The 267,686-nt window shown below is 40.9% G+C and overlaps 7 protein-coding genes across 11 annotated transcripts in view; 5 read left to right on the forward strand and 2 right to left on the reverse strand.

Moving 5' to 3' along the window:
- cita (citron rho-interacting serine/threonine kinase a) overlaps positions 1-16,430 on the forward strand; it is a 65,331-nt gene extending 48,901 nt beyond the window's left edge. The window contains 13 exon segments of the mRNA XM_083771610.1: positions 338-418; positions 1,330-1,465; positions 2,788-2,927; positions 3,837-3,929; positions 4,234-4,342; positions 8,156-8,284; positions 8,712-8,792; positions 10,123-10,201; positions 10,347-10,516; positions 10,519-10,528; positions 11,700-12,093; positions 12,632-12,755; positions 12,915-16,430. Of these exon segments, the coding sequence (XP_083627736.1) occupies positions 338-418; positions 1,330-1,465; positions 2,788-2,927; positions 3,837-3,929; positions 4,234-4,342; positions 8,156-8,284; positions 8,712-8,792; positions 10,123-10,201; positions 10,347-10,516; positions 10,519-10,528; positions 11,700-12,093; positions 12,632-12,754 (1,545 nt within the window). The 3' untranslated portion in view covers position 12,755; positions 12,915-16,430.
- A 4,384-nt stretch (positions 16,431-20,814) lies between these two features.
- On the forward strand, positions 20,815-24,004 carry myl2a (myosin, light chain 2a, regulatory, cardiac, slow; the record flags this gene model as incomplete). 2 transcript variants are annotated; one of them, XM_083771552.1, is made up of 7 exons in its annotated part: positions 20,815-20,874; positions 21,834-21,926; positions 22,419-22,494; positions 22,763-22,867; positions 22,992-23,070; positions 23,219-23,267; positions 23,630-24,004. In XM_083771552.1, 7 exons carry the CDS (start codon positions 20,872-20,874, stop codon positions 23,732-23,734), a joined length of 510 nt encoding a protein of 169 aa, XP_083627678.1. In that variant the 3' UTR covers positions 23,735-24,004. The 2 variants fall into 2 exon arrangements, with proteins under 2 accessions (XP_083627678.1, XP_083627677.1); XM_083771551.1 differs by lacking the exon at positions 20,815-20,874 and having other exon boundaries at positions 21,828-21,926.
- Positions 24,005-36,398: 12,394 nt separating this feature from the next.
- LOC310862977 (uncharacterized protein) lies at positions 36,399-50,645 on the reverse strand. Its single transcript, XM_083771099.1, has 3 exons — positions 50,473-50,645; positions 45,549-48,572; positions 36,399-39,679 (listed from the first exon to the last, which is right to left on the reverse strand). The coding sequence occupies exons 1-3, from the start codon at positions 50,579-50,581 to the stop codon at positions 36,498-36,500; spliced, it is 6,315 nt and encodes a 2,104-aa protein (XP_083627225.1). The 5' UTR covers positions 50,582-50,645; the 3' UTR covers positions 36,399-36,497.
- A 5,338-nt stretch (positions 50,646-55,983) lies between these two features.
- On the forward strand, positions 55,984-109,670 carry LOC310863300 (paxillin-like). Of its 2 annotated transcripts, XM_083771539.1 has the most exons (14): positions 55,984-56,151; positions 89,863-90,053; positions 90,504-90,589; positions 91,341-91,468; positions 92,405-92,603; positions 93,057-93,204; positions 93,664-95,259; positions 96,439-96,720; positions 97,069-97,413; positions 99,026-99,184; positions 102,013-102,186; positions 104,725-104,806; positions 105,807-105,955; positions 106,540-109,670. In XM_083771539.1, exons 1-14 carry the CDS (start codon positions 56,139-56,141, stop codon positions 106,804-106,806), a joined length of 3,819 nt encoding a protein of 1,272 aa, XP_083627665.1. In that variant the 5' UTR covers positions 55,984-56,138; the 3' UTR covers positions 106,807-109,670. The 2 variants fall into 2 exon arrangements, with proteins under 2 accessions (XP_083627665.1, XP_083627666.1); XM_083771540.1 differs by lacking the exons at positions 93,664-95,259; positions 96,439-96,720; positions 97,069-97,413 and having other exon boundaries at positions 55,986-56,151.
- A 3,563-nt stretch (positions 109,671-113,233) lies between these two features.
- rplp0 (ribosomal protein, large, P0) lies at positions 113,234-117,379 on the forward strand. Its single transcript, XM_083772156.1, has 8 exons — positions 113,234-113,264; positions 114,315-114,423; positions 114,526-114,701; positions 115,036-115,123; positions 115,622-115,768; positions 116,130-116,315; positions 116,726-116,866; positions 117,163-117,379. The coding sequence occupies exons 2-8, from the start codon at positions 114,370-114,372 to the stop codon at positions 117,322-117,324; spliced, it is 954 nt and encodes a 317-aa protein (XP_083628282.1). The 5' UTR covers positions 113,234-113,264; positions 114,315-114,369; the 3' UTR covers positions 117,325-117,379.
- Positions 117,380-122,759: 5,380 nt separating this feature from the next.
- On the forward strand, positions 122,760-132,261 carry LOC310863574 (golgin subfamily A member 7-like). 2 transcript variants are annotated; one of them, XM_083772019.1, is made up of 6 exons: positions 122,760-122,807; positions 124,853-124,975; positions 125,090-125,242; positions 125,464-125,565; positions 127,167-127,227; positions 130,066-132,261. In XM_083772019.1, the coding sequence occupies exons 1-5, from the start codon at positions 122,799-122,801 to the stop codon at positions 127,212-127,214; spliced, it is 435 nt and encodes a 144-aa protein (XP_083628145.1). In that variant the 5' UTR covers positions 122,760-122,798; the 3' UTR covers positions 127,215-127,227; positions 130,066-132,261. The 2 variants fall into 2 exon arrangements, with proteins under 2 accessions (XP_083628145.1, XP_083628146.1); XM_083772020.1 differs by lacking the exon at positions 130,066-132,261 and adding an exon at positions 129,347-129,495.
- A 2,997-nt stretch (positions 132,262-135,258) lies between these two features.
- Positions 135,259-176,980, reverse strand: LOC310863182 (protein FAM107B). Of its 2 annotated transcripts, XM_083771352.1 has the most exons (5): positions 176,545-176,980; positions 162,667-162,754; positions 147,676-147,892; positions 138,411-138,570; positions 135,259-138,019 (listed from the first exon to the last, which is right to left on the reverse strand). In XM_083771352.1, the coding sequence occupies exons 1-5, from the start codon at positions 176,566-176,568 to the stop codon at positions 137,903-137,905; spliced, it is 606 nt and encodes a 201-aa protein (XP_083627478.1). In that variant the 5' UTR covers positions 176,569-176,980; the 3' UTR covers positions 135,259-137,902. The 2 variants fall into 2 exon arrangements, with proteins under 2 accessions (XP_083627478.1, XP_083627479.1); XM_083771353.1 differs by lacking the exons at positions 162,667-162,754; positions 176,545-176,980 and adding an exon at positions 156,515-156,719.
- Between the last annotated feature and the right edge of the window lie 90,706 nt (positions 176,981-267,686).

Raw genomic sequence — 267,686 nt, forward strand, 5'->3', positions numbered from 1 at the left:
ATATTTGTCGAAAATATCAGCTCTAGAAGCTCGCATTGCATCGCGTTACTTAAGACGCATTGTGAGCTTGTATGTCGTCTATTTTCAGCAAGACATTTGGTGTGAGGGGGCAGACGTACGGTACCAATTACATACCCGTGTGACTAAAGTGTCAACAAAGTCATTGTAACTACGGGAAGTCGAGAACAGAGACACTAGATAACGATACCATTTCTAAGTTTGTACAAACGTTGTGGTCATATTCCATAATGACGTCTCTGTGCTAAAATGATCGCTGACTAACCTGTCCCATGTGATGCTCCTTTTTGTTCTCTTTGCCTGCTTCATATCCCGTTAGAAGCTGCTGGGCAATTCTCTGCTGAAGCTGGAGGGCGATGATCGTTTGGACATCAACTGCACTCTGCCTCTCACAGACCAGGTATCAGTGCTTTGAGAATGGAACACCGTGAATAAATAATCCATGTTCATTGTAGATATCATATTTTAATGTTGGATTTTTTTACTTTTTGTAAAGTAGGTACTATGGCTGCTGTTCTTTCCCAGGAAGTCTTGTCGTGTATTGGCAGCCAGTGGTTCAGTATGTTGTTCAAGCCGAAGAGTTTCTTGATTTAATTAGAAAGAGATAGATTATAGAGATGGGCAATTATCAAAAATATATCAAAACTGACATGTATAGCCTCTATCGATTTATTTTTTTACATAACTAAACACAAATAATTGTGTTGTTGAAAATATTTTTACATCAATGTCCGTGTTCATAGGTTAATGTGACTATGAGGACCAGTATGACTATGAGTACCAGTAGGGGCGCTGTTGTGCCAGAAACGGAGAGAGAGATAGTGCTGCACTGTTGCCTGCTAATGAGAGAGAGAGAGAGGAGAGGGGAGTTGCACCACTTTTTATCGCCCGTTAATCGTGATCGAGGCAAGCATTTGAAACGACTGTGATATTTATTTGAACTTGAAGTCAAATCGCCTAGCCCTAACGGGTACGTTTGGGAAGAGGAGGGGTGAATCGCAACGCAGGCCCTTGCTCAGCTGGGAATCAAACTTAGAGGAAGTGGCCAGGTTATCCCTGTACAGTATGTGGTCCGCTGTCACTTGACTGAACTTTCTCGAGCAAACGTGTGATGCCAGGCTCTCTCCAATTTTACCCATTCTGACCTGAGATCAGATTTAAAAAATGTCGTTCTTCGATTTTTCAGAAATAGCAGACCTACAAGCTCTTAGCGCGCCACTCGGTGGCGCGCTATGAGCTTGTAGATGGGTTAAAGGACAACTCTGACACATTGTCCACCCTTGTAATCCGTCACTCTCTCATCTCTCCTAGATTGTACTGGTTGGTTCTGAAGAAGGTCTGTATGCTCTCAACGTCATAAAGAATTCTCTCACCCACATCCCGGGCCTGACCTCCGTTTTCCAGATCCAGATCCTTAAAGATCTTGAGAAGCTGCTGATGATCACTGGTCAGTATTACACACCAAAACATGAGCGCTTTGCTGGAGAATCCCTAGTTTTCTTTGAAGTCAATGGAAACATGTACTTAGAACTCTGTAATTAAAGATTGTGGAGGTAAGACCCAGGGATGAGGAAAATCATGAATTTCTTTAACTGATTAAAAATGAACACCGGAAGAAAAAAAACATCCACTGTTGCTGATATAAAATTTCAAAAGGACCAACATCGGGTTTGATCTCTAGAAAGCATCTGTGAAAAATGCGGAAGGAATTTGGCAACCAAATGCTTTTCTGTTGATGATTCTCCCAGCAAGTACTCTATCCGCCCCTTTTGTGAACAGAGTTTTCTAATATTAGAATTTAGATGAATTACTGTGTGGTCTCCTTGGCTGGCTCTTGTCTCTCTGTTAACTCTAATAAGAGCTTCAAATGATATGAATTAATGTTAGAATTAAATTCACAATGTTTTCTACTTAATCTACTAAAAGTCATACTGTATATTAATATATATATATATATATATATTTTTTTTTAATTTATATTTTTTGACCCACGATTTTGTAACCCATTTTTCACCCCTGTGTCAATCATCCTGTGATATGATCCTGGGCTCTACACACCCTCCGCCAACCTAGGGAGAGCAACGGACTTAACTCATGCTTCCTTCATGCTTGAGTGTCCAAGTTGCTCCTTTACACCTGACAGGGAGGAGTTTCCCTGGTTGGACGTAGCGCGTGGAAGGAACACGTTATTCCAACCAGTTCCTTTCCCCTCCATCAGGCGTCCCGGCTGGCCAGGGGGAGGCAGTTTAGAGACCAGGATTACTGCCTGTTTTTGTGAGGGTACCTACCCTAGGGGACATGGGGAGAACATGCAAACTCCACACAGAAAGGCTTTATATTAATATTTTCAAACAAACAAATGTTACCTTGCAATCTTGTCCACAATAACCATTCCACATACGTCTTTTTTGACAAGTCCTCTAAACACTATTAAATAGTCTTTGAAGTTGCGAGTGTTGGGGCCGACACGCCAAAATGACGCTTGCACCGGAAATGTACCGGAAATGTGTTTGTTTGTGTATTTTAACGTTAATAAATACAGCTTCTGATGACGTGTCGTTGCGATATCCTCGAGCAGCATCCCTGCAGCATTCATTTGTCATTGTTCCTTCGGTACAGACATTATGCTGTCAATAGCTACCAGTAGCTGTCACCAAAAGAGACAAAAAACGAGTATGCAATTGAAGGTTACACAGTATGACTTTAATCAGCTCCTGATTACACATTGATGGAGCCCTGTGTGTTGACTGATGGTGATTTGTCCTGTAGGAGAGGAGAGGACTCTCTGCCTGGTGGACATAAAAAGGGTGAAACAGTCTTTGTCTCAGTCTCACCTCCCAGCTCAGCCTGACCTCAACCCCTTCGTCTTTGAGACTGTAAAGGGATGCCACCTCTTTTCTTCTGGCAAGGTAGAATACGGCTCTTACTTACATTACGCTAAGCGCTCTAAACGGCAGCAGATACAGTACATCTGCTAAACGTAACCCATTTTGGCCTGACCATGAAAAAAAGAAAAAAAACTCTAAATCCTCCAGTGTTAGCAGACTTACAAGCTCGTAGCGCGCCACTCTGTGGCGCGCTATGAGCTTGTAGATCTGCTATTTTCCAATAGCTAAATTATAACATAATGTTTAAAACGCCAAAAGGGGTTCCCGCCCAAAATGTTAAAGGTCCACGTCACCACTTTTCAACTTATATTCATATAATTGGTCCTCACTAATGTTCATGATAAAATATCACCATTTCCCCCCCCTACTCAGTCTCATTATGAGGGCTGTGGGAAGTTCAGAATCCCGATTTTACTTATTGTGAGAATGATGGCTTCCATTATCGCATTGCAACTTTTCAGGAATAGAAAGCCTGCCGTTTCTTTTAGCTTGGATTCCCCAAGCTAAGTGATGATGTCACTGGTGGACGGGTTTCTGAACTGCTCACAGCACTCCCATGAGACACAGACTGAGTAGAAAGAATTTGTGGCATTTTATCATTAACATTAGCGAGGACCAATTATATGAAGGTAGGTTGAAAAGTGGTGAAGAACACACCATGTGAGTATATTACAAATCATTGTTATCGGGTGGAAACTTTGTACTGTATGTCCATTATCTATTTGTAATTAAATAGTGAAAATAGATCTGCTATTTTCACTACTTTTGTGTCACACTTGTATGACCAAATAGGGCATTAATCGACAGAAATATAGAGGGTATATACAGTATGTATATGTACAGTATATATACATATGTATACAAGGTTTCTGCACGAGGCCGGCAACAAAATGTGTATTGTTACCTGACAACATTGTTCTCCCTATGTAGATTGACAACGGATTATGTATATGTGCCGCAATGCCAAACAAGATCACCATTCTCCGCCACAATGAAAGCCTCAACAAGTTCTGCATCAGACAAGTGAGTTATGTTGACCCTATACAGTATATTAATAATGCCAACAGTGAAACTACCTCTCCATGGTCACTGCCTAATGGGGGGGAGGATACCTGGGTGACGAGGGATTGTCTGTTTTGCAACCCCCCCCCCCCCCCCCCCCCCCAGTGAAGATTTGCAAATGATGCAAAGAATTGAGTGAAATAAAGAGAAATGTGATGGGGACGACGACAACGTGGGGGCAGCTGTGTTTTTGGGACGTTTCTCCCATAAATATGCTTCACGTGGTCTGCATCGCAGAGCCTAAAACTGGTGTGTGTTTTCGCAGGAGATTGAGACGTCCGAACCATGCAGCTGCATCCACTTTACAGGCTACAGCATCATCATCGGCACCAATAAGTTCTATGAGATTGAGATGAAGCAGTATGCACTTGAGGGTAGGTCATCTATTAAGATTCACTATGCTACAATATTGCTGCAGTATACTGTAAGGCTGCAACGATTAATCGTAATCAAATCGATTATTCAATTGGTTGCCAACTAATTTATTAATCGTGATCGTATTAGCAACTATTTTTTATTTTTGCAATTAATCGTGCACTTAACCATAGTTAGAGTAGTGAGCCGTCTCTCCTCCCTTACAATTTGCTGATAGTTTCACATGCACAGTAGCGACTGTACCTAAAGGTTAGTTGCATTGCAGCCCTAATATACTGTATACTGCATATTATAGCATGCACTGATCCCATGGACCAATGCTATTGGCCCATGTCAGTATTGACGGGATGAAATGTGAACTAATTGATCTGTTCGCAAGACAGGACTGCTGCTGTGTACTTTACATCGACCGATATTGTCTTGCCACGAGTGTTGGCAAGTACAGACTGCTTTGGGCTGGGCCACTACTTTCACATCTACACTAATACTACTACCTTTGCACTACTTTCGGTCCAGGTAGATTATTGCACTGCTCTTTCACATAGACTATTGGAGATGGGATGTGAGAGAGGAAGTCAGTTTGGCATAAGTTAGATGGACCTTTATTTAACCAGGCAATGTATATCAATATTTCAAAACTACTATTAGGAGAAAATAAAGACCTTGAGATTTGTACTGCTAGACATTCACGCAATGGCAATGGGTCCAAATAAGTCATTATTATAAAATTGGCAACATGTGCAGCTGATGTATGACCTACTTTACTAATTTACTATGGAAATTAGCTGCCCTCAACAATAGTACGTTCAATTGGAGGTTATAATCTTTTATAGAATGTTGCATAAGACAAAATATTAACAATTATATACCAAAACTCGTCTTATAATAAAACATCCGATGGTTTTAAATGTATTAATTCATATGTAATAATGGCGACTTTATATAGCACATAGTAGGAACCCTGGTCTGAATTTTCTATCGAGAAACGTATAGAGTCAGCACTCCAGTTTACATGGAAAAGAACCACTTTATTTGCAAGACAGCATGACGGCGTTTCGAATCCTCAAGGGATCTTCTTCAGGTACATTTCAGCATGGCTCCAATGCTCCATGGGGAGCTCCAGCACAGTGTCTCCTCTTTGAGCTACTGTATATCCATAGAGCAGCATGTTAATATTAAAAAGTGGGGGGGATGGGTGCTTCTCTGTGGAGCTGCATTCTGGTGGACATTACATTTGTCCTGGTAACCTGCTATCTATTCTATATTGGAGAAGTTGTACCCAACACATGGCAAGAAACCCAAAGCCACAACAGCTATGTCGCTATTGCAACACCCACAACACCATCTTACACACTACACCCACACACACTCACACGGCAGTGACGTCACACACTTACCTTCGCAGTGTTTCAACGCTATCTCCTCCTATCGCGCCGAACGCCAAAACTCGACACCACCCGCCAAACACTGGCACTGGCACTGCCACCAAAAATGCCTCCCTTCCACACTCACGCCGCCAATGCATTTGTTTACTACAAACATTATCGCCCGAAGCACCCACACCCCCGGAACACTGTTGCCCTTTCACCACGCTAAATTCGCCAGGTCTATGCAAGTGAGCACAAATTACATGTGAGAAAATGCATTCACAAGCCCACAAATGCCATTCAAATGCCATTCAACACACACTACGACTCGCTTACAATTCGCCAACCTGGTAACTACTACCCCGTCTTTTAAGCCACTCCCCTGTGCTGCTCTGATAGTCTCCCTGACAGTCCTGTCCGCAGGAGAAAAACACAAGGAAGGAGAGGAATCTTCGCCTCACGATTTTGCTTATTCCTTCTAAATCACTGTATATAAAATATCGCTTACTCAGCGAATCTCTTAGTTACGTCAACATTGTTCTTCCACAGAACTTGGTTTGTTCCAAACTATTACAATTACACCGTTCGAATTCGCCATTTCGCCTGCCGACTACTTTTCATTGCGCACACGCACACACACACACACACACACACACACACACACACAGGAATAGCCGTGCAGGCTATACACGGCGCCAGCGAGACAGGACGTTATAATCTTCAGTTTCATTAAATAACTGTCTTTCTCCGCACACGCACGTGCGCACACAACATTATTCAACTGAAATGCGTAATGCCAATATTGGCCTAATATAGGTAATATGCTACCAATATGTGGGTAGCCTACAGCCAGGGATTTACCCACGGAATGAATATATATATAAACATCTATACCAGGGCTGCCCACACTTTTTTTTACTTCAGAGCTACTTTCAAAACGACCAGCAATCCCATTGGTTTTTATTTTTGGTATTTGACTTTGCTACTGATGATTGTACGCAACAACAAGTATTGCATTGTGTGTTTGAGCTGACAGGCCCTTTTTGATGTCAATCAATCAAGTCATCTCAGGTCATCTCAAGCGGCAGATGCAAAAATCGTTTTTTATATTAAAATTATATATATTTTTAGGGTCATGTCATGTGGTCTACCTGCAAAGCCTTTGTGATCTATACTGGTAGATCCTGATCTACCTTTTGGGCACCGCTTAACGTCAGATCAGCGGTTTTGTCGGTCAGCGCCAAAATTTTGCAGCGCTGGTGTCGGGGTTCGTTCACGTTGTCAATAAAAATAACTTGGATTACAGGCGGAGATGAAGTTCAATCAGTGGGTTGCACCAGTATTGGCTACACGCTAAGCTAATCGCTAAGCTAATGAATGATCCCCGTGCCTATACACTAACACTAGTAGACAGTTTTTTTATTTTCCACCCCGCCACTCACGGGTGGCGCATTGGGATTGTGATGAGACACGAGACAGCAGTGTGCATTCTGTTGTGACTGTATATTATTAAACTGCATGGGTCTGGACTCCGGAGCTTAAACAACATGTAGGCTACAGGCTCCCAGCCAGGCTGCCGTAAGTGCCGTGCCGCGGTGCCCGATGCTGGCTGCTGACAGTGCTGAGTGCGGCCGGGGACTGTGGGAGGCTGGGAGCATACCATTATAACGGGGGATTTCCACCCGGCCGCTGTTACTACTTTGCTGATTCACATGTTGCTCACACTTTACATGTTAATTGGGCTAAATCGTCCCGAGAAATCGCCTAATAAAAATATTCGGCGATTGGATTCGTATATTCGCGATTGACGATGTATTCGTATCGTCACCCAACCCTAGTATATATATATATGTACTGTATACTCTGTATGTGGATGTATTCTTTCTTTTGTGTTTTTGTGTACGGCTAGATCCGGTCCTATAGCGACACAGTGGGGTGGAAGTAGACATTAGGGGAACGAAGGACTTAAGAAGGACTGAACAGTTGTGCGCTGTGCATGTTAAAACCCATTTTGGGCAGGGGAACCCCTTTTGGTATTAGCATTATGTCATGCTTTAGCTATTGAAAAATAGCAGATCTACAAGCTCATAGCGTGCCACCGAGTGGCGCGCTACGAGCTTGTAGGTCTGCTCTGAATATTCGAAGAACGACTGACATTGAAACATAGCTTTTTCCCGAAAACTGTCATTTTCAAACAGACATTTTTAGAATCTGATCTCAGGTCAAAATGGGTTAAGCTTTGCCGATAAAGTGGTTATTTTTCCTGTGCTCTGAAACTGGAGTTTCCTTGTAACGTAGAAGCTCTACTGTACGTTTCTCAATGTTACTCCTTTTGGCTGAGCGCCCATCGTCGATGTGTATGTTTGCTATAGGTATTTTGTACTGAATATTCTAACAGCCAACTAACTGCTAGAGGTTCTGTCCATTCCCCCCCTCCCCCCTCAGAGTTCCTGGATAAGAACGACGTGACGCTAGCTTCGGCTGTGTTCGCCGCCTCCTCGCACAGCTTCCCCATCTCCATCATCCAGGTCACCATGGCACCACAGAAGGAAGAGTACCTGCTCTGTTTCCATGGTTAGCCATTGTGTGTCTGTGTGTGTGTGTGTGTGTGTGTATACAATGTGTATATGTTGAGTACACAGGAAAGCATGTCAAGTTGCAGTAGATGTGAAGAATCTGTCCTCTATGTTTAATTCAGGCGGCTGTTGTATTTGTTCAGTATACTCAATCATACGATGCTTTTACGTGCCAAAAATAGCAGATCTACAAGCTCACAAGTCACAACGCGTTGCAGAAGCGACGTGTTGTGAGATGGTAGATTTGCTATTTTTTGGCACAGAGCAGGAATGGGATCCCAGGAATGGAATTTGTATGTCCAAATCCAATTCATTTCTTATTGGGTATTAATTTCTAATGCGGACATTATTTTTCCTGTATGAAACGGATATTTTTCCACTGAATGTCAATTGGCGCCGTAACCTAATTGATGTCATCTGTGCAGAGTTTGGTGTGTTTGTGGACGTGTACGGCCGCAGGAGCAGAAGTGAGGACATCAAGTGGAGCCGACTGCCTCTGTCATTTGGTCAGTGCATATTATATAACGACACCTTCCTCCGTGTCGGCCTCAGAGAGCTGTTGTTGTGATCGCCATTTAGAGCAGTGGCTCTCGGCCTGTGGGCCGCAAGGATATTGGAAAGTGGGACCCCCCAAATAATTGCCGAAACGCAAAGATTTGAATCATAATAAAACATTAACATTAATTAAAACCTTGAGAAATGTGTTTTCGTTGTGATCCTGTTAACCCATTTTGGGCAGGAACCCCTTTTGGTGTTTTAAACATTATGTTATAATTTAGCTATTGGAAAATAGCAGATCTACAAGCTCATAGCGCGCCACCGAGTGGCGCGCTATGAGCTTTTAGGTCTGATATTTTTGGAAAAATCGTGAAAATGTGTCGCAAATCCTGACAGAAAACGGTCAGGATTTACAGAAAACTGTAAATTTCGACGTCAGGCCTTTAATTAAAAAAAACAGCAATACTGTCTGTTCCATTGAACAACTGCCAGAACACAATCCACTGATTGATCTTTAAAAAATAAACATGCTCTGAAAATGCACTCGGCCCACCCACGTCAGATGACTTGGCACATGGTTAGATAGGTGAGCCACGGACACTTTTGAGATTTTCAAGTGGACCTATAGTGGCCTGGCCTGACCCGGAAAAGGCTGAGAACCACTGGATTTATATAGTATACTGCATAGAGCGTCGCAGTCCCGCCCCCTCGAGAGACCCGGAAAGAAATCCTCGTTCATTTTCCTCATAGACTTTTCAGAAAGTATTTATTTAAAGACGTTTACGCCGCGGACAAAGCCAACTCTCGTCATGACAAATCATGACAATAAACACAATGTTTTGGGCCAAACAAAAGTAGAAAAAAACGTCAGGTTACAACACTTTCTTTTGTTGTTTTTCTTCTTTGTAATTATTTGTTTGGTCCAAAATATTGTGTTTGTGTGTTCATGATTTGTCACGACTCGAGTTGGCTTCGTACGACGCTTAAAAGGTCTTCAAATAAATACTTTTTTAAATGTCTATGGGAAAAATGCATTGGGATTCATTTCCTGGGCCTGGCGTCGTCATGAAAGGGGCGGGACTGCGACGCTCTATACACATCATGGATAGTTCTGAAATAGTTTGGAGCATGCAGATAGTCCTTAATTTTGCGAATCATGGCCCCGGCGTTTAAACGGACGGGGCTGTTATTTGGACGAGGCGTTTATTACGCAAAATGGTGTCAGACCCTGGGCTGTTAATAATAATTCAGGTTAGAAATAGGCAACGTTGCTCTTTAATGCATCATAAGGTATGTGCCACTGTGTTTAATAGAGCTCTGTGTTGCACTTCTTCTCAGCCTACAGGGAACCATACCTGTTTGTGACTTACTTCAACTCCCTGGATGTGATCGAGGTCCATGGACACGCAGCTCTCGGGTAAGACATGTACATTGCCGCTTTGGCCAACAGGTTATAGCTCTACGAGAATCACCAAATATGGCTCTGCCTGTTAGTTCAGACGGTGGAGTTTGGCATCTAATCTACAGCTGCTGCTGCTGTTGTTGTTTTTTCCCCTCTGGAGTCCCCACTCGTATGCCCACCTGGACATCCCAAACCCTCGCTACCTGGGGCCGGCCATTTCCTCAGGTGCAATTTATCTGGCCTCTTCTTACCAGAACAAGCTCCGAGTCATCTGCTGCAAGGGCAACCTGGCCCAGAGCCAAGATGTCGGTGGAGACCTACAGCGGAACGGTCCGGACGCAGGTAAGTTTAATACACACTAAGGGCCGATTCATACTCCTATTTTAGAGCCGAATAAAAGTCGGTTCGGCGCTGTAGAGCCTACAATTTGACGTCATTTGAGGTTGGGGGGGGGGGGGGGTATACCGTCCTAAAGTCGGCTCTTCGGTGCTACTGAAAATTTCTGACGAGCCGAAATCATTTCGGCACTACAGCGCCGAAACAGCGGTAAAATAGGAGTATGAATCGGCCCTAAGACTGTTATTTAACCACATGGACCATAGCATCCCTATTCTGGGGCAAACATTCATAGAAAATAGTAGATTGTGAGCTTGGGGAGAGACTCCAGTTAATTAAGTATATGGGTTAATAATAAGTGGTTAAATACTGTAGTTGTGACTATACCCCCTTACATTTCCTGTTATCATTTCACACTATTATTCTGGTGATGTTTTATTAACCATCCCCAACACGTCCCTACATTTCAAGCTACTGATCGTATGTATTTAAGATCACTATAACGGATACTGTTTGGTAATGTGATGCATACCACTCCTCCCTTGAGTTCTGCACTGCACCATTCTGTTTTACTTGTACGGTGAGGTGTGGTTTAAGTGGGCTTGCAGTAGTGTAGTGCTTTTTGGCACATAGTACGGCATATTCCAATTTACTGGTGTTGTCAAAGGGCATAGGTGGCAATGTTTGGCCTCCATAATTATATTCTAGACCAGGGCAGTAATGCTGACATTTTCTTATTTGCAGGAGGAAGAGTGCATTTTTTATTTGTAACACACAAAAAAGAAAATAGAACGGAACAAAGAAAATGTATATACTGAGATATATTATTCAAATTACGTTGTGCCTGTCGGACGGAATTAATTGAATAAATAATAAAGTGTTCCTCCTTTTGTTTTTGTGACTCTTCTGTTACATGCAAACAATGATCAGTAACAACCAAGCTACATTTGTGCATTATTTGCCTTGCTCAGATTGGTTTTGAAAGACACTTCTCCGGTGGGCATTTATTGTTGGGTTAAAGAACCTTTAGCCTGACCCTGACCCTATCCTCACCGCAACAGTAAACGAATGCTGAGCTGTACTACAGCATTACCAAAAAACCATGATCCATGAGACAAATCCCCTTTTCCTTTTCACAAACGGACTTTGCCACACTTTCGTCCCCCCCCCCCCACAGCCCTAACAAACGTGGGCCTCCCTCCTACAACGAGCACATCTCCAAGAGGCTGGCGGCCAGTCCCGTGGTGCACGGAGACCCCGGCACGCCTCACCGCTACAGAGAGGCCCGCACCGAGTTCCGCCGAGACAAGTCCCCCAACAACCGCCCCATGGAGAGAGAGAAGTCCCCCGGCAGGATGCTGGAGGGCCACATCATGGGGTCGCCCGGCCGGGCCTTAGCGGACCCTCGCATGGACCGCTCCCCAGGCAGGGCCATGGGGGCGGACCCTCGCATGGACCGCTCGCCCGGCCGACTGATGGACGTGCGCCGGGAGAGGTCCCCCGGGCGCTTCGAGGAGCGCCAGAGACTGCACACTGGCTCTGGACGCACACCCATCAACCCTGTTAGCAAGGTGTGTTGAACGTGTTACTATATACCTGGCACTAGTCTCGCGTTGTCGCCAGACAACAATTCCACAATCTCCGAATGCGTATAATACTGTAGAGTCTGGAACTACAGTTCCCCCCCCCCCCCCCCCCCCCGAAATCCGTTTGTCATTCCCGTTCACAAAAATATATTTTACCTGAGATCAGATTCTAAAATTGTCTTCTACAACCTGACAGTTTTCTGAAAGTCGTCAGTTGTTCTTCGATTTTTCAAAATAGCAGACCTACAACCTACGAGCTTGTAGATCTGCTATTTTTCAATAGCTATAGCATAACATAATGCTAACACCAAAAGGGGTTCCCGCCCAAAATGGGAATATCTTAGAACTTATTTTTTTTATATTTCCATTTCTGCTAAGCTGCAAGCTATATATGCTTAAATGACTTGACGATTTGCATTTGGATAAATGTGCGCGACTGTAAAAAGCTAACGTAAGTGGGGAGGAGGCTTCACTTCGTCTTCCTCTTTATATTTTACTCATGACCAGAGCTTCCGTTCTCCAGAGTCCAGACTTTATGACGGAACTGGAAGCATTTGAAAATTACGAGAGGCAACAGTCTGGCGACGCGAGACTATACCTGCACCATCCATCCATCCATCCATCTTCAACCGCTTATCCGAACTAAGGTCATACATTTTCTTTGTTGATGATGCACCGATATTAACTACTATTATTGTGTGTTTTGTCCCTTTTTTTATTTTCACGTTGCATACTAAATGTTCATCACTAATCCTTCAATTCTCAATGCACAACATGTGATGACATCATTGTGAATCTTCCAATAGGTATGGGACCAGTCGTCTGTTTGAATCACAGCAAAACATCAATCAGAATGGAGTACCATATACTCTGCACAACCATGAACAGAGCTCGTTATCTCTTGGGGGATGGGAGAGTGGGCGCAGGGTACGTACTGAGAACGCCGCCAACTAACAAGGAAACACTGCCACGCATCTGTTCTATTCTGACCTAACGATGGAGAAACCCAGCAGAGAAATCAGGTGTAGCTGTCAGCAGAGAGGAGGGAAACACCATACAATGTAGATGTTTTAGACTCTAGAGGTTTATTTGTATTCTTCCTGAATTATTTGACCTAGGTCAACAGAATGCCACATGAGCAACGTTTTAAGCAGGGTGAACTCGTATCTATTTGAATACGTGCTTCGTCCCGGGTATCTCATGCTCCACGAGGCATCTCCAAAAGTTGCAGATCAGAATTTCTCAATTCAAGACCTGACTCTGCGGGTTTTGTAAGCCTTAGTGAAATCAGAGATAACAGATAAGCACACCTGTAGCAGTTTTATCTTGCCAGTCGACGGCAAAGAGCCACATTTAGCATATTAATGGAAATGTTATTTAAAAAATGGGAAAGATGCACTCTGTAGTATCATACTATTACTAAATGTCTTCGACCCTTTGTTGGCTCTGTCCACAGTACGGTAGAGATCAAGACATGGTCGTCTATTTAATGGCAATTCAGGTTTTTGCTCCAGCCTAGCATTGGCATAGTCAACATTCAATCATCATCAGCTTGTCACAATCATTCTATATACTAATCTGAGTCTTGTATCCAGACTGTGGTTAGGGCTATGATCAAGACTTGGTTGGAGCAAAACACACCTGCTCTGCCCAGTAGAGCCCCACTCACTCACCACAAGTTGTCTGCCCTTGAAAAGGTTTGACGACATAACTGCACTACCCACAATCCCCCAGCAGCAATGGAACCGGTTCCTTTCTAACTCTCCAGAATGCTATCTGATTGTAAATAGGCAGACTTAATTTTATATATACCAAGAAGGAATTTCAAGGCTCGATAAGCCGTGTCTATTTTTGTTAAAGAGAAAGTGATTGTTATGTGTCCTCTTGAATGTCTTATTCAGTATTCTTTCAAATATAAGGTAACTGCCAAAATAAAGTAAGCTCTGCAGTAAATAAAGAGAGGCCAAGGCTTTGGAACGCAGTAAAGCTCCATTGTGCAATAGACTCCTACCAATAATCAGTGGGAATTATATTAACAAGCCTTTGTGTTTAAAAACAAGCCTACTACCCCCCCCCCCCCCCCCTTACTTTTACACAGACACAGATTGTTAACAGCCATTCAACTATGGTAAAGTTAAGACAGATTATATGTTATGTTGCATTTAAAGAGATTGGGAGCTGCCACGGTATTTCAACAAACAAGCGGGAGCGTTGGGATGGGAGACTGGAGTCATCGACCATGCAAGGTCCTTACTCTTCACAAGGTACATACTCTCCACAAGGTGCACATGATGCGCTAACAAAAGTGCACGGCATGCACAGGCTCTATGCATTAGTAACTGTGCGTAGATTGACTTCCGTGGGCACCGTCTGAGGCTCTAAATCACTGATTGACATTGACAAGCCAATGTGATGCTGTAGTAAATTAAAAAAAGACTGGCCACCGTAGAGGAAGGGGTTAATTCATTATCCTCAGTCTTTCTGCATGCAGTGATGATGAGGTATCATGCCTGTGTAGACACAGATGAATCCCTGCCCCACTCTCTGGCTGTCACCATTTGTTTACACGGGACATTATTTGTTCTTCATTGGTAGTTGCTTGTCGAGTGGTATTTTCCATGTAGCATTTAATTTGTGGAAACGCGCCTCTAAAATAAGACTTTGTGCAGGTGCATAGTTTGAATACAATAGTCCCAAAAAGTCCAAATAGCCAAATGTAGCGCCCCTGAAGTGCATGAAATAGTAGTAGCAGCAGGTGTGGGACAATATTGGACTGCACATTTGCTATACAAGAATACATAGAACGCCCCTTTATGTAGCCCTTTGCACACATTGCTTGGGTTGAGTACAGTATGTAATGATGAGCTTATTCTACCTGGCATGATTTTGACAACAGGAGGCACACGTGACAACATGGATGGCCGGCATGTATACACAAATTGGTCAGTGGTGTTGAGTCTCAGTGAAACCTATGACTATTACAGTTTTGCACAATGCAGCTTTAAAGGTGTAGTGTGTATTTTAGTAACAACATGGGCTTTCTTTACTTTGGCAGCAGCCTCTATATCCAAATGTCCTTGAACAAGTGAGTGATTTCATCCAGGTATCAACTTGCGTATGCATTTCCGTCTCTCAAAATAAAAACTTATGCTGCTGGCTATTGGGGGGGGGGGGGGGGGGTCATGATTGAAGCTTACATAGTACATAGTACTTGAGCATTTCTTTTTGTACATTGTCCCTTGTATTGTACTGTATATAACCCAAACTGTTGTTCGGGTTGACGATGAGAATATTCTTTGTATTTCTGATACGTAAATGGCATGGATATGTATTATGATCTGAAATGAAACAGAGTGTTGTCTTATGCTTCTGACTCATTTGGGTTATAGTTTAATTCCCAACATTTAAACAGTGAAGCACGTGAATGATAAAAAAAAAAAAACAACAAACAAACAAAAAAAACACCCTAAGACATCTTTCTTGTTATGGTATCCCTGTTCTTTTAAAAAACTATCCATTTGTACAGTAGCTTGTATGTAACTAACTCTAATCTTTCTTTTATAATTGCACACTTGGCAAGTTAAAGAGCTGCTGCAGTCGGTTTCACAAAAGCACTATCTGCCTCAATGGATCTTTGACTCATTGAATGTCCATTGGTCAGTGTTGTATATTGTACTCATGCTTCCCGCTTGACAAAAGTGATTCTATTTCTGTATATCAAATTGTAATAGTATATGATATGTATATTTTTGTGATTATAGCTGAAAAAGACCATAGATCCATGAAATTCTATCGTTTTAACTTGCCCAGTGTGCCTCCCAAGTTCCAACCTCCCTATCCCTATAGCACGTCTTTTGGCCCAATAAGCCAAAATCAGCATACGTTTCCCGTTTCCTCCCAAATGTAACGTGTTCTTGAATGTAAAGCCAAGATGACAGGAACTGACCCAAAGGTCATTAATGATCAACAAGGCACCCAGCATTACAGATTGCACAAGTTTTATACTGATTTCCAGATGATGTAGGGGGAAAAAAAGACTGTATTTGAAAGGGATACCTTTTTGTTTTATTTAGCTGTTATTTTATTTTGTCTTTTTGTTTTTAAATTTTCCTTTCACATGCTCCTGAAACATAGCACTCAGTATGATGTTGATGTTTGCTAACAAACCTTTTATTAGCTTTCCTTGTAGTTTTTGTCAAAATATTAAATATAACCAATGTAATTACATTCTAATTCTCCTTGGTATGCAGTGCTTTTTTTCTGGTCAATCTAGGTTCAAGAGTAATTATGCCAAGGTTGATTGAATAAAATGTATTCTGGTGAAGAAACCGTCACGCGTTATATCCTGTTTTGAAGGACAGAGGGATGTTCTTTCTCTACACTATGCTGCAGAAAGGTCTGCCCGTATGATGACTGATTCATGTTCATTGAAATGGTGTCGTTTTGTCTATTTATAGGTGTCTGATCCCAACTGTGAACCAATGAACGACCACCTCCAGTGGAGCTATGAGCTGCCAGTCTGTGGCGCTACAATCATGACATTTTACTTGCCGATTAATCTTTTTTCCAAAAATTGCGATTGCCAATTGACGTCATTAACGAATTAAGCTTTTTTGTGTGCAGTATAAGCAATTCCACAGGGCAGATATGACACATAACTTAGAAGTAAATGACAATAATGAAATTAGATAATGTACAATGGGCAAAACGGACTACATTTAATAATTGTATTCTTCAAAAGCTTCAAAGATTGTGTAAACGGCTCATCTACAAGCTCACAACGTGAGCTAGATCAGCTATTTGAATACGTATCAACATTTTTCAACAGATTCATTTATGCAGATGCCCGATGAATGGAAACGATTCTGATGATTATGCAAAATATTAAAGTGCGAGGGCGATTATGTAATAGTAGTGACGGGCCTACATGCCGCCGAAACTGATAATCTAATGCTTCATTGTGCTCCATCGTACGAATACAGCAAGTCCACTAATGCGTCACGGAGGAAACATAATTGTGAACTTTTAGATCCGTTCCTTGTTTGGGGTGGTGCGACACTGCCGTATGACGAAGCATATATTGGGCATCAATCAGGCTTAAAATGAAGAGGCAGCTGTCACTACTTTTCGGTCACGGCCAGAGGAAGAGGGAGGGCAGAATCCATTTCTTGCGACCGACCGTCGGTCGTTACGCACCGTCGGCCGGTCAGTTTTTAAGTCGGCCGGTCAGTATTTAGGTCGGCCGGTCAGTATTTAGGTCGGCCGGTCAGTATTTACGTCGGCCGGTCAGTATTTACGTCGGCCGGTCAGTATTTACGTCGGCCGGTCTGTGTTCACGTCGGCCGGTCCGTATGTGCGTCGGCCAGTCCGTGATTAGGTCTTTTTTCATATTTTTTTTTTTTGCTCTCGTTGCAAAAGATAAGTCCAGTGGAACACTTCTTTGTAATGTATGGCTTCTGTAGTGTCGCGGTCTATGCTGTCGCCTCTCAAAAATTTTTGGCTGGGGAAGTTAGTTCGAATCACGCTCGCGGCAGACAAAAATTATTATATTTTAGACAGACAGACTGCCTGCCTATCAAATAATTAATAATGTATTAATTATTTTAAATAGCCGTGTTTTAAAATCTCCTCTCCTCACCTGGGCCGCTCAGGTATAAGCGCTCCTCCTGGCTTTGATAGCGCAGGACGTTAGACATACTATACTATATATTTAAAAAAATAGCCGTATGGAATTAATACATTATTTGATAGGCAGGCAGTCTGTCTTTCTGTCTGTCTAAAATATAAAAATTGTCAGCCGCGAGCATGATTCGAACTAACTTCCCCAGCCAAATTGATTTGAGAGGCGACAGCATAGACCGCAACACTACGGAAGCCATACATTACAAAGAAGTGTTCCACTGGACTTATCTTTTGCAACGAGAGCAGAAAAAAAATATATGAAGAAAGACCTAATCACGTGACTTGACACATTTACCCCCGCACGCACGCACGCACCTCCCCTCCCGTATGTCTAACGTCCTGCGCTATCAAAGCCAGGAGGAGCGCTTATACCTGAGCGGCCCAGGTGAGGAGAGGAGATTTAAAAAAACGGCTATTTAAAAGAATTAATACATTATTAATTATTTGATAGGCAGGCAGGCAGGTTGTCTGTCTGTCTGTCTGTCTGTCTGTCTAAAATATAATAATTTTTGTCTGCCGCGAGCGTGATTCGAACTAACTTCCCCAGCCAAAAAAAATTGAGAGGCGACAGCATAGACCGCGACACTACGGAAGCCATACATTACAAAGAAGTGTTCCACTGGACTTATCTTTTGCAACGAGAGCAGAAAAATATATATATGAAGAAAGACCTAATCACGTGACTTGACACATTTACCCCCGCACGCACGCATGCACCTCCCCTCCCGTATGTCTAACGTCCTGCGCTATCAAAGCCAGGAGGAGCGCTTATACCTGAGCGGCCCAGGTGAGGAGAGGAGATTTTAAAAAACGGCTATTTAAAAGAATTAATACATTATTAATTATTTGATAGGCAGGCAGGTTGTCTGTCTGTCTGTCTGTCTAAAATATAATAATTTTTGTCTGCCGCGAGCGTGATTCGAACTAACTTCCCCAGCCAAAAAAAATTGAGAGGCGACAGCATAGACCATGACACTACGGAAGCCATACATTACAAAGAAGTGTTCCACTGGACTTATCTTTTGCAACGAGAGCAGAAAAAAAATATATGAAGAAAGACCTAATCACGGACCGGCCGACGCACATACGGACCGGCCGACGTGAACACAGACCGGCCGACGTAAATACTGACCGGCCGACGTAAATACTGACCGGCCGACGTAAATACTGACCGGCCGACGTAAATACTGACCGGCCGACCTAAATACTGACCGGCCGACTTAAAAACTGACCGGCCGACGCACATACGGACCGGCCGACGTGAACACAGACCGACCGACGTAAAGACGGACCGGCCGACCCATCGCACCGGCCGGCCGACCTATAAAAAGACCGGCCGACGGTGCTTAGCGACGGACGTGACGGTCGCAAGAAATGGATTCAGCCCTTACTGGAGGGGAATGGGCCTACGCGCTGAATTCCATCTTCAGTGGTACTGTCTGCGTGTAGTGTTGCGCCACACTGGGTATAGAGACGATAACGAGGCCAACACTGATTTTGTGCACACAAAGTCATGAAGTGACGCCTGTGAGATCTGCTCGTGGTCCATTAACTCTGTGTGACACTCACGGGGAAGATGATGACATGCTGGAGTCAGTGAGGAGAGGCTTTCAGCGCCCACTCTTTTTTTAGACTGCACATTTAAGGCCCCTCCTGTTCAACAGTTTCACAGCCTTGTCTACCACTTTTCTCTATACCCAGGGAGAAACTGCCACATGGGAGGACTTGTGAATGGTGTAGTTCAAATTGACACATTATAAGGTGATGTTCACAGGGGAGGTGTTGTCACTCCTGCTGTATTGCTACCAACATCATAGGCTCAACTTCTTAAAGATAGAGTGCCGTGAATTTTTTACCTTTTCTTTTCTGTCTATGGAGTTAACATTACTCGAGTCTAATAGAACCCCAGGTGTGGTTAGAATATACATTATGTCTTTCTTGTGTATTTACTATTTTTGTTTTCTTCCTGAGAGTTGAAAGAGAGTCAAAAGGCCCGAAAATACACAATTCTTATGACATAACCGTAACCGTATATAGGCCGACAATATTCTGATGGTAATCATTGCTATAGAGTGTCACTAACGGGGGTCTCCCTGTCTCTCTAGGTCTTTAAAGGACCACTTCACCGCTTTTCAACCTATCTTCATATAATTAGTCCTCGCTAATGTTCATGATAAAATGCCACATTTGTTTCCTACTCTTTCTGTGTCTCATAGGGGGTCTGTGGGCAGTTCAGAAACCCGTCCACCAGTGACCTCATCGATGGGGAATCCATGCTAATAAAAACAGCAGGCTTTCTATTCCTGAAAACTTACCATCCTATAATGGAAGTCATTGTTCTTGCGATAATAAAAATCTAGATATATTTTTATTAATTTGTTCATGCCCACTTGCCCAAAAAGTACATTTTCCATTATAAAAGAAATAGGAAAAATTAGCTCTTGTAGAAAAAACATTGTTAAATCCAATTGATAACTGTTGAGTGGCGACAGTCACTTGCCTGTCGGGCAACCTGGAAGCAAACTCCACTTGCCCGAGCGTTTTATTTACTTGCCACGGGTCGGGAAGTCAGGCAACCATTAGTGTCAACCCCTGCTGGGTCTGAAAATACACGGACCGTACTGTATCACGGTATAGAGCTTTTTAACACTCATTTTAACCAAAGAAATTCACTTGCTTTCGATCACAAAGTATACAACTAGATGGGGAGGCTTTGGTCTCCAGTCCAGTAGATTTAATATGTTTTCACTCCCAGTCCTTGATACCTCTAAAAGTCCAAGACAAACAGGAGGGAGGAGACGTAAAGGTCTTTTAACCAGCCTTTTGAGCCAACGTCAACCTGGGGACCGTGGCCCCCATGAGGGAGGCTCGTATTTACAGTGCATGTGTCCGTGGTTTATGTGTACACTACACATAATGTATGAAGTGTGTGTCTAATTTACCTGCCACTTCCTAAAGAGGACATGGTTTATAAATACCATCCAGTAGAGCTGAGGATGGGGGGCTACAAAAGGCCACCACGATGCCTCCCCATTGTTCATTGGAGTCATTGTCCTCCTGATTCCCCTGCCTGTCTCAGCCATGGTAAGTCACCGTTACTGTTACAGACGTGGTTAACCTCTCTTGGAGATGCTTTTGGAACACAGATGAATGGCTGCATCAAATACTGTCGACGTTATCTGCAAATTGATGTAATTTATATTAATCAATTTTTAAGATCAACTAAGTAAATGGAAACAATTGGAAACTAAATGTTTCAAGATGCTAATCACAAAAAGGTGTAGTTTTACATGTAAGCTGTTCTTCAATTCTAAGACCTCAGTTACCAATTACTTTTTATTATTATTTTGAATTGATTCTAAATGTGTGTGCAGTCTTGAATACATTATATAGGCTATATAATTTTTAATGGTATTAAATCGCTCCAAATATCTTGTTTTCTGCAAGCAAGTATTAGGCATAACAGTTGTGTCAGTAGACAGTGGTGGAAAGTAACTAAGTACATGTACTCAAGTATTGTACTTAAGTAGCATTTTGATGTAGTTTTACTTTAATGGAGTATTTCCAATTTTCAATACTTTTCTAATATTGTAATATTGTACTTTTACTACACTGCAATTATTTTCAAACTTTAATAGTTACTTTGTAAAACATAGATTATCCACTTCAGCCATGGATATTTGAAAATCGCCAATGTACAAGTTCACAAAGCAATGCGTTGTGAGCTTATAGATCTGCTATTTTCAAAATATTTGTATGCATTTGGAAACATGTGAAATAGGATATTGTGCATAACGAGTACGTTTACTTTTTGTACACTTGTATAGTATATTTTGACGCCAATACTTTTACTTGTATTGGTAGAGTACTGGCCCGATTTGCTATTTAGCTCACATATTAATGGTAATGATGGCTATAGTGAGGTGCAGGTCTTGGTGAAATCAATCTGTTTAATTAACTAGTATCTGCATTGCAGTGTAGCTTATTCATGTGAACATAATCAAACGTATTTCTGTCAACGTGGTCATTTGTCTTGCATGAAGGCCCCTAAGAAAGCCAAGAAGAGGACGGCGGAGGGAGCCAACTCCAACGTGTTCTCTATGTTTGAGCAGGCCCAGATCCAAGAGTTCAAGGAGGTGAGAGAAAGAGCATCCAGCTCACAGCTTGATGTTCTTTGGCATTTTACCATTATACCACAAAAAAAAATCACAATTCTTCTTGTTCAGTAACAATATATGTGTGAGGGTATACACAGCTCAATCATTGCCCCTTTGGTAGAAGGTAGGTAGATAAAAGTCATATAACAGTGGAACAATTCTGTCATCTTCATTGTCCAAATATGCCCACCTGTCTGTTGTGTGGTCCCTGACATGAGGCCTGTGGTATGACGGTATGAGGGTGGCTGGTGCCCAGACACTCCAGGCTGTGTCATCAGTGATTAGACTGCAGATAAACTGCTGGACATACCCTGAATTCCAGTCTAAACCATAGGGACTGTCGGGTTATAAATACTAAAATGCACCCCATCTATAAAGATGGAACTCAGAAGAAGTACCGGGGAATGTGAACGGATATATATTTTCATTCTGACAAGTGGGTTGAATGTTTTTATTGTGTGTTGACGTCAGGCCTTCACTATCATGGACCAGAACAGAGATGGATTCATTGACAAGAATGACCTGAGGGACACCTTTGCTGCTCTGGGTGGGTTATGATCATATTCCATGAATTTAATCTAGTACCAAATTGTGAATTGATATATGTTGTAATGACCACTAGTCCTCAAATATCAATATCTAATGAGACATATAATATGACATATAAAAGATATACGGTAAATCTGAAACATAAAAATCGATGGAGCAGAACTGACGCTTGCTGAAAATACAAGATCTACAAACTTATTGAGTTTGTGGATTTGACTATTCTGCCTGTTCTTTACACAACATTAATCAGGCTTTACCGAATGCAGGGCGGCTGAATGTGAAGCAGGAAGAGATTGACGAAATGCTGAAAGAGGCTCCTGGACCGATCAACTTCACCGTCTTCCTCACTATGTTTGGAGAGAAGCTGAAAGGTATGAGGTCAGAAAGAGAGAGAGAGAGATAATTAGAATAGTTCTATTTGAAACTTCCGCCAATACATTTACAGCGTTTCCACAAATTGTAACTATAATATATGTGAATTGTGAACACATCTAGGTGCTGACCCAGAGGAGACCATCCTAAACGCTTTCAAGGTCTTTGACCCTGAAGGGAAAGGAGTGCTTAGGAAGGACTAGTGAGTTGCCTAACTGTTACACATTTCTACCACACATGCTTGACTCATTCAAAGAAGTGTCTGCAGTGCAAAATATGACCAGCCTGCTGCCTGCAAGTGGTGCTAATGTATCATAAACTGTACTTATTCTCACTCATTTTCTGTCCAGCATAACACAGATGCTGACGACACAAGCAGACCGGTTCACTCCTGAAGAAGTAAGTTAATTTATCACTTCAAATGATGCAATAATTCACAGTACTCAGGCAGACATATTTCTATAGAGGGTATGCGCATGCATAAAGTCAGTGGCAAAGTGTGTGGTAAAGTGAGTTCAACGCCGTTTAACGTTGTTTAATGCAATCAGATAAGACTTTTCTGTTGGGATGTATGAGCTGTCAAGGCCAGAAAGTTTTCTTTTTCCCCCACTCAGTAGGCGTTCCCGCATGATGATGTCACACACATCCCGCTATAAAGAATAGCCTGCAAAGATGATTCATGCAGCTACACTGGATGTAGTTTTTGTGAGGCTTTCTTCACGTGATTCAGTGTGATTTTAATATCTGCGTTTATTGATTAGATGGAGCAGATGTTCGCTGCCTTCCCCCCTGACGTAGCAGGGAACCTGGACTACAAGAACCTGGTTCACATCATTACCCATGGAGAAGAGAAGGACCAGGAGTAGGACGTGCGTATCCAGACCACCGGTGGCTCAACACCTGCCTCTGACCTTCGAAGCCAATATGGACTATAACTTACTCATCTTGTATTGTACATTGTTTCTATATAAAACTCCCTTACTGCCTAATGCTGCTTCTCTGTTAGCCGTCAGCCCACGAGCCAAGAGGACAAAGCCTTGTGCCATCATTTTTCTTTTTTTACAAATTCACCCAAGACTAAACGGATTACTTTGTTTTGTGATACCTCTTGTTCAATAAATCCAAAAGCATTTTTTTTCCATAGAGAACATCTATGCTTCTGCATGTTCGCATAATATACATTTTTTTTAAAGATTGAAGGGAGTAGAAATGTCCCCATTGATGTTTGGAACATTTCATTGGATGTGCCACTAGTAAGTGAGCTCACCACAGTGTTCCTGAAGAATGTGATCCTCTCGCTGCTGATTCTAGAACAATAGGATTAGTGGTAGAACACATGGGTATGCCCACCGTATACTTGAAATTCCATGTACAGTAGTCAATGTCTGCACTTAAGAGAATAGGGAATACATTAGTATCCCCAGAGGATACATTCAGAACACGGATGCCTTTTATGAGCATGCATTGTGTTTGGGTGCAGCATCTGCATGTATCACATGTTTGGCTACCTAAAGAAAGGGGGTTAGTAAGCCAAAGCCCTGTTATTATTTTAGTGCAGTGATGATTTGAAGGGGGTAAGGTTACAACACCATGGGTCCCGGCCCACAGCCACACAATGGGATGCTTCAAAGTGATCCTCGCCCATGCTGACCAACCAGACTCGGAGACCTTGGCAGGAGGGCCACAAATCCCTGGTTGTCCCGGCAAGAGGTTGCAGGGGGTCTGATATCATGTATGTCTGCCCCAGAGCAAAGCATTGTTTCTGGGGAGGGAGCAGCCCAGGATAAGTGCCTGGATCAACGTAGACATTATGAGCCCTCATCCCTCCTGTTTTAACAGTCTCTGGGAATAGATTATTATGGCCATTGACGGAGTGGAACACAAGGGAGAAATAGAACATTAACACCATGACCTTAACTGTACCTACAGTCACAGATCAATGGTCATTCTCTTGGTATTCCTGTAGTTGCTGTGCTCTCTTGGGAGCAGTACTTAATGGACGCGCAGTAGTCATAAAGTTAATGCTTCCCCCCCCCCCCCCCCCCCCCCCCTTTTCATTTGAAAAATCCAGTAGCACAAGTTTGATTCGAAAAAAACCATACATTTCATATTATGGCATTTAGGGTATCCACACAAAAATCTAAACATTCCACACGCTGTACATTCACATGGAGACTCTGACCCCCATTGATAAGGATATCCTGTAATATCCACTTTCCCTGTAGTACTGTATTTGTACATAGTATCTGCAGACTTACATTTTCTGTTTTCGGCATCACTGATGCTAGACATGGGATTAATGAGAAAATACATGAAACAATCAGGAAAAGTATCAGTACATAGTAATGACAGTAAATAGTAAAGATTTGATTAAAAGAAAAGCAAAATAAATAAGATTAACACAAAAAAGTGAAACGTCAACTACTGTACCAGCAAGGAAAACGTGGTTCAAGCTGGATTAAAAGCCAAAGTATAAAAACGAGTCTTAAGGCGGCATTTAAAAGATTCAACACCTATAACCTATAATTTAGGGGCTAAAACAGAAAAGTCGTATGTTACACACGTACCGTATAGCAGGATGGCGTCTACAGTGTCCGATCGGCGAGACTTGGAGATGAAGTACCACCCAGCTTGTTCTGGTCCAATGTCAATGATCACAGATCTTTTACCTTTTACAGGTCAACGCTTAAAGATGAGAGGTTAGGTATTCAGGTATTCAGAGTACATTCGTGGGTCCGGCTGATGTCTAGTACTGCCACTGTAGTGCCAGTTCCATCAGCCATCCTCATTGTTGCTTGGGGTGCATCAGTAGGTTATAGATGCACTTCTCTAGCCTATAGAGAAGTGCATCTATAACCTAGGATGCCTGAAGTTGACAGAGAAGATTAGCAGTTTTGTCAAATTAATTGTAGCAGAGGACTTAATTGCTGCCTGCTCAAATGTATTGCTCATTTCAGCTATATAAGTAACATAGATCTGTAATGGCTCCAAGTCAGTCTATACACATGCATATAACAACTAGAAAATTTGCAATTTAAAAAAAGTGTGGTTGCCGCAGTGGCTTACATATGCCCCTCCCACTAATATTGCCAGCCAACTACAATTTCAAGTCACACCTTAGATCATGCGTAAGTAATTCAGAGGGGATTTAACCCCCAAAATCCATGTTTTTGCGACAAACGGATACATTTCTCGCATTTGCGGCACCCCCTATGTATGAAAATGGAATTGCTTTTAGAACTTGGTTGATTAAACCACCCCAGACATGTGATTAAAATTTGGGATGGATTGGACATTCCGTTTGTGATTTATGGCATTTTTTGTGATATAGGCCCCTCCTACAATATAAATTGGAGGTCCCAGAGATATAAATGCCATTCAATGGGGGGTCCTGTGGGGGGAAAAAAATGCATGTGAGCAATAGTTCCAGGAATAGTTCCAATTCCAGGAAGTGAACTGCCAGGAAGCTAGTATAAAGGAACAGGAAGTGAGGCGCCGAGCCTGGGTTCCATTTTGGGCAGTGAGTGTTTGTTGTGGTTGTTGTTAGTAGTTCTGATCTGAACTGAATTAACTTAGTGTTTGATGTGGTTGTTGTTAGTTGTTCTGATCTGAACTTAGTTAGTTGTTTGTGTAAAAATCAGAACTGAATTAACTGGAACCAATACGCAGTTTGACCGAAGGAAGAACTTTGTTTTAGGGGAAGAGAGAGAAAGTTTGGTCGGACATTTTCTGAGGCTTACAGCTCTAAGCAAACAATCCAGTGTTTGTGGACAAAGGAACCCGCTCAGGAGTCAGGACTGCTGACATGAAGGTTGGGTGAGGAGGTAGTCCCTCTCGGAACCCTCCATAAAGCTTTTCTGAAATTTTGATGAGTTTTATGTAGGGTCCCTGTTCATAACTATATTTTCGTATGGGAATTTTGGAACGCGGACATAAATATGCTCGCTAAGATCGTATCTGCGGCGTTTGACGGCCTTTTTTTGTTTGAGTTATTCTGAATTTGTGAACTATAAGTACCTATACATCCCGCTGCGAATATCTCCTGTGGCGCGGAAGCCGTTAAGTATTTTTAATCTATGTTTGACCGATTTGGTCGCTTTGATTCTTCTTGTTTGTTTACCGTTTATTGTACCGCCTCCCTGTGTGCGGTTGGCTTGTGCGGCTACGTCCCTGCCTCTGATCTGCTCTGTCATAGCTATAGCGCCACTAGCTAGCCAGATAGGCGGTACAATGAGGTGTCAATAAACAAGGAAGGAAGAGAAGAATCAAAGCGACCAAATCGGTCAAACAAATAAATTAAAAATACTTAACGGCTTCCGCGCCACAGGAGATATTCGCAGCGGCATGTATAGGTATATAGGTGTATATACTTCACAGATTCAGAAGCCCTCACACGAAAAAAAGTCGTCAAAGAGCGCAGACAGGCCGTAAACACGTTGTTTATGTTTTATGTATGTCCGCGTACCAGGTGGCATGGTACTGCTGGAACAGGACCCCATGGTCTGTGTCGTCAAAAAGTCAGAAACTTCAGTACCATTGGGTTCTGCTTGGAGGGCTAGGTGAGGAGGATGCATTGTGTTCTTTTAATCAACTGTATTCTAATGCTGACCAATGGAAATGATCCATCTCTTTGCTATTGTGCCTTTATATTGTAATACCCTGTTTTTGTGTTTTGTATTTGTTTGTTTTGTGTTTAGTTTTGTATTGCATTGATTGTATAGTTAGGACCCTCTCGAAAATGAGATACTATATCTCAATGGGGTGTTCCTAAATAAAGATTTTCAAACATTGCCTTTTTTTTTGTAACTTTGAGGAATACTTTATTGGACAAAAAGAGAAGATCTACCACAGTGGTTCAAACTTTTTCATGTCAAGGACCCCCAAAAAGACACTCATTAGCCCACGGACCCCCTATTTGAAAATATATGCCCCCATAAGAGAAGATCTTTAAAGCACTAGCATTGTCGTTTCAAAGGCCTCCAGTTTGACCTGACCTAGGCTACGGTCCCCCATTTAATGGCCTTTCTATCTCTGGGACCCCCAATTATTATTGTAAAATCAAAGTTAATTTAACTCTGAGAGTGTACAAATGGAACCAAATGGACCCTAATGTTCCATTTGTACATTCTCTGAGTTACAGACCCATAAGTAGCCGTAATTTGCAACTCTAGATTTTTTTAAATAATGGGATGAATTGAATCTAGAGTTGCAATACCCTCCATTGACTCCCCATTCATCCAATTTGCGTTTGCGATCTGCTTGTATTAAACAACGTTAAACTCACCAACATTGCAGCTCTAGGCCAAGCTTGAATTATCCTCTTTCAATCTGCCGAGCTTTTGTTTCATAAAAGTCCATTCTGTGCAGGTGATTCTTTTTCTAAGTGTTGGAGTTTGGAAGCACTCGTTTTTAATGAACGGATCGCACTGCTGCCTCCTCCATTGTGTGCAAAAATCGAAACGGGTGGTATACGCAGGGCCGTTCGGTGGCTTCCAAACTCCAACTGTTTAGCGTCTAGCGCGGCGGCACGCCGTGCTTGGCGGCCAGTGCTTCGTTCTTCTGCAGCAGGTGCTCCTGGAAGCGGAGCGTGGTCCTCTGCCTCATCCTCAAGTGCTTCTGGAGGCAGCGCTCCGCGCAGAGCAGCTCGGCCGGTGCCGGCTCCCGGCCGCTCATGTCCGTCACGCACGCCACGAAGCAGTCCTCCGCCAGCCTGTTGTACGTCCCCAGGAGGTCCCTGAGCTGGTGGAGCTGCTCCGACTCGGCAGCGTCGGCCATGTTGTTTTCACCTCCTATAGGTTCACGTGTTGGTTTGTGTTTAGGTTTTTTGGTTTGTCGCGTTTGTGTGTTTTCGTTTGGACTAACTCCCCCGGTGTGACTGAGGTCTTGTTGTCTTCTTTGTCCTGTCCGCCATGTGTTCTTTTAAAATCTCCTCCTTTTCTCTTCCTTTCGGAGCTCGCCCCGGGTCAGTGTAACGACGATTGTGGGCTTCAGAGGACGCCAGTGACCACAGCGAGGACACACGGTGTAATTCTCGAAGGCATGGATGGAGATCTGCAATCTCTAAACAATGTCAGAACGTATGAGAATTGAGAATCCTTTGCCTTTTATTTTATTTTTTAATATATCTTTAGATAAGAGTGAGTCACGATGAGTCAGCCGATCCATGCCCAAATATGGAGTTCCGTGTTGGGCCATGTCCAAATCTGGAATTAGCCCTTCGCTAAACTCCCAATGGGATAGTTCCAGTGTTTGGAACTATAGCCCATAGGCACCCCGCTTTGTCTCAATGGGATAGTTCCAATGTTAGGAACTAAAGCCCATAGGCACCCCGCTGTGTCTTTTTTCCAATATTAGGAACTATAGCTCATAGGCACCTGCTTGGCTGCTTTGTCTCAATGGGATAGTTCCAGTCTTTGGAACTATAGCCCATAGGCACTCTGCTTTGTCTCAATAGGATAGTTCCAACATACAAAATACGGAAATATTGCGTAACTCTGTCTATATCTATGGCTCTGGCTCACATGAATCAGCAGAAAGGCTACATTCTTCTTCCAGGACTCTCCGATGGACCATAATGCAGACCGCGGCCATCTTACCGTAGGTGCAACAGCCCATTCATCCAAACAGAAAAGTCCTATCTGATTGTATTAAAAGGGAATTATATTTTCATTTTATTTTCAACATTTAAAAAAAAAAGTCCCCCCCATTCTGTGTTTCCTAGAACTGGAGGTCTGTAAAAAAACCCATTAACATGGTGAATCACATCTTGATGATGTCATCAAGATGTGTGATTCACCATATTAAGGATTTAACATGGTAGACTAATTAATGCATGGAAAAAACTAATGCATTGAAAAAATGCTGAAGTAGACGGTTCTTCCCAGTGCTTCAAAACGCCACTGAGCAACTTCCACTGAAACGAATAGGGGGGGGGGCTATCGCTCCAGTTCAGTCTCTATCCTTTTTAAGGCCTATTCATAGTCTAAATTTTCGGTGGTGAGGTGACCACCGCTCCGGTGGTGAGCTGACCACCAGAGCTGAAATAACTTTGAGCGGTGGTGAGTATAAGAACAGAGAGAAGGGCTGAGGAGCGGTGGCGGTGGTTTGCTCTTCACCGCGGCTCAGTGACGTCATGTTGTAGTTCGGTGGTCACCCCACCACCGACAATCCAGACCATGTATGAGCCTTAATACTCTATGCCTTCTACCCATTGGCTACACTGGCATGACCGAGCCCTGCGGGCCTGTTGCAAAGCCCTGGCCCTGTCCGGTGACCACCGTGTGGGGCACCGTGGCGCGTTGGGGGCCCCCGGGGGGAGGAGCCTGAGAAAAGGCGCCGCTGTGATGGAACGGCGTGCTGCCGGTGACGGTACGTGTCGGTCCTGCAGGGGGCGCACCGTCGTCGTTGGGCCTCTGTTCGCGGTGGACGGCGTGCGGCGGCGGTCCCGCCACGTTTTGGGCGACCTCGCGGGGGGGGGAAGTTCTGCCGCCGCTGCCGCCGCCGCGGTGGACCAGCGGCTGCGTCGTACCTCCCGGCGGAAGGTGGGCCGGCACCGGCGTGTAGCTGCGGCCATGTTGTGGTGGTGGTGGTGGTCCTGGGACATGCACATCAGGGGGGAAGGGTGCGGGACAACGTCCATGTTGTGGTGGTGGTCCTGGGACATGCACATCAGGGGGGAAGGGTGCAGGACAACGTCCATGTTGTGGTGGTGGTCCTGGGACATGCACATCAGGGGGGAAGGGTGCAGGACAACGTCCATGTTGTGGTGGTGGTGGTGGTGGTCCTGGGACATGCACGTCAGGGGGGAAGGGTGCAGGACAACGTCCATGTTGTGGTGGTGGTCCTGGGACATGCACGTCAGGGGGGAAGGGTGCAGGACAACGTCCATGTTGTGGTGGTGGTCCTGGGACATGCACGTCAGGGGGGAAGGGTGCGGGACAACGTCCCATGTGGCCTCCTTGCACCGCGGACGGAGGAGGAGGAGGAGGAGGAGGAGACATCGGGGCGAAATCGTGGGATTGAGGTTGACGAGGTGGAGGGAAGCGTGCGTCGTGAGGAGCAAAAGGTGTGTGCGGTCGCGCGGGGCCTCCCACGTCGCAGCGCGGAGGACGCATCGGGAGGGAATGAGGACTAGGATGAGGAGGTGCTCTTCGGGGGTCCGGGCCAGGAGGTCTGGGGCGATACGCGTTGTGATCGTTGGACGGGCGAGGTGCGAACTCTCCCCCCACGGTCGAGCCGGGGTGCGCTGCTGTCCCATGAGCATGGCCCTGGGACCCACCGACGGTGGGCAGGTGATGGTGATAGTAGGGGGGGCGGAGGTGGAGGGCTCCCTGATTGGGAGGAGCGATGAGGGGGGGTCCCTCGTCGAAGTGTACCAATCTGTGGGGCCCGGGGGGAGGAGGCTGGACCCCGCGGCCGAGACTAGGAGGGTCGTGGTGGGCTTCGGGGCCGTACACGTTGGCAGGCGGAGGGGTACGGGTCGCCACATCGATCCCGGGCGCACGTCGGTTGTCGGGGTAATAATGATGGCCTTGAGGATCCGACGGAGGTTGCGGAGCGTACGCGCCGATCCTCCTCCTCTCGGGGTGTTCTGACGAGGCACCGCCGCCCCAGCCCGCAGGGGGGGGCCCGCCGTACCAGTCGCCCTGGGGCGGTGGGGGTCCGGAGACGTTCCGGAGGAGGTGCGGAGGAGGAGGGGGAGGGGCAGCGTGCTGCTCGTTCAGCTGCGAGGAGAGCACCGCCAGCAGCTCGCGCATCTTGGACGTCTTGAGCCTCTCCTGGTTCAGAGAGTTCTGCCAGTTGGAGTCCTTCTTGAAGGTCTCGAACGCCGCCTCCTGCTCCCGCATTTCCTCCCGGTGGAGCTCCTCGGCCCGCTTGGCCCGCTGCTCCATGTCGCCGACACGCTGCCGCAGCACTCGGACCTCGTCCTCGGCCTCGGCCGCCTTGCCCCGCGCCTCGGACAGCAGGGCCTCCTGCTGCTCCAGCTCCTGCCTGTGAAGGACCTCCAACTCCCGCCTGGTCAGCCTCTGCTGCTGCGGCAGACGTCGGCACGTCTCGCCGGTCGCGTCGAGGCAGTCTTCCTTCTCTTCTCCTCCTCCGAGGAACCCTGTCCGCCCCGCCGCGGCCTCCAGAACCTTCCCGTCCTCCAGAACCTTCCCGTCCTCCTCCTCCTCCAGCTCCAGGCGCCAGCCGCCGCCATCGTCCTTCTTCTTCCTCGCCTCCTCGGACAGTTTCTGATTTTCCTCCGTCAGCTCCTCGACGCACCTCCGGAGTTCCGATACAGTGGAGGCGGCCTCGTCCTTTTCCCTGGCGAGGGAGTCGATTCGGTTGTGGAGCCGCGCCGCTTTATCCGCTGCGTCTTTCCGTTTCCTCTTGTCGGTGGCCGCCGCCGTCCTCCAGAAGAAGAAGAGCAGGAAGCTGATGGCTCCCGCCAGCGCTGTGGTGGTGACGACCGCCGGCGGCCACGGCCATTCCCCCACCGTCGCCGCCGCCAGCGGCTTCAGTTCTTCTGCCAGACGGGAGATCACGTGTTCCGCGTGCACTCGAAAGAGCTTGTAGAACTCAATCGCGGGTCGGGGGAACATGTCGCTGTCCATTTCAAAGTAAACACACAGCTATATGGTGCTGTCGGCGTCAGGGTGACGTGAAGGATTTTAAGACGGATTGGGAAGGAAGCGCGTTAAGGTGTCGTGTGAAACACAGTCGGATGGCTAACTTAGCACGGGGCCGTTCACGATGCACGACACGGAGCTTGTTGACATTAGCACGTGAAACGGCTCATTATATTCTTTTTAAAAAACACACAGAAATAACTACGCTGACATTAATATACTTTGTTATTTCCCTGGCTCCAACAGATCCGACAGTCTAGGAATAACTTGAGTGATAAAGTGAGACGGACATCAACGTCTTATATATGAGCTGACCGGGGCACAGGGGTGACATCACTGGACAACACAAACCGCTGGACGTTGGAAGTTTTAAATATTATATGTTATACTTTAGCTATTGAAAAATAGCAGATCTAGCGCGACACCGAGTGCCGTGCAATGAGCTTGTAGATCTGCCATTTTTTTTAAATCTTGAAGCATTTAGGGCAAATGGCGCTAATCTTTGAATATAAATTCTCTCAGAGCGAACATTGCAGGGGTCCCTGGAACAACATGTTTTCAGATGGGGGGTCGGCGTAACCTGACGCTGCCAGATGAGGGCGGTATTGGGTAACCATGTTCCCCAACACAGCAATCATCTGGGATCTCTCAGGCAGTTGAGCTGACAAAAATCCGTTCCGTACCGGACCAATCAGCGTGAGCTAAGGGCGGGATATATGCGAAACCGGACGTGAAGCTATATAGACACGTCAATATGATTGGTTGTGTTTGCACGCCCACACGGTGATAGACAGACGGTCCCATCCAATCATCTACCAAGTATCTTGAAAAAAAGGAACAGCCCCGTCATCGAATTTGCTTCCGCGATCCCAGATCCCAATAAGCTGTGAAACAAATTTGTGTAGCAAGCTTCTTGGATCTGGCAGCGTCAGGTTAGGGTCGGCGGCCAATTACTTATAATTCTGGGGGTCCTTGACATGAAATAGTTTGAGAACCACTGACATAGAAACACGTTTTATTCAGAAAAGAAAGCTTTAGAAGCCATTTGTTTAGAATCGTCCTCAGGTCTAAATGGGTTAAATCGCGGCCCAAACCACTTCCTGAGCGAACTACAAATTGACGGGGTGGCGTTGTTCCTAAGGGGCGTCGACCTATATGGTCCTAAAAACACTCTGTGATCTAATGGTTTGATTCATTGATTGAAGTATTTATTAACAGTTTGCAGAATTACAGTAGGCCAACATTTTCAAGCACAACGCAATAACAAACTGTTAACTGTGGATGACACTGTATAGACATTGTTTACAAGAGGGTCCACCATGTTCAATTCATCAGAACAATTAGAGACGTACAGATATACACTTCTATAGAACGGGAAATCATCATAAAAGGAGGGGAAAAGGGAAAAAAACTGTGTTATTGTAGCCTCGGTCCCAGGCTTACTTATCTGTGAAAAGAAAAGCCTGGTCACAACGTAAGGCAGAGAAGCTATCGGCGGACGTATCCTCCGGAATATCCGTCAGATGTATTTCCCCCGGATATGATATTTTCCCGACCAATCACGACACTTGTTTCATTCGTGGAGAATGTAAACTGATTTGCAAAGCATCAAAGTCATTTCCTTGGGAAATACTTCCGCTAAAATCCCGCAACTTCCGCTGATAGTCTTTTCAGCGTAGGTCTTGCCCAGGGTGGTGTTATAGAGGGTATGCAGTGCACGTGACATAATCATACCCATAACATAAGTTATGCGGGAACGCCCACTGAGTGGCAAAAAACTACTTCCTGGCCTTGGCAGCCCATTCATCCAAACAGAAAAGTCCTGTCTGATTGCATTAAACGATGTTGAACTCACCAACATTGCAGCTGTACGAAAAGCTTGAATAATCCTCTTTCTATCTGCAAAGTTTTTGTTTCATAAAAATCCACCATAGAAACGTTATGAGCTACTTTCTGTCAAGAAATGACCTGCATTTGATTTGATAGAGTTTGGAAGTGCTTGTTTTCAATAACACATTTTGCTGCCTCCTGCATTATGTGACATTTAGAAACAGGTGGTACGCAGGACGGTTGAGTGTTTTCCAATGAGTGCTTCCAAACTCCAACACTCCATGCTGTTCAATGTTTTTCCACTCAGTCTAGATGAGGGGGGCGTGTCCTGGTGGGAAAACCATGTGCATATACTTGAGCAATATTCCACGAGAGGGTGTGGTTTAACGTGATTATTGCCACGACAGTGATGCGGTAAGGAACGAGACGAAGTTGAGTTCCGCAAGCATCACTGAAGTGGCAATAATCACGTTAAATCACACCCTTGAGTGTAATATTGCAATTCTACAACAGTTACCCTTAAAACTAAGATATATATATTTTTTAATGACAGATATAGTCACTACGACCACAAATGTCCCAAGAAACTAGCTAGCCTAGCCACCGAGTTTGCTAGCGCTCTGGGAAAACAGAGCAGCTGAATTTTCTTTTTTGATTAGGTGGTGAATGGTGCTGGTTTGATCCACGGCTAGAAGCTGTTTCAACCAATCAAATTGCTTCCTCGAAACGACCTGTTGTATAATCTCTATTAGACACCCCGTCCTCACACTCTTTACATTCTCTCATTCACACAAACATTCACACTTGCACACACAGACGGCAGAGGAAACCAATAATGCACCAAAAAATGCGCCAGTCTGTATCACTGAAAAATAAACCGGATACCCCTCCCCACACACATGCAGGCACACGTACACGCGCACACACACACACACACACACACTCACGCGCACACACCAACACTCCTGGATCATGCAGGGGTCTCCTGCATCCTCCTGCAACCACATATGCAGGACTCGTGCATTGTCATTCCTCCTGGATTTGGCGTTTTCCAGTGCTTATAGTAAAGCAAGCCTGATAAAATACCAAACTCCCAAAACTCACTAGAACACAGGACGGGGCAGGCCCGTCTAGAGTTTGAATAGAGTTTGAGAACTCTAAGAGCACCCCTCACTTCACACGGGTGTCATTCTTTTATTTGTTTATCCAGTGTGGATACATTTGAAAACTTGTGAAATGGGATATTCTGCGTAATGAGTTATTTTACTTTGGGTACTTTAAGAGCAAACTTCAATGGGTTAATTTTTAAGTTATGTCACGGTTCAGAAGATACACCAGCGTCTACACTTTCTTCGAAAACGTAGGCTTTTCGGAGTCAGTGTAAATATTATGTTGACCTTTTACAGGGCTACTATAGAATCAATCTTCCAGCTGGTTTGACAATCTGACTGTGAAATATAAATCTCAAATAAATAGGCTAGCAAATATGGCTGAGAAGATCATGGGCATGTCCACCCCCCACCCCCCCGGCCATTTTTGAACAAGCAGTGAAAAGACACACAAGCTCGGAATATCGGACCCCCACATCCGGTAGGAGATATAGAACTCCACGTTGTGTATAATAGATTTAATTTTAAACACTCATTTGTTCCCGTCAATCAAAATGCTCAATCAGATTGCCGAATGCCAGCAACCGTAACTGACTATATGCAGCTGTGACTCTGCCTCCAAGACAAATTTATCCTTAGGGAGACAAATAAAGACAACCTTGAACCAGAACAAACTAAACTACCGGTACTGAAGAACCAACTAAACACATTGATGTCAGTCAAACAAGTCTATGAAGATATCTTAAATCTAGATACATTTTATGGATTACTTTATACTTCTATTTTTTGAGGGGAGCTAGCCACTCCTATACCCAGCTATGTGTGTCTGTGTACCACAGAATGTGATGATTTGATTGACTGAGCACGCAATGTGATGATGTATGATAACAGCACCCCTCACTTCACACGAGTGTGATTTTGTTTGTGAAATTTCATGTTGAAATATTAAAGTAGAGTACCTCAAATTACCATTACTATTTTAATACATTTTGATGAGAAATATACTTTTTTTTTTAAAGGAATATATTACATCAGGTAAAATATAGTGATGGTTTGACAAAAGTTGGATTGACCTAGGGTTAATTGTCCTTGGTGTCCTCAGAGATCCCGGCGGTGAGCAGAGCAGCACGGTACTGCGACAGCACGATCTTCACGCTCTTCACGAAGCCCTTGGACAGCGGGAAGAGGGGGAAACCGATGTCCGGGTAGTCGCTGCGCTCGGGAACGCTGCCGCATGCGCTCTTTCTCCGCGTCTCGTGGAGCTCCAGCCAGTGTTCCAGACGGCGTGCAAGCCTCCAGCCGCTCGCAGAGAAGTGCTGCTGGATCTCCTGGCCGAAGACCTCGCCGGGCGCCTGCAGAAGTCGGGTCATGGACTGGACCATCTTGATCAGGGCCATCTCGTCGTAGCAGCGGCTGTTCTCGGAGCATTCCCGCAGGCCTCGGTGGCTCTCGTAGCCCGCCTCATTGTAGTAGGGCTCGTTGACGAGGACCAGCCCTTGTATGGAGATAAGGACCTGCATGAGGTTCGACTCGTTGGTCCATCGTTCAGTGCCTTGGCCAGACCAGGTCCCCAGCAGACTGACGCAGACCTTGCCGTCGGCGTAGAGGTTGGGGTTGAGGCGTCCGCTGCACTGGGACAGGTAGTGGAAGAGCGGCGGAGCCACAGGGTAGGTGCTGGGCAGCTGGATGTCAAACAGGAACAGGCCGTCCTCGTAGGGTGTGCGGGTCGGACCTTTGATCAGGGCGGAGAATATATCCATGCGATCTTCGAAGGTTTTGACCACGATGCCCTCGGGCAGAGAGGTGGAGAACAGAGACATCTCTTTCCTCACCGTGTTGAAGAACTTCCTCGGCTCTGCTGGCTGGTTCTCTGTCCTCTTGAAAGTGTGCTCGTCGGGTGCATGCTCCAGCACGGAGACCGGCATTTCTCCGGCCTTTTGCACTTTCTTCCCCGGGTTCTCCTCGTCATCCGGGAAGTGCTTCCACTCTGATGCGGGTGTCGCTGAGGCGGTGGACGCGGGCTCGGCGGAGGACACAGGCAACAGTTCTTCCACCAACATGTTCTCCAGATTATCTGAGATCTCTGGCGCCACGCTGCACTCCTTTGCATCCTCAGAATCGATCTCGTCCTCCGCCGAGTCATTTGGCGCCATGCTGCCCTCCTTTGCATCCTCGGAATCGGTCTCGTCCTGCGCCGAGTCATCGTCCATCTCCTCCATCTCATCGATCTCCTCCTCCATGTTGTATATGTGCCATGGAAGGACGATGGTCCTGGAGGCGTCGGACCATACCACCTCCACCTTGCCGTTCTTGTCCACCCTGGACACCTCGCCCACTACTGGCGTCTGGTTCTTGTCCACGCTGGACACCTCGCCCACTACTGGCGTCTGGTTCTTGTCCACTCTGGACACCTCGCCCACTACCGGCGTCTGGTCTTCACAGCCATTGGTCTTTCCGTTCTGAAAATACTGCACTTTGACGACAATGGCATCCGTATTAAAGACGTAGACTGGGTGGGCCGCAATGTCATAGACACTCACGTCCTCCTCTTCCTCGCCGATCGCCTCCACATCGTCGCCGGAGGAGTTCGGTTTGACCCACTGGACGGTGCACGTCCTGCCCTCGTGATCCACGGACTGGATCACGCCATACACTGCTGGGTCCTGGGAGGCGTGAGGTCGCTGGTCGACGACGAGGTCCTGGGGAAACAAGTCGCCGACGCCGTGCTCGACGGGGATCAGGTCGTTGGAGCGGATCTCCTTCTCCGCCCGGCCGTCCTTCCACGTCACGTCCGCCGAAGTCTTCGTGGACACTACCTCCACCGGCACCCAATCCCCGGCCCGGAGCTGCCTTTTCTGCCGTCTGCCCACCGGGTGCTTGGGCAAGACGGGAGCGTCTTTGGGTCGTTCGCAGGCGATGCTTGTGGAATCTCCCTCGGTGGGGGGGAGCCTGCAGAGCAGCCTGTCTCCCATACACCTCTTGCTGTGGTCGTGCCAGCCCAGCCGCCTCACCTTGCTGAAGTGTTCCTGTGTCAGGGTGGAGGGAGGGGGGTCCACTCCGTCTGACCTTGTGGGGGAGAGGCTGCTGATGTCAAACCATGTCACATACAGCTCGGCCACCTCGACCTCCTCGACCACCGCCCTTAACTTGCCTGCCTTCTTTCCGAGGTTGGGTTTGACCCCGGACAGCCATCGTGCTTTGGAGAAGAGTTTTGCGCGACCTCTCAGGACCTGTCCGGGGTGGTAGTATTCCTCGACAGAGAACTGACCGTGGTCGCTGACGTGCGGGTAGACGTCTTGTAGCTCATTGCCCTCCTCCACGCTCATGGAGCATCGGACTCCGTCGGAGAGCTTGAGGATGATGCGATTGTCCAGGTCGTGTACTCTCCCCAGCCAGACGTCATCGTAGGCTATTAAGTCACCCTGCGTGAAAGGCCAGATGTTACGGAGGACCTTGCTGTTGACCGAGTACAGCACGCGGTTGGTCCCCAGGAGTTTCACGGCACACTCTGTGTTGATGTTGGTCACAATACCTCTCTGGTTGTCCTCGGAATCCATTCGTCGCACGATGTCGCAAACGCCAATCGATCGATCTTCGAGAGTCAGCTTTGTCTCCTCGACGTCTTGATCTCCTCCGTCAGGGTACCAGGTGACACGCACAAAACCCCTCTCGACACGCTGACCACGCCGGTTGTCCACCCCGCCATCGTTCGGGTGCGGAGAGTTTCCTTCTCCGTCGCCTCCTGTTGTCTCCTGTGTCTCCTCACTGTTGTCTTCTCCACTGTTGTCTTCTCCACTGTTGTCTTCTCCGCTGTCGTCTTCTCCACTGTCGTCTTCTCCACTGTCGTCTCCACTGTCGTCAGCGGAGAAGACGACAGCGGAGAGGACGACAGCGGAGAAGACGACAGCGGCGAAGACTCTGACCTCGACGACAGCGGAGAAGACGACAGCAGAGAAGATGACAGCAGAGAAGACGACAGCGATGCTGTCGTCTTCTCCGCTGTCGTCGAGGTCAGAGTCCGAGTCTGAAGAGAAATCGTCATCGCCATGGATCCTGTCCACGAGGCCGAAGTGAAGGGCCCCGCGGCGGCGCCCCGACACCAGGTCGTCGGTGAAGAGCAGCCGCTGATAAGTGCCGACTGTGGGAGGGAGCGCCGCGGGCTGAGGTTCAGATGGCGAGCCGTCTGCGAGGGAAAGGGCCGAGCTCAGTAATGCCGCCATCACATCCGTTTCCACAGATTCCGCCATATCGCTGCTGCCGCCTGGAAGACAGAGTTATTAACGAGCATTAGGCGTCAACCGAAAGTACTTATTGGCCAATCTGGAGCCACGCGGAACTCCATATTTGGGCAAGTCTGACGTCATCAACACGACATCAGTACTTGTAGACCAGTCTGATGTCATCAACTCCATATTTGGAGTTACACTAGCCCCACCAATGCATGACTTTTGAAAGTTATTCATACTAGAGCGGTGCCCGTGCCCTGTCACACACACGCACACACAGTTCATGTTCCGCCTTTGCAGTCTCTCTGTCCTACTGTAGCCTAAACCAGTAAGACGAAAACGTGCGTGCCCGCATCCGCCTCGGTGACGGCAGACTTCTGGGCGAACGCTGGCGCTTTGGCATGGGGGGGGGGGGGGGGGGGGTCAGATCAACATATGGAATGAATTCTGTACCGGTTATATATAAAGCGTGTCTTGAGTGTACAGGGTTTGATGAGGTTTAGCTGGGGTGGCTCCATATATGCAGGTCTAGGTGATGATCCAGTCTTCTCCATGTATGGTTATCCAGGGTTAGATGAGGTCAGTGTCGTGATCTTCATATGTGACCAGATTTGACTGAGGGACGGACTGCCATTGGATTTTTTTAAATCTTCGTTTTTTTCATGTGATCACATGAAAGAATGGTTTGGTTGTTCAGTTTGACCCACCGGTTTTGGAGATATGATAACAGGCTTGAAAGGTTCACTTCTGTGGTATCTAACATTACACCTAGCTACATGTTTAAGCATTTATTTCATATTTACATGTCGATTTCAGCTCTGACATTTATTTGAGACATGCTCTAGTGTGTGAAGAGTCTGTCTGTGCTATTAACTCATTTTGGATAAAAAGATAATACGGTATTCATTTCGTTTTAGCTGGGAGGCTGCCTCTCAGTCAAATCTGGTCACTATATGGAGATGGCCATATATGGTGGTGTGATATTTCAAAGGCATTTAAAATATATATTTGTATGAACAGAAATGACAGATGAGAGTTTCTTGTCACAACTCCTGTCACACATTCAAAGATCATGTAAGACCCAGGGGGAGCCAGGGATTGAGGCAAATCAAAAAACTAAAAGTCTGCCATTGTGGCTTAATTGGGCTCCTCCAGTCAACCAGGAACCTTCCGATATATAAGCGGCCACTCTACCTCCCGAGCCACTCACTGCCAGGACCACATTAGAACTTGCCAGTGCATTTAGGCCAGCTCCAAAGGGAGGGCATTCCGATTAGTCCACTCCACCTAATGATGAACTGTGTGACATTGTCATTATTGATTTGAGTTTCACTCAGTGATGGATGCTGGGTCACAGACAGTCCATCTTGGCAAAAAGGTCAACAATGTGCAGTAGTACGTCTTCTGCTGGCCAGAACCATAGTGTGCTGTTTCTCCAGGGAGTTGGCTATAGGCTGTGACACGCTTCCAGCAGAACCTAAAATGTAGTACAACACTGAAACGCCTCATTGTCGGCAGACTGCTGGGTGAGCGCTGGCACTTTGGAATGGAGGGTCACAACATGGAATGAATTCATTACTGGCCATATAAGGAGCATGTCTTGAGTACCAGGTTTGATGAGGTCAGGTCAACATATGGAATGTCAGAACAGGTCAACTACATAAAGTATGGAGATCTAAGGGTGGTAGCTGGGACATTCTCTTGAGTGTACAGGGTTTGATGAGGGCCCAGGTAGGTCCGGGCCTTATTGTTTGGGCCTGTTGAGAACTCTAGTTTTCGCCGGCTGCCGGGCGCAGTTGCACTATTTTATATTATGATCAGTACTTTATTTGGAACAGTTGCACTATTTAACTTTGGGGCAGTTAAAGAGTTTGACATTTGAATGGACAGGTATCATTTAAAAGGGAGACATCGTAGTGGAAGGATGGATGGGGAAGGATCAACATACGGAATGTCAGAACAGGTTCTGACATATATCCATACAGTATATGGAGATCTAAGGTTTTGAGGTCAGATGTAGAGTTGCTGGCCAATCAGGGACGTGTACACATAGACATCAAAGGGGGCTTCAGCCCCTGCCCTTTTAGCCGTCTGTAAAACAACTTAGTTAGGTAAAGTTAGCTTAAGTTGTGGCAAATCTGCAAAATAAATGCTTACCACTAGCTTTCGTGTCTACTATCACAGAAACATTTGTTCCAACCCAACTCCCTTGGGAAACGTTGACAGCTGCTGAAAGTTGGGGTACTATACAGCAGGGGTCCTCAACTAGAAATGATGAAGGTCCACAAATATTTTTTTGAATAAGACCGAGGTCCGGTCCCATGCGCGGCGTCCATCGGAGAGCGGGGCTCTATGCCCGTTTAGTATGGTCAAGCCAAGCTTATACAAATCAGATCCCCTTCCACCCAACCAATAATGGGGTGCAGAGTGCAGGCCCGGAGTGGAACTCCAAATCAGGCCGGGAGTTATACGCCCTGGCAGGCCACACTGTGCGCGCGCATAGCGCGCGCCAGAATTTTGGGGGCCCTTGGGGGACATTTTGGGGGCCTTTGCAGCAATTTCACATGAGAAATGTACCATCTGATGTTATATTTTTTATTTATTTTTGGGTGGTCCGCAAAGAGGTGGTCCGCGGTCCGGTCGCGGACCGCGGTCCGCCAGTTGAGTACCCCTGCTATACAGTATAACCAATATAAGGCAAAATAAATCCAAATTTCATTATACTTTAAGTAGCATGTGACATGTCAAACTAGGGGGTTTTCAAGATTCTGAATCCATTGCAAGCATTAGTTTTGCACAAAAAACCACTCCTTTGCCTAAAAATGCCCATATCCGTCATCACAAATGTGATGAGGTCAGCACATTTGGGTGGCTATGGCCGAATTTAGCCCAAGGAGTATTTTCGTGCAAGACTCATGCTTGGAATGGATTCAGCATCATGAAAACCCCCTAGTTTGACATGTCACATGCTACTTAACCCATTTTGCGCGTATGAATCTCGTATGAATCTGATCTCAGGTCAGAATGGGTTAAAGTATAATGAAATTTGGAATTCTTATATTGGTTGATAATGGTACCCCAACTTTCAGCAACTGTCACAAAGTTTCCCAAGGGAGTTGGTTTGGAACATTTTTTTCTGTGATAGTAGACACCTTTATGAACACATCTGTGCAGAAAGCTAGTGGTAAGCTTTTTTTTTGTAGAACTTAAGCTAACTTAACCTAACTAACTGCCTTCTCCAGACCACGAATGCAGCATTTACTGTGGTAAAAGAAATGCAAATGCCACTCCTTTCCATGCCATGCTGGAAGGCAACATTAAGGAGCATTGCGTTTATTTCCGAAGTCTCCTGAACTTCAACACAGCATTTTGGGTTGAACAAATTTGTTTATAAATCCAGGTCGTACACCGCATCTCCACTAGCTAAAGATTGCAGGGTTGCGCCCGAAAATAGCTGATCTACAAGCTCATGAGTCACAACGCATCGCAGCGTGACGCGTCGTGGGCTTGTAGATCTGCTATTTTTGTCCAAAAGTGCCCTCTTACGGGATTTCAGCCCCTGCCCCTCTAACACTCTCTGCATGTCCCTGTGGCCAATATTGATGACATCAGGGATCTCCATATACAGGCTTAACTGCGACAGTAGGTCGCATTTGCTATGACATCAGGGTCTCCACATCTCCATCCCTGATGATGTCACATGATGTCACGAGACCTGGGCGCCATATATGGTGCCTGACCAACAAACTGACGGTAAATGCACGATTCCATAGTTAACTGCAACCTTCGGTCGCAAAAAACTGACCAGGCACTGCACACCTATTATTTTCTAATAATGTGTCAAATCTATCAATCTGCTCACCAGGAGCAGGCCAGGTATGGGTTAAGCGTCTTGCTCAAGCACACTTCGACACAATCCCAGAGGAGCTGGGGATCAAACCAGCAGGAACCAGATACCCAAGCGGCCTCTCTTCCTCCCGAACTGCCCCAATACATCAGACACCATTTAGTCTTTACTCCTATTTAGTCTCCTGAAAAGCCAATGTCTTTTAGTCTTTGTCTTAGTGAACAAAACTAATACTGCTTCATACAAGTGTTAATTCTTGAGCCCCTCCTATGTCTATATAGTGTATACACTTATAGTTTCATTAGATATATATTCCACTGTTGGGTATAAGCTTACATCCGTATGATTCATGATGATTATTATTCTGCCCCAAATTTTCCAGAACGGCCTGTTATACTTTTGAAAAACACATTTTTTATATTACTCCTCCAGATTCTGTCCAAAAATCCCACAAATCGTTACACACTATCTCTATAGTCATGTGTTCAAGCCGGATCTGTCCGATATTTCATGTTCCAAATTGGCTCACATTGGCTTTTAAAGTTTGCAGGATTGGCCCGTTTTGAACAAAAAGCCTCAAATCATGAACGCAGCGTACAATTTACGTGAAATCTTTCACAGACTTTCCTACTACGCTGAGGAATATATTCCACCCTTCTCACATTGACTTGTTATAGCGCCACCAACAGGTGGATTTTTGCAAAACACATTTTTGGAACAAAATGCTTCAAATCATCCAAGGCATAAGAAGAAATGGCACCCTTTTCACATTGGCCTATTATAGCGCCACCAGGAGGCCACAACCTGACCTGCCCTGGTGAAAACCTGTGCCCCGAGGGGCACTTTATCTAGTTATTTTTTGTATTTGATGTATTACCATGTTTTTTGTTCTTGCTTACTGTAAATCACTCTGGATTAAGAGCGTCTGCTAAATGCCTAAATTGTATGTCCAGCTTTTAGTGTGTGTGCAAACACAAACTTTGTCCTAACACAAACATCAAATGCTAGACAATGGACAATTTTGAGTGTTTGAATGAGATTATGTATGATCTACGATGATAAGAGCACACCTCACTTCACACTTTATACATTTGAAAACTTGTGAAATGGGATATTCTGCGTAATGAGTTATTTTACTTTGGGTACTTTAAGAGCAAACTTCAATGGGTTAATTTTTAAGTTATGTCACGGTTCAGAAGATACACCAGCGTCTACACTTTCTTCGAAAACTTAGGCTTTTCGGAGTCAGTGTAAATATGTTGACCTTTTACAGGGCTACTATAGAATCAATCTTCCAGCTGGTTTGGCAATCTGACTGTGAAATATAAATCTCAAATAAATAGGCTAGCAAATATGGCTGGGAAGATCATGGGCATGTCCACCCCCCACCCCCCCGGCCATTTTTGAACAAGCAGTGAAAAGACACACAAGCTCGGAATATCGGACCCCCACATCCGGTAGGAGATATAGAACTCCACGTTGTGTATAATAGATTTAATTTTAAACACTCATTTGTTCCCGTCAATCAAAATGCTCAATCAGATTGCCGAATGCCAGCAACCGTAACTGACTATATGCAGCTGTGACTCTGCCTCCAAGACAAATTTATCCTTAGGGAGACAAATAAAGACAACCTTGAACCAGAACAAACTAAACTACCGGTACTGAAGAACCAACTAAACACATTGATGTCAGTCAAACAAGTCTATGAAGATATCTTAAATCTAGATACATTTTATGGATTACTTTATACTTCTATTTTTTGAGGGGAGCTAGCCACTCCTATACCCAGCTATGTGTGTCTGTGTACTACAGAATGTGATGATTTGATTGACTGAGCACGCAATGTGACGATGTATGATAACAGCACCCCTCACTTCACACGAGTGTGATTTTGTTTGTGAAATTTCATGTTGAAATATTAAAGTAGAGTACCTCAAATTACCATTACTATTTTAATACATTTTGATGAGAAATATACTTTTTTTTTAAAAGGAATATATTACATCAGGTAAAATATAGTGATGGTTTGACAAAAGTTGGATTGACCTAGGGTTAATTGTCCTTGGTGTCCTCAGAGATCCCGGCGGTGAGCAGAGCAGCACGGTACTGCGACAGCACGATCTTCACGCTCTTCACGAAGCCCTTGGACAGCGGGAAGAGGGGGAAACCGATGTCCGGGTAGTCGCTGCGCTCGGGAACGCCGCCGCATGCGCTCTTTCTCCGCGTCTCGTGGAGCTCCAGCCAGTGTTCCAGACGGCGTGCAAGCCTCCAGCCGCTCGCAGAGAAGTGCTGCTGGATCTCCTGGCCGAAGACCTCGCCGGGCGCCTGCAGAAGTCGGGTCATGGACTGGACCATCTTGATCAGGGCCATCTCGTCGTAGCAGCGGCTGTTCTCGGAGCATTCCCGCAGGCCTCGGTGGCTCTCGTAGCCCGCCTCATTGTAGTAGGGCTCGTTGACGAGGACCAGCCCTTGTATGGAGATAAGGACCTGCATGAGGTTCGACTCGTTGGTCCATCGTTCAGTGCCTTGGCCAGACCAGGTCCCCAGCAGACTGACGCAGACCTTGCCGTCGGCGTAGAGGTTGGGGTTGAGGCGTCCGCTGCACTGGGACAGGTAGTGGAAGAGCGGCGGAGCCACAGGGTAGGTGCTGGGCAGCTGGATGTCAAACAGGAACAGGCCGTCCTCGTAGGGTGTGCGGGTCGGACCTTTGATCAGGGCGGAGAATATATCCATGCGATCTTCGAAGGTTTTGACCACGATGCCCTCGGGCAGAGAGGTGGAGAACAGAGACATCTCTTTCCTCACCGTGTTGAAGAACTTCCTCGGCTCTGCTGGCTGGTTCTCTGTCCTCTTGAAAGTGTGCTCGTCGGGTGCATGCTCCAGCACGGAGACCGGCATTTCTCCGGCCTTTTGCACTTTCTTCCCCGGGTTCTCCTCGTCATCCGGGAAGTGCTTCCACTCTGATGCGGGCGTCGCTGAGGCGGTGGACGCGGGCTCGGCGGAGGACACAGGCAACAGTTCTTCCACCAACATGTTCTCCAGATTCTCTGAGATCTCTGGCGCCACGCTGCACTCCTTTGCATCCTCGGAATCGATCTCGTCCTCCGCCGAGTCATTTGGCGCCATGCTGCCCTCCTTTGCATCCTCGGAATCGGTCTCGTCCTGCGCCGAGTCATCGTCCATCTCCTCCATCTCATCGATCTCCTCCTCCATGTTGTATATGTGCCATGGAAGGACGATGGTCCTGGAGGCGTCGGACCATACCACCTCCACCTTGCCGTTCTTGTCCACCCTGGACACCTCGCCCACTACTGGCGTCTGGTTCTTGTCCACGCTGGACACCTCGCCCACTACTGGCGTCTGGTTCTTGTCCACGCTGGACACCTCGCCCACTACTGGCGTCTGGTTCTTGTCCACGCTGGACACCTCGCCCACTACCGGCGTCTGGTCTTCACAGCCATTGGTCTTTCCGTTCTGAAAATACTGCACTTTGACGACAATGGCATCCGTATTAAAGACGTAGACTGGGTGGGCCGCAATGTCATAGACACTCACGTCCTCCTCTTCCTCTCCGATCGCCTCCACATCGTCGCCGGAGGAGTTCGGTTTGACCCACTGGACGGTGCACGTCCTGCCCTCGTGATCCACGGACTGGATCACGCCGTACACCGCTAGGTCCTGGGAGGCGTGAGGTCGCTGGTCGACGACGAGGTCCCGGGGAAACAAGTCGCCGACGCCGTGCTCGACGGGGATCAGGTCGTTGGAGCGGATCTCCTTCTCCGCCCGGCCGTCCTTCCACGTCACGTCCGCCGAAGTCTTCGTGGACACCACCTCCACCGGCACCCAATCCCCGGCCCGGAGCTGCCTTTTTTGGCGTCTGCCCACCGGGTGCTTGGGCAAGACGGGAGCGTCTTTGGGTCGTTCGCAGGCGATGCTTGTGGAATCTCCCTCGGCGGGGGGAAGCCTGCAGAGCAGCCTATCTCCCATACACCTCTTGCTGTGGTCGTGCCAGCCCAGCCGCCTCACCTTGCTGAAGTGTTCCTGTGTCAGGGTGGAGGGAGGGGGGTCCACGCCGTCTGACCTTTGGGGGGAGAGGCTGCTGATGTCAAACCATGTCACGTACAGCTCGGCCACCTCGACCTCCTCGACCACCGCCCTTAACTTGCCTGCCTTCTTTCCGAGGTTGGGTTTGACCCCGGACAGCCATCGTGCTTTGGAGAAGAGTTTTGCGCGTCCTCTCAGGACCTGTCCGGGGTGGTAGTATTCCTCGACAGAGAACTGACCGTGGTCGCTGACGTGCGGGTAGACGTCTTGCAGCTCATCGCCCTCCTCCACGCTCATGGAGCATCGGACTCCGTGGGAGAGCTTGAGGACGATGCGATTGTCCAGGTCGTGTACTCTCCCCAGCCAGACGTCATCGTAGGCTATTAAGTCACCCTGCGTGAAAGGCCAGATGTTACGGAGGACCTTGCTGTTGACCGAGTACAGCACGCGGTTGGTCCCCAGGAGTTTCACGGCACACTCTGTATTGATGTTGGTCACAATACCTCTCTGGTTGTCCTCGGAATCCATTCGTCGCACGATGTCGCAAACGCCAATCGATCGATCTTCGAGAGTCAGCTTTGTCTCCTCGACGTCTTGATCTCCTCCGTCAGGGTACCAGGTGACACGTACAAAACCCCTCTCGACAGGCTGACCACGCCGGTTGTCCACCCCGCCATCGTTCGGGTGCAGAGAGTTTCCTTCTCCATCGCCTCCTTCTCCACTGTTGTCTTCTCCGCTGTCGTCTTCTCCGCTGTCGTCTTCGCTGTCGTCTTCTCCGCTGTCGTCAGAGTCCGAGTCTGAAGAGAAATCGTCATCGCCATGGATCCTGTCCACGAGACCGAAGTGAAGGGCCCCGCGGCGGCGCCCCGACACCAGGTCGTCGGTGAAGAGCAGCCGCTGATAAGTGCCGACTGTGGGAGGGAGCGCCGCGGGCTGAGGTTCAGATGGCGGGCCGTCTGCGAGGGAAAGGGCCGAGCTCAGTAATGCCGCCATCACATCCATTTCCACAGATTCCGCCATATCGCTGCTGCCGCCTGGAAGACAGTTTTAACAAGCATTAGGCGTCAACTGAAAGTACTTATTGGCCAATCTGGAGCCACGCGGAACTCCATATTTGGGCAAGTCTGATGTCATCAACACGACATCAGTACTTGTAGACCAGTCTGATGTCATCAACTCCATATTTGGAGTTACACTAGCCCCACCAATGCATGGCTTTTGAAAGTTATTCATACTAGAGCGGTGCCCATGGGGCCTCTACAGCAGTGCCCGGAGGCCTGCACGACTTTGCCTAAAAAAAATTTTTTTTTTCTCTGAAACCTCAATTGTCTCAAATACCGGTATGTTTTTATTTATTTTAAATGCTAATTAGACAAATGCCTTAAAACATTATAGTTGCCCTATATGAAGAAAAAATAAAAACACCATCAATATTTTATTTCTTTCATAAATACAGAATATTTCACTCAATAGGGACTGCTCCCATCGCAGGTTGATGATAATTATGTCCATGTGTGGTCCAGCCCTATGGAATGCATATGCTAATAAAGACAACTTAATAACCTAAGAATAATGAGCATCAAAGCAATATTTAAATATACTTTTTATTAGCATGTGCATTCCATACATCCCCTGGGGCTGGAGCACACATGGACATGTGACATCATCAACTTGCGACAGAAGCAGTTCCTAATTCCTCTTGAGTGAAAGATTCTCTATTTATGAAAGAAATTAAATATTGAAGGTGTTTTATTTTTAGTTATAGAGGGCAAGTATAGTGTTTTAAGGCATATTTATCTGACCAGGGATCCTTTTAAACAAAAAGATAAATCTCATTTGGGATTAAACAAGTGAAAAGTTTACAATATGACCATTAACATTATCCAAATGCATATCCATATATATATATATATATATATATATATATATATATATACACACACACACACACACACACACACACACACACTTTTCCATTTTGATTCTGTCTCGTCATATGGGCCATGTGTAAAAATAATGCCACATCTCTCTTTTCAACTATTGTGACAGCTGATGCTTTTACTGTGAAGGCAAGTTTCTGAACGTCTCATCCTCCATATTTCCGCGTGCTGAAAATAGCCGATCTACAAGCTCACAACGTGTTGCAGAGGCGACACGTTGTGAGCGTGCAGATCAGCTATTTTTTTAGCATGCGACACGTCGTACGGCGAAGCATAAGTCAGGCTTCACTTTGTTTTTAGCCGGCGACGTACACAGAACAAAAGACAGTCAGACACACATGGCTCGGTTCCTCGATGTAAAATAAGCAGTGCACACTACCCGACTTTACGATAATATGAGACAGTAGGTCAAGACACGGTATTGATTGCCCTGGTCCAGTGCGTCAGCGAATCTCTCACTGACACCCATGCACTGCTCTAGCAATTTTCCCACTCGTGCGAGGCTTTAGAATTCCCCGAAAATAAACAAAACAACGTAACTACTCACCGAAACAAAGCCTGGTCGACATTTGTAAAAGTCTATTCTCAAAGCTGGGACGGGTCTCAGGTCGCCAGCTTCTCTCTAAAATGCACTTTTAATAAAAGCAATGTACCGGACAGAGTAACTTCTTCTACGGCATTTCCGGGTTGTGAGTGACTCAACCCGGTCCACTTGGATGCATTTTATTTCATGACTAAAATAGTGCATTTTAGAGAGAAGCTGGGGAACTGACACTTCCCAGCCTTTGAGAATAGACTTTTACCAAGGTCCAGCAGGCTTTATTTCGGTGAGTATTGATAAGCGTCATGTTGTGCGTCAAGCCACTCATGCCGACGTCTCCAACAGGCCACAGGGACCGAACCCATGTCGGAAATAAAGCCTCCCTGTACCCGTAAACTAAAGTCGGTGCCTCACTGCCTAGGCAGGGCTGTGATAGACGGCAACACTACCAACCTGCTCTAGCACTAGCACCCGGAAAACAAACGGCGGCGAATGGGAAGAGTGCACAGCGCGTGTGCATCCTTTTTACAACTTTTACACCGGGGACAAGTTTTCTCCACATCTGAAACGTAGAAGCCGAACCATTTCCAGACGACAGACTTGTCTTGCCTTTTTTAGCAACTAAATCCTTGTACCTATCGCTCCCTGTCTGTGGCAGACATATGATGCAATGTTTAACGCTCCTTTCTTCAGGTTTTCTCTCTGCGCGGCAGACAGAGGCAGGACTCGAGGAGGAAGTAACTACGGTAGCCCGCGTGCGAGTGCAGGAGTGCGAGAGAGATTTACCGTAAACACCCTAGTTAAAGTGAAAAACGATTTTCGTTTTCCTTTTTTTTTACATCGTCCAAATTCAAAAATCGCGATTTCGATTCAAATTCGATTAATCATGCAGCCCAACTGGCCTACCTGGAACGATACAAGTTGGAAATGTATGCCGGTATGCCCCACCCTGCAGATATTATGTCTGTGTCCCCCCCTTTCAGAACGAGTGGCCCAGGAAATGAATCCCAATGCATTTTGCCCATATGCTTTTCTTAAAATATTTATTTAAAGACGTTTCGCAAAGAAAGAAAGAAGAAAATAAAGGCAGGAGAAAACACTATTTGTTTTGTTTTTCTTCTTATAAATTATTTGATCGGCCCAAAACATTGTGTTCATTGTCATGATTTGTCACGATCCGAGTTGGCTTTTCCGCGGCGTAACCGTCTTTAAATAAATACTTTAAGAAAAGCCTATGGGCAAAATGCATTGGGATTCATTTCCTGGGCCACTCGTCGTTCTGAAAGGGGGTGGGACTGCGACGCTCTATAGAGAGTTCTTTGTCAGGCATCCCCAAATATGGATATGCAGACAACAGAATGATGTCAGAACTCAGAACAGGCCACTGAGGCCAGCTCCATATATGTGGATACTGGTCAAGGGCCCTGTCCAGAGCCCGGGCAGAGCCCCAGAGGACTTTTTGGGGTGGTTCTGGACAACCATGGGTCAGACTCAGACCGAATCGACACCAGGCACTGCACTCCTTGTGGTGGTGTGGAACGTGTGTGTCAAATTTGAAGTCGGTGGGGCGAACGGTTCTCGAGTTACGTGAATTACAGACGTACACACAGAGAGAGTTAGTGCATTTAGAGAAGATGAGAGCACTGGCCTACTTGAAACGATGCAAGTTGGAAATGCATGCCCCACCCAAATATTATGTCTGTGTCCCTTTTATGCCCATATATGGAGTTCTTTGTCAGGCATGCCCAAATATGTCCCTTTTATGCCCATATAGTTCTTTATCAGGCATGCCCATATGGAGTCTATGCAGACATCAGAATGATGTCAGAACAGGCCAGCTCCATATATGGACACTGAGGGGCCCTGTCCAGAGCCCGGGCAGAGGCCTTTTGTTGCGGTTCTGGACAACCATGTGTCCGACCGACTCGACACCGGGCACTGCACTCCCTGTGGGGGTGTGGACTGTGGAACGCGTGTGTCAAATTTGAAGTCGTGGGGGGAACGGTTCTCGAGTTACGTGGATTACAGACGTACTCACAGAGACTTGGTGCATTTTATATTTATAAGATGGCAGCCAACTCTCGGCAGACTTTAATGTTTGTTTAGGACAGAAGTTAAACAAACATTGACGACATGAGACATCACATGGCCAATATAAATACAGTGGGCGCCCCTTACTGCACAAGTGTGATTAGAAAACAAACAGAAAACGTTTTAATGTAATTTTTTTGGACATGTAACCATTGTTGTTTACACCTTTCCTTTCAATGGATGCTCTGGCCACTCCTAAAGTCCACATCTTTCCTGTAACCTGAACCTTATAGTAAAAACTTCCCGAGAAGAACCTTTGTTTTCCTAAGACATCGAAACATAGAGAATATCTTTGTGTTGTGATACATTTCTACAACTCACTTGTTTTCCATCCTCAGACAGTATAAGGTATATAGGGATTTGCTGTATCAGGGTCCAGAGTTATACATCCACCTCGTATTGCTTGATCCCCCTCAACTCAGCATCACACAGCTTCTACGTCATCTCTTGACTGAGTGTCTTCTCAAACTGAGCCACAGCTGTCCTCCTCACTGTCCCCACATGTGAAGACTGATAGACATTGACATTGACCTACATTGACACTTTATTATAGTTTAATTTATCCGTATCGTATTGCAATATTGTTTGGGGAGCTACATTATCATACACATCTTTTTTTTTTTTTTTTAGATATTTTTTTGCGGCTTACGCCTTTATTGATTTTCTAAGGGACAGACAGTAGGCTGACAGGAAACGGGAGAGAGATGGGGGGATGACATGCGGTAAAGGCCGTGTCGGGTCCGGGAGTCGAACCTGCGGCACACCGCGACTGGATCACCAGTCCGGTGCCCAGACCGTTACGCTACGGCCTGGGCTATCATACACATCTTCACAAACTTCATATGTTGCAAAAGAGATTCTGCAGTATTTCTACATACAGTGTCTGCTCATTCTGCTCCTCCTTTCAAACAACTAAATATTTAACAATTTATTTAATCTAAATAAATACCAACTTTATTTTCCAAAGTCCTTGATGGATCTCCACTCTCCACCCTGTGTTGATGGATTTGAAGTTCTGGAGCAGGTGGAGGTGGTCTTCACTAGTGTGTGAGAGCTGTTTCAGCTCAGAGCTTCTCTTCTCTAATTAAGTGACTGACTTCCTGTTGCAGCTCTTTAATGAAACAGTCGGCCTGTTTCTCTATTTTGTTCTGCTTCTCTTCAACCACATCAATGAGCTCATGAGCCTTAATGCTTCTGTCAATACAGCTGATCAGAGCAGTGAAGACCTGCGCACTGTCCTGCTATGACTGTACTGTATCTACATTTTCCTGCTGATCTTTGTTTGTTTATCTGCACAATGCACATTTAAAAACAACACATTTGGAACAACAACAACATTGTAGGGTTGTGTAGGTGAGATGAATGTATCTTCATTTTCCTGCTGATCTTTGTTTGTTTATTTGCACAATGCACATTTAAAAACAACACATTTGGAACAACAACATTGTAGGGTTGTGTAGGTGAGATTTAGAAAACCCTGTGGGGTTTATAATGTTAATCTCACCTCATTTAACAACAAAAATACAAATAAATCATAACAATCAAACAAATTATCTGGAAACATAGATTATACAACAATGGATACACAGTAGAAATGAAAAAAATAAATAAAATACAAGTTTAACAGAAAATAAATCACACTGGACTCGTGTGAAGGGATAAGAGCATCATCATACATACAAATCATCACATTTTGTGGTACAAACACACAAAGCTCCCTCAAAATGTATATGTGTGGGTATTGGAAGACACTGAATTGTTCAATTTGATTCATCAAATCACAGTATAGCTGTTCCATATAGCTGGGCCTCACTGTACCTGATGGAAAACTGACACAGACCAGTACGGAACCTTTGGAGATGTAAATGATTAGCCTGTCTTGTATTGAAATGTTGCATATCACTGTTGAACTGAAAGAAGGCTTATGGGGCAAAGCAAATGAAACTGGTTGAAACAATACTTTGAAAATAAAGTTGGTATTTATTTAAATTCAAATTTGGTAAAATATTTTGTTGTTTGAAAAGAGCAGACACTGTATGCAGAAATCTTTTTTGCAACATATGAAGTTTGTGAAGATGTGTATGATAAGAAGTAGCTCCCCTTAATGATATTGCAATACGATACGGATAAATTAAACTATAATAAAGAGTTAGAAGACACTTGTAATGAATCAAACTACGGAATTTGCCAATAATGACAATATATTTTGATATAATTACAGACATGGCTAATGTGTTTTTTTCCAGCTTTTAGCTGTACTTTCCTTGAACTGTACCCATTCTACAAACTGTTAATAACATTATCAACAATCAAACTTACCCCAATACACAACCGCCCTCTACTGGTCATTTTGATTAAAGCAGATGAGGTATTTTCCTCCATTGTGGACGTGTTGTGGACCCCCAAATGATAGGTCTATATGTATTGGACCCCAGTAACACCAGCTGATTGCCATGGCATCAGCTAAATGGGGATTATTTTCAAAAAAACATCTAATAAGATTTTGTGCAGAAGATTATCTTTATTTAAATTTAAAAATCACTCTTGTGTGAAGTGAGGGGCACTCTTATCATCATACATCATCAGCCGGTGTCTTCACTTTTGGACCACACTTTGTCACTAACCTTGTCACAAAATCACAAAATGACACTGAGTAGGCAGCCAGCCTATTTTGTCAAACTGTGTGTGTTGTTGCATATAATGGACCAAGTGTCCCCATCCCCAACTCACAATGGTGCATCTGGTTCTTTGTTCTCTGTAGTTTAGAACAGAGGTTTTCAACTGCATGGTGGTCCGTGGAGGTGTTGCATGTGGTCCCTGACCATGCATTTAGTAATGTAGGCCTAGGAACTTGTGTGAATTTGTTTTTATCGACCACTAGTTGGGAAATGACCTGGTGTTGTATGATGACACAATGTTGTCAGTTACTAAGAAATCTGATGTCAAGAACTAGCTAGGGAGTTAGAATTTCATGGGAAAGTGTACCAGATTGACTGTTATGAGGAAATGTGCCCATATAATCATGCAATCGCATGTGAGTATGAGTTTAATATGGGAGGTAAAGAGAACAGAATAAGGCCAAGGGTAGCTCTTGTCCATAGCCCAAAGTTAGCATTAGGGCTATGGACCAGAGCTAGGCCAAGGGCAACCATGGGAAAGACATATGCATAGATCAGTGGATCTTAATATTTTTTCTTCTTCTTTTTTTTATAGCTCCGGACCACTAGCTTTAGTTTAAATAATAAACAGTGGGATTGCTGTGATGTAATGCGGATTATGGATGTATCATGTAGGCTACCTATGATTGTTTATAGGATGTTGTGTACTGTTGTTTTGTCTGTTTTTGTCTGCCTTTTATTTTTCAACTTTTACTGATCCTGTATTTAAGGTTTGTTTGTCTTGTTTTCTGTTGTCTTTTTTCTTTGGGGTGAAATTCAATGTGTTTACTCTTGTATGTCATACTTGTGGGGTTTATAATAAGAGAAGCTGTTAATGCCACCATTTATTATTTTTCAACTCCTGTATTTAAATAATGCTTCTGTGAAAAAACAAATAAACAAAGTTATAAAATAATAATAATAATAATAATAATAATAATAATAAACAGTGGCCCAACACAACAGTGGTCCCCAGGTTGAATCCTAGTTAGGGTGGTGGTCCCTGGTTCATAATCAGTTGAAAACCCCTGGTTTAGATAAGCAGAGCTCTAACTAGTTTTTGAACCCTTTTCTGTCCAGAAATGTTGCTGCATGTGCATTATGGCCGCTAGATGTCGCCTCATCCTCAATCATAGACAGACTGATGATGTGTAAACTTGTTGGAGGCTCCAGATGGGGGCGAGCTGTGTGTCTGATGACGGATCCGTTTCATCGAGTAGGGAACTTGAAAACTTAACAGCATTCAGTGAAGAGATCTGGGATTTGGGATCTTCTTATTAGAGCCAAAGAACCGGCCAGCCAGCCAGCCTACTGTTCCCAGTAGTAACAGAACAGACCCGGGTTCCCTCTCCTGAAACGATTTCCGGTGCCATGGATGATTTAGGTAAGTTCCCATATCATAAGATCCTAACGTGATCCGAATGATCCACAAAATGTCTCGCATTTTGGACAAACATGGGCATGCTGCTACTAACTCTGGTTTTTAAACCGCCCTAAAACTGCCCGAGCTTTTCAGCGTGTTCTTAGCAGTTTGCTTTGACAACATAACGTACATAAATCAAGGTTATGGTCGACCACAACATAGAGAATGGTTGTTGGACAACAGGCCCTGCATGCGGACTCGGACTAACTGAGCGACGCATCGGAGAGGAACCTCATTAGATAATTAGCTTGGTGTTTTCAACATCAAACATCTGTGAGGAGTGAAGTGAGACTGCAATGCTTTGAGCTTGCGGACGGTTGCTTGTTTTCTGTTCGCTCGTATCCGAGAGTAACGCGGGTTCCTGCTGCAGCTGTACAAACCGATACTTGTGGTTCTGTTTTTGTGTGAAGTTATGCTCGTTCGTTCCCCTAGAGACCATTCTTGTCGAATAGCCCAGATCTAGCGATGAAACTTCAGCCATTATGGCCCGGCTGCTGATATTCCTAGTACTACTGACACACGCTTCAGATTCCTGCTGCTCCTGCCTGCAGGAATAAGAACAAGAGAGCACAATGGCTATTATGGCTCACTTCACGTGTAATAAGAGTAGTCTGAAATGAATAGCCTCAGGCTAGAAGTTGTGGTGACAGAGAAAAAGTGCCTGCTCCGCATAATTATTGATTGTACATGTGAATATATATATATATATTGTGAATAATGGAGCTCATGGGTATTGCTGAAGCCATATTGCTTCAATGTCCTTAATTTATTACTTACAATGTATTAGTTTTTTTTGGTCAATGAATGCATGGACTAATGTTAATGTTGGCTAATTGCACACCCCATAGATTGTGTTATTTACTTTTCTGAATAATAAAGACAAGCTGCTATGAAGTGCCTATAACTGCCTCTAACTTCACAGTTCTAGAAGGAAAAACATGCATACTTCTGTTTGGGTGAGGACTCCCTGGCAACTGCAAGGTTAAGTATAGTCAGACATCCGTGAAACGCATATCTGGAGAGTCATGTTCATATGATGCTAAACATGATAGATGTGCAGCAAAAGTCAGCCAAAGGGGTTGCCACCAACTGCATTGAGACTTTCTGTCTGAAATTACCATGTTTATCTTTTGTTGGCATTCCACTCAGCAGGGACAGATTTTCAGGTGTCTCATGTCATGTGATAACAGTTAAGACGATGTTTTAAACCAAAGCTGATACTGATGCTTTCATGTACAGTAGCTGATAATAAGAAGAACATGCTGCTGCTAGCACAGTATAGTGCCGATAGACTTCAGATAGCTGCTTCTTTACAGGGCGCATCACAACAGTGCACTTGCCAAGTACCACTGCTTACCAATCTGTTAATAAAAAAAAAAGATACTATACAATTGAATGCAGTTTAATGAAAATCTGGCCAAACTCTGGTTAAATCCTTTTATTCAGTGGAAGTATTCCCACTGACAGGGATGGAGGCTATGAGTTGAGATGGGACCTAAATTATCAACAACCCAGTTGAGTATGTGTGTCTGCGGAGTGAAGATTTGGAATGGCAAAATACCATATATCATAGTATAATTAATATAGTACATTACATTATGAGGGTAATACGGTAGTGATAATAGCGATGTTGGCCGAGATGATATCGCAGTGCTAATTGTCGTAGTGATGTTGATGATGACGTTATTATATTATGATCTAATGATGGTGATTATGGTATAGTAAATGTTTAATGGTTATGTGGTGTATAATAACTTATATGGAGGATCCTGGTGGATATTTATAATGTCCTGGGTCTTGAGAAAGTTGATTATATTGCAGAATTCTCAATCATTGAAACAATTATTAGTAATTCAAAATAATTACTAGAGGGGTGCCTGTGGGGCCTCTACAGCCTACTTGGAACGATGCAAGTTGGAAATTAATGTCCCACCCAGATATTATGTCTGTGTCCCTTTTTATGCAAACGAAACGGTAGGAGCACACACCAATAGTAAGGAGGTGCTAAACACGGAAAAAGAAAGGAGAGGTCGCACAGCTCGTAGTCACGATGCAAAAAATACTTTTTATTGGGTTACCAACGTTTCAGCAAACGCATTGCCTTCTCCTCTCCTTTCTATGTTCAAGTGTGTCCCTTTTATGCCCATATATGGAGTTCTTTGTCAGGCATGCCCAAATATGGAGTCTATGCAGATGTCAGAAATGATGTCATAACAGGACAGCTCCATATATGGACACAGCCCGGGCAGAAGCCTTTTTGGGGCGGTTCTGGACAACCGTGGGTCCGATCGATTCGACACCGGGCACTGCACCCCCTGTGGTGGGGTGGAACGTGTTGTCGAATTTGAAGTTGGTGGGGCGAACGATTCTCGAGTTACGTGGATTACAGACGTACAGACATGCGTACACACACAGAGATAGTTTAGATAGATGGATGTTTTTGTTGTACGTAGGACAGGCACTTTTAGCTTCAGCCTATTCCTTTAAATCACCTTTTAACCATGTAATTGTTTCCTCATGTTGATGTATAATTGTAATTACTTGCGCAAGCAGAGCGCGCAAGTAATAATTTCGACCAGTCTCTTTCACCGTGACAGCCAACCCGCCATTTGATGTTTATGCAAAAAAACATCAAATCTGTGCCCGTTTTGCTGGGACCAGATTACACAAATGACCATATTTCTTACGTCATCATTGAGAGCTAGTCATACGTATACTATATACATAATCAGTAAAAATAGCAAATTGTGCCTGATCTGCTGGGACCAGAGTACGTGGTGTGTATATGTATGACTAGCTCTCAATGATGACGTAAGAAATATGGTCATTTGTGTAATCTGTTCCCAGCAAACCAGGCACAGATTTGCTGTTTTTTTTGCATACGCATAAAATGGCGGGTTGGCTGTCACGGTTTTTGGTGCAAAGTAACCACAGTATACCGCTAATCAACTTACAACTACATACTCTATATAGTATATGTATATGTATACGTATGTCTTACGTCATCATTGAGAGCTAGTCATACGTATACTATATACATAATCAGTAAAAATAAAATAGCAAATTGTGCCTGATCTGCTGGGACCAGAGTACGTGGTGTGTATATGTATGACTAGCTCTCAATGATGACGTAAGAAATATGGTCATTTGTGTTATCTGGTCCCAGCAAACCAGGCACAGATTTGCTGTTTTTCTTGCATACGCATAAAATGGCGGGTTGGCTGTCACGGTTTTTGGAGCAAAGTAACCACAGTATACCGCTAATCAACTTATAACTACATACTCTATATAGTATATTTATATGTATACGTATGTCTTACGTCATCATTTAGAGCTAGTCATACGTAAACTATATACATAATCAGCAAATTGTGCCTGATCTGCTGGGACCAGAGTACGTGGTGTGTATATGTATGACTAGCTCTCAATGATGACGTAAGAAATATGGTAATTTGTGTAATCTGGTCCCAGCAAACCAGGCACAGATTTGCTGTTTTTCTTGCATACGCATAAAATGGCGGGTTGGCTGTCACGTTTTTTGGCGCAAAGTAACCACAGTATACCGCTAATCAACTTACAACTACATACTCTATATAGTATATGTATACGTATGTCTTACGTCATCATTTAGAGCTAGTCATACGTATACTATATACATAACCAGTAAAAATAAAATAGCAAATTGTGCCTGATCTGCTGGGACCAGAGTACGTGGTGTGTATTTGTATGACTAGCTCTCAATGATGACGTAAGAAATATGGTCATTTGTGTAATCTGGTCCCAGCAAACCAGGCACAGATTTGCTGTTTTTCTTGCATACGCATAAAATGGCGGGTTGGCTGTCACGGTTTTTGGCGCAAATTAGTAACCACAGTATACCGCTAATCAACTTACAACTACATACTCTAGTCTATATAGTATACTATACTAGGTGTTTACATGCATAAAGTAGATAGGTAATTAGGTAGCAAATAGTTACACCTAATAATTAGACATTTCAAACGTTCCTTCACAGAGATATTGAGATTCCACCGTTTACAGAATAATTATACTGTATAACATCTTTTAATTCAGTTTATATACCTTTTTTTTTCATCACATATCAATGATTTATTTTTCTTAAAAAAACGACATCGATAAAACTGTATTTCTTATATAGATAGAAACTTGAACCATACTTAATAATACTAGGTGTTTATATGCATAAAGTAGGTAGGTAGCAAATAGTTACACCTAATGATTATACATTTCAAACGTTCCTTCACAGAGATACTGAGATTTAACAGTTTACAGCGGTCAAAAGTACTTGCGCGCTCTGCTTGCGCTCTAGTTGGCTATTTATGGCCTACTAGTGTGCAACAAGCAAGTATGCACTCGACAGAGTGCAGTTCTAGTTTGATACTGTAGTGTGAAGATGATCAAATAAACTAAACTAAGTATTTAAGTATTTGAGACAATTCATCATTCTAATCTACCCAGTCATTATTTATGGATACCATCTCAGTTTACATGAGTGAAGGGCTTCCCTTAAGGTAGGACTTCGCTTAAAAAAGGGAGTTGCACAAGCCAGTGCAATTTCCATACCAAAGGGTAGTAAATTCTGCCCTGAGTTTGAAATTAACTTGTCAGGATAGGGCATATACAAGCATGAAATGTAGACCATGGATGTCGAGTCCAACATTATCTAGCTGCCTTATTTATGCTCAATTATGTGCAGAATTGGGTTTCTTTAGGATTTGGGAAGAAAAAGGTTTGCATCGATTGATTATACGTATGATATTGCTGACCTGCTTTTTTAAAGATGAGACAGATGCAGTCAGCTGTGTACCAATCTGAGAACCCACCGTCAAAAAATAAAGGAAAAACAGCACCCTCTTTAACTTTGAATTTGACGGAGTCAACAGTCTGTCGAGAGTCGAGAGACTAGCTGTGTATATACTTTTATCATTTCATACTGTCATTTCGTGGCCAGCACCAGTAAGGAACTGGAAGTGCACAACCAACCCACCTGTTTTGAACCAGATGCAGTCAATGACATGGTGTGTAGATGAAAGAGTTGAATTGAGGCATCTACCCAAGGCCAAGGGAGAAGAATGTAGCCTAATATGTATTTTTAGCTGCTAGAAAGTCCTCCTTAAGTGCTGAGACAGCAACACCTTGACCCCCATCTGCTGACCTCTTGGTGTCTCTCTCTCTCTCTCTCTCTCTCTCTCTCTCTCTCTCTCTCTCTCTCTCTCTACCTTACTTCCCCAAACCCCCTGCCCTCTCCCATACTTATCTATTTCTAAATCTATTTATTTATCACACTTTCTGTCTGTCAAAAGACATGTCTTGCTGTATTGGATTGTCAGTGGTGTGTTCACTTATATCAGGTCACTTTCTCCCTTCCATAACTGCACACATTATTATTATAATAATAATAATTATAATAATTGAGAACCATGTGTTTTGCTATTATTGTTGTATGTATCAGCAAATTAATGTGAAAAAAGAGACTAAATTGATTAAAAGTCTGATTAACCACTTAAGCCTTAAAATAGTAAGCAGATCTACAAGATGTGCAACACATTGTGAGCTTATACTGTCTGTAGTTCTACTATTCTTGGCATTTTCAAAAAGATCTATTGTGTTTATATTCAATTCAATTGATTTGTTCAATTAACCGCTGCAGGGGGCGGCAGTGGCTCAGGGGTAGAGTGGCCGGTAGAGCAGCCGGAACCGTGTGGTTCCCAGTTCGATCCCGGGCTCCCCAGAGTTACTGTCGAAGTGTCCTTGAGCAAGACTCTGAACCCTAATTGCTCCCGATGTGTAGGTTGGTGCCTTGCATGGTTTCCTCCGCCATCGGTGTATGAAAGTGTGTGTGAATGGGTGAATGTATTACAATCTATGTAAAGAGCTTTGGATAAAAGCGCTATATAAATGCACCAGTTACCATTTGCCCTTAGTTCGATCATCGCATGGATACTACACCCAGCAGTTTCCTAGGTGCAGGCAAGAGAAGGGATGGGATCATTACAAGCATTGGTCCTCAGCCAAACTGTATTGTCTGTACCCACTGCATTGCCCCACCCTCTCTCTTCAGCCTTCATACAGTACCATTCCTGTGGTGCACCACATAGGAAGCTGGAGGCTGTGATCTATTGACAGACTGAACGCTGGCTGAGTTAGTGGGAGAGCTGATTGGCCATGGGCGAGATTTGGATTCAAGCCACATTGTACTGCTTAGTGGCCTGCAGTTGTAAAACATTTGACTCTTGGGCCATAGAGAGTGACCGTGTCAGAAAAGTATAGGCTATGTTGGAATTGTGATCTAAGGTTGGCTCTCGTCTCTACATGCAAGATGCAGATTTCTATGAGTTGCTGGTTTGCCGCTCCTTGCTTCTCTGAAGGCTTCATTGACTAGAAGATGTGGTGGTGATGTTTTTTGTAAACTTGGCATTGACCTTCTCAGAGTTATCAGCACCCATCTGCCCCTCCCTGCTTCATTGCACTAGGCTTGCACCAACAAGACCTGCATTATCAAACACACTCCTAAGTTATCCTTTCACTGACGTCCCTCCCAAGTCTGTTTCTTGATCCACATCTCACTTTAACTTTTCTCCCTGAATAATTATTTCTACTCTGTCTCGGTGTCTCTGTCTCTGTCTCTGTCTCTGTCTCTGTCTCTGTCTCTCTCTCTCTCTCTTTCTCGTGTGTTCCATCCCGTCAGTTTAAGTAAGATCATTAAGTCTAAAGTGATTCCTTGGACTCGCATGGCAGCAATAAGCCCCAGTGTTTGAAGTGTCATTCAGTCAGTGGGGAGTAGTAGACGATGTTCTCCAAATGAGAGCTGGGGTGTAGATTTTCTTGACATTGGTATTTGCTAGTACTCAGTTCTCTCTTAATTTAAAATATGTGGACATTTATACACACACGTGTACATTGAGTCAGTTGGTCTAGAACAATAGACAAACATTGAGGGGGTTGACGTCGCTGTCTCACGGTAGTTTCCCCATTCTTAACGAGAGCCAGCAGCACACATGGTCATGGAATAGACAGGACAATAACCTGGGGAATATGAGTCATACACTCTCTCTCTCTCTCTCTCTCTCTCTCTCTCTCTCTCTCTCTCCCATCTCTGTCTGTCTGTCTGTCTGTCTGTCTCTTTCTCCAAGCCTCTCTGTGCCTGCCTTCATGTGTCGTGTTGTTGGACTCCCTGGGGAGTTTGTTTGCGTGTACACTTGTTTTCACCAATAGATTACTCTAACTCTATTGCCTTTGGCAATTATTATTCATAAGTGACAATAAAGTTGTGGAATAATTAATGACACTCTGCATTTGAATCAAACACACAGTTGTATTTACAATGTGGAAAAGCTGAGGCTAGATTAGAATAATGAAATACTGAATGTTAATTTTACATGAAAAGTGGAAACAAAATGTTCTTGTCATTATCCACTGTGAAACTGAAGTTCCTGTTATTAAAAATATATCAAGATTCAATATATACTGAACTTCCTGAATCCTCACAAGGATGAGAATATGTATGTCAAATCATTTCAAACCATGCACTAATTCTGAATTATAGAATCTATTCTGCAAGCTCTAGGCCCTGCCTAAAGGAGAGAAAGAAATCCTGACCTCAAGTCTAGGTCTTGTCCATCTGTGAATTTAAATGCTACTAGGCTTTGAAGCATATGGTGTACACTAGTACACTACACACACACACACACACACACACACACACACACACACACATACTGTACATGCGCCAACTCGCAGACTCCTGCTGTGGACGGTTAGCTTGGAAGGGGAAGCTGACTAAACAAGTCGCAGCATTGCACAAAGCTGAATACCATGTACTCTCTCCCAGTTTCCAACATCACATAGCCTTGTATTGAACAACCTTCTTAATGTTTAAGGTTGTTTGTGGCTTCATTAATGACTGATTACATTATTGATTTGATGAGTTAGAGACCAGCACCACCACCTACCTAGGTCTGCTATCGAGCATTATCACATTTAAGGGGGGGGGGGGGTTAAGAGTATGATGTACTGTATGTGCAACATGGCAACCATGTAAAAATTGACATTGTGCAGGTTTTCATTTGGACATAAATCCCCATTGTAATGATGTGAGGAGACTCCCTGCTTGACACTCAGCATCAATGGGTTGGATTGGGGGGGGGTCAAATCTACAAATCAAATGATTCCCAAGTGCGGCACGGCTGCAGCTCACCGCTCCTTGGCTGCGGCTCACCGCTCCAAGGGATGGGTCAAATGCGGAGAACAAATTTCACAGCGGTAATGTGTGTCGGGCATAGTGATGCACTTTCCCTTTACCAAATTAAACCCTATATCATTGACTGGGGTCCACCAGGGGTGTATCCTTGGCACCCTATACATCAACTCTATTTGATGAAAAAATTCTACAAGCTCACAATTCTTGTGAAGCTTGTAGATCTGCTATTTTTGCCTATAGAAAGGGTATGCGCATGCATGAAGTGAATGGCAAATCGAGTGGCAAAGTGAGTTTAACAATTAGATATGACTTTTCTGTTTGGATGCATGGGCTGTCAAGGCCAGAAAGTCGTTTTAGTCACTCATTAGACGTTCCTGCATAACTTCCTGGTTTGACGATGATGTCACACGCATACCCTCTATATATATATATATATATATATTTTTTTTTTATGATATATTTGATTGGTTTTTTGAAGGGACAGACAGTAGGCTGACAGGAAACGGGAGAGAGATGGGGGAAGACATGCAGTAAAGGCCGTGTCGGGCTCGGGAGTCGAACCCGCCGCACACTGCGACTGGATTACCTGTCGGGTGCCCAGACTGTTACGCCACTGCCTGGGCACGCATACCCTCTATTGAGATGCCCACAATAGGGACGCTGGTCGTGTTCAGGTGGTTAAGGATCGAGAATTTGAGACTATGTAGTAGACTTGGTAATTAAATTAAATGGCTTTGGATACGGTCACGCCTTAGTTTAAAGATGTACGTGCTAGTTTTCATTTGTACTTTTAGTTCCCAGCCAAGTTAAATGAAGCCATCATATCATATGCTGGAGAGGCAAGTTCAAGACGAGGAAATATTGCCACATTTGCCAGTGACCTCGTCCTGTGTTTCACTAGCAGTGATGAAGATGCTGAATGCTTCAGGCCATGCTTAGTCATGAGATGCTGCCTTGTCGACATGCCTCATGTCAGTCATGTTGGTTTTCTGAACAGAAGTGAAAGCAAGGACTTGATTTGTAATATTTTCCACCACTGTGTCGAGGCAATTTCAAGGTTTTTTCTGGAGCAATTTTCTTTAGCAACTCTCTTCTGTTGGTCTGCAGACTCTGCCTGTACTGTATTGTCGGACCCAAATCCTGACATGTGGTCGCAGGCTTAATCCTTACCGCTGCTTGTGACATATTCTGAAAATTGCATAATATTTGTTGTATTGCCTAGAGCAAAGAACATCATCCTGTTTGTGTTGATGAATTCAGTTCCCTGTTGAATTCTCCCTGGTCGGTGAGTGTTGAAGTATCCCCTGAGCAAGACACTTAACCCCTAACTGCTCCCCAGCTGCTGTGTTACTGTTAATCGTGCCCACTGCTCATAACACATGAGTAGTCACTGTAGTTGGGATGAGAAAATGCAGAGGGCAGAAATGCACATACATCATTGAAATAATGTACTGTAACTGTACCATTAAATCATCTTTTAGCTTGTGTTTCTTTCTGTCTCTTCAATGCAATTTTGACTGGTACCTCAAGTATTTGAACTAAGACTTATATTCGCATGTTTATTCAACACGATGGTAGTTGAACAAATTTTTATATTTCTTTTAAATACTCCAATCATTACACAGCCTGACAGCCATGTCATGTCATGTGTGTGCACACAAAGTTGAAAAGGAGAGTATCTGCTTTCAATATGCTCTCAGGTGCATCTGCCGGCTTCCGCTGGCTGCTTGTGGGTGTTCTGGCTAGTATTGTGTGGCAGTGACTGTCTGGGGTTGTTGTCCCCTTCGGCTGAATGGCCATAGCCATCCTAAATGTGTCACCACTTCCAAGAAAAATGCTTCATAAGAACAATCCTGTTGGCGTACGTTAAGCCTAGTTCAGACTAAACATTCCAGACAAGTTGCAACTTGCAACTACGTGCAACAGACTCTCCAAAACTGTGGTATGCAACGTTATAAAACTGGACAGTCGAGTCCACATGGATGCCGAGCCGTTTCCTTAGCAATGGTATTGTCACAGTCCCTCCGGGATAATGCATCTCATTTCTTAGCAGACCTTGTATCGAACTGTACTTTCCTGTGCTTTTTTCAATCAATCAAACAGCAGATCCTTCAAAACTGGACATCAAGTTGGAGATTGTTTGCCGTTTTCATAACGCATACAAATATTAAATTAGTAGTACACTCTATATTAAATAGATATACACTCTCCCAGTTCCTTCCTTTTTTCTAGTTTCATACGCGCTCTCGCATGTGGTAAATTAAAACAACTGACCTGACAGCACTAGACGTTTGTGTGTATTTGGGTAGGAGAGTGAGAGAACGAATAGAGAGAGGGGTGACAACAGGTGACATTACAATGGCAGATTGGTGTGTGAGCAATGTGTTTGTGTGATCAGAGATGAGTTGCAACTGGTTGCTTGAGACTGCCGGACAAGTGGAATCTCTTGCATCACAACCAGGTGGCATAAGCCGACCTGTGAGTGTAAATGGTAAATGGTGCATTTATATAGCGCCTTTATCCAAGGCGCTTCACATAGATTGTGCATTACATTCACCCATTCACACACCGATTGCGGCAGAAGCCATGCAAGGTACCAACCAGCACATGGGGAGCAATTTGGGGTTCAGTGTCTCGCCCAAGGACACTTTGACATGTAGACAGGAGGAGCCGGGATTCGAACCGCTGACCCAGGGGATCATTGGACGACCTGCTCTACCTCCTGAGCCACAGTCGCCCCAGTGTGACGGGGTAAATCAGATAGCAGCGATTATTCTCTGCTATAGCGGGTTCATTATTTTCCTAGTATCCTATAGTTTCAAGATATCGGATTGTTACTTCAATAGGATCTTTAGATTGATTGAGATTCTTGGTTTGCCTTGTTTCTTGAGGCACAAAACTAAAACGACTTGCAACTTGTAACAAATCTGCTTCACAAGAACAATGCTGGTGTAACTAAGATATTAGCTGGGAAATATGTTTTTGCATGATGCCTAGCACATCATTATCAACTACAATGCAACTTCCGTGAGCTGTCTTTTTGTGGTCTTACACACTACACAAAAGATGCCAGTGCAGTTTCCTGTTGTGTCGATATGATTAGCGCTCTAGACGCAACATCGTATTTTATTTACCCGCCGCAGAGATCGCAATCTCACTGCCAAGACCTTTGATTTAAAGGCTAATAACTTTAGAAATTAGTATTTGAATATTTTCATGGAAAATGTGTAGAACATTCAAAGTGTAAAAAAAAGGCAGCCCTAATTGAGATTTCAGAATGATAACATGGAGGTGTTTTTTAGTTTGATTGGTCTGTTGTGGCCTTGGCTTTAGCCTTTTAATAGTAGTCCAGTCACTAACAGACGGTTGGTATTTGGTGTTGGCCGATTAGGAAAATAAAGCAAGGACTCGGACAATGCAGCCCTTTGATGTGTCCGAGGAAGGGTGAAAGAGTGGAGCGTGTGTGCATGTGAGAGATGAGAGAGAGTGAGCACAAGACTGTGTGTGCGGGGGTGTGTGTGTGTGCGTGTGTGTGTGTGTGTGCGCGTGTGTGTGCGTGTGTGCTTCTAAATTACACAGTGCTTGGGTTTCAGTTGGATTTAAATCAGCGTGTTGCGTGGCTCGATCGTTAAAGAGGATCACGCAGAAAGCCTGATCTTCAGTTTAACCTCCAGTCCGCTTTAATGACAACTCCATGACGCTGCGTGGGAATGAGCCTGCTACAGGTTTATAAGGGCAGTGTGTAGTCGCGGTGACACACACACACACACACACACGCATGCTCTGAAAACAGCGCTGACTGTTTATCCCTGGAATGATTTGGCTGGACGGAATGCGTTCCAGACCCCTATCACTCCCTCCTGCTCCCTCCATCCCTCCCTCCGCCTTCTCTGGTGGTTGTCCTGCCAGAGTGGGACAAAGGGTGGCCTGTCTCTGGTCCTATGACCCATACCAACCCCTGAGAGATGCAGAAGAAGAGCACTGATCCAGTGGTCAGGGTGCGGTCGGGCAATTAACCCATTCTGACCTGAGATCAGATTAAAAAAAATTCTTGTTTCTATGTCAGTCGTTCTTTGATTTTTCAAAAATAGCAGACCTACAAGCTCGTGGCGCGCCACTCGGTGGCGCGCTATGAGCTTGTAGATCTGCTGTTTTTCAATAGCTAACACCAAAAGGGGTTCCCGCCCAAAATGGGTTAAGCGAAACATGTAACCGGCATTTACTGTAGGTTAATCAAATAATAAAACACGTTTTTTTTGTCTTCCCCCCCCCCCCCCACCCTTATGTATCAATTAATCAACATTTTTAGTATAATCGATTAAATTGATTTGATCTGATTAAGCCCTAAATTATACTATTTGTGCATTGTGAGCTTGTAGATCTGCTGTTCTCATACATTTATTTTGGAGGTTTATGTTGCTGTGAAACTATGAGCATCTCTTGTCATTTCTCATTTCACTTTAGGCTGGCAACATCGTTGCATGCTAGTAGAGCCCCGAATAACCACAGGAAAAACCAAGAAAGCAAACTACATGCGAGTGTGTTCATTTCCTTTCTATGCTCTGTGGTGTGCGTGCTAGAGATGAAGGTGGTGGTCACTTGATCCTTGAATGGTGGTTTGTCAACCTTCATTGGCTTATGGCTGTTATTTATCTATTTTATTTATACAAAAATGTAATCCCCAATATGTTGTTAGGCGTTAACGCTCCAGCTCGAGCGACCAGCTCAGTGGCCTAGTGGTTAGAGTGTCCGCCCTGAGACTGGGGGTTCGATCCCCGGCCGGGTCATACCAAAGACTCTAAAAATGGGACCCAATGCCTCCCTGCTTGGGTAAGACCCTGCAACATACTAGCGTCATGTCCAGGGGGTGTACTTGTACATCAAGCTGCCTCACACTACAGAAACAGGAGATAGGCTCCTGCCCCTATGGGCCTCATGGCTCGGCAAGGCTACTTACTTACCTTAACGCTCCACACACATTTCTATGTTGTACCACCTGCCACCGAGGAGGCCCCACGGCAGGACGTAGTGTCTGTCTCTGTCCTCCTCCTCCTCCTGTTCAGCGTCCCGTGCTGGACAGCCTCTGCCCACCAGCCCACAGGATTTGAAATCGAAGAACGACTAGTGCAGACTCAGAGTAGAGGCCATTCTCTGGCGATGGACTGGCATAGATTGATTCTGGACGCTGCTGTGGTCAGTCTGGCTGACGGCCTAGGAGGAAAACAGCTGAGGTGCCCTTTCTTGGACACTAGATATATTAAGTGCAACCAGTTTCCTGGTGAGGGGAAGAAGCACAACTTGCTGTCCACTTTACTCCTATTCCATTTCCCAGAAGATATCATCTTCATATACTCATCAGAATCTAAAGACTTATGGCCCGGGCCGGCCTAGCGGTCCAGGCACCTAGGCTGGCTGACAGCGTGTCATGGGTTCGAGTCCCGATCCCGACGATCTTTGCTATGTCACCCCCTCTCTCTCTCCCTATGTCCTGTCATACTGCTTAGGCATAAAAAAGAATATCCCCAAAGAATATCAAAAGAAATCTAAAGATTTATATTAGTTCTTAATTAGAGGCATCTTCAGGACGCAAGAGTTCAGAACGTACTGTACGCCCTATCCGTGTGGATCAGATTTGGATTTTGGGTAGTTAAAAAAACAAAAAACAAACAAAACTGCATTTTGATGTCTGATCTCAATCAATTGTCACAGCAAACCTGTCAATAAGACATTTGATTATTCAAATAAAATCGTATATAGTTTTGAACTCTGAGGATTTTCTCCTTTCTGTCACTCACTGATTGTTCCTTACTCTGTTTTTACAGTCAGTTAGTCTAGATTAGAATCTCTGACTGGCTAATAGGTTTACAATTATTTTTGAAATCAACTTCTTTTTTGTTTGCAAATTTGAAATGTAGCCTGAAATCATGGCTCTGAGACAACTATCCGAAAGTCCGAAAGTTATTATTTAGTTATAGAGTTTATTAACAGAGAGACAGGACATGTGGAGAGACGGTAGCTGAATGACACAGCAAATACCTTTTTGCAGTATTTCCACTGGCATTGTTGTGAAGAACCAGAATACAGTGCATGTTCCAAGTAAAACAGAATTATACCAGAAATGAAATGATGCCCCGTCGTCGGTCTGTCTGTCTGGGTGGAGCTGAGCAAGAGATCAAGTGTTGACCACAGGACTGTTCCGCAGTCAACAGAAACTTAACTGTGTGACAATGACGACGCCTTTATCGGGAGGTAAGTGCACCGCACTTTAAAGTGTTTATTCTGTAATGAGTCGGGGATAATCATTTGATATTTAAAGACTAGAGATTGTTGTACTAAAAGACAGACTAGCTAACCGTATATGCGCCGGTTTGACTGGTGGTTGCAGTCATATCCTCCACGAGGGGAGAATCACACGGATGTCGCTTTGATCATTAAAGTATGTCTGTCCAGCATATAATATGAGTGTATGATTTAATTGACACTATATGCACATGATCATACCTGCCCACTTTAAACCTGGCATCGCTATTTTAGGCATCCCTATACAGTAGGTGAAAATAGCAGTTTGGCAAGCATCGTGGCACATGGTGAGCTTGTAGATCAACTATTTTCTCTTGTCGTACTGCAAGGTATATACTTTAGGACTTGTGTTAACTTTAAGTGGAGTACAGTAGGTCCCATTGAAGCTGCATGACATGATTAATTAACAACACCTTGAACCCCAGCATCCCTATTCCGAAGGGAACATTCGCCCCCAAAATAGCAGATCTACAAGCTCACACAACTGTGGATCTGCTATTTTGGGACAAAGAGATTTGGTGTAGAGAAGGATTGTAGACGTGTAAAAGCGGTCCAAGAACAGTTGCAACTCTGGTCCATTTCACTAAGACTAGATGGTTCGAGTGTAATGGGCTACATTCTCTCAGTAGCAGTGGCGTTGGTTCTCTATACAGAAATGTCTGGAGGCGAGTGGTCTAGAAGTTACTGTAGTGAGTCTGGTCCTGCATGTGACCCACAAAACCCCATGCAGGTTCAATCCCCTTAACACAGATTGTGCCTTTAACCCCTTTTGACCTGAGATCAGATTCTAAAAATGTCTTCTACATCCTGACATTTTTCTGAAAAAGCCATGTTTCTATGTCAGTCGTTCTTCTATTTTTCAAAAATAGCAGACCTACAAGCTCGTAGAGCGCCACTCGGTGGCGCGCTATGAGCTTGTAGATCTGCTATTTTTCAATAGCTAAAGCATAACATAATGCTAACACCAAAAGGGGTTCCCGTCCAAAATGGATTAATAGTTGTGTGCCCTGTTTAGGTGTCCTTGAGCAAGACACAAGAACCACAGCGCATTTCTTCATATGAAAGCATGCACGCAGGCAACTACACACACACACACACACACACACACACACACACACACACACACACACAGATAGTTGTCTTGAGTTCTGCATTTCACAAGGCTTCCTTTTCCCGAGCAGCAAGCTAATGTGTAAAATGTAACTAAATTCTCCCAATGTAATTACCAGGGTTTACTGATCCAGTTTTCATGTCTCTCAGCCTGAATAATTATCCTGTGCTGCCAAAGGGAGAAAAAAAGAAGAAGCGAGGCTTTATTATAGGGCTGAGCGTTTAGTGTCCGGTCGGAAGAGCACTCGCCTGCAAGTACTGGTAGATGATGGTAGGTGTTGAGCTCCACCTAGCCCATTCTGACCTGAGATCAGATTCTAAAAAATGTCTTCTACATCCTGACACTTTTCTGAGAAAGCCATGTTTCTATGCCATTTAAAAAAAATAGCAGAGCTACAAGCTCATAGCGCGCCACTCAGTGGCGCGCTATGAGCTTGTAGGTCTGCTATTTTCCAATAGCTAGAGCATAACGTAATGCTAACACCAAAAGGGGTTCCCGCCCCAAAATGGGCTAGCACATTGAAAATAGCACTAGTGTAATTTGTAGATTCAATGAATGTACATGTGTTATAGTTTCTTTCAGTCATAATCCGGTTACATATCCCATTATCAGGCTTGCCTGATTAAATTGATTGAAAAGATGAAAGGAAAGAAGGAAAAACCGCAATAATATAGAATTTTCTTTGACGTTGTGGCAGAAGAGTATACCGTATGCCACGATGTTATTCAGTATGCCGTTAACGAGGCAGTTGATTGATAATTATTTGCCAGACCTGTGGTAGTAACATTTACATTTAGGCGATAGAATGTTGTAGCGGTCGAAGCGTTATTCATCCAAGCTTAGGGTGGTAAATTCAGCCTAGGAAACTGCAGAAGAGAACGCTGTGTGACGTGACATAGTACAGGACAGAGGACATGTGTGTAATGATGCGAGGATATAGAAATAATGAAATATGACATGAAATTCCTCCATGGCGGTGGTGGATGGCTGATCGGTGGCTGGGTGGTCTGACCAGCGCTGCTATCCATCATCTACTGTGGGTCTCTGCTCTTACAGGTCACGGTCGCAGAGGTATTTATAGGAGAGACCTACATGTTTCGCTCCATGGCATGTAGCCTACTTACACCTGTGTGCGTGCGTTCGTGCGTGCGCGTGTGTGCGCGAGCGTGCGTGCGTGCTCTGTGTTTGTGCTTGCCGGTGGTTGTGGTGGTGGTGGTAGTAATTTGGGTTGAGGGCCGGGGCATGGTAACGTGTTTTTGGGTGTATGTATGTATGTCATCTCTGAAACCGCTGGACCCACTGAAGTGCTGAAAAGGACAATAAGCACAGACCTGTGTGTGTGTGTGTGGTACATGCAGAAGGGCATGCTGGTCATTGTGGTGGTCTGTCAGCTCATGTCAAATTGAAGGTTGCTACGAATCAGAATAATCATAAGTCATTTCAGCTTCACCTACTTCCTTCCAGTTTATGTCTCACAAAATGCTGACAGTCTGTTTTTTAGCGGCGCTCCTATGCACGGCTTCGTATGTCTGTCTGTATGAGCACAGAATGTGCTCGACAGCTGATTAACCCTATCAGCTGACCCCCCCCCCCCCCCCCCCCCCCCGTTTATGACAGTAATTGCAAACCTTGTCTGGCTCACGCAAATTACTACTGCCATTAGAATTACTTTTAGCTTCTGCTGGAAGAGGTTTATCTGATCGGCCACGAGACTCACTAGCAGTGTTGCCACCGCCCGCTTTAAACTCTCCACGGTGTGTGAAGACAAAATCATCAGCGAGCGCCGTCGCGTCTGTTGCGTTGATATACGTCGTTGGGATGCCGCCGATTAATCGATTATCCGATTTATCGTCGTAGGCTCCGAAATCGATTTTTATATTTCATAATCGAAAATAGATCAGGGGTTTTCAGCAGGGGTTCCGGGACCCATAAGGGGTCCTCGGAGTTACTCAAGTCCAGGGGTTCCACCAAACCTTTGCAATGGTATATTAGTTTTTGACATTAACCACTTGAAGCCAGTAAGCCACTTGAATCTCTATTCTGAGGAACATTAGCCGAAAATTGGCCATCGACAACACACGCTTGTAATTCAGGTATTTTTGGTGTAGGGGGGGGGGGGGGGGGGGGGAGGAGCAAACCAAGTAAGATGTATTGAAGTGGTTCAATGTCTGAAATGAACAAAACCAAAGAAATATATATATATAATAATACTAATTTACACATCACTGAGATGAAGCTATCTACGTATGAAAGCTACGAAAAGGTCTAATCTGCAACATAATTGTATGCTTCATCTTTCTCAGCTAGGGGGTCCAGTCCTCCTTGGGCTGAAAGAAAAACGTTGAAGACCCCTGTTCTAGAATCTCTAGAGCATAAAGCAAATGTGTCTGCCCTCCATTATGTTCTGTCTTGCCTCTCGTTCCTCCTTCGCTGTCTTATCCCTCCATCTCCTTCAGTCTGTACATAAATCTGTTTTCTAACCTCACCTCTTTCCACACACACGCATACCCTCATACATGGAAGTATTTAATGTTGTTGTGGCACGTCTGGAATTCATGGCGGCCAGGCTTGTGCACCTTGCTGCCCATCAGATAAGGAAAGGGGAGAAGGGAAGGAGAGATGAAATGGAGGAAGGAAAATAGAAGAAGGCCGAAGCCGCCATGGGTAACGCTGATGCACAGAAAGAAAGAAGACTGTTGGCTTTGTTGATGCTTGTCATGTGGCGCTGCTGATAATGGGTTACAGTGAGTGAGCCCGCTTCTGTAAATGCTATGACATTTATGTAGCTCACAGATAATGCCCATCTCTATAGGATGCAAAATGTTTCTCTGCCCCCCCTCCTATCTCTCTCTCTGCAAGCACACACACACACACACACACACACACACACACACACACACACACACACACACACACACCCCGGCAGTACATGCACAACAACTCGACACTGCCCTCTCCAGGTTTGACATGGTTCTGTCAAAAGAAGCAAGCATCGATTAGACTAATGTGCTCCCACTATAGAGCTCATATACTTAAGTGAACTGCCACCAGTATAGGCCTCGCCTATCTTTGGTTACTCTGCAGCTAAAATGCAGTGTCTGTAGACGTCATTTAATCATTCCTTGCTGTTTAGCAGTGTGCAGTGATGGACGTTCTGAAGTATGCCGGGAGTCAGGAAGCATGTCGTGCACTGTGAAAAAGGATGCAGAGTTGTTATGGCAGGATATCCTGTCGGGGGATAATGGAGGCTTTCCCGCTGCTGTTTTAAGGATTAGGCCAAACCTCAGTACGTTTTCTTGCCGGTAAATAATAAATACATTTATCCAAGGCGCTTTACAGAGATTGTGCATTACATACATCACCCATTCACACACCGATGCCAGAGGAAACCGTGCAAGGCACCAACCTGCACATCGTGAGCAATCAGGCCGGGCTTCAGAGTCTTGCTCAAGGACACTTCGACACAATAACTCTGGGGGAGCCCGGGTTCGAACTGGGAACCTGGCGGTCAATCCCATCCGGTCACTCTACCCCCTGATCCACTGCTGCCCCGCTGGTATACACATTCAGGATCGCTTGGTCTAATTTCATCTCATTCATTCTTTTTGGTTATTGATTTGTAATCTGAATGTAGCATTTGACTAGCATTTAAGGCTGCTCCCCCGATGGAGAGAGTTAATTTGCAAGGACGCCTGAACTGATAGCAGCACGACCCAAGTGTACAATTCTTCAAATGTACCCAACAGTAACACCATGGTCCAAATGTCTCAATGGAAGAGTAGAGAGATCACCTCCAACCACTGCAGATGTACAGTATGCTTGCTAGTTACATTGTCTTAACATACTGTACCACACAGATTGGGCAAAATTACATTTTATTAATTCATTCAAAAGTCCCGTGTAGTAGCTTTAGGTGCTCTGTACGTCGCAGCTCACACATTTTACTCATTTACGCATTTGCACGCTGGTTTCCTTTTCCAACCCCCGACTTAATTTCCCTGCAATATCCTCCTCTCTTCAGTCTATTTTCTTCCATCTTTTTCACCATCCGTTTGGCTTCTCTCTCTCTCTCTCTCTCTCTCTCTCTCTCTCCCCCCCTATAATGAGCCCCATGTGGAGAAGTGTTCATGTAATTAAAACACGGCATTCATTTGGGAAGGGAGGAAGGGAGTATCCTCAATCTGCGTCAACCCAGATTTTAGTCAGGGATAAAACTGTGCCACACATGTGCTCGCTATCTGTTCACACAGTCTATTGCATCAGGGTATCCCCCCCCCCCATAGTCCATAATTTGGATGGTTTGGTGTTCGTTGTGTGAGATATTGTGAGACAAAGTCACATTTATTTTTAACCCATTTTGGGCGAGAACCCCTTTTGGTGTTTTAAACATTATGTTATAATTTAGCTATTGAAAAATAGCAGATCTACAAGCTCATAGGGCTTGTAGGTGTGCTACTTTTTAAAAAATCGTGAATATATTTATTTCAGAAAACTGGAGGATTTAGAAGATTTTTTTTTATTTTTTAGGTCAGGCCTAAATGGGTTAATTTACTGAAACATAAGCACATTTTCTAAGTATGCGATTTAAAGCGGTGCTTTAGATTTTTTGCGTTGGCTATTCAAAGTAGCAGATATACAAGCTCACAGCTTGTACAACTGCTATTTTTGACCACGTTTGAGAAATCTTTATCAGTGTGACAACTACTGATTTGGAAGGCATTTGGAGAATCGGCCTCAGGTTTTAATGGGTGTAAAAAGAAAAACAGTGTAAAACATTTGTGGCTCTTTTTGATCCTTCATTAACGATCCTTCATTAACGGGTACAAGTACAGAGGGACAGCAAACGTCTGCAAAACGTTGGCTGGCCAAGAATCAACCCGGGGACTAACTAAAGTCATGACAAAATTACAATTTTAGATTGTAGATCTTTAATCAAAGAATCCAGAAGCACTTTAAAACGAATATAGAATATAGGTCATTTTGTGAATTAAATTGATTCGTTCAATTATCCGTTTAAAAATCTTGTTTTCATATAGGTTTGTGTTTGAGCATGGAAGAGGGTATGTTAGAGTTAAGGGTTTAGGGATTCTTATTTTAGATGAGTGAGTGGGTCTAAACCTCTTACAGTCCCCCCCTCTCCCAATCTCTCCTCTTACCCCAGCCAGCCAGGGGGTCTCTGGGGGCTTTAGGTAATACGTAGCCCTCACTCCAACACTTCAAAATGAACATTTGCCAAATGGAAATCATGCAAAGAGGTCCACACCAACGCTTGGATTGCCCGAAAGGCTCCCTTTGATGGGATACTATCGAATGAAACGAGCTGTGCTCCATATTCCCTCATCAAACATTATCTTCAAAGGTCTCTCTTTTCAGCGGAAAAAGGATGGTTGTTTTTAACTGGAGTTAAGAATTGATAACGTGCATATCTCGAACTTGCAGGCAGCCACTAGTCGGACGAGGTTTTGTCCTCATTAACGGCAGTAATTCAATTATACAGTTCCATGTTTAGCCACTGGGGATCTAAGTCAGCGGTTCTCAAAGTTCCTAGGGGTCCCGACTCCCCAGCAAAAGTAGTTAATACAGCATCACAATCATTTTAACCACTTTATCCATTTACTCTATATATTGGCCATTCAAAATGTCACTTCATGATGCCTCGCTGCAAGCTTATAAATCTGTTATTTTTAAAAAAAAAAAAGAAAAAAAGGAAAATCTCATGTTTGGAACATTTGGAATAATTTTTAATTTTTTAAGCTTCTCTTCTGGGGGACCCTGGCACAAAGCATGTTCAGAAACATCAGATGGGGGGGGGGTCCTTGACATGGGAAGGTTTGAGAACCACTGACCTAGGTTTGCCGTGGCTGAAATAATACTACTACTAATAATAATAATAGCTCAGATTTATATAGCGCTTTTCTAAGTACCCAAAGCGTTTTACATAAAACACTAGGAACAACTTTAATTCAAGAAAACAAAGCAAAGCAAGCAATGGATGGGGGGGGGGGACATCTTAACCAGACCTCAGCTGGGGAAGGCTATCTTGAAGAGGTGGGTTTTGAAGAAGAGGAGGGGGGAGCAACTCTGAGATGATTGGGGAGTTCATTCCAGAGGTTGGGGGCAGAAACATGGAAGGCCCTTTTTAAGGATACAGAGGTTGGGGGCAGAAACATGGAAGGCCCCAGTTAAGGATACTGTTGCAATAATCAATCCAGGACGTAATGAATGCGTGGATGAGTGTTTCGGGGGGCTGGGAAAGTCAGAGAGGGCCGGAGGCGGGGCAATTAATGTTCCTGAGGCGAAAGAAGGCCGTTTTTTGGTGATCTGGTTTATGTGGGGGGGGGGGGATGAGAGGGTGGAGTCGAATGTGTCACCAAGGTTTGCGAATGTGGGGGGAGGTTGTTACAGTGGAGGTGGTGGAGGTGTCCATGGAGGAGGAGTGACTCGTGGGAGGTGCGCGCACTAAAATACTGTTGCATGTTCCTTTTGCTCAGTGGGTATGGAGTATGGACACGCCTCCTCCGAGCAGACTTCATTATACTTTGCAATGTGGATGTGTTTAACCCATTCTGACCTGAGATCAGATTCTAAAAATGTCATCTACATCCTGACAGTTTTCCATTCTGACCTGAGATCAGATTCTAAAAATGTCTTCTACATGCTGACAGTTTTCCATTCTGACCTGAGATCAGATTCTAAAAATGTCTTCTAACGTCAGTCGTTCTTCGATTTTTCAAAAATAGCAGACCTACAAGCTTCTAGCACGCCACTCGGTGGCGCGCTATGAGCTTGTAGATCTGCTATTTTTTATAAAGCATAGCATAATGCTAACACCAAAAGGGGTTCCCGCCTAAAATGGTTTAAAGTGTGAGGATGGGCCAGAGCATGCCTGCCTGGCTCATAAAGCGCTCCATGAATAAAGGCATCTTTAACCTCTACAGACCTTTTTCATGGCAGACGCAGCTGAAGCCAAGAACATTAGTACGGGTGGGGGGTAAGGGGGGGGGTTCTGTTTCATTTTTAGCTGTTTCTGTTTGCCGCCTTGAACGTTAGCGTACAGGAAATGACAATGCTGGGTTTCAGCTAGATGAAACCGGCCCCAGGATGAATGATATTTCTGCCAGCTTGCATTTAACCAGTATAGGACACGATGTCAAAACGTCAAAATGTCTGCTTGTACTTTTGGTGTGTGCATACATTAAGCCCATATTCTCTTCAGGTTGCAACGGCGAAAGAGTCTTTCGGTCTAGCTCGGTCGTGACCTTGACGAAGACCAGATGCTTGCGATAAGGCCTCGTAGCCAGCATCAAGTCATTTCATGTCTCCCGCAACCAAAGAATTGCAAAACATGTGCACATATTTGATGTGCCCTAGAGGCACCTTAGAAAGGTTGTGCATTGACTTGTGTTTTGGAGCGCTGAATTGTTGTGCGCTTAAACATGAATCTCATTGAACTGTAAGGGCTGAGTTGATTAATCCCCTGTTGCATAAGCCATCCGGACGAACATCTGTTGCGTGAACCTGCGTCACTGACACTGCTGCAGTAATAATCTGACCTTACACAATTTAATGTGTAATGTAAACTCAAAATAGATTGATCAAATGTAATCAAATCTGCAGTTCACGACAGCTTGTCGATCTGCTATTTTCTGTGGAAACATTTGGTGTAGAGGGGGGGAAAAGGAGGGAACCAAGTATAGACTTCTGAGGTATCCCTATTTAGTTATAGTAGGAGGGAGAGAGAGAGAGAGAGAGAGAGAGAGAGAGAGGCAAGTGGATGAAGGACGGGCTACCTGGGAATCATTCTGGTGATGAAAATGATGTATGGGCAGTGCTGGTAAAAGTATTAGTCCTACAATATACTCTCTTACAAGTAGAAGTCCCGTATTCAAAATGTACTTGAGTAAAAGTACAAAAGTGTTGGCATCAAAATATACTTAAAGTACCAAAAGTAAAAAGTACTCATTATGCAGAGAATTACCTCAAAATTGTGCTTAAGTACAGTACTTGAGTAAATGTACTTAGTTACTTTCCACCACTACCTATGGGTTTTAAGCGCAGTAAAGCCTATCTCGTCAGTGTCTTAACCCATTTTGGGCGGGGACCCATTTTTGTGTTAGCATTATGTTATGCTTTAGCTATTGAAAAATAGCAGATCTTCAAGCTCATAGCGCGCCACCGAGTGGCGCGCTACGAGCTTGTAGGTCTGCTATTTTTTTTAAATCGAAGAGCGACTGACATAGAAGACATTTTTAGAATCTGATCTCAGGTCTGAATGAAAACTGTCAGGAATCGGATGTAGAAGACATTTTTTTTAATCTGATCTCAGGTCAGAATGAAAACTGTCAGGAATCAGGATGTAGAAGACATTTTTTTTATCTGATCTCAGGTCAGAATGTCTTAATGACTAATTTTCTACTGGCACGAGTACGACAGAAAGGAAACCTTGAAGCCTTGGTCTGTGAGGTGGCCGCTCTTTGATGTGTGCTTTCTTCAGTAGCAGCTTTCAGAACGCACCATACTTGGTATGAATAATGATGCTGGGATCTTTGATTTCTCCCTCACATCTTTTTTTCTTTTCCTTTTTCTTGTCTCTAGAGAGGTAAAGAGACACACATGTCTGTATTGCTATACTTGTGTGGACATCGACATTTTATAAAAGCAAATTTTTCCCCCACTTTTTTGTTTTTTCTGTAACCCTAGTAAAGCCTGAGTTTAATTGCCTGCCATTGTTGCGCGCCTACAGTAAATGGCCAATCTGACGATTCGCACTGTGACGTATTTGTGAGCTTGTATAAGCTGAGATATTGTGCTTGTGCGACACCATCGCACAACAGAGTATCAATCAAGCCTAGATGATGGATCTAACATTTTTATAACCATACAACAACAATCTTTCTGGTGAGGACCAGGATAATGTTCCTCACACTGTATAGACGCACACACACACACACACACACGCACACACAGCTATCTGGCTGCTTTAGTGTAAACAGGAGGCTGTGCTGTGTCCATAATGAAGGTCTGTGGAATGTGCCTGGCCTGCCCTGGTGTGTCCATGTGGAGAAAGACACCTCCCTCTGCTGTGAAACCCTGTCGGCTGGCTGGCATGCTAGCCATGCTAACCATGTCAACCATGCTAACGCCAAAGCAGTCCAAGTGGGATCTGGTGTTCTGCCCTCTCCGCTGTGTCTCCTTTCTGTCTGCGGGCCCGGGGCCAAAGCACCATCATAATGTAATAGGCCTACCTTTTTATTAATAATAATAAAACTTTATTTGTATAGCACCTTTCATGACGTGAAATGCAGCTCAAAGTGCTTTACAGAACAATGGAGAATAAAAGAAAAGCAAGGCAACGACATTAAAAAACAAGCAGTAATGCAGTACAGTGAGGACATGAAAAATAAAAAATAAAAGATCAATTAAAGGCAATGTTGTAGAAGTGGGTCTTGAGCTGAGCTTTAAAAATGTCTACAGAGGCTGCCTGACAATGGTACAGTGGGAGCTTGTTCCATGCCGACGGCCCGTAGAAGCAAAAAGCTGCTTCCCCGTATTTTTTAGTTGCCATTTTTTTGGGCAAAGCGAGCAGGCCGGCGGTGGAAGACCTTAGGGGGGCGGTTTGGGACATATTTAGGCAAGCAGTCATGTAGGTATAGGAAGGTGCGAGACCATTGAGAGCTTTATAGATAAGTAAAATAATTTTAAAAACAACCGGAAGCCAGTGCAGTGATGCCAAAACTGGAGTAATATGTTCTCTCATCTTAGTTCTAGTTAAAACTCTGGCTGCTGCATTTTGGACAAGTTGTAATCTGTCAGTTGTTTTCTTAGGCAGTCCTGAAAAAAGTGCATTGCAGTAATCAAGCCGAGAAAAAACAAAGGCGTGGATTAGCGTTTTTGCATCGTCCAAGGACAAATGGGCTCTGATTCGTGCAATATTTCTAAGGTGAAAAAAGGCAATCTTGGTGACATGATTAATGTGTGAATTAAAGTTCAATTCAGAATCAATAATAACCCCCAGGTTCTTTACTGTACTGTTAGTTTCTACAGTTAGGTTGCCAAGTCTGCTTATTATTGATTCTTTCTGCTCACTAGAACCGATTATGAGAACTTCTGTCTTATCCTCATTTAGCTTGAGAAAGTTCTCACTCATCCAACATTTGATGCTAGACAGGCAGGTCAACAGCGGGTCTAAAGCACAGGGATCATCATATTTGCATCACACCTTTCAAAACACCAGTAAGTTGCAAGTTAGTGAGGGGGGAAAAAAGTAGACACGAGGTAAAATGAACGTAATGCAAGTACAGATAAACATAGTTTTTTAGATTAAAGGACCACTTCACCACTTTTCAACCTATCTTCATTATAATAGGTCCTCACTAATAATCATGAAAAAATGGCGCAATGTTTTTCTACTTCTGGTCTGTGTCTCATAGGAGGGCTGTGGGCAGTTCAGAAACTGTCTTCCAGTGACATCATCGATGGGGAATCCAAGCTAATAGAAACTGCAGGCTTTCTAGTCCTGAAAAGTTGCAATGCGAAAATGGAAGCCATCGTTCTCACGATAATGAAAATCTAAACATTTTTGTAAAATAAATCTTGTTTAAAAAATAATGTCACTGGAAGACGGTTTCTAAACTGCCCACAGCCCTCCTATGAGACACAGACTGAGTAGAAAGAAATTGTGCCATTTTAACATGATTATTAGTGAGGACCTATTATATGAAGATAGGTTGAAAAGTGGTGAAGTGGTCCTTTAAGCCGGTATGTTAGAATGTTTTCATAGAATCCTCAGTCCGGTTATTGCAGAGAGCCATGATGTCACTGCTGCAAAAGACTACCGTAATCCAGTCATATCTCTACTGGGTCCACACTATACTACTGTTGATACGATTCATACAAATGTATGTATTGTGTACATTAGTGATGCAACAGTTAATGTAATTAGTAGAATGCTAATAACAATATATATGTATATATTTGGCTATAATTATTACTATGTTGCCAGTCTCCTAATTCCTGAATGGATGAAATTGCATATCTGTGAGGTCACATCGAAATAACACTACCATCATGCATCATTATGTGACCAGGGCCATAGAGCACCGAAGTCTGATTTCGGTAGAGGGCGCAAAACCACGGGTTCATGTACTTTTTATTTGCATTGTAATCCCCATAGGGGGATTTTTCATCGCCTCATATAAGTACTGTGTTTGAAAAATAAACATGTCACCCCGGCCGATTCACTCATATGGATATGAAGAATCAACTGACTGAGAGAAACGCTAATGTTACTGCTGAATTAGTTACATTTTCGCTAGAAACAGACTGTCATATAGAGTGACTGACTCTCGCAAACGATACAGAGACACATCCCTGACAATAGCGCAGAGACGGCTTGTTTATTTTTGGACCACAACGCTTATATGAATTTTAAGATGACTCCATGTTCTCCATAGAGAAATTACTTCCGTGAACCACTGGGGAATCGAGGGGATGAGTGAGTGACGCCAGGACTTCGGCGCTCCTATTTAAAAAGGCAAACACCGGCGTACATTATATAGAACTTAAATTAAATAAAAGTCCATCACAGGCGTGCCAAAAGATGAGTCATGAAAGCCAAAGCATGGCTTCAACAGACGTCTGATTACACCCTGAGACTTTTGACATGCCACTCCCTTTTGTGGGTATAACGATGACACACTCGATAAGAGTCCTCGTCTACCTGTTTGCTTTCCTCACCTCTTTCACAACGGACACAACCACTTTGTGTCGTGACTCCGGCTGTGTTGCCGTGCGTGCCCAGTCGCATGCGAAACCTATACCCAGGAGTTGGACAGCTGCCCCGCAGTTCGCTCGTCATTTGCGTGAGTACTGACTCTTTTCCCCCTGCTCTCTGGCAGCTTAGGACAGGGTGTCGAAGGTGAACCTCCTACCCTAAACCTACTGCCATTAAAATTAACCCCTCTTCACTTATTTATTTTTTTACCCCTGCCCTCACCCCCCCCCCCCCCCCCCCCTCGCTATGCTGCCCTCTGTTCAGCTCTGTCCCCCTGGTCCCCTCATTCCCCTCTGCTGATGGTAGAGTTAAGAAAGGCAGTTCCTGCCTGGCAGACGGTCTGTTCCCGCTCCTTCTGCTTTCATTCCCCCCCTCTGTTCCGCCCTTCCCTGGGCTTGTTGTGTATTATCCTCTGGTTCTGACAGGTAGGCTACGTCTCTCTCACAGGTGTGTTGCTTCTACTACGGACGTGTGTCTTTCTGGGTGCTACTGTAGTGTTTGTGTCAGTACGGCAGGGTCTGTTTTTGTTGCACTAAAGAAAGTAATTGTTTTGTTGTTATTTTCACTTGCTTTGCTTGTGAGATAAAGCCAACACCACCTACTGTATGTAAATAGTTAGATGAACCGTGTTGTTGAGATTTTACATTATAATTTCCAAAAGTTAAAGTTTTTTTATTTGCACCAACTTCAGGGTTACGAGGTATGTAGAACAGTGTCTAAGTAAGTAGCTTCTCCTTACTGTTCATGCTGGTGCTTTAACTTTGTACCTTTTGTACCATGTGTATTGTTTATACTTATTTAGCATTCTGTTAAATCTTCTGTTAGCGAACACATTATCTTGCACTAACAGTTTCTTCAAGTGTGAGACATTATTGTAGTCATATAGCGAGTAAGTTACTTAATTTAGAGTCTTGTCGTTATGCTTGTGAAATTCTGTGAGAGAAACTAAACACTGCTTTGGTGAGTGATGCTAAAATAGGCCCAGTGTTCAGTAATACCGTGCGTGCGTGCGCGCGCGCGCGTGCGTGCGTGCGTGCGTGCGTGCGTGCGTGCGTGCGTGCGTGCGTGCGTGCGTGCGTGCGTGCGTGCGTGCGTGCGTGCGTGTGTGTGTGTGTGTGTGTGTGTGTGTGTATTTTCTAAGCTCGATCTTCGGAACGCTTACCATCTGGTACGCATCAAGGCTGGCGATGAGTGGAAGACGGGGTTTAACACCCATTTAGGCCACTTCGAATACTTGGTCATGCCGTTCGGCCTGACCAACGCCCCGGCGATCTTTCAAGCCCTCCTTAACGATGTTCTCCGGGACATGTTGGGCAGGTTTGTGTTCGTGTACCTGGACGACATTCTGATCTATTCGGACTCCTTGGCTGAACACACCCTCCACGTCCAGAGGGTCCTCAGACGCCTACTTGACAACAGGTTGTTCGTTAAGCCCGAGAAGTGCGACTTCCACAAAGATACTGTCACTTTTCTCGGCTACGTCATAGCCAAGGGCGAACTTCGAATGGACCCTGCCAAGGTGACCGCCGTGGCGGAATGGCCGGTTCCTTCGTCTCGGAAGGACCTTCAGTGCTTCCTGGGTTTTGCTAACTTTTACCGGCGATTCATCAGAGATTACGGTGGTGTTGCCCTTCCCCTTACAACTCTGACTTCTACGAAAATACCGTTCGTTTGGTCGCCTGCGGCCGCGGCGGCGTTCGATGAACTCAGACGTCGCTTCTCCTCTGCTCCCATCCTCCGGCACCCAGACCCTGCCCTGCAATTTATCGTAGAGGTGGACGCCTCCGATTCTGGAGCTGGCGCGATCCTCTCTCAACGTTTCCCTTCCGACAACAAGCTGCATCCTTGTGCATTCTTCTCGCACCGCTTGTCCCCTGCTGAAAAGAACTACGACGTTGGTGACCGCGAGCTCTTGGCTATTCGTCTGGCCTTGCTTCAATGGCGCCACCATCTTGAGGGCGCCTCCCACCCTTTTATCGTCTGGACTGACCACCGAAACCTCGCCTATCTGCGCTCAGCCAAACGCTTGAACTCTCGCCAGGCCAGATGGTCTTTGTTCTTCGACCGGTTCGACTTCTCCATCTCCTACCGGCCGGGTTCGAAGAACGGCAAACCTGATGCGCTCTCCCGGCAATTCTCGTCCGACGATTCCAACCCGCAGGAAGCCTGCATCCTCCCTCCATCTATGTTCGCCTTGTCGGCGGCCTTGGATAAACCTCTGGACATTGAATCGAGGATCCGCTTGGCCCAACAATCTCAACCTGACCCTCGTGATGGCCCGACGGATCAGTTATTTGTGCCTGACGCTATGCGCACGGACGTTCTCGAATGGGCGCACTCCTCCCTTCTGTTTGGTCACCCGGGGATCAACCGCACCCTTGCTTCGCTCCGCTCACGTTTTTGGTGGCCTACCATCCGTGAGGACACACGGGCCTTCGTCTCTTCGTGCTCGATCTGCGCACGTAACAAGACGTCCAGCAGGGCCCCTGCAGGCCTCCTCCTCCCCCTCCCTATACCAGGTCGCCCATGGTCTCATATCGCGGTCGACTTCGTCACTGGACTTCCTACTTCTGCTGGCTACACCACCATCCTAACTGTCATTGACCGCTTTTCCAAATCTTGCCATCTGATTCCCCTACCCAAGCTCCCTTCCGCCATGCTGACGCGTTGATGACCCATGTCTTCAGACTCCATGGCCTCCCCTCGGACATTGTTTCCGACAGAGGTCCTCAGTTTATCTCCCAAGTTTGGAAGGCCTTCTTCAAAGCGTTGAACTGCACCGTGAGCCTCTCTTCTGGTTTCCACCCCCAGTCTAACGGTCAATGCGAACGCATGAATAAGGACCTATCTGAGACTCTCCGTTGCTTCACGTCGTCCCACCCCGCTGCCTGGCCTTCCTTCCTGCCTTGGGTAGAGTATTCGCATAACACGTTGGTGTGCTCCGCGACAGGTCTCTCCCCGTTTATGTGCTCCTTGGGCTACCAACCGCCCCTGCTCTCCTTCGAGGAGAAGTTGATCGCTGTTCCTTCGGTCCAAACCCACATCGAGCGTTGTCAGAGAATCTGGCGCAGGACTCAGAAATCCCTCCTGCGCGCATCTAAGAACTCGCAGGCTCAAGCCAACCGCCGCCGGTCGGTGGCGCCCACCTACTCCCCTGGCCAACTTGTCCTCTTGAGCACCAAGAACCTGAACCTCAAGCTGGCTTGCCGCAAGCTGACTCCTCGCTTCATCGGCCCCTTCCCCATTGACTCCATCATCAATCGTTCCTCGGTGCGCCTGCTACTACCGGAATCCATGCGTTGCCACCCGGTGTTCCACGTTTCCCACATTAAACCTTGGGTCCCACCGGTGTCCGTCACCCCCTCTCAGCCAACCCCCACTGCCATGGAATTCCAACCGTCTCATGATCGGACGCCCACCACCTCCTCCACTCCCGCTTCACCTCAACCGGTTTCCGCGGCTTTGGACGCCCAACCGCGCCCCGATCTGTCGCCTACTATCGCCTCCTCTGGACCCCAACCGCCCATCGCCACCCCTACTGCATCTCCCACCCCTAGTCCACACGGCCGGCTCCGTAAGTTGCTGGCGGTGCGCCGCAAACGCAGATCACTGGAATATCTTGTGGACCTCGTGGACCCCCCGCTTCTGCCGGATGGCGCCCCTCCAGTCGAGCTCTGGTTACCCCGTCGCGAGATCCCACACTTTCTACTCAACGAGTTTGACAACGCCAGGCGCACAAGCACGATGGTTACGCGCGGACGCGGTCCTCGAGGGGGGGGTACTGTCACGGTTGACGTCACGCCTACCTAGTCGTGACGTCACCCCACCCCTTTATAAGGCACTTCGCCAGCATCCAGTTCTCTGTCCGATTATAATTTCATCGATAGTCTCTGAGAATCTAAAACTAAGCTTTGCAACTCGATAACCTAAGTTGCCCGTTTAGCAAAAGACATCGCCAAGACCGAATCTTCCCTTACACCGGCTGGTCAGCACTTTCTGCACTTGTGACGAAGAACCTCTACCAACCCTTACAGTGTGTGTGTGTGTGTGTGTGTGTGTGTGTGTGTGTGTGTGTGTGTGTGTGTGTGTGTGTGTGTGTGTGTGTGTGTGTGTGTGTGTGTGTGTGTGTGTGTGTGTGTGTGTGTGCGCGCGTGCGTGCGTGAATCTCTGGCACTGTCCTAAGTGTCACCTCCTTCCCTCTGGTTAGAATTATTGCATTAGAAGATGTTTTCTTACCCTGTGTTTCATTCAGAATAATACATTGAAGCCGTTTGCACGTATATAGCCTGCAGACGGTAAACATCTCTGTGTGAATTTAGCTCTGAAACTGTAAGCATGGACTGTGTGGACCCATGGGTAAAAATAAATCACACGCATGTGAACTGAGTGGTGCAACTCCCCCCCCACCTCATTTACCAACACAGACACACATAGGTGAACACAGACATTGCTGTTCCTTGGAGTGGTTGCACCACTCAAAAAAAAGAAGTATACTCGCTAGAGTATAATTAACATAGGACTTTACTGTGTAGTAGTTGGTGGGTGTGACAGTCGGTCTTGTCTTTGAGAGGCATCAACAAAGACTCCTGGCAAACGGAGGTCAATGAGTAACCAAAGGACCGGCGCTGACATGAGTTACAACAACTGTGCTGCTCCTCCCATGCCGTTAGTGTTGCTCTGTGCTGCGGGTCGCAGGAGAAATGCATTTTAACACTGTCATTATTTGTTGTCCTCCGGGTCCTGTGGTTGTAGCAAGTATAACATATTATAGTTCTTACTTGTTTCTTTACCTGTGGTTGTAGCAAGTATAACATATTATAGTTCTAACTTGTTTCTTTACCCCCTGGCTGGGTGCTGTTTTGTGGACCTTGATTTTAATGTGTTGGGTGTGTGTGTGAAGCACTAAGAGAAACTGTAATAATTTGGTCTTGGTCGCGTATATAACATCAATGTAAGACTATGAGAAGGTTTGCAGCTCTGCTATTTACGGCAATAATGGCTTGTGTTTCCAACCTGGTCAGTAGGGCTGGCTGGTCAGTATGAACCTATATATAAACCTTGTATAAACTCGTACCACTTTAAGGCCCTTAATTAAAACAAGGCTCCAGACTTACCAAAACAAACTGGTCAGGCTACTACTTGGCCTCACTCCCCGAACCCACCTCACCCCTGCCCACTTTGACAGGCTGGAATGGCTAATAGGGTTGACGACAGAGTGCTTCATCTTGCAATGGGTCTGGTCCACAAGATTCGATACACCACCAAGATACCCTGGATGTACCTGTCCAAATACTTCCTTAATGTCAACAAAGTCCACACCCACAACACCAGAGGGAGCTCAACAAACCATGTGCAACCCATATTTTGCACAAACAAGGACTAAATTCATTTCGCTCCTATGCCACCAAAACGTGGAACGCCCTACCAATGGTCATTAAGACATGCGAATCCATTGACTCCTTCAAAACCGCTCTCAAAGGGCACCTACGGACGGCTGCAATTCGAAACTACTGGCCCCCGTAAAATCTGAATCCCACCCACACTTTTCCCCCTCACTGTATATTTTCCCTGTAAAGTTTTCTTTTCCCTTTTTACCTCCTTTTATGATGATGATTTCCTGTTTGTTTTGCTATATAGAAGTGTATATTTGTATGTCTCTAAATGTTATGATGAATTGAACAAGGTGGATCCTCTTGTAAACAAGTGTAGTGCTTTATTTGGTCGTCCACTCACAGTTAACAGTTTTTTGTATTGAGTTGTGCTTGAAATGTACTGTAACTCTGCAAACTGTTAATAAATACTTCAATCAATCAATCATATCATGATATAAGTTCATCATTAAAGTAAGTAAGTAGCCTTGCCGATGCCGAGCCATGAGGCCCATAGGGGCAGGAGCCTATCTCCTGTTTCTGTAGCGTGAGGCAGCTTGTACAAGTACACCCCCTGGACATGACGCTAGTATGTCACAGGGACTTACCCCCAATCCAACCCTTGATGCTAAGTGTCAAGCAGGGAGGCATTGGGTCCCATTTTTAGAGTCTTTGGTATGACCCGGCCGGGGATTGAACCTCCGACCTCCCAGTCTCAGGGCGGACACTCTAACCACAAGGCCACTGAGCTGTTTATCATTAAAGTATTTGGTCACAAATGCCATGATTTTGTCCATATCACCCCTGCCATACTGGGCAATGAGACCGAGCGTCGTTATAAAGATGATTAAGCAAAACTACATGACGGAACTGTATGTTTTTGTGATCCTGTCTCTAGATGCTTTATTGGCGGACCTGGAGTCCACAACATCCCACATCTCCAAGCAGCGGCCGCTGTTCCTGTCGGATGAAACGGCCTACTCTTTCCCCACCGGAGGTCATGCCCAGCAGGAGGACATAGAGTGCTCTCCGCCCCCGGTACCACCACCGCCTTCTGACCAAGCCTTGAACGGACTCGAGGAAACGCAGGTGAAAAAAAACAAACCATACTAGTGGGCACTGTGCAATAGCAGAGCGCAAACCCATCTCGATCCCTTTAACAATCTGAAGCAAGAGAAATATTAGAAAACATAAAGTATAATGAAGCTATATTTTTTACTCTTATATTATTTACTCTTTTACACAATGACATATTGTATATAGTCTGTCGGCTTTAAACCTCATTTATCCAAAACGTACTTTTCAGGATTCATTCAAAAGTAGCAAAAGTAGCAGATCTACAAGCTCAAAATGTGTTGCATCGCAGCGTGTGCAAGCTTGTGGATCTACTTACTTTTGCTATTTTCGTGTGATGTTGTATAGTTTGTGTTTTTTTTCTTAAATGAATGCCATAGTTGATCAGTTAGAATATGGAAATAAGAGGTTTCTGCCCGACAGCATCAATATTATACAATCTAATATAATATTTTGTCCCATCAGTCTCTCAGCTGTGCTCAGATAAGCCCCTGGTCTCGAGACAGTAACAGTCCAACCCAACCCCTCACTGAGGAAGACCACGTTTACAGGTACGACATTTCCAACATGGATTTAGCAGCAACCCAAATTCTCTAAAAGGTTTCTGTTATTTGGGTCAAAATGTAATTGATATTGACATCATCATGCTTTTGTCATTTTGCCATTTGTTCTCATCCGTTAGCTCTGCTCTTTAACACTGCTTTCTGTGCATCGGTTGTGAGTTACAGCAGAAGAAATGCCTTTTTCATGGCAATTCCAATTTGGGATGAAGAATGATGAAGAGTTTTGAATTATGTTAAAATTAAGTCTTAATGAGTCTTAATTAAATTGTGTAGAATGAAACATGGAGAGTATGTTAATAAAAATATAATAGTAGACAGTAGTACAACATCTGCAGTGGTGGCAGGTCGTCTACCCACACTTCCATTTAGAAATGTAGACCCTGGTGTATGTAAAGCCCAAACCGCACCAAAGGGTCGGGACTCGGGACGCGACAGAACGTTTGTTAAGGTAAACCAGTCATTGAGTTGCAAGGAGTTGCATTGGTGTGGTTGACCTTTTAAAAAACGTTTTGTCCCGACCCGACCATTTGGTGTGGTTTCGGCTTAAAGAAACCTACTAATTGATGAAGTGGTATTTTCCTGAAGCGCGACTCTCCAAGCGCAAGCAGGGATAACTTTATTGACAGAGCGGTGGAAGTTTGGTCCCCTACCACGGGGAAGACATTTGAGTAAAACCTGGAAACTGGTTTGAATTAACATGAATAATGAGGATCACTTCTCTGTGCTGTTTTTCCGATAGTTTCCCCAACAAGCAGAAGAGCAGTGAGGCTATGAGCTCACCTCTGGGCAGCAACTTGTCTGAGCTGGACCTTCTGCTGTTGGAGCTCAATGCGGTCCAGCACAGCACCCCTAGCTTTCCCATAGAAGGTACATTACGGCATCTTCTGATTACAAATGTACATGATGTTTGAGATGAATGCAATTAACCCGAGACCCAAATGGACCAGCAAACTGATGTAGAAATCCATCCAGAAAATTCCAAAACACTGCTCATATAATGATTTAAATTCAATATCACAGAAGAAGAGAAGATACACTTTTAAATCACTTCCAGTTCAAACCATGACAACCACGGTGTGCCCGTATAGTTCAACTGGAGTGCCACCAGGCCAGAGCCATAGAGTAAGACAGTTATGCAAACTCCGTTCACTTCATGGGGCCAGTCCAATGGCGGCTCTTCTACATAGACTTCTATGGGTTTGTCCCTATTTGAAGGCTTCAAATAGGGACAACCGGAAGTTTTACGGAATGCATTGCAGTCTATGCGCTCGCGCGAGTACAGAAGCACGTGACCGGGCTGTTTTCTGCCCCCTCAATATTGCAATTCTATTAGATGGCTCTGACCCATGCGTTTTTCATTCAAGAGCCGGTTTAGCGTTTTAAAAGTTTCTTTTCTCTTCTTCTGTGATATTTCAGTGACTTCATTCAGCAAGTATTCCTTTAACAAGAGCTTGTGACTAAATAATAACTATTGGATCCAGTTTATTTTCCTCCTCCATTTTGTCTCTGTCGGGTGGAAACCTCATAAGTCCAAAAACTGTTACTTTTCAGAATTCAAATAAAAAAATGGAAAAAGTAGCAAACGCCTCACTCTGTGGTGCATTTCAAGCTTGTGGATCTGCTACTATTCATGCTTTTGTGTGACGCTGTAATATGATCAAGTAGAGTCTTCAATTTACAGCGACGATCTGCAGATCATCTCCTCCTTCTGTAGTTCTGCTGTTAGACACAGGATAACCGTTTGCGGTCATGCAAACTATACTATAACGCACTGATCCACGTCGTGATCATCTGTGTCAATAGAGGAGGCTGCTCCGCCGCTGCCTCCAAGCACAACCAGCCACTACGTGAACGAGAATGGAGTCTCTCCGCCAGGCGTGGCCCCTCCTCCGCCTGTCATGGAGAAGCCCAAGCGCAACGCTGCGGGCCGAGGAATGGAGGATGTCCGACCCAGTGTCAAGAGCCTCCTGGACGAGCTGGAGAGTTCTGTGCCCTCACCCAGGTATAGAAGCCAGCATGCATTCAGTGCTGTTTCTTTTTTTCTTTTAAAAGAAGATATATAAGATAATCACATTTTTCGGAAAACTCAGGTCTAATGAGTAATACATTGCTCTATATTTTCATGTTTGTTCAATCCCTCCAGCTCTTTAGTAATCATAAAATTACTTTTCACATCTGGATACCAATTTTATCCAATCAGGAGAGAGAACTGATACAGGCTAAACAAGTGGAACTGGTAGTGACGATAGAAAATGAGCAGTCAAATTTAGAACTAAAACTAAAATGTAAAGTTGAAGCTGATAAATTGCTGCCCCGTCTGTCAAACAATAGGAGTGATAACCATCAGAAAATAGAGCTTTTACTTTTCAACAAAAACTTTTTGTCCTAACCAAAGAATATCTCTTTGAGTTTCAAATGGACAAAGGAACACTGACCAAGTTTTGTTTGTCTGTAGCCCCTCACCTTTAGTGCTGTCAGACGAACTAACGGATGCACAGGAGGAAACGCCAGCACAACAGCAAGCCAGAATGTCTGCCTCCTCTGCTACACGAGAGCTGGACGAGCTAATGGCCTCCCTGTCTGATTTTAAAGTCCAGAGCAATGTGAGTATGCCTCGCGAGAAGAAGGTACAGCATTTGGAGCGAAGGCATATACATAGTCATACATACAGGAGCAGGTTTCTGAAATTGAAATTGCAATGTCAAGTTCTAGTGGATATTGTTGATTACTTCGCACGTATGAGTGAATGGCCACAGCTTGTCTCTCTATGAATAAGAATTGACCTTTTTTCAAATCATACCGTTTTGTCTTGTCTTTGTGTACTAATGGAGGGTATGCGGGAGATTGGGAATAATACGTTATTGAGGCAGGTTCCTACTGTAGGTCTTTATTTAATATTACTTTTGAAATATGCCGTATGGCAAACTCTCGATGTGCATACTGTATATGGGACAGATTTCCTTTCCGCTCTCTTCCGACTCAAATCTATTTGTCCTTTTCCTCTTTTCTACCATTGTGTATGTCTCCATGTGTATTCTGTGGTCATTTCACCCGTTGTCCAGTCTGGCTCTCAGTGGTCGGTGAATATGGAAACGGCTGACTCCTTACTGGTGACTGAAGCTGAGACAGAGGTGACAGCTGTACCTATTAATCCTCACATAGACCCAGTGGACGCTCCCCTGCCCTGCTGTGGCAACAGCCCCTCCTGTAGCCCTCTCCCGCTAGAACTTTCACTGCATATAGATGAAGACCGCTCTGCCCGAGCTTCTTTAGCCGATACCGCCACCGTGGCGATGGCGGCGTCCGAGGCCCCTGAGGATTCTGAGATCCAACACGATGACAGTGGTGACGATGTCCTTACTGTGACCTGTGGTGCGGAGGGCCTCGGTGTCTCCGGCCCTCTAAAGCCCCCCGACCATCAAACTAGAACCAAGAGCCCTACTCATGTAGCAACCGCTCCAGCTATTAAAAGCTCAAGTCCACTTACTGTTTCTAACAGCTCAAGTTGTAAAAGCCCTAGCCCAGTTCATGTTGCCAGGGACCTCAGTCCAGTTACTGTCCCTAAGAGTAATAGTCCTGTTACCGTTTGTAAGAGTCCAAGCCCTGTTCATGTGACAAGTCCTAGTCCAGTGGACATGAAGTGTCCCAGCCCTGCTCCACCTTCAAAGAGTCCATTAACAGCCCCCAAGGCTGCTAGCCCAGTCCCTGGGAGTGCAAGTCCGGTGACCGTCCCTAGGCTTTCTAGTCCAGTTCCAATGAGTGCTAGTCCAGTTCCTAGGAGTGCTAGTCCGGTGCCCGTTCCTAGGCTTTCTAGTCCTGTTCCTAGGAGCGCTAGTCCAGTTCCTAGTAGCGCTAGTCCAGTTCCTAGGAGCGCTAGTCCAGTTCCTAGGAGCGCTAGTCCAGTTCCTAGTAGTGCTAGTCCAGTTCCTAGTAGTGCAACAAGTCCAGTTCCTAGGAGTGCTAGTCCGGTGACGGTTCCTAGGCTTTCTAGTCCAGTTCCAAAGAGTGCCAGTCCACTGACACTTCCTAGGATATCTAGTCCTGTAACAATCCCCAAAAGTGCTAGCCCGGTGACCGTTCCAAAGATTTCTAGTCCACTAACTGTCTCAAAGTGTGCCAGCCCAGTGACAGTTACAAGGACTGAAAGTCCAACGGTTATCAGAAGAACATATACCGTTCCGGCCAATGTCAATGCCGCCACATCATCACCAATTTCACAGGCCACTCTACCACCAAGTAGCCAGTCCCCTCTTCCCAGAGAAAATCAGGCAGACGAGATTCTGGGTTTAAGCTGGCCATGCCGATCGCCTTTCCTGGACGATGCCTTGGACAAGCTCTTAGCCTTCGACCGCGAGTACTCCAAGGAGAGCCAGCCTCCGTCTGCGATGTCCATGGACGGAGGATCCTCCGTACTGGGAGACGAGGACAGAACCTGGGAGGAGGAGGACGGGCTTTATCCTAGCCTCGGCCGAGACGGGACACTCACACCAGGGCTTTATCCTAGCCTCAGCCGAGACGGGACACTGACGCCCATGACCGAGTGCAGCTGGATGGACGACTGTCCGACTCCCTCCACCTGCCCCGGGACGCCGGACGTGATCATGGATCTACCGACGCAGCAGCCGTCCGCTGTGGAGCGACTGTCCGCATCTGGCCAAGTAGGAGGCGCATCTAGGGTCTCCCAAAATAAGCTATTGGCACAGGATTGGGAGCATACCAGGCCCCATTTGGTCTTTCCATTATTAGACCTGTTGCAAAACATAATCCGATGTTGACACCAACAGTGTTGTACACACTGATGTGTGTGTGTGTGTGACACACATTCATGAGTTATTTATTCCTATTTTCCTAATATTGCATTTTAAACTAAAACGGTGTGCATTTTCAACATCTGCCAATGTCCACTTAAGATTATTCATTTTGGCCTTGACCAAACATCGGGACCCAAACGTTAATAATCTCTTTAGGGCAGCCTTATGATGGTTTTCAGAAAATGTGTCGATCCATTCTCAAGTTATTTTGCTAAAAGACCCAATGGGGCCGAAACAATAACCCAAACCAATAACAGCCATGATTGATCAACATTATGTCCGGGATGAAATGCTTATTTTGGGAGTTCAGATGCTACAAATACACAAGGAGCTGTAATAACGTTCAAATGGACAAAGCATCTTCTATGCTTGAGGTGTGGTGCATGAAGTGTGCCGTTTCCCCATTGCTTAGTGACTATAAAAAGGATTGAGGCAGAATGATATGCTACTAGAGAAGCTATAGGCTATCATGGCTGGTTTTAAAAGCTTTGCTGAAAGATGTCTGCATGTCTCTACTTGCATAAGGTATCTATGTTATTCATCAGGGCTTGGCTTTTCATTTTTATGCAACAGAAGGATGATGTATGCTCATTGCTCACCACAGAGACATGCTAGAGCCTAATAATAATAATAATTATTATTATAATTATAATAATAATAATGTGATTCTCCACTCTCTGCTGCCGTTAGCATGAGCAGCTAAGAGATATGAAGTTATGAACGCCTCAGTTTTTGTTGTGAATGCCTGGATTTCAATTATCCAGCATGCCTTGCTATGGATACTACTGAATGGGTTTGGAATGGGAGTGTGGAAACCGTACTAGGCTTCTGTGACAACAACATTGGATATGGGGCTTTTCCCAAAACCTAGTGCATTTTGACAAACCGAACTTGCAGTGACAAGGATCCTGTGATGGGCTTTGTCCTCATGGCCGTGCTAGTGTGCTTTTGCAACGCAACATCCACATCAGTGTGAATGACGCATCCACCGGCACCCACGACACTCCTTGTCGCCCGCTTCTCCAGCTTAAGTCAGTTATCCGCCGCACCAAGGAGACCTCTAACGTGCACCCAATGTTCCGGGACGGGCTGCTGCGACGCAAAATGGGGCCCATCATCGTCAACAAGAGCAACTCGCAGGACCGCCTCATCGAGGAGCTGCAGGGGAAACTGGGCATCCCCGGGCGCCCCGGCGTGGCGGAGCGCCGGCGCAAGCAGCAGCCAGACGATTGGCTGACGGAGGGGGTAATCGTTATGTCCAACCCGCAGCGAACGCGGGAGGAAGGGGTCCCGCCATCCGTGGATAAGGTAGAGATTTTAGAGACACGGCGGGCAGGAGCAATCGGTCACTCTGGGGACATCATTATCTGCATTTCATAGTTTCATTCAAGTTTGGGTTTGTTGTTGTGACCCCGATGCTAAATACATTGGTCAGATGATTTAATAGCAGTCTTTTATTAAGTTGGTGGATGTTGTTTAGTTTTAAGTTTATTATGTCACTGGCAGTTAGTTTGTTACCTGTTCGCCACTACATGGTGCCAGTTCTCCTATTCAACATACCATTCATTCCTAGTCGTGCTAATGCTGACTCCTGTGCTTGTTTCTCTTCTCTGGCGTCTCGTCTTTCTGCTGTCTGTGTCCCTGTGTTTCTCCCAGATCATCATCCCCCCCGAATCACCTGTTCCGCAGAGAAAAGTCCTCCCCCCGCCACAGCCTCCCAAAAAACCTCCCCCAGCTAAGGAGACACCCCCTCCTCTTCCCCCTCCACCTCCAACCCCACCTCCTCCTAGGGAACCCACCCCGCCTCCCCCGAGGGAGCCGACTCCTCCTCCTCCTCCCCGCGAGCCTACTCCACCCCCTAAGGAACCCACTCCTCCCCCTGTTCAGCCCACCCCATCGCCCAGCCCCCCTCCCAAGCCTGTCACGCCGCCCCCCCCGCCCAAGGTTTTTGTGTCGGTGGGCTGTCAGACTGAGTACGACCCCATCTTTCCACCGATACAGGCATGGACCGGCTCTCTCTCTCTCTTTCATCTGTGTCTACCACATACTGTCTTTGCCTTTTGCTTTTCATTTCACCCCCGAACTCTGATGCTACCCCACTGTCGTCTTTCTGTTTTAGAGTATAATAACGTTTAACACAACACAGTCCTGTGGTGGTGACTGAGTGTGTTTAGTGCTCATTTTGCTCTGCTCGAAGTTATTCAAGTTTCGAGTTGCATTTTGAGTGTGCTAGAGCCTGTGTGACGACCGGTTCTATTTGCAGCTGCTGATCTCCAGTCATGCTACACGGTAGCGGTCGAGTCTCACATAGGCTTTGTGTGAAGCTCATTCTGTCCGGGTTACGAGCATGGTTGACATTTCTCTGGCTGGAGACTGAGCTGCTCTCCATTTTCTGAGCCCGAGGTCTGGCGCCGCCACAGGCCGCTCTTTTCGGATCGGGGCAGCCGTAGAGAGTTGAAAGGCTCGGATGAGAGGACAGGGGGTCAGGGAGTGACTCCTGTGTTTTCCAACCATACTAACTAACTAGCCTGCCATGTGCAGGAATGGGAGGCTTGTAGCACAACCGAAACCTAATCTGGCACATGACAGAGCAGTTAACCATCACTGGTTTTACATCTCCACGAGGTCTTCCGTCAACAGGACACATTTTGTGTCAAATGTCAAATCTATTTCTAACTAAATGAATAAAATAGGTTAACTAACTAAAGACGGTGGATACCTACTCCAGGGGTAGGCAGCCGTAGGCACGGGTGCCAACATTGGCACAGCAGAGGGTGATCACTGGCATACTGGCACAAGTGTGAGAGAGATGATTTTTCGTTTAAATTTAAATGTATATAAAAAAGGTTTACAGTTAAATTAAGTCCACTCACATCTGTATGCAAATTACATCCTGCACATGATTCTACATTCATTTAAACTCACATTCATTGAACTCTGACTGGGGAGACAGTGGTAAAAATCATAATTGAGTTTTAAAATCATACATGCTGATGTGAAAGAAAATGTTTCTAAAGAAGAAGAGAAGAAATAAAGGTTGCTGTGTGTGTGTGTGTGTGTGTGTGTGTGTGTGTGTGTGTGTGTGTGTGTGTGTGTGTGTGTGTGTGTGTGTGTGTGTGTGTGTGTGTGTGTGTGTGTGTGTGTGTGAGAACAATCAAAATCGGATGGAAATATATAATTTGAATGTGGTGTCATAATTAAACGTCGATATGGCATTTCACTTTGTCAAGTGGTGGGAGAAGTTGCCTCTGTGTGTGTCTGTGTACTGTACATGCACCTAAGTGTGTGAGAATATATGGACATAGAGATGCTATTTTTTCCCTGGAATGTGACTGGGTCATCTAGCTCCAATAACCATACCTTCTGAGAAGTCCAGCACCACTTTACCTAATGTTTACAGTTACACACACACACATGCACGCACACACAAATGCACAGATTGTGATGTTAGAAAGCAACCAATCATCAAACTCAAAGACATGGAGACCAAAATAGGTCTTTCGGGTGTTGTCACGTAAACGGGGTCAGAACGGTTCATGTATGTTTGATGGGCTTGCTTTTCTCCACCTGCCCATGATGATCAGCGCCGCTAACAAAACCACCTCTTTATCAGATCCAGTCCCAGGGGAAGACGTCGCCGACTGGCCCCCCAAAACCAGCCAACAAACTAGACAACATGCTGGGAAGCCTGCAGTCTGACCTCAACAAACTGGGAGTCCAGACCGTGGCCAAGGGAGTGTGTGGGGCCTGCAAGAAGCCCATCGTGGGCCAGGTGAGTCCAGACCGTGGCCAAGGGAGTGTGTGGGGCCTGCAATCCATCCATGTATATACGTATGACTTTGACCCATTGAGACCAGATTCTACAAATGTCTTTTGGACAAGATTTGTGCTGCATTTTCACGATTTTTCAAAAATAGCAGACCTGGCACGCTTACGAGCTTGTAGATCTCCTATTTTTCAATAGCTAAAGTATAACATAATGCTTAGTTAAAACACCAAAAGGGGTTCCCGTCCAGAATGGGTTAAATCATCATTTCTGATTGCGACCACAACTGTTCGCAAACTATTTCATATCAACAACTCAAAATATTTTATGTAATTGGCCGACGGACCCTCATCTGAAAATATGGTGTTACAGGGACTACCCAGAAGCAAAGATATGAGTTAAAAACGTTTGCTGTGAAAGAATATATATTCAAAGATTTTCACTATGTGTTCACTTTTATTTTTATTTTATGGCAGATCTACAAGCTCGTAGCGTGGCACTCGGTACAAAAGTACCGAGTGCCACCGAGCTAAAGTTAAAATAATGGTTACAGATGCATTCTAGGTCTTAATGGGTTAAGCTTAATTCAACACCATGGATTTAAAAAGTACTCTAGATAGTTGTCCTAGTTTATGCTAGTTCAAAAGGATATGGTGAATGAATATGCACTTTAGTCTTATTAGTCTGCATGTATTTGCTGATAGCTTCAGGCCCCCTAGTCTATGAATAATTTTGCTTTAATGTGATTGCCTACCATACGGTGCAAGCTTATATAATATGCATAGTAGCCAGGGCTTCCTGCATTGGATTAATTTGTGCGTGTGGTAACTGACAAATGTTTGAATGAGAAATCTTAAAGATGACACAGGTGAGCCGTGTCAGTCAAATAGCTGCCTGTCTAAAGACACTTGAGTAGAAGATGTCAAACATATTGTGATAATGAGTACGTAAGTAGCCTTGCCGAGCCATGGGGCCCATAGGGCAGGAGCCTATCTCCTGTTTCTGTAGCGTGAGGAGGCGGGGAGGCACTGGGTCCCATTTTTACAGTCTTTGGTATGACCCGGCCGGCATTCGCCCAGTCTCAGGGCGAACGCTCTAACCACAAGGCCACTGAACTGAGCTGTGATAATGACCATCGGTACTAATGTTTTATAGCCCTTGTCACTGTAAGCTGCTTGTTCATAGCTTTCTAGTATGGTAAATCAGAATCAACTCGCATGATAACATGATAAGTGGAATAGAGTGGATGAAATGATGTATGTGAGCAAACTCAGCATTGCAATTAGGAAGAGAAATTAAAGTATATAGAATAAATATAAAATCAATATATAAAGGTGCCTGATAAATATATATTTATATAGCCTCTTTCTTGTCTTTCCTACCAGTCAAAGCCACATTCACCCATTTGCACACGCAACCGCACACATACATGCCAATGCAATACACATTCACACACTGACGGTGTGTGAACCAATGTAATTGGGAGAAATTACAGTTTGAGTGTAAAACTGAAGTACTCTTCAGCACATATTTTTTATTTCATCCAGATTGGAACCAGATTGAATTCATCAAGACTGAACAGCAAAAAAAATGAACAAATCTGATTTGAATCACATTCCTTGTGTCTTGTTCAGACCACATAAAACCAGGCTGACTTCAATCTGGATAACAAAACAGATTTAGGGTTTCTCTAACTCATGAAACCTGAGGATAGATTTCTAGTGAGTTTCCGTAACTACAAAACATAGCAGGCCAGTAAGCAACACAGGCACAGCTAATACAATTAATTGGGGATGTGTTCCCAGTTTTACGTGTGCCAATGTGCAAGCATTGACAATATTGTTGACTACTGACAATGCCTGCTCATTTAACATCATGGAAGAGGCCATTGAAAAGGTGGCAGCACTGTTGTTTCCCTCTCCTGTGATGTCTGTGCGGGTTATTAAAAAGAAATAAAAAAGTTGGTCACAAAAAAAAAAAAAAGGTGGCATCACATCTCAGTATGAGGTGTCCTTTGCCTCTACAGTGTCGTAAAGGATGTTTCAAACTGACTTGTCTTCTGTTTTCTTTTTTTGCACATTTAAACCCCTTCACCTTCACATGTGAACGTGTTAAGTGACAAAAATAGCAGATGTACAAGCTCACAACGTGTTGCATCTCTGGCCTTGCAGCTCACAACGCGAGCTTGACGATATGCTATTTTTTTAAGCAAACTTTTTCCCTATGGAGGGTATGCGAGTGACATCATCATCATACCCGGAAGTAATGAGGGAACGCTTACTGAGTGGGGAAAAAAACTACTTTCTGGCCTTGACAGCCCATACTGTACATCCAAACGGAAAAGTCCTATCTGATTCACTTTACCACTGACTTTGCCACTCTATTTGCCACTCACTTTATGCATGTGCATACCCTCTATAATGACTTGGCCAAAATAGGGATGGCAGGTTGCAAGTGGTTAAAGGAGAGTTTTGCACAAGCTGTTTTCTTACCATATATGAAGACACGTATCCATTCGTCATTAAAAAGAAAATAAAACAAAAACATGCCGAACGCTCCATACCAAATTAGCGGATTTACCGTCCAGGTGGATCAACCGCTAGAACTCTTATTCAATCGCGCGATTTGTTTTAGTTTACATCTGTTCTAGATGATATGACAGGTTAGTCCATGCAGTGTTGTTGCTGCACTCTTCCTGTTCTACATGTGCTGACGTCAGACCTCTCGCTTTTCTTAAAGGACCAGCTATATGTTTGTTTATTATTCCATTTTATTTATTTGGTGAAAACGGTTAGGAAGAAATTCCCCTTTAACCTATATGTCCCTGTCGCCAGGTGGTAACCGCCATGGGACGGACGTGGCACCCTGAGCACTTTGTGTGCACCCACTGCCAGGAGGAGATAGGCTCCAAGAACTTCTTTGAGCGAGATGGACAACCATACTGTGAGAAGGACTATCACAACCTCTTCTCTCCACGATGCCATTACTGCAATGGACCTATACTGGATGTTAGTAGCACACACACACACACACACACACACACACAGTCAGAGATGTGTAATGCATGCACGATGGAGGAAATGGATAATGTGGTTTATTTATTCATAAGCCTAATGGAATAATGGCTACCTGGAAAAATCTGTACAGTCAACTAAGACAGTATCTGCAGTACGAGTCATATATTCTATTTTACAGAGATAGATGGATACGCACGCGCACACACACACACACACACACACACACACACACACACACACACACACACACACACACACACACACACACACAGAGCTGCGAGCATTGGAGGGTAAGTAGCTTATTTTGTCCACATGGACCCTTAGGCTTAATTTATACTTGGTTGCACGACCATGACTCGTCAACAAAGATTGTATTTTCTTTCGTTTAAACAGGCGACACGCAGTGCGATGAGGTATAAATTGATCTCAACTTATACGAGTATCAGTGAACGTTCTATTATCTCTGTCTGTCTGACTCACACACACACACACACACACACACACACACAGTCACACTGGGGAAGTGAAGCAGACTGTGGACTTTAGGCTGCCTGGGGAAAGGCCAACATGAGTCACTGTCGAGAGACGCATTCTCACTCGACCCTGTCCTAGTGACAGACACGCACACACACATACACACACCGCTCTCTTGCGCTCTCTCACTCAATCTCTCTCTCTCTCTCTCTCTCTCTCTCTCATTCAGTCTATTGCCATTTATTTTCTCTGATTTACCTACAACAACTTTATGAACTGGAAACTATCCTATGCTGCAATATTGTAACCTCAAGATCAAATTTAAATAAGGTTCTATTGCAGTAACAATGACAGAAGATTGTTGGAGACTAAAACCCATGTGTCACAGACACATTTTTATGGGCCGGGAGTTTTTCCCCCCTCCACATTACCTATAAAAAAACAACAACAAATCTACATGCTCACAATGCGGCGTTGTGAGCTTGTATATTGCCTATTTTCACAATTTAGCAAATAGGCAAAATTGATTAATTCATAATGTCTTGCCGTCCCTTCCCTATGGAACTCAACTCCCAGCTCACATCAAAGACCCCACCCTTTGAAACGTTTACAACCACACTCAAAACCCACCTTTTCAGACTTGCATTACCTACCTAATTCTAATCCCCTTTTTCTAGCTTTCATTTCTATATTTGTTTTAGATTAGAACAATTAACTTTTCCTTTTTTCCCCCTATTTTGTAAAGTGATTGAGTACTTAGAAAAGCGCTATATAAATTGAATGTATTATGTATTATTTATTGTAAGTTTGGGGAGACACCACAATTCATTTTTGGTCTTGAGCTGAAAAACCAGGTAACTTCTGCTCTTTAGTCTACATAGCATGTACAGTACATGCATGTGTGTTTACAGTTGAAGCTAGCTGCTAGGAAATACTATCAGGACTGGAAAACATGAGCTAACACTCCTTGCATTCCAGCCCCTCCCACTCTGGCTGTCCTTGAACTCTCTCTTTAGAACTCTGCTGCCCTCTGCTGGCTCATATTTGTGGACAACAGTTTTAGTCCAAGTTGAATCACCCTGTTGACTTGCCCTATCCTGGGACTGGCTGTGGCCCTGTGTGGGGTATACATTTCTTCCATTAGATCAGGGGTTTTCAACTGATTATGAACCAGCGTCCAGCGACCACCACCCTAACTAAGAATCAACCTGGGGACCACTGTTGTTAGGTGGAGGGATATGTGTGGGGAAGCTTGAAATTAAATATTGATGCTTACTTTAATTTGTTAATTTAAGGTGAATTAAATCAAGCCCTTAACAGTAATTATTTAACTGACATATCGTTGCTGTCCATTTTTGAGGTTTTTCTCTTTTTTTTGTTGCAGAAATCGGTGTTATTGAACATTATTGTGTTGTTTCGAAAATATTGAACCAATGAAAAATAGTAAAGCGCTTCGGACAAAACCTCTTAACTCCATTGGACCCTCAAACTGTCTGCTAAAGCAACTAATTCCACCACCTCTCCCCCTCTCATGGACGTAATTGACAATATATAAAATCACAACACCAACAAATATAAGGTTTTCTTCGTTTCCTGATAAATGTATATTTTTCATTTCCTGAAAAATGTACATTTTGGAGTCATCTTCCCGACAGCAGAGATATTATGCTAGTGGTCCGGAGCTCACAAAAGATTGAGAACCACTGATCTATTCCTTTCCCATTTTATGTGTCATCATACATCACCAGGTCATTTCCCAACTAGTGGTCGATAAAAACAAATCTTCAATTTCCTACATTACTAGTAAACGCATGGTCGGGGACCACATGCAATACTTTCACAGACCACCAATGGTCCACGGACCACCAGTTGAAAACCTCTGCATTAGATTTATCAGCGGACTGATATGGATGGATGGATGGCTGGATGATAGATCATGATCGATCAATCTATATTGATGCTGAGGGACATTCACAACAGCAGAAGACAGCCAGTGTGTTGTCAACTGTGAATGAGTAACTAATCCTAGACCCCTGTCAATGTTTTGTGTATCAGAAAGTGGTGACCGCATTGGATAGGACCTGGCATCCAGAGCACTTCTTCTGCGCCCAGTGTGGAGCATTCTTTGGACCAGAGGGTACGTAATACTATATTCATGCCAAACCATGCACACGTCATTCATATCTGTGTATCGGTAAACTTTACAATAGCTTTGTACACATCATTGATGTGTACAAAACAAGCACCCTAACCCTAACACCCTATGTGTGGGATTTCCACTGCCTCCCCTGGTCAAAAACTGCTATAGGATTCTGATAGAAAAATCCTATCAAAAAATCCTATTAGAATTTGGAACGAATCCTATTGGATTTTTTCTTATAGGATTATCGTCTTAGAAGAAAATCCAATGGGATTTGTTCCAAATTCCAATTCAAATCCTTTTTATAGGATTACTTTTGTGCTGAAGACATGGGAGTATATGCTGTATATTAGTACCAGATAACAGTCTTACTAGTGAGTTGCTGGGTTGATTTATGTATTTCTTTAAGTGCAGCAATTGACATTTTGTTAATATCTCTCTCTCTCTCTCTCTCTCTCTCTCTCTCTCTCTCTCTATATATATATATATATATATATATATATATATATATATATATAGTTAAAATAACTGTTAAATAGTACTATATGCCCATAGTACTGGAAGGCTGATAATTATTTTGACAATTCATCTAAAAATAGCCACAATACTAGCAACAAATACTAGCAATGATTGCCATCAGAATAATAGACTAGCTTTAACTTTTTTCGCAAATCTTTTGGTTTCACAGACAATATATAATTGAATTGAGCAATTGATTTGTTTAAACCCATTTTGGGCGGGAACCCCTTTTGGTGTTAGCATTATGTTATGCTTTAGCTATTGAAAAATAGCAGATCTACAAGCTCATAGCGCGCCACCGAGTGGCTCGCCACGAGCTTGTAGGTCTGCTATTTTTGAAAAATCGAAGAACGACTGACAGAAGCATAGCTTTTTCAAAGAACTGTCAGGATGTAGAAGACATTTTTTTTAATCTGATCTCAGGTCAGAATGGGTTAAAACCATGTAAAGAGTCATGTGCATGTCTTTCCCTTCGTAGGTTTCCATGAGAAGGATGGAAAGGCGTACTGCAGAAAGGACTACTTTGACATGTTTGCCCCCAAGTGTGGTGGCTGTGCTCGTGCCATCCTGGAGAACTACATCTCTGCTCTCAATTCTCTATGGCATCCTGAGTGCTTTGTTTGCAGGGTGAGCAGAGTAATAGTAATAATAATAATAATACACTTTATTTACATACATACATGCAGCTCAAAGTGCTTTACAGGGCAGAACGGAAATCATAAAATGGCAATTAAACACAAGCAAACAGTTAAAATCAATAGCAAAGAACATAAAAAGGTGGCTTCGTGTGTCTATTCTAGTGGGTCGTGAGGGTTTTGCAAGAGGGCCCCCAAATCACTGGCGAAATAAAAATAATAATTTATATTTAATGATAAGTATGATAGTATAAGAAGATTAATGTTCAAAACAATGTATTTTTGTTATGTTTTTAAACCTTGAAGAATGTGTAATCATTGTGATAGCCTAGTAAGCCGAAACACGCTCGATTGAATGATCGTTGGAATACATATGCTCTGAGTATGTAACTCTGACCGGCTGTCGCTAAGTGGTCAGATGGGTGGGCCGTGACCGCTTTTGAGACTAAAGTGGACCTGAAAGGTTTGGGAACCACTCATCCAAAAGTCAATCTAGCGCATGACCATAATTATAATGTTATACAGCATTAGGTTTCTCGTCGGAGCTGAATATGGTCCATGTTGTGTATTTTCCAGGAGTGCTTCATCCCGTTTGTCAACGGCAGCTTCTTCGAGCACGAGGGCCAGCCGTACTGCGAGGCCCACTACCACGAGCGCCGCGGCTCACTGTGCTCCGGCTGTCAGAAGCCCATCACGGGCCGCTGCATCACCGCCATGGCCAAGAAGTTCCACCCGGAGCACTTTGTCTGTGCTTTCTGCCTCAAACAGCTCAACAAGGGCACCTTCAAGGAGCAGAACGACAAGCCCTACTGCCAAGGCTGCTTCATCAAACTCTTCAGCTAGAGCGTGTGTTTGTGCGTGTCTGCGTGAACATGTGTTATGGTATGGATGTCAGAGCCTCCATACGTTCATCTATATTTGTATGTACACTGTGTATACATGTACGTATAGCATGTAGGGGTGTGTGTGATTGGGGTTTGCGTTTTGGACAGAAGACCACACGGAGTGGTCAGATCAGACCTGGTGAAACTAAGTCCCAGACACTGACTCTTTGCTACTGAAGGGACTTGGCTGCCTGTCCAATATTTCAGGGCAGAGACTTAGCTGCCTGTCCAATATTTCAGGGCAGAGACTTAGCTGCCTGTCCAATATTTCAGGGCAGAGATTTTTACAGAGCCCAAAGAGATTTTTGATATGCTAAACAATTTCTTTATGTGAAGCAAAGAATAAGGTGTTTCAGTCTTGCTCAGACTCAAGAGCCATGGTTTGTAAATTATGTTCTTCCCCCCTTAACCCAGGGCCAGACCCTGCATCATGTGACCAGCCTAGGTCAAGGGTGATTATAACGGTTTGAGACAGCTGCGTGTCACAGTCAGTTGCATGGACCACAAAGCGTTTACATAGAATTCTGAAACATCCAGGCAGTGTTGTAGTGTTTGGCCTGCGAGTCTTGGAATAATCTACTATACAGATGTATTTTTCTAGTTTAAAAACGTATTGAGGTGCCATTGCTAATATTATGCATTTAAAGACCCATTTGGGTGCACACACAAATGCAGGGGATTAAATCTGGTTTATTTTGTTCCTCTTTCTTCTCCATTTTCCCTTGGTTATTTACAGTAAAACGACCAGCTCAAGCCCATGAAGATCACTCACCCAGACTTCCAAAAGTGCATTTTACAACTTTGTGTGCTCAAAATATAAGGTCCTGTTTTTCTAAGATTTTCCTATGGAAATGTTGCCGTTTGCATCAGTGGTACAGCAAAGGGGTGCTTTGGTGAACAATGTTTCAACTAAACCATTTCTGATTCTCTTGCAATAATCCTCAAACTGTTCACCAGTCAAAGTCAATTTATACTGCTAATGTCTCATAAGGGAGTTCTACTACAAACCATGCAACTTAACTCACATGCTCAACACTTTTCATCCCTGCAATATGGAGGTTTTCTTCTTTACGGCTGCCTTGTTTTATATTGTTTGCTTACATAATAAAATTCAATATTATGTAAAAAATAAAAAAGACAGAAAAAATGTTTATGTATGATAAATAGTAAGTCAATACTAAATACACTATGTAGATAAATATAATGGTTTAACATTTGGTGTATTTTTATTTTATTTTTTCAACCAAAATGTTCTCCTGGTAAAGATTTGAGATAGCCTACTACTGCAAACTGCATCTGGCCACATGTATACCGGTCTTTTAAATCTTATAATATTTTAAGTCTTATAGAATTAACAAGACATTTGTTAAAACTTTGGTCATTTATGCTATTTGACTGTGAAATATATTGGGCTAATTTCACAGCCTCATTGCCTCTATTGAGTTGCGGTTTAAAACATGCTGTATGATCAAATGCATTATTCGATTTGCAGTGTGCTTGATTTTTGGAAGCGGGTTACATGTATTTTATCAGGAGCAGTCCCTTCCCTACCTGGCTGGGACTTTGTCACACTTGCTGCCAGTTGCTATTACAATCAGAATATGAATTTATATTACTGTTATATGATAGACTGTGACAGAACTGTGTTTTGTCACCGTTTTTAGATCAATGTATTGACTATTGAGATCATTATGCTCACACTGATATGCAAAGAGCTGGCTCTATGGGCATATAAACAAACTGTCCTTATACCATACATACACATGCACCAGCTTGGAATGCAAGTGTCAGAAAACAAACATTTAGTTATCGATATTTTGTTATCATAATCAATGAACCCTGATCCTACTGTGAAATGTTTTCTGCATCCCAGATCAGTGTCCAGTATCACTGACAGCTGGATGTTTGTATTGGCTGGTCAGGAATCTGACATCTGGACGTTTGTTGGCTGATCAGGAATCAGATTGCAAGTAATACAGTAAGAGGCCAGGACTGAGCTTTTATCATAAGATGTCATTGCTCATTTCACCATACACTATTTTGCTAGCCTTTGTAACGTTACATCTGAAACATGCCGTGATATTTTGTCCATAGTTTGATCATTTTATCCTTTCAGTGACAACTTTTAATCAAGTATTTTCTTGTGGGGTTGAGCTAATCCACAGTGTACCTTTTTTATTTCAGTTCCTTTGTCTTTACTTAAAGATGTGTGCCAAATTTCTGTCAATGCAATGTTGTCTTATACACTGTGGAATCTTCTGTCATTTGTGTGGTTAAGCCTTTAAAGTTTGACTGCCAGGGAAGATATAACCTGCTGTGATGCATCTTGTGCTGATTTCCAAATTGTCTCCTAAGCCCCAGAGAATATTACATTTTTAAAGCTTAACTAAATATTACATTCTGATTCTAGCCAAACGATTCTCTTTGCACCAGACTATTCACAGGTACATCTACATTGTACCTGTACAACATACTTGATCAAGGTCTACATAATGTGGTTTGGGGGTGTTAGGAACACTTGGAATTCAACCGTTGCACCTCTATTTCAACTGTGTTTAACCCTGCAACTAAATGGGGACTGTAATTTCATTTGTGCTTATTTTATTTATGTATTTTTCCTTACAAATATAGCTTTTTCTGTTCATGGAAAATCAACACCTGACTTTCAATGAAATTAAATGAATCTCCCTCTGTACATGGAGGCATATTCTTGTGATCATTCACCCTTTACATTTTCTCTCAAGTGCCATGATTTTTTAGCCTGTGTGAATCCTGTTTACTGATTGACTGCTGAAAATAAAATTATTTCTGGCATCACTGTCATTTTTTTCCTCATACCAGTTTCTTCTGTCCCAAGAATTCAAATCGGAGACTAAAAAAGCTGTCGTTTCCAAGCTTAAGGCAGTCTGATCGGGTCCCTTTTTGTTCAGTTCCCATACCAGGGGCACTAAATACTTTTTGCTTCATAAAAAAGATCTAACTATTGGTAGAAACTAAAACACGTGTCATCCTGATAGACATGCTACCTCAGCCACCAGGCACAGAAACAACTGAGTCAAGACCCACTATAAAAGGCAGCTTACTCATTCAAAGCACCCCATAGCTTCTCTGTTGAATACTACCAACAGTCACAGAACTTGTTTAATCATAAACAAAAATAGGCAGAAACATACAGGTTGAAAATGAACTTGCATACGTTTTTGTCAAGTAGCTACACAGATTCTGAAACATGGACATTGCCAAGCTGGACAGGTTGATTCTTGATCCATACAATGCTGTCTTATCTAGGTGGCAGTGCAGCGTGGCTCAGGGGTTGAGTGGCCGGTAGAGAGGCTGGATGGGAACCAGATCGATCCTGGTGGCTCCCCCAGAGTTAAAGGCGCATTCATACATTAACCCTGGAGCCTTTAGTGTCAAAGTGTCCTTGAGCAAGACTCTGAAGTCTGAACCCCAAATTGCTCCCGATGTGCAGGTTGGTGCCTTGCATGGTTTCCTCCGGCATCAGTGTATGAATGTGTCATGTGTGTGTGTGAATGTAATGTAATCTATCTAAAGCGCTTTGGATCATAAAACCGCTATTTAAATGCACTTTTTTTGTTTTTTGCAGCACTTGTGGTTTTGTTCATTCTGTCACTCTTGACATTAGAAGGCTCTGATTGGCTAGCCTGTACGTGCCCGTCGCAGTCGGCCACCGGCATACTTGGGAAGTGGGAACGATGCAACTTGGGAACCTAATGATATAAATTGTCATAGAGTCTGTTTTAACTATCAGCCGGGCTACATACTAATTATTACACAGGTTGTGCTTATAACCACAACCCCGGACAAGTTACGTTTACTGAGGTTAGGGTTAGGTATAGTTTTACTGAGGTTACGGTTAGGTATAGTTTTACTGAGGTTAAGGTTAGGTTTAGGCTGTCAATCACAGCGACTGGCCAATGATAGCGCGTCGACTATAGAAACCTGTGTAGGCTTTGGTATGCCACATCAGCCGGTCCCACATGGAGATCTGTGTCTGTGTGCCTGTGTGTGAAGACTGCAAAAGTCCCCAGGACTTTTTTGTTATCCTTTTAGCCTTAATGTGTGAATGTACCTCATGCTGTTTACAATTTTGACTAATAAAGTATTCAATCAATAAAAAGAAACACAAATTAAATCAAAATGTTGTTTATATTTAAACACATTTAATAATGGCTGCAAACTTAAATCAGCCAATTTGACGGTGACCTTTAAAGGAATTACGTTACAAAATAGAAACCCAGACCAGAAGATTTAATTAACAGAACAGTCACAGGCCAGCAGATCTCTCCAGAATGGAGAAGTGATAACTTTGACTCTGTCATTTGTCAAAATCTGCAGCTTATGTTTGAGCACCAGAAGATGAGGTCTGACACATGCAACTAGTCGGGTATCTAGATCATCTAGAATCTCCAAACGTTCCAGATGTTGTAGCTGGTGAAGGCTTAATAAATCGTTATCTGGTAAGCTCCCATGGCGAATTGTGAGGCTTCTGAGCTGAGGAAACAGTTGTGGGATATGATCAGTGCAAGATCCCAAAAACCCTGCCGGCAAAGGGTCTAAGTGCAGGTGGAGGAGGTTTGGAATACGTGCTGCCATGGTTTCCATGTCCTGTGATGATATTTGTCCAGCACGGAGCATGAGACTTGTCACTGTGTCTGGAACGGAGTTGAAGTACTCATGAGGAGGAGGCCCTCTGACAATGACAAGCTCTGACAACTGACAGAGGTCAGTTAACCATGTTTTCAAATGACTGTCTTTCGATATCGCCTTGCTGTAATACACAGCAAGGCGCTGTAGGCACGGCATGGATCTCATTATGTCTTTGGACAGTGTGGGGTCCATATAGTCGATAATTTCCAAACTGGTCAGACCACACGGATGTGCACAGGGTTCGTGGGGGGTGAGATTATAGCCCATCCAAGGTGTCCAACCCTTCCGTTCCATTGAACAGGAAAGATGCTTCAGCTTTGGCAAATTGCCAATTATGTAATGAAATGCTTCAAGTGGGTCGCAGGGAACACCGATGCGTGGGGTTGGATGATAGATGAGGGATGTCAGATTCGTGTACTGTGAAATTTGAGTTCTGAATGTTGGCACCCCTGGACCACGACAAAAATGAACATTGCACACGCTTAAGTGAGTCAGCTGTGAGGGTTGACATACAATCGAATCACTGACACACCCGAAAGACACAGGGATAGACGCATGTCTTATGGCTAGACATCTCAAGTTTGTAAATGTCTTTACAAGATCAAGGCTTTCTTGGGAGACATCATCCATTAAGATGCTATTAAGGGCTGGAAGCGACAGAGCAAGCTGTTTCCAGTCCTTTGCCTTGGTGCTTTGCATCACCACACTGGTGATTTTCCAGCGACGAAGCGTGGCCCAGAATTGAGCATTGTACTTGCCAGCACTGCTGCCAAACGTCAGAAACCTCAGAACCACAGAGGTGTCTCTCCAAAGAGAAGGATTATCCACAAGATTCTTGAAGTATTTGCAGCACGTACGAACGTTTAGCTTGTCTGCTGTTGACAGATATCCAAACACGTGGACCCAGACTTCTGAGGGAAGTACTAGTGCCATTGTTGCCTTGCAAACATAAAACGGTATATAGTCTTATGAAAAACGAATCTTGAAGTTCGTTTGTTTCAGAGGTGGTTGGCGTGCCGTGAGCGGTTTCTTTATCGGACAAAAATAGATTTCTTTCAAACTGAAAGCTGCCGTCTCTGTAACTTCGTCAGTTTTGGGCTATGGTTTTGGGCTGAAACTTCCGGTAATTGCACGTCACTTGCTGTGACGTCACTAGGTTTGTCTTTTTTCTTTTTTAAGAAAAGTTAATGCGTGGATAAATATTATTAGGAATATGTTGTATTTTATGTTGTAAAAGGGGGGGGGGGGGACAAAGTGGAGTGGATACATTGTTACAATACATTGTTGTAGTAGTTATTTGGGACAGTTAAGTAGCAGGACTGAACAGGATGTTCAGTATGTGAACAGGATAAACTTTTTATTTTAAAAATCAACAGAATCATCCATAATTTTGTCTTATTAGAGAACAATTGCAAAACGCATAATACATCAAATAGAAGTAATCTATCGACTAGTACGACTACTGCCACAGGCCCACAGCTAAGCCAGTGGATGTACGTTTTTTATTATTTTACCAGAACACACATACACACACACTGTATTTAAAAAACAATAAATACAATAAAGCAAATGCATTATACAAAAATATCATTATCATCACAGGCCAGGCTCCATAGATTGACGGGCGAACCGTCCAATGATCAAAGGCCGAACTTCCTCTCAGGCGTTTTGATTGGATGTCTGTCTCCTATATATCGTCCGTACTTCCCTTTCCGTTCTCTTTCTTTCACGCGATCCTATAGCGAGGTAAGAAGTGCGACAGGCTCTGCAAGTTTGCTTAGAATTTCTTATTTTCTAGCAGAATGCCCGTGGTGGAATTCTCTGTAATGATGACTTGCTGCCCTGGTATTCAGAGACATGTATTTTCAAGTACCTGAGATGTCCGGTTGACTTTGTACCTCATCTGCGGCCTCGTCTGCGGCCTACTTAGTGTATGCTGCAGTGCTATCTAGCATCAGACATTGACCACATGTGCTAGGCTACGGTATCATACTTTGAGTGTTGCATACATGCTCTTAATTTGCATATAACTGAAACTATATTTGTACATATCTGTTAAGGATGAAACCACCAAAACGTGTTGTTTACATTGCGGTTTTTTGACTGGAAAATGTCTAGGCAGCAGAGTGCCATGTGTTGGTGTAATAGGAACTATGGGCTAAGCTAGCTGTGCTATGACGGGGCCAATCGTAATGTCAAGTGGTCGTTTATTTTGAAGATTTAACCTCTGGCAGGTCAGTATAGATAAGACGCACATCTATGGTACAAGTATTGTATTGGGTTAAATTGCCATTCAATTAAAGAAATCAACCTGCAGGATAAGTTACAATGCAGCCAGTGCGGTGCTGCTTTGTCGTTCCCCCTGCAAATAATGACTAGTTTCCTACTATCCCTGTGTGTCTACATCCCCCGACTTACAGGGACGCTTGGACTCAGACATCAAATCAAATCATTTTCGTAATTGATGGCAGTGAGTTAACTTTATGACGGTAGAAGATGACCACATGTGCTGTAGTCAGTGTAGTGTCTGTCATACATTGCGTGGCTAAGTAAAAAAGAGCTACTTTGGCTGGGCTGTGACATCGGATACTATGATGAAACCATTTAGGCGATTGTAAAAGTGTATAGACTGTTAAAGTCAGGTGGGTTGCTTACCACATCAGAAGAGAGCGTACCTATTTCAGCTCAAATATAATTTCAGGCTAATTTCGTTGTACCATACCAATGACTACAAGAATATAGAGCGCTTTAATTTGTGCATATCACTTATTACACATTTCACTTTTTTATTTCCAGAAACACCCTTGTCTTTAAACCAGCTGTTTAAGCGATCCTTGGAAGCACTGCAAAGATGCCCAGGGAAGACAGGGCCACGTGGAAGTCCAACTACTTCATGAAAATCATCGTGAGTTGCTCAATGCCACTAATAAGCAAAGTTTCACTATGTACCTTGTCCAATTGGTCTGAAGGGTTTATTTAAATCTGTAGACATTTTGTCACTTTACAGCAACTGCTGGATGACTTTCCCAAATGCTTCATTGTGGGGGCTGACAATGTCGGTTCCAAGCAAATGCAGACCATCCGTCTGTCTCTGCGTGGCAAGGCTGTGGTGCTGATGGGTAAAAACACCATGATGCGCAAAGCCATCCGTGGTCACCTGGAAAACAACCCCGCCCTGGAGAAGTGGGTTCTTGACTTATCTGTTTCTCACATTCGAGTTTGTACTGACTGCATACCTGGCAGGATAAGTTACAGTGCAGCCTGTGTGGTGCTGTGTTGTCGTTCCCCCTGCAAACAGTAACTTGTTTCCTACTATCCCTGTTTGTCTGCATCTCACGGCATGCAGGGACGCTGGTCTCATACATTTATTCATATCAAACCTCAGTTTGATATGATGCCGCTTACTCAACATTTAACTCTGGGACCCCAATCTACACTGCAAAATCCCCCGTCTTAACAGTAGTGTTTTGTGCAGTCTCCTACTGTGTAGCTAATTGTTGATTTTATCATTTATTAGGCTGCTGCCCCACATTAAAGGAAATGTGGGCTTTGTCTTCACCAAGGAGGATCTGGCTGAAATCAGGGACCTGCTGTTGGCCAACAAGGTAAGACTACCATCTGATGCACTGAAGTTGGGTACAAGTACTGCACTGAAGTTGGGTACAAGTACAACTGACAATTTCTTAGTATCCTAGCCGCAAGCAACTTTGGAGGCTATCAACTGCTTAATTGCAGTACCCTCAATTGATGTTATGCCAGGCATCATTGATTGGTTTTTGACTCCTTGATGCATGATATCATACCTTTTTTGATCCAAAGTTTTTTTACGGACTGCATAACTGGCAGGATAAGTTACAGTGCAGCTTGTTTGGTGCTGTGTTGTCGTTCCCCCTGCAAACAGTAACTTGTTTCCTACTATCCCTGTTTGCCTGCATCTCCCGGCATGCAGGGACGCTGGTCTCATACATTTACACCAGTGATTCTCAACCCTTTCAAGTTCATGAACCTCAGTTTGTCTCCCTGGCCTTTCCTTTACCCTTTTCCATGAAGCTGACTGGTGGCTTTGTCTGCTCCTGGTGTGCTAAACCGATCTGTGTCTTCAGGTGCCAGCTGCTGCCCGTGCTGGAGCCATTGCCCCCTGCGAAGTAGTTGTACCAGCCCAGAACACTGGCTTGGGCCCAGAGAAGACTTCTTTCTTCCAGGCTTTGGGTATCACCACCAAGATCTCAAGAGGAACCATTGAAATCTTGGTGAGTTTGAAAGGTGACATGCTCTACGTTTTCCATGAGGTTTTATGCCATTGACCAAGTTTGTTTCTAGTCCTTTATGTAAACTACATAAATGGACATTTATTGATCTAATTTAAGTTTTTACTGACGACATATCTAGCAGGATAAGTTACAGTGCAGCTTGTTTGGTGCTGTGTTGTCGTTCCCCCTGCAAACAGTAACTTGTTTCCTACTATCCCTGTTTGCCTGCATCCCCCGGCATGCAGGGACGCTGGTCTCATACATTGCATAATATAAATTACTGGAGATGGTGTCTCATACATTATTACACAATCTGGGAACCCATCAGCAAACATTTATTTTGTCCTTTATTTTGTCCTAGAGTGATGTGGGATTGATCAAGCCTGGTGACAAGGTTGGTGCCAGTGAGGCCACGCTTCTCAACATGCTGGGCATCTCGCCTTTCTCATACGGTTTGATCATCCAACAAGTCTATGACAATGGCAGTGTATACAGCCCTGAGGTGCTGGATATTACTGAGGAGGCTCTACAAGCCAGGTTCTTGGAGGTGAGTGACGAAAACCTTCACAAAGTGCACATCTTAACCAAAGTTAACTTATCGTTCACAGGGAGCCTATCAACCTTAATTGCAGTCGATTTGATGTTTTATGCCATCATTGAACAAGTTTGTTTTTCTCCTTGATGTAAACTACATGGGTGGACCTTTATTGATCCATAACTAGCAGGATAAGTTACAGTGCAGCTTGTTTCGTGCTGCGTTGTCGTTCCCCCTGCAAACAGTAACTTGTTTCCTACTATCCCTGTTTGCCTGTATCCCCCGGCAGGCAGGGACGCTGGTCTCATACATTGCATTATATTACTGGAAATGGTGTGCATATTGTAACAATGCAAAGTTAACTTATAGTTGTCACATGTTTACAGGTCTGAATATAAATAAGTTTTCTCTTTTTTTTTAAGGGTGTGAGGAACATCGCAAGTGTGTGCCTGCAGATTGGGTACCCTACTCTTGCTTCCATCCCCCATTCCATCATCAATGGCTACAAGAGAGTCCTAGCCGTGGCTGTGGAGACTGAATACTCCTTCCCCCTGGCAGATAAGGTATTGACAGACACACTGCCTTTTCTAAAAGCTACCAGTGCCATGAATATGCAGGATAAGTTACAATGCAGCCAGTGCAGTACTGCGTTGTCGTTCCCCCTGCAAACAGTAACTTGTTTCCTACTATCCCTGTTTGTCTGCATCTCCCGGCATGCAGGGACGCTGGTCTCATACATTCATCACTGGCACTGTCAAGATAGTATCCATGCAACTTGTAGCATTTTACTCCACTCCTCCCTATTGTAGCCTGGGAATAAGCCCCAATGCAAACCTAACTGTCCCTGATCTTCCCACAGGTTAAGGAATTCCTGGCTGATCCAACTGCTTTTGCAGTTGCAGCTCCTGCTGCTACAACGGCTGCAGCTCCGGCTGCTGCAAAGGAGGAGGCGAAGGAGGAGGCGAAGGAGTCTGAAGAAGAGGGCTCAGACGATGACATGGGCTTTGGGCTGTTCGACTAACTTCATAGTACAGCGAACAGAATACATTGCAGAGTCAATAAAAATTAAGAATCAACCTGCGTTTGTCTTTGAATCTCTTCTAAAGCCTAATTTTCCTGGTTTTCTTCAATGCCTTTGTTGCTGGTCACAGCTGTGCTCCCAATTTGATTAGTTGGAAAATTGTAGCTCTAAAGGTGGTTGCGCATTGGATGTGTTTTTCAGATAACCGATGGAGAAACGCAGCTAAAAATCTCACCTGTGTATGGACCTTAAGTCTGTCTTGTAAACTAACTGCTTGAATTATGGGTTAAATGTATTTGCTAGACTATGAAAATGGCAAACTGATGACATACTCATTCCCAGTGCTGGACGCTGGCAAATTGTATTGTGACGTTCACTTCACTATATTCTTATGTAGCTCAAGCACTGATTCATGGATCCCAAACCAATGGTTGGCTGGTAATGACATACCTACCCTAGTGTAGAATCAGGCTATTTCAATTCAGCCCAGTTACAGCAAACATTGATGTCCTTTTTGCCTTTTCAATTAGCTGTTTCTATGACTAGTTTCATAGGCCCTGGTTCTAAAAGTAGGCCTATGTGTATTTGGTCTTGGTGTGTTGCCATTTGCACATATGTTTTTACTTTCAATATCACTTGATCTGATGAAATTGGTATCTGGACATGAATGCATTTGAGACATGGAGCCTCCTGTTGCTGAACACTAGTAAAATAACTGCAATAATGGAGCTATTTTAACTAAAGAAAATTACTTGCCCTACCAACTATATATATTTAAAATTAAGTACTAGTAAAAGATAGGCTATCGTGGAGTATTTGCCCAGGAGTATCACTATAGACAAGTGGGCTATTGGGGTTGAGTAGGCCTACATTATCCATCACTGCTTTGCTTATATAGTATATTGGATATACTATATCCAATATCTATTATATAAAGTAAAGGCTTGTGTAACCTACTGTATAATGAACTTATGGGATGTCAACCTTAGTGATCAAATTACTCATTTGTATGGTTTCATTGTTTACTACTATTACATGTGCTATAAAATAGTTTGATTTGATCATTTACTTTTCAGCCGCAGCCTCTGTAAAATGACACCTGAGGTCGCTGTTGCAACGCAAATTAATTCCTGTAGCTTTGAGGGGATAAAATGATCCGGGCTCAAAGAAAGCCCGGTCAGTTAGGCTTAATTATTGCACCTTTTTTTGAGAATCTTGCCACATTTTGTATAAGACTTATTTAGGACATACTAAAGGATTTTAGCCTAGGAGCCTTTGTCAAATTTCCAATTTAAATATCAAATTGCAAGACTATCAATGAAATATGTGAAACCCTTCTTCCTTGGCCCACCCATAGTAACCAAAAATCATCAATATTTTACAAGTATATATAACTATGTGTAACCAGGTAGACCTGTTACTATATGGCAGCATCAGCCAGGTGCTCCTTGTTTCAAATTAAGGGTGGGGTTTATTGGCAGACAGGTTTAAAAGGGCTGGGCTGCTTTCATTCAGGGGATCCCCTAGCTTGCTGTAGGGTTGGCGTACCTGAGGAGGACAAGAGTTTAAAGCCATGGCTTTCCTAAATGTATCAGCACACTGGCTGCCTGGTGAATTATTAAGTAGAAATGCCCTTATTCCTCCTCCGTTAGCCTACGCCAGCCAAATGTATGGTAGGCCTATAGTATGTCTTGGTTGTTTATATGATGTTTTAATATGAGTATTTTAAAAGAATAACTACTTTGTGTACAAAACGAAAAGTGAATAAAATGCCTTGTTTGAAATCCCAATATGTCTTATTTCCATGCTCAACCTTTGTCACATGAACCTGTGCTTTCTATTGTTTAAAGAGGACCTTCCCTCTAGAAAAAGGTGGCATAGTATAGTAGGCATTAAGTATATTTAATTATTCCCTCAAAAGTCCCCCCTGCTACATTTGGCATAAGTCGGCAGGCCCAAGGGCCCGAGCATGGAAATTGAGTGTGTAAAAAATAAATGAAAAATTGTGTAGAGTAAACGTATGACATTGATGTATATTTGGATCTGATTACGTGTATTTGATACTGTCAATGGAGTGGTTCTGTCCTAGAGTGATTGAGGAGCCAAGCATCTGGGACCGTGGGAGCTCTAGAGTGCTGTTGCTGTCATGGCTGCATTCTTCACTACTGCTGCTGCTTCCCCTCAGAGGAGCTGTATGAAGAGCATGTGTGGAGGTCCAGAGCTGAAGGTCAATCTATGGAGTGTGGGCATATCGGAGGCCGCACTCCTGTCAACCTCCATCAGCTGACCTCTTGTGTGAATTGCTGAGGAGCCGTGCCAAAGATCCCCTCCTTGGAAGTGGAGTGAGCGACATCATAGCCTAGTGATAGTTTATAGACGGTTAAAGTAAGGTGGATTGCTTACCACATCAGAAGAGAGCGTATACCCATTTCAGCTCAAATATAATTTCAGGCTAATTTCGTTGTACCATACCAATGACTACTAGAATATAGAGCGCTTTAATTTGTGCATATCACTTATTACACTGTTTTTTATTTCCAGATAACACCCTTTAAACCAGCTGCTAAGCAATCATTGGAAGCACTGCAAAGATGCCCATGTGGAAGTCTAACTACTTCATGAAAATCATCGTGAGTTGCTCAATGCCACTTCTAAGCAAAGTTTCACTATGTACCTTGTCCAATTGGTCTGTAGACATTTTTGTCACTTTACAGCAACTGCTGGATGACTTTCCCAAATGCTTCATTGTGGGGGCTGACAATGTCGGTTCCAAGCAAATGCAGACCATCCGTCTGTCTCTGCGTGGCAAGGCTGTGGTGCTGATGGGTAAAAACACAATGATGCGCAAAGCCATCCGTGGGCACCTGGAAAACAACCCCGCCCTGGAGAAGTGGGTTCTTGACTTATCTGTTTCTCACATTCGAGTTTGTACTGACTGCATACCTGGCAGGATAAGTTACAGTGCAGCCTGTGAATCAGAATCAGAATCAAACTTTATTGTCACATCACATTACAAGTAACATGGGTGAAAGTTTGTGCAGGCTCATCATTGCAGTTAAAAAGAAAAAGTGCATAGTACATGACTAATCTACATGGTACAATATGTATGCATATAAAATATATAAGAATGCCAAGCTGAGCACTAACACATCTGTGTCATCAGCTGTTATGACAACAGCACTGTAGCCTTCAGCTGCAGCATGAGCTGCATGCAAGAAGATTCTTGTGTCAGCCTCTTCTTGGTTAGACTGCAGGACTGCCACCTCTGACCACTGATTCTTGGTGATGCACAAGCAGGTTTCCTCACAGGTGACATACGTAGAGCTGTTTGTCTGTAAGCTTGTCCCTCTGCTCCGGTGTCCTCCACTCTGCCACCAGGAACCCTATGAGGTTGGTCTTGTTGTCAGAGCCGCTGAGAAATTTCTTCCATTGCTGAATCCGGTGACCAGGTGCGATGTTCCTGAACTGTACAGCACTGGTAGAGCCCCAGTTTTCTCTCTCTGCATTCTTGATCGAGTCCTCCCTATACACATCAAAGACCACATCAATTCTCTTGCTCCTGGATCCTTCGTGCAGTATTCGAGTCATGGGGCTGCCTGGGTGCCCTCCAGCCTCCACCCACCCACGAGAAAAGAAAGAACCACCAAGCCTTGCCGCGCCCATTTGATACCATAGCTCAATTTTGGGACGCTGGCTCATGTCATCACTTATCACATTTCTGACAGTATGTCAGGAGGTACAACCACATGTTACCACTCAAATCGAAACTCAGAACGATGGGCAGCTTTCTATTGCCATTAGAAACATGTTGGGTCTCAGCATACTGTACACTTTTAAAATGCGTATATTTACTAGCTTTTTTCAAAATCATCATATTTGGGATGGAAATATTGCATTAAAATGCCATTTAAGCATATATAGAAGTTTTGAACAAGTACAATAACCATTCCAAACAATTTCCCATGTTTTAATTATGCAGAAAAGTGGTTTCATTAGTCTTGACACAAGTTAAGGTTCAAAAGTTATCCATATATTTGTTAGGACATTTTGATGGTGACAATATAGGGGTCCACATATTCAACGCATGATAACCACCACTAAGCTACGAGTTTGCAATGGTTATCATGCCAAACTATAAAGTAGAGATGTACAGCTAGTCAGAAAATCGAAAATAAAATTGCCCACCCTTTGGATGCATAACGCGCAATTTGGGAATTTTGGCTCATGGCCTATTGCAGAAGGTGGTAGAAAGGTGGAGGTTTAGGTTTGGGAGACAGGCAGCAGTGGTTTGGTAACCTCGCCTCAGTCACCAGGCTTTCCACCACCTCGGAGGAAAAGTTGTCAATTAAACTTCTAATGCAAAGCCGCTGTAGTTGCTTAAAATCAGGAATTTTATGAATCCGACAAGTTTCTTCAATTACTTATTTGAATAGTTCGTTTGGTATATCCATATTGCAATCCAACTCGTAGCGAGAGTTCGGCGACAATGGTAGCCCCTTTCGGGACCCTACGTAAAACTTTTTTGATATTTTGTTGAGTTTTACGTTGGGTCCCTGCTCGCTACTGTATTTTCGTATGGAAATTCCTAAATGCGGATGTGGAGATTCTCTCTAAAATAGGCCCCGCGGCATGTGCCGCCATTATTTTCCTTGAGTTATTCTGAATTCGGTAACTTTAAGTAGCTATACATCCCGGTGCGAATATCTCCTGTGGCGCGGAAGCCGTTAAGTATTTTTAATCTTTGTTTGACCGATTTGGTCGCTTTATTTCTTCTTGTTTGTTTACCGTTTATTGTACCGCCTCCCGGTGTGCGGTTGGCTTGTGAGGCTACGTCCCTGCCTCTGATCTGCTGTGTCATAGCTATAGCGCCACTAGCTAGCCAGATAGGCGGTACAATGAGGTGTCAATAAACAAGAAGAATCCAAGCTTCCAAATCGGGCAAACATATATTAAAAATACTTAACGGCTTCCGCGCCACAGGAGATATTCGCAAAGGTATGTATGTGTACTTATACTTTACATATTCAGAAAGCCTCATACTGAAGAATATCGTCAAAGAGCGCGGGGAGGCGTTTTAACATGTAAACATGAGCCAGTAAATGTTTTAATCAGGTGGCATGGACGACGCGGAACAGGACCCAATGCACTGGGTCGAACAAATGTCAGAAACTTCAGTAGCATTTGGGTTCTGCTTGGAGGGCTACGACAATGGCAACTGGCGAGTAAAGCCGGGGGGATACTCTATGGGGGGAACTAACATTTTGATCGCGGGGGAGGGGGGATTATTTTGGGTACTTCCTGTTTGTTGTAGGCAAACCATTGCCTACAACATGACGTAACCATATCACCCGCTCCCAACCGGATCATATACCGAAATGAAATGGTGCCCAGGCTAAGATAGTATAGGTCACCAAGTCCGGTGTAACACACGCGGAAGTGGTTCAATCAGACCAGCGACAGGGATAAAACCAAACATGGCTGAGGTGAAGTATTTATATATTGTTTTATTTTCCTATAGTCAAAAGCCAGTACGGTGTTGAACTCGTTTTGGTAATACTGATATTTTGACTCTTGGTGGAGATCAGTCATAGTTGTTGCTGGTAACGTTCTCCTGTCAGTAGATAGCGCAATATTAAGCCTAGCCAGAATTGTTTGGTATGCCTTACCAGCATGTTTGAAACGGAGATAACGTTGGTGAGCACCGTGAGCAATGCTGGAAAACAGATCAGTGATTGATGTAGCCCTACAAGTCAGAACCCAATGGTACTGAAGTTGGTTCGGCACGAATCGATTGGGCTGACCCAGGGGGTTCCGAGAGGGGCTATGATTGATGTTGGCTAGCCCCACAAGTCAGAACCCAATGGTACTGAAGTTTCTGACATTTTTGAGGTTCGGTTCGGCACGATAGATCGAACTGACCCAGGTGGTTCCGAGAGGGGCTAGATGTTGGCCCAACTTGGCCATCTCTTTGAATTGATAGTGAGCCTCAGGCTAGGCTACTGATCCGTGATGTTGGCAGCAGGCTAGCAGCAGGCTAATGTTAATGCTGCTGCCCATAGCATAAGCACTGTGCTATTAAAAATAAAATAAATTTGAAGTTCCAGGCTACAACGTGTAGTCCGTTTTTGCGTTTTTGAAAGTACATCATTTTAAACGAGGAAAAACAGTTAGGCTATGCCATATCACAATATCCAAAACAAAATGGCTATGGTATCTCTATCTCATATATTATGATATTGCCCAGCTCTATTGAAGAGTGCTCAGTGTCAGTAGTCCCATGTCAGTAGTCCCATGTGTAACAAGGTTAGACATCCACTAGCCTAAAGTAGAATCTCTCCATGGCTGGAGCCTGGGGGAGACATTTGGTGTTGGTCTCTCAGTCTCCAGGCCAAAACTAGCTGATCTACATGATCTTTTGGCAAAGACATTTGTTGTAGACAGGGAAAGAATGATACAAGTATTGGGGTCCATATAGCCAAGAATAGAGGGTTTAAGTGGTTAACATACTTACTATCTCCCTTAGAGAGAGGGTGAGAAGTTCAGTCACACGATAGAGACTCGGAGTAGAACCGCTGCTCCTTCGCCTGGAAAGGAGCCAGCTGAGGTCGTTCGGGCATCTGGTTAGGATGCCTCTCGGGCGCCTCCCTAGGGAGGTCCTCGACGCACGTCCGACTGGGAGGAGACCCCGGGGCAGACCAAAGCGCAGTTGGAGGAAACACATAGACTCACTGGCCTTGGAACGTCTCGGAATCCCCCAGGAGGAAGTCACTAATGTTGCTTTGGAGAGGGAAGTATGGTGCACTCTGGTGGAGCTGTTGCCCCCGCGACCCGACTACGGATAAGCGGTTGAAGATGGATGGATGGAACATACTAACCGGAATTAGCCGATAGGCATATAGTATAGCATATAGTACTGGGTTTAGGAATAGGGTTAGGTTTTGGCACTGTTTTACTGAGGTTAAGAATAAGGTTAGGTATAACCATAATATTCTTTGGAACACTACTAGTGGATAAGATGGCTATGTATTGTCCCGGGGTCATTCCTATGTTCCCTGGGTTCTATGTTCCCAGCTTTACAAAGAGATTATGGTTAGAATTAGGGTTGTAAGCGGGGAACAGATACACTTCAATTGTCCCTTACAGCACGGGGGAGACCCGGGTTCAAATCCTGGGCGTTACTAGCCTGGCATGGTCAGACGAATATCACTACATAGATATTAGTCTGGAATCTCTGTGTGGAACCTAGGACTTGATTATCCAGATCCGGCCGGTTAGATTATCAACCGAGAAAACCCTCCCTTTCTACAGCGTCACCAGACGCCCCTGGTTTGGGACGCTCAAGGGGAAAATGCATTTTATTATGCAGCCACTACTCTGTGCAATGCCTTCCCTACAGCCTTCCCTACAGCCCTGAAAAAAAATCTGCTTTTTTAGTTTATAGTCCACATTGGCGTTTTCAAAATTGATGACGCCGTTGTAATTTTTGCCAATGAAGTATTCCATCTATCTATGTCCTTTTCTCTTCCAGACCCATAGTTTACAGGACCTCCAGCAGCCGACTGTCTCCTCCAAGGTTTTTGTCCAGAGAGACTACGGATCTGGAACCATATGCAAGTTCCAGACCAAATTCCCTTCAGATCTCGAGTCTAGGGTATGCGCATTCTTGGCATAGATGTGATGAATATTGACTTAATGTTGCATGTTTTTAAGATTTTGTATAGATGTAAATGTCCTATAAATATGTGTTCAATGTTTTTGCTTTTAGCTTGACAAGCAGCAGTTTGAAGAGACCATCCAAACTCTGAACAACCTGTATGCAGAGGCAGAGAAAGTAGGGAGGAAGTCTTACATGGAGGGCTGCCTAGCCTGTGTCACTGCCTACACCATCTTCCTCTGTATGGAGACGCACTATGAAAAGGTAATGCTGTTATAGCATGGTGCCAAGGCTGGGAAATATATAAATTTTAGTAGGTTTAATTTAGTTAAACCTATTGTCATATTTGATTTTGTACATATCACCCAGCCCTACAGTACATGATGCATGCTGCATCTTGCATATACCAACAATGTTTTGGTTTTTGATCTATATATGATGTGTACAGTGCTTATTCTGAGAGGAATTGCTCTCTCTTCATGTAGGTGCTAAAGAAGATTGCGCTGTACATAAAGGATCAGAATGAGAAGACATACGCACCCAGGGGATTGCTACTGACAGACCCCATAGAGAGAGGCCTCAGGGTCGTATCCTTCATCTACATGTATTATTGGAAAAACTGCATTTTCATAAATGATAACCATTAACAATGTATTCTCTTCTTTTTCTTTTTTTTAATACATTATTTTCAAAGTGTATGACAACGTATGCAAGTTTCACAGAGAGAGAATATGACTCTTTGGGCTGTATTTTGTGTGTCTTAAGTACCAGGTCTTATTCCCTAACTTGAGTAAACTAAAGACCTGGAGGCGTGATCAATGCCATTTGGCTATTCTGAGTGGCCAAAGAGCATTGATCACGCCTCCAGGTCTTTAGTTTACTCAAGTTAGGGAATAAGACCTGGTACTTAACCGTCTTCCTGCCATTGCCGAAGCCCTTCGGCAATTGAAGCATTAATTTGATATTAACGCTTGCTGCCATTGCCGAAGCCCTTCGGCAATTGCTCTTTTATAGTGCTTATGATTGATCAAGCCATAATGCTACTCACGTTAGCCGGTTAGCTAGCAATGTTGTTAGCACTGCACTGGATCGTTCATATTAATTCACCGTCGCCATAAGAATCCATTCTATCCGTTTCTTTCAATCGCCTGTATCTCCTATTCCTTGTCCCAGATGGCATTTTTGGTCAAAACAGCGTTTCTTTGACGGCACGAGCCGACGTTGTGGATGGCTAAAATGTACCGGCATGATTCGATCATGTAAACAAAGGTTGTCTTGGCAACGTAAAGCTGGCAGGGATAAGCTCACTTCCGGTTGAGGCAAAATTTGGCTTTTCAAAATAAGAGCTCAAATTAAAAAAATGCTGGCATGAATTAGGTCCTAATTTCTCAATAAATGGCAGCAGTAAAAGGGTTAAGACACGCAAAATACAGCCCTATGTTTTTTACATTTTCTCCCACAACTCCTTTCCCAATCCTCCCCACCCACCCACCATCTTTCCCCACGAGGCCAGACATACAAACAACATACATACACAGTATAAAACCAATAGGTTAAGTAAGATACAATAAGATACAAAGATAGGGATCACATGGTTATGTTCACAGAAATGATTAATAAACAACTTCAAATTGGGGTAAAATAATTACAAGTAAGATGTAGTCTCTTCTTGCGCTCAAGATTGAACCTGCTATTTAGCCATGCTAGCGGCGGGGCTCTAAGGTACAGGTATATTGCTTTGGTCCCAATCAAGATATTTTGAAAATTTATTTTCTTCCCTCAAGCAATTCCATGGCCTTACAACTCGGTCACAGAAATGTTCTCATATTCCAGTCTTCGTTATGTTTTCTGGCCGAGTGGCATGTGTTGAAGCTTAACGCTAATACATAACGTTCATGTCCTACCCGGGACTTGAAGATAGCTGAATACCAATGCTCCTCTCAGAAGAGCAATCTGTACTTTGCAGTCTGCTTTTCTTGATGTGAGGGTGGTGATGAAGGTGACAGACAATTAGAAGCTTGACTCCAGATAAGCCTTAGTGCTATAAAAAAAAAGAACAAACTAAATTGTAGCCTATGTAGACATTTGTTAAGGATCTTAATGTATAACTTATTCTATTTTTGTAGCCAATTCTACAAGTGCTACTATGTTTTTGCTGTTTTTTTCCCCTTAACAAACTGTTCTTTAGGTTGAGATTGCCATCTTTGAAGACCGAAGCATTGGGTCAGGAAGATAAAGGACTCTAAAAGGTGTGTGTGTGTGTGTGTGTGTGTGTGTGTGTACGCGGTCAAACTTCACTTGCATACTACCAGTAATAGGCTAGTATAGAAGTACATCCATGTATTACTGGACACTTTCTGATATCTTTAACTTATAAATGTTAATGGAATCAATGGCGCTCTAATCACAGCAAAACCTTGCCCAAATTCGGAGTCACACAGTACATGCGTCATAGATATGTCATAGACGACTGACATCAAATTATGACTGTTCATATGAAGTCCAAGTTCCGTATTTAGCCACGTCATTTTTTTTCCATATGGATCCCCATCATTTCCCGATTTTTGTTATTTTGTTTTTGAGGTACTCCAACATCTATCTGTCCATATAGGGGAGCAGTTAGGGGTTAAGTGTCTTGCTAGGGACACTTTGACACACAGCTCGGACTGGGAGGCAAACTGGAGACTATTTATTAAATGTTATAATTTTGGAACCTAACGCTGATGCCAAATGCATGCTTCCACTCTCAACTTAGTACATTAACGCCCGGGGTTATGTAATCCATTAACCCATTCTGAACGGACACCCATTTTGGTGTTAGCATCATGTTATGCTTTAGCTATTGAAAAATAGCAGATCTACAAGCTCATAGCGCGCCACCGAGTGGTGTGCTACGAGCTTGTAGGTCTGCTATTTTTGAAAAATCGAAGAACAACTGACATTTTTAGAATCTGATCTCAGGTCAGAATGGGTTAATCAGACCAGTGTGTGTCCAGTGGAAACCTCGTATGAATCTGATCTCAGGTCAGAATGGGTTAAATCATAGCGCCCAGCGATTTATAACAGTGGAGCACTTTTACAGACGGACCGGATGTTATCCCGGATCATGTGGCTGAAGCAGCTAGATGTAGCCAAAACACTCCAGAGGCGTTCGACAACAACGGGGTATGATTTATTCTACCGCGACTAGCGACGGGACCGCGGTGGGCTGTCTAACACATAATCTTTGCTTAGAATCGGACGGAATGATTTAGATCAAGAGTTATTAACGTCTCGTCAGCTAAACGGGGGGGGGGACATTTTCAATGACTTCCCACTGTTGCGCAACATCGAATGTTGCGCAACAGACGCTCCCAGCCTGTGGAGCTATGCGATCGGTTTTGATATCAATAATATCCGTCCTTTTGATCAATTTCCGTCCTGGGCGCTGGGTGTTACTAATTGAAAGGGCGGAGAACTTCGTCCTGTGTGCTCAGGGTGTTAAATAATGAAATCTATTGTATAATATAACTATTTTCTTATGCATTATGATTGTTTTTCTGGTGAAGGCTATTCGATTTGTGAAGACTGTACTGTAATTTATTTTCCTGTTCAGCTCTTTATGTTAACTAAATTGTGACATAAAATATATTTATTGAAACCACTACCAGTAATCAATGTACCGGTGTATATATACATTAAGCTATAGAGCGTCACAGTCCCGCTCCCTACAGGGCCCAGGAAATTATTCCCCGTTCATTTTACTCATAGACATTTCAAAAAGTATTTATTTCGTACAAAGTCAACTTGAGTTGTGACGATTCATGACGACAAACACAATTTTTCGGGCCGGACAAATAATTAGAAAGAAGAAGAAAACGGGAGATTTACAACCCTTTATTTTTCTTCTTTGTAATTATTTGTTCGGCCCAAAATGTTGTTGTCATGATTTATCACAACTCGAGTTGGCTTTGTCCTTTTCTTTACTTTTTGAAAAGCCTATGGAGAAAATGAACTGGGTATTCACTTATGGGTCTCACATTGTCATGAAAGGGGGCGGGACCGGACGCTCTATAGCTATGTATACATAAGCCATGAATATTGGGTCTCAATCATGCTCTTTGATTAAAACAAACGAACAAAAAAACAACAAAGCACTAAACCTGTAGAGCAGGTCGAACATCAACTAGATAATGTCGATAACGGCAATACAACGCTTTAAGCCGTTAAAATGTCAAAAATGTTGCCAGGGTATGCTGACGTTCAATGACCATGTAAAGCATCTGTGCAGAACCATCTCAAAAATCATCTCAAAAACATCTCCAAACTCCGCCCCTTTCTAACCCAGTCAGACGCAGAGAAGCTTATCCATGCCTTTATCTCTTCTAGACTGGACTACTGCAACACCCTCTTCAAGTATTCAGAAGCTGCAATACATTCAGAACAGCGCTGGCAGGGTCCTAATGACCACATAACACCCATACTTTTCACACTGCACTGGCTCCCCGTTTAAAGGACAACTTTAGTTTTTTTCAAACAAGGTTCATGTTTTAGGTTATTAGACAAAGGATTGACTACAAGGTCCTGCTAATCACATACAACTGCATAAACGGACATACCCCTCCCTACGACCCTACCTACAGAAATAAATCCACTCTCCAAAAACAACCTCCACCGTACCCTCAGATCTGCGAACAAAGTTCCACTCCAGGTTCCAGATACCAATCTGCGCACCATGGAGGACCGGGCCTTCTGCTCGGCAGCACCGCACCTGTGGAACAGCCTCCCCATGGATTTGAGAGTGCCGCAGACTGTGAAATCTTTTTAAACAGACCTGAAAACATTCCTATTTCGGAAAGGCCTTTTCGTGTTAAATGGTTGTGACCGTGTCGTTTTGCGCTTGACCTTTTTCTTTTTTAATAATTATGTGTTTTTAACCATGTACTATATACTGTAGCACTCTGGGATTCCTTGTGAATGAAAAGTGCAATACAAATAATATTCATTATTATCATTAAGTGACGAACCAAGTTAAACTAGTATTTTTTGTATTGTTCAAGTCTGCTGGCAAGTCTAATGCTTGTGATTTCTCGTATTTCTCTATACAGGCTCACCCTCTGGCATACCGGAACCCCTCCGCAGTGTGTGTAGGCCCCCCACCCCCAAGGTAAAAGGGCCCCACTATAGGCTGTTACAGGATTTTAGACAGTTAGGCCGTCTTCTTTCAATCGCCCCTTCCATTTGTTTCTTTTACAAATCAAATCCTTCCTACACTTTACAGTTTAATATAGAATACAATATAGCCCGGTTGACAGTGCACAGATCATGTGCTCCTTTCGGCCACAGGTTCCAGAGTTTCAGTTTGACTCCCGATGGTTTGTCTCGCGTATGTCTCTCCTCTTTGCCCTCGGTTTCCTGTCTCTTCACAGTCTTAAGAAACTAGGTGTGCTCACTGGAGAACTTCTGCAAGGAGGCACAGGAAAACAATGCATATTATTCATACACACAAGCATTTCCTGGTTGATAACATTAACATGTTATCCTTAACATGAAGGCCTAAAAGGTAGTATTGCCCTCTTGCACTCAAAAGGTGCAACTTTATATTTACTTAGTGTTTGTATACTGACGAATGATAAAACTGCATATCTGTCTGTGCAGGTGTGCTTGTATTAGAACTTAAAGCCCAAGCCCAACCAAGATCACACCTTGATACTTTTGTTTTTGCCCAAACCTGATTTTAGCCCAACAGTTTCTTCCTGACTTTATTTATGAAAACGGCTTGGAACAAATATGTAAATTTAAAACCTAAACCCGGCCTGTGAAATATGAGAGGGGAAAAAAAGAACAACCCAACCCGTAATGGGTTCGGGTTCAGGCAGAGATCTTAAGCTCTAGTATGTATGTGTGCCAGGCATTTATTGCAAGTGTCAATTTGGTTAATTGTTTCAAATAGGACAAATTGTAAAACATAGTTGAACATGAATGCTGAAACTTTACTTTACACACTGGACTAATTGGAGGGGGCAAGGTATGTTTGTTGCCAGTGGGTTGACCACTTTGACCTGATACTTTGTCTGGCAGGAGTCATACAAACGTCACCTCCACCTAGGAGGATGTAGATGCATTTGAGTAATTTTCCTGATGTTTATAATTCTACAGTGTACTTTTCCCTATATGTAAATTGTTCTGTCTTTTTATACATAAAAATAAGTGTCAGTTATTCTGGTAAAACTTAACAACATTCAGAAAAGAGTGACCGTTGTACGACATATCTCTTGAAAGTTTAGTTAAATTTGTCTTTTTTGACAATGCAGTGATGTTCATCATGATTTTATCTTATGCAGTTAGTTAGAAAGAAGTGTCTCTATATTTATATACTGTATGGGGAGAGTTGTTTAAAGCCCAAACCACACCAATGGGTCGAGACGCTACAAAACGGTTTTAGCATTGGTCACAGCGGTGTGATATGTCCTATTGCACATCGGCGCATGGTGGCACATGTCCACGCAATTCAAAGGAGCTTTATTTGCATGAGAAACGCTCGTTTCCTAAGTGGGGGAGGGGGGGGGGGGGGGGTTGGATGCAGCCTCAAAGTGAACTTTATTCAGGCATCTATTTTGTCGCCGTCCGACCTTTCTAGCCTGTGTTATTAAAGAAAAATGGGCGATAGTGGTCAAAAGTCAATCGAAAACTGGCGAAAATGGCAGTTTTTCAAGATGTTTTGGCAAAATATCTCTGTAATGGAAAGTCTAATCTGCTCAGTTCAACGCTTGTTGGATGCATGATTTTGAGGACATTTCCGCATAGTTTACCGTTTGGTTGCAAGGAGTTGCATTGGCGACCCATTGGTCTGGTTTGGGCTTTATGTCTGTAAAGGACACTCATCTGGTTAGGGTTCCACAGTATTAATAACTTGGTTGTAGGTTTCACTGAGACACTTTATATGTATCTCTGCATGCATGTGATCTTATTTGGGGATATCATGTTTTGCTTATGAAATGCACACAATGAATGCTTCTGAGATTTTCTTCAGGTCAAGTAAATCGGTGTATCTTAAAAGGATCCCTGGCTAATACGACAAATATGTCTTAAAACATTATAATTGCCCTCTATTACTAAAAAAAAATACCTTAAATATTTTATTTATTTCATAAATAGAGAATCTTTCACTCAATAGGGACTGCTCCTGTCGCAAGTTGATGATGTCATATATTCATGTGTGGTCCAGCTTATGGAATGCACATGCTAATAAAAAATATTTTAAATATTGCTTTGATTGCTCATATTAACTTTAGGAAGTATTAAGTTGTTATTAGCATATGCATTCCTAGCCCTGTAAACATGACTCTCGTATTCATACGAGAGTCATGACGCAACTTCACCCTGGTTTTTGCAGACGCTACATTTACAAATAATTAAAATATATAAACATTCGCATTTCAAATATAAAGTACTCACAAAGTGTCCCACGGGTGTTAGTTAGTAGCAGCGCCAGCGATTAGAATTTCTGCATCCCGCGTTGTTTAATAAAAAGCATTTTTATCCGAGGTGTTATTTTGCCATTGGCTTTCAACTACCCGCCCCTATCGGTCGGGAGGAGGGTGGCACTCGGTGTGTTCGATATAGGTACGCTGACCGCCCTGCCAATACAGACTAATAGGCGAGTGCGCTCCCGGTGTGCAACTGTGGATTTCCCAAACGAACCCCGTTTGAAAAAAGTAGCCGGAGAGCTCGGACAAAAATGCTTTTTATTAAAGAACGCGGGACGCAGCAATTCTAATCGCTCGCGCTGCTACTAACTAACACACGTTGGACACTTTGTGAGTACTTTATATTTGAAATCTGAATGATTATATATACGGAAATCTTGTAAATGCAGCGACTGCAAAAAACAGGGCAAAGTTACTGCATGACTGTCATGATAATCATCATGGCAGTCATGTTCCAGGGCTAATGCATTCCATAATTCCATAGGGCTAGACCACACATGGGCATATGACATCAACTTGCGACGGGAGCAGTCCCTATGAGTCCCCCCTGAGTGAAAGATTATCTATTTATGAAAGTAATTAAATATTTATGGTGTTATTCATTTGTAACTTTAGTTATAGAGGGCAAGTATAAGACATATTTGTCTCATTCGCCAGGGATCCTTTAAAAAAAAGATGTCAATAACACATACGTATGGGGCTACAGTATATCACATTTTTCTGCTTTATTATTGTACCAATGCACAAAGCTCCTAAATGGCCATGAATAGTCCTGTGAATATACATTATACAGTATGTGAGCTGTATCCTTGGTCTGAACAGTCACTGCTATTTCAAATGTTATACTGTACCTGTTTTTAATGGCCACAAATCACCCAGAAACCTTAAATACATTTCATTACTCCTTTCCATAAATGTGTATAGTCTTGTCTAAATAAAAGCTCCTTTAATGTAAATATGTTGCATCCTTTTTTGTTTTACTTCAAATACTAGAATAATGGAATATGAATAGTATGTAAGGCTACTAACGTTTGTGGAAACGGCAAATGGGTAATATATTACACACCTTGGTAGAGTCGTAACATGTGTGTGTGTGTGTGTGTGTGTGTGTGTGACTGTGTGTGTGTGAATCACTATTTTACAATATCAATAACGCATTATGCTGTTGTCAAAACAAGTTGAACAGCATGAGTGATATAATGAATGAAAACATACAAATGATATTTGAATCATAGTATTACTAGCATTGTACTCTACATCTACAAGAATGATATACATACTGTACATCAAAGTGAAAATAATAATTATATACATTGCCCAGTGGCTGCTCACTTCTCATAATAGTTAGGATGGGTTAAATTCAGGGGGAAGACTTTCCAACATGGAACAATCACTTAACCTGAAAATGTATAACCTGTGCTTCCTTGACTGGGTGCTACATACATACAAGTACATGCATACATAAACAGAAGATTAAAATGCAATAATTAAAACAAATTTAAAATGCTCCATACACTCCAGAGTGAGGCAACCACACACTTTGCAAAAGTTGCGACAGGAAGCTGTAATCTGTTTGTCATTCCTGAAGTAGCCTTGAGACGGACGGACCCCACCTGGAAGGAGGAAACGAGTCAGGCCAAAAACAACCTGGCGAAGAACTCTGACCTCTGAACTGAAGATGGCAAACCTAACATGGGGCGAGGCACAACATGCTGCACCGGATGGGACCTGATGGACGCCTTATGTTCCACTGGGAACGAAGAAGAAGTAAGACTGATGTTAGGTTCACTCTAGGGCAGAGGTTCCCAACCTTTTTATACCGAAGTACCACCTCAGAAAATATCTGGCTCTCCATGTACCACCATAATAACTGATGTTAAAATACAGGAGAGTAGACCCCGTCCTATTCAGCTATACACAGTTAACACAGGAGAGAAACCAATAATGCTGCTGCTCTGACAAAACTGTCTAATCACTAATCGGTACAAATGATGATATTACTAATGTGATAAATCCGTTCTCATGCTCATTTCAGCATGGCTGGACAGCCTATTTCAACCAATTGCTTGGTCAGAAGAACTACCTCTAGTAATGTAAATATTTCATTCAATTTCTGTCTTTTTTTGGGCAACTCCTCTGTGTACCACCAGAGGGGGCTCAAGTACCAGTGGTTGGGAACCTCTGCTCTAGGTGATACTGTTTATGTACTTTGGAATAAGCAGAGCACGAGCTACCAATGTTTCACTTGTAAGGATAATCCAAACGTCCACTAAATGCCTAAATTGTAATGCATATACATTACAATCTATGTTAAAACGTGGGGTGTTGGCCCAGGCGGTGGCGTAACCATCTAGGCACCCGACTGGTAATACAGTCGCAGTGTGCCGCGGGTTTGACTCCCGAGCCCGACACGGCCTTTACTGCATGTCTTCCCCCATCTCTCTCCCGTTTCCTGTCAGCCTACTGTCTGTCCCTTCAAAAAACCAATAAAAAGGCGTAAGCCACAAAAATCTTAAAAAACGTGGGGTGTTGCGTACGCTTTCCACCAGGCCTCAAAAAAACGCTGCGAATTCCATTGTTCCAAGTAATTAACGAATAAATGAACAAGGTTGTGCAAATGTTTTGATAATAAGATACAATTTGGCTTTTAAAGCCCCTGGTGCATGCTTGCTCATTTTCTTCACCCTTCATACAAGGATATCGTTTTCAGGCCTTGTGACTGTCAAAAATAGCACACGCTTTGTGAAGTGAATAACAAAGTAACGGCTGATTAAAATCTTTAGATCAATAAACAGTTAAGTGGCTTCAGGAATCAAGGCAAATGTTTAATTTAATACAAGTAAGATGTCCAAATAATTATACGTTGTAAGCAAGGTATAAACATGATACAATTAGGAAAAAGCTGCATAATAAAAACAATCATCATTGATTTAAACTGTACACAAGTTACACCATGTCATTCTAAAGTGCTATTTCAGGAGGAAATCATTAAAATCTATTCAAATGATTGCAATAAAACATGGACAACATAGCTATTTTATTATTACACACAAGTACTCATTCAAATTAGACCTTACTTACACTTGTCACTTTAATACAAGTGTGTGATGGCTTGTGTCTCTAGGACAGTGTTTGTAAAAATAATAATGGAGAGAATAAAGGTTCTAGTTCTCAGTTAATTGAATATCTATCAGTAAAAGTTATTCTACAATATACACAGTATCATTGTTTGAAATAAAAGCCACTGATATTTTTGATCTGCGATGTTTCACTGACCAGCCTGCCGGACTGCTGGCCTAGTGGTCCAGGCACTTAGGCTCTAATGTATACAGCCTGACAGCGCGTTGGGGGTTCGAGTCCCAATCTCAAGGGCCTTTCCTGCGTGTCACTCCCCATTTCTTCTCCCCGTCTAACTTCACTTCACTATCTATAAAGGCATATCAAGCCCCCCCCCCAAAAAACTAAAAACTAAACAAAAATTAGAACATGAGATAAATGTGATCATTCCTGCATCAAATTAAGTAACACATATTTATTTTATCTGTGCTTACTTTACAGTCTTTAACCTGCATTTTCTGTCTTCATTGACCTATCTAATCAATGACAGCTCAGTGTTAACTTAATGGCAGAAAGTTACATGAGTGACAAGTGTAATTAAGTACTTTAGAATCCTCTGTATCTGATCGAGATCCATTTCCTTCCCCTGTCTGTTGGGGGTAGGTGAATAGCTGTGGTCCAGTGAGTAACTATATCATCATAAAGTACGTATGAATGACATTTGAATATAGTGGCTCCGGTTGATTACATTATACAGTACCTACTACATACATTCTTTGGGGTGTGGCTGCACTGAAAATAAATTGTATAGTGGGCAGGGTAGGTCTACATGTCTCACCCTGGAATAGTAACACAATTTATTTATAGTGGAAAATGTAAATGTGGGATACTCGGAGGCCAACAAGTTAAACATCAAATCATGTAACGTCCTAAGTGCATTAATTATGACACTATGATTTGATGATGATGGCATTGCATTGATGCTTGTTGGAAGGGAAGGCACAGCTAAAGACAGGATGTCAGTGCAGAACTTACTTCAAAACTCTGTGTGAATTATTTATGTATTAAAATTTTAATTAATCTTTAATACACCTGGGACAGCAATTTTGCCAGTGTTATTAATTATTGATTATTCAGTGGCAATCATTTGTTTTAGCAAGTGTTGATATAAACATTGTTTCAGAGCTGTTAACATAGATGTCGTTGACATGAGAACACATTTCATTATGGCCATAGCTTGGAAAATGTAATTCCCCAATCCCCAGAGAGATTTTCACAATGAATATACTTTCTTACTCATGGATATGACATCATGCATATTTTTGGTTTGAATTACTTCCGGTTATCTCAACTAATTTCCTTTCTCGACTTTTGGCGAAACTAGATTTTCACTGATTTGTCATTTTGTACAAAAAAAACAAGTGAAAAGAAAACAGAACAGTGACATCACATTTCATTCAGCATGGTCTTCACCTGGTTTTAAAAGCCGCGAGTGTTAACTGCCAACCAAATTCATGAATTAAACAATTTGTATAAAAACAAAATAAAAATCACTGTCATGACAATACATCTGGACTTGAGAGAATAACCTTCGGCCAGAGCTTTCATCAAAATCAGCTGTAAATAAGCCCTGTGTGGTGATGACCTTTTTTAAATGTGCAATCACGATGAGACAAATACATACACTGTGACAGTAGGATGAAGCCACTTACAACATTTCCAGTGTCAAACACAGACAGGTTAATGTTAAGCTAAAACATCCTTTTCACTGTTTAGCACTGTTATAACTAGCTATGTATGGTTAGACCCTCCACATCCTGTCACGTTGGGTGGAGATAGCCTACTGCATAATCGTCTAGCAAATACATAGTTATCCGTTATCCATATGCGCTCAGCTCATGTGCACATATAGGGCACAATGATGGGAGTTATATGGAGGTTATAACTGCACTTCATTTGAAGAGACAAATGCAGGAAAAAACTAAACAAGAAAAATGTCTCGCTCTTGCAATGAATACTGTAGCTGCCACCTTATTTGCCATCTCACTTCTCTACCTAGCAGCAACTAAATGATTTCCGCATATAGGCTATGTCGTGCAACTTTGCAAAATTACACCCTCTCGACATTTCTGTGGCGGGGATGAGACTGCTTGCTCCTAACTCAAAAACCCAGACACTGTCTTTGTTTGCCTATTTACCTTTAGTGTAACAGTTAAGGCATTGTTCCGTGACCTGCTGGGGAGAGCAGTCCTTGTTAACATTTCCTTGCTGATGTCTCAAGCTGTACATCTCAACTGACAGACGAGGCCATGCCAGTAGTACCGTGTGCACACACACATGCTTGTGCTTTCAATTACCGGGATATTCCATTAGCTGTAAACCTCAGACTCTTTGCTCTTTACACCTCTTTCTCTCCTTCACCGTGAAAAGATGTCCGTCTTAAGTTCTCCTTGACTTTGACGAACTCAGGAGCTTTCAGGGTTTCCTCTTGTTCCTTTTCCTGCTGCTTCTCCAGCTAGATTACAAACGGAGGACAATATTGGGGGTTGAGGAAAGAAGCTGAGGCTGAAACACGAGTTAGACAATATACACAGACTTGAGTGTTGCTGCTGCGACACGTTGTGAACTTGTAAATCGGCTATTTTAGAATAGCCAAGGTTTTGTAAAATATTTTTTGCAAAGTAACTAGTAACTAAAGCTGTCAAAAAGTATAATATTTTCAGTGAGATATGTATTTGGGTTAGCGTCTTCGTGGAGAAGAAGTATAAAGTATTGAAAAGTAGTATTGAAAAATGGAAATACTCAAGTAAAGAAAAACTGAAGTACCTAACATACAGTAGTACATGAGTAAATGTACTTATAGTTAGTATCCACCACTGGTATGGTGTCAGCGCTGAAACAAGTACCTCTTCCAGTTTCTGTTGCCTCTTGAGGAGCTCCTGCTCCAGAGGTGAGATCTTCTTCCTGGCTTCTTCCTCTTGCTTCCTCTGTCTAATCATCTGTTCTCTCTTCCTAGCTTGCAGCACGCGTTGCAACTCCGGCTTGGTCTCCACACTAGCACTGCCCCTGCATCCCAGCCAGGACCAGTCACAGGTTAGATTTGAACAGTAGTGCAATGACGTATTCAGATCTTTGACTTAAGTCAGTGGTTCTCAAACGTTTTTGAGTTCAAGGTCCCCCTACAGTAACTGAGAGTGTACACATGTACTCTCAGGGGGGTTGTGAGGGTTCATTTGGAACCACCTCAAGGAACCTTGAGGGTGCCTGGACCCCACTTTGACTTAATGAAACGTAGCAATTCATGTATACCACAATATTTGGACTTTACTTAGTAAAGGTCCTGCATTCAAAATTACTTACTTAACCTTAAAGTCTATATATTTTGTTGACCATTATGAGTTCCATTTTCAATTAATGTTTTATTAACCGATTAAGTCATGCGTAGAATAGTGACATGTGGTTAAGTTAAAGTACAATAGTATGACTTTACATATCAAAATATACTCAAATTGGCAAAGATCTACGTAGTTATTATGCAGAAAATCTATTTCAGTATCATGTTATTTATTATTGACTTTCCATTCTCTAACTATGTGTCATTCTGTCTTCATCACTTTAATACTGCAGCTGGTAAAGGTGGAGCTAATTCTAATGTATATTATAAGCTACTATACATTAGTTGATTTAGAATTTTTATAAATTAATAATATAAATCTAGAAACCAAACGTCAAATTAATTCAGGGAATTGCATTTGAATTAAAAAGTCCCTCTAATTTGTACAGTAAGTACAAGTACATTAATTGAGTAAATGTACTTGGATACATTACACAACTGTATTTCCTCCAAATACAGAGACAAAATAGAGTGTGAGAAAGAATGAGACAGACAGACAGACAGACTATGAAACCACATGCAATAAACAATGACATGTGATGTGACAAGCAGTGGTATATGGCTCTGAATCAACCGGTTCAACACGTTGCCTTCCAGATGGGGAGCCATTAAACATCTTATGGCACAGTCTGAAAACTCAACTCTTCAGACTACACCTCATCCTGTAGCACTTACTTTGCTTTACTTTGAGTGCACCATTTGTACACACTCAGAGATACAGGACCCCTAAGGGATAATTTGGTTCCTAGCATCAATCATTTAGCTGGGGACATCATGTTGTGTAGGCTATCTTTCTTCATCCTGGCTTTGAAGAAGTCTGCTATTGAGGGTCAGTGTGTTCAATTCTCCAGAAGATGGCACTCTTGTCATTAATGAAAATGGAAGTCAGCTGTTGATGCAGACTATGGCATGGAGAGAGGATTTTAGTCCAATCCATGTCTGACTACCTGTCTGTGTTTCTTTTCTCTCTCCGATGAAATGCACTTTTATATTTAATGACGTGACAAGAAATGGTTGTGAGCCTTCAGTATGCGTTTCCTTCCAAAATCATTTGTTTTCCTTTGTAGCTTTACTGTATGTCATTTCAAATTAATGAATATGAATGCAGGGGTTACTGCTTCTCACAGAACTGATGTCTGCAGTAGAATATAATCACAAATAAACAATACAGGACTCCGATATGGCAAAGTTGGCATACAAGAACAAATAAGGCGGAAGTGGCTTTGAAAACCATGAGAAAGATGATCATTAGTCGGAACTTCTGCTGTTTGTCTTCAGATCAAAACCACGAATAAAGTTTGGAAATAGTTTCCAAGACTAATATGGATGATGCCTGTGTAACTAAGACCAAAAAGATCCAATCCAAGTGGAGGTATTTCCCACAGAGAGTTAAGACCAAGAGGCTATTCACAAACTATACTAGGCCTATATATACTATACAAACAGAGTCTCTTTACTCTTCCAGTCTTCCTAATAGAAATGGGCGACATGGGAGTTTTTTTTAATCAATTGGAGTAACTACTTCTGTACATAAAAAGCAAGACTTTACTCCACTCTCCCTGACTGCTAAATCGTGAGATAATTGCCATCTGTTTCACAATTGCAAGCAGCTATATAGAAGGATAAAAAACAGTGTCTCTCTAGATGTCTTTCCACATCACACTGTCTCCTTCCTTTTCTCTGCTGTGTGTGGCTGTTAATTGATTTGATGTGTAGTCTGGGGAGGCATGGTAACCACTTTTAATTAGAGTTGGGCTGGAGAGGCAGAACTGAGGGAAGAGATGATGATTAGAGTTTTGGTTCATTTAGTTTGTGTTCCATAAATGTGCGAAGGCTGAACACAGCAAATAAATATGATGCTAATTCTGTCCCCCATCAGTCTCATTGGAACATGCACACGCTGAATTGAACAAAGTAAATACACTTGTTATGCGCACGCACGCACGCGCGCACACACACACACACACACACACACACACACACACGCACACGCGCGCACACACACACATGCGCACGCACACACACAGCTGTTCTAATATACTTGTGAGGACCTTTCATTGATTCTGTCCATTCTCTAACCTCTAACCCTGACCAAAAAGTAAGCCCTGAAAGTTACCCTGACCTTAGCGCTAAATGAGGACAGTCCGGTGTTCTTCACTTGCGTATGCTTGTGTAGAGATACCGTCCTTGTAAGGTTTGTTTTTCTGCCAAGGGATTTGTCTTGGGAGTTTTCTTCACTCAATTTAGGGCGTTAGGACAAGGGATGGTTTGTTTCCTTTGTTAAGGCCCTGTGAACCTGTAAAAGTGATTAAGACTATAAATAAAGGACTTGCGCTTATGAATTTGCACTTCATACACAAATGGCTTCCCAAGGCATTGAACTATACTTGTTAAAGATATTTCACTTTCAAACATGTGAAATATAACTCAGTGAAATATCCCTTTAAGCCTGATTTATACGATCTACAAGCTCACGACATGTCGCAATTTGAGCATTTCGAGCTGGTCGATCGACGATTTCTCATTGCATGACACAGCGCACAAGTTAACCAAGTATAAATGGAGCGCTACAGGGCTTTGCCTTGTCCTCTGGGTCACTGTGGACCTTGGTCTTACCGAGCCCTCACAGATATCCCTCTGGGTCACTGGGGACCCTGGTCTTACCGAGCCCTCACAGATATCCCTCTGGGTCACTGTGGACCTTGGTCTTACCGAGCCCTCACAGATATCCCTCTGGGTCACTGGGGACCCTGGTCTTACCGAGCCCTCACAGATATCCCTGGCTCCTGTTTCTCCTCTCAAACCACACAGCTTTGTGACATCCACTGACATAATTCTGAAGCCTCCCCCATTTCTTTCACATGGATGTTCCTACTTCTTCCTTCTTTTTCTTTCTTTCTTTCTTTCTTTCTTTCTTTCTTTCTTTCTTTCTTTCTTTCTTACAATTAATAAGCATAGATTACCAATAGGGATATTTGTAATTGAAATAGTTACTGTATCGATTTTAAATCATTAGATTGTATCGCCAACGAATGAACCATTATTGTCCATGTATCGCATCGTTACAACCCTAATTGTGAGCTTGTGGGGGGCCCCTGGGCGTCAACAAAGTATGTAGGCCAGGGTTTTTGTCTCATAACACATAGATCACATCTTATTGTTATAATATTGTATTATGCGTTACCCGTTACACTAACAATGGCGTTGATACAAAGGTGATACAATGTTGTACTACAAAGGAGGTGCCACTATACAAACTGTTTAAGTGGAATGTTTGATGTACTAATTAGATAACGGCTTTATTGAAGTTTGTTGTGATCAAATAATATTAGTCCCATCATGTGAATGAGGCTATGGCAATCTTCACTGCTATTTTATGTCAAGTAATTCAGGCAGTTATTTGACTGCCTACATTGATTGCTAATTAATGCTGCTATTAACTTACTTGATCATTTGAATGTACAACTTCCACAGATTAGTTAACCATTAATCTCTCAAGATATAACAGCAGAATCTGTCAGCCTTAAATATGTAATGATGATGTTAGTAGGAATAAACATGTCTTTTCCATCTACTATTTTTCCAACAACCGCAGACTAGTTTCTTTGCCGATAAAGTATAGTTTTAGACCACGACAGAGGGGCGCCGTCTCTAGCAAACTTGAGCCATGAGAGACGCCACTGAGCACACGAGTTGCCGTGTTGAACGTTGCGAATGCATGGGCAGACAGAAGCTGTGTTTTACGTAATTTCCGAGTTTTTAGACAGCTGGTGGATGGAAAAGAAGCTCCACCCCCGCGGCTGACTGCCGCAATGGACAGATTCCCAGAAACGCTCTCCTCCGTGGCGGTGGAGCCAAACCCGAGTTGCTGTTATACACAAAAACGGAGGTTGTGCCCCCAGAGGCAAAAACAAAGGGAAAAATAAATATATATATTTTTTTTTCTCAAAGCAGATGACTGCACGTCAACTGTTTATGAAATGTAATGTCAAATTGAAATGATTGAGGGCGACCTAAGAGAAAGGATTGGCCAAAAGGTTTGGCCCTTCTTAGACATTGCCAGGATTCTGTTCCCTTTCAGTTCGTTATTCTTGACCTAATTCTTCCACTCCCACTGCACATTAGTTATGTAGCTTATCTCCTTACTTCTATACTCCATCTTTCTGTATCTCGATGTCTTTCTCTCTATCTCTGTCTTGATCTCTGTTTCTGTATGAAATAAATTATCTACTTACACACGATATGTCCTTAGACCCACTGAACATTTCTTTATATTATCTTTATCTATTTCTCGCACTCTCTAGAAAGCTGGATTATTACCCACGTGATATGCTTGATAATATGCAATAATTTTTTAAATGTCACTGTTATTAGTACTTATCTTGCAAAACCTCTCTCTACTCAAAATTACTTCAATGTTTTAAGGCCTGCTATCAAGATAAATATGTAGATTGGTATATGATTTTTTTTTCTTTCTTTCTTTCTTTCTTTCTATAAATAGTTTAAAATGCAGTCCAGGATCAAAGATACAGCTTCTCACTTTTCTAAATCAATGCACTGTATGTAACATGATCAATGCATGCTAGAGGAGAGATGATGTGAGTAGGTGTAGTCATTTAAAAAGCACAAAATCCCGTCTTCTCAGACAGCAACATCACAGCTGGTTGATGCCACATGCCCTGACATATCTAGAAATCTGTGTAAAATGTTAGGCAGTATCGATTTAAGTAAGATTACATCTGATCAATTCAATTAACAATAGAATGCTGCTCCCCCCCTGGTCTGAAACACATATTATCCTTATCCAGAGTGACTAAAGGAGAGCGTTTAGTTTTAGCTTGCAGACAAGCAAGGACTGATTAATCCCCACCAGGGCCCCTGGGTAATGTTTGCAGGGCCCCCATAGCAGGCGTGCGCACAACAATTTTGTGTTTTTATCATATTTTTTACCTGAATTTAACAAAATCAATGGCCAATGAAGGGCCCTGCAGACAAGCACAAGATGCTTGAGCTAGCTTGCCAGAGCTACTGTACACTCCCTTGTAATTTATTTTATAGATGTAAAAATAAGTGCCGCAATTGCGGGAATACATGTTGGAGAGTGATGTTACAGATGATGATGCTGTTGGTTTATCTCACACCAGAAAGAAATGTGTGTGAGAGAGATTGAATACAGGTGCTGGGCTTCAGTAATTAGAGAGAGAGAGAGAGAGAGAGAGAGAGAGAGAAGCGTTATTGAATACAGGTGCTGGGCTTCAGTAATTAGAGAGAGAGAGAGAGAGAGAGAGAGAGAGAAGCGTTATTGAATACAGGTGCTGGGCTTCAGTAATTAGCAGAGAGAGAGAGAGAAGTGTTATTGAATACAGGTGCTGGGCTTCAGTAATTAGCAGAGAGAGATTGAGAGAAGCATTATTGCTCTTGTATGCCACAATTTAAATCGTATTCTATTCTTTTGAAAACAAAAGGCCTGCTGCCTCCGAAGCTACTGGCACGCCAACTGTCCACCTTATGGAGAAGTGCTTCAGTAAGTGTGATCAGATAACTTCCCAACAATGCAGCATCGCTAGTTTTGTACGTTGGCATGCTGTTGCCAAGCAACACTTGGTCCATGTAATCAATCACATGCCAGAAAATCAGAGATTGTTAGGAAACAAGAATTCATACATTATGAATTAATAACCAGCTTCTGCCGTATCTATCTGTATTGTACCGACCTCCGCGGGGACCCTCCTTATCCGCAGACCCCCATGCAGACTATGGGGCGGACCTCCGCGGGGACCCCTGTGCCGACCTCCGCGGTCACCCCCACGCCGACATCCGCGGGATCCGCGGTAGTCTGCGTGGGGGTCCGCAGAGGTCGGTGCGGTGATCCGCGGTAGTCTGTGATGCGTGTTGTCATGCCGTTCACGTTGATGTGTGTGGTTTATTTTCCACATGCCTGGTTGCTGGCGTCAATTTCCAGATGGATAGTATTATGTTGTGACCGTGCAGACTGCAGACTATGGGTTGTTATTGTTATAGGTTGTTGCTGGAGACGAGGCAGCCAATCAGCAATCAGAAGTACTCAGTCAGTATGGTTGCCAGTGTTGCCAACTGTCGTGAACAGAAATAAGCTAACCAACCTCCAAAAACCAGCCAAGCAACTGTGAGGAAAAAAACAATCCAAGCTTGGCTGGAAATAAGCGAATTTGGCAACCCACTCATCAGTACGACTAGGGCAGGGGTTCTCAACGTTTAATTATTATTATTATTTGTTAATATATAATTTGGGGACCCCCCAAAATAATTTGGCGACCCACGGGTTGAGAACCCCTGGACTAGGGTGTCTGACTCTCTCTGACTAGGGTGTCGGTCTCTGACTAGGGTGACACCTAGTCAGAGTGGGTCGTCCAAGTTTCATATCTATTCTATGACCAGCTTCAAGGTCAAGGTAAACTTTATTGTCCACAATGGAAATTTGTCTTGGGCTTTCACCCCAGCTACAGCCACACATAAAACATCAATGACAGACAAAAATACATTACAGAGGGAGACACAACATTACATCATGGCACACATGATGTGGATAATCTAGCCTCACACAGTTACTGCTGTTTCAGAGCCTCGTTCAACATCTTGGTTGATGCTGGTACACTTTGGTTCTTATCTTCTCCAAGAGGGCAGAAGTACAAACTCGCCATTTAAAACATGGGTAACATCACTGATGATTTGTTGAGCCTGTTTTAATGTAGCCTGCTCATAAATAGACTGCAGAGAGGAGAGGGGAGTTGGGGAGTTGTCTTACCCCTATGATCTTCCCTGCAGTCTTACCAGGCAGTTATTACCAGCTTAGCAGCTGGTAATAAAAAGAGAGAGGCTATAGTACTCAAATTTTAAGATGATCTCTGAATATCCCTGCTATTGGTTCAATATTTTTTTAACGAACACACGTAAAGAGTGCATTGGTTTTATGAAAAGAAAAAAACGTTTTTGAGTTAGGTGGTTTCTTCCGGACAGCAACAAAGTGATATTCTTTTTTTCTTTTTCTTTTTGTGCAAAATAAGATTCCCATAGTAATCATCGCCATATACAGTATAGTGTTCAGTAACACGGGTCAGGTCACCCTATCCGGTAAATAAAATATATGTTTTCAGGTAGGATACCAGTTTCATACAATCGGGAGAGAGAACCTTGAGCCTGTGTTCTATGAAAAAGCTATTTTATTTCTATTCAAAACGTAGTATGACTGTCTGTTTCCTGATAACATCTTTCTGAAAATATGAATGAATTAATGAACATTCAAGGATGTGACTGCAAAAAAATGAATACACAACCATTTCTATAACATTTGATTACACACAGTTCTGTCATTAGGCAGTCGTACGTTAACGTTTTAGAGTTATTTTTACTTCTCGTAAATTACAGTTTATTCCATATTACATGCAGTACATTCTTCCCCACCATTATGGCGTATAAAAAATGTCCCAAACTGTATCTGTATCCAAATCCTATAGTCAACAAAATGGTGACTAGCTTTTTGGGTATTGTTTGTGGACCATCTTTCTGTATCTCTGTAGCAACTTTACAGGAAAGCTGCTTAATTATATGAAACGTTCATGAATGTTACTGGCAATGGCACCTAGATTAGGGTGATTAAATTATGGGATGAATCAGTTGAAATTGTTTTGAGGAATTTATCACTTATTCAATTTATTTTCCAAATTAAGAACAAAATTGGTCTGACCCTCAACACCTAGGAGAAAATCCAGAGCTCACTCAGTATTGGTCATGTTTTACCACATCCACATAATAGGCACGTCATAATAGGCAAATTCTGCGAAAACAGCCGGTCTACAAGCTCGTTCTGCAAGTCTGCAACTCACGTGACATTCAGTGACATGCTTGTAGATCGCTATCTTCGCTATCGACGTACAAAGTAATGTGTGGAGTTTCATGAGGATGGGCGGCCTCTAGTTATTCTCGCGCCACCCTTAGGTCAAATTTGCAGTTGCTCACAGGATCTCAAAATCTAATGGGTAGATTGCAAGGAAAATGAATTCCCTCTGCAAGGATGAGCGCTACTGATTTTGTAGACCCGGTGGCCTTTTTCCTCTACTGCCACCCTTGGGCCTATAATTTGCACAAGATATCTCAAATTCTAATGCTATGAAACTTGCTGTATGTATTCATGTTCCCTGGAGGAAGAACCCTAACTATTTATACGACCCCGTGATCTGTCCTCTAGCCAAAATGTCAACGTTGCACACATAACATAATCTAATAGGCAGACTGCAGGATGTATCCTACTGATTTTGGTGACCCCATGGCCCTCGCTTTAGTGCCAGCCTCTAGGGGCTACTAGAAAGGCCTTAGACCCGGGGTGCGTGAAACACATACAAATCGTGCTATTATGTCTGTTACATGAATAAAAAAAATCCTTTAAAGCGAAAAAATACACACTCACGTGCCATGTTGGTTGTCAGAAGTTAGGACAAATGTGTCCAACCTGTTCACTATTGTCCAAGACCTTAGATAAAATACTGATATAATCTTTGTCATACAAGGGATAACGAAAATAGCTATCCAATCCAAAAGCTCACAACTTGTCACCACTATTTGTTATATGTTAACATTTTAATTCTACCATGTCACCTATAATGACATGCACAGAATAGGTTAAACTACTCCTAGAGATAAAGCCTATTATGGTCATTAAGGAGATGAGGTTTGATGCATGTGGTACTGAGAATGTAGAAGTGGCACACTTATACACAGGAGTCGGGACACTGTTACGTTACCTTTTTTGATTCATGAGAAGCTCTCGGTGGAGGTCCTGGTGGCTTTTGGAGGCTTTGACCGGATTAAGCAGCTTTTTGGGCTTGATGAGATCATGGTCTTCCTCGTCGTCCATGTAATCCGGCTGGGGGGCGTAGCTGGAGCCGGGAGGAAGGCTTCTCGCATGATCCCTGCATCCACCCTCATGCTGCTCTACTTGGAGGTCTGCATAGGCAGATGCTGTTTGGTAGATGGTAGATAGGTTGATGGTTGGATTAGTACAGGCAGGGATTCACAAATCTTTCCATGCCAACTTGCCAAGGACCCCAAAATAGCCATAGCCTCTGGCCCACCTATGGAGAAATGACTTAAAAAAAAGTGAAAATGTCGATTTTTGAAAACCTTTGAAATAATGTTGACTTGACAGTAATGACTTGCCCTAATTAGGGACACCAGAGTTAAAGTTGTTAAACTAGTACAATGATGTTATGACTTGAATTAAAATGTAATCAACCAGAATATTATTTATTTACCTCTATTAGTAGAAAGGTACAGAGGGAGACCATGCTCAGAATCAGAGAGTATTGTTCACATATACAAAGGATTTGATTTGATGGGCGATAACATGGTTTTCATTGTACAAAATAGTAGTTTTCTTCCAACATGTGTAATTAAAATAGGATTCAATGTGATTGTTTCTGTTTTCAGCGTTCCAAAAAACACAAAGATGTAAGCTTAATACCAGGTAAAGTTCTTATCTGATAGTAAATGGAAAATAACCCTGATGGCGAATATTTTCAGACAGACATTTTTTTTCTCCCAGAGAGTTCTATGAATTCCGACCCAGAGGTGGAGAGGAAGGTATTCATTTAAATAACAAAAAGCGGCGAAGCATACACAAACAACCTGACAGAGCGATGCGATCAAAGAAACGGCAAATTAGTCACAACCGACGTGAGCTCAAGGTTCCCCGAGGAAGTTGATGAGGTCTGGAGCCACTCGGGGACAGACAGAACACCGTGCTGATTTGTTTGCACTCATTAGTTGCCCAGGAGCGGAGCAGCAGGCCGTTTGCCAGCCACTCATCTGGTCTGTTTGCATTCTGACGAGTAGAAGGAAACGCGTCCTTTTATTTGCACCACTTTCTTTTGTAAATAAGAATGAACCGTAATAGGTACGGTAACGGGAGACTGTTATGTTGTCTTTGTGCCTCGCGGTGTTTGATTGTGGTTTATTTTTTATTTTTTATCTCCTCTGCTACCACTGAACATCGATGTAAAGGCAGGTTTCCACATGTACATGGTCTGTACATGTTCATTTCTATTTCATTTTATGATTTGTTCCTTTCATCTCTGCCTTATACATTGTGATGAAATACAAGCTTAGAGCGAATTGTGCAAATCTTTGAACATCTTTGAACATTTTCCAAATGATGTGCCCAATGGGGAAGCCAGGTGGAAAGTGGTTTAACGCCCAACGCCAGGCTCACGGATTCTTAGTATTCATGAGTTACAAATTAACCACTCCACTCAAATCGTGGAATCGGACAGGTCATGCATGTCACTGACCTTTTCACTGAGTGTTTGGTCTCTGTGTGTGTTTGCAAGTGTGTTACATAAGTGAAGTGCTAGTAGACAGACGGACAGACCCTTATTGATACCGTTGGCGAAATACAGTTGTCATGGCAGTACAGCAGTTATGAAACAGTGCAGATATAGGCCTACAGAAAAAAAAAGATACAGCTAGGAGTAGCAAATTATGATTAGTGATTAGGAAACGAGTAGGCCTACCAGTAGTGTACTCAAAGTGCAACAGTATATTAACAGTACTAGGCCCATGCGCTTTTTGGAATGATGCTTGTTGGGAACGCATGCTATTCGTTTATGCAATACCTGTTGTTATATGTACTACGTTGTGTTATCATAGTAGTTGTACTTGTAGTGTTGATTTCGTCGACTAAAACTATGGCGAAAAATGTTCGTTGACTACTCTACTAACTACTAGCTTTTTAAAGCTATGATGACTAAAAAGATACTGACAATTTCCTCAAATAAAAACTAGACTAAAATGTTAGGGAGGGACTAGTGGACAAGAGATCCAGTAGACATTGCAATTTTATGCTTGGTTGCTTGGTCTGAAAATAGCAGATCTACAAGCTCACAGCGCTTCGTGCTGCAGTGCTTTGTGAGTTTGTAGATCGGCTATTGCAACCGAGTGTAAGATCAGGCATTACGACACCATCAAGTCCCACCAAAATCAACAAATCAATTAATCGACTAAAATCTTGCGATATTTTGTCGACTAAAACTAAACTAAAACATTTCAGATGACTAAAATGTGACTAAAACTAAATGGAATTTAATTAAAAAGCGGCACACCGCCGCCGGGCACATCACGCATGGCCTTGGAACCTTGGCGATAAGCAAATTGATCGGTCGAATGGTTCCCCAAGATATGCTGTGAACTGTTAGGCACACATAGCATTTTGCACAATTCATAGTTGGATACAAGGTATTTATAGTAAGATATAAGGTACATTAACACTAACCGGTATAAATATAGTCAATGTGTCCATAGACAATAATTGAATCTACCCCTGGTTGGTAGTGTGAGTAGAACAGAGTCAATCCACAGTGAATAGTATTAAGTCTATCACACTGCATGGCGTAATGGAAATAATAGCCTGTTTTGTTTTCCCACGCTCTTCAAACATGTGGGCTTTTAAAATGGCAATTATTGGTATAATGCTGGTATCATCTTTTCACAGAGAATTGTGCTTTACATACTCAATTGACTTCATTAGTGCAGCATCTATCTCAGCTCTAATATTCTAATAAGATATAAAGTGTTTTAATAGCATAATAGAAGCAAGGGGAAAAAAATCTATCAATGGCAAAATAATAGCAGGGGCAGTAAAAGTAACATTTAACTCTACATGTGACAAACTTTAAACTGGTACGTTTTGAATTAACCTTGTAAACCAATCCACCGACCAGAATCATTTAAACCAAGCATATTTTAGTTGTATTGTTGACCTACTGTAAGTCTAACAAAAGAAGACGCTGTATTTTATTCAGAAAGCCAAAGATGATGCACAGATTACAGTAGATTTGCACGCAAGCACGCACGCACATAGACAGCCTCCATCCCTTTTCTCCATCACCGTGTCTGTGCCCGAATAGAATGGCCAGATTAATGGGCACCTGATCCGAGCCAATAAGTTATTCTGCGGAGAAAAAGATCCGGTGTCATACGCAAGCAGGCCTGTCCAGACACAATGACCCCTTTCTCAAGTGCAACCAGAAACCATCGCCACTGCTGCTTAATATTTCAGAAAAATTAAACGCGCGCTGCTCATTGGCTATATTCCTCGCTTCTCAATCAGGGACTGTTACAGGACAGGATGTGTGGTGACAGGATTAATGGACCAGAAGGAATCTCCTTGGGATGCATGGGGAAAGTACACTGATGTTACAGACGGTGAAGGCAAATGCACGTTTTGTTTCATAAATCCTCTTAGTAACAGTAAAGTAAAACAAACTATCACAGTAAGCTCGAAGAATATGCTTCAATTGATTAGAGATCGTTTCCTCTCTGAATGACAGTACATGACAGTTGAATGCCAATTAGCTTGAACTTGAACAGAAAGATAAAACAAACATGTTCTTAGGGTAATGAATCATGGACAATGAAATGTTGCACAATTCATGGGATGAAAAGCTATACTTTTCAACCAGTACATTTAAATTGGTATTATAATTTTCCTTTTTAGCATTTCTTGTTTTATCCACCAGCACTATAGTGTGGAGAGACAGGAAAGCCAGTGCAGAAGGAGGAGCTATCATTAGACACTGCAGGCTTTGACATGAACAGGACTGAATCACGACCAGGCGTTTACACGCACATGGCATCCTATGTCGTTCTCAGCCTCTTGTGGCCTTTCTGTGGTAGGAGGTATAGGATGTGTGTGGACTACCAAGTCAGCTTAAAGGGAGATTACCATAGATCTTTCTCTGACACTATAGTGGCAGGCAAACACTCAATGGACATTCCCTTGATGAAGTCAAGTCAACGGGAAGAGAAAAATAGTTTGAGTGAAACAAATAAAGAGAGAAAGATAGAACATTGATAGATTTGGATACAGACATCAGGAGTGGCAAGACATGGAGAGGGAAAGCGAGAGATAAAGTGACTCATAATTTATACACTAATCTTCATCCCACTGTGCCTACTATGCTTACTCCTATTAAAATGGTCTTCCTTTTGAGGCATATGAATTATGAAGGGTGATTAATCTAAAGCGGCTTACTGTGGATTGATGTTGGATCTAGTATGTGTGTAGGTGCTATATCTGTGAGGTGTACTTGACTCTTAATATGGTGTGATGTAACATGTACATGACGACAAACCTGTTTTCTTATTTTTCTATTAATTACATTAAATATCAAGTCCCAGCCATAACTACGTATAGGTTTGGCTTTAGAGAATAGAGACCCAATTGTACAAACCAGTTTCAAATCCCCTTGGTGTTGTTTGAGTATAAACAGTCTCCCAGAAATTCCTTTTTCTGTTTTTATTGTAATCCACTTTAAATTACCATTGTATACAAAGTGCTTACAAATAAACTTGCTTTGCCTTTAGATTCAAATTCAAAGTCTTCTGCTTTCTTAGACAACACCAGAGAGATAACATCTGAGATAGTATATGGTTATGATCCTGCTACTATATACTGCAGTACGTGAGAATGTATACAGTGTTTACACAGTAACTGGCTTCCATCGGGACACTGATTAACCATTAACCACATTAACACCGCTGACGCTTTACAGCGCAATGGAGAAAAAAATAAAAGAAAGCAAGGCATAAAACATTAAAATAATAGCAGTAATGCAATACAGTGAGGACATGATAACAAGGAATTTAAAAGATCAATTAAAAGCAAGAGTGTGGAAGTAGGTCTTGAGCTGTGCTTTAAAAGTGTCTGCTGCCTGTCGAAGGTATAGTGGGACTTGTTCCACACCGTAGGCCCATAGAAGCAGAAAGCTGCTTCACCGTGTTTTTTAGTTGCCATTTTTTAGGCACAGCGAGCAGGCCAGCAGTACAAGACCTGAGGGGGCGGTTTGGGACATATTTAGGCAGGCTGTCATGTAGGTAGGTAGGAAGGTGCGAGACCATTGAGAGTCAATGCAGTGGAGCTAAAACTGGAGTAATATGTTCTCTCATCTTAGTTTTAGTTAAAACTCTGGCTGCCGCATTTTGGACAAGTTGTAATCTGTCAGTTGTTTTCTTTGGCAGTCCAGAAAAATGTGCATTGCCGTAATCAAGCCGAGAAAAACCAAAGGCGTGGATCAGCGTTTTTTTAATAACCGCTCTCCCCCGAGTGACATAACAGTCTGAGCAGCCAGAAAAGACCAAAAAACTTTCTAACTTTATCTTTCTGCTTCTTAGACACTAAGCCTGGGAGGATGACATGCATAACATGCATGCAGAGGTACGTTATTCCTCTCAGTTCCACACCCCATTGAGCAGCTTTACCGACCAAACGGTAATAGAGATGTCAGTGCAACGATCATAGAGCTCATGCACCCTCACTGCCCAGCTTCACATGAACACGGTCGATTGTGTTTGTGTTCACGCCAGCCAAGCTGGAGGCACCTCGGAGGTTTCTTCTAAGCCCTATGGTCTCTCTCTGCGGTGGTGGGCAGTGACTTTTAGCCCTGTGCCACCCACCCGTGACCCCAACATGGTCGACAAAGACCAGATCCAGCGTCCTCTAGACTAGAGCAGTGCTTCTCGAACAGTGGGTTCGGAATCGGGACCCATCTTTGAGTTCTTGGACCAATTTGTATGGGTCTTCTTTCCTTTTCCTACATAACAAAAATTGTAATTAATAATCAATTAAAAACAATGTCAACATTTTCATGAAAAATCGAATTACATAGTTTTTTTTAAGAAGTAATGAAAACAGCAGATCTACAAGCTCATAGCGCATCACTTCACTTTGCATTGTGAGCTTGTAGATCTGCTATTTTCACTAGTTTGGGTCCCGGGCAAATTTCTCTTTTGGGTCTTGCGCTAAAAACTTTGGGAACCACTGCTCTGAAGTCTACTATACCCTTAGGTTTTATAAAAACAGCTCCAAATGCAGCCCCGACTACACAGGCAGCTGCTTACACTGAACACTCCAAAAAACATGGACTTTCAGACCCTCACACAGCATGTCACTCTATCCTGTGGTTTCATTGATTTGGGGGACAGAACACGTGAGCCAAGCTCGCTCAGTGCATGCAGGCTAGCGAGCGCTCTAGCCCCTGCATCATCGAATGCACATCATCTAGTTACAAGTAGACATTACATTTACAGTGATCAGGCCTGGGTTATCATAGGACGGCCAGAATCAAATCACATTTAGGCTGCTGCCATGCATTCATGCCAAAGGGGGCTGTCTGCCTCATCCTGGGTACAGCAGCAGAGGAAATGTGATCATGTTGCTCGGTAATGGCACAGGATAATGGTCTATTCACTTAGATAATCCATTCATCCTGAGAGAAAAATCAAGCGCACTGAGCATTTCCTGATTTTTATGAAGTAATTGGGGCTCTAGCTCTCATAATCAAATGCGGTGCAGTGAAGCGGTCTGGTGCACTGTTTTCTCAACCGATTTTGTACTTGGAAATGACCGTTGCATTGACCATGTACTCAAGACCAAAATAACAATATATTAGTCAAGGAACATTGACCAATATTCATCTACTACGGTTGATGTTTTTGGCAACAACACTGTCAGAACAGCGTGTGATCCTCCCACCCGCCCACCCCCCTCTGGGTTCCAATGCAACATGCACTGGTTGAGAGAGACGTTTATTTTGGTCCTGTTAGACACTAATTGAGTGTAACGCAAATCCATTCAATTTGTATCTGTCATTTTACGATTAGAAATAATTTGTAGAATCGGCCTAAAAGGTCTAAATGGGTAACCTTGGCCGGCCTATACCAAATATCTACCACTCCCAAACATCTACAGTACCAAGCTTATAAGCTTCAGGCTGTACTACTTGTAGTGGTGGAAAGTAACTAAGTACACTTACTTAAGTACAAATTTGAGGTATTTGTACTTTACTTGAGTATGTCACATTTTCAGTACTTTTACTCCACTACAATTATTTGAAAACTTTAGTTACTAGTAGTTACTTACTTACTTACTTACTAGTTACTGTAGATTTTAATACCAATACTTTTGTACTTTTACTCATGTAAATTTAGAATTACAAACTTTTACTAGTAGTTCTACATTGCAGTATTGTTACTTTTACTTAAGTAAGTGGAGTACTTCTTCCACCACTGACTGCTTGTCAATCAGTGCGTGTCCTATTCGACACCAGGGTTACATGGAAGAGTAGGGATTGTGCATACATACTGTACTCAGTGTACTGTATCTACCACCCATTACCAATAATGTTGAATTTAGTAAAATAGTACGTGTGTCGTTGAGGTATTCTGAGCAGAAATCATAGTGTTAAAAACATGGCCAGCAAGCACATGTCTCCTACTTTTAAATGTAAGTTGCTACAGTTCTGTTACAACGAAGGAAACCACGATAAGGAAATAAGTAACACAACAGCCCATTGACTGACGAAAACCTAGACAGACTGTTGTTAACCACTTTAACACCGGTGTCCCTATTTTCCCTATGTCAGGTACCAGAAAAGCAAGTGACTAAACCAAAAAAGTAGATGTACAGGCTCTCACACAGTGTCATGATGCACGTCCTTGCATGGGAGCTTGTAGAAGGGCTGTTTTTGAAAAATGTTGAATAGGGCTGAATAATGGTTAATATAATGTACCAACAGCATGACTACACTACAGTACAGTACAGAAACATGCACAAATGTATAGGTGCACCAACAGTACATGCACATTCACGCTCACCTACGCACCCACCCACATGCACACACACACACACACACACACACACACACACACACACACACACACCTGCTGATAACTGTTCAAACACTGTTTATTTGAGAGGATCGCGGCCAGTCCACTCTTGGCTGAGAGGTTGAAGTCTGTTGCTGTTATTTGCTCTTAAGAAAACTCAGATACTGCCCCTTCCCCAACCAGAGGGACATCGATAAAGGAAGCCGTGTTACAGAACGGAGTCGGCTGTGACATGGGAGCACATATTGATGTATTGATTTAAAATCTATAGGGTGCATTGAGCTGCCTAAAGGCTGCATGACTCACAGCTTTTAAAACGTATTAACTCGTTTCATGTTTAAAGTAACAACAAATGTTGGCTAACTGTAGTATACATACCATTTATAATCATACACTTCTTACACGGAACGGACATGTTACTATATGGTCTCTCATCCAGTGTAACTTTTTAAGTAGCCTATTTAAATTTCACACTCACTCCGTTTTTGTTCCATATGAAATAAATGCACATTCCACACACACTGCAGCAAAAACTACTAGAATACACACTTGTTTGTTGTAAAGTAATGTGTGACCATACAAATAGTTACATCAAGTAGAGAGAACTACAGAGATTTGAGTTGTGGAAAACCACAACCAACCCTCCTCAGAGTCTCAGAGTTATTTTCTCTCCTTTTTCATTCTTATCTTGAGCTCACATTCAGCGCAGAAACGTTATATTAACACAGTTCACACTCCACAGTAGCCCCTTCCCAGTGTAGCTGCGTATCACTTAAATTCCATAATGATGCACTGGCTTGAGTGTTACTTGAAGCAACAGTACTGCCTCAGAGAAAACGAACGACGACAAAAGATAAGTTTGAATCTGAAAAACACCTGAATCTCTTTTTTTTCCTTTTGTGCCATGGCTGAACCTCTTACCTGACTTGACCAGTCCTTCTCTGGCTCTGGTAGGCTGCTCGGGGTAGTAGAGGCTATGGCTCATTCTCTGGGCCATCTCTGGGGCTTCTTCCTCATGTGTGTGTATCAATGTGTGTCTCCTGGTATGAGCTGGGCTCTGTGTGTCAGTGAGCCCTACATGAGTGTGTGCTGTTGTCAGACTGGGCACCCTAGCGCCTGTCCTTTAGACATGCCTCCCCTCAGCAAAGGGCGAGCGTAAACGGTCACATGACCACTCCTGAGCATTCCACTGCCACCCCTGACTCTCCCTCCCCTCAGCTCCCACTCTGCCTTCGCTCTCTCCTTCTCTTCCTCCCTCCCCGCCGTCTCAACTCAAACCTGTTCTCACTCTCTCCCACTCTCTCCCACGTGTGCTCTCTCTCTCTCTCTCTCTATCTCTCTCTGGTCACAGCCTATAGCTCGTTCTCACCACCTCTCACTGCTGTGTTGTTAACTTATCGTGCTCACAGCCTCCCACATGCACTCACTGGCTCTTTTTCCAACCCTTGTTCCTCCCTCGCTTGTCTCTTTCCCTCAATCTTTCTTTGGCTGTCTTCCCTTTTCTCTCCTGCTATGTTCTTCTCTTCCTCTGTCTTTCTGTGGCTCTCCATCTTCCTCCCTTTATTTGCTACCCCTCTCTCTCTCTCTCTCTCTCCACCCTTCTCTTTCCATCCACTCTGAGTCAGTTGTCTCTTGCAGGCAGGATCAGCTGAGGGTTTAATCTCAAAGGCTTACTGCTCATATTAACTACAAGTCATGAATGTTTCATTCTGTGTGCTAGCTCTTAGCAGCAATTTCTGCAGTAACAACAGTCATAGCTTACACCCTCTCAAAATGGTCAAACGTTACTAGATTTTCTTTTAAATCTGTGGACGTTTGATTTTGAGTCTTGTCTGCATCTCATATTTTCTTATTGTGGGCTATCTCTTATTTCTCCTTTTACATTTAGATGCATTTCTCCATCACCAACATTTCAAGCAGCCAACAGGAAGGCATATCAGGGTTAGAGCAATACATTAGTGACCATTATTTCATCGTTCAACTTCTGAGATTCCACAATGATCATGTTACCGAGAAGGGCTCGGAGGACAAGTGCTCGGAAGAAGGCTAGAAGCACCACAAACTACTATGCCATACATGCCAATGGCCAAAGGGGGGGGGGGGATCTTAATTCATAATGTAATATTTTAAAATACTACTTTTTAGAACGAGCGACCGACCCCGCATTCATTCACTTTCCTCTGACCTTGGGAGTGCAAATCAGTATTAAATATTGATTTGCACTCCCAAGCACTCCCAAGCTTATTTTGTGAAAAGTGAGCCACTCCTTTCTAAAGACCTTATAGTCGTTTAGAGGCCTTATTGTTTAAGCTTGCTCACCCAATGCGTATCATCAAAGCTGTGATGAGACTCCAACGCATGGCTTTTGAAATGTCATCATCTGGCAGCCAAGTCTATGGACATTTCATGTTTGTTTAGAGCACATTTAACAAAAAGCGTTTGCCAGCCAAGTCTATGGACTTTTAATGTTTTTTTAGGGCACTGAAGTAACGACGTGAGACGTCATGTGGTCCATATATAAATTCATCATGTGACTGATTTTGTCTCATACATTAACACACTGCATTCATGTCTCGTAACGTGAATGTGCAAGCAATGCAAATTACTGGGGTTGGCGAAAGGGCCTTTCTGTGTGGAGTTTGCATGTTCTCCCCGTGTCCCTTATTATAGGGTAGGTATCCTCGCAAAAAGCATGCAGTAATCCTGGTCTCTAAACTACCTCCCCCTGGCCAGCCTGATGGAGCGGAAAGGAACTGGTCGGAATAACGCGTTCCTTCCACGCGCTACGTCCGGCCGGTGAAACTCTCCCCTTGTCAGGTGAACAGAAGCAGCTTGCATATAGAAGGAAGGAAGCATGAGGTCAGTCGGCTGAACCCCCAGGTTGGCAGAGGAAGTGTAGCGCCCTGCAGGATTACATTAGATAATTGACACTGGGTGAAAAAAAATGGTTGCAAATTCGTGGGATAAAAATTATAAAAGAAAAAAAAGAAAATGACTGCAGGCAAAATGTGCAGGCTTCTAAAAGTCAAAATTATGCTGAATTTCAACATTACCAGGCACCCCTCACTTCTCATGAGTGTGATTTATTTTTTGAGCGGTGCCTCCGCTCCATTAGCAGCTATGTGTGTCCCTATGTGTACGTGTCTGTCCAAGCACGGAAAGCTACAACACAGTACTCATTTCTCAACCGTTTCGGACGCGGGAAGGCCTTTCCGGAACTGGGCCGGCCCCTGGGCGCTGTTCCTGGGGGTCTGGATGTTCCGGGGACCCCCCGGGAACCCCCACATGGTAACTGCCATTTCTCGACCGTTTTGAACGTGTGAAGGCTCGCCTGGGGGTCTGGATGTTCCGGAGACCCCCACACGTCTTCATTTCTCGAAGATTTTTTCCAAAAATAATCAAAGTACAGTACAGAGCACAGTACACTACAATACAGTAAAGAGCACAGTACAGTAACTATAACAATAAATGTATAGTTGCACCGCTCAGTTCACACAGGTGTGATTTTTTAATAATAATCTATCTATTATGAATACATAAAAAAACTTGTATTTTATACCCTTGCTGTGCTCACCCTAAAGTATAATCATGGAGTATTTGGTTGTTATGTATCATACAGAGTTCAAAGTTGCCTGTGTTGCTATACTTTTCACTCAGGTCTATGATTAGCCCAAAGAGACGCGCTTGGTTTAACAACTGCTTTGATCTAATATCAAAGCATCTCTTCAACCGTGTGGTAAATGGTAGTGTGCGGGGATTGTTATGTTTGAGTCCAAATGAAATATGAGCATTCCTGGAAACCATGCTGAGTGAAGGTGGGCATTCATTCAAGTGGCTCGGTTAGCAGGACCATTATACCTCGCATACATTGATTGTGCAAGGAGTGAAGCCAAAGAAATAATTTGATCACTTTGGAAATCTGTGGGTTTGACATACTATACTGATGAAGACAGCATGTTAGTGTAGCATTAAGCGGAAGCAGGGATTGAACCCGGGGCTCCCACTCGCCAGACCAATGCGCAACCCACCGTGCCAATAGGGCTGAGCTGTTGCGGGCTGGGTGTTATTAGCATAACGATGAAGACATTGAAACTCCACTTTTCGCTGCGGCGAGTTGGTAAACCGGCGAGTTCTCCGTTATTTATCCTTCCCCACCCGCACTAACACCATTCAAAGGTACATGCTTATCAAAAATACAAAAAACATCGACCGGCTATGTTCACTATGTTTTAGATATGTCTTAAATGGGAATACCACTCATTTTCAACATTTTACTATGTCATAAATATACCTTAGAATTGTGTGGAACTAATAAAAAAGTCCCCCCCATTGTGTGTTCCCTAGAACTGGAGGTCTGACAAAAAAATCTGTAACATTATGAAGTACATCTCAGTGACATCAAAAAGATGTACTTCATAATGTTACTGATTTTTGAGTGGTGCAACCACTATAGACAGCTATGTGTGTGGCTGTGTCCCTGGCTGTGTCCGAGCACGAAAATAGCGTTATAGCGTTTGTTCACCACCAAGTGTCACTGTTGCACAGCCTAACACACAGACACACACAGGCCAGGGAGGAGGGCTTGTACAGTACAGTACAGTACAGTACAGTACAGTACAGTACAGTACAGTACAGTACAGTACAGTACAGTACAGTACAGTACAGTACCACTCACATCAGGCGGGGCTGATTTTTTTCAGACTAAGCCCTAAGGTATATTCATGACATAGTAAAATGTTGAAAATGAGTGCTATTCCCCCCTTCTTAGCACTGTAGTGGAGTCAAGAGTACAATATTTATCTTTTAAACGTAGTGGAATGAAAGTCATATATCCAAAAATACAGTACTCAAATAAATGCACTCTGTTACCGTCCACCACCACTGAAAATGATCAATGAGCTGGCTTTGCTTCATGTTACCAATCCTGGTAACTTACAACAGCGAGCCTCGATGAGGACAGAGAGTGCTAAATCCTGATTTATACTGCCGGTGTGGCGTTGTTGCACACCAATAATAGCACATTACAAGCTCACAGCGTATCGCAGTGCCACATGTTGTGGTCTTGCAGATCAGCTATTCTCAGTGCACTGTCTACACTGGCACGCAACCGAGAATTAGTTGTAATATTACTGGCCCCACAGGTTACTCTGCATACAAACAATGGGGCAAAAAAAAATCCAATAAAAGTTTAATCACATAATTACTACAACATCCACTATTAGCTATGTGCTCTCCTGTGAATTCTTCACTAATTGTTTTTGGGAGTCTGTAAGCCTCCAAACACAATACTGGTTCAAAATTGTATAAACTAATGGGTTTGCCAAAGCACATGTACTGCTTCAAATTAGATCTCATATGACATCCAAGTTTCCCCAAAATTTTTAAATTACCAATAAATGAATGAATGAAATTAATACAAAAACAAACAAACAAACACATTCTTGCAAGTTTTATGACCTTTTCTTTTAGACTTTATTATCTCTCCTTTTGTTTTTAGACTCGGAATAGCAAGACCTTCAGGTAAAAGTTTTAAGCTTCCCAGATGCACATCATGCACAAACCCTACTTTTCCTGCTAGGATTAATTCATTAATTCACCTGTACCGGCAACCATTTTTCCCGTGCAACCCTTATTTTGAAGGAGTGCAGTGTGTGTGGTTTGTGGTCGTGTAGATGCCCTTGCTGATCAAAATGGATCTAATGTTGATCTAATGTTGATGCTCAGGTGGCGTAGGGGTAAAGTACCTTTTCCACCACCATGGAGTCTGTATAGGGGGGTTAATCCACCGTGGTTACAGCCTCACGTAGCCAACCTTCATCTGCCGTTGCGATGCATATTGCCCGAGGCAGATTAAGTCTGGCCCCTCTCAATTGTCGGAACAAGACTTGACGTGACGAACCAACCAGATTCACCGGGAACCAGACTATAACCAACCAGGGCCCAGTATCAAATATGGGGCGGGACATTGCACAAATAAATCTCTGAGAGGGACGAGACTAATATCCACGCAGTGATATTAGCATCGCTACGCGAGGCCACGTCCGACTAGGCCGAACGTCTACACGCACACAATTGACCATTTGGGTTTGGGTGAAGGAAGCTGGCGGGGTGGGCAATATTTGTCACTGTGTCAGCGACTTGTACGGGCTGGGGCGGTAAAAGCAGGGAGTGGTTAATGTCTGTGCTGTAATAATAATAATAATCAAAATCTACAAAGTAACTAGTAACCAAAGTGTTTAAATCAATGTAGTGGAGTAGAGGTAAAAGTTGGAAATTGGAATTACAAATACCTCAAAATTGTACTTAAGTACTTTAGTTGTGACGCAAACGTACCACAAGAACAGCGCGGGGGTTACTACATAGGAGCCAACCAATCATATCAACGCTCGAGGGGTATACCCAGAAGACTTCCGTCAGTCTTCCGGGTCCTTCAAAACGCCACTGAGCAACTATCGAAATGAATAGCATGTCGCTCCTCATCCGCTCTCTAGATATATTATATAAGTAACTCTATGGTCTCCTCAGTCCTCACACACCCCAGTAGGGTACAACCATATAAGTGTGGCAATACAGAAATGGGATTGGGAGACAAAACGGGGACAAAAATAAATTAAAATAATTCACAATGTGTCTCAGTGTGTGTTGGCGTCACAAGTTTGTTCCCATACCAGACTCACCCACAATGTCATGGGCTCAAATTGGCCTCATGGCCTGTTCCAAATGTTATCCTGTCTGTCCGACCCTTCTTTCACGGGGACTGCCCATTTTTCCGACTCACCCCGTGGCTTTCGCGTGCGGTTATGGTTAGGGTGTGGGATTGGCTTAGTGACGGGTCAGACTAATGAGCGGAAGGAACAATGACACGTTACCTCTTTAACGGCAGACAAATAAAATCTACGGAAACACTTCCTAAGAGGTAGCGAAGTGGCACAGGCAAGGCAGCTCATGTATAAGGTCCATTACACCTCTACGTACATGGAAAGCAGAACGACAAGGTGCGGATAATCATCGGAGGTTGGGTCGCATTGTTCTCTAAGAAGGGCTGTAATGTGATAAGGCCAATGCAGACCTACCTGAACCGTTGGGGTTTCCATTAGAGTGTTTTCCATTTTTCACACACTGCTGCTTTGCTGGTCGCTCGTGTTCAATGTTGTAGGCCTTCTGTGCGGAGGAGAGGATAGAAAGACATAATAGTTTCAATGTAGACATATGGTAGGCTATTGCAGAACATTATAAATCAGAAATCATGGAAATTTAGCAAGTTGGCGTTGCTGGCATCATAACATGTGTGTGAAACTTGACATCTAATGGTGAAAAGTGCCTAGTTTGGGGGGGGGGGGGGGGTGGGAGACGTTAGTCCCATGTACCAACAGTCTGTCACCCGTGGCGCCGACACTCGTGACCAGTTAAAACACACGCGTAGCTCATCCGTGGCTTCCGTGTGCAGTCAAGGTTAGGTTATGGTTCGACGTCGGAACAAAGTAGTGTCAGACTGTTAGTATGTCGGACCAAAGATATGCAACCTGCCAGTTGATGTCATTACCTGTTTACTCTAGAGTGTGACAGTCAGGACAAACTGAGAAAGGAAACTCCTGGGCTACTCCTCAGAGCTCTGTGAAAGTGGGCAAAATGACAGGAGGAGTAGCCACTTTGTTAGCACGTTGTCACTGTGTTGAGGTTTTCGATAGGCCTACCTGTACTGGCCTCATGGGTCAACTCGACAGAGCAAGACCTTAAAGTAAGCAAAGCACTTGCATAGATAGAGGACTCTGAATGGCATGGCCAGTCAAGCGAAGCCTTTTGTCTGTGTCTGCAGAGTCCGTTCTCCTATAGTAAGGTGGCAAATGCTGGTCCTTGATGTCTGCCCTGTAGAATCCCTTAATCTGCTCGCCTGCCACAACTTGAACTTTATATAGTAGATCACCTAGGCATTTGTCGTTGCCTGAGGTAGTGAGGTTGGACCGTGTTTGAGGGCAAATTTTTGTCCATGTCTGACATATTTGTTTTCTGCTGGTTTTCCCTCTTATTCCCCTAACATTATTCCCCTATCTGCTGACCTAGCACAACATTTAACGGAATGCCAGTGCAGTACCCTGCTTTTTTCCAAAGATGTCAGACAAATTTAGTTACCCTTTAATATACTGCCATTAGAATGCTACAATGCTCCGCAGAGGAACACAGAATGGAACTAGAAAAAGTGCCCTTCTGGGCACAGGTCTCCACCAGGATAGGAATGTAGGACATTGCAGCTTGCCTTCGTCTGGTGGTTTATAAAAGGGCAACAAAAGTAAACTAGGGAGTTGGCATACAAAGTTATCCACAGATCCGTGCAGTTAGAGGTAAAAACAGTTTTGGCCAGTTATAGCACCACCTTGAGGCTGAGTTGAAATTGTTCATGTGGCATTTCTTCCTCGGCCTAGTGGGAATGTGCGTGCACAATTTGACGGAAATCACGCGATGTGTTCATGATTTGCAGCATTTTGTTTGAAACTGAGCACTCCTGTGAACTTTGGAAGCCAATCTTAACCAATCAGGATGGAGTCTGAGAAATCTGAAAGACCCGTTTCGTTGAATGGCTCTAGAGAGACTGTGTACCAGTTTGGACAAAATCTGTAGGTGTACTGTGCAAAAACCTGTTTTGCACAAAGCGGCCTCCTGGTGGCGCTATAACAGGCCGTTCTGGAAAGTTTGGGGCAGAGGTTCATCGTTGGCATCCAGGGAGTGTGTGTGCAAAATTTGGCATCGACCGGGTTAACGGTGGCCGAGATTAGCTGCTCACGGACACACGGACGGACGGACGGACACACACACACACACACACACGGACACACGGACGGACGGACGGAGTGCAAAACATACTCTCCCCCCCATGCCTTCGGCCTGGTGGGGCCAATTAACCTTAATTTCCCCTCTCACAACAATCTGCGCAGCAGTGTTAAACATATACTAATATTACTCAAACACTGACATATTGTTTCTACAGGGCCATTTCTACAATATGAGTTAACAGAGAAGATTGTGTGCACATCTTTTGCCTGTATTTAGGCCAGTTGCTGGACGTCAATGCATCAATGCAAATATCGGCTTTTAGCCAAAAGAAATAAAGGAAGTCCATGGAGCTCTAAAAACAAGTGTGCGCCGTGCGGATGTTCCTTATCCTTCTCCTTACAATATGAGAAACCCTTTTCTGCTTTGACATTGGACATTGGACTTATTATACAGTAGTTTACTGGAATCACAAAATTCTCAAATTGGGGACCAAGGACCCTCACGGTTCCTTGAGGGAGTTCGAAATGGACCCTAGCAAGTCTGTAACTCTGAGAGGGTCCATTTGTTCCATTATACATTCAGAGTTATGGGGTCCCTTGAAATTGAAAGTTTGGGTATACCACTTTAGTTTATACACTTTGTTATGGGGGTCCTTAACAGTTTGGGTACACTTAGCCTGGTTTCCAGTTGCTGCGTTTGGTGAATTAGTTTTGTCAGCTCGAAGTGACAAAACAAATTCACGGAAGGCAGCGAATCAGGCTGGAAGCCATGCTGCAGGCTAGGTACCTCTAGCACTGGCTGCGCTACACTAAATACTGTAGGTATATATCCTAGAAAATAGCTGATCTATAAGCTCTAGATAGAAGATCTACAAGTTGCGAACTTGTAGAGCTACTATTTTTCTCAACCCTCACTCAGTCCTCCCTCTCCCCCTTCATCCCTCTCTCTCTGGCTGGGTTCCAGGGCTCTACTCTCCTCCATACCAGAGCCTTGCATCCTCCAGCCCCTTCCCAGTGGACTGGATCTTTTCAGACACAGGGACACTTGGACAGCCCTCTCCGCTGGCTGAATGGATATTGTGTTGGTCTTCTATGGTTGCTAGGAGAGTCTGCCTTAGGCTTGAATGTGGTGACAAGGCCCTTACTGTCTTAGTCGTCCCCCCCCCCCCCCCCCCCCTTTCCACCACCACCACCACCACTAGCAAAGGGTGTGTGGGGTCTATTGAGGTGTGAGGTGAATGCTGCTCACTGCATGGGAATGTGTGTGCGTGTGCGTGCGTGTGCGTGCGTGTGCGTGCGTGCGTGCGTGCGTGCGTGCGTGCGTGCGTGCGTGCGAGGGTGTTGGATTTGGGAAGGGGATAGCTTTAATGAATGATCTCTTTCTCCTATAAATTGGCTTCTGTTGTCCGTGTGTTGGAACAGGGAGTTCCACTCATCTCTCCCCAGCTCAAGCTTCATGCCAGCATATTGATAATAGTGTAGTAGTGACTATGAGTGACCTCGAGGAAACATCCTTCTGCATAGACGCTCCTTGACTTATGCTAACGTACAACGCCAGGACGATAATCAGCCAAATGTACCAAATCCTGTGAAATCAACTCTAAAATGGCATTTAGATCTCTCTTCCAGTCCTGACACGCATTACTCTGAGATAGAAACTTTACTAATCTATATGCTTTGACTCCCTGTGGTGGGACCTTAAGGTTAGGTTTAGCATACAGTACATGGTTACATGGATAGTATGCATAGTGTACAATATAGTACATTATACTGTATATTATGCACATACACCGTGCATGCATGTACACACAGTAAAATCCTCAATCCATCAATTTGTAACTCAGGGAGGATACAAGAGTAATGTGTACACCTCCCGAAGTTAAACTTTTTACAGTATCTGTCCCTTTTGCAATATAGCACAGAACAGAGATGGTCAAGCTTTGTTTGTACATGGCGCACCTATCTGACCTCCCTCTGACCTTGCTTTGATATATAGCTAAGCAGTATTAGCAACAGCTCAGCTGGATCACGTAAGAAGTCATAAGCAGCAAAGCCTGTGCTAATAACTATGGAGTTGAGTTTGAAATGAGCTTAGTTGGAATTAATGTCTGTGAGATGTACGGTAAGTCTAGATACTTTCAATGATGCTTTCATTGTACTGAATAATACAGACATCGAGGGAATCATCCTACTGAATTATTCCTCACTTCAAAATAATGTAATTGTTCTGTTGTGAAATAGGTCAAATAGTATAATGAAATGTATTGAATTTGGTCCAGAACCATTTATTTCTTTGCGAAGAAAGTAGAATTTAGTTCAATGTATCTTGTAGAGAAGGATTGCTTCTAAACCTTCTAGTATAAACCAGAGACAGCGCAAACAAGACAATCAAGAATGAAAGTCTTGCAACTGCAACGGGATGGGATGGGAAAATTATTGCATCTACTGGACAGAGCAGGCAGGCTGGAGCTTTGGTTGGGAGGCTGGCAGAGAAAACCAGCCTAATGTCAACTACAGCCATACAGATACATTGAGAATAGAAATGCACATTTGAATACAACTTATTTTACCGGCATCCCCAAATGGAGCTATATTAGCCTGTGGTAACCAAGCTGTTGCCCATCACAATGTCTATTTGTCTATCAACTATTCATTACTGCAGTTATTTGTCCAATACATTTGCGAACCTAAAGGTGGGAGGTACAAAGGGCAGTCTGACATCTAGTGGACATGTGTGAAATGACACATTTGCATCCACCATGTTACCAAGATTCTTGAGGGGGGGCTCTTAAGAACTCAAATCTGCTTGGCCATGGAAGGGTCACTTCATGTCAAGCACTCTGCTTAGTTACTGACCAAGTGACTCCTCAGCAAGCCCTGCCTGCACAACAGTTGCTGGTGTCTGGTGTATTTACTACCCCTGGCCAAATATTACCCAATTAAGAGTGAAACTACTTGCTTTTCAAAATACTTAGTATTCAAAAGTACAAATTACAAAGTACACTTTCTATTAAATATAATTGGTTGCTGTGTTGCTGTCTTTGTACCGAACTTCCTCTGAACTTGAGATACATCGATATTTCACTGTCAATTATGCCCACTCTGTAAGCAAATTCAATAAGCACAACAAAAGCCATGCAGTAACATAATAGAATAACCACATATTTGTTACTTTATTGCAACATGGCAATGCATTCTTTTTCTGACAAAGAGCACACTTTATCATTACAACAGACAGTACAGGACAAGTACTAAGGATTATGTTTAAATGAATCAATGCAAACTTTAGCTCCTGTATATTGTACTTGTTGGGGTCTGACAGGCAGGCGGGGAGCAGGCAGACAGGCTAGCTGGTGGGCAGATACAGATTAAAATGTAGCTGATTAACTGAGAAGCTATTGGGTGAGTCACAGTTATAATGCAGTGTAGTATAGGCTGGATAATTACAAAAGTATAGAAGACAAACAACGTTCTGCAAGTGTATATAGTGTCCTTAAAATCTTGTGTCCTTAAATAGCCTCGAGGCTATATGCCATGCGTGCGTCACACACACGCCTGAGATGAGGTCGCACAAGGAAACCTGACAGTGCCGCGTCTCCAACGCAAGACGTTATCTGGCTGCCTGCTGGTAAACAAGGGTCACTCAAACACACTAGCTGAGTGATACATTGGAATAGATCTGTGTGGCCTTGCAGGCTCAGACAGACAGACAGACAGTCAGCATACAGTAAATACCACACAGGCATGAGGCACATGCTGGGACCTGCCGCAGTGCCGGTCCAAGGTTTTTGCATGGGGGCCCTATACCACACGTTGTCATGTCATACTAGTTCGTATCCCCGGACCGACACGTTAAAATTACCACCGCTGAAGTGCCCTTGGACAAGGCATTGAACCTCTACCATGAAATGTTCTATGAGCAGGGCCTGGCTGTAAACAAGTTATTGAGCTTAGTCCAGTTACCCTGGGGAAACATAGTACCTTTCCTTTCCTTACCAATGCTTTTTGAAATAGGGGTTGGTTGAATGAATTTCAGCGACATAGCAACATATACGATTTTGTAATCCATTTGTTCATGCACCCGATGCCAATTGCCTAAGCTGTAATCCTGGGCGCTGTATAATGTCACAAATGCACTGGTGCAAAGACAATACAACCTTGATTGAATTTAATAGCATTTACATTAGATGCCTGGGGATGTTGAGGTGCGCTGCTGCTGCTTGTTTTTCACAAATTGTTTTCTGCTGTAATCTCAACAGGCACACAGACCAGACCAAGGCTTCACTCACACCTTTCGATCTAGCATACAACATTGATGCATGCTAGATGTAAGCAAGATGTAAGTGTCATGGCCGCCCCAATGCATTTCCAATGGAAGTCACATGGTTTGATATACAACATTTTGGACTACAAGCTGTTGTATGGCTTTCGGTTGTGTTTCGACTGCCCCCCCTCCCCCTCATACAACACAAATGTTGTGTCGAACCATGTGACTCCCATTGGAAATGCATTGGGGGGGGGCACGGTGGCACAGTTGGTAGTGCTGTCACCTCACAGCTAGAAGGTCCTGGGTTCGATTCCCGCTCGGGGCGCTGTGGGTGCTGGCGGCGTGTTTCCTCCTCCGCGTCATCAGTGCCCATACCCGAAGGCGGGGTTGGCGAAAGGGCCTTTCTGTGTGGAGTTTGCATGTTCTCCCCGTGTCCCCTAGGGTAGGTACCCTCACAAAAACATGCAGTAATCCTGGTCTCTAAACTGCCTCCCCCCTGGCCAGATGGAGAGGAAAGGAACTGGTTGGAATAACGTGCTCCTTCCATGCTCCTTCCAACCAGGAAAACTCCCCCCTGTCAGGTGTAAAGGAGCAACTTGGACACTCAAGCATGAAGGAAGCATGAGTTAAGTCCGTTGCTCTCCCTAGGTTGGCGGAGGGTGTGTAGAGCCCAGGATCACATCACAGGATGATTGACACAGGGGTGAAAAATGGGTTACAAAATCGTGGGACAAAAGATATAAGTTTAAAAAAAAAAGCAAATGCATTGGGGCAAGATGTATCACACCCTTTGTATACAACAAGCATACATCAGTGTTTTTACTTATGTAAAAGTATCAGTACTGCACTACATTGTTACAAGTAAAAGTCCGGAATTCAAAATTTAACAAAACAGTATTGGTATATAAAAAAAAAAACTCTTTAAAATGTATTGTGAGCTTGTAGATCTGCTATTTTCAAATGGCCGAAATGTGTAAAGGGCTGAAGTGGTTAATGTTAATAATAATACAAATCTACAAAGTAACTAAAGTTTTTAAGTACAATATTTGGATGTAGTGGAGTAAAATTATTGGAAATCCGAAATACTCAAGTAAAGTACAAATAAATATCTTAAAATTGTACTTAAGTGCAGTACTTAAGTAAGTGTACTTAGTTACTTTCCACCACTCCTGACCTGTCACCTCATGACAACAACACATACCAACTAAGGTTTATAAATGGCTTCCCTTCTTCTGAAATAGAAATGGTATTTTAATCATTTGCGAAGCAAAGGTTGGTCAACATAACTCAACAACCCCAGGCTGATCTAATGCAAATGTCATAAAAAATCGAATAAAGCTTGGAATTTAATTGGAATGGCTTTGCTTATTCTGAAATTGAAGTCGCCGTCTCTTAAAGAAAATACTTATAATCATGCCATTCAATTCTACTAAAGCTATTTCACTGCTTGCTTTGTCCTACACTGATCATGGTCAGAAGGTGTATTATTAAGTGTATAAATAAATCATAGAAGACAGTCAAGCCATACATTATAGTATATGGCATATAAAAACATCTCTAGGAATCGGGTCATATTCATGTAAAATACCCGCAAGGAACTGTACAACTGGATTCTCTCTTGGTCACACGTAATCTTTTCACTCAGGACTCCTGTCCTGAGCTCTGCCATGAATTCATTTAAAAATAGAGAATACTGTATATGTCACTGTTGTCACGTCCACAAACTGCCTTGCTATAAAATACAGGTGTAGAACATGGCACCTGTTCAGCGTTGGATCTGCACATAACTGTGTATAGAGTGAAACAGTAAAATCCTCAGTAACACTGACACAGATACAAATGTGGTTACACTGGTATTCTCTCAGAGTTAAATGAACGCAGAGGATTTTACTGTGTGATCTCGGTTTCTGAATTATTCATGTTTCGTACCACAGAGCACATGTACTGTATCTGTCTGCTCTGCCTCCATGGCTCCTGAATTCCTCCTGTCTAATGGAGTATTATTACAGGCGAATGGAGGGCAGGATTACTTTTACCGAACCCTGTTTGAAAACGCTTATTCAACCACTTAAACCCCAGTCTTATAGAGGTACATCTCAACCACTTGCAGAGTTACCACCGTACTTTAACCACTATTTTTTGGGTCAACACCAAATCTCTTTGTCAAAAATAGCCGATTGGCACGCACGCACGCACTCACGCACGCACACACACACACACACACACACACACACACACGCACACACACCCTCACACACACACACACACACACACACACACACACACACACACACACACACACACACACACACACACACACAAAGGAGCCTGTCCTTTTAAACAGTTGTTTTCTGATGGATGTTGAATGGAGTGTTTATCATCAAATGGTTGGGTTAAGCTTCAGGTTTAATCTTTAACTTCTTTAAGAGGAACATTTTCCACTTCACGCTCTGCTGATCATTGCTCTTCAATGCAAAAATGTCCACATAGTTAATGTGTACTCTATGATTGTTATAAACCTATATGTTTCACATACTTGTGTACGTGAAACGTCTCGAAGCAAGGGGAGATATGAACTATACTCTACTGCCTAAGCTTCACCAATCACTCACACACACACACACACACACACACACACACACACACACACACACACACACACACACACACACGCTCATTCACAGTATTGCTGTCGAAGTAAAAGTATTAAAATCACCTGCTGGCCCAACCTAACCCATACCCATACAGTCCTACACCTTACCTAACCGTAACACACACGTACTGTATGTAGCCTAGGCGCACACACACACACACACACACACACACACACACACACACACACACACACACACACACACACACACACACACACACACACACACACACACACACAATTATTAACATGGATCAAATGTTTTGGTCACTCAGACCCTCATAGGCATGTGTGGGACTCCCTTTGTTCTGCTTTTCAAATTCATTGTTCCAATGCACTGGTCCATCTCCATAGGTGTCCAAAAATACTTTTTCTTCTTCAACATTTTGAAAGTGAATTTGAATGTGGTTAAGTCTGGGGTTTATCAACACTAGTAGAGCACTGCAGATCCAACCAATATGTCAGTCCCTTTTTATGCCCATATAGCCTATAGCCTATAGATTGGATAGCATTAGCAAGTAATAACGACATTGGATTTATTAGAATACAGGTTATTTTCTTTTTGCTATTTCCTCAAAAGTAACATCTTTGCACATACAAGGTTCCCCACGGACAGCGACGTAGGGCAGCTTGTTTACTCTGCTGGTATGGGTAGCTTGCATGTGCCAAAGACCCACTGAGGTATAGATTAAGACAATCAAAGAATATCCCTGCCCTAAATGTACCAATAACAGACAATAAATACTCCAACTATAGAAACATGTGTACCCACATGCTTCATGTGCATGGATGTGCACTAACTAACTGCATGGATACAGTTGGTGTTTGGGAAGGCAAAGTTGGCAACTATACATGCACAAGAATGATTTCAAAGCTACAAACAAAATGACAAGATCACAAAATGACAAGCTCATAGCGCGCCACCAAGTGGCGCGCTATGAGCTTGTAGGTCTGCTATTTTTTTTAAATCGTGAAAATATTTATTTCAGAAATCTGGAGGATTTAGAAGATTTATTTATTTTGAGGTCAGGCCTGAATGGGAAAATCCATGATATTTACTTACATTGGAATGAATGAGCCTGGCTGGAAAGTGTCCAAGTGGGAGTGTCTAAGTGGGGGAGAGGGCAGGGCTTAGCTAAAGGTGAATTGAACAGGAATGACAAACTAATGGACACCATGGCACAAAGACAGTAGGACCTCACATGCCGTACAGACTTCAACATGTTTCAGCCCAAGGATCACCCAGCTGAGAGAGAGAGAGAGATGAAGCAGGGACCCCCACTACGTTGCATACAGTTGTGTTACAGATTAAATGTTTTAATAGATGTCATGATAGCTTCATTGACTAGCATCAGTGTTGTGCAAATTAATGTTTTTTTTGTTCATTTCAGACATTTAACCACTTAAAACTTAATACTCAATACTTCTCCCCCCCCCCAAACCCAACCTCTTTGACAAAATATGTTGTGGCTAATGTTCATCAGAAGAGATACTATAGGGTTCAAGTGGTTAATGTAAAAAAGCAAATATCCTATCACAAAGATTTGGCAGATCCCCTGGAGTGCCTCTGAGGACCCCCTACGGGTCCCGGACCCCCTGTTGAAGACCCCTGGCACAGACAATATAAATGGTAGACACATGCTTGCATAAAGCGCTGTTTTCTGTATACAGAAATATCTATTCATGCTCCATGTACTGTACTGTATGTCTTTTAGTTTTAACCCATTCAGGCCTGACGTCGAAATTTAAAAACAATTTTCTGAAAGATTTGAGGCACATTTTTCAACACGATTTGAGGCACGATTTTTCAAAAAGTACAAGTTCATAGCGCGCCACTCGGTGGCGCGCTATGAACTTGTAGATCTGCTATTTTTCAATAGCTAAATTATAACAATGTTTAAAACACCAAAAGGGGTTACCGCCCAAAATGGCTTAATATGGCTGCACTCATCTCATTGTGAATCCCATAGCTGATGATGTATACATTTTGACAAATCTAAACAGACATGGCCAGCAGAGTGAGACTGGCAAATTAAAGACCACCAAATCATAAGGGTCAGGAATTGGTCACATGTTCTGCCTCCACGTTTCCAAATGAGGCATGTTGTTGCCTTACATAACCACGGAAATTGTTCTGAAAATAAAACTCGTTGCTCTTTATCCACACGCTCTGCCTCCCTCTCAGAGGGCACAGGGAGTTCACTGCCAAGTTACAGTACATTCAAACAGTGATATCAGTTGAACTGTTAATGCCCATTAATGGTGTATAGTGGATGAGGCGCTGAGAGCCCTGACCCTCCACACAGCTGCCCTGGGATAGAAATATACCAGTATCCTTCAGCTTTCTGTCTCAATAAAAGATAAATGCAACACCGAGTGAACCTAATCCTTTGCCATCCAAAATAGCTGTGAATTATGGATCGGTCAGGGATAGACCGGCATGGGCTTTGTTGCTAGGCCAAGATACTTGCATGAATACATGTCCAACGCTCGACAACTGTTGCTTTTAGCTGACCGTGACATCTGAGGTTCGGAGAACATTGTCCTTCCTAAAGGACATCGAAACGAAAGGTGCAAGATTTTGAACCCTATATACAAACTTAAGTCGCACAGTTGTTGTCTTCTCCAGAAGTCTGACAGCATCTCTGCGCAATAGAAAGGCAGTGTTGTTGTGTGATCTCTGGGGTTGGTGCAACTTGCAAGGACTGTGAAGTCCAAACTGGGCATCCGAACAGTGCCTGCCAAGCAATGCCTGGAAGCTGGCAGAGGGTAATGAAGTTACAGCTCAGTCAGGCAGTGACATTTACAACAAAGAAACCCAGTGCTGCTCTTTCCGTGACTCTGTCTCTCACTCTGTCCCTCAAAAGTGGGACAGAAACTCTCTTCAAACTCAATTAGGGCAATGTCAATTGCCTGAATAAACAGAATGACAAATTCAAAGATACCTGACTTGACGTCAGAAATGAATACAGTTTGCCGATACGGTAGTTGATTTGAAAATGTTGATTTAACCATGACAACGTTAAAAATACATTACAAAAATAAAGGAAGAAAATCAAGAAATACCTGCACAATGATAAATAATATTTAAATTATTGTAACATGGAAACTGGGTCTGTAGTGCTTTTACAGAATTCTATGTAGGAATAATACCGGTAATTACATCTGTATCCACTATCAGATCATGCGTCTGTGATTGATAAACGTACTGATATACTTTGGTGCATGAAAGGGATTGTGACCGGTAAATTAACTGATGTTAAGGCAATGTGACTACTGGTAAACGTATAGTGCTCATTGATGGTTTTGCCGAAGCAACAGGCTGTTTGCTTGCGGGTTTAGAGAGAATGTGTAACCACTTTTCATTGTGACAATGACACACATGACTGTTCAAATAAAGTTGGACTGTACTACACTTTATCTATTCCAACCCCACGTGGAACGATACCAATTGTGAAACCTTCTCTGTTTGTCAAATATTTTACCCAACTCCACCTTATCTATCATTTCTACTCTAGTCACACTGTTCCCTTCTTGACTTCACTGCTCATATTGCACGTACAGAATATGTTGGCTGGGTTGTGTCCGTTATAGTAACGGTTGATGTGTGTATGATATTTAGCCTGACTCTTGCTCTTTCCCAGAGCATCTGACAAGATGAACAATGACAGTACAAGTTTCTCATCTTATACACACATTAAAACCCCCAGTGTTAGTTTATCCATTTGTACAAATGGAAATGTAACTAAATTAACTGGGTCCATTTTGTTACATTTGTGTTTGATTACACATGTGTACAGTCTTAGAACATTCACAATTTTACAGTTTAGTCTCCGGTGGTAATCACCATTATTATAACAACCAAAAGTGAAAAGTACAGGGTCTTTACAGTACCCAGTGTGATAAGAAATAAGTTATACATTAGAAAGAGAGTCAGGGTTCCCCATGGCTCAGTTAATGCCAAGACCATGAAGCTTCTTGTGAACGTAAGGATCTGAGTTTGAATCTGACAGCCCATCCTGTCTTGCATGTCTCCCCTCTCTCTCTCTCTGCACTTGCTTTCTTCCCTATCTGAAGTAAAGCATAAACCGGCAGCCAACATAGAAAAAGAGATCCAAAGATAGTTTTCAACTGAAAATTGTGCCACATTTTCTGTGAGCAATGTAGTCATATGACTATAGTTTTAGTTTTACGTATGAATTGGGTGTTGGGCGAGGTTTTATATTATGAGGGGTGATGTATAGGCACCCCATAATAGTACTGTTGCATAGCTGAGACACACACTGTCAGCTGTCCTCTGTATACACTACAGCACCATGGCAATGCGACACATGCTCCCATCCACACACCCACATAACAGGTGTGTCCCACTGTCCCGGTCCATAGCTTAAATATTTGCCAATGCACAATATGTTCTTTAATGGCGCGAGCCCTCAATGGGATTCCACTCATACAGTAAACATCCAGAGAATTTGTGGAATTATATCCCATGGTCTTATGTATACTGTGTGCCTTGGTTTTCTACTTTTCATTGTGGAGATTTCGATGGAGAATAGTATAGGTGCTTTGTGATGAAAGTGTGAAAGTTGAACATGTTTCGTGGAAACAACTCCAAAGCCACTATCACCATCGGTTCTGTACGAAATGGTATACCAACAACGAAATTGTCGCATTCACACTGACAATGAATCTACAGCTTTCAACAAGAAATGTACTGTAATATTGATACGTGCAGTGCATATTGTATATTTGAAATTATATTTTGAGCCTTTGGAATAATATTTCCTCTAAACAATTATGTTTTGGGAATAAATGTATTGTAATGTATTTCCTCTGTGGGTTGAATCATTGACAGATACTCGTAGCTCAGATGCAACAATTTATTAAGACTTTAAAGAAGAAACAATGTTTTATCAGAGAAACGGCCTCTTTCTTCAGAGCAATGCTTGTGTGGCTACTTACTTACTTATTTTATGCTTGATTTCATTAGCCAGCACATCATCACAACATGATGTGTGTTTCATCTACTGTATTTAGATACAAGACTGTGAAGATGATGGAGACCATACAGGCCCAAATTTGTGTTGATGAAAATAACTCAAAGCTATTATACCTAAGCTGATTAAGAAGTAATCTACAGCAAAATGTTGGCCCACGTTCCATTTCTCTCAAACGTTACCTTTCTCAAATGTCCTTTGAGAAAAATAAATCTCAATCACAATTATGCTGTATAAAATGTATCCCAAACAGTAAACAGCAATACCTTTTTTCCATAGGACGCTCCCATTGTTTGTGATTGTGTATCCACAAGATATAGGAACAATGCAGCAAAACAACCAGTGCAAGTTCCTGCACGGGTCTTCTAGCCTCCGTTGCTTCAGGATCTACACTGTTCTCGTCTGTCCCAGCAGCGTTTTCCTGGGTAGGGATAGACACACGGACAAACAGAGAGTCCAGTCACAGTATAGTGTCCTCAGCCTGGCTCTCTCTCTCACCCTGTCTGGCACGTACTCTCACAACTGACTGAGATCAGTTTAAGGTCGTCTACAAAAAAAAAAAAAGGTACGTTGAAAACAAAAATGGATCTTCAAAAGATAAATTCCAACATGGTTTGTCAGCAACACCACGGTACTAAAAATAGGTCCATGGTAATGAAAAGGCCATTCTTGATTATGAGGCAGCCTGGCTGTGCAAAGAGTGAGGACTGTAGCCTGCCCATGTGTACTGTGTGTGTGTGTGTGTGTGTGTGTGTGTGTGTGTGTGTGTGTGTGTGTGTGTGTGTGTGTGTGTGTGTGTGTGTGTGTGTGTGTGTGTGTGTGTGTGTGTGTGTGTGTGTGTGTGTGTGTGTGTGTGTGTGTGTGTGTGTGTGTGTGTGTGTGAGTGAGTGTGCAAAGTGCCTGTCTGTGTAGAGCTGGAAGGGCAGACCCTTCTCAGCCACCTGTGACTCTTAACTGTGAGGAGTTAAGGATAACAGCACCAGATTATGCTAATTGGTAGTGACAGACAAGACAACAAGAGCAAGCTAGGGAGAGAGAGAGAGAGAGAGAGAGAAAGAGCGAGAGAGAGAGAGAGAGAGAGAGAGAGAGAGAGAGAGAGAGAGAGAGTAGCCAGGGACATAGATTGTGATTATGCCACTGTGCCACTAATCGTCTAGGTCTAAGATTATTATGTCAGTGGTATGGCATATACTGTTTCCCTCTTAAGGTGTAGAAAATACTGTAATACTACTTCAAAATATCATATCACATTGAAAGGCCATAATCGCCCACCTTAAGAAATTGCAATTCCGTCTCAAAATACCCTTTTTATCTTTAAGCCACTGTAACATTTCTATATAAAAATTAATACCCCAATGTCCTATGGACAATTTAAACCTCCCTACCTCAATATGTAATTGTTTTTTTAACTTATTAACTTCCGTTGTTTCATTTCACTGTGTTTTATGCCTTAATTGAGCAGTTGAGACGAATAACAGTCTACGTCCATAATTTATTCTGATCCTTCTCCACTTTTCAAAATGCTCAATTTACTTACTGTTTTCCAGATTAACACATCAAATTTGCATGTTTATTTATAAGCTTCAACATACCCCCCAAAAAAATCATGCAGTAATCCTAGTCTCTATACTGCCTCCCCCTGCCCAGCCGGGGCACCTAATGGAGGGGAAAGGAACTGGTTGGAATAACGTATTCTTTCCACGCCCTACGTCCAAACTCCCCCTGTCAGGTCAAAAGAAGCAATTAACTTATTCCTTATGCACAGTCCGCTGCTTTCCCCAGGTTGGCAGAGGGAGTGTAGAGCGCCCAGGTTACATTAGATAATTGACACTGGGTGGAAAAAATGGGTTGTAAAAATCGTGGGATAAAAATGATATGTAAAAAAACAAGATTGGCATGAATCAGACTGATTGACACTTTTATTTATTTATTTATCTTGTACTTAGATAGCCTACCCCTTTTTCTCCCCAATTTAGTTGTAGTTATGCCAATTAATTCCTCTCCACGCACATGTGTGCGTTGTCACTGCTGTTGTATCCTATACTAACTCACCTGCCAGTCAGGAGCCCCCGGCCAACACTCCCTGATGACAGGTGCCACCCCCAGCCCGTGGGTATATACTGGCATTGACAAATATCACCCTCCCCCGCCCGGCTGCCCTCACCTGAACACTGGCCAATTGTTTTCGTATAGACGCTCGACAAAGTCAGATGCACCAACGGTGGATTCGAACCCCCAGCCATTTTGTCTGACTCTACAAATTTCTCTTTAATTTCAGTTTAAAGTTGGGAGATTTCAGCCCGGGGAGCACAAATTCAAATGTTCTACTTTTACAAACATTCTTTTAGACTACTTCATAATGTCATACTCTCTTTATAGTAATGTCATACTCTCTTTATAGTTATTTTTAGTCCCACTGGCGGCTCTAAAGCCTTCAGTGTGGTTCTTCAGAATGAATTAACACAATGTCTGACCAGTAGCCATTCTAGTGTGCTCCCCCAGAGCCCACTGCCGACAATAATGTGTCTAGCCATGAAATGCATATAGACACAGCACTAACAAACATGTGAAATCACAAAAACTGTGAAATCACAAAAACTGCCTTCTTTCACTTTCCGCAACATTGCCCGCCTTCGTCTCAGCCTGATCACACAATGCTTCTGAGACACTCATTCATGCCTTCATCACATCCATTCCAGACTCGACTATACTGCAATACCCTCCTAATTGGCCTGCGGCATCACTGCCGAGGTTCTCAAAAAACTACAGTATGTACAAAACTCGCCCGCCTGCTCACCAGAATTAAATCACACCAGTCCTCTGTGATCCCCACTGGCTCCCGGTCAAGCACAGGACAGACTTAACTAGAAAAAGTGCCCTTCTGGGCACAGGTCTCCACCAGGATTTCTTCCTCAGCCTAGTGGGAATATGCGTGCACAGTTTCATCGCAATCGGACGCTGCGTTGAGGAGTTGTGGCGATTTGTACAAAGCGGGCTACTCCTGAAAACTGTAGGAGCCAATCGTGGCCAATCAGGATGGAATATGAGAAATCAAACAAACGTGTCTTGATCACATGACTATGGAGATCATGTGTACCGATTTGCGTGAGATTTGGATAAAATCGGAAGGAGTAATAATAGAAAATGTGTTTTACATATGTCGGCCTCCTGGTGGCGCTATAAAGAGCAGATGTGAAAAATTCTAGGCAAAGGTTTTTCCTTGGCCTCTAGGGAGTTGGCATACAAAGTTATCCACAGATCCGTGCAGTTAGAGGTAAAAACACTTTTTGGCCAGTTATAGCGCCACCTTGAGGCTGAGTTGAAATTGTTCATGTGGCATTTCGTCCTCGGCCTAGTGGGAATGTGGGTGCACAATTTCACGGAAATCACGCGATGTGTTCATGATTTGCAGCATTTTGTTTGAAACTGAGCACTCCTGTGAACTTTGATCTTAACGAATCAGGATGGAGTGTGAGAAATCTGAAAGACCGGTGTCGTTGAATGGCTCTAGAGAGACTGTGTACCAATTTGCGTGATGTTTGGACAAAATCTGTAGGTGTACTGTGCAAAAACTTGTTTTGCACAAAGCGGCCTCCTGGTGGCGCTATAACAGGCCGTTCTGGAAAGTTTGGGGCAGAGGTTCATCGTTGGCATCCAGGGAGTGTGTGTGCAAAATGTGGCATCGACCGGGTTAATGGTGGCCGAGATTAGCTGCTCACGGACGAACACACACACACACACACACGGACGGACGGACGGACACACGGACGGACGGAGTGCAAAACATACTCTCCCCCCATGCCTTCGGCCTGGTGGAGAGAAAAATACTAACCAACCCTCAACAACCAGGCCCCCCGTTACATCTCTGAGCTCTTCGAAGAGCCACCCATCGACTAACCTAATATACCAACGGTAACCTTCCCCGTGTTTCTTCACTAGTCCGATCCAGAAGAACACTTGCCGGCCACTGCTACAGAGCTGACAATGAGGTTATATCTTCCCTTCTTCTCTAGAATCCTGCCTCAAAGCAGACCAGAGGTAGAAAACTGTCGTTCCCTGATGTCATCATCGCTATAGGGACACATGCATCAGTAAGCAGGAACTGGGGATGGCAATGAAGGACTGGAAAGTCTGGCGTGGCGTTGTGAAATACATGATCTCGACCGCGGTCGAGAAATGATGATGACATATCTGAACTCATCCAACACCATGTCCTGTCCTGCTCCCTCAGGTTTGCATTGCCAACCTCCTGGACATTCCCAAGTCAAACAAGCGAACCTGGGGTGACAGGGCCTATGCGCGGCCGCCCCCTCACTATGGAACTTATACTGCCAACTCACATCAGAGCTGCCCCCACCATCGCCATGAAACCAGACAGTGGCCTCGTGGTATGACCCGGCCGACCCCGACCTCCCAGTTTCAGGGCGGACACTGTAGTCCGCCCTGAAACTGGGAGGTCGGGGTCGGCCGGGTCATACCAATGCCTCCCTGCTTGGCACTCAGCATCAAAATCTACTAATCAAATGATTCCCGAGCGCGGCACGGCTGCAGCTCACTGCTCCAAGACATGGGTCAAATGCAGAGAACAAATTTCACTGCAGTGAAATTTCACCGCGGCTGACTGACGCGGAGGAGAGCGTTTCCGGGAATCTGTCCGTCGCTTCAGTCAGCCGCATGCTTTTACATATACATATACATATACATGTATATACATATACATATATATAAGCAGCGACAGTTGACGCCAGACGAGTGTGTCATGTCAAAAGCAGAAACACTGTAAAAAGCAGAATTACACTTGATGCATTTGCAGAAGTGCAGGTGACATACTTTTAACTTTTAACTCTTATCTTCAGACACCTTGTGCATTTGCAACATTTTACTATATCATTAATATATGTTATATATTATAATAGAGCTGTTGTGTGGAAATAATAAAAAAGTCCCCCCCATTCTGTTTTTCAGCTCTAAGGTATATTAATGATGTTGAAAAATGAGTGGTATTCCCCTTTAAGCCCAAAGTGGTTTGGGACAAAACGTTTTTTGTTTTGTTTAAGGTAAATCACAAAACGTTTTGTCCCGAACCGACCCTTTGGTGTACGTGGTTTGGACTTTAAGGTCTCAAGAAAGTCCGCCAGACATAAGAGTAGCCTATGTGTGTGTGTCTGTGTGTGTGTGTGTGTGTGTGTGTGTGTGTGTGCGTGCAAGTGTGCAAAGATGCGTTGAAATATTAGTGCCAAAGACACGGGAACGAAACTGAACGAAAAGGGACCCCGCAGCACGGCCTACATGGACTAATAGATGTAACTATGATGCTGTTTTTGGCTCCCTTTAGAGTCCGTTTTGGAGTAGGCTGTTCAGTAATTGTGCGTGGAGAGACAAGACAAGTGGTCATGTGACTGTAGTACATGCATTACGTGCCAATTGTTGTATAATGGATATTTGGATACATTATGGAATGTAGAATACAGTAGGCCTATACACATATTGGGATAGTATACAATTTACATTACATGCCGCTTAGCATGCATGGTGGCATATACAAGTGGCATCTTATAAATGCACCAATGTATGCCATGGCGGTGTTGTGTGTTGCGTGTTGCAGTTGGTAAGTAACTGTTGCAACACGGGGAGAGAAAAAAGGAAATGGAAACAAGGAATAAGTGTTGCCATGTCATCTATGTTTTAAGTTAAAAAAAAAGCTCATTTTTAAAAGGCAAAGGGGCAGAACAAACAAAGCGGAAGAGAGGCCACAGTCAGTGTGTTGTTAAGAGGTGGACCAAAGTATACCATGCGAGAAGAATTAGAGTCTGAACGAAATGGATGAAGACGGACATCATGCCAGCCTGGACCTCCTAGACGATGACACCTATGCAGTAGTACCTGCCAGAAGTGTAGAAATGGATGAAGATGGTCCTCACAATGACAGCCTTGACCTCCTAGACGATGACACCTATGCAGTACCTGCCAGAAGAGTTAGAGTCTTAAGTGTAGAAGTGTGTGAAGACGGTCATCGTGACAGCCTTGACCTCCAACAGATAGGCGACACCACACATGTATGGATGGGAGATATTGAGCCCAAGGAGGAGGAAGATCCACCGACGATACTGCAGTCTGGTGAGAGAACTACAATTCACAACATGAAAAGATAGTACATACATTTTTAAACAAGTGGTTCAAATATTTTAACTGTTCTCACTCTTTACTTCTCTCTCTCTCTCTCTCTCTCTCTCTCTCTCTCTCTCTCAATTCAATTTCAAAAGGCTTTATTGGCACGATGTTCTACATTGCCAAAGCATACATACAACAAAACAAAAGTCAACATTGCGCACACAGAGACAACAACTCTCTGCGCACACAGAAACAACAACAAACATCCCAACAATAATGAACAACAAGCAATACAGTAACAATGAAAATAAATTAACAAACATAAACATAACAGCAACTTAATGACCCTGTTCAGACAGATATACCTGTCTCTTCTGTCCACTGGCTGTCCCTCAGTTGATGACAACTCCACACATATTTTGCTGCCAAAACTGTGCATTTGGACTGTTCTCCCAGAACATATTGGAGTGATGAGTTATTAATGGTGGATTCAAATTCTTTATATTTTTCTTTAAATTTAGGGAAGAATGATTCTCTGATGTCTTTATGCTTGTCGCATTGTAACAGAAAGTGTAGTTCCATCTCCACCTCCCCTTGAGAGCAGAGTGAACACAGTCTGTCTTCTCTAGGCAGCCAGTTCTGTCTGTGTCTGCCGGTTTCTATTGCCAGGCGGTGGTCACTGAGTCTGTACATAGTCAACATCTTCCTCAGTTTTGGATCAGTAACAGTGGTCAGGTAATTTACCACTGTGTATTCTCGGTTTAGGGCCAAATAGCATTCTAATTTACTTTGGGTTTTTGTTGTGTTTTTCCAATATGTGATATAATGTTCTTGTTGCATTTTGATAATTTGGTTAGTGGATGTTGTTTTAGTCAGGGGAGGGGTGGTGGGGGTAAGACTCAGGACTATCTGACTGAGGGGACTCCTGCTCATGTTCTCCTCTTGGCATTTTAAGGCCTGGTGATGGTAGGAGGTGGGGTCACTATTTTGAAGGTTCTTATGGAAATTGAATGCTCTTTTCTGGATGTTAATTAGGAGAGGGAATTGGCCAAGTTCCGCATGCATTATTTTGAGTTTTTCTTTGAGTTTTTAATATCTCTCTGTGTGTGTGTGTGTGTGTGTGTGTGTGTGTGTGTGTGTGTGTGTGTGTGTGTGTGTGTGTGTGTGTGTGTGTGTGTGTGTGTGTGTGTGTGTGTGTGTGTGTGTGTGTGTGTGTGTGTGTGTGTGTGTGTGTGCGTGCGTGCGTGCGTGCGTGCGTGCGTGCGTGCGTGCGTGAACTCCATATATGGATGAAGATGGTCCTCATCATGACAGCCTTGACCTTCTGCAGTTAGACAGTGACGATGACTATCAACATATTGAGCCCAAGAAGGAGGAAGATCCACCGAACACATGGCAGTCTGGTAAGAGATCTTACTAAAACTACAAATCACAACATGAACAAACTAGATAAAGTGCCCCTCTGGGGCACAGGTCTCCACCAGGGCAGGTCAGGTTGTGGCCTCCTGGTGGCGCTATAATATAACGCACACACACACACACACACACACACACACACACACACACACACACACACACACACACACACACACACACACACACACACACACACACACGGATGGACGGCTCAAATATTTGGCTCAAGTGGCTCAAATATTTTACCTGCTCTCACTCTTCTCCTTCTCTCTCTCTCTCTCACTCCTTCTCGTGTCCTCCAGACATGGATGAAGATGGTCCTCATGATAGCCTTGACCTTGGACAGATAGACGATCCCACCTATGCAGTACCTGCCAGAAGAGTTAGAGTCTTAAGTGTAGAAGTGGGTGAAGATGGTCATCATGACAGCCTTGACCTCCTAGACGATGACACCTATGCAGTACCTGCCAGAAGAGTTAGAGTCTTAAGTGTAGAAGTGGGTGAAGATGGTCATCATGACAGCCTTGACCTCCTAGACGATGACACCTATGCAGTACCTGCCAGAAGTGTTAGAGTCTTAAGTGTAGACAGTGACGATGACTATGAAAATATTGAGCCCAAGAAGGAGGAAGATCCACCGAACACATGGCAGTCCGGTAAGAGAGCTTACTAAAACTACAAATCACAACATGAACAAACAAGATAAAGTGCCCCTCTGGGGCACAGGTCTCCACCAGGGCAGGTCAGGTTGTGGCCTCCTGGTGGCGCTATAATAGGCCAATGTGAAAAGGGTGCCATTTCTTCTTACGCCTTGGATGGCAATTGGATGATTTGAGGCATTTTGTTCAAAAAATGTGTCTTGCAAAAATCCACTTGTTGGTGGGGCTATAACAGGCCAATGTGAAAAGGGTGGGATATATTCCTCAGCCTAGTAGGAAAGTGTGAAAAATTTCACGTAAATTGCACGGTGCGTTCATGATTTGAGGCTTTTTGTTCAAAACGGGCCAATCCTGCAAACTTTCAAAGCCAGTGTTAGCCAATTAGGATGGAATATGAAATATCGGACAGATCCATCTTGAACACATGCAGAGTATAAAAAATCACACCCGTGTGAGGGCGCTCAATTACATCACCTAATCAACATGAGTTAGACTCTAACTCATGTTGATTAGGTGATGTATTAAATGGTAATGTAAAACAAACGGTGCAAACACAAACATTAAACGCCATTAACAATAAAGAGACAATATGACGTAAATGACACATTATGACGTAAATTTCCCCTTCATTGTCAATGACGTTTACAAAACAAACATTGAACTAAAGACATTACATTAAACCTGTGTATAGGAGGGGCTAGCGCCCCTCAAAAAAAATGTTTTTCAAAAGTCGGCCTCCCGGTGGGGCAGAGGTTCATCGTTGGCATCCAGGGAGTGTGTACGTGCAAAATTTGTCACCGAACGGTGTCGGAGATTAGCTGGTAACGGACGGATGGACGGACGCACGCACGCACACACTCATGCATGCATGCACGCACTCATGCACGCACGCGCACACGCACACACACACACACACACACACACACACACACACACACACACACACACACACACACACACACACACACACACACACACACACGGACGGACGGACGGATCAAATATTTGGCTCAAGTGGCTCAAATATTTTAACTGCTCTCACTCTTCTCCTTCTCTCTCTCTCTCTCTCTCTCTCTCCTTCTCGTGTCCTCCAGACATGGATGAAGATGGTCCTCATGATAGCCTTGACCTCCAACAGAGAGACGATCCCACCTATGCAGTACCTGCCAGAAGAGTTAGAGTCTTAAGTGTAGAAGTGTGTGAAGATGGTCATCATGACAGCCTTGACCTTCAACAGTTAGGCGACGCCACACATGTATGGATGGGAGATATTGAGCCCAAGGAGAAGGAAGATCCACCGAAGATACTGCAGTCAGGTAAGAGATGTTAGCTTAACCCTTGGACTACCAATCCCAATTCTTTTGTTTGGGTAACAAATTGGCATATTTTTAATTCATAATTTTAACATTAATAGAAAGATCTGATGGTTTGAACAGATCGTTTGGTAATGTATTAATTGGTAATGTATTCTCTCGTTTTGCCACCAGATGGTGGGAACGCACCATTATGCTGTTTTTGACAAAAATAGACGAATCTGGTTAAGTCACTTCCGGTTCAACGATCGATAACATCCGGTAGTACTTTAACCCTGTGTCACTCTCTTGGCTGTCCGGGATGCTAAGCTAATGCTAACTTTTTCATAACTAAGTCAAATTAAGGTCAAATCAACCCCAAAACATCGCAAAATATCACATTTTTTACAGCGACGCACATAGAGACGGCGCGCGTGCACGATAGCGCACGATCGCGCGGATTTCGGCCGTTTTTTGGTAAATTACATCCAACATTACCGAAATTAGCGAAAACATGCTAATTTTTGCTTTGTTGAACCCCCGATAACTGACATTGATTGACATTCCGTTAATTCCGTTAACGGTAGGTTTGTATTTTTAGCAATAATCAGTTTTTTCCGTTAATTGTAGCCCAGGGGTTAAGTCCCTCTCGGAGAGAGTCATATGGGGTCCAAGCCACTAGATGGCGCAGGCACACAGCCTAACATACACTCACGGAACAATCCTATTGGATCATGACATTGTCGCTCAAGGCGGTTGTATACCCCACCCACTTGGTATAAAACCGGAGATCCGCCCTGAGCTCGTCATTCCTTGCTTTCTGTGCTACGCATACACGTCTTGCCAAGAGAATCACCTTCGGCTGCTGAAACACGTTTTCCACTTCAGGTGGGTCCCAGACTTGTGCCACGGAAATTCACGGCCCTAAGTTGGTGGTTTCTCCACTCACGGACGTTCCCAGCTCTAGAAAGCCCGTAAGTTTCATAAAGGACATAAAAAAGTGGGCCGTACAGCGGCTTGAGTTTGTCCTCTGCTAGCTTAGCTTGAAACCTAGTTTCCCTCCTTGCTAGCCCACACGTTGCTCTTCCCTTTCTAGTTAGCCTGCTTAGCTTAGTCTCCCGTTGTCAAACGTGTCATGGTCTGTCGCTCTACAGACCATGTCTCCATATCAGCCACTCCCACTCTCCATTCCCTCTCTCAGTCATTGTCACACACCTGTTTCCACTCCCTCTTCAGCCCAACAGTGCCATGCCCATTCCACACCTGACTTCTGCAATCAACCTGCTCCCTATAAGACTGGACTCATTCACAAACACACTGTCATGTCAGTACATACATTGTTGTTCCAGTGATCTGCCTCGGACTTCTGGTTTGTTATTTTGGTCTTCTAAACGGTGTCTTAGATTTGTGCTTGGTATAACTTTTGGGCTTCCTGAATGTATGCATTCATGCTTCTGTAAGTGTTGCATTTTTGGACTTCCTGAGATTATGCATTTATGCTTCTGAAGGTGTTGCAATTTTGGGCTGTGTTAGGCTATGTGCCTGTGCCATGCAGTGGCTTGGTCCCCATATGACTCTCTCTCTCTCTCTCGCTTATCTAACAGCGGTTACCCAAAGTTACTAAAACTACAAATCACAACATGAAAAAATTGTACATACATTTTACATTTTTAAACAAGTGGTTCAAATATTTTAACTGTTCTCACTCTTCTCTCTCTGTGTGTGTGTGTGTGTGTGTGTGTGTGTGTGTGTGTGTGCGCCATACATGGATGAAGATGGTTCTCATGATGAGAGCCTTGAACTTCTACAGTTAGACGATGACTATGAACATATATATGCAAATATTGAGCCCAAGAAGGAGGAAGATCCACTGCAGATACTGTCTGGTGAGAGATCTTACTAAAACTACAAATCACAACATGAACAAACTAGATAAAGTGCCCCTCTGGGCACAGGTCTTCACCAGGGCAGGTCAGGTTGTGGCCTCCTGGTGGTGCTATAATAGGCCTATGTGAAAAGGGTGCCATTTCTTCTTACGCCTTGGATGGCAAATGGATGATTTGAGGCATTTTTGTTAGGATCTGCCTCTCCACAGACCATGTCAGCCCTGGCCACTCCCATTTTCCCTTCCACTCACTCAGTCCCTGCACTCACCTGTCTCCAACTCCCTCGTCAGCCCACCTGTGAACACTTTGACAATTTACCTGCTCACTACATACAGTAACTGGACTCATTGCAAAACACTGTTGTCAGTTCATAGTTTGATGTCGTCGGTGCATGTTCCTGTTTGACTACCATGTCATTTTCTGTTTGGTTCCTGACTCCTGAGTGAGATTATTCCTGTTTCCTGTGTTCTGCTCAAGGATGAGATTTATTCATGTTTCCTGCATTTCTACTTCAGTGTAAGACTATTGCCTATTTCATTTATTAAATACCTTGAATTCAACACTGTTTCCTGTGACTCTGCATTTTGGGTTTATCATTCTGCCACCGCATGACAGTATGAACTGACCAAAAAGCATGAACCCAGCAGAGTTACTAGTGTTGACAAAGAAGGTGCTGAACTTTGAAACTGTCATAGATTGTTTTGTGGCCTCTCCTCCAAACCTGCGTGCTGAACTCCAGAAGGAGATTACAGTACACCAGCAGTGGTTCAAAGAGAGGCCATGGACAAACCATTTTGTTCCCTACCTGGATGTGGTTAATGGGAGGCTTAATAGCTTTGTGGAGACCAGCTCACCCCATGTTTCCCAGTCAGCTCCTCACTCAATCAGGGTTGGAGTGATGAGCCTATGTCCCACTAGCCTGGATGCTAACCATCAGAACACCCAGTCTATGGATTTCTTTCCCCATTGTCGCGGCAATGAAGAGTTTCCTGTTTATTCAAATCAACTGCACACTCAAAATCCGTTTTATGGCACCCGTCCATAGACTGTAAAAAATATGGACAAAGCGTTCCCCGGGTCTAACATGAACGTAAAATGAAGCCTGTAATGATATGCTAATTCCTGATGTAAGTCGCCATCTTTTGGTACCAGCTGGCCATTGGCTGGCTCCGTTTTGTACCAGCTGGTCATTGGCTGCCCAGACAACGAGGCGGGACTTCCCCCCTTCTTCTCCGTTGGTTTTTATTTTGACTCGAGTGGGAGGAGAAGACTCTTGAGTGGGAGGGGAATCCCGATCATAGACTGTAACGGTAGCCACGCCCCTCAGAACATACGCGACTTTATGGTCATTTTTTTAATTAATGGGACCATAATTTTCCAAAAAGAATATTATGACATTAGAAATGAGACTTTAAACTAGTGACTGGAAGAAGAAAGTATTCATGACCATGTTTATTAAGGTAATACAGTCTAGGTGAAGTTGGGCCAAAATACATGGGCCTCTATGGAGCTATGGGGCTTTTTGGGTCCAGTCCAGCGCCACAACAGGCCATTATATCTACCGATTTCAAATGAGGCTTCACAAAATATCTGGCTGACTGCCCCCCTGCACCCGTCTGGCTCGGGGGGGTCCCCGTTGTGTCAACAGACGGGGGGGTGTCTCACTGGGTCTCCCAGTCACCAAGCCCACCCGACCAGCCTGTCCTGACAGTGTGGGGAACCGGGGGCCTGCTAGAAAAAGGCATGGCCGCCTACACCGCCAGGAACCACCGCCACCCAGCCTGCCCAGCACTCCCCGGCCCGGCACCCTGCTGCCCGGCGTCCAGAGCAACGTGTTGCCCAGCATCCACCAGCCCTTCCAGCCTGCTGTCTCCATTGGTGACCCGTCTGTGCCCTCTGCACCCTCACCGGTGATTTCTACTGCCGACCTGCCAGAGCCCTTGCCAGCCATCTCCCTAGATGTCCTGCCTGCGCCCTCTGCACCCTCGACAGCCCTTTCAGCCGGTGACCTGCCAGAGCCCTTGGCAGTCATCTCCAGTGGTGACCGGCGTCAGCCTGACGTTATGGAAGCTCTGGCCCTGGGCTTTTTGTTCGGCTGCTTCCGTCAGCTGCTGTCGGCCGGCTCTCCATCTCCTGAGTCTGCAGCCTATTGTTCTCCGCCTGCAGTCCTGCCTGCAGCTCCGCCTCCGCCTGCAGTCCCACCTGCAGCTCTGCCTGCTCCGCCTGCAGCTCCGCCTCCTCCGCCTGCAGTTCCACCTGCAGCTCTGCCTCCTCTGCCTGCAGTCCCGCCTGCAGCTCTGCCTGCAGTCCCGCCTGCAGCTCCGCCTGCAGTCCCACCTGCAGCATCTCCGGCGTCGCCTCAGCCTGCAGCATCCCCGGCGTCGCCTCTGCCTGCAGCACCCCCGGCGTCGCCTCTGCCTGCAGCATCCTCTGCGGTCCCGTCTGCAGCGTTTTCTGGGGCCCCGCTGCTGCAGCTCGCCTCCGAGGCCCCGCCGCTGCAGCTTGCCTCTTGAGGCCCCGCCGCTGCAGCTTGCCTCTGAGGCCCCGCCGCTGCAGCTTGCCTCTAGAGGCCCCGCCGCTGCAGCTCGCCTCCGAGGTCCCACCGCTGCAGCTCACCTCTGGGGTCCCGTCTCCTGAGTCTGCAGCGTCGTCTCCTGAGTCTGCAGCCCTCCCTCCTGAGTCTGCAGCTTCAGCTCCAGAGCCTGCAGCATCTCCTGTGGCTCCGCCTGCAGCACCCCTGGCGTCACCTGCAGCATCAGGTCCAGCGTCTGCAGCATACCCGGCTCCGCTTCCACGGTCCTCCGCCTCGTCTCAGCCTCCAGGCCGCCCTCCTGACTGCACCTCCTCAGCCTCGTCTCGGCCTCCAGGCCGCCCTCCTGACTGCACCTCCTCAGCCTCGTCTCGGCCTCCAGGCCGCCCTCCTGACTGCACCTCCTCAGCCTCGTCTCGGCCTCCAGGCCGCCCTCCTGACTGCACCTCCTCAGCCTCGTCTCGGCCTCCAGGCCGCCCTCCTGACTGCACCTCCTCAGCCTCGTCTCGGCTGGGTCTCCCAGTCACCAAGCCCACCCGACCAGCCTGTCCTGACAGTGTGGGGAACCGGGGGCCTGCTAGAAAAAGGCATGGCCGCCTACACCGCCAGGAACCACCGCCACCCAGCCTGCCCAGCACTCCCCGGCCCGGCACCCTGCTGCCCGGCGTCCAGAGCAACGTGTTGCCCAGCATCCACCAGCCCTTCCAGCCTGCTGTCTCCATTGGTGACCCGTCTGTGCCCTCTGCACCCTCACCGGTGATTTCTACTGCCGACCTGCCAGAGCCCTTGCCAGCCATCTCCCTAGATGTCCTGCCTGCGCCCTCTGCACCCTCGACAGCCCTTTCAGCCGGTGACCTGCCAGAGCCCTTGGCAGTCATCTCCAGTGGTGACCGGCGTCAGCCTGACGTTATGGAAGCTCTGGCCCTGGGCTTTTTGTTCGGCTGCTTCCGTCAGCTGCTGTCGGCCGGCTCTCCATCTCCTGAGTCTGCAGCCTATTGTTCTCCGCCTGCAGTCCTGCCTGCAGCTCCGCCTCCGCCTGCAGTCCCACCTGCAGCTCTGCCTGCTCCGCCTGCAGCTCCGCCTCCTCCGCCTGCAGTTCCACCTGCAGCTCTGCCTCCTCTGCCTGCAGTCCCGCCTGCAGCTCTGCCTGCAGTCCCGCCTGCAGCTCCGCCTGCAGTCCCACCTGCAGCATCTCCGGCGTCGCCTCAGCCTGCAGCATCCCCGGCGTCGCCTCTGCCTGCAGCACCCCCGGCGTCGCCTCTGCCTGCAGCATCCTCTGCGGTCCCGTCTGCAGCGTTTTCTGGGGCCCCGCTGCTGCAGCTCGCCTCCGAGGCCCCGCCGCTGCAGCTTGCCTCTTGAGGCCCCGCCGCTGCAGCTTGCCTCTGAGGCCCCGCCGCTGCAGCTTGCCTCTAGAGGCCCCGCCGCTGCAGCTCGCCTCCGAGGTCCCACCGCTGCAGCTCACCTCTGGGGTCCCGTCTCCTGAGTCTGCAGCGTCGTCTCCTGAGTCTGCAGCCCTCCCTCCTGAGTCTGCAGCTTCAGCTCCAGAGCCTGCAGCATCTCCTGTGGCTCCGCCTGCAGCACCCCTGGCGTCACCTGCAGCATCAGGTCCAGCGTCTGCAGCATACCCGGCTCCGCTTCCACGGTCCTCCGCCTCGTCTCAGCCTCCAGGCCGCCCTCCTGACTGCACCTCCTCAGCCTCGTCTCGGCCTCCAGGCCGCCCTCCTGACTGCACCTCCTCAGCCTCGTCTCGGCCTCCAGGCCGCCCTCCTGACTGCACCTCCTCAGCCTCGTCTCGGCCTCCAGGCCGCCCTCCTGACTGCACCTCCTCAGCCTCGTCTCGGCCTCCAGGCCGCCCTCCTGACTGCACCTCCTCAGCCTCGTCTCGGCCTCCAGGCCGCTCTCCTGACTGCACCTCCTCCGCCTCGTCTCAGCCGCCAGGCCGCCCTCCTGACTGCACCTCCTCAGCCTCGTCTCGGCCTCCGGGCCGCCCTCCTGACTGCACCTCCTCAGCCGCGTCTCGGCCTCCGGGCCGCCCTCCTGACTGCACCTCCTCAGCCTCGTCTCGGCCTCCGGGCCGCCCTCCGGACGACGCCTCCACGTCTCGACCTCCGGGCCGCCCTCCGGATGATGTCACTGCCTCATCCCAGCGTCCTGGCCGTCCCCCCGATGGTGCTCATTCTGCCGCCCCCCATCCTCCTGGACATCCCCCTGAGGTCACCAGACTTGCCTCTGGCTGTCGTCCTGGCCGCCCACCTGAAGATCCCCTTTGCTCTGCCTCAGTTTCCCTCCTCCAGGCCCCCTCCACCCGCCCTGCTCGTCCCTCGTCGATGTTGTTGGACGTCTGGTATCCGTCCCTTGAGGGGGGGGTACTGTTAGGATCTGCCTCTCCACAGACCATGTCAGCCCTGGCCACTCCCATTTTCCCTTCCACTCACTCAGTCCCTGCACTCACCTGTCTCCAACTCCCTCGTCAGCCCACCTGTGAACACTTTGACAATTTACCTGCTCACTACATAACTGGACTCATTGCAAAACACTGTTTTCAGTTCATAGTTTGATGTCGTCGGTGCATGTTCCTGTTTGACTACCATGTCATTTTCTGTTTGGTTCCTGACTCCTGAGTGAGATTATTCCTGTTTCCTGTGTTCTGCTCAAGGATGAGATTTATTCATGTTTCCTGCATTTCTACTTCAGTGTAAGACTATAATATAATATAATATATTATAATATATATTATAATATATATAATATAATATATATAATATAATATATAATATATTAGTCTAATGAAACTACAGTATACATCAATTACATCACCTAATCAACATGAGTTAGACTCTACCTCATGTTGATTAGGTGATGTATTAAATGGTGATGTAAAACAAACGGTGCAAACACAAACATTAAACGCCATTAACAATAAAGAGACAATATGATGTAAATGACACATTATGACGTAAATGTTCCCTTTATTGTCAATGACGTTTACAAAACAAACATGGAACTAAAGACATTACATTAAACCTGTGTATAGGAGGGGCTAGCGCCCCTCAAAAAATGTGTTTTTCAAAAGTCGGCCTCCCGGTGGCGCTATAACAGGCCGTTCTGGATCATTTGGGGCAGAGGTTCATCGTTGGCATCCAGGGAGTGTGTGTGCAAAATTTGGCACCGACCGGGTTAACAGTGTCGGAGATTAGCTGGTAACGGACGGATAGACGGACGCACGCATGCACGCACACACACACACACACACACACACACACACACACACACACACACACACACACACACACACACACACACACACACACACACACACACACACAGCTCAAATATTTGGCTCAAGTGGCTCAAATATTTTAACTGCTCTCACTCTTCTCCTCTCTCTCTCTCTCTCCTTCTCGTGTCCTCTAGACATGGATGAAGATGGTCCTCATGATAGCCTTGACCTCCAACAGACAGACGATCCCACCTATGCAGTACCTGCCAGAAGAGTTAGAGCCTTAAGTGTAGAAGTGGGTGAAGATGGTGACGATGACGATGATGATGACTATGAACTGATTGAAAATATTGAGCCCAAGAAGGAGGAAGATCCACTGCAGATACTGTCTGGTGAGAGATGTTACTAAAACTACGAAACACAACATGAAAAAATTGTACATAGGCCTACATTTTACATTTTTAAACAAGTGGTTCAAATATTTTAACTGTTCTCACTCTTCTCTCTCTGTGTGTGTGTCTGTGTGTGTGTGTGTGTGTGTGTGTGTGTGTGTGTGTGTGTGTGTGTGTGTGTGTGTGTGTGTGTGTGTGTGTGTGTGTGTGTGTGTGTGTGTGTGTGTCATACGAAGATGGTCCTCATGATGAGAGCCTTGAACTTCTACAGTCAGACAGTGACGATGACCATGAACTGATTGCAATTATTGAGCCCAATAAGGAGGAAGATCCACTGCAGATACTGTCTGGTGAGAGATGTTACTAAAACTACGAATCACAACATGAAAAAATAATAACATACATTTTACTTTTCTAAACAAGTGGTTCAAATATTGTAACTGTTCTCACTCCTGTGTGTGCGTGCTTGTGTGCGTGCGTGCATGTCCTCCAGTCATAAGACGTTGGTGTTGGACTGCTCTGTGCTGTTCTAGCTCTCCTCAACGTTGCTGTCCCAGTCTATCTCTGTGAGTCAAAACAATGTATCGTATTTAAATGTACTAGACTTGTATACGTGCCCGTCGGCTACTGGCCTACTTGAGAACGATGCAACTGGGGAACCTAATAATACCCGTTGTGAACTTGTCATATAGCACCCGTTTTAACTGTCTGTCTGTGTCCCAAATGGAGATCTCTGTATCTGAAGAGGGCTAACTGACTGTGAAAAGTTGACTGGTTAAGTAGGCTAATCCATTGTCAGGTGTGGGGTTGCCATGGCAATCAATTGGCTGAGGCAGAGGCTGGAAATTGCACAGGTGAGGGGATTTAGGCTGATTAGGCCCACTGGCAGAGCCTGAGCAGAGCCTTTTGTGGTGGTTCTGGAGAACCCTGGGTCCGACCGACTCGATACCGGGCACTGCACTCCCTGCGGGGGTGTGGACCACGAATATGAAGTTAGTGGGGCAAACGGTTCTCGAGTTACAACCGTACACACACGCACGCAGACACACAGACACATTTATAGTAGGATTACACTTTGCACTTTGGGGGGGTTCTCACAGTTATAGATCCTAATCCATTATCTGCATTGTTTGGGACAGCCCTGCAGGAGATTTTGATACCAACTATACTATTTGTGTTTGACCAGTGTGATGTAGATAAATATTTGAAAGCAGCATTGGTCACATTGTTTTGCATTTATTGTAATAGGAAGGTGTTTAAAATGATGGATCTCCCATTTTGTAAATACAGATCAGAACAACATGCTGGAGAGAGAATGACTAGTGAACCATTACAACAACAACCTGACTGCAGAGAGAGACCAATCATGGCACAGGATCTACAACCTGACTGCAGAGAGAGACCAATCATGGCACAGGATCCACAACCTGACTGCAGAGAGAGACCAATCATGGCACAGGATCCACAACCTGACTGCGGAGAGAGACCAATACACACACACTTTTAGATCCCATCCTATATTAAAGTCTGCGGATCTCCGTGCTTATATCATACAGGAATGTTGCTCAAAACGCCTCGCGGTGGTGTTTTTTGACATACCAAGGTTTCCATCCGAGTTATACTGTAGTTGACAATTTTTTTGATAATATTGATAACATTAATTCTCTTATCGCTTATCAATTAATTGATGTATTGAGTGATAAGGCGAACCAACTATCGATTCATGATTTAATAAAAACCTAATACGCCCTATTTTTCCAAGAAAGTAGTCCTATTTTTCCCAAAAAGTCGTCTTATTTTTCCCAAAAAGTCGTCTTATTTTTCCAAAAATGCCGTCCTAAACCCGTCCTATTTTTCCAAAAGAGTTGTCCTATTTTCTTGTTTTACAAGCGACCATCTCTGACTTATAGATATTTACACTTGATTGGTAGAATAGAATATGACTATTAGTATTGATATTATATTTGTTGTAGTGAAAATGTCCACTGAACCAAAATGGGATGTGAAATTCTCCTTCTACAGCACTGCCACCAAAGCGTGGAATGCCCTGACCCTCTCCCTCAAAACAGATCACTTACATCTTTTAAAACAGGGAGAGGAAATGATCACCCCCCATTTTTCCCCCAACGCACATTGTGTTTTTCCTGTGATGATGCATTTTGTCATTATTCTATGAATTGATCGCATAGGGCCTAAATGGAAACAAGGATTGTTTTTGTGCCATCCCTTTAGGACTAAAGTTTTGACTCTACTGTTTCTGTTTTTTACATCTCTGTCTAATAAACTATTCAATCAATAAATATATACATTTGTATAATGACATGCCCTATCGATGATGTCACTGTGGTAGGCGGACATCGGAACTGTCCACAGCAACCTCCTTTTTAGTTTTATTCGAGTTGGACCTGTAAATTACAACAAAACAAAAACCAAGGCACTGGTGTGGTACTTCCTGGTTTTCCAGAACGGGGTTCAAGTCCCTGCGGTGCTCTGCTCAATTTGTTGTATTTCCATGGTTTATTTTCTGCTCATTGTGTTGCCTTTTCATAGATAACCCCCAGGTTCCTTACTGTGTTTGTAATCCCTACAGTTATATTACAGGATTTAAAAATCCTCGTTTTCCATCATTTTTGAGGATTTGAAAAAAATTCAAAATTTCAAAAAACATGGGTTATAGCCCATCGTTTTTTTGAAATTTTGATTTTTTTTTAAACCTCGTTTTTCATCATTTTTGAACATGGGCTATAGCCCCTACCGTACGGCATACTATAACACGCCGTTTTTCATCATTTTTGAGGATTTAAAAAAAATAAAAAAAATAAAAAAACATGGGTTATAGCCCATCGTTTTTTTTTTATTTTGATTTTTTTTAAACCTCGTTTTTCATCATTTTTGAACATGGGCTATAGCCCCTACCGTACGGCATACTATAACACGCCGTTTTTCATCATTTTTGAGGATTTAAAAAAAATCAAAAAAATCAAAAAACATGGGTTATAGCCCATCGTTTTTTTGAAATTTTGATTTTTTTTAAACCTCGTTTTTCATCATTTTTGAACATGGGCTATAGCCCCTACCGTACGGCATACTATAACACGCCGTTTTTCATCATTTTTGAGGATTTAAAAAAAATAAAAAAAATAAAAAAACATGGGTTATAGCCCATCGTTTTTTTTAAATTTTGATTTTTTTTAAACCTCGTTTTTCATCATTTTTGAACATGGGCTATAGCCCCTACCGTACGGCATACTATAACACGCCGTTTTTCATCATTTTTGAGGATTTAAAAAAAATCAAAAAAATCAAAAAACATGGGTTATAGCCCATCGTTTTTTTGAAATTTTGATTTTTTTTAAACCTCGTTTTTCATCATTTTTGAACATGGGCTATAGCCCCTACCGTACGGCATACTATAACACGCCGTTTTTCATCATTTTTGAGGATTTAAAAAAAATTAAAAAAATCTAAAAACATGGGTTATAGCCCATCGTTTTTTTTTTTTATTTAAAAAAAATTGTAAACCTCGTTTTTCATCATTTTTAAACATGGGCTATAGCCCCTACCGTACGGCATACTATAACACGCCGTTTTTCATCATTTTTGAGGATTTGAAAAAAATTCAAAATTTCAAAAAACATGGGTTATAGCCCATCGTTTTTTTGAAAATTTGAATTTTTTTTAAACCTCGTTTTTCATCATTTTTAAACATGGGCTATAGCCCCTACCGTACGGCATACTATAACACGCCGTTTTTCATCATTTTTGAGGATTTGAAAAAAATTCAAAATTTCAAAAAACATGGGTTATAGCCCATCGTTTTTCCGTTTTCCGTTCAAATTCGAATCAAATGTTGGTATAGCGTAGTCATATTGGGCCAGATCTACTTTTTAGACATAATGACACAGTACAGTACAAGTCAGCAGAGACAGGGTATTAATGCGCACGCACGCTCACACGCACGGACACACGCACGCTGTTTTGGATCATTATGAACCACTGCAGTCCCTGAAGGCATCGTTTGTTTGGGAAACTATATACGGCAAAGAGAGAGACAGAGGGAGGGAGAGCGGAGAGGGGGGAGATAGAAAGATATGGAGATGGAGAGGGGGAGAGAGAGTGAGGATTTTTATTAGAGTTTTTAGTTTTATTGGAGTTTTTAGTTTTATTAGAGTTTTTAGTTTTATTAGAGTTTTATTAGAGTTTTTAGTTTTATTAGAGAGTTTTTAGTTTTATTCGAGTTGGACCTGTAAATTACAACAAAACAAAAACCAAGGCACTGGTGTGGTACTTCCTGGTTTTCCAGAACGGGGTTCAAGTCCCTGCGGTGCTCTGCTCAATTTGTTGTATTTCCATGGTTTATTTTTTCATCATTTTTGAGGATTAAAAAAACAAATCTAAATTTCAAAAAACATGGGTTATAGCCCATCGTTTTTTTGAAATTTAGATTTTTTTTTAAACCTCGTTTTTCATCATTTTTGAACATGGGCTATAGCCCATACCGTACAGCATACTATAACACGCCGTTTTTCATCATTTTTGAGGATTTGAAAAAAAATCAAAATTTCAAAAAACATGGGTTATAGCCCATCGTTTTTTTGAAAATTTGATTTTTTTTTAAACCTCGTTTTTCATCATTTTTAAACATGGGCTATAGCCCCTACCGTACGGCATACTATAACACGCCGTTTTTCATCATTTTTGAGGATTTGAAAAAAATTCAAAATTTCAAAAAACATGGGTTATAGCCCATCGTTTTTTTGAAATTTTGAAAAAAAATTAAACCTCGTTTTTCATCATTTTTAAACATGGGCTATAGCCCCTACCGTACGGCATACTATAACACGCCATTTTTCATCATTTTTGAGGATTAAAAAAACAAATCTAAATTAAAAAAAACATGGGTTATAGCCCATCGTTTTTTTGAAATTTAGATTTTTTTTTAAACCTCGTTTTTCATCATTTTTGAACATGGGCTATAGCCCATACCGTACAGCATACTATAACACGCCGTTTTTCATCATTTTTGAGGATTTGAAAAAAAAATCAAAATTTCAAAAAACATGGGTTATAGCCCATCGTTTTTTTGAAAATTTGAATTTTTTTTAAACCTCGTTTTTCATCATTTTTAAACATGGGCTATAGCCCCTACCGTACGGCATACTATAACACGCCGTTTTTCATCATTTTTGAGGATTTGAAAAAAATTCAAAATTAAAAAAAACATGGGTTATAGCCCATCGTTTTTTTGAAATTTTGATTTTTTTTAAACCTCGTTTTTCATCATTTTTGAACATGGGCTATAGCCCCTACCGTACGGCATACTATAACACGCCGTTTTTCATCATTTTTGAGGATTTAAAAAAAATAAAAAAAATAAAAAAACATGGGTTATAGCCCATCATTTTTTTGAAAATTTGATTTTTTTTAAACCTCGTTTTTCATCATTTTTGAACATGGGCTATAGCCCCTACCGTATGGCATACTATAACACGCCGTTTTTCATCATTTTTGAGGATTTAAAAAAAATCAAAAAAATCAAAAAACATGGGTTATAGCCCATCGTTTTTTTGAAATTTAGATTTTTTTTAAACCTCGTTTTTCATCATTTTTGAACATGGGCTATAGCCCCTACCGTACGGCATACTATAACACGCCGTTTTTCATCATTTTTGAGGATTTGAAAAAAATTCAAAATTAAAAAAAACATGGGTTATAGCCCATCGTTTTTTTGAAATTTTGATTTTTTTTAAACCTCGTTTTTCATCATTTTTGAACATGGGCTATAGCCCCTACCGTACGGCATACTATAACACGCCGTTTTTCATCATTTTTGAGGATTTAAAAAAAATAAAAAAAATAAAAAAACATGGGTTATAGCCCATCATTTTTTTGAAAATTTGATTTTTTTTAAACCTCGTTTTTCATCATTTTTGAACATGGGCTATAGCCCATACCGTACAGCATACTATAACACGCCGTTTTTCATCATTTTTGAGGATTAAAAAAACAAATCTAAATTTCAAAAAACATGGGTTATAGCCCATCGTTTTTTTGAAATTTAGATTTTTTTTTAAACCTCGTTTTTCATCATTTTTGAACATGGGCTATAGCCCATACCGTACAGCATACTATAACACGCCGTTTTTCATCATTTTTGAGGATTTGAAAAAAAATCAAAATTTCAAAAAACATGGGTTATAGCCCATCGTTTTTTTTGAAAATTTGATTTTTTTTTAAACCTCGTTTTTCATCATTTTTAAACATGGGCTATAGCCCCTACCGTACGGCATACTATAACACGCCGTTTTTCATCATTTTTGAGGATTTGAAAAAAATTCAAAATTTCAAAAAACATGGGTTATAGCCCATCGTTTTTTTGAAATTTTGAAAAAAAATTAAACCTCGTTTTTCATCATTTTTAAACATGGGCTATAGCCCCTACCGTACGGCATACTATAACACGCCATTTTTCATCATTTTTGAGGATTAAAAAAACAAATCTAAATTTCAAAAAACATGGGTTATAGCCCATCGTTTTTTTGAAATTTAGATTTTTTTTTAAACCTCGTTTTTCATCATTTTTGAACATGGGCTATAGCCCATACCGTACAGCATACTATAACACGCCGTTTTTCATCATTTTTGAGGATTTGAAAAAAAAATCAAAATTTCAAAAAACATGGGTTATAGCCCATCGTTTTTTTGAAAATTTGAATTCTTTTTTAAACCTCGTTTTTCATCATTTTTAAACATGGGCTATAGCCCCTACCGTACGGCATACTATAACACGCCGTTTTTCATCATTTTTGAGGATTTGAAAAAAATTCAAAATTTAAAAAAACATGGGTTATAGCCCATCGTTTTTTTGAAATTTTGATTTTTTTTAAACCTCGTTTTTCATCATTTTTGAACATGGGCTATAGCCCCTACCGTACGGCATACTATAACACGCCGTTTTTCATCATTTTTGAGGATTTAAAAAAAATAAAAAAAATAAAAAAACATGGGTTATAGCCCATCATTTTTTTGAAAATTTGATTTTTTTTAAACCTCGTTTTTCATCATTTTTGAACATGGGCTATAGCCCCTACCGTATGGCATACTATAACACGCCGTTTTTCATCATTTTTGAGGATTTAAAAAAAATCAAAAAAATCAAAAAACATGGGTTATAGCCCATCGTTTTTTTGAAATTTAGATTTTTTTTAAACCTCGTTTTTCATCATTTTTGAACATGGGCTATAGCCCCTACCGTACGGCATACTATAACACGCCGTTTTTCATCATTTTTGAGGATTTAAATATTTTTTTTTAAATCAAAAAACATCGGTTTTTTTTTTATTTAAAAAAAATTGTAAACCTCGTTTTTCATCATTTTTAAACATGGGCTATAGCCCCTACCGTACGGCATACTATAACACGCCGTTTTCCATCATTTTTGAGGATTTGAAAAAAATTCAAAATTTCAAAAAACATGGGTTATAGCCCATCGTTTTTTTTTTATTTTGAAAAAAAATTAAACCTCGTTTTTCATCATTTTTAAACATGGGCTATAGCCCCTACCGTACGGCATACTATAACACGCCATTTTTCATCATTTTTGAGGATTAAAAAAACAAATCTAAATTTCAAAAAACATGGGTTATAGCCCATCGTTTTTTTGAAATTTAGATTTTTTTTTAAACCTCGTTTTTCATCATTTTTAAACATGGGCTATAGCCCCTACCGTACGGCATACTATAACACGCCATTTTTCATCATTTTTGAGGATTAAAAAAACAAATCTAAATTTCAAAAAACATGGGTTATAGCCCATCGTTTTTCTGAAATTTAGATTTTTTTTTAAACCTCGTTTTTCATCATTTTTGAACATGGGCTATAGCCCATACCGTACAGCATACTATAACACGCCGTTTTTCATCATTTTTGAGGATTTGAAAAAAAATCTAAATTTCAAAAAACATGGGTTATAGCCCATCGTTTTTTTGAAAATTTGATTTTTTTTTAAACCTCGTTTTTCATCATTTTTAAACATGGGCTATAGCCCCTACCGTACGGCATACTATAACACGCCGTTTTTCATCATTTTTGAGGATTTGAAAAAAATTCAAAATTTCAAAAAACATGGGTTATAGCCCATCGTTTTTTTGAAAATTTGAAAAAAAATTAAACCTCGTTTTTCATCATTTTTAAACATGGGCTATAGCCCCTACCGTACGGCATACTATAACACGCCATTTTTCATCATTTTTGAGGATTAAAAAAACTAATCTAAATTTCAAAAAACATGGGTTATAGCCCATCGTTTTTTTGAAATTTAGATTTTTTTTTAAACCTCGTTTTTCATCATTTTTGAACATGGGCTATAGCCCATACCGTACGGCATACTATAGCACGCCGTTTTTCATCATTTTTGAGGATTTGAAAAAAAATCAAAATTTCAAAAAACATGGGTTATAGCCCATCGTTTTTTTGAAATTTTGAAAAAAAATTAAACCTCGTTTTTCATCATTTTTAAACATGGGCTATAGCCCCTACCGTACGGCATACTATAACACGCCATTTTTCATCATTTTTGAGGATTAAAAAAACTAATCTAAATTTCAAAAAACATGGGTTATAGCCCATCGTTTTTTTTTAATTTTGATTTTTTTTTAAACCTAGTTTTTCATCATTTTTGAACATGGGCTATAGCCCATACCGTACGGCATACTATAGCACGCCGTTTTTCATCATTTTTGAGGTTTTGAAAAAAAAAAAAAAAAAAAAAAAACATGGGTTATAGCCCATCGTTTTTTGAATTTTTGAAAAAAAAAGATATCCCTGTTCTTCATCATTTTTGACCATGGGCTATAGACCATACCATACGGCATACTATAGCACGCCGTTTTTCATCATTTTTGAGGATTTAAAAAAATTCAAAATTTCAAAAAACATGGGTTATAGCCCATCGTTTTTTTGAAAATTTGATTTTTTTTTAAACCTTGTTTTTCATCATTTTTGAACATGGGCTATAGCCCCTACCGTACGGCATACTATAACACGCCGTTTTTCATCATTTTTGAGGATTTAAAAAAAATTAAAAAAATCAAAAAACATGGGTTATAGTCCATCTTTTTTTTTGAAATTTTGATTTTTTTTAAACCTCGTTTTTCATCATTTTTGAACATGGGCTATAGCCCCTACCGTATGGCATACTATAACACGCCGTTTTTCATCATTTTTGAGGATTTAAAAAAAATCAAAAAAATCAAAAAACATGGGTTATAGCCCATCGTTTTTTTGAAATTTAGATTTTTTTTAAACCTCGTTTTTCATCATTTTTGAACATGGGCTATAGCCCCTACCGTACGGCATACTATAACACGCCGTTTTTCATAATTTTTGAGGATTTAATTATTTTTTTTTAAATAAAAAAACATCGTTTTTTTTTTAATTAAAAAAAAATTGTAAACCTCGTTTTTCATCATTTTTAAACATGGGCTATAGCCCCTACCGTACGGCATACTATAACACGCCGTTTTTCATCATTTTTGAGGATTTGAAAAAAAACCAAAATTTCAAAAAACATGGGTTATAGCCCATCGTTTTTTTGAAAATTTGATTTTTTTTTAAACCTCGTTTTTCATCATTTTTAAACATGGGCTATAGCCCCTACCGTACGGCATACTATAACACGCCGTTTTTCATCATTTTTGAGGATTTGAAAAAAAACCAAAATTTCAAAAAACATGGGTTATAGCCCATCGTTTTTTTGAAAATTTGATTTTTTTTTAAACCTCGTTTTTCATCATTTTTAAACATGGGCTATAGCCCCTACCGTACGGCATACTATAACACGCCGTTTTTCATCATTTTTGAGGATTTGAAAAAAATTCAAAATTTCAAAAAACATGGGTTATAGCCCATCGTTTTTTTGAAATTTTGAAAAAAAATTAAACCTCGTTTTTCATCATTTTTAAACATGGGCTATAGCCCCTACCGTACGGCATACTATAACACGCCATTTTTCATCATTTTTGAGGATTAAAAAAACTAATCTAAATTTCAAAAAACATGGGTTATAGCCCATCGTTTTTTTGAAATTTAGATTTTTTTTTAAACCTCGTTTTTCATCATTTTTGAACATGGGCTATAGCCCATACCGTACGGCATACTATAGCACGCCGTTTTTCATCATTTTTGAGGATTTGAAAAAAAATCAAAATTTCAAAAAACATGGGTTATAGCCCATCGTTTTTTTGAAATTTTGAAAAAAATTTAAACCTCGTTTTTCATCATTTTTAAACATGGGCTATAACCCCTACCGTACGGCATACTATAACACGCCATTTTTCATCATTTTTGAGGATTAAAAAAACTAATCTAAATTTCAAAAAACATGGGTTATAGCCCATCGTTTTTTTTTAATTTTGATTTTTTTTTAAACCTAGTTTTTCATCATTTTTGAACATGGGCTATAGCCCATACCGTACGGCATACTATAGCACGCCGTTTTTCATCATTTTTGAGGTTTTGAAAAAATTTAAAAAAAAAAAAAAACATGGGTTATAGCCCATCGTTTTTTGAATTTTTGAAAAAAAAAGATATCCCTGTTCTTCATCATTTTTGACCATGGGCTATAGACCATACCATACGGCATACTATAGCACGCCGTTTTTCATCATTTTTGAGGATTTAAAAAAATTCAAAATTTCAAAAAACATGGGTTATAGCCCATCGTTTTTTTGAAAATTTGATTTTTTTTTAAACCTTGTTTTTCATCATTTTTGAACATGGGCTATAGCCCCTACCGTACGGCATACTATAACACGCCGTTTTTCATCATTTTTGAGGATTTAAAAAAAATTAAAAAAATCAAAAAACATGGGTTATAGTCCATCTTTTTTTTTGAAATTTTGATTTTTTTTAAACCTCGTTTTTCATCATTTTTGAACATGGGCTATAGCCCCTACCGTATGGCATACTATAACACGCCGTTTTTCATCATTTTTGAGGATTTAAAAAAAATCAAAAAAATCAAAAAACATGGGTTATAGCCCATCGTTTTTTTTAAATTTAGATTTTTTTTAAACCTCGTTTTTCATCATTTTTGAACATGGGCTATAGCCCCTACCGTACGGCATACTATAACACGCCGTTTTTCATAATTTTTGAGGATTTAATTATTTTTTTTAAATAAAAAAACATCGTTTTTTTTTTAATTAAAAAAAAATTGTAAACCTCGTTTTTCATCATTTTTAAACATGGGCTATAGCCCCTACCGTACGGCATACTATAACACGCCGTTTTTCATCATTTTTGAGGATTTGAAAAAAAACCAAAATTTCAAAAAACATGGGTTATAGCCCATCGTTTTTTTGAAAATTTGATTTTTTTTTAAACCTCGTTTTTCATCATTTTTAAACATGGGCTATAGCCCCTACCGTACGGCATACTATAACACGCCGTTTTTCATCATTTTTGAGGATTTGAAAAAAAACCAAAATTTCAAAAAACATGGGTTATAGCCCATCGTTTTTTTTGAAAATTTGATTTTTTTTTAAACCTCGTTTTTCATCATTTTTAAACATGGGCTATAGCCCCTACCGTACGGCATACTATAACACGCCGTTTTTCATCATTTTTGAGGATTTGAAAAAAATTCAAAATTTCAAAAAACATGGGTTATAGCCCATCGTTTTTTTGAAATTTTGAAAAAAAATTAAACCTCGTTTTTCATCATTTTTAAACATGGGCTATAGCCCCTACCGTACGGCATACTATAACACGCCATTTTTCATCATTTTTGAGGATTAAAAAAACTAATCTAAATTTCAAAAAACATGGGTTATAGCCCATCGTTTTTTTGAAATTTAGATTTTTTTTTAAACCTCGTTTTTCATCATTTTTGAACATGGGCTATAGCCCATACCGTACGGCATACTATAGCACGCCGTTTTTCATCATTTTTGAGGATTTGAAAAAAAATCAAAATTTCAAAAAACATGGGTTATAGCCCATCGTTTTTTTGAAATTTTGAAAAAAATTTAAACCTCGTTTTTCATCATTTTTAAACATGGGCTATAACCCCTACCGTACGGCATACTATAACACGCCATTTTTCATCATTTTTGAGGATTAAAAAAACTAATCTAAATTTCAAAAAACATGGGTTATAGCCCATCGTTTTTTTGAAATTTTGATTTTTTTTTAAACCTCGTTTTTCATCATTTTTGAACATGGGCTATAGCCCATACCGTACGGCATACTATAGCACGCCGTTTTTCATCATTTTTGAGGTTTTGAAAAAAAAAAAAAAAAAAAAAAAACATGGGTTATAGCCCATCGTTTTTTGAATTTTTGAAAAAAAAAGATATCCCTGTTCTTCATCATTTTTGACCATGGGCTATAGACCATACCATACGGCATACTATAGCACGCCGTTTTTCATCATTTTTGAGGATTTAAAAAAATTCAAAATTTCAAAAAACATGGGTTATAGCCCATCGTTTTTTTGAAAATTTGATTTTTTTTTAAACCTTGTTTTTCATCATTTTTGAACATGGGCTATAGCCCCTACCGTACGGCATACTATAACACGCCGTTTTTCATCATTTTTGAGGATTTAAAAAAAATTAAAAAAATCAAAAAACATGGGTTATAGTCCATCTTTTTTTTTTTTTTTTTATTTTAAATTGTAAACCTCGTTTTTCATCATTTTTAAACATGGGCTATAGCCCCTACCGTACGGCATACTATAACACGCCGTTTTTCATCATTTTTGAGGATGTGAAAAAAATTAAAAAAAAAAAAAAAACATGGGTTATAGCCCATCGTTTTTTTGAAATTTTGAAAAAAAATTAAACCTCGTTTTTCATCATTTTTAAACATGGGCTATAGCCCCTACCGTACGGCATACTATAACACGCCGTTTTTCATCATTTTTGAGGATTTAAAAAAAAATCTAAATTTAAAAAAACATGGGTTATAGCCCATCGTTTTTTTTAAATTTTGATTTTTTTTTAAACCTCGTTTTTCATCATTTTTGAACATGGGCTATAGCCCATACCGTACAGCATAATATAACACGCCGTTTTTCATCATTTTTGAGGATTTGAAAAAAAATCTAAATTTCAAAAAACATGGGTTATAGCCCATCGTTTTTTTTAAATTTTGAAATTTTTTAAAACCTCGTTTTTCATCATTTTTAAACATGGGCTATAGCCCCTACCGTACGGCATACTATAACACGCCGTTTTTCATCATTTTTGAGGATTTGAAAAAAATTCAAAATTTCAAAAAACATGGGTTATAGCCCATCGTTTTTTTGAAATTTTGAAAAAAATTTAAACCTCGTTTTTCATCATTTTTAAACATGGGCTATAGCCCCTACCGTACGGCATACTATAACACGCCATTTTTCATCATTTTTGAGGATTAAAAAAACAAATCTAAATTTCAAAAAACATGGGTTATAGCCCATCGTTTTTTTGAAATTTAGATTTTTTTTTAAACCTCGTTTTTCATCATTTTTGAACATGGGCTATAGCCCATACCGTACAGCATACTATAACACGCCGTTTTTCATCATTTTTGAGGATTTGAAAAAAAATCAAAATTTCAAAAAACATGGGTTATAGCCCATCGTTTTTTTGAAAATTTGAATTTTTTTTAAACCTCGTTTTTCATCATTTTTAAACATGGGCTATAGCCCCTACCGTACGGCATACTATAACACGCCATTTTTCATCATTTTTGAGGATTAAAAAAACAAATCTAAATTTCAAAAAACATGGGTTATAGCCCATCGTTTTTTTGAAATTTTGATTATTTTTTAAACCTCGTTTTTCATCATTTTTGAACATGGGCTATAGCCCATACCGTACGGCATACTATAGCACGCCGTTTTTCATCATTTTTGAGGTTTTGAAAAAAATTAAAAAAAAAAAAAAACATGGGTTATAGCCCATCGTTTTTTGAATTTTTGAAAAAAAGAAGATATCCCTGTTCTTCATCATTTTTGACCATGGGCTATAGACCATACCATACGGCATACTATAGCACGCCGTTTTTCATCATTTTTGAGGATTTAAAAAAATTCAAAATTTCAAAAAACATGGGTTATAGCCCATCGTTTTTTGAATTTTTGAAAAAAAAAGTTATCCCTGTTCTTCATCATTTTTGACCATGGGCTATAGACCATACCATACGGCATACTATAGCACGCCGTTTTTCATCATTTTTGAGGATTTGAAAAAATTTCAAAATTTCAAAAAACATGGGTTATAGCCCATCGTTTTTTGAAAATTTGAATTGTTTTTTTAACCTCGTTTTTCATCATTTTTGAAAAATAAATGTAACGATGGGCTATAACCCAACTTTTTGAAATGTAGATTTTTTTTCAATTCCTCAAAAACGATGAAAAACGGTGTGCTATAGTATGCCATACGATATGGGCTATAGCCCATGGTCAAAAATGATGAAAAACGAGGATAATGTTTTTTTTCAAAAATTCAAAAAACGATGGGCTATAACCCAACTTTTTGAAATTTTGAATTTTTTTCAATTCCTCAAAAACGATGAGAAACGGCGTGCTATAGTATGTCATACGATATGGGCTATAGCCCATGGTCAAAAATGATGAAAAACGAGGATAATTTTTTTTTTCAAAAATTAAAAAAACGATGGGCTATAACCCAACTTTTTGAAATTTTGAATTTTTTTCAATTCCTCAAAAATGATGAAAAACGGAGTGCTATAGTATGCCATACGATATGGGCTATAGCCCATGGTCAAAAATGATGAAAAACGAGGCTAAAAAAATAATTCAAAATTTCAAAAAACGATGGGCTATAACCCAACTTTTTGAAATTTTGATTTTTTTTTTTCAATTCCTCAAAAACGATGAAAAACGGCGTGCTATAGTATGCCATACGATATGGGCTATAGCCCATGGTCAAAAACGATGAAAAACGAGGATAATTTTTTTTTCAAAAATTCAAAAAACGATGAGCTATAACCCAACTTTTTGAAATTTTTATTTTTTTTCAAATCCTCAAAAATGATGAAAAACGGCGTGCTATAGTATGCCATACGATATGGGCTATAGCCCATGGTCAAAAATTATGAAAAACGAGGATAAAAAAAAAATTCAAAAATTCAAAAAACAATGGGCTATAACCCAACTTTTTGAAATTTAGAATTTTTTTCAATTCCTCAAAAAACGATGAAAAACGGTGTGCTATAGTATGCCATACGATATGGGCTATAGCCCATGGTCAAAAATGATGAAAAACGAGGCTAAAAAATTTAATCAAAAATTAAAAAAACAATGGGCTATAACCCAACTTTTTGAAATTTAGATTTTTTTTTTTAATTCCTCAAAAACGATGAAAAATGGCGTGCTATAGTATGCCATACGATATGGGCTATAGCCCATGGTCAAAAATGATGAAAAACGAGGATAATGTTTTTTTTCAAAAATTAAAAAAACGATGGGCTATAACCCAACTTTTTGAAATTTTGAATTTTTTTCAATTCCTCAAAAACGATGAGAAACGGCGTGCTATAGTATGTCATACGATATGGGCTATAGCCCATGGTCAAAAATGATGAAAAACGAGGATAATTTTTTCAAAAATTCAAAAAACGATGGGCTATAACCCAACTTTTTGAAATTTAGATTTTTTTTCAAAAATTCAAAAATGATGAAAAACGGCGTGCTATAGTATGCCATACGATATGGGCTATAGCCCATGGTCAAAAATGATGAAAAACGAGGATAATTCATTTTTTTCAAAAATTCAAAAAACGATGGGCTATAACCCAACTTTTTGAAATTTTGAATTTTTTTCAATTCCTCAAAAACGATGAGAAACGGCGTGCTATAGTATGCCATACGATATGGGCTATAGCCCATGGTCAAAAACGATGAAAAACGAGGATAATTTTTTTTTCAAAAATTCAAAAAACGATGAGCTATAACCCAACTTTTTGAAATTTTGAATTTTTTTCAAATCCTCAAAAACGATGAAAAACGGCGTGCTATAGTATGCCATACGATATGGGCTATAGCTCATGGTCAAAAATGATGAAAAACGAGGATAAATTCTTTTTTTCAAAAATTCAAAAAACGATGGGCTATAACCCAACTTTTTGAAATTTGAATTTTTTTCAAATCCTCAAAAATGATGAAAAACGGCGTGCTATAGTATGCCATATGATATGGGCTATAGCCCATGGTCAAAAATTATGAAAAACGAGGATAAAAAAAATATTCAAAAAACGATGGGCTATAACCCAACTTTTTGAAATTTAGATTTTTTTTTCAATTCCTCAAAAACGATGAAAAACGGTGTGCTATAGTATGCCATACGATATGGGCTATAGCCCATGGTCAAAAATGATGAAAAACGAGGATAATGTTTTTTTTCAAAAATTCAAAAAACGATGGGCTATAACCCAACTTTTTGAAATTTTGAATTTTTTTCAATTCCTCAAAAACGATGAGAAACGGCGTGCTATAGTATGTCATACGATATGGGCTATAGCCCATGGTCAAAAATGATGAAAAACGAGGATAATTTTTTTTTTCAAAAATTAAAAAAACGATGGGCTATAACCCAACTTTTTGAAATTTTGAATTTTTTTCAATTCCTCAAAAATGATGAAAAACGGCGTGCTATAGTATGCCATACGATATGGGCTATAGCCCATGGTCAAAAATGATGAAAAACGAGGCTAAAAAAATAATTCAAAATTTCAAAAAACGATGGGCTATAACCCAACTTTTTGAAATTTTGATTTTTTTTTTTCAATTCCTCAAAAACGATGAAAAACGGCGTGCTATAGTATGCCATACGATATGGGCTATAGCCCATGGTCAAAAACGATGAAAAACGAGGATAATTTTTTTTTCAAAAATTCAAAAAACGATGAGCTATAACCCAACTTTTTGAAATTTTTATTTTTTTTCAAATCCTCAAAAATGATGAAAAACGGCGTGCTATAGTATGCCATACGATATGGGCTATAGCCCATGGTCAAAAATTATGAAAAACGAGGATAAAAAAAAAATTCAAAAATTCAAAAAACAATGGGCTATAACCCAACTTTTTGAAATTTAGAATTTTTTTAAATTCCTCAAAAAACGATGAAAAACGGTGTGCTATAGTATGCCATACGATATGGGCTATAGCCCATGGTCAAAAATGATGAAAAACGAGGCTAAAAAATTTAATCAAAAATTAAAAAAACAATGGGCTATAACCCAACTTTTTGAAATTTAGATTTTTTTTTTAATTCCTCAAAAACGATGAAAAATGGCGTGCTATAGTATGCCATACGATATGGGCTATAGCCCATGGTCAAAAATGATGAAAAACGAGGATAATGTTTTTTTTCAAAAATTAAAAAAACGATGGGCTATAACCCAACTTTTTGAAATTTTGAATTTTTTTCAATTCCTCAAAAACGATGAGAAACGGCGTGCTATAGTATGTCATACGATATGGGCTATAGCCCATGGTCAAAAATGATGAAAAACGAGGATAATTTTTTCAAAAATTCAAAAAACGATGGGCTATAACCCAACTTTTTGAAATTTTGATTTTTTTTCAAAAATTCAAAAATGATGAAAAACGGCGTGCTATAGTATGCCATACGATATGGGCTATAGCCCATGGTCAAAAATGATGAAAAACGAGGATAATTCATTTTTTTCAAAAATTCAAAAAACGATGGGCTATAACCCAACTTTTTGAAATTTTGAATTTTTTTCAATTCCTCAAAAACGATGAGAAACGGCGTGCTATAGTATGCCATACGATATGGGCTATAGCCCATGGTCAAAAACGATGAAAAACGAGGATAATTTTTTTTTCAAAAATTCAAAAAACGATGAGCTATAACCCAACTTTTTGAAATTTTGAATTTTTTTCAAATCCTCAAAAACGATGAAAAACGGCGTGCTATAGTATGCCATACGATATGGGCTATAGCTCATGGTCAAAAATGATGAAAAACGAGGATAAATTCTTTTTTTCAAAAATTCAAAAAACGATGGGCTATAACCCAACTTTTTGAAATTTGAATTTTTTTCAAATCCTCAAAAATGATGAAAAACGGCGTGCTATAGTATGCCATATGATATGGGCTATAGCCCATGGTCAAAAATTATGAAAAACGAGGATAAAAAAAATATTCAAAAAACGATGGGCTATAACCCAACTTTTTGAAATTTTGTTTTTTTTTCAATTCCTCAAAAACGATGAAAAACGGCGTGCTATAGTATGCCATACGATATGGGCTATAGCCCATGGTCAAAAATGATGAAAAACGAGGATAAAAAAAAATAATCAAAAACTCAAAAAACGATGGGCTATAACCCAACTTTTTGAAATTTTGAATTTTTTTCAATTCCTCAAAAACGATGAAAAACGGCGTGCTATAGTATGCCATACGATATGGGCTATAGCCCATGGTCAAAAATGATGAAAAACGAGGATAATATTTTTTTTTCAAAAATTCAAAAAACGATGGGCTATAACCCAACTTTTTGAAATTTACAATTTTTTTCAATTCCTCAAAAACGATGAAAAACGGCGTGCTATAGTATGCCATACGATATGGGCTATAGCCCATGGTCAAAAATGATGAAAAACGAGGATAATGTTTTTTTTCAAAAATTCAAAAAACGATGGGCTATAACCCAACTTTTTGAAATTTTGAAATTTTTTCAAATCCTCAAAAATGATGAAAAACGGCGTGCTATAGTATGTCATACGATATGGGCTATAGCCCATGGTCAAAAATGATGAAAAACGAGGATAATTTTTTCAAAAATTCAAAAAACGATGGGCTATAACCCAACTTTTTGAAATTTTGAATTTTTTTCAAATCCTCAAAAACGATGAAAAACGGCGTGCTATAGTATGCCATACGATATGGGCTATAGCTCATGGTCAAAAATGATGAAAAACGAGGATAAATTCTTTTTTTCAAAAATTCAAAAAACGATGGGCTATAACCCAACTTTTTGAAATTTGAATTTTTTTCAAATCCTCAAAAATGATGAAAAACGGCGTGCTATAGTATGCCATATGATATGGGCTATAGCCCATGGTCAAAAATTATGAAAAACGAGGATAAAAAAAATATTCAAAAAACGATGGGCTATAACCCAACTTTTTGAAATTTTGAATTTTTTTCAATTCCTCAAAAACGATGAGAAACGGCGTGCTATAGTATGTCATACGATATGGGCTATAGCCCATGGTCAAAAATGATGAAAAACGAGGATAATTTTTTCAAAAATTCAAAAAACGATGGGCTATAACCCAACTTTTTGAAATTTTGATTTTTTTTCAAAAATTCAAAAATGATGAAAAACGGCGTGCTATAGTATGCCATACGATATGGGCTATAGCCCATGGTCAAAAATGATGAAAAACGAGGATAATTCATTTTTTTCAAAAATTCAAAAAACGATGGGCTATAACCCAACTTTTTGAAATTTTGAATTTTTTTCAATTCCTCAAAAACGATGAGAAACGGCGTGCTATAGTATGCCATACGATATGGGCTATAGCCCATGGTCAAAAACGATGAAAAACGAGGATAATTTTTTTTTCAAAAATTCAAAAAACGATGAGCTATAACCCAACTTTTTGAAATTTTGAATTTTTTTCAAATCCTCAAAAACGATGAAAAACGGCGTGCTATAGTATGCCATACGATATGGGCTATAGCTCATGGTCAAAAATGATGAAAAACGAGGATAAATTCTTTTTTTCAAAAATTCAAAAAACGATGGGCTATAACCCAACTTTTTGAAATTTGAATTTTTTTCAAATCCTCAAAAATGATGAAAAACGGCGTGCTATAGTATGCCATATGATATGGGCTATAGCCCATGGTCAAAAATTATGAAAAACGAGGATAAAAAAAATATTCAAAAAACGATGGGCTATAACCCAACTTTTTGAAATTTTGTTTTTTTTTCAATTCCTCAAAAACGATGAAAAACGGCGTGCTATAGTATGCCATACGATATGGGCTATAGCCCATGGTCAAAAATGATGAAAAACGAGGATAAAAAAAAATAATCAAAAACTCAAAAAACGATGGGCTATAACCCAACTTTTTGAAATTTTGAATTTTTTTCAATTCCTCAAAAACGATGAAAAACGGCGTGCTATAGTATGCCATACGATATGGGCTATAGCCCATGGTCAAAAATGATGAAAAACGAGGATAATTTTTTTTTTTCAAAAATTCAAAAAACGATGGGCTATAACCCAACTTTTTGAAATTTTGAAATTTTTTCAAATCCTCAAAAATGATGAAAAACGGCGTGCTATAGTATGTCATACGATATGGGCTATAGCCCATGGTCAAAAATGATGAAAAACGAGGATAATTTTTTCAAAAATTCAAAAAACGATGGGCTATAACCCAACTTTTTGAAATTTTGAATTTTTTTCAAATCCTCAAAAACGATGAAAAACGGCGTGCTATAGTATGCCATACGATATGGGCTATAGCTCATGGTCAAAAATGATGAAAAACGAGGATAAATTCTTTTTTTCAAAAATTCAAAAAACGATGGGCTATAACCCAACTTTTTGAAATTTGAATTTTTTTCAATTCCTCAAAAACGATGAAAAACGGCGTGCTATAGTATGCCATACGATATGGGCTATAGCCCATGGTCAAAAATGATGAAAAACGAGGATAAATTCTTTTTTTCAAAAATTCAAAAAACGATGGGCTATAACCCAACTTTTTGAAATTTGAATTTTTTTCAATTCCTCAAAAACGATGAAAAACGGCGTGCTATAGTATGCCATACGATATGGGCTATAGCCCATGGTCAAAAATGATGAAAAACGAGGATAAAAAAAAATAATCAAAAACTCAAAAAACGATGGGCTATAACCCAACTTTTTGAAATTTTGAATTTTTTTCAATTCCTCAAAAACGATGAAAAACGGCGTGCTATAGTATGCCATACGATATGGGCTATAGCCCATGGTCAAAAATGATGAAAAACGAGGATAATTTTTTTTTTTCAAAAATTCAAAAAACGATGGGCTATAACCCAACTTTTTGAAATTTACAATTTTTTTCAATTCCTCAAAAACGATGAAAAACGGCGTGCTATAGTATGCCATACGATATGGGCTATAGCCCATGGTCAAAAATGATGAAAAACGAGGATAAAAAAAAATAATCAAAAACTCAAAAAACGATGGGCTATAACCCAACTTTTTGAAATTTTGAATTTTTTTCAATTCCTCAAAAACGATGAAAAACGGCGTGCTATAGTATGCCATACGATATGGGCTATAGCCCATGGTCAAAAATGATGAAAAACGAGGATAATTTTTTTTTTTCAAAAATTCAAAAAACGATGGGCTATAACCCAACTTTTTGAAATTTTGAAATTTTTTCAAATCCTCAAAAATGATGAAAAACGGCGTGCTATAGTATGTCATACGATATGGGCTATAGCCCATGGTCAAAAATGATGAAAAACGAGGATAATTTTTTCAAAAATTCAAAAAACGATGGGCTATAACCCAACTTTTTGAAATTTTGAATTTTTTTCAAATCCTCAAAAACGATGAAAAACGGCGTGCTATAGTATGCCATACGATATGGGCTATAGCTCATGGTCAAAAATGATGAAAAACGAGGATAAATTCTTTTTTTCAAAAATTCAAAAAACGATGGGCTATAACCCAACTTTTTGAAATTTGAATTTTTTTCAATTCCTCAAAAACGATGAAAAACGGCGTGCTATAGTATGCCATACGATATGGGCTATAGCCCATGGTCAAAAATGATGAAAAACGAGGATAAATTCTTTTTTTCAAAAATTCAAAAAACGATGGGCTATAACCCAACTTTTTGAAATTTGAATTTTTTTCAATTCCTCAAAAACGATGAAAAACGGCGTGCTATAGTATGCCATACGATATGGGCTATAGCCCATGGTCAAAAATGATGAAAAACGAGGATAAAAAAAAATAATCAAAAACTCAAAAAACGATGGGCTATAACCCAACTTTTTGAAATTTTGAATTTTTTTCAATTCCTCAAAAACGATGAAAAACGGCGTGCTATAGTATGCCATACGATATGGGCTATAGCCCATGGTCAAAAATGATGAAAAACGAGGATAATTTTTTTTTTTCAAAAATTCAAAAAACGATGGGCTATAACCCAACTTTTTGAAATTTACAATTTTTTTCAATTCCTCAAAAACGATGAAAAACGGCGTGCTATAGTATGCCATACGATATGGGCTATAGCCCATGGTCAAAAATGATGAAAAACGAGGGTAATGTTTTTTTTCAAAAATTAAAAAAACGATGGGCTATAACCCAACTTTTTGAAATTTTGAATTTTTTTCAAATCCTCAAAAATGATGAAAAACGGCGTGCTATAGTATGTCATACGATATGGGCTATAGCCCATGGTCAAAAATGATGAAAAACGAGGATAATTTTTTCAAAAATTCAAAAAACGATGGGCTATAACCCAACTTTTTGAAATTTGAATTTTTTTCAAATCCTCAAAAATGATGAAAAACGGCGTGCTATAGTATGCCATATGATATGGGCTATAGCCCATGGTCAAAAATTATGAAAAACGATGGGCTATAACCCAACTTTTTGAAATTTTGAATTTTTTTCAATTCCTCAAAAACGATGAAAAACGGCGTGCTATAGTATGCCATACGATATGGGCTATAGCCCATGGTCAAAAATGATGAAAAACGAGGATAATTTTTTTTTTCAAAAATTCAAAAAACGATGGGCTATAACCCAACTTTTTGAAATTTACAATTTTTTTCAATTCCTCAAAAACGATGAAAAACGGCGTGCTATAGTATGCCATACGATATGGGCTATAGCCCATGGTCAAAAATGATGAAAAACGAGGGTAATGTTTTTTTTCAAAAATTCAAAAAACGATGGGCTATAACCCAACTTTTTGAAATTTTGAATTTTTTTCAAATCCTCAAAAATGATGAAAAACGGCGTGCTATAGTATGTCATACGATATGGGCTATAGCCCATGGTCAAAAATGATGAAAAACGAGGATAATTTTTTCAAAAATTCAAAAAACGATGGGCTATAACCCAACTTTTTGAAATTTGAATTTTTTTCAAATCCTCAAAAATGATGAAAAACGGCGTGCTATAGTATGCCATATGATATGGGCTATAGCCCATGGTCAAAAATTATGAAAAACGAGGATAAAAAAAATATTCAAAAAACGATGGGCTATAACCCAACTTTTTGAAATTTACAATTTTTTTCAATTCCTCAAAAACGATGAAAAACGGCGTGCTATAGTATGCCATACGATATGGGCTATAGCCCATGGTCAAAAATGATGAAAAACGAGGGTAATGTTTTTTTTCAAAAATTCAAAAAACGATGGGCTATAACCCAACTTTTTGAAATTTTGAATTTTTTTCAAATCCTCAAAAATGATGAAAAACGTCGTGCTATAGTATGTCATACGATATGGGCTATAGCCCATGGTCAAAAATGATGAAAAACGAGGATAATTTTTTCAAAAATTCAAAAAACGATGGGCTATAACCCAACTTTTTGAAATTTTGATTTTTTTTCAAAAATTCAAAAATGATGAAAAACGGCGTGCTATAGTATGCCATACGATATGGGCTATAGCCCATGGTCAAAAATGATGAAAAACGAGGATAATTCTTTTTTTTCAAAAATTCAAAAAACGATGGGCTATAACCCAACTTTTTGAAATTTTGAATTTTTTTCAATTCCTCAAAAACGATGAGAAACGGCGTGCTATAGTATGCCATACGATATGGGCTATAGCCCATGGTCAAAAACGATGAAAAACGAGGATAATTTTTTTTTGAAAAATTCAAAAAACGATGAGCTATAACCCAACTTTTTGAAATTTTGAATTTTTTTCAAATCCTCAAAAACGATGAAAAACGGCGTGCTATAGTATGCCATACGATATGGGCTATAGCTCATGGTCAAAAATGATGAAAAACGAGGATAAATTCTTTTTTTCAAAAATTCAAAAAACGATGGGCTATAACCCAACTTTTTGAAATTTGAATTTTTTTCAAATCCTCAAAAATGATGAAAAACGGCGTGCTATAGTATGCCATATGATATGGGCTATAGCCCATGGTCAAAAATTATGAAAAACGAGGATAAAAAAAATATTCAAAAAACGATGGGCTATAACCCAACTTTTTGAAATTTTGTTTTTTTTTCAATTCCTCAAAAACGATGAAAAACGGCGTGCTATAGTATGCCATACGATATGGGCTATAGCCCATGGTCAAAAATGATGAAAAACGAGGATAAAAAAAATAATCAAAAACTCAAAAAACTATGGGCTATAACCCAACTTTTTGAAATTTTGAATTTTTTTCAATTCCTCAAAAACGATGAAAAACGGCGTGCTATAGTATGCCATACGATATGGGCTATAGCCCATGGTCAAAAATGATGAAAAACGAGGATAAAAAATGAATTAAAAAATTCAAAAAACGATGGGCTATAACCCAACTTTTTGAAATTTAGATTTTTTTTTTTCAATTCCTCAAAAACGATGAAAAACGGCGTGCTATAGTATGCCATACGATATGGGCTATAGCCCATGGTCAAAAATGATGAAAAACGAGGATAATTTTTTTTTTTCAAAAATTCAAAAAACGATGGGCTATAACCCAACTTTTTGAAATTTACAATTTTTTTCAATTCCTCAAAAACGATGAAAAACGGCGTGCTATAGTATGCCATACGATATGGGCTATAGCCCATGGTCAAAAATGATGAAAAACGAGGATAATGTTTTTTTTCAAAAATTCAAAAAACGATGGGCTATAACCCAACTTTTTGAAATTTTGAATTTTTTTCAAATCCTCAAAAATGATGAAAAACGGCGTGCTATAGTATGCTATATGATATGGGCTATAGCCCATGGTCAAAAATGATGAAAAACGAGGATAAAAAAAAAATCAAAAATTCAAAAAACGATGGGCTATAACCCAACTTTTTGAAATTTTGATTTTTTTTAAATTCCTCAAAAACGATGAAAAACGGCGTGCTATAGTATGCCATACGATATGGGCTATAGCCCACGGTCAAAAATGATGAAAAACGAGGATAAAAAAAAAATCAAAAATTCAAAAAACGATGGGCTATAACCCAACTTTTTGAAATTTACAATTTTTTTCAATTCCTCAAAAACGATGAAAAACGGCGTGCTATAGTATGCCATACGATATGGGCTATAGCCCATGGTCAAAAATGATGAAAAACGAGGATAAAAAATTAATTCAAAAATTCAAAAAACGATGGGCTATAACCCAACTTTTTGAAATTTTGAATTTTTTTTTCAATTCCTCAAAAACGATGAAAAACGGCGTGCTATAGTATGCCATACGATATGGGCTATAGCCCATGATTCAAAAATGATGAAAAACGAGGATAATCTTTTTTTTTCAAAAATTCAAAAAACGATGGGCTATAACCCAACTTTTTGAAATTTAGATTTTTTTTCAATTCCTCAAAAACGATGAAAAACGGCGTGCTATAGTATGCCATACGATATGGGCTATAGCCCATGGTCAAAAATGATGAAAAACGAGGATAATTGTTTTTTTCAAAAATTCAAACGACGATGGGCTATAACCCAACTTTTTGAAATTTTGAATTTTTTTCAATTCCTCAAAAACGATGAGAAACGGCGTGCTATACGATATGGGCTATAGCCCATGGTCAAAAATGATGAAAAACGAGGATAAAAACATTTTTCAAAAATTCAAAAAACGATGGGCTATAACCCAACTTTTTGAAATTTTGAATTTTTTTAAATTCCTCAAAAACGATGAAAAACGGCGTGCTATAGTATGCCATACGATATGGGCTATAGCCCATGGTCAAAAATGATGAAAAACGAGGATAAATTCTTTTTTTCAAAAATTCAAAAAACGATGGGCTATAACCCAACTTTTTGAAATTTTGAATTTTTTTCAAATCCTCAAAAATGATGAAAAACGGCGTGCTATAGTATGCCATATGATATGGGCTATAGCCCATGGTCAAAAATTATGAAAAACGAGGATAAAAAAAATATTCAAAAAACGATGGGCTATAACCCAACTTTTTGAAATTTTGATTTTTTTTCAAATCCTCAAAAATGATGAAAAACTGCGTGCTATAGTATGCCATATGATATGGGCTATAGCCCATGGTCAAAAATTATGAAAAACGAGGATAAAAAAAATTCAAAAATTCAAAAAACGATGGGCTATAACCCAACTTTTTGAAATTTTGAATTTTTTTTTCAATTCCTCAAAAATGATGAAAAACGGCGTGCTATAGTATGCCATACGATATGGGCTATAGCCCATGATTCAAAAATGATGAAAAACGAGGATAATCTTTTTTTTTCAAAAATTCAAAAAACGATGGGCTATAACCCAACTTTTTGAAATTTAGAATTTTTTTCAATTCCTCAAAAACGATGAAAAACGGCGTGCTATAGTATGCCATACGATATGGGCTATAGCCCATGGTCAAAAATGATGAAAAACGAGGATAATTGTTTTTTTCAAAAATTCAAACGACGATGGGCTATAACCCAACTTTTTGAAATTTTGAATTTTTTTCAATTCCTCAAAAACGATGAGAAACGGCGTGCTATACGATATGGGCTATAGCCCATGGTCAAAAATGATGAAAAACGAGGATGAAAAAAAATAATCAAAAACTCAAAAAACGATGGGCTATAACCCAACTTTTTGAAATTTTGAATTTTTTTCAATTCCTCAAAAACGATGAAAAACGGCGTGCTATAGTATGCCATACGATATGGGCTATAGCCCATGGTCAAAAATGATGAAAAACGAGGATAATTTTTTTTTTTCAAAAATTCAAAAAACGATGGGCTATAACCCAACTTTTTGAAATTTACAATTTTTTTCAATTCCTCAAAAACGATGAAAAACGGCGTGCTATAGTATGCCACACGATATGGGCTATAGCCCATGGTCAAAAATGATGAAAAACGAGGATAATGTTTTTTTTCAAAAATTCAAAAAACGATGGGCTATAACCCAACTTTTTGAAATTTTGATTTTTTTTCAAATCCTCAAAAATGATGAAAAACGGCGTGCTATAGTATGCCATATGATATGGGCTATAGCCCATGGTCAAAAAATGATGAAAAACGAGGATAAAAAAAAAATCAAAAATTCAAAAAACGATGGGCTATAACCCAACTTTTTGAAATTTAGATTTTTTTTTAAATTCCTCAAAAACGATGAAAAACGGCGTGCTATAGTATGCCATACGATATGGGCTATAGCCCATGGTCAAAAATGATGAAAAACGAGGATAAAAAATGAATTCAAAAATTCAAAAAACGATGGGCTATAACCCAACTTTTTGAAATTTTGATTTTTTTTTTCAATTCCTCAAAAACGATGAAAAACGGCGTGCTATAGTATGCCATACGATATGGGCTATAGCCCATGGTCAAAAATGATGAAAAACGAGGATAATTGTTTTTTTCAAAAATTCAAACGACGATGGGCTATAACCCAACTTTTTGAAATTTTGAATTTTTTTCAATTCCTCAAAAACGATGAAAAACGGCGTGCTATAGTATGCCATACGATATGGGCTATAGCCCATGGTCAAAAATGATGAAAAACGAGGATAATTTTTTTTTTTCAAAAATTCAAAAAACGATGGGCTATAACCCAACTTTTTGAAATTTACAATTTTTTTCAATTCCTCAAAAACGATGAAAAACGGCGTGCTATAGTATGCCACACGATATGGGCTATAGCCCATGGTCAAAAATGATGAAAAACGAGGATAATGTTTTTTTTCAAAAATTCAAAAAACGATGGGCTATAACCCAACTTTTTGAAATTTTGAATTTTTTTCAAATCCTCAAAAATGATGAAAAACGGCGTGCTATAGTATGCCATATGATATGGGCTATAGCCCATGGTCAAAAATGATGAAAAACGAGGATAAAAAAAAAATCAAAAATTCAAAAAACGATGGGCTATAACCCAACTTTTTGAAATTTTGATTTTTTTTTAAATTCCTCAAAAACGATGAAAAACGGCGTGCTATAGTATGCCATACGATATGGGCTATAGCCCATGGTCAAAAATGATGAAAAACGAGGATAAAAAATGAATTCAAAAATTCAAAAAACGATGGGCTATAACCCAACTTTTTGAAATTTTGATTTTTTTTTTCAATTCCTCAAAAACGATGAAAAACGGCGTGCTATAGTATGCCATACGATATGGGCTATAGCCCATGGTCAAAAATGATGAAAAACGAGGATAATTGTTTTTTTCAAAAATTCAAACGACGATGGGCTATAACCCAACTTTTTGAAATTTTGAATTTTTTTCAATTCCTCAAAAACGATGAAAAACGGCGTGCTATAGTATGCCATACGATATGGGCTATAGCCCATGGTCAAAAATGATGAAAAACGAGGATAATTTTTTTTTTTCAAAAATTCAAAAAACTATGGGCTATAACCCAACTTTTTGAAATTTACAATTTTTTTCAATTCCTCAAAAACGATGAAAAACGGCGTGCTATAGTATGCCATACGATATGGGCTATAGCCCATGGTCAAAAATGATGAAAAACGAGGATAAAAACATTTTTCAAAAATTCAAAAAACGATGGGCTATAACCCAACTTTTTGAAATTTTGATTTTTTTTTAATACCTCAAAAACGATGAAAAACGGCGTGCTATAGTATGCCATACGATATGGGCTATAGCCCATGGTCAAAAATGATGAAAAACGAGGATAAATTCTTTTTTTCAAAAATTCAAAAAACGATGGGCTATAACCCAACTTTTTGAAATTTTGATTTTTTTTCAAATCCTCAAAAATGATGAAAAACGGCGTGCTATAGTATGCCATATGATATGGGCTATAGCCCATGGTCAAAATGATGAAAAACGAGGATAATTTTTTTTATCAAAAATTCAAAAAACTATGGGCTATAACCCAACTTTTTGAATTTTTGAATTTTTTTCAATTCCTCAAAAACGATGAAAAACGGCGTGCTATAGTATGCCATACGATATGGGCTATAGCCCATGGTCAAAAATGATGAAAAACGAGGATAAAAAAAAAAATAATAATAAAAAAAACGATGGGCTATAACCCAACTTTTTGAAATTTAGAATTTTTTTCAATTCCTCAAAAACGATGAAAAACGGCGTGCTATAGTATGCCATACGATATGGGCTATAGCCCATGGTCAAAAATGATGAAAAACGAGGATAGTTTTTTTTTTCAAAAATTCAAAAAACTATGGGCTATAACCCAACTTTTTGAAATTTACAATTTTTTTCAATTCCTCAAAAACGATGAAACACGGCGTGCTATAGTATGCCATACGATATGGGCTATAGCCCATGGTCAAAAATGATGAAAAACGAGGATAAAAACATTTTTCAAAAATTCAAAAAACGATGGGCTATAACCCAACTTTTTGAAATTTTGATTTTTTTTTAAATTCCTCATAAACGATGAAAAACGGCGTGCTATAGTATGCCATACGATATGGGCTATAGCCCATGGTCAAAAATGATGAAAAACGAGGATAAATTCTTTTTTTCAAAAATTCAAAAAACGATGGGCTATAACCCAACTTTTTGAAATTTTGATTTTTTTTCAAATCCTCAAAAATGATGAAAAACGGCGTGCTATAGTATGCCATATGATATGGGCTATAGCCCATGGTCAAAATGATGAAAAACGAGGATAATTTTTTTTATCAAAAATTCAAAAAACTATGGGCTATAACCCAACTTTTTGAATTTTTGAATTTTTTTCAATTCCTCAAAAACGATGAAAAACGGCGTGCTATAGTATGCCATACGATATGGGCTATAGCCCATGGTCAAAAATGATGAAAAACGAGGATAAAAAAAATAATCAAAAATTCAAAAAACGATGGGCTATAACCCAACTTTTTGAAATTTTGAATTTTTTTCAAATCCTCAAAAATGATGAAAAACGGCGTGCTATAGTATGCCATATGATATGGGCTATAGCCCATGGTCAAAAATGATGAAAAACGAGGATAAAAAAAAAATCAAAAATTCAAAAAACGATGGGCTATAACCCAACTTTTTGAAATTTTGATTTTTTTTTTCAATTCCTCAAAAACGATGAAAAACGGCGTGCTATAGTATGCCATACGATATGGGCTATAGCCCATGGTCAAAAATGATGAAAAACGAGGATAATTGTTTTTTTCAAAAATTCAAACGACGATGGGCTATAACCCAACTTTTCGAAATTTTGAATTTTTTTCAATTCCTCAAAAACGATGAAAAACGGCGTGCTATAGTATGCCATACGATATGGGCTATAGCCCATGGTCAAAAATGATGAAAAACGAGGATATTTTTTTTTTTTCAAAAATTCAAAAAACTATGGGCTATAACCCAACTTTTTGAAATTTACAATTTTTTTCAATTCCTCAAAAACGATGAAAAACGGCGTGCTATAGTATGCCATACGATATGGGCTATAGCCCATGGTCAAAAAAGATGAAAAACGAGGATAAAAAAAAAATCAAAAATTCAAAAAACGATGGGCTATAACCCAACTTTTTGAAATTTAGATTTTTTTTAAATTCCTCAAAAACGATGAAAAACGGCGTGCTATAGTATGCCATACGATATGGGCTATAGCCCATGGTCAAAAATGATGAAAAACGAGGATAAAAAAAAAATCAAAAATTCAAAAAACGATGGGCTATAACCCAACTTTTTGAAATTTACAATTTTTTTCAATTCCTCAAAAACGATGAAAAACGGCGTGCTATAGTATGCCATACGATATGGGCTATAGCCCATGGTCAAAAATGATGAAAAACGAGGATAATTGTTTTTTTCAAAAATTCAAAAAACGATGGGCTATAACCCAACTTTTTGAAATTTAGATTTTTTTTCAATTCCTCAAAAACGATGAAAAACGGCGTGCTATAGTATGCCATACGATATGGGCTATAGCCCATGGTCAAAAATGATGAAAAACGAGGATAATTGTTTTTTTCAAAAATTCAAACGACGATGGGCTATAACCCAACTTTTTGAAATTTTGAATTTTTTTCAATTCCTCAAAAACGATGAGAAACGGCGTGCTATACGATATGGGCTATAGCCCATGGTCAAAAATGATGAAAAACGAGGATAAAAACATTTTTCAAAAATTCAAAAAACGATGGGCTATAACCCAACTTTTTGAAATTTTGATTTTTTTTAAATTCCTCAAAAACGATGAAAAACGGCGTGCTATAGTATGCCATACGATATGGGCTATAGCCCATGGTCAAAAATGATGAAAAACGAGGATAAATTATTTTTTTCAAAAATTCAAACAACGATGGGCTATAACCCAACTTTTTGAAATTTTGAATTTTTTTCAATTCCTCAAAAACGATGAGAAACGGCGTGCTATACGATATGGGCTATAGCCCATGGTCAAAAATGATGAAAAACGAGGATAAAAACATTTTTCAAAAATTCAAAAAACGATGGGCTATAACCCAACTTTTTGAAATTTTGATTTTTTTTAAATTCCTCAAAAACGATGAAAAACGGCGTGCTATAGTATGCCATACGATATGGGCTATAGCCCATGGTCAAAAATGATGAAAAACGAGGATAAATTCTTTTTTTCAAAAATTCAAAAAACGATGGGCTATAACCCAACTTTTTGAAATTTTGATTTTTTTTCAAATCCTCAAAAATGATGAAAAACGGCGTGCTATAGTATGCCATACGATATGGGCTATAGCCCATGGTCAAAAATGATGAAAAACGAGGATAAATTCTTTTTTTCAAAAATTCAAAAAACGATGGGCTATAACCCAACTTTTTGAAATTTTGATTTTTTTTCAAATCCTCAAAAATGATGAAAAACGGCGTGCTATAGTATGCCATACGATATGGGCTATAGCCCATGGTCAAAAATGATGAAAAACGAGGATAAAAAAAAAATCAAAAATCAAAAAAACGATGGGCTATAACCCAACTTTTTGAAATTTAGAATTTTTTTCAATTCCTCAAAAACGATGAAAAATGGCGTGCTATAGTATGCCATACGATATGGGCTATAGCCCATGGTCAAAAATGATAAAAAACGAGGATAATTTTTTTTTCAAAAATTCAAAAAACGATGGGCTATAACCCAACTTTTTGAAATTTAGATTTTTTTTCAATTCCTCAAAAACGATGAAAAACGGCGTGCTATAGTATGCCATACGATATGGGCTATAGCCCATGGTCAAAAATGATGAAAAACGAGGATAATGTTTTTTTTCAAAAATTCAAAAAACGATGGGCTATAACCCAACTTTTTGAAATTTTGAATTTTTTTCAATTCCTCAAAAACGATGAGAAACGGCGTGCTATACGATATGGGCTATAGCCCATGGTCAAAAATGATGAAAAACGAGGATAAAAACATTTTTCAAAAATTCAAAAAACGATGGGCTATAACCCAACTTTTTGAAATTTTGATTTTTTTTAAATTCCTCAAAAACGATGAAAAACGGCGTGCTATAGTATGCCATACGATATGGGCTATAGCCCATGGTCAAAAATGATGAAAAACGAGGATAAATTCTTTTTTTCAAAAATTCAAAAAACGATGGGCTATAACCCAACTTTTTGAAATTTTGATTTTTTTTCAAATCCTCAAAAATGATGAAAAACGGCGTGCTATAGTATGCCATACGATATGGGCTATAGCCCATGGTCAAAAATGATGAAAAACGAGGATAAATTCTTTTTTTCAAAAATTCAAAAAACGATGGGCTATAACCCAACTTTTTGAAATTTTGATTTTTTTTCAAATCCTCAAAAATGATGAAAAACGGCGTGCTATAGTATGCCATACGATATGGGCTATAGCCCATGGTCAAAAATGATGAAAAACGAGGATAAAAAAAAAATCAAAAATCAAAAAAACGATGGGCTATAACCCAACTTTTTGAAATTTAGAATTTTTTTCAATTCCTCAAAAACGATGAAAAATGGCGTGCTATAGTATGCCATACGATATGGGCTATAGCCCATGGTCAAAAATGATAAAAAACGAGGATAATTTTTTTTTCAAAAATTCAAAAAACGATGGGCTATAACCCAACTTTTTGAAATTTAGATTTTTTTTCAATTCCTCAAAAACGATGAAAAACGGCGTGCTATAGTATGCCATACGATATGGGCTATAGCCCATGGTCAAAAATGATGAAAAACGAGGATAAAAAAAATAATCAAAAATTCAAAAAACGATGGGCTATAACCCAACTTTTTGAAATTTACAATTTTTTTCAATTCCTCAAAAACGATGAAAAACGGCGTGCTATAGTATGCCATACGATATGGGCTATAGCCCATGGTCAAAAATTATGAAAAACGAGGATAAAAAAAATTCAAAAATTCAAAAAACGATGGGCTATAACCCAACTTTTTGAAATTTTGTTTTTTTTTCAATTCCTCAAAAACGATGAAAAACGGCGTGCTATAGTATGCCATACGATATGGGCTATAGCCCATGGTCAAAAATGATGAAAAACGAGGATAAAAAAAATAATCAAAAATTCAAAAAACGATGGGCTATAACCCAACTTTTTGAAATTTACAATTTTTTTCAATTCCTCAAAAACGATGAAAAACGGCGTGCTATAGTATGCCATACGATATGGGCTATAGCCCATGGTCAAAAATTATGAAAAACGAGGATAAAAAAAATAATCAAAAATTCAAAAAACGATGGGCTATAACCCAACTTTTTGAAATTTACAATTTTTTTCAATTCCTCAAAAACGATGAAAAACGGCGTGCTATAGTATGCCATACGATATGGGCTATAGCCCATGGTCAAAAATTATGAAAAACGAGGATAAAAAAAATTCAAAAATTCAAAAAACGATGGGCTATAACCCAACTTTTTGAAATTTTGTTTTTTTTTCAATTCCTCAAAAACGATGAAAAACGGCGTGCTATAGTATGCCATACGATATGGGCTATAGCCCATGGTCAAAAATGATGAAAAACGAGGATAAAAAGAAATAATCAAAAACTCAAAAAACGATGGGCTATAACCCAACTTTTTGAAATTTTGATTTTTTTTTTCAATTCCTCAAAAACGATGAAAAACGGCGTGCTATAGTATGCCATACGATATGGGCTATAGCCCATGGTCAAAAATGATGAAAAACGAGGATAATTGTTTTTTTCAAAAATTCAAACGACGATGGGCTATAACCCAACTTTTTGAAATTTAGATTTTTTTTCAATTCCTCAAAAACGATGAAAAACGGCGTGCTATAGTATGCCATACGATATGGGCTATAGCCCATGGTCAAAAATGATGAAAAACGAGGATAATTTTTTTATCAAAAATTCAAAAAACGATGGGCTATAACCCAACTTTTTGAATTTTTGAAATTTTTTCAATTCCTCAAAAACGATGAAAAACGGCGTGCTATAGTATGCCATACGATATGGGCTATAGCCCATGGTCAAAAATGATGAAAAACGAGGATAAAAAAAAAATCAAAAATCAAAAAAACGATGGGCTATAACCCAACTTTTTGAAATTTTGATTTTTTTTCAATTCCTCAAAAACGATGAAAAACGGCGTGCTATAGTATGCCATACGATATGGGCTATAGCCCATGGTCAAAAATGATGAAAAACGAGGATAATGTTTTTTTTCAAAAATTCAAAAAACGATGGGCTATAACCCAACTTTTTGAAATTTTGAATTTTTTTCAAATCCTCAAAAATGATGAAAAACGGCGTGCTATAGTATGCCATACGATATGGGCTATAGCCCATGGTCAAAAATGATGAAAAACGAGGATAAAAAAAAAATCAAAAATCAAAAAAACGATGGGCTATAACCCAACTTTTTGAAATTTTGATTTTTTTTCAATTCCTCAAAAACGATGAAAAACGGCGTGCTATAGTATACCATACGATATGGGCTATAGCCCATGGTCAAAAATGATAAAAAACGAGGATAATTTTTTTTTTCAATAATTCAAAAAACGGTGGGCTATAACCCAACTTTTTGAAATTTACAATTTTTTTCAATTCCTCAAAAACGATGAAAAACGGCGTGCTATAGTATGCCATACGATATGGGCTATAGCCCATGGTCAAAAATGATGAAAAACGAGGATAATGTTTTTTTTCAAAAATTCAAAAAACGATGGGCTATAACCCAACTTTTTGAAATTTTGATTTTTTTTCAAATCCTCAAAAATGATGAAAAACGGCGTGCTATAGTATGCCATATGATATGGGCTATAGCCCATGGTCAAAAATGATGAAAAACGAGGATAAAAAAAAAATCAAAAATTCAAAAAACGATGGGCTATAACCCAACTTTTTGAAATTTTGATTTTTTTTTAAATTCCTCAAAAACGATGAAAAACGGCGTGCTATAGTATGCCATACGATATGGGCTATAGCCCATGGTCAAAAATGATGAAAAACGAGGATAAAAAATGAATTCAAAAATTCAAAAAACGATGGGCTATAACCCAACTTTTTGAAATTTTGATTTTTTTTTTCAATTCCTCAAAAACGATGAAAAATGGCGTGCTATAGTATGCCATACGATATGGGCTATAGCCCATGGTCAAAAATGATAAAAAACGAGGATAATTTTTTTTTCAAAAATTCAAAAAACGATGGGCTATAACCCAACTTTTTGAAATTTAGATTTTTTTTCAATTCCTCAAAAACTATGAAAAACGGCGTGCTATAGTATGCCATACGATATGGGCTATAGCCCATGGTCAAAAATGATGAAAAACGAGGATAATCTTTTTTTTTCAAAAACTCAAAAAACGATGGGCTATAACCCAACTTTTTGAAATTTTGATTTTTTTTTTCAATTCCTCAAAAACGATGAAAAACGGCGTGCTATAGTATGCCATACGATATGGGCTATAGCCCATGGTCAAAAATGATGAAAAACGAGGATAATTGTTTTTTTCAAAAATTCAAACGACGATGGGCTATAACCCAACTTTTTGAAATTTAGATTTTTTTTCAATTCCTCAAAAACGATGAAAAACGGCGTGCTATAGTATGCCATACGATATGGGCTATAGCCCATGGTCAAAAATGATGAAAAACGAGGATAATTTTTTTATCAAAAATTCAAAAAACGATGGGCTATAACCCAACTTTTTGAATTTTTGAATTTTTTTCAATTCCTCAAAAACGATGAAAAACGGCGTGCTATAGTATGCCATACGATATGGGCTATAGCCCATGGTAAAAAATGATGAAAAACGAGGATAAAAAAAAAATCTAAAATCAAAAAAACGATGGGCTATAACCCAACTTTTTGAAATTTTGATTTTTTTTCAATTCCTCAAAAACGATGAAAAACGGCGTGCTATAGTATACCATACGATATGGGCTATAGCCCATGGTCAAAAATGATAAAAAACGAGGATAATTCTTTTTTTTCAAAAATTCAAAAAACGGTGGGCTATAACCCAACTTTTTGAAATTTACAATTTTTTTCAATTCCTCAAAAACGATGAAAAACGGCGTGCTATAGTATGCCATACGATATGGGCTATAGCCCATGGTCAAAAATGATGAAAAACGAGGATAATGTTTTTTTTCAAAAATTCAAAAAACGATGGGCTATAACCCAACTTTTTGAAATTTTGAATTTTTTTCAAATCCTCAAAAATGATGAAAAACGGCGTGCTATAGTATGCCATACGATATGGGCTATAGCCCATGGTCAAAAATGATGAAAAACGAGGATAAAAAAAAAATCAAAAATCAAAAAAACGATGGGCTATAACCCAACTTTTTGAAATTTTGATTTTTTTTCAATTCCTCAAAAACGATGAAAAACGGCGTGCTATAGTATACCATACGATATGGGCTATAGCCCATGGTCAAAAATGATAAAAAACGAGGATAATTTTTTTTTTTCAAAAATTCAAAAAACGGTGGGCTATAACCCAACTTTTTGAAATTTAGATTTTTTTTAAATTCCTCAAAAACGATGAAAAACGGCGTGCTATAGTATGCCATACGATATGGGCTATAGCCCATGGTCAAAAATGATGAAAAACGAGGATAAAAAAAAAATCAAAAATTCAAAAAACGATGGGCTATAACCCAACTTTTTGAAATTTACAATTTTTTTCAATTCCTCAAAAACGATGAAAAACGGCGTGCTATAGTATGCCATACGATATGGGCTATAGCCCATGGTCAAAAATGATGAAAAACGAGGATAATTGTTTTTTTCAAAAATTCAAAAAACGATGGGCTATAACCCAACTTTTTGAAATTTAGATTTTTTTTCAATTCCTCAAAAACGATGAAAAACGGCGTGCTATAGTATGCCATACGATATGGGCTATAGCCCATGGTCAAAAATGATGAAAAACGAGGATAATTGTTTTTTTCAAAAATTCAAACGACGATGGGCTATAACCCAACTTTTTGAAATTTTGAATTTTTTTCAATTCCTCAAAAACGATGAGAAACGGCGTGCTATACGATATGGGCTATAGCCCATGGTCAAAAATGATGAAAAACGAGGATAAAAACATTTTTCAAAAATTCAAAAAACGATGGGCTATAACCCAACTTTTTGAAATTTTGATTTTTTTTAAATTCCTCAAAAACGATGAAAAACGGCGTGCTATAGTATGCCATACGATATGGGCTATAGCCCATGGTCAAAAATGATGAAAAACGAGGATAAATTATTTTTTTCAAAAATTCAAACAACGATGGGCTATAACCCAACTTTTTGAAATTTTGAATTTTTTTCAATTCCTCAAAAACGATGAGAAACGGCGTGCTATACGATATGGGCTATAGCCCATGGTCAAAAATGATGAAAAACGAGGATAAAAACATTTTTCAAAAATTCAAAAAACGATGGGCTATAACCCAACTTTTTGAAATTTTGATTTTTTTTAAATTCCTCAAAAACGATGAAAAACGGCGTGCTATAGTATGCCATACGATATGGGCTATAGCCCATGGTCAAAAATGATGAAAAACGAGGATAAATTCTTTTTTTCAAAAATTCAAAAAACGATGGGCTATAACCCAACTTTTTGAAATTTTGATTTTTTTTCAAATCCTCAAAAATGATGAAAAACGGCGTGCTATAGTATGCCATACGATATGGGCTATAGCCCATGGTCAAAAATGATGAAAAACGAGGATAAATTCTTTTTTTCAAAAATTCAAAAAACGATGGGCTATAACCCAACTTTTTGAAATTTTGATTTTTTTTCAAATCCTCAAAAATGATGAAAAACGGCGTGCTATAGTATGCCATACGATATGGGCTATAGCCCATGGTCAAAAATGATGAAAAACGAGGATAAAAAAAAAATCAAAAATCAAAAAAACGATGGGCTATAACCCAACTTTTTGAAATTTAGAATTTTTTTCAATTCCTCAAAAACGATGAAAAATGGCGTGCTATAGTATGCCATACGATATGGGCTATAGCCCATGGTCAAAAATGATAAAAAACGAGGATAATTTTTTTTTCAAAAATTCAAAAAACGATGGGCTATAACCCAACTTTTTGAAATTTAGATTTTTTTTCAATTCCTCAAAAACGATGAAAAACGGCGTGCTATAGTATGCCATACGATATGGGCTATAGCCCATGGTCAAAAATGATGAAAAACGAGGATAATGTTTTTTTTCAAAAATTCAAAAAACGATGGGCTATAACCCAACTTTTTGAAATTTTGAATTTTTTTCAATTCCTCAAAAACGATGAGAAACGGCGTGCTATACGATATGGGCTATAGCCCATGGTCAAAAATGATGAAAAACGAGGATAAAAACATTTTTCAAAAATTCAAAAAACGATGGGCTATAACCCAACTTTTTGAAATTTTGATTTTTTTTAAATTCCTCAAAAACGATGAAAAACGGCGTGCTATAGTATGCCATACGATATGGGCTATAGCCCATGGTCAAAAATGATGAAAAACGAGGATAAATTCTTTTTTTCAAAAATTCAAAAAACGATGGGCTATAACCCAACTTTTTGAAATTTTGATTTTTTTTCAAATCCTCAAAAATGATGAAAAACGGCGTGCTATAGTATGCCATACGATATGGGCTATAGCCCATGGTCAAAAATGATGAAAAACGAGGATAAATTCTTTTTTTCAAAAATTCAAAAAACGATGGGCTATAACCCAACTTTTTGAAATTTTGATTTTTTTTCAAATCCTCAAAAATGATGAAAAACGGCGTGCTATAGTATGCCATACGATATGGGCTATAGCCCATGGTCAAAAATGATGAAAAACGAGGATAAAAAAAAAATCAAAAATCAAAAAAACGATGGGCTATAACCCAACTTTTTGAAATTTAGAATTTTTTTCAATTCCTCAAAAACGATGAAAAATGGCGTGCTATAGTATGCCATACGATATGGGCTATAGCCCATGGTCAAAAATGATAAAAAACGAGGATAATTTTTTTTTCAAAAATTCAAAAAACGATGGGCTATAACCCAACTTTTTGAAATTTAGATTTTTTTTCAATTCCTCAAAAACGATGAAAAACGGCGTGCTATAGTATGCCATACGATATGGGCTATAGCCCATGGTCAAAAATGATGAAAAACGAGGATAAAAAAAATAATCAAAAATTCAAAAAACGATGGGCTATAACCCAACTTTTTGAAATTTACAATTTTTTTCAATTCCTCAAAAACGATGAAAAACGGCGTGCTATAGTATGCCATACGATATGGGCTATAGCCCATGGTCAAAAATTATGAAAAACGAGGATAAAAAAAATTCAAAAATTCAAAAAACGATGGGCTATAACCCAACTTTTTGAAATTTTGTTTTTTTTTCAATTCCTCAAAAACGATGAAAAACGGCGTGCTATAGTATGCCATACGATATGGGCTATAGCCCATGGTCAAAAATGATGAAAAACGAGGATAAAAAAAATAATCAAAAATTCAAAAAACGATGGGCTATAACCCAACTTTTTGAAATTTACAATTTTTTTCAATTCCTCAAAAACGATGAAAAACGGCGTGCTATAGTATGCCATACGATATGGGCTATAGCCCATGGTCAAAAATTATGAAAAACGAGGATAAAAAAAATAATCAAAAATTCAAAAAACGATGGGCTATAACCCAACTTTTTGAAATTTACAATTTTTTTCAATTCCTCAAAAACGATGAAAAACGGCGTGCTATAGTATGCCATACGATATGGGCTATAGCCCATGGTCAAAAATTATGAAAAACGAGGATAAAAAAAATTCAAAAATTCAAAAAACGATGGGCTATAACCCAACTTTTTGAAATTTTGTTTTTTTTTCAATTCCTCAAAAACGATGAAAAACGGCGTGCTATAGTATGCCATACGATATGGGCTATAGCCCATGGTCAAAAATGATGAAAAACGAGGATAAAAAGAAATAATCAAAAACTCAAAAAACGATGGGCTATAACCCAACTTTTTGAAATTTTGATTTTTTTTTTCAATTCCTCAAAAACGATGAAAAACGGCGTGCTATAGTATGCCATACGATATGGGCTATAGCCCATGGTCAAAAATGATGAAAAACGAGGATAATTGTTTTTTTCAAAAATTCAAACGACGATGGGCTATAACCCAACTTTTTGAAATTTAGATTTTTTTTCAATTCCTCAAAAACGATGAAAAACGGCGTGCTATAGTATGCCATACGATATGGGCTATAGCCCATGGTCAAAAATGATGAAAAACGAGGATAATTTTTTTATCAAAAATTCAAAAAACGATGGGCTATAACCCAACTTTTTGAATTTTTGAAATTTTTTCAATTCCTCAAAAACGATGAAAAACGGCGTGCTATAGTATGCCATACGATATGGGCTATAGCCCATGGTCAAAAATGATGAAAAACGAGGATAAAAAAAAAATCAAAAATCAAAAAAACGATGGGCTATAACCCAACTTTTTGAAATTTTGATTTTTTTTCAATTCCTCAAAAACGATGAAAAACGGCGTGCTATAGTATGCCATACGATATGGGCTATAGCCCATGGTCAAAAATGATGAAAAACGAGGATAATGTTTTTTTTCAAAAATTCAAAAAACGATGGGCTATAACCCAACTTTTTGAAATTTTGAATTTTTTTCAAATCCTCAAAAATGATGAAAAACGGCGTGCTATAGTATGCCATACGATATGGGCTATAGCCCATGGTCAAAAATGATGAAAAACGAGGATAAAAAAAAAATCAAAAATCAAAAAAACGATGGGCTATAACCCAACTTTTTGAAATTTTGATTTTTTTTCAATTCCTCAAAAACGATGAAAAACGGCGTGCTATAGTATACCATACGATATGGGCTATAGCCCATGGTCAAAAATGATAAAAAACGAGGATAATTTTTTTTTTCAATAATTCAAAAAACGGTGGGCTATAACCCAACTTTTTGAAATTTACAATTTTTTTCAATTCCTCAAAAACGATGAAAAACGGCGTGCTATAGTATGCCATACGATATGGGCTATAGCCCATGGTCAAAAATGATGAAAAACGAGGATAATGTTTTTTTTCAAAAATTCAAAAAACGATGGGCTATAACCCAACTTTTTGAAATTTTGATTTTTTTTCAAATCCTCAAAAATGATGAAAAACGGCGTGCTATAGTATGCCATATGATATGGGCTATAGCCCATGGTCAAAAATGATGAAAAACGAGGATAAAAAAAAAATCAAAAATTCAAAAAACGATGGGCTATAACCCAACTTTTTGAAATTTTGATTTTTTTTTAAATTCCTCAAAAACGATGAAAAACGGCGTGCTATAGTATGCCATACGATATGGGCTATAGCCCATGGTCAAAAATGATGAAAAACGAGGATAAAAAATGAATTCAAAAATTCAAAAAACGATGGGCTATAACCCAACTTTTTGAAATTTTGATTTTTTTTTTCAATTCCTCAAAAACGATGAAAAATGGCGTGCTATAGTATGCCATACGATATGGGCTATAGCCCATGGTCAAAAATGATAAAAAACGAGGATAATTTTTTTTTCAAAAATTCAAAAAACGATGGGCTATAACCCAACTTTTTGAAATTTAGATTTTTTTTCAATTCCTCAAAAACTATGAAAAACGGCGTGCTATAGTATGCCATACGATATGGGCTATAGCCCATGGTCAAAAATGATGAAAAACGAGGATAATCTTTTTTTTTCAAAAACTCAAAAAACGATGGGCTATAACCCAACTTTTTGAAATTTTGATTTTTTTTTTCAATTCCTCAAAAACGATGAAAAACGGCGTGCTATAGTATGCCATACGATATGGGCTATAGCCCATGGTCAAAAATGATGAAAAACGAGGATAATTGTTTTTTTCAAAAATTCAAACGACGATGGGCTATAACCCAACTTTTTGAAATTTAGATTTTTTTTCAATTCCTCAAAAACGATGAAAAACGGCGTGCTATAGTATGCCATACGATATGGGCTATAGCCCATGGTCAAAAATGATGAAAAACGAGGATAATTTTTTTATCAAAAATTCAAAAAACGATGGGCTATAACCCAACTTTTTGAATTTTTGAATTTTTTTCAATTCCTCAAAAACGATGAAAAACGGCGTGCTATAGTATGCCATACGATATGGGCTATAGCCCATGGTAAAAAATGATGAAAAACGAGGATAAAAAAAAAATCTAAAATCAAAAAAACGATGGGCTATAACCCAACTTTTTGAAATTTTGATTTTTTTTCAATTCCTCAAAAACGATGAAAAACGGCGTGCTATAGTATACCATACGATATGGGCTATAGCCCATGGTCAAAAATGATAAAAAACGAGGATAATTCTTTTTTTTCAAAAATTCAAAAAACGGTGGGCTATAACCCAACTTTTTGAAATTTACAATTTTTTTCAATTCCTCAAAAACGATGAAAAACGGCGTGCTATAGTATGCCATACGATATGGGCTATAGCCCATGGTCAAAAATGATGAAAAACGAGGATAATGTTTTTTTTCAAAAATTCAAAAAACGATGGGCTATAACCCAACTTTTTGAAATTTTGAATTTTTTTCAAATCCTCAAAAATGATGAAAAACGGCGTGCTATAGTATGCCATACGATATGGGCTATAGCCCATGGTCAAAAATGATGAAAAACGAGGATAAAAAAAAAATCAAAAATCAAAAAAACGATGGGCTATAACCCAACTTTTTGAAATTTTGATTTTTTTTCAATTCCTCAAAAACGATGAAAAACGGCGTGCTATAGTATACCATACGATATGGGCTATAGCCCATGGTCAAAAATGATAAAAAACGAGGATAATTTTTTTTTTTCAAAAATTCAAAAAACGGTGGGCTATAACCCAACTTTTTGAAATTTACAATTTTTTTCAATTCCTCAAAAACGATGAAAAACGGCGTGCTATAGTATGCCATACGATATGGGCTATAGCCCATGGTCAAAAATGATGAAAAACGAGGATAATGTTTTTTTTCAAAAATTCAAAAAACGATGGGCTATAACCCAACTTTTTGAAATTTACAATTTTTTTTCAAATCCTCAAAAATGATGAAAAACGGCGTGCTATAGTATGCCATACGATATGGGCTATAGCCCATGGTCAAAAATGATGAAAAACGAGGATAAAAAAAAAATCTAAAATTCAAAAAACGATGGGCTATAACCCAACTTTTTGAAATTTTGATTTTTTTTTAAATTCCTCAAAAACGATGAAAAACGGCGTGCTATAGTATGCCATACGATATGGGCTATAGCCCATGGTCAAAAATGATGAAAAACGAGGATAAAAAATGAATTCAAAAATTCAAAAAACGATGGGCTATAACCCAACTTTTTGAAATTTTGATTTTTTTTTTCAATTCCTCAAAAACGATGAAAAATGGCGTGCTATAGTATGCCATACGATATGGGCTATAGCCCATGGTCAAAAATGATAAAAAACGAGGATATTTTTTTTTTCAAATATTCAAAAAACGATGGGCTATAACCCAACTTTTTGAAATTTAGATTTTTTTTCAATTCCTCAAAAACTATGAAAAACGGCGTGCTATAGTATGCCATACGATATGGGCTATAGCCCATGGTCAAAAATGATGAAAAACGAGGATAATCTTTTTTTTTCAAAAATTCAAAAAACGATGGGCTATAACCCAACTTTTTGAAATTTAGATTTTTTTTCAATTCCTCAAAAACGATGAAAAACGGCGTGCTATAGTATGCCATACGATATGGGCTATAGCCCATGGTCAAAAATGATAAAAAACGAGGATAATTTTTTTTTTTCAAAAAATCAAAAAACGATGGGCTATAACCCAACTTTTTGAAATTTACAATTTTTTTCAATTCCTCAAAAACGATGAAAAACGGCGTGCTATAGTATGCCATACGATATGGGCTATAGCCCATGGTCAAAAATGATAAAAAACGAGGATTATTATTTTTTTTTCAAAAATTCAAAAAACGATGGGCTATAACCCAACTTTTTGAAATTTTGATTTTTTTTCAATTCCTCAAAAACGATGAAAAACGGCGTGCTATAGTATACCATACGATATGGGCTATAGCCCATGGTCAAAAATGATGAAAAACGAGGATAATTTTTTTTATCAAAAATTCAAAAAACGATGGGCTATAACCCAACTTTTTGAATTTTTGAATTTTTTTCAATTCCTCAAAAACGATGAAAAACGGCGTGCTATAGTATGCCATACGATATGGGCTATAGCCCATGGTCAAAAATGATGAAAAACGAGGATAAAAAAAAAATCAAAAATCAAAAAAACGATGGGCTATAACCCAACTTTTTGAAATTTTGATTTTTTTTTCAATTCCTCAAAAACGATGAAAAACGGCGTGCTATAGTATACCATACGATATGGGCTATAGCCCATGGTCAAAAATGATAAAAAACGAGGATAATTTTTTTTCAAAAATTCAAAAAACGATGGGCTATAACCCAACTTTTAGAAATTTAGATTTTTTTTCAATTCCTCAAAAACGATGAAAAACGGCGTGCTATAGTATGCCATACGATATGGGCTATAGCCCATGGTCAAAAATTATGAAAAACGAGGATAAAAAAAATATTCAAAAAACGATGGGCTATAACCCAACTTTTTGAAATTTTGATTTTTTTTCAAATCCTCAAAAATGATGAAAAACGGCGTGCTATAGTATGCCATATGATATGGGCTATAGCCCATGGTCAAAAATTATGAAAAACGAGGATAAAAAAAATTCAAAAATTCAAAAAACGATGGGCTATAACCCAACTTTTTGAAATTTTGAATTTTTTTTTCAATTCCTCAAAAACGATGAAAAACGGCGTGCTATAGTATGCCATACGATATGGGCTATAGCCCATGATTCAAAAATGATGAAAAACGAGGATAATCTTTTTTTTTCAAAAATTCAAAAAACGATGGGCTATAACCCAACTTTTTGAAATTTAGATTTTTTTTCAATTCCTCAAAAACGATGAAAAACGGCGTGCTATAGTATGCCATACGATATGGGCTATAGCCCATGGTCAAAAATGATGAAAAACGAGGATAATTGTTTTTTTCAAAAATTCAAACGACGATGGGCTATAACCCAACTTTTTGAAATTTTGAATTTTTTTCAATTCCTCAAAAACGATGAGAAACGGCGTGCTATACGATATGGGCTATAGCCCATGGTCAAAAATGATGAAAAACGAGGATAAAAACATTTTTCAAAAATTCAAAAAACGATGGGCTATAACCCAACTTTTGAAATTTTGATTTTTTTTAAATTCCTCAAAAACGATGAAAAACGGCGTGCTATAGTATGCCATACGATATGGGCTATAGCCCATGGTCAAAAATGATGAAAAACGAGGATAAATTCTTTTTTTCAAAAATTCAAAAAACGATGGGCTATAACCCAACTTTTGAAATTTAGATTTTTTTTCAATTCCTCAAAAACGATGAAAAACGGCGTGCTATAGTATGCCATACGATATGGGCTATAGCCCATGGTCAAAAATTATGAAAAACGAGGATAAAAAAAATATTCAAAAAACGATGGGCTATAACCCAACTTTTTGAAATTTTGATTTTTTTTCAAATCCTCAAAAATGATGAAAAACGGCGTGCTATAGTATGCCATATGATATGGGCTATAGCCCATGGTCAAAAATTATGAAAAACGAGGATAAAAAAAATTCAAAAATTCAAAAAACGATGGGCTATAACCCAACTTTTTGAAATTTTGAATTTTTTTTTCAATTCCTCAAAAACGATGAAAAACGGCGTGCTATAGTATGCCATACGATATGGGCTATAGCCCATGATTCAAAAATGATGAAAAACGAGGATAATCTTTTTTTTTCAAAAATTCAAAAAACGATGGGCTATAACCCAACTTTTTGAAATTTAGATTTTTTTTCAATTCCTCAAAAACGATGAAAAACGGCGTGCTATAGTATGCCATACGATATGGGCTATAGCCCATGGTCAAAAATGATGAAAAACGAGGATAATTGTTTTTTTCAAAAATTCAAACGACGATGGGCTATAACCCAACTTTTTGAAATTTTGAATTTTTTTCAATTCCTCAAAAACGATGAGAAACGGCGTGCTATACGATATGGGCTATAGCCCATGGTCAAAAATGATGAAAAACGAGGATAAAAACATTTTTCAAAAATTCAAAAAACGATGGGCTATAACCCAACTTTTGAAATTTTGATTTTTTTTAAATTCCTCAAAAACGATGAAAAACGGCGTGCTATAGTATGCCATACGATATGGGCTATAGCCCATGGTCAAAAATGATGAAAAACGAGGATAAATTCTTTTTTTCAAAAATTCAAAAAACGATGGGCTATAACCCAACTTTTAGAAATTTAGAAATTTTTTCAAATCCTCAAAAATGATGAAAAACGGCGTGCTATAGTATGCCATATGATATGGGCTATAGCCCATGGTCAAAAATTATGAAAAACGAGGATAAAATAAATATTCAAAAAACGATGGGCTATAACCCAACTTTTTGAAATTTTGATTTTTTTTCAAATCCTCAAAAATGATGAAAAACGGCGTGCTATAGTATGCCATATGATATGGGCTATAGCCCATGGTCAAAAATTATGAAAAACGAGGATAAAAAAAATTCAAAAATTCAAAAAACGATGGGCTATAACCCAACTTTTTGAATTTTTTTTTTTTTTTCAATTCCTCAAAAACGATGAAAAACGGCGTGCTATAGTATGCCATACGATATGGGCTATAGCCCATGGTCAAAAATGATGAAAAACGAGGATAAAAAAAAATAATCAAAAACTCAAAAAACGATGGGCTATAACCCAACTTTTTGAAATTTTGATTTTTTTTTTCAATTCCTCAAAAACGATGAAAAACGGCGTGCTATAGTATGCCATACGATATGGGCTATAGCCCATGGTCAAAAATGATGAAAAACGAGGATAATTGTTTTTTTCAAAAATTCAAACGACGATGGGCTATAACCCAACTTTTTGAAATTTTGATTTTTTTTCAATTCCTCAAAAACGATGAAAAACGGCGTGCTATAGTATGCCATACGATATGGGCTATAGCCCATGGTCAAAAATGATGAAAAACGAGGATATTTTTTTTTATCAAAAATTCAAAAAACGATGGGCTATAACCCAACTTTTTGAATTTTTGAATTTTTTTCAATTCCTCAAAAACGATGAAAAACGGCGTGCTATAGTATGCCATACGATATGGGCTATAGCCCATGGTCAAAAATGATGAAAAACGAGGATAAAAAAAAAATCAAAAATCAAAAAAACGATGGGCTATAACCCAACTTTTTGAAATTTTGATTTTTTTTCAATTCCTCAAAAACGATGAAAAACGGCGTGCTATAGTATACCATACGATATGGGCTATAGCCCATGGTCAAAAATGATAAAAAACGAGGATAATTTTTTTTTTCAAAAATTCAAAAAACGGTGGGCTATAACCCAACTTTTTGAAATTTACAATTTTTTTCAATTCCTCAAAAACGATGAAAAACGGCGTGCTATAGTATGCCATACGATATGGGCTATAGCCCATGGTCAAAAATGATGAAAAACGAGGATAATGTTTTTTTTCAAAAATTCAAAAAACGATGGGCTATAACCCAACTTTTTGAAATTTTGAATTTTTTTCAAATCCTCAAAAATGATGAAAAACGGCGTGCTATAGTATGCCATACGATATGGGCTATAGCCCATGGTCAAAAATGATGAAAAACGAGGATAAAAAAAAAATCAAAAATCAAAAAAACGATGGGCTATAACCCAACTTTTTGAAATTTTGATTTTTTTTCAATTCCTCAAAAACGATGAAAAACGGCGTGCTATAGTATACCATACGATATCGGCTATAGCCCATGGTCAAAAATGATAAAAAACGAGGATAATTTTTTTTTTTCAAAAATTCAAAAAACGGTGGGCTATAACCCAACTTTTTGAAATTTACAATTTTTTTCAATTCCTCAAAAACGATGAAAAACGGCGTGCTATAGTATGCCATACGATATGGGCTATAGCCCATGGTCAAAAATGATGAAAAACGAGGATAATGTTTTTTTTCAAAAATTCAAAAAACGATGGGCTATAACCCAACTTTTTGAAATTTTGATTTTTTTTCAAATCCTCAAAAATGATGAAAAACGGCGTGCTATAGTATGCCATATGATATGGGCTATAGCCCATGGTCAAAAATGATGAAAAACGAGGATAAAAAAAAATCAAAAATTCAAAAAACGATGGGCTATAACCCAACTTTTTGAAATTTTGATTTTTTTTTAAATTCCTCAAAAACGATGAAAAACGGCGTGCTATAGTATGCCATACGATATGGGCTATAGCCCATGGTCAAAAATGATGAAAAACGAGGATAAAAAATGAATTCAAAAATTCAAAAAACGATGGGCTATAACCCAACTTTTTGAAATTTTGATTTTTTTTTTCAATTCCTCAAAAACGATGAAAAACGGCGTGCTATAGTATGCCATACGATATGGGCTATAGCCCATGGTCAAAAATGATGAAAAACGAGGATAATTGTTTTTTTCAAAAATTCAAACGACGATGGGCTATAACCCAACTTTTTGAAATTTTGAATTTTTTTCAATTCCTCAAAAACGATGAAAAACGGCGTGCTATAGTATGCCATACGATATGGGCTATAGCCCATGGTCAAAAATGATAAAAAACGAGGATTATTTTTTTTTTTTCAAAAATTCAAAAAACGATGGGCTATAACCCAACTTTTTGAATTTTTGAATTTTTTTCAATTCCTCAAAAACGATGAAAAACGGCGTGCTATAGTATGCCATACGATATGGGCTATAGCCCATGGTCAAAAATGATGAAAAACGAGGATAAAAAAAAATCAAAAATCTAAAAAACGATGGGCTATAACCCAACTTTTTGAAATTTTGATTTTTTTTCAATTCCTCAAAAACGATGAAAAACGGCGTGCTATAGTATACCATACGATATGGGCTATAGCCCATGGTCAAAAATGATAAAAAACGAGGATAATTTTTTTTCAAAAATTCAAAAAACGATGGGCTATAACCCAACTTTTTGAAATTTAGATTTTTTTTCAATTCCTCAAAAACGATGAAAAACGGCGTGCTATAGTATGCCATACGATATGGGCTATAGCCCATGGTCAAAAATTATGAAAAACGAGGATAAAAAAAATATTCAAAAAACGATGGGCTATAACCCAACTTTTTGAAATTTTGAATTTTTTTTTCAATTCCTCAAAAACGATGAAAAACGGCGTGCTATAGTATGCCATACGATATGGGCTATAGCCCATGGTCAAAAATTATGAAAAACGAGGATAAAAAAAATATTCAAAAAACGATGGGCTATAACCCAACTTTTTGAAATTTAGATTTTTTTTCAATTCCTCAAAAACGATGAAAAACGGCGTGCTATAGTATGCCATACGATATGGGCTATAGCCCATGGTCAAAAATTATGAAAAACGAGGATAAAAAAAATATTCAAAAAACGATGGGCTATAACCCAACTTTTTGAAATTTTGAATTTTTTTTTCAATTCCTCAAAAACGATGAAAAACGGCGTGCTATAGTATGCCATACGATATGGGCTATAGCCCATGATTAAAAAATGATGAAAAACGAGGATAATCTTTTTTTTTCAAAAATTCAAAAAACGATGGGCTATAACCCAACTTTTTGAAATTTTGATTTTTTTTCAATTCCTCAAAAACGATGAAAAACGGCGTGCTATAGTATGCCATGCGATATGGGCTATAGCCCATGGTCAAAAATGATGAAAAACGAGGATAATTGTTTTTTTCAAAAATTCAAACGACGATGGGCTATAACCCAACTTTTTGAAATTTTGAATTTTTTTCAATTCCTCAAAAACGATGAGAAACGGCGTGCTATACGATATGGGCTATAGCCCATGGTCAAAAATGATGAAAAACGAGGATATTTTTTTTTATCAAAAATTCAAAAAACGATGGGCTATAACCCAACTTTTTGAATTTTTGAATTTTTTTCAATTCCTCAAAAACGATGAAAAACGGCGTGCTATAGTATGCCATACGATATGGGCTATAGCCCATGGTCAAAAATGATGAAAAACGAGGATAAAAAAAAAATCAAAAATCAAAAAAACGATGGGCTATAACCCAACTTTTTGAAATTTTGATTTTTTTTCAATTCCTCAAAAACGATGAAAAACGGCGTGCTATAGTATACCATACGATATGGGCTATAGCCCATGGTCAAAAATGATAAAAAACGAGGATAATTTTTTTTTTCAAAAATTCAAAAAACGGTGGGCTATAACCCAACTTTTTGAAATTTACAATTTTTTTCAATTCCTCAAAAACGATGAAAAACGGCGTGCTATAGTATGCCATACGATATGGGCTATAGCCCATGGTCAAAAATGATGAAAAACGAGGATAATGTTTTTTTTCAAAAATTCAAAAAACGATGGGCTATAACCCAACTTTTTGAAATTTTGAATTTTTTTTTCAATTCCTCAAAAACGATGAAAAACGGCGTGCTATAGTATGCCATACGATATGGGCTATAGCCCATGGTCAAAAATGATGAAAAACGAGGATAATTGTTTTTTTCAAAAATTCAAACGACGATGGGCTATAACCCAACTTTTTGAAATTTAGATTTTTTTTCAATTCCTCAAAAACGATGAAAAACGGCGTGCTATAGTATGCCATACGATATGGGCTATAGCCCATGGTCAAAAATGATGAAAAACGAGGATAATTTTTTTATCAAAAATTCAAAAAACGATGGGCTATAACCCAACTTTTTGAATTTTTGAAATTTTTTCAATTCCTCAAAAACGATGAAAAACGGCGTGCTATAGTATGCCATACGATATGGGCTATAGCCCATGGTCAAAAATGATGAAAAACGAGGATAAAAAAAAAATCAAAAATCAAAAAAACGATGGGCTATAACCCAACTTTTTGAAATTTTGATTTTTTTTCAATTCCTCAAAAACGATGAAAAACGGCGTGCTATAGTATGCCATACGATATGGGCTATAGCCCATGGTCAAAAATGATGAAAAACGAGGATAATGTTTTTTTTCAAAAATTCAAAAAACGATGGGCTATAACCCAACTTTTTGAAATTTTGAATTTTTTTCAAATCCTCAAAAATGATGAAAAACGGCGTGCTATAGTATGCCATACGATATGGGCTATAGCCCATGGTCAAAAATGATGAAAAACGAGGATAAAAAAAAAATCAAAAATCAAAAAAACGATGGGCTATAACCCAACTTTTTGAAATTTTGATTTTTTTTCAATTCCTCAAAAACGATGAAAAACGGCGTGCTATAGTATACCATACGATATGGGCTATAGCCCATGGTCAAAAATGATAAAAAACGAGGATAATTTTTTTTTTCAATAATTCAAAAAACGGTGGGCTATAACCCAACTTTTTGAAATTTACAATTTTTTTCAATTCCTCAAAAACGATGAAAAACGGCGTGCTATAGTATGCCATACGATATGGGCTATAGCCCATGGTCAAAAATGATGAAAAACGAGGATAATGTTTTTTTTCAAAAATTCAAAAAACGATGGGCTATAACCCAACTTTTTGAAATTTTGATTTTTTTTCAAATCCTCAAAAATGATGAAAAACGGCGTGCTATAGTATGCCATATGATATGGGCTATAGCCCATGGTCAAAAATGATGAAAAACGAGGATAAAAAAAAAATCAAAAATTCAAAAAACGATGGGCTATAACCCAACTTTTTGAAATTTTGATTTTTTTTTAAATTCCTCAAAAACGATGAAAAACGGCGTGCTATAGTATGCCATACGATATGGGCTATAGCCCATGGTCAAAAATGATGAAAAACGAGGATAAAAAATGAATTCAAAAATTCAAAAAACGATGGGCTATAACCCAACTTTTTGAAATTTTGATTTTTTTTTTCAATTCCTCAAAAACGATGAAAAATGGCGTGCTATAGTATGCCATACGATATGGGCTATAGCCCATGGTCAAAAATGATAAAAAACGAGGATAATTTTTTTTTCAAAAATTCAAAAAACGATGGGCTATAACCCAACTTTTTGAAATTTAGATTTTTTTTCAATTCCTCAAAAACTATGAAAAACGGCGTGCTATAGTATGCCATACGATATGGGCTATAGCCCATGGTCAAAAATGATGAAAAACGAGGATAATCTTTTTTTTTCAAAAACTCAAAAAACGATGGGCTATAACCCAACTTTTTGAAATTTTGATTTTTTTTTTCAATTCCTCAAAAACGATGAAAAACGGCGTGCTATAGTATGCCATACGATATGGGCTATAGCCCATGGTCAAAAATGATGAAAAACGAGGATAATTGTTTTTTTCAAAAATTCAAACGACGATGGGCTATAACCCAACTTTTTGAAATTTAGATTTTTTTTCAATTCCTCAAAAACGATGAAAAACGGCGTGCTATAGTATGCCATACGATATGGGCTATAGCCCATGGTCAAAAATGATGAAAAACGAGGATAATTTTTTTATCAAAAATTCAAAAAACGATGGGCTATAACCCAACTTTTTGAATTTTTGAATTTTTTTCAATTCCTCAAAAACGATGAAAAACGGCGTGCTATAGTATGCCATACGATATGGGCTATAGCCCATGGTAAAAAATGATGAAAAACGAGGATAAAAAAAAAATCTAAAATCAAAAAAACGATGGGCTATAACCCAACTTTTTGAAATTTTGATTTTTTTTCAATTCCTCAAAAACGATGAAAAACGGCGTGCTATAGTATACCATACGATATGGGCTATAGCCCATGGTCAAAAATGATAAAAAACGAGGATAATTCTTTTTTTTCAAAAATTCAAAAAACGGTGGGCTATAACCCAACTTTTTGAAATTTACAATTTTTTTCAATTCCTCAAAAACGATGAAAAACGGCGTGCTATAGTATGCCATACGATATGGGCTATAGCCCATGGTCAAAAATGATGAAAAACGAGGATAATGTTTTTTTTCAAAAATTCAAAAAACGATGGGCTATAACCCAACTTTTTGAAATTTTGAATTTTTTTCAAATCCTCAAAAATGATGAAAAACGGCGTGCTATAGTATGCCATACGATATGGGCTATAGCCCATGGTCAAAAATGATGAAAAACGAGGATAAAAAAAAAATCAAAAATCAAAAAAACGATGGGCTATAACCCAACTTTTTGAAATTTTGATTTTTTTTCAATTCCTCAAAAACGATGAAAAACGGCGTGCTATAGTATACCATACGATATGGGCTATAGCCCATGGTCAAAAATGATAAAAAACGAGGATAATTTTTTTTTTTCAAAAATTCAAAAAACGGTGGGCTATAACCCAACTTTTTGAAATTTACAATTTTTTTCAATTCCTCAAAAACGATGAAAAACGGCGTGCTATAGTATGCCATACGATATGGGCTATAGCCCATGGTCAAAAATGATGAAAAACGAGGATAATGTTTTTTTTCAAAAATTCAAAAAACGATGGGCTATAACCCAACTTTTTGAAATTTACAATTTTTTTTCAAATCCTCAAAAATGATGAAAAACGGCGTGCTATAGTATGCCATACGATATGGGCTATAGCCCATGGTCAAAAATGATGAAAAACGAGGATAAAAAAAAAATCTAAAATTCAAAAAACGATGGGCTATAACCCAACTTTTTGAAATTTTGATTTTTTTTTAAATTCCTCAAAAACGATGAAAAACGGCGTGCTATAGTATGCCATACGATATGGGCTATAGCCCATGGTCAAAAATGATGAAAAACGAGGATAAAAAATGAATTCAAAAATTCAAAAAACGATGGGCTATAACCCAACTTTTTGAAATTTTGATTTTTTTTTTCAATTCCTCAAAAACGATGAAAAATGGCGTGCTATAGTATGCCATACGATATGGGCTATAGCCCATGGTCAAAAATGATAAAAAACGAGGATATTTTTTTTTTCAAATATTCAAAAAACGATGGGCTATAACCCAACTTTTTGAAATTTAGATTTTTTTTCAATTCCTCAAAAACTATGAAAAACGGCGTGCTATAGTATGCCATACGATATGGGCTATAGCCCATGGTCAAAAATGATGAAAAACGAGGATAATCTTTTTTTTTCAAAAATTCAAAAAACGATGGGCTATAACCCAACTTTTTGAAATTTAGATTTTTTTTCAATTCCTCAAAAACGATGAAAAACGGCGTGCTATAGTATGCCATACGATATGGGCTATAGCCCATGGTCAAAAATGATAAAAAACGAGGATAATTTTTTTTTTTCAAAAAATCAAAAAACGATGGGCTATAACCCAACTTTTTGAAATTTACAATTTTTTTCAATTCCTCAAAAACGATGAAAAACGGCGTGCTATAGTATGCCATACGATATGGGCTATAGCCCATGGTCAAAAATGATAAAAAACGAGGATTATTATTTTTTTTTCAAAAATTCAAAAAACGATGGGCTATAACCCAACTTTTTGAAATTTTGATTTTTTTTCAATTCCTCAAAAACGATGAAAAACGGCGTGCTATAGTATACCATACGATATGGGCTATAGCCCATGGTCAAAAATGATGAAAAACGAGGATAATTTTTTTTATCAAAAATTCAAAAAACGATGGGCTATAACCCAACTTTTTGAATTTTTGAATTTTTTTCAATTCCTCAAAAACGATGAAAAACGGCGTGCTATAGTATGCCATACGATATGGGCTATAGCCCATGGTCAAAAATGATGAAAAACGAGGATAAAAAAAAAATCAAAAATCAAAAAAACGATGGGCTATAACCCAACTTTTTGAAATTTTGATTTTTTTTTCAATTCCTCAAAAACGATGAAAAACGGCGTGCTATAGTATACCATACGATATGGGCTATAGCCCATGGTCAAAAATGATAAAAAACGAGGATAATTTTTTTTCAAAAATTCAAAAAACGATGGGCTATAACCCAACTTTTTGAAATTTAGATTTTTTTTCAATTCCTCAAAAACGATGAAAAACGGCGTGCTATAGTATGCCATACGATATGGGCTATAGCCCATGGTCAAAAATTATGAAAAACGAGGATAAAAAAAATATTCAAAAAACGATGGGCTATAACCCAACTTTTTGAAATTTTGATTTTTTTTCAAATCCTCAAAAATGATGAAAAACGGCGTGCTATAGTATGCCATATGATATGGGCTATAGCCCATGGTCAAAAATTATGAAAAACGAGGATAAAAAAAATTCAAAAATTCAAAAAACGATGGGCTATAACCCAACTTTTTGAAATTTTGAATTTTTTTTTCAATTCCTCAAAAACGATGAAAAACGGCGTGCTATAGTATGCCATACGATATGGGCTATAGCCCATGATTCAAAAATGATGAAAAACGAGGATAATCTTTTTTTTTCAAAAATTCAAAAAACGATGGGCTATAACCCAACTTTTTGAAATTTAGATTTTTTTTCAATTCCTCAAAAACGATGAAAAACGGCGTGCTATAGTATGCCATACGATATGGGCTATAGCCCATGGTCAAAAATGATGAAAAACGAGGATAATTGTTTTTTTCAAAAATTCAAACGACGATGGGCTATAACCCAACTTTTTGAAATTTTGAATTTTTTTCAATTCCTCAAAAACGATGAGAAACGGCGTGCTATACGATATGGGCTATAGCCCATGGTCAAAAATGATGAAAAACGAGGATAAAAACATTTTTCAAAAATTCAAAAAACGATGGGCTATAACCCAACTTTTGAAATTTTGATTTTTTTTAAATTCCTCAAAAACGATGAAAAACGGCGTGCTATAGTATGCCATACGATATGGGCTATAGCCCATGGTCAAAAATGATGAAAAACGAGGATAAATTCTTTTTTTCAAAAATTCAAAAAACGATGGGCTATAACCCAACTTTTGAAATTTAGATTTTTTTTCAATTCCTCAAAAACGATGAAAAACGGCGTGCTATAGTATGCCATACGATATGGGCTATAGCCCATGGTCAAAAATTATGAAAAACGAGGATAAAAAAAATATTCAAAAAACGATGGGCTATAACCCAACTTTTTGAAATTTTGATTTTTTTTCAAATCCTCAAAAATGATGAAAAACGGCGTGCTATAGTATGCCATATGATATGGGCTATAGCCCATGGTCAAAAATTATGAAAAACGAGGATAAAAAAAATTCAAAAATTCAAAAAACGATGGGCTATAACCCAACTTTTTGAAATTTTGAATTTTTTTTTCAATTCCTCAAAAACGATGAAAAACGGCGTGCTATAGTATGCCATACGATATGGGCTATAGCCCATGATTCAAAAATGATGAAAAACGAGGATAATCTTTTTTTTTCAAAAATTCAAAAAACGATGGGCTATAACCCAACTTTTTGAAATTTAGATTTTTTTTCAATTCCTCAAAAACGATGAAAAACGGCGTGCTATAGTATGCCATACGATATGGGCTATAGCCCATGGTCAAAAATGATGAAAAACGAGGATAATTGTTTTTTTCAAAAATTCAAACGACGATGGGCTATAACCCAACTTTTTGAAATTTTGAATTTTTTTCAATTCCTCAAAAACGATGAGAAACGGCGTGCTATACGATATGGGCTATAGCCCATGGTCAAAAATGATGAAAAACGAGGATAAAAACATTTTTCAAAAATTCAAAAAACGATGGGCTATAACCCAACTTTTGAAATTTTGATTTTTTTTAAATTCCTCAAAAACGATGAAAAACGGCGTGCTATAGTATGCCATACGATATGGGCTATAGCCCATGGTCAAAAATGATGAAAAACGAGGATAAATTCTTTTTTTCAAAAATTCAAAAAACGATGGGCTATAACCCAACTTTTAGAAATTTAGAAATTTTTTCAAATCCTCAAAAATGATGAAAAACGGCGTGCTATAGTATGCCATATGATATGGGCTATAGCCCATGGTCAAAAATTATGAAAAACGAGGATAAAATAAATATTCAAAAAACGATGGGCTATAACCCAACTTTTTGAAATTTTGATTTTTTTTCAAATCCTCAAAAATGATGAAAAACGGCGTGCTATAGTATGCCATATGATATGGGCTATAGCCCATGGTCAAAAATTATGAAAAACGAGGATAAAAAAAATTCAAAAATTCAAAAAACGATGGGCTATAACCCAACTTTTTGAATTTTTTTTTTTTTTTCAATTCCTCAAAAACGATGAAAAACGGCGTGCTATAGTATGCCATACGATATGGGCTATAGCCCATGGTCAAAAATGATGAAAAACGAGGATAAAAAAAAATAATCAAAAACTCAAAAAACGATGGGCTATAACCCAACTTTTTGAAATTTTGATTTTTTTTTTCAATTCCTCAAAAACGATGAAAAACGGCGTGCTATAGTATGCCATACGATATGGGCTATAGCCCATGGTCAAAAATGATGAAAAACGAGGATAATTGTTTTTTTCAAAAATTCAAACGACGATGGGCTATAACCCAACTTTTTGAAATTTTGATTTTTTTTCAATTCCTCAAAAACGATGAAAAACGGCGTGCTATAGTATGCCATACGATATGGGCTATAGCCCATGGTCAAAAATGATGAAAAACGAGGATATTTTTTTTTATCAAAAATTCAAAAAACGATGGGCTATAACCCAACTTTTTGAATTTTTGAATTTTTTTCAATTCCTCAAAAACGATGAAAAACGGCGTGCTATAGTATGCCATACGATATGGGCTATAGCCCATGGTCAAAAATGATGAAAAACGAGGATAAAAAAAAAATCAAAAATCAAAAAAACGATGGGCTATAACCCAACTTTTTGAAATTTTGATTTTTTTTCAATTCCTCAAAAACGATGAAAAACGGCGTGCTATAGTATACCATACGATATGGGCTATAGCCCATGGTCAAAAATGATAAAAAACGAGGATAATTTTTTTTTTCAAAAATTCAAAAAACGGTGGGCTATAACCCAACTTTTTGAAATTTACAATTTTTTTCAATTCCTCAAAAACGATGAAAAACGGCGTGCTATAGTATGCCATACGATATGGGCTATAGCCCATGGTCAAAAATGATGAAAAACGAGGATAATGTTTTTTTTCAAAAATTCAAAAAACGATGGGCTATAACCCAACTTTTTGAAATTTTGAATTTTTTTCAAATCCTCAAAAATGATGAAAAACGGCGTGCTATAGTATGCCATACGATATGGGCTATAGCCCATGGTCAAAAATGATGAAAAACGAGGATAAAAAAAAAATCAAAAATCAAAAAAACGATGGGCTATAACCCAACTTTTTGAAATTTTGATTTTTTTTCAATTCCTCAAAAACGATGAAAAACGGCGTGCTATAGTATACCATACGATATCGGCTATAGCCCATGGTCAAAAATGATAAAAAACGAGGATAATTTTTTTTTTTCAAAAATTCAAAAAACGGTGGGCTATAACCCAACTTTTTGAAATTTACAATTTTTTTCAATTCCTCAAAAACGATGAAAAACGGCGTGCTATAGTATGCCATACGATATGGGCTATAGCCCATGGTCAAAAATGATGAAAAACGAGGATAATGTTTTTTTTCAAAAATTCAAAAAACGATGGGCTATAACCCAACTTTTTGAAATTTTGATTTTTTTTCAAATCCTCAAAAATGATGAAAAACGGCGTGCTATAGTATGCCATATGATATGGGCTATAGCCCATGGTCAAAAATGATGAAAAACGAGGATAAAAAAAAATCAAAAATTCAAAAAACGATGGGCTATAACCCAACTTTTTGAAATTTTGATTTTTTTTTAAATTCCTCAAAAACGATGAAAAACGGCGTGCTATAGTATGCCATACGATATGGGCTATAGCCCATGGTCAAAAATGATGAAAAACGAGGATAAAAAATGAATTCAAAAATTCAAAAAACGATGGGCTATAACCCAACTTTTTGAAATTTTGATTTTTTTTTTCAATTCCTCAAAAACGATGAAAAACGGCGTGCTATAGTATGCCATACGATATGGGCTATAGCCCATGGTCAAAAATGATGAAAAACGAGGATAATTGTTTTTTTCAAAAATTCAAACGACGATGGGCTATAACCCAACTTTTTGAAATTTTGAATTTTTTTCAATTCCTCAAAAACGATGAAAAACGGCGTGCTATAGTATGCCATACGATATGGGCTATAGCCCATGGTCAAAAATGATAAAAAACGAGGATTATTTTTTTTTTTTCAAAAATTCAAAAAACGATGGGCTATAACCCAACTTTTTGAAATTTAGATTTTTTTTCAATTCCTCAAAAACGATGAAAAACGGCGTGCTATAGTATACCATACGATATGGGCTATAGCCCATGGTCAAAAATGATGAAAAACAAGGATAATTTTTTTTAGCAAAAATTCAAAAAACGATGGGCTATAACCCAACTTTTTGAATTTTTGAATTTTTTTCAATTCCTCAAAAACGATGAAAAACGGCGTGCTATAGTATGCCATACGATATGGGCTATAGCCCATGGTCAAAAATGATGAAAAACGAGGATAAAAAAAAAATCAAAAATCAAAAAAACGATGGGCTATAACCCAACTTTTTGAAATTTTGATTTTTTTTCAATTCCTCAAAAACGATGAAAAACGGCGTGCTATAGTATACCATACGATATGGGCTATAGCCCATGGTCAAAAATGATAAAAAACGAGGATAATTTTTTTTCAAAAATTCAAAAAACGATGGGCTATAACCCAACTTTTTGAAATTTAGATTTTTTTTCAATTCCTCAAAAACGATGAAAAACGGCGTGCTATAGTATGCCATACGATATGGGCTATAGCCCATGGTCAAAAATTATGAAAAACGAGGATAAAAAAAATATTCAAAAAACGATGGGCTATAACCCAACTTTTTGAAATTTTGAATTTTTTTTTCAATTCCTCAAAAACGATGAAAAACGGCGTGCTATAGTATGCCATACGATATGGGCTATAGCCCATGGTCAAAAATTATGAAAAACGAGGATAAAAAAAATATTCAAAAAACGATGGGCTATAACCCAACTTTTTGAAATTTAGATTTTTTTTCAATTCCTCAAAAACGATGAAAAACGGCGTGCTATAGTATGCCATACGATATGGGCTATAGCCCATGGTCAAAAATTATGAAAAACGAGGATAAAAAAAATATTCAAAAAACGATGGGCTATAACCCAACTTTTTGAAATTTTGAATTTTTTTTTTCAATTCCTCAAAAACGATGAAAAACGGCGTGCTATAGTATGCCATACGATATGGGCTATAGCCCATGATTAAAAAATGATGAAAAACGAGGATAATCTTTTTTTTTCAAAAATTCAAAAAACGATGGGCTATAACCCAACTTTTTGAAATTTTGATTTTTTTTCAATTCCTCAAAAACGATGAAAAACGGCGTGCTATAGTATGCCATGCGATATGGGCTATAGCCCATGGTCAAAAATGATGAAAAACGAGGATAATTGTTTTTTTCAAAAATTCAAACGACGATGGGCTATAACCCAACTTTTTGAAATTTTGAATTTTTTTCAATTCCTCAAAAACGATGAGAAACGGCGTGCTATACGATATGGGCTATAGCCCATGGTCAAAAATGATGAAAAACGAGGATATTTTTTTTTATCAAAAATTCAAAAAACGATGGGCTATAACCCAACTTTTTGAATTTTTGAATTTTTTTCAATTCCTCAAAAACGATGAAAAACGGCGTGCTATAGTATGCCATACGATATGGGCTATAGCCCATGGTCAAAAATGATGAAAAACGAGGATAAAAAAAAAATCAAAAATCAAAAAAACGATGGGCTATAACCCAACTTTTTGAAATTTTGATTTTTTTTCAATTCCTCAAAAACGATGAAAAACGGCGTGCTATAGTATACCATACGATATGGGCTATAGCCCATGGTCAAAAATGATAAAAAACGAGGATAATTTTTTTTTTCAAAAATTCAAAAAACGGTGGGCTATAACCCAACTTTTTGAAATTTACAATTTTTTTCAATTCCTCAAAAACGATGAAAAACGGCGTGCTATAGTATGCCATACGATATGGGCTATAGCCCATGGTCAAAAATGATGAAAAACGAGGATAATGTTTTTTTTCAAAAATTCAAAAAACGATGGGCTATAACCCAACTTTTTGAAATTTTGAATTTTTTTCAAATCCTCAAAAATGATGAAAAACGGCGTGCTATAGTATGCCATACGATATGGGCTATAGCCCATGGTCAAAAATGATGAAAAACGAGGATAAAAAAAAAATCAAAAATCAAAAAAACGATGGGCTATAACCCAACTTTTTGAAATTTTGATTTTTTTTCAATTCCTCAAAAACGATGAAAAACGGCGTGCTATAGTATACCATACGATATCGGCTATAGCCCATGGTCAAAAATGATAAAAAACGAGGATAATTTTTTTTTTTCAAAAATTCAAAAAACGGTGGGCTATAACCCAACTTTTTGAAATTTACAATTTTTTTCAATTCCTCAAAAACGATGAAAAACGGCGTGCTATAGTATGCCATACGATATGGGCTATAGCCCATGGTCAAAAATGATGAAAAACGAGGATAATGTTTTTTTTCAAAAATTCAAAAAACGATGGGCTATAACCCAACTTTTTGAAATTTTGATTTTTTTTCAAATCCTCAAAAATGATGAAAAACGGCGTGCTATAGTATGCCATATGATATGGGCTATAGCCCATGGTCAAAAATGATGAAAAACGAGGATAAAAAAAAATCAAAAATTCAAAAAACGATGGGCTATAACCCAACTTTTTGAAATTTTGATTTTTTTTTAAATTCCTCAAAAACGATGAAAAACGGCGTGCTATAGTATGCCATACGATATGGGCTATAGCCCATGGTCAAAAATGATGAAAAACGAGGATAAAAAATGAATTCAAAAATTCAAAAAACGATGGGCTATAACCCAACTTTTTGAAATTTTGATTTTTTTTTTCAATTCCTCAAAAACGATGAAAAACGGCGTGCTATAGTATGCCATACGATATGGGCTATAGCCCATGGTCAAAAATGATGAAAAACGAGGATAATTGTTTTTTTCAAAAATTCAAACGACGATGGGCTATAACCCAACTTTTTGAAATTTTGAATTTTTTTCAATTCCTCAAAAACGATGAAAAACGGCGTGCTATAGTATGCCATACGATATGGGCTATAGCCCATGGTCAAAAATGATAAAAAACGAGGATTATTTTTTTTTTTTCAAAAATTCAAAAAACGATGGGCTATAACCCAACTTTTTGAAATTTAGATTTTTTTTCAATTCCTCAAAAACGATGAAAAACGGCGTGCTATAGTATACCATACGATATGGGCTATAGCCCATGGTCAAAAATGATGAAAAACAAGGATAATTTTTTTTAGCAAAAATTCAAAAAACGATGGGCTATAACCCAACTTTTTGAATTTTTGAATTTTTTTCAATTCCTCAAAAACGATGAAAAACGGCGTGCTATAGTATGCCATACGATATGGGCTATAGCCCATGGTCAAAAATGATGAAAAACGAGGATAAAAAAAAAATCAAAAATCAAAAAAACGATGGGCTATAACCCAACTTTTTGAAATTTTGATTTTTTTTCAATTCCTCAAAAACGATGAAAAACGGCGTGCTATAGTATACCATACGATATGGGCTATAGCCCATGGTCAAAAATGATAAAAAACGAGGATAATTTTTTTTCAAAAATTCAAAAAACGATGGGCTATAACCCAACTTTTTGAAATTTAGATTTTTTTTCAATTCCTCAAAAACGATGAAAAACGGCGTGCTATAGTATGCCATACGATATGGGCTATAGCCCATGGTCAAAAATTATGAAAAACGAGGATAAAAAAAATATTCAAAAAACGATGGGCTATAACCCAACTTTTTGAAATTTTGAATTTTTTTTTCAATTCCTCAAAAACGATGAAAAACGGCGTGCTATAGTATGCCATACGATATGGGCTATAGCCCATGGTCAAAAATTATGAAAAACGAGGATAAAAAAAATATTCAAAAAACGATGGGCTATAACCCAACTTTTTGAAATTTAGATTTTTTTTCAATTCCTCAAAAACGATGAAAAACGGCGTGCTATAGTATGCCATACGATATGGGCTATAGCCCATGGTCAAAAATTATGAAAAACGAGGATAAAAAAAATATTCAAAAAACGATGGGCTATAACCCAACTTTTTGAAATTTTGAATTTTTTTTTCAATTCCTCAAAAACGATGAAAAACGGCGTGCTATAGTATGCCATACGATATGGGCTATAGCCCATGATTAAAAAATGATGAAAAACGAGGATAATCTTTTTTTTTCAAAAATTCAAAAAACGATGGGCTATAACCCAACTTTTTGAAATTTTGATTTTTTTTCAATTCCTCAAAAACGATGAAAAACGGCGTGCTATAGTATGCCATGCGATATGGGCTATAGCCCATGGTCAAAAATGATGAAAAACGAGGATAATTGTTTTTTTCAAAAATTCAAACGACGATGGGCTATAACCCAACTTTTTGAAATTTTGAATTTTTTTCAATTCCTCAAAAACGATGAGAAACGGCGTGCTATACGATATGGGCTATAGCCCATGGTCAAAAATGATGAAAAACGAGGATAAATTCTTTTTTTCAAAAATTCAAAAAACGATGGGATATAACCCAACTTTTTGAAATTTTGAAATTTTTTCAAATCCTCAAAAATGATGAAAAACGGCGTGCTATAGTATGCCATATGATATGGGCTATAGCCCATGGTCAAAAATTATGAAAAACGAGGATAAAATAAATATTCAAAAAACGATGGGCTATAACCCAACTTTTTGAATTTTTTTTTTTTTTTTTAATTCCTCAAAAACGATGAAAAACGGCGTGCTATAGTATGCCATACGATATGGGCTATAGCCCATGGTCAAAAATGATGAAAAACGAGGATAATTGTTTTTTTCAAAAATTCAAACGACGATGGGCTATAACCCAACTTTTTGAAATTTTGAATTTTTTTCAATTCCTCAAAAACGATGAAAAACGGCGTGCTATAGTATGCCATACGATATGGGCTATAGCCCATGGTCAAAAATGATGAAAAACGAGGATAATTTTTTTTTTTCAAAAATTCAAAAAACGATGGGCTATAACCCAACTTTTTGAAATTTACAATTTTTTTCAATTCCTCAAAAACGATGAAAAACGGCGTGCTATAGTATGCCATACGATATGGGCTATAGCCCATGGTCAAAAATGATGAAAAACGAGGATAATTGTTTTTTTCAAAAATTCAAAAAACGATGGGCTATAACCCAACTTTTTGAAATTTAGATTTTTTTTCAATTCCTCAAAAACGATGAAAAACGGCGTGCTATAGTATGCCATACGATATGGGCTATAGCCCATGGTCAAAAATGATGAAAAACGAGGATAATTGTTTTTTTCAAAAATTCAAACGACGATGGGCTATAACCCAACTTTTTGAAATTTTGAATTTTTTTCAATTCCTCAAAAACGATGAGAAACGGCGTGCTATACGATATGGGCTATAGCCCATGGTCAAAAATGATGAAAAACGAGGATAAAAACATTTTTCAAAAATTCAAAAAACGATGGGCTATAACCCAACTTTTTGAAATTTTGATTTTTTTTTAATTCCTCAAAAACGATGAAAAACGGCGTGCTATAGTATGCCATACGATATGGGCTATAGCCCATGGTCAAAAATGATGAAAAACGAGGATAATTTTTTTTTCAAAAATTCAAAAAACGATGGGCTATAACCCAACTTTTTGAATTTTTTTTTTTTTTTTTAATTCCTCAAAAACGATGAAAAACGGCATGCTATAGTATGCCATACGATATGGGCTATAGCCCATGGTCAAAAATGATGAAAAACGAGGATAAAAAATGAATTAAAAAACTCAAAAAACGATGGGCTATAACCCAACTTTTTGAAATTTAGATTTTTTTTTTTCAATTCCTCAAAAACGATGAAAAACGGCGTGCTATAGTATGCCATACGATATGGGCTATAGCCCATGGTCAAAAATGATGAAAAACGAGGATAATTTTTTTTTTTCAAAAATTCAAAAAACGATGGGCTATAACCCAACTTTTTGAAATTTACAATTTTTTTCAATTCCTCAAAAACGATGAAAAACGGCGTGCTATAGTATGCCATACGATATGGGCTATAGCCCATGGTCAAGAAAGATGAAAAACGAGGATAATGTTTTTTTTCAAAAATTCAAAAAACGATGGGCTAAAACCCAACTTTTTGAAATTTTGAATTTTTTTCAAATCCTCAACAATGATGAAAAACGGCGTGCTATAGTATGCTATATGATATGGGCTATAGCCCATGGTCAAAAATGATGAAAAACGAGGATAAAAAAAAAATCAAAAATTCAAAAAACGATGGGCTATAACCCAACTTTTTGAAATTTTGATTTTTTTTAAATTCCTCAAAAACGATGAAAAACGGCGTGCTATAGTATGCCATACGATATGGGCTATAGCCCATGGTCAAAAATGATGAAAAACGAGGATAATTTTTTTTTCAAAAATTCAAAAAACGATGGGCTATAACCCAACTTTTTGAAATTTACAATTTTTTTCAATTCCTCAAAAACGATGAAAAACGGCGTGCTATAGTATGCCATACGATATGGGCTATAGCCCATGGTCAAAAATGATGAAAAACGAGGATAATTGTTTTTTTCAAAAATTCAAAAAACGATGGGCTATAACCCAACTTTTTGAAATTTAGATTTTTTTTCAATTCCTCAAAAACGATGAAAAACGGCGTGCTATAGTATGCCATACGATATGGGCTATAGCCCATGGTCAAAAATGATGAAAAACGAGGATAATTGTTTTTTTCAAAAATTCAAACGACGATGGGCTATAACCCAACTTTTTGAAATTTTGAATTTTTTTCAATTCCTCAAAAACGATTAGAAACGGCGTGCTATACGATATGGGCTATAGCCCATGGTCAAAAATGATGAAAAACGAGGATAAAAACATTTTTCAAAAATTCAAAAAACGATGGGCTATAACCCAACTTTTTGAAATTTTGATTTTTTTTAAATTCCTCAAAAACGATGAAAAACGGCGTGCTATAGTATGCCATACGATATGGGCTATAGCCCATGGTCAAAAATGATGAAAAACGAGGATAATTTTTTTTTCAAAAATTCAAAAAACGATGGGCTATAACCCAACTTTTTGAAATTTAGATTTTTTTTCAAATCCTCAAAAATGATGAAAAACGGCGTGCTATAGTATGCCATATGATATGGGCTATAGCCCATGGTCAAAAATGATGAAAAACGAGGATAATTTGTTTTATCCAAAATTAAAAAAACGATGGGCTATAACCCATGTTTTTTTCCCATTTTTTTCAAATCCTCAAAAATGATGAAATACGGCGTCCTATAGTATGCCGTACGATATGGGCTATAGCCCATATCCTCGCGGTGTATAGCGGTGTATGAGAATGGGTGTTGCGGAGGATGAGAGGCATTCCTCTCATCCTCCGCAACACCCATTCTCATACACCCATCCCCAATGCATTCTCTATGGCAATAGCACAAACTTTGGCATGCTACTAGTCCTACATACTTACACCTAGCAACCCCATTCTAGCCTACTTAGGTTCATCTTACGGTGGACATGTTTGCCTGAAAAGGAATCTTTGAAATGTTTCATAGTTTTAGAAATATAGTGCTTTCAAATGCACAATGGGGCTCAATGGCAAACATTGGCACGTCAAAAATCACTTTCACTTAGAAACTCCATTCACACCTTTTATTATTCAGCTTACTGTGGAGACACATGCTGGAACTTTTTACTTTGAAATGTTTTATAGTTTCTGAGTTATTTAACTTAAACGCCCAATGCATTCTCTATGGCAATAGCACAAACTTTGGCATGTTACTAGTCCTACATACTTACACCTAGCAACCCCATTCTAGCCTACTTAGGTTCATCTTACGGTGGGCATGTCTTCCTGAAAAGGAATCTTTGAAATGTGTCATAGTTTTAGAAAGATAGTGCTTTCAAATTTGAGACATTTATAATGGGGGTCAATGGCAGATTTCGGCAAGTAAAGATTTGAGAGGGGTTTGAACCCACAACCTCTAAATCATGCAGCCAGTGTGCTAAGTCACTGATCTACTTGGTACCTGCCACAATGCAGTCTGCTGTTCCCATTGAGTAACAACATTGATACAAATATAAAATACAAAAAATAAAATAACAGGAGATTTTTCTAATGTTTCTTTTGCTGTTGTTTATCTCTAGACGTTTGAATGTTTATGAACCACAATGGAAACAAGTCTCTGGTTCTTCTGTCATTATCTATTCGGCCTTTCAAAAACAGAATGCACAGTGGCTCACTGGGTACAGAGCCTGCCTGGGAATCAGGAGGCTGCAGGTTCAACTCCTGGCTTTGACAAAGTGTCCCAAAATCATGAAAATATGACATACTATAGTATGCCGTCCAAAACCATGCACTATAGTATGTCATTTTTTCCAAATCTTAAACGCCTTATTTAACTTAAATGCCCAATGCATTCTCACAGTCCATGGGCTGAGGAGCTGACAACACCATAGTGCGTAAAGTCCTTGTCTGCGTGTTCTTGGCGTGCCCACAACACTGACGCTGTTCACTCTGGTTCAAAGCACCCCCAGGGGTCAAACTTAGTTTAACCACTTTACTTCAGCTATTTGAAAAAGGTTATTTTAGAAGAGCATCTGTGGCGTGGCCAAACACTTCCACAATTTTGTGGATCCTTCACATCACATGAACAAGTTCACTCAGGACAGGGGCGCTGCCATTATTTGCCACTAGACAGTGCTGTTGCAACCAACAGTGGCTGTTGACTTGTGTTCTTCACTAGAGTACGCCCCACTCCTAGTACATTATCTGTCCATTATCACACTGCTCGCTAGAGTCGCTATTATAATGCTGGCACTCAGCGAACGACCGTCCGCTGTCCCATGGACAAATTATATCAATTTTCTCTGGATGGGGGAACGGAGCAGGTCTAACTCTATGCATTAACTAGAGGGGAGACACTTTAATATATGATGTGTTTCTTCAGCACTGCTCTGTGGAACGACGACGCAGCGGGCAAGTGCGGCGTGGAAAAGTAATGGAGCTCAAAAGCAATTACAATAACACTTTGGATAAAAAGACAAAATGGAGACTGGAGGCAAAGGAAATCAACTCCCAACTAATCTTTGGCTAATGGCATTTCGGATGTCAGACTACAAACTTTACTACAAACAACGGTCACAGTGGCTGAGCACAAATACAGGGGAGAGCAGCGAGAGAGAGAGGGGAGATAGCGATATAGACTAAATGAACAAAGACGTTCCCTTGGTTCCATTATTAATAGCTTCATATTATTTGAGGCTGATAAGAACAAGAGGAAGAGATAGTGCCTGATTGTTTTCATCAGATAGCTTTCATCCAGAGGCCCTCCCCGGCAAAACACATTTACTGCAGAGTAACGAGCACCAGTGTGGCTGGGAAAATAGGAAGCGTTGGCTTATTAAGATTGCGAGTGCAGATAAGGAGAAGTATATCCGTCTAGACCTGTCATTGTGTGTGTGTGTGTGTGTGTGTGTGTGTGTGTGTGTGTGTGTGTGTGTGGGTGGGTGGGTGGGGGGGAGAACTATACTGTTTGTTGACTCAGTGTTTGTCTGTTTGTCATTGTCTCTCTTTTGGCCTTTCTTCCCACCTATTTCCCTCCCTCTCTCTCCTGTATGCCCTCTCTTCACTTCCTCACATTCTCCATCCTTCCTTCCTTCCTACTGTAAGCAGTGGTGGACATTAATGAAGTACAGTACATACTGTATAAGTAGGCTACTTCAATATATTAGTGTGCCAAGGTTCAAGGATGGCCGCCGGCTGAATGCCAAGAAAACTGTCACCTACAACATCCCTTCGGAACATCCACCTCTAACAACAACAGAAGGCACTGCTCTGACGGAAGTCAAGGACTTCAAGTACATGCTCATGGGTCAACTTAACGGAGGAATTGGTACTTGCATGGAGGGCCCTGAACGGCATGGCCAGCGTACGGAACTCCAACTTCCCCCATCAAATCAAACTCAGCTTCTCCTGAAGAAGTCTCTAGATGGGTGCTGCACCAGAATGTTGCGTGCAGTACTTAACATCAGCAAGAATCATCAGTTCATGGAGGCACAGAAGTCAGGAGGCTACAAATTATCTCTGTACCCCCCCCCCCCCCCCCCCATTCATTTGCTAATAGTTAATTCATATACTCACACTAATCAGTCTGTCTATTTAGTTCTAAGGGTGATTCTGTGATTATATGTGAATTATGAGTTGTATCATGGTATCTAGTTCTGTAATGGGTGATTCTGTGATTATAATGTGATATGGATTGTCCTATTGTGTATCTGAGTTATATGGCATTCAATTGAAAGTTGTTATGTTGTTCATGTAATGTCTTTATCTTATGCTTTGCTCTGGGGGGGGGTGATCTCAGATTGTGCATGTTGCACGTAATCTGTAATAACACATGAGCAGAGCCACACCGACAAACTAAATGCAATAGCATTGCAATAAAATGGTCAATCCTGAGCTGAAGTGTCTCAATGAAGTACACGTGTTATGTTACCAACAAGAATCTGTAAGATGGAATGCCAAGGGTGAGCCAAAACATGGCAGCCAGGAGAATGAGACTACATATAGTAGGACACTGCCAAAGACACCAAGAGCTGCCAGCCAGCAAATGAGTGCTGTGGGAACCAACACACGGGGCACCGGTTACAAGGACGTCCCACATTAACATACGTGGATGTAGGCCTACTCAAGAAAGATGCAGCCTATAGGAGCGCAAGGCACCAACGAGCTGGCCAGATTGTACAGCACAGCGCAGCACAGCGCAGCACAGCACAGCACAGCACAGCGCAGCACCAATCACTTCAGACTGGTCTGAATGTTTATATTTTCTGAGTGGACTGTACACAGACGGGCTGTTTTCATTCGTCCTGGTCTCTGGTGAATGGATCAATGGCCACAGACTGAGTTTCATCGACTAGTGTTGGACATGTTGGGAGAGGGACATGCAGGTGTTTGTCTGAGAAAAGGTCACAGAACAGATTCACAGAGTCGTAAACATGCTGTGCTAGGGGCGCGGGCAATATTCTGTTGCGCCGTTTACCGCATTTACAATGGAGGATTCAGAAACAGAGTGGATAAAAATACCTTTTTTATTGAAAAATAAGCATGTGCGGTGTTTAATCTGGTTGCGAACACCTCACAAACAAGTGGGGCAACATTTAAAGCAGCTTAGATTTTGCATTTGTACAAAGTAAGAGTGATTTTGAGGCACAAACGTTCCGTTTCGACGTTAGGGGCGGGGTTATCTTTTAGACTCTCGTAGAGAGATTCGTCAGAATCGAAAAAAACCTCTACGAGAATCTAAATGTTTGGGCTATGTCATACCTGTGACAGGACAAGGCAAAACGCACCACCAATTTTTGTACGTCTTTTACATTTACTTCGACTTTTGATGTCCTGAGTTACATCAAAGACACAAATAACAGTGCAAGCTTGTACCTAATTCCCTTTGTTGTCTGAAACCGTTGTTCGGAATGGTTAATTTGCGTGCTTTTTAAAAATAAGTGTTTTGGCATCTCCAAGCCACCATAAACTAGAGCCAACATGATTCACTCATCTCCAGTCCACTCCAGAGTCCAGAAACTCATTTGCAGTTGGACTGTTTGGCAGATGGAATTGGCTTCCTCCTCTTGCAGTACAGCTCCATCAATAGTTTGTGAAAATGTTATGAGTGCCTCTAAACTTGTTATATCAAACATTTATTTTTTGATCTTGCCATTTGTTGCATTTTGTTTGATTGTTTTTCATGGTATTGTTTTATTCACCTTGTTTGTTATTAATTTTAACACCGTTGACACATTTTAATCATGCAGAAACTTCAGACGTCTTCACACAATTGATTTCAGCAAAGTACATCAAAACCCATATTTTATTTTATGTATAGCAATACCATTTACATATTAAATAAACACTATAATAGAATGCTTTGATATAGCTTTCAATGAAAACAAACAAAACAAAAAGGGTATTTTTTTTTCTCATTTCATTTCATGTTTACAAAAGAGGAAGGAACCTGTTCAAAATGGGGTCAATGGGAGGAAATTATTCAATGATATTTGAAAGCTATTCTATTGCACATCTGGACAACAGAGTTATAGCCTCCATAGGATGAAAAATGAAATTTCCAAACCAAGGGGAATAACATTTGTAATATCACAATCACTGCCTTTAAATGTAATGGGAGATGTGTGAGGTTGGAGATTTGGAATGTGATGACCACCACAAGCTCAATGCACAGAGAACCAGGATCCACATGGTCCACCACGAAAGCAATATGCCATGACAGGAGTCAAATAATACATTCACCTGAACAGATCCAAATCCAATGAGCATATACCAGAAACATCAGTGTCAGATGCGGTGAAATCAGGACCAGAGAAAAGTGATTCATTGTAAGATACATTACTGCGATGAGAAATAGTATAGGATAAAAACAATGTGATCACACCTCCCCCCACACAAAGAAAAGAAAAACAGTGAACAGCTAGGTTTCCAGAGAAAGGTTTTGTTTCGTCACAGAGGCAACAAATTATGTACATTACTTCTGGGTAGTACACCTGTATTTGCACTTTAAAGGCAACACAAAAGAGATTCGACGAAGCTAGTTAAGTGTGCTCAGTTGTAGCCTGGGGGTGACAGAAGGAAAATGGCAGACTGATAAAGCTTGAGACAAAGCAGAAGTACATTTATTTCACCACACACTGTAAAACATGCCATCAGTAGCTATGCTTCTATCCAAGTATTTTGTTTTTTTTGTTTATAGCAATTACAACATGTCTCATATAGAACACCTGAGTGGAAAAAGCACATTTTAATACATTTTACTCAAATCACAGGATATTTATTTATTTATTTTGTACTTTTGTTTCAGGTGGAAAAGCTTGTCGATACATAAATCATGTGACAAATAGCTAATAGTTATCCTTCCCAATATTATTATTAATATTTTCCTATTGTAGGCTATGTACTTTCTGATTGCATATTCCACATTCAGGTAACCTGTATTCACTGCAGCCCACCTGTTTGGAGACAAACCAAATGTATAGTTTTTAGTGATATTGTGACTATTGTCTAACAAAATTGTCTAACAATTGGATTGGAACACAGCTATATAGACAAGGGAAAATGATCTATTGTTGCTTCTCCAATTGTTGGAGAATGGAGAGAATGAGCCAATCGATGTGACCCCTGTAAAAGAGGATACAAGACAAGATATGTCATAGCATCTTTCCTCCATCTTACTGTATGCAACTTTAAAGCACAATAAAAGAGTCTTTAAACTGAGTTGTCACAACGGCCATTGGTCTTGACAGATTTATTCTAGCATGGGTGAAAGAGGGCGTACACTGGGGGCGAGGAGGAAAAATTAGAAGAAAAAAGAGCTTGCGCTCTAACTTTGCTGCATGGAACGGAGTCAAGTCTTTGGTTAGTTAAAAAAATCAAACTACATTTATCCCCATTGTTCTGCTGTCATACATCATATAGAGACTGAATAGCATATTGTGCCATGTAAACTATTTAACTGAAATAGGAAAATACATATCCCTTTCAGGAGCTTGATAGCACAACATCTCTGACTTCTTATAGGCCCACAAACCCCCAGATCCATCGCATCTCCAAAGAAAAACAAGAAATGTTACTGAAACTTCAAGCGATACAGTGTGGGCTAAAGTCCTATGTACACAAGGCCTTGTGAGGTTAAGAGTTAATGAGCACACCTCTCTTGGGATAAGCAACAACTAACAAAAATACAAAATAAAACCATTTTCACAATGCCGTTTTCAAAGGAGGGGGGGGGGGGGGGGGGGAATGGCAGGTTGTTGCATTGTTAGCACTGTATCCGTGTGCGTGTGTGTGTGTGCGTGTGTGTGTGTGTTTTGGAGAGTTTGGATGATTAGCAGCATACAAGAGAGGTTGGGAGGAGAGAGTCCCTCCTTCCACAGTGGTTGGGCTGATGGCTGGATCTGACCCATAGAGTTATATAATCAA

This window comes from Protomyctophum parallelum (genome assembly GCF_964188405.1).
Source record: "Protomyctophum parallelum genome assembly, chromosome: 8".
NCBI classification, from domain to species: Eukaryota; Metazoa; Chordata; class Actinopteri; order Myctophiformes; family Myctophidae; genus Protomyctophum; species Protomyctophum parallelum.

What these genes read in the sequence shown, in the direction of transcription:
- LOC310862977 (XM_083771099.1), bottom strand. Translation starts at nt 50,581, where the DNA reads ATGTGGAGAAAACTTGTCCCCGGTGTAAAAGTTGTAAAAAGGATGCAC. An exon ending in GGGTGCTAGTGCTAGAGCAG is followed by an intron (nt 48,573 to 50,472) that starts GTTGGTAGTGTT and finishes ACTGTCTTCCAG; the next exon opens with GCGGCAGCAGCGATATGGCG. An exon ending in TGAGGACACCAAGGACAATT is followed by an intron (nt 39,680 to 45,548) that starts AACCCTAGGTCA and finishes TCTGTCTTCCAG; the next exon opens with GCGGCAGCAGCGATATGGCG.
- LOC310863300 (XM_083771539.1), top strand. An exon ending in GAGGAAGACCACGTTTACAG is followed by an intron (nt 90,590 to 91,340) that starts GTACGACATTTC and finishes TTTTTCCGATAG; the next exon opens with TTTCCCCAACAAGCAGAAGA. An exon ending in ATTTTAAAGTCCAGAGCAAT is followed by an intron (nt 93,205 to 93,663) that starts GTGAGTATGCCT and finishes CCCGTTGTCCAG; the next exon opens with TCTGGCTCTCAGTGGTCGGT.
- rplp0 (XM_083772156.1), top strand. Translation starts at nt 114,370, where the DNA reads ATGCCCAGGGAAGACAGGGCCACGTGGAAGTCCAACTACTTCATGAAA. An exon ending in ACCTGCTGTTGGCCAACAAG is followed by an intron (nt 115,124 to 115,621) that starts GTAAGACTACCA and finishes CTGTGTCTTCAG; the next exon opens with GTGCCAGCTGCTGCCCGTGC. An exon ending in GAGGAACCATTGAAATCTTG is followed by an intron (nt 115,769 to 116,129) that starts GTGAGTTTGAAA and finishes ATTTTGTCCTAG; the next exon opens with AGTGATGTGGGATTGATCAA.
- LOC310863574 (XM_083772019.1), top strand. An exon ending in TGGAGACGCACTATGAAAAG is followed by an intron (nt 125,243 to 125,463) that starts GTAATGCTGTTA and finishes CTCTTCATGTAG; the next exon opens with GTGCTAAAGAAGATTGCGCT. An exon ending in TAGAGAGAGGCCTCAGGGTC is followed by an intron (nt 125,566 to 127,166) that starts GTATCCTTCATC and finishes ACTGTTCTTTAG; the next exon opens with GTTGAGATTGCCATCTTTGA.
- LOC310863182 (XM_083771352.1), bottom strand. Translation starts at nt 176,568, where the DNA reads ATGGGAGCGTCCTATGGAAAAAAG. An exon ending in GAGCGTCCTATGGAAAAAAG is followed by an intron (nt 162,755 to 176,544) that starts GTATTGCTGTTT and finishes TCCTCCGCACAG; the next exon opens with AAGGCCTACAACATTGAACA. An exon ending in TGGAAACCCCAACGGTTCAG is followed by an intron (nt 147,893 to 162,666) that starts GTAGGTCTGCAT and finishes TCTACCAAACAG; the next exon opens with CATCTGCCTATGCAGACCTC.